Source organism: Crocodylus siamensis, chromosome 4 (genome assembly GCF_052110815.1).
Source record: "Crocodylus siamensis isolate JL-2025a chromosome 4, ASM5211081v1, whole genome shotgun sequence".
NCBI classification, from domain to species: Eukaryota; Metazoa; Chordata; order Crocodylia; family Crocodylidae; genus Crocodylus; species Crocodylus siamensis.
The window spans coordinates 241354872-241607532 of record NC_143398.1 but is presented as its reverse complement, the minus strand read 5'-3'; the positions used below and the strand labels follow the sequence as shown (position 1 = coordinate 241607532).

The following is a 252661-nucleotide window of genomic DNA, read 5'->3' as shown; positions in this document are numbered from 1 at the left end:
GGACCCTCTCCATGCTGTCCACATCCCTCTTGAAGTGCGGCGCCCAGAACTGGACGCAGTAGTCCAGCTGCGGCCTGACCAGTGCCGCATAGAGGGGGAGGATCACCTCCTTGGACCTGCTCGAGATGCATCTGTGGATGCAGGACAAGGTGCGGTTGGCCTTCCTGACCGCCTCCCCACACTGCCGGCCCATGTTCATCTTGGAGTCAATGATGACTCTAAGATCCTTTTCTGACTCTGTACTGACGAGAAGGGAGTTCCCCAGCCTGTAGGTATGGTGCCGGTTGTCCCTCCCCAGGTGCATCACCATGCACTTGTCTGTGTTGAAACCCATCCTATTCTCGTCCGCCCACCCTTGTAACCTGTCTAGGTCTGATTGTAGCCTGTTGCTTCCTTCTAGCATGCCACATGCCCCCACATCTTAGTGTCATCAGCAAATTTGAACAGGTGCTTTTTACCTTCTCGTCCAAGTCACTGATGAAGATGTTGAACAGCGCGGGCCCGAGGACCGAGCCCTGGGGGACCCCACTGCCCACGTCCTTCCAGGTTGAGAAGGACCCATCCACCACCACCCTCTGGGTGCGGCCCTCCAGCCAGTTGGCGACCCATCTGACTGTGAGTGTCGACACCACAGCCCCCAGTTTCTTAATGAGAACGGGGTGAGAGACAGTGTCGAAAGCCTTCTGGACGATGTCCACTGCTACCCCTGCGTCTAAGGATCTGGTGATCTGATCGTAAGAACTAACACTTCATCTTTACATTCTATAAGCATTATATATTGCTTGAACCCATGGCTTGGACACAGCAGGCTCTCTAAACTTGATAACTCTCTCGCTCCCCTGCTCTCCTGGAACTTCACTTCTTACTGTCTTTTCCAGTTCATTAATAAATATGTTAAATCAGTCTAGCTTTGTACGGGCCCTTGGGGTCAAACTTTTGTGATGTTGGCAATCCGCCACTTATTCCTGTTTTTCTGTGTCCAGTTTCAGCCAGTTTCTAATCTTGTATTTTAATTGCTCCATGACTCTTTGCGTTTCTAAATAAGTTTTTGTAAGAATAGCTTCAAATTCCCATTGAGTTGTGTTAGCTACTTCTCTCTTATCTGCTCAGGAAATTATAATAGACTACTGAGGCATGATCCTTTTTAGAGATGCTAGGTTGGTTTGTCCCTAAAATATTGCATTAATATATGTGCTTTTTAGGGCCAGGTCTTTAGCTGATGCAAACTAGCATAGCCACACTGTGATTATACTGATTTATACTAGCTGAAACTCTGGACTTGTGTTTGCAATGACCTTAAATGATAGGAGCCTTGGGAGGTATGACTGATAGGGCGCTGCAGACAGGACAGGCTGATGTGTTGCAGCACGGAGTCACAGACAATGAGGGTTGAAGGGACCTCAGGAGGTCACACCTAGTCCAAACAGGACCAGCCCCAACTACATCATCCCAGCCAGAGCTTTGTTCACCTGGGTCTTAAACACCTCCAAGGATGGAGATTGTACCACCTCTCTGGGTAACCTGTTCCAGTGCTGGTGTGTGCCTTCTAGGGAGAAGTGTGCATCCCTCGTGGACGTGGTTTTAGAAATATTTTCTCTTTGCACTAAGAATAAAGCAATGGCATAGAATTGTAGAAGAATGGGAAGGGACCTTAGGAGGTCATGCAGGCCATCCCTCTGCTCAAGGTAGTACCCTTCCTGGTAGAGCTGTTCCAACCAGGTGTTGTCTAACCTGCACTTAAAATTTCCTGATGATGGAGATGCCACAGCCTCTCTGGATAATCTGGAACAATGCTTAACCACCCTTGCAATGAGAAAGCTCTTTCCAGTAACGAACCTTAATTTCCCTTGTAATTTAAACCCAGTCCTTCTTGTCCTGTCCTCTGTGGATACAGAGAACAACTTATCACCATCGTCAACTATTTCTGCATTTGAGGACTATTATCAGATCATGCTACGTAGTTTTTTCTTCTCCAGATTACAAAAATCCCACTCTTCCAACATTTTCTCATACATCGCATTTTTTCCTGATATCTTTTTTGTCTGGTCGTTTCTAATTTGTTCATATGGCTTTTGAAGTGTAGTGTGTAAAACTGGACACGGTGCTCCAAGTGAGGCATCAGCAGTGCTGAATAAGGACATAAGAACATGAGAAGTGCCGTACTGGGTCAGACCAGTGGTCCATCTAGCCCAATTTCTGTCTCTGACAGTGGCATAAATGGATGCTATGGCAGGGGACATTGAATTGGGTATCTGTAGAGTGATTGATCTAGCCCCTTTTCACTATCCTCCCTGGCATCTACTGTTATTGGTTTGGAGCAGTGGTGTTCAACCTTTTCCCTTAGTGGGCCCGATGGGTAGTGTCCAGTCTGTCCACAGGCTGTCCACAGATGTGGCCAGTGGCCGTGATCTGGTGCCGGGGGCAGGCACGGCCCCATCTGGCTGTGCGGAGGGGGCTGGGAGACAGCTTGGCCTTATCTGGCCTGGTGGAGGGGAAGGGGTATGGCCCAGCCCTGATTTAGCTGGGCAGGGGAGTGGAGCATGGCCTGGCCTCAACTCAGTGGCACAGAGAGAAGGGGGCATGGCGTGGACTGGTCTTGATCTGGCTGTGCTGGAGGAAGGGGTGTGGGAATTTGGCAGTGGCAAGTGGTGGCCACTGCTCCCCTGCTGTCAAATTTCCCAACCCATGGGGAGCCCCATGGGTCAGATGCAATGGCTCCAGAGGCCACATTCGGCCCATGGGATGGAAGTTGAGCACCCCTGGTTTAGAGATACCAGAGGAAACCTCTGCATTATGTTCAATAGCCATGAATACGTCAATCGGATCCAGTCCCTTTCTGAACCTGGCTATGCTATCTGCCCCCACCACCTTCTGTGGCAACGAAGTCCATAAACTAGCTACGTATTGCATAAAAATATATCATTTTTCTGATCAAAGCTGTCCACCACACCCAGTGTTTTAAGGTAGATTAATATTTTATTTTTGCAGAACTTTGAAAGGCATTAAGCAAAAGTGACAGTTTTGGAGAGACTGTTGGTTACAAGACTTGAAACCACAACTCATGTCTATGCTTGCGTAAGTGAGGAATGATTTATTTGAAAGGCAATGATATCCATCCTTTTATTTGTGATTTACACATGTATTGCAGGCCTACAGTTCTCTATCAATCATCAGTAATACTTATTTTCCATCAGAGAGCAGAGAATACAAGAACATTCCCCCCACTTTTTTTTCCTGTTGGAAACAAATCACATCTCTAGAACCACAGCTGGTGTGAATTAACACAACTGTGCTGAATTTGGATGAGCTGCATTGATTCACACTAATTTAAGTTCAGATCCAAAATGTTCAACCCTGTTGTTAACAATTCTCTGAATGAAAAATTAGACCTTGAACTACACAGGTTGTGTTTTGGCGGTTAATTTGACCATCCTTGGAACTGAGCTAATGTAAGCAGAAAGAGCCACTAGCTGACACGGAACAACTAATTAATATTTCTTACCTGGTTTACAGTTTATTGGATTTGGTCTAATCATTATTTTAACTGAACTGCATGGTTCATTTTGAGTACACAAACCCTTCCAGTAAATGCCTTTATCACTGTTTAGGAGGGCAGAATAACAGTCGTCATACCACCAGCCTCCATGATAGTATTGAGCACAATTAGTGTCAGGCCTTCTGTCATTGTCCTGGTCTAGGGTGGAGAATTTCATATTGTCATGGATACCTGCCTCACCCACTGTGGTCAAAAGATCTCCTGCATCTCCTGAATAGTGGCCTAACCTCAAACTGTAACCGTTTTTCTCACTATCCACCTTAAAGGTATGGTAATCAGCATGCTTTGTATGGCCGTTGCTGTCAACAAAGACAAATCTGACTATGAAGGCATTTTGCCTCGTTAAGAGGTGCATTATTTCGTTGCCAAGCCAGTGGTCGCCCTGCAGATTACCAAAGCCCTTCTTATAGTCAGACCATGTGCGGGACCAGTGTTCCTTTCCACCAACACTATGGCGCTGCAGGACCGTCCAGCCTCCATCCTCCATTTCACAGTAGACTGCCAAGAAGGGAGAGTTTTTGGGACGGATGACGTAGAGCCCACTTTGCCTTCTGCCATGTCTGTAAGCTGCCCTGCAGTCCTTTGCCACAAAGTCTGAAAAATAAAAAATGAGTCTGATAAATGTACGGCACCTTGGGAGAATACAACCAGGAAAGAGTAGGGGTATGGACAGATGAACAAATTATAAGAAGGCACAAGGTATCTGGGGAGCAATAACTCTTTCATGTGTCTATTTCTACACCGTGGCAAGTGAAAGTTAAGCTGCAGCCACTTGGCCCTGAATGAAAAGGGCTATGTTACCACTGTTTAGCTTCCACATCCATGGGACAGAAGCAGATACACAAAGCAATTACCATGGGGTAGCTAACGAATGGTATATCTCCTCCCTTTAACTTGTTATTTCACATTAATCTGTCCATTACTCACACCGGCTGTTGGTCTCTGCCATGGAGGAGACTTAAGAAAGGGCAGGGGCTCTGCTTTGCTCCAGTCTGAGGAAAGCAGGGCCATATTATACCCAGCATGCATTGTCAACAGCTGACTTCTTCCCCCAGTTTCTGAACTACACATCTTAGGATCCATCTGTTTTTGGCAGAGACCATGTCCAAGGTGTGAGCTGAATCTTTAAAAAAAACGCACCACTTTCCCTTTGATAGATGCTGGATTAGGTGGCAACATTTTCAAAATCTCAAGTGACTTTTCAGCAAAAATCCTATATATAAAGTGGTTTGATCTTTGGTGAGTTTGTGAGCAGCTGCTGTGGACAATCCCTGAGTATCTTCACCAGCATATTTCTGGGTCTGGAGGGTGCATATGGAAGTAAGTGGGCAGAGTGTGTTTGGGGCTATAATGGCTGCATATCACCATTGTGGTGTAGACATTCCTAAAATGCATCGCTTCCACTTGAATAGGTTTCAAGTTGCTGAGAGAGCATCTTATCAAGACTAAATTCAATCCCTGTTATCACTGGTGGAATTATCCTGGGCAACGGGAAGAGAAACTTAAGAGCCGTATTACCTACTGCAGCCTTTTTACTTGATAGCTAAATCCCTTTTCCATGAACTTTTCAGTCTGCCTAGTTGTGCTTTCTGCTGAATTTGGGGTACTTTCTATTTAGTAAATAGAATAAAGAACAAAACTTTCTCTTCAGTCTGTGCCCCCCAGGCAATGCTTACTAGACCTGGAAAAATCCAAGACACCATAAACTGTCAAGAGTGGCAGCACAGCTAACTCAGTGCAGGGGTTTTTTGCTGGTGAACTCAACAAGGAAATTTTCTGGCTCTGTTCAAGGAAGGTGTGAATACAATTGAAAATTGTATAAGTCAGGTGCAAAGCTCCTCGCAAGTTTTTGCTACAGCCAGCATTGTCCTGAATTTGCCAGCCACAGCTATGGAGAAGAAAACTATCCTGGCAAGGAGAAAACAGCATTTGGTCTTCCAGTCTATCTTTTTCCCTCTCTAACTTTGGTGAAAGACTAGAACCTCAGAACTTGCACTTATACAGACATTTGAAATCCTGCTGTAATTGTTGCTGCTTGACTGCTGCCCTTGCCTATGACAAGTACAAGAGAGACTGCCTCTGAATCTGGAGGAAGATACAGGGCTGTCTCCAAAACCCACCAAAGGACTGCTGCTTAGTGTGGTAGGTTTGGAGCCAGGCCCAGAAGGTGAGTCTTTCCAAGTCATTTAGGTGCTTTGTGGGATTTTTAAGACATCCAAATACCTTTAAACATCTGGCCCATAAGCACGGTTACCGCCTGCTAATAGTGAGATGTTTTCATCTTAAGTGATAGAGCTCTTGATCTGGGGATTGTCCATCCCAGTTGAGGGTAGCATATTAATAACAAATGCTATTTAACACTGAAACTATGGCCTGCCCCTTGGGCACATTCTCTAGGTATTGTTTTAGGGCACTATGGCACAAAAGAAGATAAAATACCTGGTTTTCCCTTTAGTTATGGCGAGTGGGGAATTTACCTAGTGGTGGGACACAAAATTGCTCTGACACGTTTGCTCCTGTTGAAGTCCGTGGGAGTTTTGCTACTGATTTCACTGGCAGAAGAATCAACACCTTTGTGGATCCTAGCCATCCGGATTCAGTCCTGCAGGCAGCTACTACTGACATAAGCGCTCCTATTTCAGCCTTCACACAAGTGAGGGGGCCAGGATCAGGTGCCTAATAAATACTAATCCACTCCCTCCACAACTGACACTGGGAATCAGACTGAAGTTTAAAAGGGCACAAATCTCTCTTAAAAGTAACTACAAATAATAGGATTATTTTACTTATATCATGCATCAGTAGCTATTGCCCAGTGCATTAAATGTCTAAGTATTTATCAGAAGCTGGTTGGTTTTACATTCACCCAGCATAAGAAACGGAGGCATGGAAAATTTAAAAATCATTGGTAAAGTTGGAAATAGAACCAGAGTCTCCTGACTTTTATTCCTCTTTTGTAACCAGTAGACATAGTCCCTTTGCATAATTGTGCTTTCCTGGGCACTTGTTTTTCCAAAGAGAAAAGGAGATTACCTGGATAAGTAAACCCTTCTGGGATGTTTAAAACGTCATGCTCTCTGCTTATTATCATGTGATGATTGGTAACGTTTCTGAAGACCTCATCTCTATTTATCATTTCATGCGGTGCTGCTTTGATAAGCGTGAACGCAAAACAAAAGCAGAGGAATGGATAAAGTGTCATCTCTGAAACCTAGAAAGAGCAGAATGAGCACATAAACATTGACATACCATAGCATGATAAACTCCATCATCCTGAGAAAGCTGTCGTGTTAGTTTTCTACCAGACGTCTATTTTGGATTGGTATGTTATTCTTACAAGTACTGTTACCATGAAATGCAGGAACACCATCTCCCATCACCCAGCAGTATAATTCAAAAGAAGTTTTGAGACTTGTCTCTTTTTTTACTCATGCAGAAGGCCAGCAACAAGTCTGTGTCACGTTATGTCCCATAGAAACTCCATTTTGAGAATTTAAATAGGACTTGACTGGCATGAAGCCCCTGGACAGGAGGAACACTTTCATCAAGGTGAAACAGGAGCAAACACTGAATCATGAACTGAAAATATAAGGGAACGCTGCAATGTGCTTGGGGATAAGATTGCCACTCAGAAACAGTCCTTATGTCTTGGGTTTGGCTCTTAGGAAGCATTTACAAGTCAGTAGGATTTCAGGGAGGCTGACCGTTAAAGGTGCTATATGTTGTTACAAGCTGGAGATGGTACAGTAGTAAAAAGCAGGCAAGATTTAACAAACAGGCAAGGAATGAAAAAAGTGAAAATTGAATATAGTCGATAATTACAATTAAATAAAAGAAGAAGAAGACTACAGACAGGGATTAGAAACAAGTAACAAAAGCAATGGCTGTCACTAGAACAAAAAATACCCTCCAGTTAGATATATCAGTAAGCCAACGAATGAATTTATATCTCCAAGTTTTGGTCTCTCTTCCCCCTTCTTCCTCTGTTTTTATATTTTTTCATTTATTTATCTCGATGCTGACCTCAGTCATGTAAGTACTTCTTTGTAAGCGCAGAGATCCACCGGCTCATTAAAACCATTACATCAGGGTCTAAGATGATAAGGTCTTTGACCTGGGGAACAGGTCTGCCTATTAGTCTATGTGGTAGCTCCTCATTAACACTGAAGAAATTGGTTTGTAAGTGATTGTGTAAGAGGGAAAATGCCAACATTTTCATGAAACATTATTTGCAGAATATTATTCAGTCACCTATGGAGATACTGAATAAAAGAAACATTTATTCATCATAAGCATTTGATAAAAAAATTGCCCAGCTTTGCAATTAATTATTCATCCCACTTTAATAATCTGTGTGCATGACAGAGCACAGTGTTCATCTTTTTATAGCTATGATGGTGGAGTGTATGACTATTGGGTAATGGATATTTACATCCCGTATTATGCAGACTATACTATGTGACTTTCAGAGGAGCTGAGCAGTCACAAATCCAGATGAAGCCAACGAGGAGAGCAGGTGTTTAGCACTTCTGTAAATCAGGCCAGAGGAATTTTACAGTCCAAGAGAGCCCTATGCAGGACTTTCTTTCCTCAGTGTGACACAAGGCGTGTGATGTGCTGAAATCTGGGAAATTCTGATTGCAGTGTAATTAGTTGAAGCCTGAGTTTGGACATATATTTTTGCACACAGTACAAAAGTTATGTTTAGAATGAGTACAATTTTGCTTATAAAAGCTGATTATAAACTGACTTCATTGGCACTGTAGTAAATACTAAAAGAAAAACACTGATTACTGATAGAATATGCCAAAAGTTTGTTAAAGAGCAGGACACAAAATCATCTAAAAATACCATACCGGCAAAAACATCTCTATAATCTCACTGCTTCTGCTCCAGTACAATGAATATTTAGGGGAGCACAGGGAATCAAATATTATTGTGTGTCTATTATCCTAGTGCCTGGGTATGAACCAGGACCCACTGTTTAGGCATTGTACAAAGACAGAACACATTAAGTATCAGTAGTCTCAAAGAGCTTGTACTCTCAATGTAAGATCAGACACAAAGATAAAATATGAGACAGGAATAAAGCTTCTTTCTTTAAGTAATTATTGCCATCCTTTGCACCGGTGCAGAAATGGGGTCATTCTCAAACCAGCTGGAATTTTGTGCAAGTGTAATAAATTAATAGCAAAGACTTTGTGGCAGGTGTTTGGTACCAAAGCATCAAATTGAAACTCTCTTAGGTAGTTGGGGTTTAGTAATAAAAAGTTATTTGAAACAGATCCATACATATACCTTGCAATACATTCATACGCATAGCCACACAGACCTATTTTCTTTCATTTGCAACAGATGTCAGCGAGAGGTCTGGTGCTCTGTCTTTGCATCGTTCTTTCATTCTGTATAAAGCTCTTGCAAACCTCTGTCCTCCCAGTTCAAGCATAATCTATCACCATATGGCTCCAAGAAAAAGAAGCAAATCTGTGTAGAAAGAAAATATGGGACACAACTTACTTTACTCCCCATTGTAAGAGCAAGGTGATGTGATCTTGCAACTGGTCCTGAAGACAAGGCAAATGAGTTTTGTTTAGTTTATCTGCTATTATTTTATAGGCAGGCGAGCAGGTAATTAATGATGTTTGCAGAAAGCAGTACTGGAACACGCAGTTTTTACGAGGCAGTCACACCCAAACAACTTGCAGATAAACAGCCCCCATCCTTGAGGATATCGTCAGAAGAAGTTCCTGGTGCTGGAAAGTGCACTGTACCATAAAGTTCATTGCTGAAATGGGAGTATTTGCAGATTAGTCATGCCATCCTGTTAACTTGGTAAATCATGTCCCTCCTTAAAGCTGGACTTGGCATGAATGGGCAGCTATGGCTGGTTTGCAGGTGAGCGCCCACAAGACAAGATTCTGGTGCCCAGACCTGCAGCTCTGAAACCAGCATAGGTAGCTGGGGAAGGGTCACCTCAGTGCAAAGGGTCCCACTGATGGCACAGAGTTGCCTTAGCAGTTCCTACGCCCCCCTCTGTCTGGTGAAGGTTTGGATGATTTGGCTAGAGAAAGCAGGTATGAAGGGTTTCCCATGTGCTTGTATAGCCTTTTAGGGTGGTTACCAGCAGCACGATTTGAACTACCTGGGATCAGACCAGCACCCAGCGTCGGAGGAGAGGGATTTGAAATCATTTATCTGAGTTGCGCTTTGGCATCTCAGCCACAGGTAAAGGTCAGAGCCTGTGAAAACAGCCCAGCCCCTTCCTTAGGCTCCTTTTCTGCTCCTGTATCACAGCAAGAGGTATACTTTTGCACAGAGTAGATTTTTTTATTATACTTCCAGGTTTGACTTCAGTTTATTATTGCTGCTCTTTGAGGGCAAAGGGAGTACAAGGGGGAAATGATAGTCCCTAAAACCTTAATTACACACGTCTCCCCCAGGTAATGCCTTAGTAGGAATAAGATTATGTGATCTTGCAGCCGATTGTGAAGAGAAGGCAACGTTCAGGGAGAAAACTTGGGGCTACATTTCCAGACACTCCTGTGAGCAATGGAAGCAGATGCCATTGATACCACTTCTGGGTCTGGGCAGGGCAGTGGGGCTGTGGGGTGCAGACAAGCGCTGCTAATCGCTCCAGGCTGTGTGAACCCAACTAAATCACCTGTGGGTACAGAGGGAGCAGCTCCAAAGTGCGATGGAAGCAGGATAGCTACCTTCACGTGGCAACAGGCAGCATCATGCTTTATCCTCTCAGCAGATGCAACAGGAGGCTGCATGGTGTCCTGGGAACGTCCAGGGGCTGGAAGAGGTTGCCTGATTTGGGATTAGTTTTTCAGGTTCAGGACAGATGTCTTGTTTGGTGGCTTTTTAGGAACATTAAGGCACAATCCTCAAGTTCCAGATTGTCCTCAGAGTTTGGGACTTTGTCCCAGGTCAGCACACGTTCTAGGCAAGACGCATTCTCCAGGGTACTCGTCCTTACCCTTTCCCAATGCTCTTGATCTTGTCAAAATGTGCGTCAGTACCTCTAATGCCAAGGGGATCTTGAGGGCTACACCTATTCACTACGTCACTGTGCCTGGCTGTCCCTGTCATGTGGCTACAAAGCTAAATGAATCCTTCCAGCTCTTCCCTGCAGCCCACACCTTTATATGGCTTTCGTGCCTCGGAGGCACCCTTTTGCATCGCGGTGCACCCTCTGCTCCTCCTGGGCGCCAGGAGACAGTCCTCTGCTATTAGTCTCTGTCAGCTCCAAATTGCTGTTGTTCCCACCCTGGCTCAGGTCCTGTGAGCAGGGGAGGATGTAGAACCAGGTTTCTGCCCATTTCCCAACCATCTGCTTTGGGGTAGATGTGAAACAGGGAGATGACTCACAGCACTTATCCCTTCCCCTGTGCTCAAGTCTGGAGCAGCGTGCAAATGGTTTGAGCAGCTTTCCTGCTTCTCCCTTGTGCTCTTCTGCAGACACATAGCTCAAGTTGCAATAGTTGCACTGTTGGCATTTCAGCTTTCTATGCTTCAAATGCATTCATTTAAATCTGACATCACAGTTTTGCATAAGCATATTTCCTTTAGCATACAATAGAGTAATTATTCAGATAGTTTTCATTTTCATCTCTCATTTTCCCCTTACTGCTCTTGAAGCATTTTTTTCTGGGGCACAGAGCTGTGAGAAGTGCTGCATCATCTTACAGGAGAGTGCGGGGAAGACAAGGTTGTTGACCCCTAGGAGCTTGTCTCTGATACAGGAAAACCCATTCTTTGTTTTGCATTAAGGGATCGGCACTTTGTACAAGAATTACCCAGATCCTTTTGTACAGGCGGGTCTTATTTAATTATTTTTCAGTGAAGTTTTAAAAGCAGAGTAAAGCAGTGAGTGCTCCTATTGCTAAGAATTTATTTTCTCAAACAGTTTCTACATTTGCTGGTGTTGTCAGAAATAATGAATTACGCTATCATCATCAAACCAAGCTAATCCATTTAAAGGCATATGCAACATAACCCAATCCTGGAATCACGTTATTGTGGGAGATTCCTGGGCTTCTGAGACAGCTGCTCCTGGAGCTACTCCTAGGTCTGTGCAACTTATAGCCCAGAACGGTGCCATAAGGATTATGAAGTTAGAAATCAGTAGGGCTCCATATAGATACAGGGCTCCATCTGTAGGGAGCTCATTCTAAGATTAATTGATTTTAAGGCCAGAAAGGGCCACTATAGTTGTCTGGTGTAGAAATTAGAGAATTTCATCCAATGAAATTAAAAAGACTTTATTGTATGGTAAACTAATACGATCACTGGACAGTGATTACAGTTAATTGAACATTTCTGTCGTATAGAGGAAGAGCAGTTCATTTCTTCTCTTTCTTTTTTTTTGTGGGGGGTGAGGATATTTTGTGTCAGACCTCACTTTTGTAAGTTGAAAAAGGCACAGCAACAGAAAAAGGACAAATGCATTGACAGCAGTTTATGGTGAACCTCAAATTAGAAAATGGCAAATGGAATGAAAGATATGGGGAAATAGCAATTATAGGTCTCAGGCAAAGCTTGATTCTTCTATTGATTTTTCTCTTACTTTATTAGACCATGTATGTGAATTATTAATGATCATGCACAAGATGAGTTTGAAATCCATAGTGCTCTTTATTATAAGGCTGGCTGCTCTTTCTCAGTCTCTTGCTGTGTGAGAAACTAAAACTGGGGAAATGCAAACCATTTTGGTTCTGAAATTATATCGTAGCTTTTCTTAAGACTGTCATTTTAAATCATAGCCCTTCTTCTCCTTCCTGACCTGCAGCCAGCTTCACTCCAGTATACTGCATCTGTGTGTTTTGAAAGACAGTGGGACATCGCAGAGCCTGAGCTGTGCACATCGTTCCAGCTACGCCCGTAATTCCCAGAATTAGGAACCGTTTCTTGTTTCTCACGTTCAGGTGCCTGTCTCAAGCCGTCAACGCTTTTGGGTTCGTGTCAGTGCAAATACAAAATCCCAGGTTCGTATCTGAACGTCTGGTCTGTTGCCAACGTGGAAAGAACTGATTTCTCTCCCTATGCCCCGGCTGCCAAGTGGTGTCATCACCGATGACACGATAGCAGAAGGCAAACAAAGAGCAACAGCTGCAGCAGTAGCAGCAGTTCAGCCATGCTGAAATCTGCCTTCTCAGTAAGGGCCTTGTCTGCTGAAAGAAGGTGGGTTCCCCTCCACCCATTGTCCAAGGAAAGCCCTTCTCCACTTTCTGCTGCCCCGGGTGCTGATTTGAACTGCAGCTGCACTTGGCACATATCGTAAGGGGTATGCTTTACCAAGTGAAACACATGCAAACAATATCTGATCTTTGGTGTTGGTCTGACTAGCTTGCTGCCGGGGCCAAGAAACAGTCTGTTTCTGCCTGTCACTGCAAGGAGGGATGCTGAGGAAGCCTGCTCCTTCAGATCAAGCTCCATTGTTTCTCGGGCTCGTTCAAAGTGAATGTGTTTCACTGGATCCAGAAGAGGGCGTGTGTAACCTTGGGGAAAAATGTACTCTGAAAGAAATGCTGCCTTCTCTGGCAAAGCGCTTACGAGCCAGCTGAGTATTTCAGCACAGCAGGACTGTAATCATGCTTGACACCCAAGGGCTAGATTTGCAGTAGGGAAATCAGCCGTACTGGCTGCAGATTGCACATGCCGCAGCTCCCGGACCAGGGGAACTATGTAGGGAACAGAGCTTTCCCTTTGCAAAGGGGATAAACAGGGAATAAGAACAACTTTATCTACTGAGAACATAACCTGCTGCTCTGCCTGTGCTCCAAGATGCCTTGTATTGTGGGAAGAGCTAGAACTGGAGCATTAAAAATAATGTATTGCTTCTGGTTTGTACGGCTCATTTACTGATTCCAACAAGCAGAGAGGAGATTCCTTCGGTGACTGTGAAAGATTACGGTTTGTTTTTTTTCTTTTACGTTCTACTGATCAAAAGCAAAAATGATGCATGTGGGGAAGCGGATGCCTGTGGATTTCAGTCCTTTCCTCCGTGACTCTGCTCCCAGAATCTGTAACGGTTGCTAGCGCCAGTGCCCAGAAGCCTGCCTTTGTTATGCTTATCCAAAACCTGTCAGACTTCCTGAATCTGCTGCCTTTGGCTGAAAGTCATGCAAGCAGGCTTTCTGATGCGAGACTTCCCACAATTCTTGTTTCTAGTTAGGGATATCTGACAAATCCCCAAACCACAAATGATTTATACACTAACCTGGTAACATTGCTGGATTCATCTCCCTCCAGAGCTGATTCCGAAGGCAAGTTGGGTCCAGATACCTGGTAAGTTGACTACTGCTGGGTAGTGTAAGTCTTTGGCACCTAACTTGACCCCCTTTTTAATCTTCAGGTACCATCAGGGAGGCCCTTTCTTTCCTTTCCCAGCCTCTTTCATAGATAGTAGTCAAGGAGTCTTGAAGGATGGGCAGGAGGTAGTCAGAGCACACAAGTCAGGACTCAGGGAGGCCTGTGGAAGGGAATTGCAGCCAGTGGGAGTAGGGAACAAAGAGGATTTAGTATCTGGAGAATTGCTGAAGTTTTCTACGGAGCGTAGGTGAGTACATTCAGGAGGGAAGATTCTCCAGGATTGGAGAGGGCAGCTGGAAGAAGCCTTAGTAGGCAAGAGGTAAGGATCCAGGATCCTGAGAGGTTAGTTCGGATGAATCCAGAAGCAATAGGCCTCTCTGTGCAGGCTAAAGGGGCTGTCCCAAACATCGAAGGAACACAGAGGAAGACGGGAAGGTGGCGGTAGATGGATACAATGGAAACATAGAAGAGGAAAGCTTGGGTTAAGGAAAAAGAGATTAAGAGATTGGCAGCCGTGAAAAACATGCATTTTTCCCATAACGTGCTGTACAGAAAATAAACAAGAGGAAGAAATTACTCAGATGTTGTTTCACAGTATAGAGCTTTATTGGGTTTATGAGATGCCGTGTCCTGTATTTGCTCTCTGATATGGAGGCTGCTTGTCCAGATTTTTCTAGAATTCACTTGACTTTGAATGGGCAACCAGGCTTCTTGCAGGCACAACCTGAAGGCTGATAAAGAAGCCTGAAATGTCAAAGCAATGTGACACTGTGATGCTGCATTGCAACATGATAATGTATGGTTATACCATGTGATAACCACATGCAGGTCTGCCCGGCAAGAAAGTTAGCTAATGCTAAAGCCTCATAATACTCTAGAAAGAGCTAGAAAAAATACCTGGAAATGGAACTGCTTCCTTTTTAAAGTAACTCTCATAAATACATGGGTATTTTTTTGGCTAAGTATAGTCAGATAGCTTAAAGCTAAATCGATTCAACCTTTGCAGGTTAGTCTAAGCTGCATAGATTGATCCAATAAGCAAGTGACCAGACATTCACTTTTGAATCTGGAAATGCAGCCACGTGCCTGCAGTAGCTCAGGTCAGAAGCCAGGGGGCAGTAGAGCATGCCTTCCTGCTGGGCTGGAGCAGACAGCTTGGGTCACAGCTAACCCACTCACCCTGTGGGGGTAGTGGGAGGTGCAGGGGACGCGCAAAGCATCCTGGGATGCTAGGGGACTATGAACTTGAATCTGGAGTGGATCTGGGACAGAAGCTCAATAAACTGATTTAACCTCAATCAGTTAAGTCTGATACAACATGCCTCCAGGTTTATCTTAAATGGTTTTGGCCATTCTGAAAATGCTTTACATGCACTGAACTTCTGTTGTGTTACAGATTCGAACCAGTTTCTGATCACACCGGTTTGTGTGTCATTTCTGGCCCTAGCATTCAAGGCCATTACACGTGACAGTACATTGTCTTGTTGATGTGAACATGTAACCCTTCTATCAGATGGCTAACAGAAGCGAAAAATTCAATACATTCAGAGTCCTTCTTGACAAGTAATTAAACCAGATTGAACCTCTATCCAGACACGTGGAAAGGTAAATATCTGATCCCCCACTGCCTTTAACTGGAAAGACTTTCCCTACTGCAAAACTAAGGAGAAAGAAATCTTGACAAGGAGGAAGGGAACACAGAAGCTTGGGAAAGCACAGCAGCAAGATGTGCAAATAATATGAAGTCTCCTTCTCACTTCCTGGTAACTTTGTCCAGTTCTCCTCCCACGCCCCAGTGAGAACGTCCAACAAGGAATAGGGCCATGGCTACACCAGCTCCTACCAAACCCCAATCACACTTTGGATCAGCGACCAGTAGTATCTGTGCAAGTCTGCCTCTAGTTGCAAGGGAGCGACTTGCCCAGTTCCACCTGGAGGCACCACCAACTTCACGAAGGAGCCGGTAAAGTGAGACCTCACCAGCCAGCTCAGCTCTGCTGCTGACCTCTGCATTTTCCCTTGTTGTAAAGTCCCCAGTGTGCACCACCTCTTGTCAGGAAGTCCCCTGCACAGTGTCTCGTTGTCCTCAGAGACTCTGACCACAGGCAAAGGCCTGTAATGTGCTACACCAGTACCTCAGGGGGGCTAGAGAAGTGACTTGTCCACAAATCACAGATATGCTGGGCAGCTGCCAAAAGTTCTCTCATGTCATGTCCCCACCAGGCCTCGGTGTTTCTCTGGAGGAGTTTCAGTGCATCCGGTCTAGCGAGACTGTGGCAGCTCTGCAGGGACTGCCAAAAGCATTGCCAGTTAGCGCTAGTCCTGGTGGGGTTATGTGATGTGGATGCCGTGTCCGCTGGCCATAGGACTAAATCACTAAGCTCATTCATACAGGCCACTGAGCTGACCTCGGTGTAAGAGCTTCTAGTCAGCACTGGCCTGGACTGAAGCTGAACCAGTCAGCTAGAGATTAAAGGCTCTGCATGCTATTTACCATTCCCCTGAGGCATCCAATCCTCCTGCAAATGGCAGCTTCCTGATTTCCGCAGATCATTATGAAGCTAACTCCATTTTATTCAAGTCATGCCCTTTTGTTCGGATGGACAGGGAATAACAACCCACTTCAATGCCCTGCTTTGGCTTTACGCGTAGAGGTAGTGACCCAGGTAAATAATCAATAGACTAGGTTATTTTTAATGCTACCTCTTGAATGCACTCAGCCATGAAGGATGTAGGTTTCTTTCTAAATCAAACTGCCAGGAGTTCTGAACCTGCTGCCTTTTCTCCTGACCCTGCAGAAGTCTCCCGCACCTGCCACAGGGCTGTATTAAGCAAGTGGCGTGCTGCCAAAATGAACACTGTGGCCTGAACCAGAGCAGAGAAAGGCCAAAGCTCAGGGTAAAGCTATAACTTGTCACTGGCCTGAACTTTATGGTAGCTATTCAAAGGAAAGGGAGGATTTTTTTCATCTGCTCCCTGACTCCAAGTCTTTGTCACATTAAGCTGATGATGACCCCCTGTTGGGTACAGTCTGTAGGAAGCCAGGGTCCAATGGCAATTTGCTGAACATCTGGCCTAAGTCTGCAGCTGGTATAAATCACAGTTCTGCTGAAGTCAATGGAGCTATGCTAAATTTGCACCAGCTGAGGATCTGGTCCCTAACCAGTAAATGGGGTACTCTTTGCTCAGCTAATGCTCCATTTATCTTTAGCAGGACATTGTTTCCTAGTCCAGTCCTTGTCCCAGGTTGCATGCATATGGGCATGTTAAAAAAACCTGAGAATAAGACCAAGGCAATAGCAGTGTTAGAAAGGAACGGATGTCTTTTTTTTCTAGAGAGGAGGCTGACCCCACACTTCAACCAAGATGTATTTAAATATCACCAAATTACGGTACATTTGTCACTTGTCCGTGAGACACTGAAAGTGGTAACAGTTGTGCTTTAACATGCTCTGTGTCGATCGCCCTCCCACACCACATTACACGTGACAGACTGCGCAGAACAGCGCACCTCTATGACTCTGGCTGGGGTCAGCAACCTGCTGTCATAGGCCAGCCTGAAGAACTCAGGCAGAAAAAGCCCACTATACTTTGGTTTGCCTTGCCTAAGTTGGGGCCTCTCTGCAAGTCTTACTTATTTATCAGATCAGCTCGTCATACCAGAAAGCCTGTGCAGAGATGCTTGGTCTGGCCTGCGTTGGCTGAAAAGTAATCCTATCCTATTCACTTTGCTCCAGTGTATTGCACAATGTACAATGCTTACAGGCTGGAAGACTCTGGCAGACTTGCTGGGTAGCATTTCCCCAACTGCCATTGTCAACAGATTGCACAACATCAGAGAAAATAATGCCTGGCTGTAATATTATTTTAATGTTAACCATGAACTACAAGCTTCATTGAAGGGATTCTTGAACGTCCAGCTTTTCCAGTTAGATGTGCCTGGTGTGTTCAGTAAGATGAAGTGTATTGGAAAAATGAATGAGGAATGCATGATACTGAGAAATAGTCTGCTCTGTGGGTTTCAGATATTGTGAAATGGTCTCGATAAACCATTTCACACCTCTGAGACATTGTTCGGTATGACTCCATGTGAACAATAGCAACAGCTTGTCGTCTAAGGTCTGGTTTTTCTCTGCTAAAATCAGGAGTCACTCTGATTCAGACGGTGGTGCTGTCCTACCATAAACAAACCAGTATGATAACCTGTATTTACTTTATTCCGTGCTAACTTTTCAAACATGTTATTTGGCTCAATAAATGTTTGGTGGTCTCAGTGTAGCATCTAGTGGAGAGAGGGTAGATCACAGAGTGCCTTCACACTGAGGATGCCTTTCACGTTTACACACTGGAGGGGCAAAAATGTGACGAGCTGCAGTGGGCAGAACATTCGCTTCTCTAAGTCATTCAGCAACGGCTCAAAGGGTTACTGAGCAGTGACTGCCGTTAGCCGAGTACAATGAGGTGCTTGTAATCCTGAAAGAGTAGGATGATAAATTTGGCCAAAGTCCAGCTCAAGAATGGCTCCACGCCTGATGTACACAAATGCTCTGTGGGCAAATTGTCCCTTGAAAACTTTCCTCCACCTCGTTTTTATTCTGATCTTTCTCCTGCAGCTTTTATAAGTGTTTCCAGCTTGGCTGGCCCTCAGGTTTGCTTTTCATCCTCTTCTTTTCTTTCTTTCTTTTTTTCTTGTCTTTTTTTTTTTTTTGCTGAATGCTGTTTCCAGCCTAACAGCTGAACCAGGGCTATTGACCTGCAAAGGGGCAAATTCTGTCCTGACTTATACCCTGGACCATCCCATTGATGCCAGTGTTAATTCACTGATGGGTGCACTGGAAATGGCTGAACAGGGTTTGACTCAGGCTGTTTCTCTGAGGACTGATCTTGAGTTCCTTGCCTACCCAAGTCTCCCAGAGGAGTTAATGGGCGTGCAAGGAATTCATGTAGGTTTCTACCACGTCCTTTGTGGCTTTTACCTAGGATTAAGACACTTTTCTTGAGTCATAAAAAGCCCCAGAAGACCCTAAAAATGCAGTTGTCAGTGCAGTTACTCAAAAGGTACAAACTGCTCATAGATCCTTGGCATCAGAGGAATGCCAAGCTTAAAGATTTTAACATACTTCTTTTTTTCCCGCTGAAAATCATAAGTATTTATGGAGTATAAACAATTCAGGATAAAGTCTGTGGCAAAAAAAACGCAGGAGGAAATCAATTTTTAATAACCGAGAGACTGATGAAGTAATTTACAGTATGTAATCATTTGTTCGGAAAAATATTTCCCTCAGCCTTGACTGGGTGCTTTTTAATGTGCTGGTTTTCCAATTGTGCACTAGAAGCACAGTCCCGGCATATCCGTAAGACCAGATTGTGCCTCCAGGCACAGTGCCCGGGGGGACCTCCAGAAGATGCGGCACTCCAGAAGTCGTTCCCAAAGGTGGTGTTACTCAGCAACAATTCTCGGAGGCACAATTTGCTCCCTGCTTCCTCCTCATTCAAGGAAGTGTTGTTGCCACTGGTCTGGTATTACTAGTGACTGTTTTGACTAAGTGGCATTGACTGACACGTTGGCCTTCAGTCCGTATTCCTCTCTATCCCCCTCCTTGCCCAGCTGTGCTGCGAAGCAGTTAGCCCATTGCATGCAGCAACTGCTTATTCCTCAATATCATGCTGGGATTGAACAACCTGGAGACTGAGCGGCTGACTGTCCTGGAGGGGCAGCCCCTTTCTCCGTGCTTGCGCCAAGACAGGTGAGGGAATCCTTATTGCCGTTTCCGGTGTTGCACCTCTTCTGCGCAGAAAGCATGACTCCAGACTCGAGGGATGTATGTCCCCTGTCGCTGGCTTTCCAGTTTTTCAGTACCTTCCCATCTATGGAGGAAGCAATTGTTGTGAACTCGTTTTAGAGTTTGACCTCTTTCACTGAGATCAAGTAGACTGACCTCTTCCTTAGCATCTTTGTCTTTCTGATTTCCTCCTACCATCTGAGGTCAAAGCCATTGCTGTTTCCGTAGTGAGGTCCTACACAAATCCTTAATACTCCCGGAGAAGTCACCTGGTGCCTTCCCCCACCAGGAAAGTTTTAGAATCTATTTCTATTACTTTTTTGTTGTTGTAATCTTTGCTTATATCAATCTTTTTCACCCAGATATACCTGCAGAAAGCTGAATTTGCTGTATATCATGACAACTTAATTATCACTGAGCTGGTTAGTTTTTGTAACCATACAGTCATTTGGGATTTCTAGGAAATAGAACAGGTTTAAAGTAGAAATGAACTTGGGAACCGTTTCAGCGAGCCGAGGAACAAGCATTCTATGAACTGAAAATTTAGAACAATTTGTACAGTTCCTGGAAGAACTTAAGTGGTCAAAATCCCTCATGACCATTTTAATGACCTTGCGGGGAAGCCAAAATGTAGGCTGGTAGGCGGCTCAGGATGTAGTTTCCACATATGTTTTACTTAGCTAAGTTGCTGCTGTGCAGCCTTTTGTCTTTTTCTTAGTAAAGGTCATATTTCAGCTGATTCTGTATTATAGACTCAAAATAACTGTTCATACAAGGTAAATCAAACTACCGCAGTTACTATAAACAGTCCTGTCCCCCCTCCACTCTGATCTTGATGCTGTGATCCTATAAAAGCCCGTTTACTTTTGGAAGACATCAGATTATAAAGCAACAAGGCAAAATAATCTTATAAACTGAGTTCCACGACTGGCTGTGTTTGACTGGTGGGGAAAAACTTTCAGTTGGTGCTAGCTATTGGCAAACAATGCAGACCTAAACCTCAGCTGTGAAACTACAGAGCTGCTGAGAGGTGACATCTGGTCTTTATGTTTCAACTCAATGAGTGTTGGCTTCTGTGCAAACGGTCAAAAAAATGCCTCCACGGGCTAAAACAGACACGTACTACAATTACATTTAAATCCCAAACAACAAGATGGGAGGAGATGCTGGAGCCACCATTTTCCTTCCCCCTTTTTCATATTTTATACTCGAGGGGTTTTTTAACAGGATTTCCAAGTTTTTACTTGAAAGCAAGGTGTAATAGGAAAGCTGTGCGTGTGAAAGATGGCCACCTCTCCCAGTGCTCTCATTTCTGATTGACAAGCAATAAAAAACAATAAAAAATGAAGTTTCCAGGAGAAAGTACAGGGTGTGTGCCTCCTTGCTGAAATGCTGCTGCCTCTGTACATAGGAAGGGTTATTAGAAATGTAAAGGAACAGGAAAGAGAACAAAGGGAGCAAAGAGTAAAGCTGCCAGTGTACATACCATGTAACACCTTTTTAGTTATTGATATACAATGATTAGCTTAAAATGAGACGATTAAACAGCTTCCCCATAATTTTCTAAGTGTTTCTTGAAATGTAGCTATGCACATTGTTTTATATAATGTAAGAGGTTTTTGGCTATCTACCTTAAAAATGCCAAAGAATACAGAATCTAGCATTGGACTGTTGCTTTAATATGCCTCTTTTTTTTGGAGAACATAAGCAGTGCCAGCAGCATATCAAAATCAGAATTAAACTAATTTTGTGAAAATGGGGTCCCTAGGTGCTATATATTTTTATAAGAAGTGTTTATGTTTTCCTTTAACAAACATAGTGGCAAATAAATGGCAAAGCCAGAAGCTGTCAATGGTGATTTGTAGCTTGACTGCTTAATACTACAAGAAGACATGGCAAAAACTGAATGATGATATACAATATGGTGTAGCTCAGACTAAAGTTATGGATCCAGAGTATGGAAATTACTGGGTGAGGTTCTGTGGACTGTGGTTTGCAAGTCAGACTGGATGATTACAATGGTTCTTTTTTGGATTGAAATCTATGTAAAGCAGTTTGGCTAAATTAAGACTGTTGTGGATTTTTATCCCAAACTCTACTGAAGGTTTTTTAAGGTTCAAAAAACATTAGTTAACTGTTTATCTGTGTTCCTCTTTTTTTTTTGTCTTCCACAGGCTTCAGTTGTGATCAGAAGCAAAAAGGCTGATGCACGCAGGGGTTATTCTCATGGTATTTCAGTCCAGACAGTAGAGGAAAGTACCAAATATTTCACAAGGGACCATGTCCTTATGAGATTTCCAGCTATGCTTTGCACATGAAGAAGGCTCAGACGCTGAAGATGAGTATCTAAAAATGGAACCTGCTGATATAGAAAGTGCATTCCAAAGGCAAAGGCGCTTGCTGGGGTGACATGGGGTAAACTCGAGACAGAATTTGGGCCAGAGCATATAGCTTCTTCTGTTTTCATCAACTTATTTTCTCCATCAGCGAGGGTTGTCTCCTAAACAGAACACTTAGAGAAACTGCGAAGCTCCCTACTGGCATCCTTCACGGTACATAATAATGACAATGATGATTATATAATAATAATAATAGAGCTGTCAAACGATTAAAAAAATTGATGGCGATTAGTTGCATGACTAAAAAAAATAGTCGCAATTAATCGTGATTTTAAACACACAGTTAAAACTCAAAATGATGTGCAGAAAAACTCAAAACTATGCAAGATTATGCAGGTACTTTGTATGGTTGCGGGGTGAGTGTATGTGTGTGTGTGTGTGGAGGGGGAAATTGTGAAGGTGTGGGGGGCTGTGGATGTGTATGGGGGTGTTTGGAGCCAGGGGAGGGGAGACGCCTCACGTGTCCTGGCAGGTGGCCCCATGATGTCCAATCTGAGCGGGGTCTCCACGGAGCTGCCCTGGGCCCAGGGCATGCCCCCTGAGCACACTCCCAGCGGCCATGGACTCACCCTGCCCGTGCCCCAGCAGCTGCAGGCACCCCAAGCCCCAGCCCAAACTTCCCCACTTGCTCAGCAGGTCTCAGGCAGTCCTGACCTGCCCCGGGCCCAAGGATGCCAGGCAGCCCCACCAGAGCCCAGCACCGCCTTCCCCAAACCCCCGGTGCATGGGGCCCTGGATGGGCCCAGCCCCAATCCAGTGTTGATGGAGCCCAAGTCATGCCTGCCCCACCCCAAGCCCAAGCCTGAGGCCCATATGGCCGCGGGACCTGAGGATGTCAGGTAGCCTGTCTGCAGCTCATTGCTGTTTTTCCCAAATCCCCAGCACTGCCAGCCTGGCTATTCGGGCCCTGGGTGGATACATAGGTGCATCCTCCCTCCCCACTCTTCCTGCTACAGCCACCCAGAGCCCTCGCCCAGGATGCCCTACAGCTCCCCTGCACTGCCACCACTGCCCTGCTGCATGGCCCGGGTGCAGCGGGGTAGGGCAGCTCAGGTGCAGGCTCCAAAACTACGTGTGTGATTAGTGCATTAAAAAAATTAACGTGTTAATTGGTTCTTGTGTTAATCGCACACGTTAATGGCAATTAATTGACAGCCCTAATACTAATGACAATAAGTATTATTATTATTATTATGTTTTAGAGCCTAAGGAACAGAGCCCCATCAGATGATGCACAAGCATGCAATGAGAGGCAAAGAATTTATGATCCAAACTGGATCGGGTTTTGACTCCTTTGGTCACTGTGCTTAGCACATTACTGCCCACACAGTATCATTCAATTCAGATTTGCAGATTAAGGTGCTACTCAGTGCAAATAAAGATGGTAAACTAATTTCCCTTTAAACTGAATAAAGTTCTCCTGCTCCTTTTGATATTAAAACTAAATATGCCCACTAATAAGTTATAAGATCCTATCCAATTCCCATGTATTATCAATATACATTAAAGTTGGTTAGATAGTATGTTATTTTTTCAATAAATGTAACAGACTGACATCCTCTTATTCCAGCAAAATAATATTGTAGTAATACTTTATCCTTTTCAGCTGACAAACCTCCATTTACAAAAGTACTTGGGCACATACGTCTCTTTCAGTGTTGAGGTCAATCAGCTCACTCCTATGCTTTAAGTACATGCATTAGTGCTTTGTTAGACTGGGGTTAAAGTCCTCTGCTCATTCCAGGATCTCGGCCTTGCTAGAGTTAACTGAATAATATAATCATAATTCCTGGTTTTCATTCTACCAAATATTCTCCAGTCTGTTTCAAAGGAATTTCTGGTTGGGGTCTAGATGGACAACAGTAAATGAAGAACAGATAAAAACAAAGAAATAGCTCCTTATTCTCTTAGAGTAAAAGCAGACCTCACGAAACAAAGTGGATCAAGCTGTGGCAGGACACTTCTCTCTACAGCTGATCTACTTTATTGGGCAAAACACATCTCCCATTGTCCCACATTGGGCCTCTGCTTGATGGGGGACAGTGGGTGACCTGTTTCCCTTGGCTAGGGATTCCCTGCATCCCCCACTGTCCCATGCCTCCTTGTGTGCCTCACACAGAAACAAGCATTAGCATGGGTCCCGGTACAGGGTAATACAGAGGTGCAGGGCAGTATGGGCCCTGGGGCAACCTCAGTATCCCATGCCTCTGTGACAGGGCCCACATTGATGCCTGCCTCTGCATGAAGTAGGGGTTGGTGTGGGTCCCAGCAAGGAGGTGCACTTGTGGACTTCCCAGCACCATGTACCTCAATGCTGGGACCTGTGTCAGGTCCCAGCATTGACCCATGATTCACACAGAACCTGTGTAGGTCCCAGTATGGAAGCACAGGACACTGGGAATTCCCCAGGTCCCACACTACCCTGTGCTTCCTTGTCAGACCTGTGCCAACCCATGCCTCACTGTGAAGCACAGGTCAGTGTGGGACATGGCATGGGTCCCCATGTGGGCCATGTGGAGGCATGGGGCACCAGGGATTTCTGTACCTCCATGATGGGACCCATGTGGGCTTTCCCCCGTTACGGGGATGTGTCCTTATATCCTGGAGCTGGTTTTCATAAGTGGGAAACCCTGACTTTCTCCATTTACAGAGGCCCCCCTAGGGCACACATACTTATATAAGTGGGGAAAGCTGGGAAGGTGCTCTCTGAGCTACAGGGGCTCAACCCAATGTGGGAATTCCCAGAGTGCACAGAATCAAGCCCCCCAAGCACCCAGAGCCATCTGCGCAGGGTGGCTGGAGAGTGCGAGCAGCTCCAGACTGCCCATACTCTCCTGCCACAGAGCAGAAACCCACTGCAGTAAAACGGCACTATTTAATACTGCCTTTTGTTGCATTGCATCAGTGGCACGACAAAGGGTAGGGACATCTATTTGCTCACCATTTGTACTGCCATGAAAACGTTTATGGTGGCACAGATGTGATGTCAGGTGATGTCTACTTCTACCCTCAGAAATCCCACCTAATGGAAGTTCTTTTATGTTATCTAATTCTGGAGACTGATCTCATGTTTCTGAAAAACAACAGTGGACTGGCAGTCAGGAAAATTGATCCTAGTCCTGCACCCTTTCTGGTTAGATACTCCATTTAAGTCAATGTGAGACGTTGGGTGTGAAAGGGCTTGAGATCAATCAATATTTATACCTAAGTTTCCCCATAAATAAAATGGGGATAATAAAAAAAGGATTTACAGGGCCACTAGCAGTAATTGCCTGAACGTGAGCTCTCATTGCAGTGCTCTGCTTTAACATCTACTGCAATGCATTCTGAATGCATAAAAAGATGAATATCAAAGAGAATTAGGAAAGTGACTTTGTCTTTTACATATTACTAAGACCATTATTTAAATATTGTGTCTGGTTATGGTGTCCACACTTCAGGACGAATGTAGAAAATATTGGACAGAGTTCAAAGAAGAGCCAGAAAAGTGATGCCTTGCCTGCAAAACAAGCCATTATTATAGTAAATTTAAGGAGCAAAACCTCTTCAGTTTAATGAATGAAGATTGAGATATGGCTTCTCTGTACATCGGTGCTCACGTGTGGAAAACAGATAGATGTGGATAATGGGCAGTTTTTCAATCTTTCTGACAAAGATGTAGGAAAAACCAGTGGCTGGAAGTCTAAGTTATAAAATAAGTAAGTAAGTAAGGTGCAAATCTACCCTGCTTTCCATTTAAGGTAGTCAAATTCATCACTAAAGTAGATGTAACTGCCTAGCAGTGAGGCTAACAATCATATACTGGAAGATTGTCCCCAAGAGGCAGTAGACTTGCCCATTGTTCAGAGTGTTTAATGCAAGATTAGATATTTTTTCTACAAATCATGCTTTAATTAAGTTCCCTGGGGAAATGTTATAGTCAGGAGTGTAGGGTAGGGGCCACAGCAGTTTGGAGTCTGTGAATTAGTGCATCCCCCTGCTCATTCCCAGCCTTCATAAGCTATGGAGGGGACAGGAAGCTCTTTGTTGCCCTCACCATGGTCATAATGCTTGCAACTCTGCATTCAGACAATGCACATTATTGAATCTTGTGCTTCCCACCTCCAGCCTGTCATGTTCAGCGGTCAGGAAGATTTTTTTGCTTAATGCACAGTTGTCCAGATACATTCTGTTTTTCTTCCCACCACTCATTTTTTTCATGCATCAGGAACTGGCCGCAGCTGGTGGCAGGGACTGGACAGTGGGAAGCAACACTGATTAGGGTGTGGACACAGGAGTGCTTGGAGCCCTTTCCAAAAGGAAAATTTTAGGAAGGCAGTAGCTGGTATGTTCTAATCATTATGTGTGAACGAGCTGAGAACAAATCAAATGCAACAAACCCTACTCCAACTTTTACACTTCTTCAGCTAGGATTAACGTTGGAGTGGGTTTATTATATTTGAATCATTCTCAGTCTTCACACACAACAATTAGAAGGTACCAGCTGCTGCCTATGTGAAATGTTCCCTTTTTGAAAGGGTTCCACTCCATGCAGGTGTCTGCACCCACCGCTGAAGTGGAGAATCTTCTTTTGCAGATACTTGGATGCTTACATGCTCATGGTCAAACTGCTGGCCAGATCTGAGGGAGGTCAGGAAAGAATTTCTTTCAAAGTCAGGGAAGTTTTCACCTTCCTGTGCAGCACTGAGCATGAATTGCTTGCTAGGATCATCTGGACATATCTCACTGTAATCAAGTCACAAAAAAGTTAGTCTCCTGAGGACTGAAATGCTTTAGTTTAATTCAAATTATTGGACATATTGTGCAGAATGACTCGTGACATTTAATTGTTTTGATATATAGAAGGCTAGAGTAGATGGTCTAATGTTCCTTCTCGCTTTAACATCTATCAAACTCAGAATATGCATAACTTACCTTTTGTAAAGCAGACTGAGGTCTTTGTTGAACAGTTACATACATGAATGTATATAATTAGTGTCACACTACTGTCAGGCAAAAAATATAAAATAGAGATGGAATAGAGGAAGATGGGGATTTTTATTTTCTATTGCATATTTGATCAATAATAAGATTATAGTTGCATATGGATATGGAAAAGAAATGTTTAGATCATAAAATTTGTCTCCCTACCAGGACAGCATATAGGGTCTGGTACAGCAAAGCATTAAAATACTTGTTAATGTAAACCATACACATAAATCCATCCTTATCCAGCAAAGTACTTAAGCATGTGTTTGCAATAAGATTTAAACATGTACTGAAAGTAAAACATGTGTTTAGGTGCTCTGCTGAATCAGGACCACATGCCAATTTTATAGAAAAAGTGTATCTGATGTTAACTGATACAGTATTTGATGTTGGCATTCAAAATAAGTGCTTGTACCCTGCCCTTATGGCCTGTCTAAACTCCACCTACTGTGAGAGTCATTCATCTTGAATTGATTTAATGCAGTGTTAAAGTATCTTATCTTGGCAATGCGGGAGCTTGCAAACTATTTCAGTGAGAGGCTTAAAATCCCATTCACAATTTTTATATATATTTCTCTCACACAAATTATCACAGCTTGCTTGGCAAGCCCTGCATGAATAATACACTCACTGGTACAAACAAATGCAAATAAATCTATTATGTCAAAGAGGATCTTTTGCATATTCCTAGGTTTATATAAAACATATGAGGTTAATTTATGGGAACTGAATGTGCATCAGGCTATGTAGTTTCATGATTTCCCTAAGCCAGAGGAGTTGGCAATGTTTCCCAGCACTAGGCTGGAATAACCCATCTTGGGTCTGAGTTGGGCTGGTGCTAGGACCCAGTTATGCAGCTGTTTTGTCTCGCCCTCACTTCTCCCCAACTGTCTGGCTGCAGTGTGGCTTAGGAAAGCACCAGGCTGTGGTGTGATGTCTATGCTGCTCAGTGCTGCCAAGGCTCCAGCTCCATGGGCTGGATGCAGCCTGCAGGCCATAGGTTACCAACCCCTGCCATAAGTAATGATGGGAACTGCATAGCCAAATTCCCATTCATAGGTTTGAAGTTAAGCTCTTGACATATTTTAGATCTTTGTGGAAGAGAGCTTTACACTCTCTAATACAGACAAACAGGTAGGCAGCAGCACAGGAACCTCTTGGAGTATAAAAAGCCACGTTACTGAAGGAGAGTGAAGTTGACTAGAGGCAATTTTCACAACTGCTGTTGCAAAGTTCAATGTGTTTTCTTTCCAGTATCTATAATAAGTATCAAAGGTTGAACCTGACAATTTGCTTGCAGTACATAGGACTATTACACACAGACCTTAAGTAGAGTAACCACGCTTCTGTAGCATAACTGAAGAGAGACAAACAGGTCAACGGCCCCAGGTGCTGCCTTTGTGGGGGGGTTCAAAAGCAGTCATTACCACTGCAATCAGCATGATAGGATCTGGCTCCATGTGACTGCCCCAGGCGTGCAGCTGCACTGCTACGCTTCTGCCAGACCTCATGGGAAGAATCCCTCAAATAAATGGGTAACACACTTTGGCTTGTACGTTCTCACTTTTTGCTGCACAGATATTTACATGTATAAAACCAATCCTAAACTTTGGGACCTCAGTAGACCACTGATTTCCTACGCTGATGTTAGGTCCCCACCCCACAAAATTAGCAATTATTAAGCCAAATTCTGTCCCCACCTATTCTCTTCTTTGAAGTCAGGTGAACTGAATTTGCCTTACTGGCTTTGAAACAGGGCTGATCAGGGCTGTACCCTTTCTGCTTTTCCCTTTGTTCTCATTTTGATTCACAGAGCCTCTGGCTCTTGTAAAGCTGACAGATGAGACAAACTCCCATGCACTCCATTTATCTCCTTTTTAAGCCTCTTGTTATACATGGTTTTGCCTTGATCTGCTCTATCTTGGAATTTTCTGAATTAACACGTTAACACTCTGTATCTACAGCTTCTGCTATGTTTCTTGGGGCTTGGTAAAGAGATCATCAAGCTGGAAAACAAGCTTATTTTATTTTTATATCCCAATAAAAAGGATCTCTCACCATTTCCTTTGGTAGCGTTGTTTTTTTTTTTTTACAGGCTAGCATGATTAGCACCTCCACATGTTGTAACCAAACTAAGTTGAAATATCTTGTCTTTTCATGTAGATGCTACAACAGAGTAGTTTTGCTTTGGATTAATGAAAAAAAAATATTTTATAGAAGTTAAAGTTATTTTATTTATAACTTAAAAGTTGTATATAATTACAGCAACATCAGTGTTGCTATAATTAAACAACTCTCTGTTTAAAATAATAGCTATTATTATCATTTGTTAAATATTGAAAGCACGCTTGGCACAAATGAGACAAAAAAGTAAAGACTGATATGTAAATAAAAAAAACCCAGGCTTTGAAGCTTACATATAACTGGACAATACAATACAAAAATATCCATCATTATCTCTGACGATAAAGAAATGCAATGTGATCTGAGAAGGACAGTTTCTAGGAGCCAAGCAGAAGCTACAGCTGAGGATCTCTATTTGCTGAGAGAGGATAAATATTGCTTTGGGGGGAAAAGGGCAGAATTCAGACAGAGTGAGTCTGTTAAGAAAACTAAGGCAAAGCTCAAGAAGCTAGGAACTGGAACAACATGCACTCTGTTGTGTCCTGCTTTGGAGAAAGGTTATTATTGAGCTGCTGTTTTCCTGGGACTCTGTATTTTTTGTACTGCACATGCTAATCCGCAGCATTTATACTATCAGTACTATTTATATTGTACCAAGTTCATTCCAAGAGTAAATCTTTTGATCTGAAACTTTGTGACTTCACCTTAATTGCTTGCACTTTTTAATTAATGAAGTTAAAGGCACAGCATTTTTTATTTTGATTTTATTAACAGAAAGTCCTTTGATCCATTATGGAACATATGCTCTGAAATCTGTGCTATCCAGGGCTCTAGAGGTGCCCTTGGGGACTGCCCTTTATATAACCCCCTACTCAGCTGACCTTTCCCTTATCCAAACGTCAATCTTCAAACCCCACAAACAGCTTGCCCTCGCTCCTGGTAGAGTAGACTGCTGAAAAATCCTTTACATTCTAAAATCCATTCAAGAAAATGAGAACCTATCTATCATTCGTGAGGTGACTCGGGAAACAAAGGCTGAGAGGGGATGTGATTGCTTTCTATAAATGTATTGGTGCAAAGAGGGCGAATGCCAAGGATGGAGAGGAGCTATTTAAACTAGACAGTGCTGGCACAAACACAAATGGGTATTAGGAGGATGTTTCTAAACATATTCTGGACCACTTTTCCAGCAGTACCGGAACAAAAAAAAACAAACACAAACCGACCTCAGAAAAAACCCCCAACCTAACTAGTTCTAAGAAGCAGCTTCATACACTTGTGAATATAACTGTATGATTTAGGATGTCTCTCAGTCCTGTATCCTACATCCCTATTCCTTGGTAAAGATGATAGTTAGGGAAGGGTTACCTTGTAATGGGATGAGGTTGAAGCAATGAACGCTGAGAGATAATGGGAAGGAGCTATGCTTTGATGGAGACTTTTTAAAGTGAACCCCTCATGCACTTTTTAATGGTTTGAAACCGCTGAGATGTGTGCGTTGTCAGTAACTGCAGGAAACCTCTGATTATGTGCCGTGTCCTCTTGCTGGCTTGTGCTGCAGTTGTCTGTTCCATTTTGTCTTCATTTGGGGCTGGATGGATCTTGCACACTTGAGCACGCATGCTTAATTGAACACATACAAGTCATTCCATTGAACAGTGTAGGGCTCCTCACATACTTAAAATGAAATATGTATGTAGGTGTTTGCACGACTGAGTTCCTCAGTCTTTTCAGGCCAGAGACAGGTCTGTGTGTTTGCGCAGCCCACAGCCTAATGCGGTTTCAATCTTGTTTGGGACCTTTGGGCACTACTGGAATGTAAATAATGAATCACAATGACTAATAGAGTCAATTAGGACATCCCCAAACCCAATTACTCTCCTAGCCACACAGTCCTAATGCTGTGACATGGTTAATTAGCATATATTCTTGACACAGGCTTTATTAATCATGAGTTACAAAGCCCTGGGTCCTGAAGTCCTGCAATTATGTGGCAGCCTTTGCTTTACTTCTTAAAGTAAGCATCTGGTTACAAAGTGGACCAGTCCAGGACACCCTCTGGAGCCAGGAAAGAGAGAGAGGAAATGAGAGCACCATGATCTCTGCAAGTGTGAAATTCCTGGGTGAATCGCACAATAAATTCAGCTGGGCAGCGCCTGGCAAGTAATCATCACACAATGAAGAGGACTGTCTAGCTCTGAAAAGAGCAACCAGCTCTATAGTGCTTGGAAATGTGTCAGGTCTCCTGGTTGTAGTCATATTGGTCTGCAATCATGGCTGGTGGCGGAGGTGATATCCTTTATTAGACCAACCAGTTTTTTTTTGCAAAAATAAAAATAATAAAAAAACCCCCTTTCATTGCCCAAAAGCTTGCAATTATTATTATTTTTCCACATATCTGGTTGGTCCAATACAAGATCAACCCTCCAGCACCAACCCCGATTACTTTGAAAACGTGGGGCTGGTTTCCAGCTTCCCCTGGAGCTGCGGCACAGCCCCAGGCCAACCCAGCCGCCAGCAGATGTCGCCCTCCCCTCCCCTTCCCCTCGGCTCCATTGAACACAACTGAAGCGCAGGGAGGGCGGTGCTTGTATCCCGATGGACCAGTCCCTTAGACGCACTGGTGATTGGCGGCAAGGTGCGCTAATCATCTTGTAGTATCCTCTCCAACGGGGCAACCCCCCCCATCCCAGGGCCGGCTCTCGCGAGATCACCGCCGCCTCAGTGGGTGACTGCGCAGCCGCCATGTTGGTTGCTAAGGCGCCGCCGCTGCCCACCGGGAGGAGGGAGCGGGCGAGCCTCTGAGGGGCGGAGGCTCCGCCGTCCTCGCCGCGCTCCCGCACACGCGCACGCACACGCACAGCGCCGACCCGCGGACTGTCTCCGCCTCCTCCTCCCGCCTCTGCCGGGGTCTCCGCGCCCGCCCCCCGCCCGCAGGACGATGTGGTGCTGCGCGGCAGCGGGGCGGCTGCGGCTCCGGCTCCGGCTCGGCCGGGGGCTGTGGGGCAACTGAGCGCGGCGGGGGGGCCCGGCCCGGCCCGCCTGGCCTCGCTCCTCCGCACGGACGTGGCTCTTATATGAAGGTAGGGGGGGCCTGAGGTAATGAGGGAGGGGGGGTGAGGTAATTTGGGGCATGAGGTGATTGGGAGGGAATTAGGTAACTGGGGGGGGGCCATCGTCTTTTTGCTGCCCCCCCCCCCATTTTAATTTTTTTAGGCACCCCGTGGGAAAGTTTGCGAGATCCCCAGGACATGGGCTGGAGGCGGGGGTTACATCTCTGTTGCCCCCCCCCCCCCCGTGCTGCCTGGGGAAGGCCGTTTATGCTGATTTTTTTTTCCTTTAAAATGCCTCGTGCCTCGTCCCCCCCCTTCCATAACACGCCATGGGGGGATGGGGGCAAACTGGCCAGACCTGCCCCCCCCCTTGTACCTTGAAGGCTAGGGGCTGCTTCAAACCGGGAGTCTGATGAAGGGAATGGGGAGGTGCAGGGGGTTGGATGGATTTCGAAAATTCAGCAGGAGGTGTTTTTTGTTTGTTTGTTTTTTACAAGGTTTTGGCGGGTGGGAGTCAGGTGTGAATGGGGGGGAGGGGGTCAAGAGAGGCTTTGGTGAAGCAGGGAGTCGCTGGTGCGTGCGGATGCAGCCAGGCATTCTCCAGCTCCGCACATCTTTGCTGCCTGCCTGCCTGGCAGGACGAGGTGGATACGTTGGGGTTCGGTTTTATCAAACCGCTTTCTTGTCAGATTGGTTTTTTGCCCCCCTCCCTGCATAAGGCGCACATGTTGTACGTGCAACTTTAAAGCATAAAATGTGACAAGCTGCCCTAACACCCCTTCGTTGCCTTAAGATGAAACGGATCTTGTGGGGGCATATTTTCTATAAGGCATTGCTTGCTTCATTGACCTGGAAACTTACTTTATTTCCATTTCATGGTTGTTGTTTTTTTTGATGACAGACGCCAGTTTTTTATCCTTCTACTGATAGATCTGTCAGTCCTGGGGGTGTGCGCACATATGTGTATGTGGGGGGGTGCGCATGCTCTCTCAGTCTGTAAGTCGCAACTGTTTCTATGTAACACAACTGTGAGTGCATATAAAGATGAGGTTTTGAAGGTGGGTTTTCAGTGTTTGGCTTGAGAGCCTTAAGAAAGGTATAACCAAGTAGGATACCATTTTTAGAATGGATTTAGTTCTTAATGCTGAACTTTCTTTAGGCTCTTCAGATGTCTAGTGGGCAGGATTTTTTAGGAGCTTCTTCCTCATTGTTTGATGTGTAATTGGTCTACTTTATGCTGTGGCAAGTGCTGAAACATACCTTGGTATTGGTATTTTTCTTACCACTCAGTCTCTATGTCCCTAGATTCTGGCTTATAATTTAAGATCATTATTTTAGGTTCTGAAATAAACTGTTTCCTACATCAATAAAATAGTTTTACAAAGATATATTCTGTCATGCTTTTGTTGGTTTACAATTGTGTTACCCTTTTAATTTCTAATGTAGACAACATAAAAACAGTATTGATTGAACACTCTTGCTAAAAATACTTTCGGGATCGGGTGTACTTAGAATGTTACCATGGAAAGTTAATCTGACAGCCTTTCTGTAACTAGTATGTATAGCTTATTATTGTTAGCAGTGGTATTTATACAACAAATAAACCAAACAAGCATCCTAGCATGTTAAAAGTAATGCTAATTACTATTTTCAGTGAAGGAGCTCTCTAATGTGGGACAGGCACTTCATTTATTAATTGTTAACATGTCACTTGGGTTAACATGCCTTGTTGGATATATTGTAAACATACACCCTGAGAACTACATTTTGGCTTTGCTGCAATGACCCCTGTGTGGGCAAAGGGATCCACCTACACAGGAGTCACTGCAGGAGTTATGTTTTAATGTTCATTACAGAAGTACTAGGCCTTTATTCATCATGAGCACTTGCTGCTCATGAATATTTGTGGTATACCTTTGTACCTGTTAAAATTTCATCAACTTCCATTCCACTGTGCGGGTGTGTAGGATTGGAGTCAAAAATAAAAGCACAAGTTGTGTTAATAGTATAGTGCAGGGCTACCCAGCTGGCCACTGCTGCTTCCATTGCTTGGGGGTAGAGGGTGGAATAGTGAAGAAGATGGCTTGTGCTGGTGGTGGAGGGGGTGAGAGGATTGCTTCCATGGTGGTGGGGAGGAGGAGGGAGGGACCTTATGCTGATTGCATGACAATGTGGGGGGGAGGTCACACTATTTGTGCGGCAGGGGGATTTCATGTGATGGGGGTCTTGAGGATCCTGTGTGGCCCTTGTGGCATGCAGCTCATATGGTGTGTGGCCTGGGGCGCTCAACTGATGTGACAGGCAGCCCTTGGTCACTGATCTTGGATGGACCTGATGTAGTGCGTTGTTTGTTTACTTTGTGAAAAAATTGTGTTTTCACCACTGATTTTAAAAAAAAAAGTCTATTGTAGCACTGCCCAATGATGTATCAGTCAATGTGGGGAGATATCTTGCTAGGGTTGTGAAGAGTGTTTGTGGATTATCTTGAAAGTGTTTTATTGAGTCACTTCTAGCTGGCAATCTCTTGGGTTCATTTATATACTTCCATTTAAAAAATAAATTGTGTTTTTTATCAGCATATTATACAAGAGTGAGTAAACACCACAGGCTTTTGTGAATGTCCATATTTAAATAATGGACGTTCACAAAATGAAAATCAGCTGTACTTATTATGCTTTGAAGTTGTTCATGTTCCACCAATTGGGCAGGTGGTTAGAAGGCTTATTTGCTTGACTAAGTCCTTTGATGTGAACATAGCAGGTGGGAAGTAAAGGTAAGATGACTTGCTTATGGCAATTTATACCCATAGGTGTCACAGGTCAAGATAAGAGTTTAAATAGCTTGTTATAGCAAGAACGGTGAACATGTGAAATGAATGTTTAGACTTCCCTGTTTGAATTAAAACTTTATTAAAATAATGTTTTCTTTTGTCAGAGTATTGTTTAATATTGATGAGTAATTTGAGGTGTTGCTTTGCCCATATATTTAGTCAATTCTGCTGAATGCTGTTGGCTAGCTTTTCTGGTATATTGTATTCCCCCCATCCTTGGCCCTGGGTCTGACTCTTGTGAGATCACATGAGTCCCATGCCTTTCACACGCTGTGTCTGTGCCATCTCACTTCCATCCCTGCCAATTATAAAAGTGGTCAAACAAGAGAATCTTTTATCAGAAGCATGTGACTGTGCTTTGTTTATAAACGGCTTTGGTGCTATCACTACTCAGAAAAGGATGGGAGGCTGCACAGTTCTCATGAATTTTTCCTGTGCTCCAGTCTATGCTGCTGTGAAAATGGTATGTGCAGCAAGAAAAAGAAGCGGGGGTGGGGGGAATGGACGGATGGGATGGGACAGAAGAGGTGAGAAGGTGAATGGAGAAGAGAAAAGAGGAAAGGATGACCAACATGGAAGTACAGGGGTGTCGGACTCACTCTGGTGTGGACCAGGGCAGTGGGGATCTGGCAGCTGCAGGGCAAGCAAGCTGCATCTGCACAGTCCTTTCTTGCCTTCTGCTGCTGACAACCATGTCCATTGGGGCACCAAACTCTCTAGCAGGTCACACACTCCTTAGCCAGCACCCCCCAAGGTTCACTACCCAGCTGACTGGATGAAAGAGCTCCACAGGCCATATCTGGCTTGTGGGCTGTAAGTTTGACACCCCTGTTGTAGTGCATCTGGTTCTTTCATCCTTGGGTCAGCTGTGTGCAAAATCAGCGTTCCTTCAGTTGTGGGAGCTAGTGTCTGTTTCCCTCTTGCCTTCCACCTGATCAAAATGAAAAGAATAGCAGAGCAATACTTTTAACTTAGCTTTTTGAAAGTTTGTAGTCCCTAAAATTGTGATGTTCTTAGTATGCTGAAAGCCTGGTTAGTTGTTCTCAGCATTTTTGGACTTGAGGCACCCCTCCATAACTTGTGACCTGAGTGGCACCCATATTCAAAAACTAATTTATAAATTACGGTGCTTACCTTCTTGCAGTGGGGGTAGGGAATCAGCCAGGCAGGGACAAGCATGAGCCTGTGTCTGCTTGCTTGCTTAGCTTATTGCTTATCTCCTCACACCTTGAGGCACTCTTCAAAGGATTTGGCAGCACCCCAGGGTAATCCAGCACCCTGGTTGAGAGTGACTGTCCAAGATGTATCATTCTACAGTAACACAATATGATCTACTAAAGATACTTTACAGCGTGCCATGGAGAATTCTGAGCTTAGTCTTTTTCTCTCTTTTCTTTTAAAGAGTTTAAAGTTCAAACAAAATATTTCTGTGTTACCTGTTACTTGTGAAGTTTTCAGCCCTTCTCAACATTTACAATTTTTTTGTTTTGGATTATTTTTGCCAGCCATATTTAACCTAATGACAGAGTAGTTGCTAGTATATGATCATTAGAACTAGCTTTACAGATATAGCTGAATAAAAGGGCCACTTTTTCATAACTTATATTGCAGACCCTAAATACTGCTCTTATGACTTTTGTAGGACACCTTAAAGTATTTAAAAAAAAAAGAAAAAAAAGAAGGTATAATTAAACTCCTCAGGTATATAAAGGAAGCTATATTAAGCAAGTGTTTATATTTCACATGAAACTTATATTAGACCTTCACCTCTCTTGTCTTCCTCCTTCATGAAAGACCTCATGAGGGCATACTTGGTCTCTGGTTAAGGACATTTTTAAAATTGCGCTGTAGTAACTCCATTGACCAATTTTAAAACTAACATTTGTGAGAAATACTGTTGTTCTGACCTGTAGATGGTTTCTGTAATATATGACTTGAAAGATGGTAGGAAGGTTTGCAAGTCAAAAATGGATAGAATCCATTTTAAATAAACAAATAGCCGTTTAATATGAATAATTGTGATATGTAACAAAGGATGTTTTCAGGATGATTTTCCCTGACTGTGGAATGTACGCTGTAGTAAGCTGCCATTTGTGAGTTGAGGCATTCCCTAACATACTAGTTCTCAAACTTTCTAGATCAGGGGTCGGCAACCCCTGGCGCGCATGCTGAGCATGGCACGTGAGGCCATTTTGCTTGGCGCACCACGGCCAGCCCCAGCTCCGGGTAGCTGCTGCCAGCGATGGAGCCCAGGCTGCTCCCAGCAGGGTTTCCAATGTCCCAGCTGCCTGCTGGGAGCAGCCCAGGGTCCTGGCTGGCAGCAGCTCCCCAGAGCCGGGGCTAGCTGCAGCTGGGAGGCTCCAAACAGCTGTGCCGGGCTCTAGCACCAGCTCTGGATGGGTTCGTGCAGGTGCGCCATGGAGCAGACAGTGAGTGGGGTTGGGGCCTGAGGCAGTGCAGCCCATGTCTCTCCCCTGCTCCCAGCCTGCTGCTCATCACCTCCCTACTGGGAGCGGGGGAGAGATGGGGGCTGGGCTGCCTCAGGCCCCACCTCCACCGCCTGCTCCAAGGTGCGCCAGCACGGAGCTGGTGCTGGAGTCTGGCACAGCTGTTTGGAGCCTCCTCGCTGCAGCTGGCCCCGACTCTGGGGAGCTGCTGGGACACTGCAAGCCCTGCAGGAAGCAGCTTGGGCTCCAGCAGTTACCCAAAGCTGGGGTAGCTGCTGGCAGCCACAGAGCCTGGGCTGGGGGGCAGGGGCTTTGGGTGGAGGGAAGGGGCACAAGCAGGGCATCCTGCCGTGTACCCCTTTCCCTCATTTTGTTTTTCTGCTATGCCAGCACTTTGGCACCTTCTGAGGTAAGCATTATGATGTTTTTTGGTGCAGTGGCCAAAAAACATTGCCTACCCCTGTTCTAGACTGAAGGTACCTCTCTGTAATGTTGCCATCACCCTGATCAATAACTACTATTGTACTTTCTTAGCTTACCTCAGAGTTTCTCAGAGCACTCCCATGACCGGCAAATGAGTGCCCCTTGAGCCTTGTGTACTACAGAGCCTGACTGGGAAATAACTTCAGAGGCCTGTAGAAACACAGTGAACACAAATAAATCTCCAGACTGCTGCACTGCCACCATATAGAACTGTCTCATGCACCTGTTTTTAGGAGGTGCATGCAGGGCCAGACTGGGAAGGGCTGCAGCAGGGTAAACCTGATGCAGTCAGGAGGGCCTGCTCCAGTCACCATCACTTCCTGTTTAGGCTCCACACGAGTTGCGTTGGACAGTTTCACCTGGTTGTAGTGGCAGTGCTAATGCCAGTGCTATTGCACAGCACCCAGTTGAGAACTGCTGCCATGGGGCTTGAAAAGCAGTTGCTAGGGTACTTCCCATGGGGTGTTTGCAGTCCTTGTCTCTCTTTAGCCACTCCTTAGATTTTTTTAAGGGTAACAAGCTAATGAAGTATTGACTTAATTTTCAAGAGGAGGCTGAGGGCGGACCTGTTGGCTGCCTGCAAACTCATCAGGGGAGATCATCAGCAAATAGGAAGACCCCTATTCTCCCCAGCACCAACTGGGGTGACAAGGAACAATGGTAATAAGCTGATAGAGAATAGGTTAGGTTAGAGATCAGAAGGCAGAATTTTATAGTTAGAATGGCCAAAATCTGGAACCAACTTCCTAGGGAAGTGGTCCTTGCCCCTACCTTGGACAAATTCAAAAAGAGGTTAGATGATCACCTGTCCAGGGTCTTCTGAACCCATCATTCATTCTTGCCTGTGGCAGGGGGCCAGGCCAAATGATCTGATCAGGTCCCTCCTGACCCTAGCTACTATGATAAGTTGTAGGAGGTAAAAGATAAATGGTCAACTTCTGCATGAACACGTTGGCTGTGAAGGATGTGATGATGTACTTTGCCAGTGACTTGACCATAAGCTAAGACTCAAAATTCCAGTATTTTATTCATAGTTGTGGAGTACAGTGTGGTTGTACTGCCCGTACTTCCAACGTTCGCTCTGAAAGGCAGTGCGACTGTATAAATGAGACTTGATTGTTGTATCAGAAAGGCATACTCTATCTTCAGCTACATGCGGTGTATTATTTTGTCTGTAAAATGGAGGTAATGGTATTTGTGCCTGTGATAAATATGTTAGTAATAGTACATAGAAATATTTGTGCAGGTTAGTTGAAGATTTATGGCTACTAGACTCCCAGCCCAACTGGGATGAAAGGATATTTTACTGCTGATACCTTTGCCTTTTTTTAATGAATCTGTGAAGTTAGCTAAATACCTCTTCCCAAGGACACACAAAAGGAAGGATCCTAAGTCTTACCAAAGTTCCATGGCACTTGGAATCATGTTAATCGCGAATCAGATGTTCAGAAATGTTGGCAGTAGTGTCTAGTAAGGTGTGCTGAGCATGTGCCAGTAGCAATTTTCAGTGGCTTATAATATGTCCCAATTTCCATAAATACAGAAGAAAATTATTCCTTGATCCTAGGATTTTATTCCTTTGGTTTATATCAAATCTCAGTTCTGGTTTACTTTTATATGTTTTAATATGGTTAAAGCATTGTAGCCATTATAATTTGGCAAATGTGTGTGAAGTAAGGTTTGTTTGGTAATATCTTTAATTGGACTAACTATATAATTAAAGAAGCTTTGGGGTACAAAATGTTCTTCCTCAGGCCTGGAAAAGAAGATAATTTTTTTACCTGGTATTTAGCTTAGACTTTAAGGCATACATGTACCAAAAAAATGTTTTGATGGATTTATTAATTCATTTTGTGTGTGTGTGTGTGTGTGATCCTTGATATACAAAAGTGTCTGTTATTTAAACCTTTAGTTCAGATTTTATGTATGGTGATTCTATAAACAGTTGTTTTTAAAGTAAACTGGGGAGAATGTGAATCTTGAGTTGTTCCTCCTGTGTGAGCATCCTCTTCAGCTTAGAATTATTGGTTTATTTTCCCATTCCTGGATACCAAGAAAGACCCATTGGAGCACTAAGGGTGCCAAGGTTAAAGAAGTCACAGTCTTTCTTTCAAGAATGGCTATATGTTCCTGCTTTCATATCATAATTAGAAATATACTGTAAACATCAACCACCAAATGCTTAAGGTGAAAGGACCTCTCATGCTTTTGCTGGACCAACTGCGTGGTCCAGTAAAAGGGAAAGAACATGCAAAAATAAACAAATAGTTAAGTTCCTTTTGCAGGCATCACTGACATGCTTTGTAAAACCAGGTGTCCCACAAACCTCGAAGGTATAAGAATGAATTGACATCTCAGAAGACAAAACCTCTTGTTCCTGGAATAGATTCTCTGATGGAACTATAGATGCAGTTTTTCTGGTTCTTGCAAACATGGTGTCAAGGCAGATACTGAGACTAGATGCGCTGCAAGCTTATGGTCTTATCAGCTGCAAGAAGGCCATAACATCTTTCACTAAGAGTCAGCGTTTAGTGCACTTAGGCTTTCTGGTCCTGGCCTTAACAGCTAGGTTTGTAATGTCCTATTTGGTTTCCTGCTTGCAGCTTCCAATTCAGTTTCCCAATGCTGAATATTCAGTGAAGTTGTGAGGAATTTTAAGTTACCCTGGCAAAAGTGCTAACAACTTTTGGCCCCATGTCACTCTCTTCAACTGCATTCATTACAATTGTTTAGTTAGGCCTGAGTGAGAAAAATACCTGGATGAAAAGCCAGAAATTCAATTTGCAGCAGAGAAATGATAGGAAGAAGGAAGTCCTTTGAGGGCCGGTTAGAAGGTTGGATTTCAACTTTCCTTGAAAGTCTCCTGAAGATTCTTAGTTTAACATGCAGTCTCTGAGTTTGCGGAAGTAATTGTCTGTGAACAACAAAATAGCAGCATAGGGTACTATGCTAGACTGTTCTCTCTTCTTTTCAGTGCGTACTCAGGGTGACTTTTGCCTTCTGTTCATGCGGGACTACAGCAGTATGCTCTGTCTGGAACTCTGTGAGAGCTGTAGAGAAACTGGTTTATTAAAAATATGGTAGCCTACCTGTTGGGCAATACATGCTATTATCTGCAAATGGTATTGGTACATTGCATTATATATGGATCTTCTGTCTATTTCTGGATCTGTTTCAGAATAACTTGTGCCAGATTTTCCAGATCATCAGTGGCTTGAAACTTAAGTTGGAACTCAAAAAGTATCTCACTTTTTACACCCAGTCTAAACGGCTTAAATCAGCAGGGTTGCTGCAGCTGACTTAGCTTGAGGTGAAATGAGCTCATTGAAGGCTAGGTATGCTGTATTTTTTCTCATACAACATATGACTTTCCCCCAAAATTCAGCTTTTTCCCAAATTGGGATGCATGTATTAAGGAGGGAAGCTGATTTTTAGACGGGGAAAGAAGCACTGTATTTTGATTCCTGCTTCCAGTGCAGCAGCTGTGGTATTACTGGGCAGCTGAGGGAGTCAGTTGACTTAATAGCTTGTTGTTCTTCACGCTACAAGTGTATCATCTCTCCTATTCAATGGTCATGATGTTCCACCAATCAAGCTAACATTTTCCAGGCAAATTTGCTATCTGGTAGCTGCTCCTGGTTTCTGTTTCACAGACTTTAACTCAGCCTCTTTAGCACTTTTCACAGCCATAGCTCTACCCATGGAGGCTAGTTTTCAGGAGCTGTTGGGGTACTAGTTTGTTACACAGGAAAGGGAGGGTGAGGCTTTTGAGGATTAGGCTCAATCCCTTCTCTATGTAGCCATGCCTCAAAAAAAATATTTTTTTCTGCTTTCTGCCATTCAAAAAAAAAAGATTCATATTGTATTTGGGGGTGCGTTGTATGTGAAAAATGTGGTACTCATTGGCAGGCCAGAAGATACTATGATGATAGGCCTTTTACTTTTATGGCCACTACTTTTAGATCCTTAAATGGTGGCGAATTCTTGTATCTTTAAGGTGTTTTCCTGCAGTAAAAGAACTGATGGTGACTTCCCACAGAAGATGAGCAAAAAGAATACATCTTAGAAAGTGAAATTAATACATGGATTAAAGTCATCCAAGAGGGTTACATTAATCATGTTTTTATTAATTGTGCATACAGAACCTAAATAGGATTGGGACAGAAGTATTATGAACTTGGAAGAAAATATGAAAGTAAATCTAATACCTCTATTGGCCTTGGGTTTTATAGTATATTTGAACGATTAATATGGGAGTGGGCACAGATGGTTAGTGGCCAAAGGCTAGACTTTAATTGTTAAATCTTAGTATTGCATTAGCAACTTTTTGAATTTGATGCAGTGAATAACTTCAATACTATAAGCTTGCAGAAAGAATATAACACAATATGTATGATCCTGGAGTATGGAATGTAAACACAGAGTTTTCAAAATGCAATTGCTACATGTTTTGTAGTGTAAAAAAACAAAACAATATACAAAATCATAATAGGAGAAAAGTCAATGGTGTCTTCCTGGTAACAAATGCTGTTCTGGATTTTGAAGTCACTAAAGTTTTGGGTGAATTGCAGCATTGATCTCTATAGTTATTTATGCGCTATTCTGATTAGAGTTTTGTTGAATTCTTTGAATGGTGAATGGAAGTGGTTCTGTAAAGTAACACCAAAAAAGTTAAACTCTGGATAGAATAAATAGACAACTTCAAAATTACAAGTGAATTTTAGAAGTAAACAAAAAGATTTTTTTTTTTTTTTAAATCAAGAGCCAGAGTTTAACACTATTAGTTCTAGCAATGATAACTAAGCTTGACAAACATGTAAAGAAATAGAAGATGTATACCTTCCAAGTATACCAGTGAAAATGAAAGCTTAAACTTGTGTCTTAGCAGTTTACTTTAAAAAGGTTTTGGGTACATTTAATGTGTTTTATTTTAAGGCTACCTTTGTATTTCTGTTAACAGTTTAATATCTTGAACACACTTCTGTATTTTAAAGCTTTTTCTCATTTTAATATCCTTTATAGACATGACAGTATTTACTTTTTCCTTTAGTGTTTGTCTGCTTAAACACCTAAGTGGTGCCACCTGTCGGTTAGATCAGAGCTACTAAATAGTTTGCTGAGGCTTGCATCTTAAAACATAATGTTTTAATAATTTTGACCTTAAAGTGTCTTAATGTAGTCAATGTGTCCGTATATATTAAACAACACATACCTTTTATTGTATGCAAGTATTTGAAAGGCTGGGTAAATAAAACGTGATTTCTTTATTTAAATGATTGATTTAAATTGGATTTTTTTAAGTTATATACATGTATTTAAAATAGTACTATACAAACTAAATAAAAAATGATGTCAAAATATAATCTCTTAATACAGTTAACCAAAAACTAAATATGCTAAATCCATGGACCTCCATCAAACACTTTGCCACAGGCTTTTCTATACAGATAAAAATAATGGGGAGAATATCTGTTTGCATTTCAGAAATAATGTAAATCCTGACCTGTTGTGCCTTAAGGACTTGATCCTGTGGAGGATTGGACCCAGTCTCCGATCCTGAGAAGAATTGTTACATTTGGGAAATCTGTTAGCCATTTAAGCCATAGATTACTGTTTTTCTGTACCTGCATGGAGAGCTACCCAGCGGGGCTTCATTCCCATTTGGGGACTTTGTATGCTACTTTAACTAACTACCGATTGCTTTAAATAGTAACAATTTTTAGATACTTTTTTTCAAAACTTAGATGTAAATCATATTTCTAAATTTTAAAACATTGGCAAGGAGTCTTACTTTAATATAATGCATATTAGCTTTATAGTGGATGATGTTTTTTAAGTTTACTTTATGAAAGAAACTCTGCATATTCAGTCATTCATCCTTACAAGAAGATTTGTTATTTTTAACCTGGGAATTTTACCATTGACTCGAACAACTTTACCCCTGAAATCTGTTGATATCCCTTTAATGACTTAAATAATCAAAAGCTGTTTTATTATGTATCAGCTTGTTGACTTTTTAATTTTAAGATCACTGTATAGTAGAAGAGGAATCACATTATTTATTTTTTTTTCCATTTCATTCATGACTCAATCATTTTGCTTAACTAAGTCAGCCACTTATATTTGCATCATGATCCTCAAAATTTTCTTAACGTAGATTTTCTCCATGCAAGCAGCCATTGTTGCATGCTGCATTTAATTAGATGTAGAACTATGCTGAAATCAGGCATGGTAACAAATGATAGAAGTGCAATGTAACAATTTCTGTTGCTTTCCACGTCATTGTAACAGACTTGGTGCAGTTGTATTTTAGCGCACTTGGAATGAGATGACAAGGAAAGAGTGGCCTTTGTAGATACTGTATTAGCTGCAACCATTTTCCATAATAGCTAAATAAATAGGTTTATAAATTGTGAGGAAAAGACTGTAATGGAGATGAGGACCGTTTCTAGTTCAAACTGCTGTATCAGTCAAAACCACCTATTTTATAAAGGGACAATGTAAATTTGTCAGAACTGAACCTATCTGTTAAATTTGGCTAAATGTTAGCTGGAGTTGTTTTTCTTTAAATGTGTAGTATCTGGTAGGTAAACATTTTCAATATGACATTTCTTGAAGCTTTTCTAGCTGAGGAAAATTGATAGAAATGAATACTATGTGTGGGTTTTTGGCACCACTGAAGTGTACTAATTCCACCTGCCTTTGAATATTTAAAATCAATGGGTTTTGTGAAAAAAGGTCCAGAGATGTGCATGTTGTTATGAGCTACATATATCTTTTTTCCTCCAATTATAAGGAGCGAGAAAAAGCAGTACTTGTGGTGGTAACTAACACTGAATATTTTAATTGCTTACTTCAGTCCTATTAAATAGCTTAGAGCTATCTAGAGAGCTTCTAATCTTTCATTTAATTAATCTTTAAAATGAAAGTCTCCTTTAGGAATTTAGTGTTCTAGAGTATGAACCTTATTGTCAGATGTTAATTTTAGCATTCCTTGTTCTTTCTGTCTATCTTCTCCCCCTCTTTCCCTTTCCCCTTCCCCCCACACATTTTTTATAGAAGCCCTGTGCTGCAAAACAGGTAATGTTTCAAGAGTAGTTATGTATGCCAGGAGTAGTTAATTATCCATCTATGTCACTTCTCTTGTCTCCTTTCCTTTTCTGTTTCCCTGAATTTGGAGGTGTTTTTGAGTATTTTAGAATTACGCTGGGAGTTGTTCAGTTATATATATGTATTTTGAACATACTCAGTATTTTCTTTCAGATTTCCCCCCATAAAATTAGGACTTCAGAAAAAAACAAACTATTTGTATAGGTAGGACATCAGATTAGAGTTTTATGTTTAAGTGTATTTGATAATATATTTGTGTATTTCTTGGAAAATAATTAAAAATTAAGATATACCATTACCTTGGTATATCTTATCTATTGGGTTCAGATTTTTTTTTTCCCAAGCTTAAGGGTAAAACTTACACCTTGGAAATTTCTTTATGAAGAAAGCACGTTTAATTTTTAATGTATTTTAAAAATATGTTTGAGCTGAAAGGAACTGCATAAATTGATTTAGGTTGTAACAATAAAAATACGTTTTAGTTGGAATCAATGAGTCTGAAGGGACCTAGACAGATCATTGAGTCTCACCCCCTGCCATGGGTGGGAAGGAGCACTGGGAGTGGCAGGGGTTATAAGACCCCAGCCAGGTGCCTATCCAGTCTCCTCTTGAAGATTTCCAGGGAAGGTGAGAGCACCACCTCTCTGGGAAGCCTATTCCAGGCTCTGGCCACCCTTACAGTGAAACAGTTCTTCCTAATATCTAACCTAAACCTCTCCTCCCTCAGCTTGTGGCCATTGTTCCTGGTGACTCCAAGGGGGGCCCTGGTGAACAGACTTTCCCCAAGTCCATGCTGCTGGCCCCTGATAAGGTTGTAGGCAGCCACAAGATCCCCCCTCAGCCTCCTCTTACAGAGACTGAAGAGAGTCAGGTCCCTCAGCCTCTCCTCCTAGGGCTGGCCATGGAGGCCCTCAGCCATATGAGTGGCCTCTCTGGACCCTCTCCAGGTTCTCCATGTCCCTCTTGAAGTGCGGTGCCCAGAACTGGACGCAGTACTCCAGCTGCGGCCTGACCAGTGCCACATAGAGGGGGAGCTAGACCTCTATGGACCTGTTAGTGATGCCCCTGTGGATGCAGGACAGGGTGCGGTTGGCTCTGCTTATTGCTTCGTCACATCAGCGACTCATATTCATCCTGGAGTCAATCCTGACTCCAAGATCTCTCTCTGCCTCTACTGCCAAGAGGGGCAGCCCCTAACCTATAACCATAATGCTGGTTCCCTCTCCCCAGGTCCAGCACCCTGCACTTGTCCTTGTTGAACTGCATCCTGTTCAGATCTGCCCACTTCTCTAACCTATCCAGGTCTGCCTGGATGCAGTCCCTGCCTGCTGGTGTATTCACTTTACCCCACAGCTTGGTGTCATCAGCGAACTTGGACAGGGTGCTCTCCACACCCTCGTCCAGGTTGCTAATGAAGATGTTGATGCAAGTTACACAAAATATAAACGTTAGTAACTCTAGTCATCTTCTCTTTAAGAATGGGCATGCTGACACAGCACAGTGATAAAATGATCTGTCATTTCTAGATACTTATGCTGAAAACAGGCAGAGGTCAGAAGAAAAGCAAACTATTCTACTCTTCCTGTTTCACCCTGAGAATGCTACTAGTTAATCATATTACAATGCACCAAGTATGGATCAACAAGATACTGGGGTGGCTCACAGTGGCAGAGTCCAGCCTGTTTCTAGGTCTGCTTAATAGAGTTTGTTGTTAAATTCTCTGTGAATCATTCTTTTTAAAAATGTTTGGAAACCAATTTGAGAAGAAGTCTTAGTTTTGAACAGAAATGCCTCAGTAGTGGGTTTTAATTAAATACATTCCCATTATGAAGAATATTCTTTCAGCCCTTTTAAAAGGATAGAAATTACTTTATATTTGTATGAGTCAACTTGACAGTTCTTAAACATTTCTTCTTGATGTTTCTACTGGTAATAGTTCAAGCACTTGAAAGCAAAAAAGTCCATATCTTGCAATTGTGTAGATAAAACTTTAGTAATGTTTGCAGGCTTTTTTTTACAGCTGGCTTGGTATGTCACTTTTGTTTTTTTGCAGTCTTTCCAGAACAATGATTTATCTGGTCTGAAACCACTTGAATAGCAAACAATTCCATGTAAAAGTGGTTTATTTGAAGTTTGTTCAAGTGGGAAGTGATTTTGACTGGAAAGTGCTGTAGCCAATCTACTCTAATTTACCATGAAGACACTTTTATTCCATACTTGGTTATCTGTTTCTTTGTCTAAAACATGGATGTAAAGCACTTTTTGTGTGGAATATGTATGTCCCCAAAAAGAACCTATTCTACAATAACTATTCCAGGCTATCTTTTTTTTTTGTGTATGCAAGCCTGCATTGCTGGTCTTCATTGCAAGAGCTGTATTGGATTATGTTTGTTAAATCAGTTCCTGATCCAAAACACTTAGTGATGAATTTCCTTAAATTTTTAGGGAAGCTTGAATATGTACTTGGGATTAAACTATTTATAGTATTTGGAATGTTTGTCGTATTGAAATACAAAGAACCAGCATGCATAATTGGAGCTGGTAACAAGGAAAAATAATAGGTAAAAATTTTTAAGTGTGCCTAAACAATTTTCGATCCTTTGTGCCTACATGTATTTAGAAAAATTAACTTGGTAGTTTAGGAGCTTAGGGCTTTAAATTGAATACACTTCAGAGCATAAGTATCTTCCTGGAAACTCAGTTTAGGTTCTGAGGTCATTTGGGGTCTTCTGAAAACCTTACGTGTGATTGGAAGTCTCCTTGCAGTGAGTACTGATGTGCTCTATTTCTGCCATTAGGGTATTGCATTTACAGCATGAGGCAGGTTCTCTTTGTACTTCCTTGAGTTCCCTATGTGTTCCCTGTGGCCTTCTGACATCTTCCCTTACTGTCTTTGGCCTGTCTCTCTCTCTCGTGATGGATTGGATGTTTTGGTCCAGGCAGTCTCTTGGGTATGGTGCGTGTTTGGGACTGACTGCTAGAAAACTAGCTGTAGACATTGACCAGGAGAGTTTAGCTGATTAAAATGCCAGTTCCAGAAGTCTGCATATTTTTCCCACCTGGAGAATGAAGTAGCTTCTCTGGACTATAAAGGAGGCCCCTAAAATTAGGAATATTCATATTTTCATAGTAGGGTTGGAAGGGACTTGAGCAGATCATCGAGTCCGACCCCCTGCCATGGCAGGAAAGAGTACTAGGTCAAACGACCCCAGCAAGGTGATTGTCAAACTTTGTCTTAAAGACCCCCGCAGGGTAGGAGCCAGCACCACTTTGCTTGGAAGTTGATTCCAGATCCTAGCCGCCCTGACAGTGAAGTAGCACTTCCTGATGTCTAATCTGAATTTACCCTCTGCCAGCTTGTGACCGTTATTCCTGGTCACTCCTGGTAGTGCTTGGGGGGACAGGGACTCCCCCAATGCCTGCTGGTCCCCTCTAACTAGTTTGTAACAGGCCACTAGATCCCCCCCTCAGCCTTCTCTTGTGGAGGCTGAACAGGTTCAGGTCCCATAGTCTGTCCTCGTAGGGCCTGTCCTGCTGCCCCCGACCCTCCTCTGCTCTCCGTGTTGTCCACATCCCTCCTGAAGTGCAGCACCCAGAACTGGACGCAGTACTCCAGCTGCAGCCTGACCAGTGCCGCATAGAAGGGGAGGATCACCTTGGACCTGCTCGAGATGCATCTGTGGACAAGATGCAGTTGGCCTTCCTGACCGCCTCCTCACACTGCCGGCCCATGTTCATCTTGGTATCAGTGATGACTCCCAGATCCTTTTCCGCCTCTGCCCTGATGAGAAGGGAGTTCCCCAGCCTGTAGGTATGGTGCCGGTTGTTCCTCCCCAGGTGCATCACCTTGCACTTGTCGGTGTTGAATCCCATCCTGTTCTCGTCCACCTACCTCTGAAACCTGTCTAGGCAAAATTGCAGCCTATTCCTCCCTTCTAGCTTGCCCACATCCCGCCATATCTTAGTGTCATCAGCAAATTTGAACAGGGTGCTTTCTACCCCCTTGTCCAAGTCACTGATGAAGATGTTGAACATTGCGGGCCCAAGGACCGAGCCCTGGGGGACCCCACTGCCCACATCCCTCCAGGTCGAAATTGACCTGTGCACCACCACTCTCTGGGTGCGGTCCTCCAGCCAGTTGGCGACTCATTTGCTTGTGTAGGTGTCGACACCACACTCCCCCAGTTTCACCCCGTTCTCATTAAGAGAGGCAGTGTTGAAGGCCTTCCTAAAGTCCAGAAAGACCATGTCCGCTGCTGCCCCTGTGTCTAAGGATTTGGTGGCTTGGTCATAGAAGGCTGCCATGTTGGTCTGACGGGACCTGCCACTAATGAACCCGTGTTGGTTGCCCCTAAACATAATCTCCCCCGCTGGCCCCTCATGGACATGTGCCAGAATAATTCTCTCAAAAAGCTTGCCCAGGAATGAGGTAAGACTAACTGGCCTATAGTTCCCTGGGTCCTCCTTCCTCCCCTTTTTGAAGATGGGAACCACATTGGCCCTTCCAGTCCTCTGGCACCACACCAGAGCACCAGGAGTGCTCATACAGCCATGCCAGGGGTCCCACGATGACCTCAGCTAATTCCCTCAGTACTTGGGGGTGGAGATCGTCCGGACCAGCTGATTTAAACACGTCCAGTCCCTCCAGAAGTTCCCTGACTAGATCCTCCCTGACCCCTAGCCTAGGTGTGCCTCCCCTAGGGCCTGGAGGGGCTGATCTGGTCCCTGCTCAGGAAAATGGAGGCAAAGAAGTCCTTAAATAGGTTAGCTTTGTCATCTGGTATGACGACCAAATTTCCACCCTGTCTTGCAGGGGCCCCATGTTACCCGGTACCTTATTGTGTCTGAGTGCTTAAGTCTTGAGTATTGGAGGGAAGGGCCAGTTTGCAGGTTGAGATACATGATGAGAAGTGTTCAGGTGACCTGTATATTCTGTAGTCCCACCATTCCTGCTGTTCGTGGTGGTGCAATAGTGAGAAGTTTTAAAGAAAATTCTAGTATAGACATAGTCTATAGGTTCTTACAATCTGTTTAGAAGAATGGATGCATGATATAACAGCAAGACATTCTGAACTGTTATGTAAAAGTGGGAGAGAAAGGTTAGCCTTTTATGCATAGTCGACAGGTTGATTCCCCCCCCCCCGGAGAGGAACATGATTTTGTAGCAGAAGAGAACTGGACTGTCAAGGAGATTGATAAATTTAGAAATGCTAAAGAATCCTAATCTCAATTACACCCAGCAGAACAGCAGTCATTTTCTTTAGTTGCTCCCAAAGGTAGTTTAGACCATGAAGAACCACCAAGTGCAGGCCTTTTACTGAGAGCATCAGTTCACCCATAGGTTGCTCAGCCCTTGCTCTTGAATCTCCTGTGACCGTGCACAGAAGCAGGATTTACCTTCCACGGGAGCCGCCTGAATCCTGCCCTCTGAGGCAGAAGTACATCCAGAGGCATGCAGATTCCCAAAGGGAAATTAATTGGGAATTGTCCTGCATACCAGCATTTTTAGAATTATAGAAAAGTAGGGCTGGATGGGACCTCCAGACATGGCCTTGTCCAGGGGACAGCAATTTCATAGATGTTTGGGCAGGGAGGGACCTCAGAAGATCTTGGAGTCCAGCCCCTTCCCCAGGGGCAGGAAATCAGCAGGGGTCACAGGATCCCAGCAAGATAAACATCCAAATGTCTCTTGAAAGTGTTCAAAGTAGGTGCTTGAACCACCTTCGGCAGCAGTCTATTCCAGATCATGGGGGCATGGACCATAAAGAAGTTCTTCAGGTCGATTAAAGGCTGCTATCAAATTCCTTCTCAGTCTTTTCTTTTGCAAACTCAGTAAACCCGGTTCCCTCAGCCTCTCCTCACAAATCATGCCCTGCAGTCCCATAACCATTTACTCTGTCGGACTTGTCCACATCCTTTGTGTACGAGTCTCAGGTGGGTGCGTTTGGCAAGGCACTTGTCCCGTTACAGGGGGATTACAGGCCCTGCTTGTTGTGGCTACAATCCTCTGCTGCACCCTTAGCTTCTGTTTGGAGCTTCTGAGTCTGGGAGCTGCACTAGACACAGCTGAGCTGAGTAGCCCTGCCCTGGACCAGGATATGCGCCATTCAAGGTGCAAAGAAACAAACAAGCAAAAATGAATTACGAAAAAATTGTAACAAAATACATTTTTTTTTTTTCTCCAAAATAATCTTAATCTCCCCTTTGCTGCTTGCTGCCCTCCTGGGCTGCAGAAGAACACTGTTTTTGCTTTCCAGCCTGCCTGCTTTCCAGCAATGTTTTTGGGCAGAGTGCCAAAAACACTGGCGACCTCGACTTGTAAAATGGTGGCTGGTGTGCCGGGGTGGACAGTGGGGGAGCTGCAAGGGGCCCAATCCTTGTTGGGGCAGCATAGCCCTGGCCCCTTGCCTGCTGTCTGCCCTGAGGCATGTGTACCAAGCAGAGTGCCTTCGCATGCCAAGCTCTTCATGTGCCTGCAGTGGCCTACTCTTGATCTAGTCCAAACCCGTGCCTTTGAGGCAGGATCATCCTTCTCCATCCTATCTCATAAATCTTTGTCTAACCTATTACTAAAACTACACAGTCAACCCTGTTATACAACCATAAGACATAGCACCCTAACCTGATGCAGGTAAAATAGGGGGGCAGTGGCAGGCAGTGTTGTTAAAATCTGGTCAGAAGATCTAGGGAAGAGGGTCACACATCTTCTTTGTACTGTATACATGGATGGGTTATGGCACAGAATTTTAAGTCTGGTTAGTTCTTCAGATTCTCACCATTCATTTGAAAAGCAAGTTCCCACCCTCTGTAGCTGGAGAGAAAAGCTTGAAAACATGACCCAAGTGTAACTAATGGAGCATTGTCAGCCTGAATCTATAGACAGTCTGAAATGCAAGCTCTGAGGAAGATAAATGCTTCCTTTGCCTCAACTGAAATTTGTGCTCTTGGAACCTCAGCATCACCATCTCAGCACAGTTTTCTCTGTGTATAGTGATTCCCTGGGATGATGTTGATGTACTTGAGGCTATCTTCATGGGCACATGTAGGCTGAGTTTTTCTTTCTCTGGATTGAGCTTCTGTGCACTTCTAATCAGGAGTGGGACTAAATCTCTGTGGGAGATTCCCCAGCATCATTATGTGGATGTCATGTGACTCCAAGAAGGGTTCAGAGCAGAGGTGGGCAAAATGTGGCTTGTAGGCCAGATGCAGCCCACCAAGCCATTCTGTCCAGCTTGTGGGGCCCTAAAAAATTTAGAAAATAAATATTAGTTTATTCTGGGCTGCCCGTCATGCGGCCCTCTATGGCTTGCCAAAACTCAGTAAGCGGCCCTCTACCCAAAAGAATTGCCTATCCCTGGGTCAGAGCATGACAAGAGTGGTGAGGTATCCAGACTTATCTTCAGAATTCATCACCTTTCCATACCCCATGTTCACGATGCAGGGCAGTAGTTATCAACTGGTGTAGTATCAGCTGGAAGGGCTGCAAAGTAGTTGCAAAGGGGTGAATAGTGGGAGCTAGGGGAAAAGCTGTTCACTGGAGCACCCCAGGGGAGGACAAGGAGCGGTGGCTGTAAACTGTTAGAGGATGGTTTCAGGTTGGATGAAAGGAAGAACTTCTTTAAGCTGAGAGTGACCAGAATCTGGACTAGACTTCTCAAGGAGGTGGTGCAGTGTCCAGCCTTGGGAGTCTTCAAGAGGAGACTGGACAGACGCCTTGCTGGGATCATTTGATCTCATCAGTATTCCTACCCAGAGCAGGGGGGTTCGACTTCCTCTTTTGAGGTCCCTTCCAATCCTTAATTTCTATGATTCTAATAAGTGGGTTTTTGCTTGTGAAGGAATTACATAGGCTGTGTCTATTTTAACTCCTGTGGGCAGCTATTCCTTGTTCATTTGTCACTGCCACGCCTCCTTACTTTATGTATTGGTCATTGTATTTACGTAATGGGAAGAAAATTAAACACCAAAACAAATGTCATAGGCACATCACCTACACTGGGCTCATGGGCTGGATCTGACTGGTGGAGGTGGTGGATCTGGCCTGTGGAGCTAGAAGGCTTTTGTCTCTGCTTATGTCTGTGGTGGGTCTGGGCAGTGATGAGCTACGCTGGGCAGCCAGAAGCTCTTTCTGCATCATTGTTGCTTGTCCCCATCCCTGGCTCCCCACCTCCAGTGTGGCTGCAGATTCGATCTGGCAGGGAACCAAGCCATGGCTGGGCTGCTTTCAGCTGTCTACACTGCAGCTGGGGCAGGATATGAGGGAGGAAAGTGGAAAAGGGGCTGAGGTTGGGGAAAAGCAGCCGGGGTGTGGATGCATCTTTTAGCTTCCCAGCCCCAGTGCAGTTCTTTTGGGGCTGGAAGCTGTCCTTGTGTCGGAGCTGAGGAGTAGGGGGCCAAGAAAAGCGCTGGTGTAGCTCCCAGCTGCCACACCCCAGCTAGGGCATGGGGAAAGGCTCCAGGTTGTTGATATGCCATCAAAGCCACCTGGCTTGTGCCAGACTGGACAGTTGCTGGCCCCTGAACTATAGAGCCAAAAAGGTGACTTTTTACAGCAGAGTTGTTGTTTTTTTTTATTGTATCAGACATGTTGCCCCTCAAAAAACAAAATGACAGATGTTTCATTCTATACCATAGTGCAAGTTTCAACAACTGTTTACAAACAGTAAGATTTGCTTGAAACCTAGCCTCTATCTCAGGCTGTCAATCACCTCTGCAGGCCCCTCCCCCCCTTTGTGCCTCATGCTCCTGGGTGCAGAACAGGGGAGGGGGGTTCTCTCGAGGGGTTTGTGGGAGAAAGTACCTTGTTGCAGGCTGTTTCTGGCCCACAGACTAGGGTTCCAGTCCTTGCAGTAGCATACAACTGCAAATTGCATGTGTTATTACTGAAAATTGTGTGGTGGATTAGTTTGACTCATCTCATCTGTGTTGCAGAGCCTATGGCTTTTAGATGCACATTATGGAATGTGCTGAATTACCTCAATAGTAATTGACCCAACTCAGCACCATGCAAGGACGTGCTGTGTGGCAGGCGTTGTCACCCAGTAACATGCCTGCCACAAGTGTCATGGGCAGCCTGTGTTCGTTCTATATGGGGGAGAGGGCAGGGGCAGCAGATCAGGCAGGGGAATAAGATTCAAGTGCCACTCCGGGAGTGTGTGGACTTAATTACTAGCATGTGTCTTAAGAAGGTTGGTTCCTATTTCTCTGTAGCTTTAAAGCAGCAGGCATTGTGTTGTCCCTATGCAAGCTTGTCTTCTGAGAAAACCAGAACTATTGCTTCTTAGTAGATTTTTCTGATTGGCAAAACAGACCTAATTTAGATTAAAATGTAATAGCCAGGAGTTGAAGAATTTAACAGTGGATTTGTATTTAAAGACAGACCCACTCTGAATTTCAGTACTATAATAAGAAATAGTTATTCCTTTGTGTATAACTATTGTTTGCATTTTATGCTGAAAGATGTGGAGCAAGGTGATTCCGATCCCCTTCTCTCCTTTTAAAATGTTGCTTTTTATGTATAAAAGAAAGGCAGAGAAAGAAATGCATTTCTTTCAGAAAAGCATCTTGGTTGGAATGAAGGCTGATATGATAGAAAGCCACCTCTTACATGGGGACTGTTTGATATTCAATACAATAACAAATATAGGATCAGGCAGAAGTTTGAAATGTGAGGATCATTTTCTCAACATTAGTCTTCTTTAATAGATTCAAAACTTGTTATTTCTAATGCTAGTTATCTAATGGGAACAGTGAGAAATCTGTGACCAGTGTGGGATGGTGCCACTGACTCATAAAGTAATGACAAGCAAATTGCTCAAAATTCTCTGCATCTTCATCTCCTCCTGCTACCTGTCTTTGTAAAGCTTGTTGAAATTCTTCAATAAAAGATACTTTTTATTAATGTCAGTTTAGTGTAGGCATATGAAGGAGAAAGTGTCTCAAAGCACTTGCGCTATGTTAACGTTTTTAGAATGCGCATTAGCAGGTAGAGATTTTGTTGTTTTATTATGCACCATCTTGGAATAACTTGTGCCTGTGGGGTTAATCACAGAGGGCAAACAGGAAGAAACAGAGTTATGGCTCAAGCTCGAAAGTCTGGTCTATAGCCTGTACAGAACTTTTCAGGTGTATTAACTGCACTGTCAGATATAGCTTCAATAAGAGTTCTGTGCTTGCAAAAAGCAAAGAGAGAAAACTGGTACCAGGCATTGCAGCAGCAAATGAAACACTACAATTGGCTTTTTAAAACTGCTTTTCTGATATGCAAGCATCTGCTTTCATTTTTAGACCTCTGCCACCCCAGCATCTGTAGGTTGCAGTGGCAGTTTGAATAAGTTAATCTTTCTCCAGAATCATTTGCACTTGTTTGTTGGCTATACCATTCCCCCAGCATCTCTGAAGGCAAATATAACTCAAATTAATGATTAAGACACATGTGTGCACAGATGCCGCCCCTCCCCCCCGCTGTTGAGGTTTCTTCCCAATGACTCTGTGTTGCCATTGCTTGATGTGTGTGCTCCTTGGCAAGAGTTAAACCTAAATTATGCAGCACATATGATGAGTGGGTGAAGTGTAGACATTTTGTAGTAGCTTTAGGCGAGTACCAAGGTGTATGGTTTTATTGAGTTAAATTTGAAAGCAACGCTGCTGTTTCAGAATTGATCATTTCATATTCAATTAATTTTGCCATGTCATTATCAAAATGCCACAGATATCTGTATTAGTCTTGCATAAATAAACTGTTGTTATTAAGCTTTATATGGATAGATATGGGATGAGAGCTTTTGGCACCTGCAAATGCATGGGAAAACGATCGGGAGTTTGTTTTAGGTTTTATTCCAATCCTTCAATCTGCCCCAGTAGTCCTGTCATACCTTCATTCCTCCCTACCCTTTCTCTCTTCTTTAATTTCTTGTCTTTCTCCAGTTCCTTTCCCTTGCAATAGATGCATGCTTTGGTTTCTCTTTTGTGAAAAAAAATTATTACTCTACCAACATATCCAGTTACTATTCCCTTCTTCTTCTTCAGATTTGTAGAATAGACAATCTAAAGCTGCTGTTGCAGAGACCTCGGAAAGACCACAGCAGATCGGAAAATTTTCAACACTGTGAATTCTAATTTGAAAACTCTGGTTTTATCTTGTGGATCATGATTGCTTATATTTGTATGGTACCTCACAGCATGCTTGAAGGGATCTCAAGGCACCCAAGAGTGCCAGAGCACTAGAGGTGCACCGATACACTGTTCTGATTTTTACCAGATTTGGTACCAATATAAAGCAAGTTGGGTATATTGGAAATCGGCTCCTCAACAAGCTGTAGCTTCATCCTGCATCTCCCTTCTCCTCCCCCCGCCCTTTCCTGACTGGGCAGCACCTTTCTCAGCATGGGGGCATTGTTCTGTGCTTTCCCCCACCCACCCCCATGCCGCTTCTCTCACCCTACCCCTTCCACCACAACAGACTTACCAGCTTACTCCACACTGTATTGGAAATAGGATTGTATCGACTGATATGCCTCCTTTAAAAATTGGATGTTGGTATTGGCCCCAAAAATCTCTATTGGTGCACCTCAGTCCCAAAACCTTGTTCAGGCTGTATTGGAAATAGGTACTTCCATAGCAGGAACCAGCTGCTGCCCCTTTATCTCGGACCATAAACCTTTCATAGAACAGTTCAGCAATGTCACCCGCTACCTGAGATTCCACGTTTCCTTTCCTTACGTTTTGGATGCTGTTTCTCCTGTTTTCTCACACATGGGCCAATGGATCATAGATAGCCATCATGTCTTCCTATGTCATCCTGTTCTGATTGCCGCATAGTTCTAGTCCCCTTCCCCTGTACTGCTTTGGGAGGAGGTCTCCTCCCTTCCAGTTCTAGGAGCTATAGGAGAGGTTCTTGTAACATAAGGGTGTGTAACGCACAGCCCACAGGCTGAATCCAGCATGTGGAGCTTGCTCTATCCAGCCCAGTGGGCCATTGGAAATTAGGTGGAGTGGCCTGCCACAAAATCTGTAGCTTGGACCTTAAGGTACATGGCAGCTGGCGACAGGAGGACTGATACAGTCCCAGTTGATCTCCAGCCACTTTCCTGTTGCTACTGCTGTAGCCTGAGCTCCTCTGCTCCCAGCCCTGCTCCATGCTAGAGCCATTGCATGTCCAGGGCTGGATCTGGACCACATGGAGTCCCATGGTTTGCATTTGGTGTGGGGTGCAAGGTAAGTTTGACACCCTCAGTGAAGAGGTTCTGTAATGGTTACTTACTAGTTCCCAAGAGAAAAGGAGGATGGCATTTCATCTTAGATTTAAGGAAGATGGAATTCAGCGTGATGCTGGCTAGCATACTGCCCTCTCTGACACTGGCACTGATTTGCATCTTTCACTTTGAGAGTGCTTTTTGTATCCCCATTGTGCCATTCTGTGGAACATACTTATGATTTATGGAAGGGCTGTAGCTATTATCTAGTAGCATTTTGTTTCTTGATGGCCCTAAAAGTCTTCAGTCAGGTCTTTGTGAACAGGCAAAGGATGCAAGATCCTTCCCATAGGAAAGGAGGCCATTGGCCTCATTCCACATTGCTTCTTCCATTTTTCTTCTATGACAGACACTACATTCTGGGATCCTGCATTTGAGAGGAAACAGGAGTGGGAAGTGCAAAGCTTCTTCCCTACCTTCAACTCCCTTACATCTTCAGCACAAAGCATAAGGAGAGAAAGGGTAGCAATCACTGCTGAAGTGAAAAAGGCAAGAGCTGAAGTCTTTTTAGGTAGATGCTCACTCACAGAGGAAAGCATGTGTGTATAACATCTCTCAAAGAGCTCCAATGGTAAGTAATTTATCTTTTAGGTTATTAGTATAATATATTCAAAATTGGGGAGAAACTGGCAGAAATTGTGCATACAGATAATACTGTATATAATGTAAGGATAAAACAATGTAGTGAGGCAGGGATTCTCAAACTGGTTTGTGGACCACCACTGGTCCATGAGCTCCATTTTGGTGTCTACAGAAAGGTTGCAGAACAGTTGAGAATATCTGTACTTGTAAGGTAAGACTACTGATATTAAAATATTAGTTGTGTGCTTTGATTTGTAGAACAAAAAAAAGTTTAAGTGGTCTGCCGAGACCCTCAGCAATTTTCAAGTGTTCTGTGGAAAAAAAAGTTTGAGAATCAATGTAGTAAGGTATTAACTGTTAAGAATTTTTGTAGTCTTAATTTATAGTGAAGATATTTTCCATGGCAGATTAAACTTTTTTCATTTAATACTTGGATGGCAAAGAGCATGTCAGCTTGAAATATTTGCAACAATCTTGAAGCAGTAATGTTCAGGCACAGACCATTTTAAATGAGACAACTTAACGTAGAATGTTACATTTTAATGATGTTCTTGAGAGGGAAAAGGCAGTAAAAAAAACTTGTATTTTTTTAAAACTGAATAGTACTATCTGTTACTGTGTTAATTATTAATAAAATCTCTAATAGTGCAGATTTATAAGGCAGAAACACTGCATTTAAGGAGAAACAAGACATTTCTTAGTTTACTGTAGGGTTCCATATTCTGCACTGTGTCATGCAGAATATGGAACCTTACAATAAGGTTAATAGCAAGTACGGCAAATGAGGGAAACTGAAAAGATACAGCGGATAAGCAAAGATGATGATAGGAGTATTGTGGACAAGATTGTAGTTCAGAGAATCAGGCTAATAGTGGGTACAGATGAATGAGAAGGGTTGATCATATTAGTAGCCATCAAAAACAAACGGTGCAGGCACACTGGCTCTAGTCTATGCTTTGTATACAGCCAGTAAAGAGGCTGCATTTATTAACTGTCTCCTCATAATCACTTAAATATCTCTCCCGTGTTTTTAACATGTTTTCCCGAAACCCTGCACAAACAGTAGTTTTCCTTACTTTGACTTTTTAATTTCAGATAGGAAAAAACTACTTCAGGAAGCTTTGTCCACATTAGTCATTTACATATTAGATATATTCATATTCATATAATAAATGTTATGTAACATTTCTACATGTTGAGTTTGGACTTTTAGTATAGACTTAAGTGTCTAAGGTGCAGACATTCTGAGTACCAGGTTAATTCTGCAGCTAGTGTAGTGATGAATGACTGAGGCAGGGCTGATGCCAGAACCCCAGTTTTAAATCATACAACTAGGTAAGACAGACTTCCAGGAGTTATCAGGATATGGCAGTTTCTTGCCCTGTTTTTCTGATTACGTAAAACCCTTTTCTTATTTCCTCTGTTAAATCCCCTGAATCCCAGTGAGCAGGCTTTTGGGTTTTTTCATAATTTAGATTACATTTTTTTTTCTTTCCCAGTCATAATCCCATAGACTGCCACCTCTCCATTATTGCAGAATATCCCTGTGGCAGCGTAAAAGGGACTTACTTGATCCTTTTCTTTCTTTGTGAATTAGCAGCTGGAAACAAAGTTGAAAAATTAACCATATATATGGTGCATGTCTGTATATATTGATATAGATATGTAACCAGCCATTTCTTTATCGAAAGAGTTGTCTTCATTCAAGAGTGAAACAAATTCTACCTAAATCTGAAGCTTTATTGGGACTTAGCAGAACAGTGATCTCGGTGAACCTTTTAGTGTCTCATAATGCATCAGAAATGAGGCTTCTTTTGAATATCTCCATTGGAATACAGAAGGTTCCAAGAGAAAATGAGGAGCACTTGGAGGTATCTGGTGCTGACATGGGATCTAAGCACCTTCAGTTAGAAGATTTGTCTTCCTGGGTGTTGGTAAGTCTTGTAAGACATCTCAGACATTTTCTCTAAGAAGGGCAGGGTAAGGAAGTCTAGATTTTGTTGCCTAGGGGTGTTTTGGAATGGATGCTCTGCTCCAGAAGCTTCTAATACCAGGTGTCTCATGTGGTCGTGTTGCTGTTGCTGTTCTTTTGTTGACTGAAATGTCAGCCACCACAGAGCTCATTGGTCTGAGCCTGGTTACCGTCACTGAATCATCTTTCCGCCATCCAGGCCTTTGGTGCGGTGCATCTACAGAGCGCCCTGCAGTACAGTTCTATCTGCATTAACTCTGATTGATTGAGAAGCAAAGTATATAAATTTCAGCGGAGTGTCATAGTAACATGGCTATACTGTTTCTGATATGTTGGCTGGCTCATTCAGAGCCAGCATGGGTACTTCTGCATGGCACTGCATTGTGGTGTGGTAGGTGCATACCAAAAGTCAGTACTCCTGTGTGGTATTAAATTTCCTTATGATTTGAAACAGGCCCAATTTACATCTTATCCATCACATTTCCTTATTTTAGTTGTGGACTGAGAAGGACACCAATCTTTCTCAGTAAAGAACAGGGGGAGTATGAAAAGGGAGGAGGAGAAAGAGAAGTTTTTGGTAGAGGTGCACTGATACACCAATCCATATTGTACCAGCACTGATTAAAAGGAAAAATGCTGTTATTGGCAGTCAGCTTTTTTGGGCTTATGTGGCTGTTAATGTCACTGATAAATGCTGCCCATATGTGCATGGACAGCCTGGCAGCTTGGAGAACTGTTTCCAGCTAGTAAGTTTATTGGGGTGAGGGGGGGAAGGGCTGTGGGGGGGAGCAGATTGAGGCCCCTGTAGTGAGGGAGGGATTGCGGCTGGGGCAGGTGCTGCCCAGGCAGGGTGTGGGATCTAGCCATGAGTGGCTCATCCAGAAGGAGTGGGGGTTGGCTCCTGCTTCTGCATCCCCACCCCCAGAGCAGGTATGGGGGGGTGCACATCCCAGTCTGCACACAGGGCGTGGCTGGGCTGCTGCTGCGGGCTGGAGCTGGGGGTAGCACCCGGGCTCTTTTTGGCAGGGGATTTTGACCGGGGCTACACTTAGGGGTGTATCATTACTTCATGTGACTTTTTTCCTTTTTGTGGGTCAATATCTGATTTATTCTACATTATTAGTTGAAGAATAGTGTGTTTTATTTCAGAAAGGGGAAAAAAATCTTGAGGCTTACCTTAAGGTTGACTTTTACTTTTAGCATTTCATTTTGGGCTATGACTGCCTGTATTACTAAAGCAGCCTCATCTGGCTCGGGTATTTGAATTGTCTTGCAAATCCAATATGAAGTTTTAGATCTGCTCTTATTTGTTCTGTAGTGTAAGATAGAGAGCCTTAGGGGAAACTCAAACAAGAAGTCTCATTTTCAAAAGTGATCTAGGAAGCTAAAGCCCTTATAGCTTATTTAAAAGCATTATGATTTAAATTATTTAAAAAATGTTGTGTGAAGTCTTTAGAACTGATGTAATCTGATTAGGTGTAAATCTCACTGTTCTAACAGTCTGTGGTCCTTGAAGTTTGTGAGGCTGCCTCTTGTGCTGTCTGTCAGTTTTTTCTTTTGTCTGAAGACTCTGGCAGGAAGACTATTAGCAGTCCTTTAGCTTTTTAAGCCTCATGTTAAAGATAAAATATTAGCTGCTACAGCTTTCTGTGCCTTTTTGAAGCAATAATTTGGGGATTTTAAACTATTGTATCAATTTCAAATTACCCTATTTTTCTCCATTTTGGAGGTAGACTTTACCATTTTGTTCACTCGTAAAGTAATACCTAATTGCCAAAGGTAATAAGACATTGGTAGAAAAAGGGACTATTTCACAGTGCAGTGAGAAAATTATATCCTTTCTACAGTGAAGATGTATAGAAACAATATATTTAAAGAACTCTGTTCTACTAACACTTGTTTTTAAAACTGCTATTATTTTTCTGGCACATTTATACTCACCCCCAGGGATAGAAAGGTCATATTGCATACTTTTTATTTTCATGTATTATTAGCAATAGTAGATTTTTTGGGTGCTATTATGTCTTTATTGTATTTAATGCATTCAGTTAATATTTATTGCATGAAATACCAGTTCACTAGAACAGAATTTTTAATTCTATATGTATTGCACCAAAAATGTATGATTATTCTTTTATATAAATGTGTATGTGTGCTCGTATGCATATTTTGATGTGCTTGCTTGTAAATATACCTAACGTAATTTTTTGAACGAAGAAATTTGATTTGGACGATGCATGAAAAGTGAGAGAAAGGGATTAGAAAATTATGCTAAAGATTGAATAAAGCCTTTTCATTTAAAAAAAAAAATCACAAAATGTTAAGTCTTAACATATCTGTAAGGCCAAAAGTATAATTAAATCCATTTTACAGAAAAAGAAAAGTGCTATTAATTAAATTACATTCAGAAAGTCGGTTTGCCAGTTATAGAGGTAGGATTAGACTATAAGAACTTAAGCACAGTTCTGTTATAAAGACTGTAATAATTTAGTCTGTAGAAGAGAAGACTGAGTGGGGATTTCATTTAATAGCAGTCTTCATCCTCCTTTGAAAACCCCCTTCTGGTAGTTGGACCTTGTGCTGTTCTCAGTGCGTGCTGATGACGGAACAAGGAGCAATGGACTCCTTGCAGCAAGGGAGGTTTAGGATGGATATTAGGAAAAACTTTCTCACTGGGAAGGTAGTAAAGCACTGGAACAGGTTACCCGGAGCGGTGGTGGAGCTTGCATCTTTGGAGGGGTTTAAGACCTGGCTAGACAAAGTGTTGGCTGAGATGATCTGGTTGGGGCTGGTCCTACTTGGAGCAGGGGGGTGGACTAGATTTGACCTCCTAAGGTCCCTTCCAACACTCATTTTCTATGATTCTAGGCTTTTATTCCTTTTATTAGCAGCCAGACAATATTGTCTTGGATGCTCTTCCAAAGTTTTATAAGTTTTAGATCATATTATATGTTTCATACATTTAAAATGCTGAATAACTTCTTTACCTTCTTTTGCATATTAAGAGCCTTATTTTTTAGAATATCAACTTGACTAGGGGAATTTTTTGGCATCTTTTCATTATTCATTATGACAAATAATTTTCCTTTGTCCTGCAAGCAGGCTTATGTTTTTTCTTGATAGTGCACTGCCAGAAGATATAGATTACTAACTTTGGACTTTGAGTATGAAAAGGAAGGATCAAAACATGAGCTACAAAGGAAAAATCTGATAATGAACATTCCCCTACAAAATTATTACAGGAAAGTAGACTCTTTGTTTCAGTGATTGTTATCTAAGATTTCAGTAAAAAATACTGTTTTCTTTCATCAAAAAATAACTTGGTTTTCATTTATTTCATGTTATTTCATAGAATTTGACTCCTGGGCTGGGGCAGTGCTCTCTCATTTGGTAGTATAAAAAGTACACATAAGTAAGAAGTCCCCTACAGTGTTTTCTGTCCCATTTCTACTTTTGCAGTTCAGCAGCTGCTGCTCTTCATGTAATATCATGATGGAGGTAGTCTTGGTCGTCACTGTTGTGTGCTCTCCTTTTAGATTTTGGAAGCCTTATAGGAAAATTAAGCTGGGGTTTGGACTGGCTCTGCCTGAGCCTGGGGAAGCAACCATGCTGGCTTTCCATAGTACCTCTGAATTAAAGAAGAGAAGATGAGGACAAAGGAGCAATTTTTTGCTGTGTTCTCTCTGAAACCTGGTTTAGCTTAGAGCTGTCCAGAGGCTGCTCTGACTTGCTCCACTTGGCAGCAGTACAAAGGGAAGCTGGGAATAGATGATTCACGGAAGATTTTTGTCCTCCTTGTAGCACTGCATCACATTATTAGGAGGCAGAGCCCGTATCTATATTTTTCTTCAGGTTTTCCAGCATGAAACTTACAGGTAGTTCCTATGTCGTTGAAAGAAGAAAATGAGCCTGCCCCAGAGTACTGACTTTTTGTACTGGTTTATCCTGCCTCTGAGCTGGAAAATGTTTTGTGCCCTTGGCCCGAGATAAAGGGCTGTTTTTACAAATCAGGATATTTTTCTTGTTCCCCTCTATTAGAGCAGCAAAGCTTACTATTTCCATCACGTCTGAGTGGGCAGGGAATGAGCTTTCTCTTTTTGCTGATTGTCTATATACCCTTTGCTTTGTATCTCACGCTTTATCAGTGACTTTTTCCTTCACGGTATCTAAAGGACACCCCTTGCCCATGTCTTCCTAGTGGTGTGAACTTCCTGTTTCTCATTGCTTCTTGCCTGCCTTGGCTAGAGATAGAGCATTCTTGTCAGTTTGTTCTTGCAGTCTATAAACCTACCAGGAGACTTCTGTTCCAAGGGGTCCTTCATTTTACTACTATATATTCTCACAGCATACTTGGGGAATCTAATAAACGCCTTGTTTTTGAAAGGGGAAATGAAGAAAAAAGTGTTTTGTTTTGTTTTTTTCCAGAATTAGGGATGCATAGAGCAGAGCTAGAACCTAATCTTCAGCTGACTCGCTCTCTCTTTCCTGCTTAAGTAAAGTTGGAACCCTAGCTGGTCTCCATGAGTGGATCTATGATTTTGAAAAGAGCCATGGTTCTGAAACAGGAGAAGAATCGGGAGCAGCTAGCAGTAGAGGTACACTGATACATTGGTCCAATATTGGATTGGCACCAATATAAAGAATATTGTCTATAATCAGAAATTGGCCTGAAGTGGCCGATGATTTGGCCAGTTAAATGGCCCGTGCATGTGTGCAGCTGCAGCGCAGCATGTAGGCAGTGAGAAGCACAGCTGACAGCCTGGAGAGCTGTGTGCAGCTGGTAAGTCTGTTGTGGTGGTGGGGCAAATCAAGGCCCCTGCAATGAGGAGGGTATGGGGCAGGGGTAGGTGATGCCCAGTTGGGGGGGAGGGGGTATGCCCATGACAGAGCTGCATCTTGTCTGGGGGGCATGTGAGGGACCTTTACCGTATTTTTCGGACCATAAGACGCACTTTTTTCCCCCCAAAAGTGGGGGGAAAACGAGGGTGCGTCTTATGGTCCGAAGGTGTGTGTCCCGGGGAGACGGGGCGGAGCTTGCCCGCGGAGGCGGCGGAGCCCGAGCGGGACACCCGCCGCTTGTTTATGCTGTGTCCCGGGGAGACGGGGCGGAGCTTGCCCGCGGAGGCGGTGGAGCCCGAGCGGGACATCCACTGCTTGTTTACACCGGAAACTGCATTGTTTTTTACCAATAAAAATGGCTGGCCACCGGCACACATAGTCTCTCCTGCCATAAAAACTGGGTGTGTCTTATGGTCAGGTGCGTCTTATGGTCCGAAAAATACGGTAATTTTCATAATGGATTTTGGGCTTTTAATCGAAGAAGTTGCAGTTTTTAGTAGGAGAAAACCAGGATCCCTGTTGATCACACTTCCTGAGGCTTCCCTCCTGACTAAAGGCCAAGGGTGGTGGGAGAAAGGGAATGGCCAGCAAAGACTTAAAATGTTAAAATTTTATTTACATTGACCATGTAGATTTTGGCTCAAGTGATTTATAAAACAGTATTCTAGAATTCCGTTTGATACGGAGAAGCAAGGGAACTGAATGTAGCAGAGATTTAATATAGCCATGCAAAATTCCACTTTTTTTACCAGTCTAGAACCTGTGATCTCTTTTGGGGATGTACAAAAATAGTATTATATTCAGAATTTTCATACTGTTTGCCATAGACTTTGTGATTGGCTGGTAAATTTCCATGGAATTTTGTAAAGCAGCTGAATGTTGGGAGATGGACTTGGGAATCTTCGATCCTAAATTATCTAGTTCTTCTTTCAGTCAAGTAAGTTTAAAGAGAATGTTCTATCTTTATCATACTTAGTGGCATCCAGGGCAAGGTTTTTTCACCATATTCAGCATGGGGTGAAAAAGCCTCTCATGTTGGATTCGAGTGCAAGGTGGAATGGTTGCAGGCAGCTGCTGTGGCTCTGACTGGCCCCAGGCCCAGGTCAGGACCAGGGCTGGAGTCAGAGCCACAACAGCTACCTGTCTTCCTACCTGTCCCTTTGCAGTCCCTGCCCCCCTTTCCCCTGCACCTTATTGTCAGGCATGGCTCATATTTAGGCTTCCTTTCTTCCTGGGGCATGGAGCGCACGGAAGCTCCATCCCCTGCCTGGCCAGTCGACAGAAGCAGGAGCTCCAGGTTCCGGGATGCTGCTGTGTGGCAAGGCAGTGGCCGTGCTTCCGTGTGCTGCGTTGTCTGGGAGAGAATGGAGCAAGAGTTGCATCAGACGGTAAGTGGGGTGGGGGATGGAAGGGAGCAAAGACTATAGGGATGGAGGAAGGAGGCAGAAGCTGCACGGAGGTGCAGGCAGCATGGAGTGGGGGCTGTAAGTGGAAGAAGTTTGGGGGGCAGGGGGCAAAGGGTCTGCTTGCCACTTCTTTCCCTGATGTAGCAGTTGCAAGGGGTGAATTTAAGATGGCCCCCCTGATAACTAGATCCTATACATCCCACAATGTGATTTTTTTTTTTTCTTTTCTCTGTCTGCTTGATCAGTGTGTTGCTACTTAAGCTGACGATGCTAAATTTTCACTCTGAATGTTTGTTTATTGATTTTTTTCAAAAAAGCTGTCAGTAGGGTTAAGGTATACATTTCTCAATCATAAATTGTAAATCAGCAAGTTGCTTCATATTCAGGGTTGTTGTCTACATAACATATATGAAAAATTGCAGGTTGGGCACACATTTATTTTATCAGGTTTGACAAAAGTTTGATTTACTACGTGTAAATTTTCGGACCTTTAATCTGTGAGTGAGCATCGCCTTTATAGGGAATTACTTGCATTTCATTTCTGTATTCAATATTGAAGCTTGTGACCCGTATCTTATTATATATGTTGTTTGAGAATTCTAATATAATTAAATACTTCCTGTCTGTGTGTCGGTCTGTCTGTAATGCTCTGGACCAACTGCATAGGTGACACCCAGAGCCTTACTGATAGATAGAGAGACAGGTGGGGGCCAGGGTGTGCTCTGCTGCATGGGGGCGAGGGAGGGGTGGCAGGGCCACAGCTTGCTGTGCAAGGACTGGGCGTATGGTGTGTGGGCAGGGCACGCCCCCACACGGCACCCTGTGGCCACACCCCTACTCCCCACATGCACCCTGCAGCCGTGCCCTGCATGGGGATTGGCCTTGGCCACGTGGCATGCAGCTGTGGGGGGTGGCATGGGGAGCTGGCAAGGGGCTGTGCAGGCAATGCCTGCTGGCTGCAGCATGTAGCTGTGGGGTGGGGCATGTCCCCCACACCTGCTCCACGCGTGGCAGCCTGCTCCTGTGCCCTGCCACCCCCCCCCCCACCGCATGGGGAGCAGCTGCCAGTTATGGCCATGGGATGCACTGGGCGTGGGAGACCATGGTGTGCAGCTGCAAGGTGCTGTGTCAGAGCTGGTATGGGAGTGCCTGCCGGCTGCAGGGTGGGGCGTGCCCCCTGCCCTGGCTCCCTGCGTGGAACCCAGCGGCCGCATGCTATACCCCCCCCCATGTGCTGCGGGCAGGGCGGCCTGGCATAGGGTGCACAGCAGGCCTGCCCACTGGCTGCAGCAGGAGGCTGTGAACTGCAGTCACTCCCCATGCACCACCTCCCCCTGCCCCCCATTGTGACCGCAAGCCACACCCTCAGTACAGGGAGCGCCTGCTAGTTGTGGCTATGGGGGGCGCGTAGGTAGCCAGCATGGGGGTATGTGGGTACTGCCTGCGGCTGCAGCGTATGGCCACAGGGCGAAGCATACCCCCACACCCGCTCCTGCATGGCACCCTGTGGTCCCCCCCCTCCCCGGGGGAGAGACTGCTAGCTGTGGCCATAGTTTCATAGTTTCTAGGGTCGGAAGGGACCTGAGCAGATCATCTAGTCCGACCCCCTGCCATGGCAGGAAAGAGTACTGGGGTCAGATGACCCCAGCAAGGTGTTCATCTAACCTCCTCTTAAACACCCCCAGGGTAGGAGCCGGCACCACTTCTCTTGGAAGTTGGTTCCAGACCCTAGCTGCCCTGACTGTGAAGTAGCGCCTCCTGATATCTAACCTAAACCTACCCTCTGCCAGCTTGTGACCATTATTCCTGGTCACTCCCGGCGGTGCTCGGGGGAACATGGAGCAAGCTGGGCGTGGGGCGGTGGGGCGGGAGGCATTGCACAGCGCCTGGCTGCAGGGTCCCGCACAGGGAGTGCAGGATCACCCACTGGCTGCAGCACGCGCCTTGTGCCCGCTTCCCATGCGGCACCCAACAGCTGCGCACCCCCTCCCTCCTGCACCACACCCCAGGGTTGCTCCCTGCACCATGCACTTGGCGAGCGCTTCCTGTGCCATAGCTGCGCACCAACCCCACCTCCCCCAAGCAGCTGTGTGCCACACCTCTCCGCACGTGAAGCAGCGAGGGGTAGCGGGGGTGGAGCAGGGCTGAACCCAGAGTGGCAGGGGGAATGAGGCACAACCTAGAATGGCAGCGGGAGTGGGGGATGGAGCAGGGCAGGACCCGGAGCTGCAGCATGGGGGAGCGGGGCTAGACCCACAGTGGTGGGCGGTGGGTCCAGGGCCTAACACAGGTCTCTGTCTCCACTCCATGCCCCTGCCTCTTCCCTCCCGTCATTCACGATGGGCATTTCGCTAGTAGTTTCTATATTTTTAAAGATTTGGAAAACAATGGACCCTTGAAACAGTTAACTTGAAATCTATTCAGTTTAACAAATTTAAAAACTGCCAACAGTTAAATTTCTTCCATTTCATTAGTTACTTTTTTTGTTTCCGAATTTTTATTTTGGCTGTTACTACATACAAAAATGGGAAAATTTCTGACTCGGGTAAAACCGGGAAGGTACAAATAAATACACTTTCATAAATACAAAATAAACTTACAAAATAGAACATTATTTTTCTGTACCTTTTTGCTCACCATGATTGTAAATGTCAAAAGAAACCATGAGTGAAGGATCTGTTTTTGTCTGTATGAGGAGCTTGTGGCTTGATGCCCCCTCATGCCGCCCCCCCTCCCCCCCGGATGAGACCCAGTCTTTGAGGTGTAAAAACTTAATCCCTGCTTTTTAGGGAAATGTTTAGCACTAAGGATTGAGAATTAGGATATGGACACATGGTACAATTACTACGGAGTGGATTTACCCTGGATTTTACTCCATAATACATTTATTCCTTAATAACATTGTGGGGAGCTAATTTGCACTGAAGAAAACAGTGCTACAAATGATTTGGCCAAGTGGAGCAGACAAATGACAGTTACTCTAGAGTAATTCTCTCCAGGACAACTAGATTTTAAAACTCTTGGTACAGGTATCACGGGGGTAAAAACTGGTGACAAAGGAATTGTCAGTGAATAGGAATAGGTCTGGCAACTTGTGACCAAGAGGGGTGTATCATGACCTATAATCAGGTGTCTTTCAGTATTGCAGGAAGTATTGAATTAGATGGTCAGCGAGTCCACTACTGAGAAGTGTGTCTCAGGAGCTGAGCTGAATACTACTCTAGACATAACTGATGGCTGTTTTTGTGTTATGACAGAAGTAGCTACCAAGTGAGGCTCTAGGAAAGAATATTCATCAGTTACTTTGTATCGAGAATAGTTTTTATTGAATTATTAATTTTTTTAAGGGGAAAAGAACAGAATAGTGAATTTTCTATTTGGAGGAACAATATGAGAGTTCACAGAATTGGGTGGGATTAAGAAGGTATCTGACAAATCGTAACTGCTGATGATGTGCATTTTTCTTGGCAGCCGTTGATCCTCTGGATCATGGTGTATGAGCAAGAGGTCTGTGCAACCATTATACCAAGACACTCAGCATGTACACCTAGGCAAGAGTATGGAGGAGTAGAAGCTGCTCTAGACCTACCATCCCTCCTTAACACCATCGAGACAAGAGTTCAAAGGCCAGACTGAGTTTAGATGTTCAGTTCCTCAGTGGTTGTAGCTTCTGCCAGAAAGCAACAGATTAGAGCTGCGTTAGAGCTGCTGCTGACCCTCAGCAAGGGTGTGTTTCTGCAGGGTGATGTCCCTCTAGCCTGAGTACCCACAAGGTATTGGGGGCTAGGGTTTTGAGGTGTGCTATACTCACCTTACTTTGGAGGTTTAAACATTGTGGTATTTTACAGGAAATACCCCACCACGTTGCCACCCAAGCCCTCTGGTCAGATGCTGTTTATGGTCATACCTAGAGCCACTAACCAGGTTCATCTGCCTCATTGAGACAGCTGTTTTCCTGTGATGATCCTGAATTTGTGGGTAGAGTAGATGTGCATTAGAACAAATGATATAGCACCATGTAGAATCGTACAGATAATAGAAGATTTGAGGGACTTTGGAAGGGAGCTGAAGGAGAAAATATATGAGATTATTTAAGACATCCTTCTACTTGAAAAAAGGCAGAAGATACTATGTGACTGGCTGTGCAGCTGGTTTGAAGTCAAGGTGTTCCTCTGGACTAATATTATGCCACATTCTAGTGAGAGAAGTGGGGGTTATATAAATGAGACTAGCTGTATTTTGTGGGTAGTAGGAACTGATCTTGGTTCAACATTAACTGGGCCAGGCATGAGAGTGTGAAATTACTAATGTCAGTGGTTGATGCTGAGAAAATGTAGTATACATTCAACTTTGTATTGCATGTATAAATTTAAGCCTATACAATAAAGAATGTGAAGAAAACAAATTTTCCAAAGGCAGGCATTCCAAAGTTACAAATGTGAGCAACAAGTGTTGTTTGATATAATTGGTATTGTTAAAGTGTGAAAAATGCACAAGACTGTAAAGTTAAAATCTTGGGTTATAGTCTAAGAAGAGATAGAGAAGTAAAAGAAGTGTGAGGCACTGTGCTTTACAATCGCCATCTACTTTTTTCTGAATTGCTAGTAACTCAGTTCCACAAGATCTTGAATTCATGTGGATTAACACATTTATAGAGAAAAAGCAGGCGGGAGTACTGGTGGCGAAAGTGTCTCTTATAGACACTAAATCAATCTAGAGAATAGCTTGATTTACTCTTTATCTGAATCTTTTTAACGTGTGGAAAGAAAGGAAAAAAAAGTATGCTTGAAATTGGGAAGTATATGCTGAAGGTCCTGCATGTCAAGTACTGAAACATCATTATAGTTTGAAAATTCTCACTTACAAATTTTTACAAACACAAAAGATACTGCGGCCAAAACAACGTAATGGTTTTGGATTGTATTAGGACAGATAAAAATGAATTAATCATTGGACTGGGACCAGTGTTCGTGAACAGATTATACTCAATCTGTAGATATAATAAATATTTGTAAGATGTGACTTGTTGCTACATGTGAGTCTAATTAAAAAATAAGTACTATCTGATATTGATAAGACAAAATGTTCAAGAGGTTGAGATGTGTTCCTTTGTCAGCTTTTAAAGTGGAGAGTGATCAGAATGGAGTGTTTCTAGTGGGGTTCTACTAATATGGGTATGGGGCTTTATGCCATTCAATATACTCATCATTTTTCCAGAGGAAAATATAAAATCTATGCCGATAACATTTTGGATGACACAAATAGTGATGGATTTGGTAAACAATGAGGAGGGGGAGTCAGTTCAAATGATCGGGATTGCTAAGGTGGCTTTTTACACTACACATCTAGGAACAAAGAAGACTAGTTGTACTTACAAACTAAAGTGCTAAATGCTAGGAAGCAGTGACTCTGTAAAGGACCCAGGAGACATAGTGGGGAAGCACCTGAACACAAGCTCCCAGTGCAGTGCTGTTGGAAAAAGGGTTGATTCAGGGGTGTCAAACTTGTATGGGGCTCCAGGCTGGATCTGGATCATGGGGCTCCTTGTGGGTTGAATCCAGTCTGGGGCATCAGGGCTGCCATAGTGGCTGCAGCATGAGCAGCAGTGTGGGGTCCTGTGGCAGTGGGGTAGTGCAGGGTCTAGCGGTGGCGGGGGCAGTGCAGGGTTCAGCGAGGGTGGAGTGCAGGCCAGGGGCAGTGCAGGGTCTGGTGGTTGCAGGAGGATGGGGCCCAGTGGGGGCATTGCAAGGTCTGGCAGGGGCAGGGCAGCATGTGCCATCCAGCAGAAGCACAGGTGATATAGGGTCTGGCAGGAGTGCACCTTCTAGTGGCAGTGAACCAAGCTTGCCACTGATCGCCATACCCAGTGGGGCCAAAGGGCCCAATTTTGGTAGCCCAATGGGCTGTTTAAAGCAGGCCAGGGCTGTAGCTTCGACACCCTGGGCTAATGTATAAACAGGGAAAGTAGGGTCAGGGAGGTGAATTTGACCATAGTATATTGCAGTGGTTCTCAACCTTTTTAGACTAAAGGCATTCCTTAGAAAATGCCAGAGCTTTCCTTTCACTTGCTTTTGGACTACGGAAAAATAGTAGTGCGAATCAGACTCCAGTGGATCAGAAAGTTTTTGATACTGTAGATTTCATGATAAATCTCTAGTTTTAGCTTGTGAACCATGTGTACATGAACAGTCATAATATTGCAAAGCACCTGTGAAAGGATCTTGCATCACCCGAGTTGAGAATCACTGGTGTCTTGCATTGATCAGACTAGTTCGTCAGTGCTGCTTTTATATAGTTTTTGTATCCGGTATTTTAAGAAGACATTCACAAATCATAGAGAGTATAGTGAGAAACTATGGATTTCTTTAAGGACTGAAGGAACAGCCATGCTGTGGGAGTCGTAAAGAATTCTTTTAATTTACAAAAAAAGAAGATTGAGAGGTGACTTGTTTTACTGTTTACGTAGCATCAGGTGGAGGAAATACCATGCATTACAGGGCTCTTTTATGGAGCAAGAACCAGTGCATTGAAATCAAAGCCAGATAAATTTAGGCTTGAAATAAAACAATTTTGTGGGGGAGGAGGGGATGATTAACCACAGAAATAAACTGTTAAGGAAAGTGGAAGGCTTTCTATTCCTTGGTGTCAAGATTAGGTGGTTGCCTGGAAGTTCTGCTTTCAGAATTAGGTAACTGAAAGTTATTAAGGTTAATAAAAGAGAAGTGGGTCGATGGCCTGTGAAAAACAGGACATGAAATGAGTTCATCTAAAGGACCTTTCTAGCCTTAAACTCTATGGGTATATATGATTTTAATATTTTAAATTTACAGTGTGTCATTGTGTACAATTGCACAATTGCCTCTAGCTTGAAGTAGTCTGTAGCTTTTTTAATGTGATCTTTTAATAACCTGACGTGTTCTTGATTCTTCAGGACAATATCCACATAATTTATTGTTTGTACTTTTTTAGTCTTAAGAGTTAATCTGTTTGTATAATAAAATAAACATCCTTGTCATGTATGTTTCTTTTTTCATTGGAACCTAAACTTGATGTTAAACTGAGCTGAAGTGAGTAAGGGTCACATCCATAACAGCCTTTCTTTTTTTTTTTCTATTTTTCCCTGAGTATGAATACTGAGGCATTTTTTAGAGTTTCTGTTCTTTCACATTGAAGTCAGATTTAAAAAAATAAGTTTAAAAAACGAAAAGCTGTATGATTTGTATTACTGTTTAAAGCCTAATTAAATGGAGTTCTAGATTTGTCTTGGTAATCTGCAGCTGCAGTTATTGAAATTCAGAAACGTTTATTTCAGAACAGGAAAATGTGACTCATGACTTCAGGTTCAGTAAATGGGAAAATACTTAATATTTTGGCATTTAAAGAAACTGAAAAATCTGTGTGCTCTCCTTTGAATCGAGTCCATTGTTTCTTTAAGATAACATTATCATTTTGTGTTTGACAGGTCGTCTGACTACTGACTAGTTTGCTAAGTGAGGCATTTTGTACGTTTTGAAATTTCGTTCAGTTCAGCTAAGAATAGCATGTTTTTGTTTTTGGTAATGTGTGAGTTTTCCTCTGACTCTTACGTTATTTCCCCCTCTTTATGTGGTTCAGAAATGTAGGCCTGTCACTTCTAACTAAGGGACTTGCATGTTATTTTTTTAAAAGAAGTTTCAAGCCATTGCTGTGTCTTTGCTTGTGTACTTAGTAGTTTCATTTGGTTTGAGGAGCCAGACTGCCATGGTAGTAGGTAGCTAGTTCTAACAATGCATTGTGGCTTATTCATTTTGTTTATTGTTTTATTACTTTAGATTTTTTTAAATATGTGAAAATAATTGTTTAAGAAAAACATGAGGAGGAAGAAACTATATATTAGCATAGAATAAGCCTGAAGTTAACTTTGTTAAACCTTTGTAATCAAAGTAGTTATTTTATTCAAGCAAGTCTCTAACGTAGGAAAAACATGCAGCTAATTTTTAAGGATGTTCCACTTAACTGAAAATGATTACAGTTTTACAATAACCATATTTGCTTGATTCCAAGATGAGGGTTTTTCCTTCCATTCCCCACCCCCGGTCTATGCACAAGGCAGGGGTGGGCTGCCCATTATGGGCTCAGACTCCTTCCCTGCTGCCCTCCCCAGAGGCCTCTGCATCCCAGCGGGTGTGACCTGGTGCTGCAGCACACAGGAAAGCTGCTGCGAGCTCTATATTGCCCTGGGGGTGGCAGTGCCGGGTTGTGCCCCTCACAACTGCCAGATGCTCAGGGGACACATCACCAGGGTGGCACAGAGCTCACAGGCAATGAGCTGCCTCGCACAGTAGCAAGCAGCTTTCCTGTGCGGCCCCACTTTGCCCTGCAGCACTGGGTCACGCCTGCTGGGCTGCGGAGGGCGGCAGGGTGGGGAGCCCAAGCCCACAGTGGGCAGCCTGCCTCTACCTCTGCCCCACACAAAGATCTGGGGGGCACAGGTCCCCCCCGCCCACCCCTGTGAGAGTGTGCAGCCAGCCCCACTCCCAGCTGTCCCCTGGACGAGCCACCTGTAGCCCTGTCCCACTTCTCACTGGGGCCCTACGACTGCGCATTGCAACCTCAGACTCTTTCCCTCCCTTCCCAGGGGGGCCTCCAACCCCCCCATCTATGGGAGCTGCTCTCTAGGCTGCCTGGGGCTATGTGCATGTACATACACATGACACCCCCTGCCTGACTGCCCTCCTCCTGTTCCTTGCCAGCCTCTGCAGGCTGGAACTCTGCCAGCCCGTAAAGAGCTCTTTGCAAAGCAGCAGGGAAACCCACGGATTTTGCAAAAATGAAAAATTTGTGTTTTGCTCTGGTAAAGGGGGAAATCTGTATTCTTCTCCATTTTTTTCCCATGGGAAATGGAAAACCCAGATCCATGGTAATTAGTGAAGTACTAAAATAGATGTCCATAGAGCCAGTACTAGAGAGGTTAATCCATGACAGCATGTGTGGTTGAGATCACCCCTCAACTGCTGGAAATGCTGGTTGGCTATGTAAAAATTACATTCTGAGACGTGCTTTCCTTCCCAGCCATACATACCCTGTTGCCTGTTAGTTATTTTATAGAAGTGGTGGGGTTTGATTTTTAGTTTAAAAAAAAAAAAAAAAGTATTAACACCCCGCCCCCTGAAATTAGTGCTTTTAAAAGAGAATTTTATTTTTAAAAGACAAGTTTTCATTATTAATTTGTTTAAACTGGATATGACAGTACTGAAAGAGTGTATTTCCTTCAGTATAACTTTCGAAGGTAGGTGTAAGTGGTAAGTGAGGATTTTGCTATCTAAAAGCATGCCTACACTTTATTTTGGGGAAGTTGAAGTTGCCCTCAACTGTCCCCAGTCACGTGTTTTGTCCATCCCATCCAGCATTATTACTTTGTTGGAGCAGCATGGAGAAAGCAAAGAAGAAAAGGTAAGCATTGAGCAGGCTGAATCCTAGAACAGGCAAATTGGAAGAAAGATCTTTTTCAGGAGTCATACACACTACTAGCATTCCTCTGTGCTTTGCAAGTAGTGGGGTGCTACAAGGCCAAGTGTTGCATTATGCTGCACTCACATGAATTGTGAACATAGTGTGGAGTGAAGGCTTGGGAGAAGCTTGCTCTCAGGCCTGGATGCATGGAAGAGCTTTGTGAATTGAGGTGAACTGTTTCATGGTGCAAATGGTTGGTGGGTTTTGTTAAAAGGGGGTGAGTATAGGGATCAAAGAAACATGCCCTAAATCAGTGAGACTTTTTTTTTAACAGTAAACTCCTTTTCAAACCTTTGGGAATCTACCTCTGTAGTACCTTCAGTTAAACTTCCTCAGCTTCAGAGTTGGCTAGAAAATAGTTTCATAGTTAGTAGGGTTGGAAGGGACCTGAGCAGATCATCAAGTCAGACCCCCTGCCATGGCAGGAAAGAATACTGGGGTCAAATGACCCCAGCAAGGTGATTGTCAAGCCTTGTCTTAAAGACCTCCCAGGGTAGGAGCCAGCACCACTTTGCTTGGAAGTTGATTCCAGATCCTAGCTGCCCTGACAGTGAAGTCGCGCCTCCTGATGTCTAATCTGAATTTACCCTCTGCCAGCTTGTGACCATTATTTCGAGTCACTCCTGATAGTGCATGGGGGAACAGGGACTCCCCCAATGCCTGCTGGTTCCCCTCTGACTAGCTTGTAACAGGCTACTAGATCCTCCCCTTTCCCCCCCAGCCTTCTCTTGTGGAGGCTGAACAGGTTCAGGTCCTGTCGCCTCTCCTTGTAGGGCCTGCCCTGCTGCCCCCTGATCATGCGAGTGGCCTCCTCTGGACCCTCTCCATGTTGTCCACATCTCTCTTGAAGTGCAGCGCCCAGAACTGGATGCAGTACTCCAACTGTGGCCTGACCAGTGCCACATAGAGGGGGAGGATCACCTCCTTGGACCTGCTTGAGATGCATCTGTGGATGCAGGACAAGGTGCGGTTGGCCTTCCTGATTGCGTTCCCGCACTGCCGGCCCATGTTCATCTTGGAGTCAGTGATGACTCTCAGATCCTTTTCTGCCTCTGCACTGACGATAAGAAGGGAGTTCCCCAGCCTGTAGTTATGGCACTGGTTCTTCTTCCCCACGTGCAGCACCTTGCACTTGTCAGCGTTGAATCCTGTCCTATTCTCATCTGCCCACCCCTGTAAACTGTCTGGGTATGATTGCAGCCTATTTCTCCCTTCTAGCGTGCCCACATCCCACCACATCTTAGCGTCATCAGCAAATTTGAACAGGGTGCTTTTTACCGCCTCGTCCAAATCGCTGATGAAGATGTTGAACAGTGTGGGCCCGAGGACTGAGCTCTGAGGGGACCCCACTGCCCACATCCCTCCAGGTCGACAATGACCCATCCACCACCGCTTTCTGGGTGCGGCCCTCCAACCAGTTGGCGACCCATTTGACTGTGTGGGTGTCGACACCACAGACCCCCAGTTTCTTAATGAGAATGGGGTGAGAGACAGTGTCGAAGGCCTTCCTGAAGTCCAGACAGACTATGTCCACTGCTCTCCCTGCATCCAAGGATTTGGTGACCTGGTCGTAGAAGGCCACCAGGTTGGTCTGACAGGACCTGACTCTAATGAACCTGTGATGGTTGTCCCTAAACATAATCTCCCCTGCTGGCCCTTCGTGGACATGTGCCAGAATAATTCTCTCAAAAAGCTTGCCCAGGAATGAGGTAAGACTAACTGGCTTATAGTTTCCCGGGTCCTCCTTCCTCACTTTTTTTGAAGATGGGAACCACATTGACCCTTTTCCAGTCCTCTGGCACCACACCAGAGCACCACGAGTGCGTGTACAGCCGTGCCAGGGCTCCCACAATGACCTCAGCTAATTCCCTCAGCACTCGGGGCCGGGGCGGGGGGAGATCATCTGAACCAGCTGATTTAAATGCATCCACTCCCTCGAAGTTCCCTGACTAGATCCTTCCTGACCCTTGGCCTAGGTGCGCCTCCCCTGGGGCTTGAGGGGGGCCCGGTGGGGGGCTGACCTGGTCCCTGCTCAGGAAAATGGAGGCAAAGAAGTCGTTAAACAGGTTAGCTTTGTCATTTGGTATGACAAGCAAATTTCCTACTGTGTCTTGCAGGGGCCTCACATTACCCGGTACCTTCTTTCTGCCCCCTATGTATTTTAAAAAAGGACTTCTTGTTGTCCTTGATCCAGGAAGCTAGTCCCAGTCCCATTTCCACCTTGGCCTTCCTGACCGCCCCCCACTGCATCCCTGAGCAACCAGAGTATAATCCTCCCTGGTGATGGCCCCTCCCTTCCATTGTGTGTATGCCTCCCTTTTAGCTAGAAGGCATTCCCGGATGCTTTTGGTGAGCCATGGGGGCTTTTGTGCCTTCCTGATCCCTTTGGTCTGTGTTGGGATTATCTCCCTTTGGGCTTGGAGGATCATCTCTTTAAGGAGCAACCAACCACTCTTCTTGGACATCCGGCTCCCCTTCCCTGCAGGACCTCAGTGCTTCCCTGACTGTTCTCCTTAGCTCATTGAAGTCCGCCCTCCTGAAGTCTAGGGCTGCTGCCTTGCTGTAGGCCTTTGCCACCTTGCGCTGGATGGTGAATTCCAGCAGGCGATGATTGCTGTCGCCCAGGTGGTCAAGCACCCGCAGCCCCCTCACCAGGTCATCGCCGGTGGCCAGTACCAGGTCCAACAAGGTGTCTCCCCTGGTGGGGCTGTTCACCTCCTGGGTTAGATAGAGGTCCTGCATTCTGGCTAGGAACCTACGTGAGCGGTCAGACCTGGCTGACTGTTCTTCCCAGCAGATGTCTAGAAAATTCAGGTCACCCATGATGACCACGTCCTTTGATCTTACTACCTCTGTCAGCTCACTTAAGAATTCCTGGTCTAGCTCTTCCCCTTGGTTGGGTGGTCTGTAGTAGACCCCCACCGTTAAGTCTCTTTCCCTTTGACTACCTTGTATTCTAACCCAGAGCACTTCAGTGTGCCCCTCCTCTGACTCTGTGCTACCTGGTGAGGATGTACAACGCCCCTGCCTTTCCTCCCTATGCTGTCCCTCCTGTACAGCCTATAGCCCTTGATATTCACCGCCCAGTCATGTGTTGTCTCACCACATTTTAGTGAGCCTCACTGTCTAGGTTGGTGTCAGCTAGCAGGAAGGGTAAGTTCCTTCTGCTTGTTTCCCATACTATGAGCATTTGTGTAGAGGCATTTGAGGCCTCCTGTGGATGTGTGTGTGCATTGGCCCCCTAATCACAGCATTGCCCAGGCCCCTGTTGCTTACCTGTGTATATGTTCCGCTCGTCAGTCTAGGCTGGGCTGTACTTGTGAGTGCTGCTTGGTTTAGTGGTCCAAGGCTTCCTTCTCCTTCATCTTCCACTTGTGAAAGTCCCTTTTTATAAAAAGTTGACGTTTCAAGATTATTTTTTTCATTTTGGGTAAATTGAGAAGGCCTTGGAAGTTTGTTTGTTGGTTGGGGGGGGGGGGGCGGGTTTGCAGGAGAAGGTTGAAAAAATTGCAGTTTTGGAAGAACCAAAATGAAATGTTTTAACTTCCTAATTTTCTAGTCTGGAAACTTTTCTCAGTCTGGGTGAACATGAAACTGCAGTTTGTCCAGCTCCAGCAGACAGAACATCAGAGTGTGGCCTGCCCCTCTTCTGGCAGTCAGAGGTTGAGAGTACTTCACTCAGTGTTTTTTGCCTCTTTGAGCCCAAAACTTGGAGGAAGGCCCCAAACCTCTCAATGTTTCTGGGCTTGAAGCTGGTCGCAGAAGGTGTAGGGGAGGCAGAGATGGGGTGTAATCTTGGCAGACCTCCTGGAAGGCTTTTATCAGTTTCATTTTCCTCAAAAGTTTGCCAACTAGAAGCGGAGAGTCAGCAATGCATGACATCAGTGTTAGCTAGATGAAGAAAAACAGCATTTTTCAGTAAACCTGAAATTGTTCATGAGAAGACTTCGGTTCCCCAGAAAGGGTGTTTTCTAGTAGAGAATCAGGCTGACCAAAAATTCCCAACCAAGTTCATTCTGTTCTAGAAATGGCTTCTGCTCTGTGGAAATTTTGAGCTGAAGTAGTTTTGGTTTTAGTTGAAATGAACAGAACACGCACAACCAACTTCCCTCCTCCCGCCCAATACTTTGATTCTACTGCCAGACAAATTTAAACTTTAACTTGGCCCTTAGTAGAATAAAAACTTTTTCTTAATTTTGCCAGTTTCTGTCTTGAATTCAAACTTCTTTCAGCTACTGTCATATTAATTTCAAAGACTTTACAGATGACGTGGCCAAATCTGAAGCTGCCAACTTAAGTAGAAATTCTAGGCTTAAAGATCTTTCTGCCTCTAACAGTATTGATTTTTTTAGGATGCCGATGTGGTTAATACTGTTCCCATTAATTTTCCCCCCCTATCAGTGTGTTTTCTAAATTTTTTTTCTCTTTTAGGTTCTTTATGAATGAAGCTTTTGTGGTGTTAATGGTATATCTTACATTTTACTCGTTCTTCTGAAAGTATCACGTGGGATTTTCTTCTGTAGTAATAATCTAATAACTTTTTTCCTTATGTCTCTATTTGCCTGCTTAATTGTCTTTGAAGGTTTTGGAACAATTTTTTCTGTAACTACCATACAGGCAGTCCTCAGCTTGCAATGTTTTGAATTGCAACGTTTTGCACTTAGTGTTTATAAATTGACACCCTGTTTCAAGTTTACTGACGTCAGTTTCGACTTGGTATTAGCAGCCCTGAAGTTGACTAGTGTTTCATTGTCAAGGCTTCTGCTACTAGCCTTGGTACTGATTAGCTCATCACTTTCGAGGGTTTTGATAGTCAGGCTCAGAGCTGCTGTTAGAAGCCTTGAACATAAGGGGAAATGGCCACAAGGCTAACTAGTTCCATCAATTTCTAGGCTTTGACAGCTGCTTCCCCTTCGCTGTTTCTGATACCCATTGTTTTGCTGTTAAGTGAAATGCAGTTACTTTACAAAGTAGATGAGTGGTTCAGATGCTAGGTACTTAAGCAATTTATGCACTTCAACAATAACCTATAGCTATAGTAGGCAAAAAAATTCTGACTGGTGAATTATTCAGTTAAGCAAACTATGTAGGTAAGTGGAGTGCACTATCCTAGAAGAACAATATCTTTAGGAAATGTTTCTTCCGTCATAACCTCTCCAAGATCCAGTCTCTGTGGGTAGAAATGGACATCTCCTTTCCTTGCCTTTGTGCTGCCATAAAAATGTTTATGGTAGCACAAAGCAAAAACAAATGAATTTTCATACCTTTTGTTATGCCACAAATGTCCAAATTTGCAGCCATGATAGAAGGGAGTATATAATAATATGATGCTATATAGTGGTGGACATTTTTTTGTCAAGAGTGTGTAGGCAAGCCCAGAGCTCTCTGAGCTCTCTATCCATCCATGGGGCAGAGGCAAGGGGGCTTAAAGGGCCCAATCCTGAGAATTCTCACACAGGATTGGGCCCTTCAAGTCCCGGGAGAACCTGTTGCCTGCTGTCCCATAGCATCAGTGGGCAACATTGTGTTTTGCCCAGTGAAGCAGGTCAGCTGTGCTTGCACATAGCCTAGCATAGATGATCTCCTTCATTTGGCACTATTTCTAGCCAGTCATCCATCAGTATTACTAAAATGCTTGTTTTGGGACACACCTCTTCCCATTTTGACCACTTAAGCTTTCTGACTTGCAGAATGCCTGTGTTGTCTACTCTCTGCCCATTCAAAAACATCCAGTAAAGCAGACCTTGCCCATTTTTATGGCTTCCCTTTCTCCATTTACTTCCTTCAGTATTTTATACTGCTCCTTTTATGTGTTATTGCCCTCCTTGAGCTAGTCTGTAAAACCACTGCTGATGCATCTCTTTCCTCAGGATCCAGTTCCATTGTGAAGTTTACAGAAAACTATCAGTTTCCAGTTAGAAAGTCTTGAATATTTACTGATTCAACATTTTACATGCGTGTTATGTATAACAAGTTTTTGCCTGTGTACCTAATCACAGCACCCCTGTTACCTTCTTTGAAAGTTCTTTGTTTTGGGGAGTGTTTATTTGCACTTGGCTTTGAATGATAGGGTTGATTCTGATCAGAGCCTCACGCTGCTACCAGAGTACTAGTAAGTGTGGGTGTTGGGTACATGTGTGAGGGAGAGAATTTACTGTGGGTACCCTAGAGCTATAGTCATCAATCTTGAAACAAAATATGTTTTGAGTTGGTATGTGACAGGGAAAACTTTTAAAGCTTGAAAAAAGAGAATTTCAGCTTTTAGAGTCTGAAATCTTGCTGTTCTCAGAGCAGACGGTACTGGGCAGAGTTCAACAGAGATTAGACATGAAACTGAAACTTACAGACCCTGACCTGTAAGATTTGCTTTTAGATGTTTAAAGGAGTATTAAACTAAGGTGAGGTTATTGGGCTCAAATTCAATGAGGTGTGTGTCAAGCCTCCTCTTGAGCACCTCCAAGGATGGTGACTGTACCACCTCTGCTGGGAGTGTGTTCCAGATTCTAGATACTCTCATGGAAAAGAAGTGTTTCCTAATGTCCAGCCTAAATCTTTCCTCAGCTTGTGCCCATTGGTCCTCATCCTCCCTCGGGGTGCCTTTCTGAAGAGTTGCTACCCAGATCTTGGTGTTCACCTTTGAAATACTGTAGGTGTCAATCAAGTCAGCTCTCAGTCTTCTCTTGCTCAGACTGAACAAAGCTAGTTCCTGGAGTTGTCCACATAGGGTCTAGCCTTCAGGCCCCTGATCATCTTAACGCATTTTGGGGCATGTTTAGAAGGTGCTGGAGAGGTGCCAGGGTATTTATCATGTAGCCAGTTGTGGTGGTGAGATGTGGACAGTTTGAAGCGTATTTAAAATGAATCTGGTTCAAATATTTGAAGTCTTTTTCATATTCCTAGTGTATGCTTATTTTGTGAGACGGGGCATTCTTTTTTTACTGTATTCTGTGGATGTTCAGTTCAGAGTCCATTGGAAGATTGGACAGATATTTCTTTTATGTGAAAAATGATTAAATACAAAATGGAAAACAGGAGGAAATAGGATCCAAAGTGGTGGCAAAGAACGTTGGTGTTAATGCAGTGGCTGCCACAGATGCTTTTTATGTACTTCTGAACTGCACCAATAAGCAAGAAATACAGTATGAAGCATCACATCCTATCTTTGCCCCTGCTGTCTTGGTGATTTGCTCAAATATTCCAAAAATGGAAATCTTGGTCTTTTTAAATGGGTCCATTGCAAAACCATGTTGGGAAAATAGTACTGTTGAATTTCTGAGGGGCTCTCTTCAGAATTTTTTTCTAATTTTCTGCCATCGTACGTCAGTTCAAGGTTATTGAGTATTGACACTTAATTGGAAACAAATGTTTCTGATACAACTGGGCTTTCCTTTCAGAACTGTAATGCTGACATTTCTCTGTGAGGGGAAAATAGTGGTGAAGCAGCTATAAAATTGCTCTGTTGAAATCATAGCTATTCTGGATTAAGCAGAAACTATAAAGTAAATGGTGTGGATGGACTGCATGTGTTCTCTGAGGCAGGGTTCAAATTACACTTGGACTTGTGGGGGGGTCTGCTGCGGTAGCAGCTGGAAGGAGCTGCTGCTGCTGCCTGGGCTGCTTAGAAAGGCACGATGTTAGGGGGGAAAGGGGTTTCTCATCTGCTGTGGGGCGGCTTAGTTCCCCCACGCTTCTCCATTCCTATGCATTCTCTAGCTTACATTGCAGTTACGTGTTGTGGAGAACTAATACATTGGTAAAACTTTTAATTATACTTTTTTTAAATCTTCAAATAATCAGCATTCTAGCAAGTGTAAATGTTTTAAGGGAGTAAAATCAAACCAGCGCTCTTTATTGTTTTCTCCATTTTTACCTCTTTTCATGGTAGCATTTTTATTAATTTAACTTTTGAAATATCTGCTGTAGTGTCATTGCCTCTGTGTGTGAAAATAAAAGTAAATATTGCTGAAGTTCTCTAAATTGCTATCTAAGAAAGCAGACAAAAGCAGTATCTGAGAAATCTTAGTCATTTGTTCAGATAATGAAAGTAAAATAAAAAGCAGGAACTTTTTCAAGTAACATTTGTGATAAATCAGCATAGGCCTGTGAAATTGTGAACTCCATTTTATTCTGTGAATGCTGGCCTAAGGTTTCAGTGTTATCTTGTAGGCAAGGTTCTTTGGGTAGATGTGGTATCTTCAATTAGACCAATTAAATAATTGGAAAAAATGTTCTTTGCAAGCTTCTGGGTGCAAACACCCTTCTTCAGGCATAGGGAGACTCTGCTGGTGTTTTTAGTTCTCCAAGGTAGAAAAGAAGCCAATTTTATGACATACAGGTCTGCAAATGAGTAGTAAGTAGTTTGGAAGTGAATAGGTAGAGATAGGGGTAGGGAGGGAGGGAAATGTGTGAGGGTATATAAGTGGTCAGCTGCAGGTAGGTGCCTGGGGTTATCAAATGTCCAGCAGATTGTAATGTGTCATAAATCCCCTGTCTGTATTTAGTCCATGATTTTTTGTATCCAGTAGATTAATGAAGTGATGTTCCTAGGTTTGTCTACAACCAGCAGCCTTGCAACGTTATCTTCTGGATTAAAGTAGTTAATGCTTGACACCTACCTGAATGATGATGTCTGACAATCTGGCCCAGAGCAATCTAGGACCATCAGCTCTCCCAATGAGCAGTTCATCCATGATGATTCTCAACTTGGAAGTAGATTGTGGGGGGAGCAGCTGGAGCCATTGAAGGGGGAGTGCTGTCTGTGGTAGTGGTTCATCTCCCTGCCAAGATACAGAAGAGGATAGTGTAGGAATGCAAACCAGAGCCTTCAGGACTTCCTGAGTTTTTTCCAAATATTGGTAATTTATTAGTACTTGTAAAGAGTGAAGTTCCTTTGGTAAAGAAATTTATTTGCTAAACTGTTTTCCTTGTGTTGATGAACTGGAGAACATTGTAGTGTACAGTTGGGCCTCTGAGGAAACTTGGGTTAATTTGGGTTGAGGCTTTGATTTTTGGTGTAATATAGCTTAGTGCCACATCTTGAGGAAAGAGGAATAGATGCACCTGCACCTGGGACATGCCTTAGAGGCCCAGAGATAGAAACAGTAACCCAGCTCTGCTCAAAGTTGGTATAAGAGCCCATTCAATCTAGTGTTTATGTTAGTCCAGAAGAATCTGGTATCTTTAGAAAGGCGGACCAGCCCAGGTTCTGACCTGCATCTTGCCCCGATCTGTGGGTGTTCAGCACTCTGTTTAACCTCTTTGAGAAATGAGCAATAATAACATCGGGTTTTTTTTCTAAAGCAGCATTTCTCAACCCTTTGGTTGTGACCCAAAAATGGGTTGGAAGAACATTTCAAAGGGTCATGAGCAAATGCCAGAAAAATGCACGAAAGCGCAGGTTTCCCTTTGCAGGCTGGCAACGTTCCAGCCTAGAAAGGGCTACTTGGGGTGTGGGCAGCATGTGGCCAGGCAGGGTGGTGGCAGCAGCCCCAGCAGCTGGATGAAGGTAAGTATATGGGGAGCCAGGGTTGGAGGGCCAGGACTTGAGGGCTGTTGGGGGCTGGAGGGAGTGGAGAAGTTGGCCAGGCAGTGGCAGGGTGGGGCACTGTGGCTCAGGCACTGGCGGGGCTGGGGTTGTAGGTCAGGACAAACCATTGATCTTTTCAAATAGGTCCTGGTATGGAAAAGTTTGAGAACCACTCTTCTAAAGCATACTGTGGAAACTCAGAGGTTCTTTTGTAACTCCCATAAGCATTTATTGTTTGACAAAAAGGTTTGATGCTTTGCTTTTAATGATAATGAACATTTTAGCAAGATTGATTTCATTGGGTATTGGATCACACCCAACATTTGCTTCAGTTGACCTTCCAGTAAATCTGTTATTTACATCAAGGGCAACATGGGTGACTGTCCATGGTCAGGGGGTTGCCTCACAATCATCAGCAGTCTCCCTCCACTGTGCCCCAATCCCAGACAGAAGGAGCAGTACCCAGCCAGCCTCCAGCGGCCAGACAGTGCAGGTGGCTCTGCCTCCCCGCTACACTGTGCCCTGCACCCTGTCTGCCTGCAGCAGAGCCGCTAACTTGAGGAAGGGGGAAGGAGTTAATTCAGGGCACCATTTTCCCTAAGGCTGGCTCTGATCATATTCATGTATTTTAGACAAGATTAACTCAATGTCTGTACTCTCCCTGGAAATCTCATTTGTTCAAACTGAATAAAAAAGAAGAGAACTATACAAATACAAGCTATAAATATTCAAGAAACTGCAAAACCTTTCCATTGTTTAGTTAGCATAATTACTTCCAAAGATGAAGGGCATTAGCTAAGCACAACACAGGAAGGGGAGTCTCCTGTAGTTTAAGTTGATTCACATTTTTACCTTAAATCTGTTTATGACGAAGGTTGCCATGATTTGATACGTCAGAATTATGGAAGGAAAATCATGAGACAGTAAAAGTGAAGTAAGAATTTCAGATTATTTTCAAATACATAGAACTATCATAACAGCACATTAGTAACTAAGTGTGTTTTAGCACTTTCAAGTTGGTTTGGTAAAGACTGTGTAATAGGTTTGCTAAGGGCAGATACGTAAGAGTTCAAGATGTAATTTAATAGAGGGAGAGGGATTTACATTTTATTTACAGAATTTCAGGGTTCTAATTTTTGGGAAAGGTTTGTTGCTTTGTTTGATTAAATATGCTTATAATTTTCTGTAGTGCATCATTTCATAAAGCGTTTAAAGCATTTTTCACTTTTTTCCCCCCACAAGAAAGTTGTGAAACTTCCCACACAAGAAGCCCCCCCCCCGCCCCTTTTCTTTCAATTCAGGTTGAGTAATTATAACTCTACAGATAATAAAGGGCTTTGTATCCCTATAACTATATTAAAAATCATGTGGCAGGAACTTTAAATTCCTGTGGGACTGCACTGCCTGCTTCATTGTTACTACAAATCTGTTGAATCCACGTGCTGCAATAGAGCCCAGTTGCTAGACAGGAGCTTGAAACCTGGTCCTTCAGCTCCCGGAACACAGGCCTTTATCACTTGAACTATGTATTACACTTTACTAATCTTGGTGTGCGTCTCTTGGGAAAAGATAGATAACTTAGCCATGTTAGAGACCCTCTGTATTTGAGCAGTGAATTTAGTGGTATTGGATACCTTCTTTGTATTTTATTATGTCCATGTAGTGTCATCAGTTGCTTAATTATGAAGTTGCTATAAAACTGCTTATTTGTTATTAGAAGACTCAAACCATTCATTAGTTTGTAAGATGTTTATGAAGAACAGATGATGTAACAAAAGTAAAAGTTCACTGATGTAACTTCTGTAGCTCCCTAATGGCCTAACCAAGCCAGTACCACTGGATTGTTCTGTCCTTTGATAGGGAACACTCCCTGGAATTGCTTCATTTCATGAAACCTGAGCTGAGATGGGACATGCACAACTACCCTCTCCCTTGGCGTGAAGTAAGCAGAGATTCATTGCAGGAGTTCTCTCCTCCTCCAGTTGCTGTGACAGCACATACTTTGAGTTCCTAAATCAAATGTCTAAATGTTGCGTGCCTCATAGAAGAATCTGAAAGAGTAACTAGCAGTGTCTTTTCATTCTGCAAGATTTAATCTGAATTAAAGAAGGGTATTTGCATATGGAGAAGTATGCTGTTTGTTAAGCATGAACAATGCTTTTGGGCATTGTCCAGGACACAAATATAAAGGCGGTCCTTGCCCCAAGCAGTTTACAGGCTAAGCCTTGTGTTCACTAATGAGTACAACAGTGTTTTTCTGACCCTTTTGTGACATCCTCATTTGACAAGATTCCAGCAAGCTCATCTGAATTTAGTTCACGTGTACTGTTCTGCCTGTGTTTGTACATTCTGGGAAATCTGAGCAGCTGTCTTTCTTTTATTGCCTCATCACTGCTAACTTTGTGCTCCCATCAGTACTGACCTCATCATTTGTAAAGTGTGCTCAGGAGGGACTCTCAATGTCACCAGCAATTCAGGGGGTACAACATATACTTGACTTGTACTGCACAAGCTGCTGGGAGGAAGAGCAGGTAACTGCAGTGTAAAGATGCAGTTACTGCCCCAGCTATAATGTAAAATGAGTACTGTAGAAGGATAACCACATACCAACTTGGGTACTGTCATACGTCCTGTTTAACTGTGGTGGGTGGACTCGATTCTCATTTAAAGTCAAAGCAGCTGCTGATTATCAGTTGGTTAAATACATGAGTTTTGACAGGGCCTGAGAGATGGAATTTTTTGTATGAAAGAATGCTATATTGAATACATTTTAAATATCATCCCCATGTATCTATGTGGTTCTGGTGACTTGAAGGAGAAGCAGCAGGAAGGAAGCAAGTTTGAAGGAAGCAGTTGCAGAAAAGAAATGCAGATGCATCCGCCATAGCAGCTTTTAAGTTTAAATCCTGTAAAACTATTCCAGTCTTTATTTCACAAAACCCCAGAACCTAGCACCTGCTAGCTTCAAAGACAGTTGGCTGTTTCATGAAAGAAATCTGCCTTACCTGAATGCCCTCTCCAGACACTGTCCAAAGTCTCCATAAAAAAAGAGAACGCCTTGTGCTTCTCCCTTCTTGGGGAACAGGACATGAAGCAGTGACTGTAAACTGCAGTAAAGTAGATTTAGGTTAGATATTGGGGAAAACATTCTTACTGTTAGAATAGTAAGGCAGTAGACACCACAACCTCCCTGGTCAGTCTGATCTCCTTCATTGGAGGTTTTCAGGAGCAGGCTGGGTAAGCACTAGACAGAGATTATTTCTGAGTAGCATTCCTGCATTATTGCAGGGGTTGGCCTGGGAAATCCCTTCCAACCCTATGATTTGGTATATCAGTTTTTGAATAATTTATATGCAGAAAGCTTTAAAATCATTGCAGGAAAACTAAGCAACTTCTCCAACTGGTCCATCCATTGTTGGCTAATTAGAATCAAGCCCATCTTGGATTGAGACCATGACAGAACCTACCTGTGGAATTGGGTGATTGAAACTCTTGCTAAGTGCATATGTTGGGTTGGTTGGAGGCCTGTGAATTCTGGAGTGTGAATTAATACTGGGGTTGGAAAGATTTTTGAGGGTGGCTTTTCCCTCTTTCCCTCCTGCCACGATTGTTGTGGTACTTGGGCTTAGTGCTCTGTCCTATTCCCTGTTAATGGCTGTGGTGGGAACAGAGGAATGTCAGTGGGATTTAATTAAAGAACAGGAGAGGACAGGAATGGAAAAGAAGTGGCAGAGAGTGAGTGTGGGAATTGCCTGTTCATTCCTTTTAGGTGTGAGCAGCTGAGAGTCTTATCTGGCAGGGGAGACACCATGATCTAGAAGGTAGTTTTCCTGCTGGGAGGGGAAAACCACTTTTCTGGCAGGGGGTAGTACTCTGGTCAAGGTAATGTCTCCCACTTTCATCTCCTGTGGGAAGATCTTGGCTATAAGCCAACTTTATTGAAATGGGAAACTCCTCCCTTGCTTGCTTCTGTGGCCATATGGCTGAGGGCAAGTGAAACTCGGGGGCATCTGGATCCCAAGCTTGGGCCTGCAAGTAGGATGCCTGCCAAAGGACTTGGAAGCATCTGCAGCCCCAGGTGGGGGTGGAGGTTGTTTGCCAGTAGTTGGACCACTAGGGAAAACGCCATACTGGATCTGGTGTTAGCCTCTGGGGACAACCTGGTGGGGGAGGTGCTAGTACAAGGGAGGCTAGGGGTCAGTGATCATGAAATGATCCAGTTTGCTATTCATGGAAAGGTGGGGAGGGTAACTAGCACAGTGCAAATGCTTGACTTTAGGAAAGCCAACTTCGATGTGCTCAGGGCAGTAGTCAGGGAGGCACTCAGAGCTCAGGGGGTAGCTAGTATGGGGGTCCAGGAAAGGTGGTCCTTCCTCAAGGAGGCTATCCTTGGGGGCGCAGCAGGATGCAATTCCTCTGCGCAGGAAGGTGGGAAAAGGGTCCAAGAAACCTTCATGGCTGAGCGCAGATATCCAAGCTGGCCTGAGGGCAAAGAAAAAAGCGTACTGGTGGTGGAAGCAGGGGGCAGGGACAAAGGAGGAGTACACCTCCCTGACGCGAGCTTGTAGGGATTTGGTAAGGGAGGCTAAAGCAGCACTGGAGCTTAGGTTTAGCTTCTGGGATGAAGGAAAACAAGAAGTCCTTCTTCAAGTATATAGGTAGCAAGAAGAAGTCTTGGGGTGACATTGGACCCCTGCAGGGCAGGGCAGTTGGTGATGGATGCACGAGAGAAGGTAGAACTCCTTAACAACTTCTTTGCCTCTGTGTTCCTGTCTGCTGATGATGGGGTGTTCTCGGGTGATAGCGTAGAGAGGCCCAGGAAGGATGCGAGTCCCCTGACTTAGTTCAGACCTAGTTAAGGATTACCTGGAGAACTTAGATGTGTCCAAGTCGGCGGGCCTGGGTGACCTTCATCCGTGGGTGCTGAGGGAATTGGCTGGAGTCATTGCAGAGCCATTGGCATGGCTGTTCGAGGACTCCTGGTGCTTGGGCCAAGTCCCTGAGGACTGGAAAAGGGCCAGTGTGGTCCCTATTTTCAAGAAGGGGAGGAAGAAAGAGCCTGGCAACTGTAGGCCAGTCAGCTTCAGTTCTATCCTGGGGAAGGTCTTTGGAAAAATTATCAAGGGCCACATTTGTGAGAACCCTGCAGGGGAAGTGATGTTGAGGGGTAACCAGCATGGGTTCGTGCCAGGCCAATCCTGCCTGACTAACCTGGTCTCTTTCTGTGACCAGGTAACAAAGAGCTTAGATGTGAAGGAGGAAGTCCATGTCATCTTCTTGGACTTCCAGAAGGCCTTTGACACAGTGTCCCACCCAGTGCTGGTGGGCAAGCTGAGTGACTGCAGCATTGACGAATGCACGATCACATGGGTGGCAAACTGGCTCCAGGGGCGAACCCAGAGGTGGTGGTGGATAGGTCTGTTGACCTGGGAGGGTGTGGGCAGCGGAGTCCCCCAGGGCTCGGTCCTTGGGCTGATGCTGTTCAACATCTTCGTTAGTGACCTGGACAAGGGTGTGGAGAGCACCCTGTTCAAGTTCGCTGATGACGCCAAGCTGTGGGGTAAAGTGAATACACCGGCAGGCAGGGACCACATCCAGGCAGACCTGGATAGGTTGGAGAAGTGGGCGATCTGAACAGGATGCAGTTCAACAAGGACAAGTGCAGGGTGCTGCACCTGGGGAGAGGGAGCCAGCATTATGGTTATAGGTTAGGGGCTGCCCCTCTTGGCAGTAGAGGCAGAGAGAGATCTTGGAGTCAGGATTGACTCCAGGATGAATATGAGTCGCTGATGCGACGAAGCAATAAAGCAGAACCAACCGCACCCTGTCATGCATCCACAGGGGCATCACTAAAAGGTCCAGAGAGGTCTTGCTCTCCCTCTGTGCGGCGCTGGTCAGGCCGCAGCTGGAGTACTGCGTCCAGTTCTGGGCACTGCACTTCAAGAGGGACATGGAGAACCTGGAGAGGGTCCAGAGAGGCCACTCATATGGCTGAGGGCCTCCATGGCCAGCCCTAGGAGGAGAGGCTGAGGGACCTGACTCTCTTCAGTCTCTGTAAGAGGAGGCTGAGGGGGGATCTTGTGGCTGCCTACAACCTTATCAGGGGCCAGCAGCATGGACTTGGGGAAAGTCTGTTCAGCAGGGCCCCCCTTGGCGTGACTAGGAACAGTGGCCACAAGCTGAGGGAGGAGAGGTTTAGGTTGGATATTAGGAAGAACTGTTTCACTGTAAGGGTGGCCAGAGCCTGGAATAGGCTTCCCAGAGAGGTGGTGCTCTCACCTTCCCTGGAAATCTTCAAGAGAAGACTGGATAGGCACCTGGCTGGGGTCTTATAACCCCTGCCACCCCCCTAGTGCTCCTTCCTGCCCCTGGCTGGCAGAGGGTTGGACTTGATGATCTGTCTAGGTCCCTTCAGACTCATTGATTCTGTGATTCTTTAGTTCTTGAATGACTCATGGATTTGGAATTGATTTGGCTGATTTGACTTGAGACATGAAAAAATTTCCTTAAAAGCCTTGTGGTAGGTTCCCACTAGCACTTTTGACACCAGGGAAGGGTATCAGAGCTGGCTCTGAGCGCTGGTCCTACTATTGCAGTACCTCCAATAATGGATGGACCAGGCTTGGTGCGCATTCCCTCCTAGGGGAGCAACTGCCTGTTTTGTTTTTTTTAAAGGGCCACCAAAAAAAAAACAAAAAACGCTCCCGTCAGAGTGGTTGCCCAATACTAGCCATGTATTTTGTAGTCATGCAGTGTTGGCTACAGTTTATTAACTCCATAGTTGGTTTCCATTGCTGAGGACATGCTGCTTTTGGCAGCAGTTCAATGAGAGATAATGTATTTAGTGAAATTTTCTTGCATGCAGTTATAAGACAAGGGGCTTTGATCCCCATGCCAGTTGAGGAGGGGGAAAGGCCTCGTCTTGTATTTGAGTAAATATAGTAGTGACAGTTATGATTTCTTCCAAAAGTAGATGCATTACTGGTTCGTCATAGACTTGATCAGATTGAAATAGAATCATACTTACACACCTGAGTAGGTTTTTATTCCTAACAGGTCAAATAGACTCTAGCTCATGCTTGTTTCACTTCTAGTAAGTTCAGGTTTCTTATCACTTTTACACATCCCGTTGCGTTGATTTGAATTCTGGGCTGGAATGGGCACTGCTTGCAGCACAGTCCAGCTGGAGTGACAGCTGTGCTGCATGGAGTGGACACCTGAGCCATTGAGCTCATGTATACCACAGGTACTGGACTGGCTGGAGCAGGGACTGGCGTGTGTCCCAGAGCGGGTGCCTTGTATGGCATAGTCTAGTTGGGGCATCCACTGCATGCAGTGCAGCTGCTGCTTTGGCCAAACTGAACTGTATGTGATAGCATTCTGGCTGCTCTGGTATCCTAGACAAAGTAGAGCAGCCACCAGATCAGGTATGCTGGGGGAGAGGGAGGGGAAAGGGATCCGTGGACCAGACTGCCCCGCTCCTGACTAGTGTGCGCTGTGCCCCTGATCAGACCCAAGGACAGCACTGGGGGCTAGATAGCAGGGTTCTGTACCCTGCCTTAAAAGATTTCTAGCATAAACTTTTTTTTTTCTGTTTGTAGTCTGTTTGTAATTAGTTGACATGTTGAGTGGCTCTAAGATTTGTTGTATAGCTATTATGAAGCTTTGTAGAAAGCTGTCACAAGGTTTTTTTTTCCTAAGTGAAAGTATTCATAGATTTCATAGACATTAGGGCTGGAAGGGACCTCAGAAGTTTAAGTCCAGCCCACTGCCCCAGGGTCAGGAATTCAGCAGGGGTCATAGGATCCCAGCAAGATAAGCATCCAATTTGCTCTCGAAGGTGTTCAATGTAGGTGCTTGAACCACCTCCGATGGCAGGCTCTTGCAGACCTTGGGGGCTCGGACAGTAAAGAAATGCTTCCTTATGTCCAGCCTGAAATGGTCTTGTAGTAGTTTATGACCGTTCGACCTCGTCCTCCCTTGGGGCGCTCTGGTGAACAAACGTTCCCCCAGATCCTGGTGATCACCCCTGATAAACTTATAGGTGGCCGTCAGATCACCCCTGAGCCTGCGCTTTTCCAGGCTGAAGAGCCCCTGGCTCTCATCCTCTCATCATAAAGTCTGTTTTCCTGACCTGTGATCATGTGCGTGGCTCTTCTCTGGACTCTCTCAAGCTTCTCCACATGCTTTTTGAATTGCATACCCCAAAATTGGATTCACCAAGGCTGAGTACAAGGAGAGAATGACATCCTGTGATTTGCTTGAGAAGCATCTATGGATGCAAGCCAGCGTTTTGGTCGCTTTACTAGCTGCAACATCGCATTGCAGGCTCATGTTCATCTTGTGGTCAATGATGACCCCCAAGTCTCTTTCTTCCGTAGTGCTAGCCAGAGTAGCACTGCTGAGCCTGTAAGGATGCTGCAGGTTTTTCCTCCCAGGGTGGAGGACCTTGCATTTTTCGGTGTTAAACACCATCAGGTTCTCGTCCGCCCATTTGCTGAGCCTGTCTAGGTCAGCCTGGATCACCTGCCTGTCTTTTGGTGTGGATGCTTTGCCCCAAAGCTTGGTGTCATCGGTGAACTTTGCCACTCTGCTTTTGACTCCGATGTCCACATCATTAATGAAGATGTTGAACAATATGGGTCCCAGGACAGAGCCTTGGGGGACCCCACTGGTCACAGGACACCATGATGAGTGACTTCCCTCAATTACTACCCTCTGGGTCTGACCACGAAGCCAATTTCCCAGTCAGCGGATCGTGGTGGACTCAAGGCCATAATTGGCCAGTTTCACCAAGAGGTGATCATGGGATACCAGATTGAAGGCTTTTTTGAAATCAAGATGTATAACATCAATCTTTTCTCTCTTGTCCAGGTGATAGGTCACCTGGTCGTAGAAGGAAATGAGATTGGTCAAGCAAGACCTACCTGCAACAAACCTGTGCTGGCTGTCCCTTAGGATGTTGGCATTGGCCAGTCCATTAAGGGTGGTCTCATTAATAAACTTTTCTAAGATCTTCCCTGGGATAGAAGTCAGGCTGGTGGGCCTATAGTTAGCCAGATCCACTTTCCTTCCTTTCTTAAAGATAAACACCACATTGGCCTTCTTCCAGTCTTCGGGCACTACACCAGAGCGCCAGGAGCTCTCAAAGATCTGTGCCAGGGGCTGGGCTATGATGCTTGCCAGCTCCTTGAGTACCCTGGGGTGTAGATGATCAGGGCTAGCTGACTTGAAGGTATCCAGCTTCTCAAGGTGTTCCTTTATGAGGTCAGCATTGATGGAGGGCAGGGGATCTCCCTCACCCGGACCTCCCTGTCTTGTAGCAGGTATGGGTGTCCCATGGGACTGATGAAAGATCAATGCAAAGTACCCATCTAGGTCGGCTTTTTCCTGGGCGTCAGTTGTCCTTCGCTCCATCTGGTTCAGCAGGGAAACAATGTTGCCCTTGCTTTTCCTCCGGCTCCCCATGTATCTGAAAAAGGACTTTTTATTGTCCTTGATGCTTGAAGCTAGTTGGAGTTGAGTTGCAGCCTCGGCTTTCCTGGTTTGCTCCCTGCAGGACCTGGACTAGTGCAGAATAATCCTCCTTGGAGGTGAATCCTGTCCTCCATCCTTTGTAGACCTTTCTTTTTAGTCTCAGGAGGTCTGCTAGGTCCCTGGAGAGCCAGGGGAGCTGCTGTGCCCTCTTGCTGCCTTTCCTCCGAGATGGAATAGACTTAACCTGTGCATTGAGGATCGCTCCCTTGAGGAGCAACCACTCTTCTTGAACTCCCCTTTCCCTGGGGTCGTGGTCCCTTAGGGCCTCACTGCCAAGCCTCCTGGGCTTGTCAGTCAGCTTTCCTGAAGTCAAGGACTTCCATGTTGCTACCTGACTTGCCAGCTTTATGGTGGATGGTGAAGGTGATCAGCTCGTGGTCGCTGTCACGCAGCTTCCTATCGATCACTAGGTCACTGATTAGGTCATCCCCAGTAGCCAGTACCAGGTCGAGCAGCGCTTTGCCTCTTGGCCCATAGATTTCTTGAGTCAGGTAAAGGTCATCCATGCACAAGAGAAAGCTTTGCGACTGCTCGAATTTTACTGAGTGTTCCTCCCATGAGATGTCTGGGTAATTGAAGTCACCCATGACGACCGTGGTCCTGGAGCATGAGGCCTCAGCCAGTTCCCGGGTGAACTCCTGGTCAAGCTCAGAACTCTGGGTGGGAGGTCTGTAGTAGACTCCCACCATTGTGTCCCCTGTGCCGTGTTCCCCATGGATTTTAACCCAGAGGGTCTCCAGTTGTCCACCCTGGTCGCCAATATCAGCTTGCAGGGCTGTGTAACTTTCCTTAAAATAGAGAGCTACACCCCTGCCCCTTTTATCTACTTGATCCCTCCTGTGCAGGGTATAGCCATCTATACCCAAGGTCCAGTCATGGGTGGAGTCCCACCAGGTCTCCGTTATTCCTGTGACATCATAATGATTTGCATTGAGCAGGAGGATGAGCTCCTCCTGCTTATTCCCCAAGCTCCTGGCATTTGTGTACAGGCAGGCAAGTGTCCCCTTGGGGGCTCTTGCCTTGCCCACAGATTGTATCAGGGGTGGGCTCCCTAAAGTTGCTTGGCCTGCTGGCTTTGCAAAGGTTGCTCAGTGGGCCAGCAGTGGCGGTAGGCCCCCCGTCCCCCAGTGGGCTTAGTTTTAAAGTTTTAAATAAACATCCTAAATTTCAGTCCTGAAGAAATAGGTAGCAACTCAGAAAGCTAAGTAATTTGATGAAATGGGGCCATTATTATACTTCAGCATTAGATTTTTAGTAGTAACTTACCTATTTCTGAAAACAATGAAAATGTATCGGACACTATTTTAACAAAATAGCTTTGGTATAGAGTTGCCTCTTTTAAAAACAAATTTTTTTGCTATTTTTTTAAACCATATCACAGCGTTTACCTTCTTATTTTTGTTTCTTCTAAAGACCTTGTGGGGACAGTAATGACCGCACGTTTCCGATTGCCTGCTGGCAGAACCTACAATGTACGAGCGTCTGAGCTGGCACGAGACAGGCAGCATACGGAGGTGGTTTGCAATATACTTCTCCTGGATAACACTGTACAAGCTTTCAGAGTTAATGTAAGTACAAGATTGTTTCATTCAGTAAGAATTTCACCTTTTGTCTACCTCAGATTGTGTACATGTATTTGTTCGCTTCTTTCCACACAGCTTTAATGGTCATAAGTTTGACCTAGCAACCAAGATGTGGAAAATGTTGAATCAAAAAAGATAATTGATAAAGGTTGTATAGTCAAACATGCTGCACATGGAGATCTCTATTTGCAGGCTGTGTGCGCAGAGTTGCAGCAGGTATAGTCTCTCCTTGTTTAGGCCAACAGTTAGTTATTTGTGTTTTGATCATGTGTCCTCTAATTTGTTGTTTCCTGCTCTCTTGATGCCATATATAATGTTTAGTTTAGATATTTTAAATCATATTTGGTGTGTTGTTTAATTTCTTTTGAATACTACCAGAATGATTTCTTTGCTCCCTTTGCTTTCCTCATTTTATATATGTATTTTGTTCCTTTGTTTTCTAGCTATCTTAAGTATGCCAACCTAGTTGCAAACTTTTCAGAAAAGTAGGAATGAAGAACAGCGGTACTTCACCTACCAAATATATGGTCAATCTTATCGGTAAAATTGAGTGTTATAATGGAATCATTTGTTGAGTATTTGACAGGCATGAGTTTGGTAGACATTCATATGTTAAAAAGGATTATATCATGCAAATCTAATGACCTTTCAAGTTACAGTTACTGAAATAGTAGATAAAAATGAAGCTGTGTACATGTGCATGCATGTGGGTGTATATATATTTATTTATTTAAACCTCAAACCATTTTATATATATTTATTTAGACCTCAAATTGTCTTTCGCAAAGACCTTCACACAATTAAAGTGAAAGCTAAAGTACTGTCATAAGCTTAGGAACTTGCAAGAGAGAAAAGAAAAAATTTATTTGTAGCATAGCAGAAGGTTAACAGTGGGGTTTCTTCAAGGGCTTGGTGTTCAATATATATTAATTATCTAGGTCCCAGTGGGGTGGTAAAATTTACAGGTAGTGTGAAGACTAGAAACAAGCAGAATTTTTGAGAAGTCCAGGAAGGAATAACATGATGGCAGGAAAGAAAGGGACCTCAGCCTCAGCAGCTGAGAGAAGGATGAAGTGGAGCTGGAGAAGAGCTGCACTCCTGTGAACCTAACTCCTACTTGATTGCTTTTCTCTGTTGAAATGACATTTTAGGGAGTTCTAAGCAGAGCAATATTTGGCTTTGAAACAAAAAGAGCTGTTCATTTTAGCACCTGGGAAATTATTTGGGATAAAACAGGAAAATAATGAACTGACTGAATATTTTGTTTAAAGTATAGCTTAAAAACCTAATTTTAATCTCAGAAATCAAATGGCAATAAATCATCTCCATCTTAAATAACCATTTAGACTAATTTTTTTATAAAATAAACTCTATTTTAAAGGGTTTTTTCATTTTTTCTGTACTTTTAGAATAAAAATAAGCTATCAGCACTATATTTCTGCTGCTAATCAAGGGAGAATAATAACAGTTCAGTATAACGTGCAAAGAGCTGCCACAGTCGGAGGGCAGAGGAAACCTACTTCCCAGGACAAACAGATTTAGTTTTAATATTATATGCTGATTAGTTCTCTCTTAGAATTAATTTTAACAAGTAAGTATGAGGATTTATTGGTAATGGCCAGAGCCCAAGCACAGTAGCAGCAAATTTTGTGCAAGTTTCTTCTCTCAGCATTTCCAGTCCCCCAAAATCCTGACTTGTGGCAGCCTATAGGTCTATAAGCACAGACTGTTACTCGAGCAGTCACAGAGCTGAGCCATTTTGTATAAAGGTGAATGCTAGACTAGTGAAAAGGACGCCATGGAACATGGATCATAGATCAGGGCAGTCCAGCCAGTGACTTCAGAGCTACATGTGGCTTCTGGGAGGTTAGCCTGTGGCCCCTGAGTTCCCAGCCTGTGCTACTTGCCTTGTTCTCCAGCTGCAGCTGCCACTGTGGAAGTCCCTGGGCTCTCCTTACCTCCTCCAGCTTCCACTGCCTGTCTGTGTCACTGTGGGTGCAGTGGGATGGCCTGTTGGGCTAAGGGAGCCCACAGCCAGGGATGTCAGGAGGACCCAGGTACCTTGTATGATTTCATAAATTTTGTAGACATTAGGGGTGGAAGGGACCTTGCAAGATCATCAGGTCCAGTCCCCTGCCCAATGGGCAGGAAGTCAGCTGGGGTTAGATGACTCCAGCAAGATAAGCATCCAAATGCAGTGTGAACATGTCCAGACTAGGTGCTTGCACCACTTCGGGGGGAGTCTTCAGGAACCTCACCCAAGCGCCATGAGTTTTCAAATATCCACACCGATGGCCGAGCTAAGAAGTAAGCCAACTCTTAGCATTCTTGGGTACATTTCATCAGGGCTCATTAACTTATGGATGTCCAGCCTCTCCAGGTGCTCCCTCACAATGTCTTTGCCAAATCTAGGCATATGGTCACTGTACCCTCGTAGTCCAGTGTCCTGTCAGGCAGGGTGGTGATTCCCCTTGGGCTGGTGGAAAACTGACGCAAAGTAATCATTGAGGAGATTAACTTTTTCCTGTGAGTCAGTTGTCAGCTGCCCCAATTGATTCAGCAGGGGTCTTGTGTTGCCCTTATTTTTCTTTTGACTTCCTATGCATCTGAAAAAGGACTTGTTATTGTCCTTGATTCCAGTAGCCAGCCAGTTTCCTGCTTTACCTCCTTACTCAGTTGGTTGCATTTGAGAGTTCAGCCAGTTCTTTGGGAAGAGATCAATACCCTTTACTAGGAATGGTGGAGATTCTTTTTTTGCATCTTGGTGTGCAGAGGACAACATGACTGCTTGGAGACAGTTAACTAAACTTCCCAAAATGCCTCTTTACTTTAAACTCAGTGTGCTTCTGCGCTGAGCCCAGCACATGCCCAGTAGAGCCCTGATTGAATCAGCTGTTAGATGAAAGCTCCAAAAAGCCCTGCAGACATGCCTGATTTATATGGATGCTGCCTAGTCAGATCAAAGTAATGCGCTGCTGCTTTTAGTAAAGAGCATTATTTGGTGGTGTTGTTTTTGGGGGTTTTTTTAATGTCTGCAAGCAGCCCATGTGTCTGTTGGGATACTCGTAAGTAAAGATGATGACTCTGTTGTCCTTTGGAGGCACACTTGAAAATCCTCTTGGGTAATGGATCTGTGGATCTTACTGTGAAGAAAAGAAAAACTTTGTGCTTACCCAGAGTTTTCTTTTCTTTTAATAAGATCCACAGAACTGGGTCATCCAGAATAGAATTGATTCTTGACATTTAAAGGCTTGGGTTTATTGTCAAGTTTAAATTATGTTATCAAAAAACTGTTGCTTTTGATAACACAAGTTAAGATCTGCTACACTGCTATATTACAATGTTGTTTGGGGAAGCCGTCTCAACAGGGCACAACTGGACTGGCTTGCAGTGCTGCCCCCCGTGCTGCCCAGACCCTGCCCCTGACTGCCCGTCCCCCCAGTGTCTGCCTGCCTGGGCCCAGGGATCTGCCACCTGCTTGAAGCCTCCACAGTGGTGACCTTGCGCAGTGCCTGCCTCAGCCCCAGTCCTGTCCACCTGCAGCTCCCTCCAGGGGCCAGCCAGGCTGGAGGGCGCAGCCTTGGAGCAAGAGGTAGGGCAGTAGAACATACAGGCTCTGCCGCGGCGTCAGCAAAAATGTCTCCACATGTCACTAATGGCACGTGTGCTAGGTGTTGCCGACCCCTGTTTTAAAATAAGCTGTATTACATAAAATGGAGCAAAATACCATCTTTTTTTTCTCAAATTAAGTATTTAATCTTTATTTTATTTATGACTTCATGACATTGAAGTCCATGAATCATTTATCTGGCTGCAAGCATAACTCAGATTATTTTCCAATGGTCTCTTTGTTTATAGCTGTCTTTTGCCAGTAGCAAACTTTACCTTCCTAAACAGTAAACATGCAGTATAAACATGTTTTTTCTTTCTTACTCATTACTTTTAACGAAAACTCATTTGTTTCATATCCTTGAGCTTTTTAGCTGATTTTATTGACTTTCCCTTCGATCTGCAAAGTCATTGAGAATCTATGTATTTTTTTTTAAGCACTGCACTAGCCAAGGCATTAGAAGTTTGCTTCAATTATAATGTGTTATAGCTTCACTGATAAGATGTGCTGTATTGTAGACCTGGGTGTCTTTAGATAAGATAATCTGAATTAGGCAAGTGATTAAATAAAGTTCCAGATAAGACAAGTGAGAAGTCCTAGGAATGCAAGCAGAAAGCAGTATGTGTGACACACCCTGTGATTGTACTTCATTTGGGTGTAGTGTACTGTATCTATGCCAGCTACTAATGTCTACTTACAGAATACCTGTATGCATCATTAGTGTCTCCAGTGTACAAAAAAGCCTTTAGTGTGAAGGCCAGCATAATATAAATGTAACTGTTGCTAGTGTAATGGAAAAGAGATTTGTAGGATTATTTGGGAGATGCCTAGCAGAGACTTAACTCCTTTTAAGTCTTCACTGAGTGGTTAATCCAAATGTCCCTCAGGGTCTGAGTGTCCAAATTAGCATTGTCTGGGCTCTAGTTTCATACAGCAAAGATGTGTTGCTGTTTCATCACTATTTCTGCGGTCACCTGGGTGTGGATGAGGGCATGTCCTATTGCTCTTTATTGTGAGGTGCCTTGGCTTGGCTTTGAGTTGAGAAATCAGTGCTGGGGGAAATTGAGGCAGTAGTGCAGGTTAGCATGACACAGGAGTTCAAAAGGAGCCTTTGAATTGCTACTTCAGTGACTTAGCTCTCACTGTACCCTATCCCTTCAGATATTGCCAGCCCATTAAACCAGTAAGTCCATTGCAAATGGAAGGCCAGGTTCAATACTATGCCCTGTCCACTTTACACATCTATGGTATACTAATTAACCTGACCATAAAAGTTAAAATGAATGATTGGACTGTTAAGGTTGATATGACACTTCATGTCTTCAGTAAGAGGCGACAAATGGGTGGGCAAAATACGGCTCACTGGCTGATGAGATCTGGCCCTGCTGGCAGCTGCGTTCTGCATGGAGCCAAGTCCTGCCTGCGGCAACATGTGCTGCACTCCCAGCCTCCCCCACTAGAGGGTGCCAGTAGGCACAGCTTCCAGGCAAGGCTGCTGCTGCCACTGCCCAGGGAACTGCTGGCTTTCCCCAGTCTGCAGCAACTCCTCCTCCTGTCCCTACCTGCTGCCCAGAGCACTGCAGCAGGGAGGGGAAACTGCAGCATTGAGGGGGGTGGGGTGGGCCCTGCTTGCAGTTCAGTCTGGTCCTGCTTGTGCAGGACATGGAGTGGGGGTGGCATGAAGGAACTCGTGTTGAGGGTGGCATGAAGGAACTCGTCTGCTCACAAAGCCCTGCAGGGCAGGCATGGGACAGGTAGAAAATGGAGAGCAGCACCAGGAGCTAGTGTGCGCTTGGTGCAGCAGGAGGCAGCACTGGCTTCACTGCAGCCCCACTGGGCAGGTGTGGGACAGACCTCAAGACAACTGGTGGTGCCAGCCTCGGTTCCCTGTCCCATCCTTCCTATCTCGCAGGGGAGAGATTGCTGATGGCAAATGTCAGGGGTTAGGGGGTTGGACTTCTGGTCACAAGATGTTGATTAGGGACAGGGAACCTGTCAACAGATAGGGCTGCCCTTGCAGTCCTCAGTGCCTCACCAGAACTTGTTAAGTGGCCCTCCAGCCAAAATAATTGCCTGCCCCGATGTAACAGTATTTTTTCTGGGTTTTGTTCGCTGCTTGCTCATGAAATGTAATTTGTACCAAACTCAGGGAATTCACAGATAAAAAGAAGAGAGACATAACATTTCCAGTCTTTTTAAAAAACAAAGCTGCACATCACAGTTATTAGATAACTTATTTTTATGCATCTTAACTCTTCATCCTGAATAATATATGGTTAGCTCTTCTGTTGTATTGCTTCTTTGTCAGCTTTTCCTGGACATATAAAACAATGGTGTTATGCTTGTAGGTAAATGCAAGTAATTAATTGCATGTCTCCCCGCCCCCCCCCCCATATAAATATTACAGTGTTAGGGTAATGTTGTAATCATGATGGTCTAGGAATTATGCAAGAGGCAAAGATTTTTAGTGGCAGTATCTCATATTAGACCAACTGCATAGCTGTGTGAAGAATGTTTTGCATTTGAAAGTTTTGCCAAATTTTATTTCAACCATGCAGTTAGTTCGATAAGATACCTCTCCCCACCCCAAAATCTTCAGCTCATGAATAGTGCAGTAATCCCAAAATTACGTACTGTAAATCCAGGAAATTCAGTTACATCATTTACAAATGATAATTTAAACAGGTTAAGGTGAGAAATTCACAAATAGTGCATCTGAATAACCATAGCTTTGTTTGTTAACTTTAACCTTGTGGGCTGAATGAAAGCATAATAGGAATTGTTAAGACTTAAATATTATTAACCAAGTAAATTAACAGTTAAGATAACACTTGGAACACTCAAACATGCTACTGTAAGAAATAAAAAGTTACGACCCTATGACATAATATTTTTCTAATGTACATTGTAATCTAAAACAAGGGCGTCAGCCCTGATCTGATAGCCAGCTGATACATTGGCGCACCCCTACTAGAAAGGGTGCCTACATTGATAAATGAAACTTAACCTTTAGCCAGGCTTTTAGCCTGGAAAAGCGCAGGCTCAGGGTGATCTGATGGCCACCTATAAGTTTTTATTAGGGTGTTCACCAGGATCTGGGGGTACGATTGTTCACCAGAGCGCCTCAAGAGATGACACGGTCCAACGGTTATAAACTCCAGCAGGACCATTTCAGGCTGAGCATAAGGAAGAATTTCTTCACTGTCCGAGCCCCCAAGGTCTGGAATAGCCTGCCACAGGAGGTGGTTCAAGCACCTAAATTGAACACCTTCAAGAGAAATTTTGATGCTTATCTTGCTGGGATTCTGTGAACCCAGCTGACTTCCTGCCTTTTGGGTGTGGGGCTGGACTCGATCTTCCGAGGTCCCTTCCAGCCCAAATGTCTAAAAATCTATGAAATGTTTAGAGTAACTTAACAGTTTTGAGATGATTATACATTTAAAGGAGGAATGTGGGTTAAGCCTTTTGTCTTGCAGAGCTCCATATGCATTTTTAGTCTGACAGTGACTCACTTGAAACAAGAGTTTCTGACTTTGAAAGCATAGAACCATGGAGAGAGGAATGGAAGGTATGATAGATATATAAGATGTGAAAATAAGGGCAAAGTATTGCATTGGAACTTTATAGTGAATTACCGTTTCTGGTTATCGCAGGGGTGGGCAATTTATTTCAGGTGGTGGGCGGCTTGACAGCTTGTGGAGGGCTGCATGGGTAGCCTGCCCCTTGACAGTTGTCCTGCCCCCTGGTCACCATCTTGTGGCCAGAAGTCCTGCCCCCTAACCCCTACCCTTTGCCACTGGACATCCCTCCCTTTGCCCCTGGAAGTACTCCTTTTGGGAGGGGGTAGTAAGGCCTTGGAACTGGAAGTTGTACCATGTTAGGGGTAGCAACACGCTTTGGCTGGAGTGCCAAAATACCCACAATGTCTACCTGGTAAGGTGCTGAAGTGCTGGCATGCCAAAAAACAAAACTAGGGCAGAGTGTGTGTGGCAGGATACACTACATATTAATATAGTTAATAATAATAAATGTTTCTGTTTTATGGTAAGTACCAGGTTTTCTAAAAATTCTAAACCTGGTGACCATAAATAAAACTTCTTAGAGGGAAGAGAGAGGAAAGAAAGGAAGGGGAGATGTGGAGAGAAGCAGGTGCCTGGAGAGGCCCTTGGGAAGGTGGGAGCTGGAGGGGGAGGGCCAGGAGGGGAGTGGGAACTGCCTCAGAGCTCCACAGACTGGGCATCACCCAAAGTGGAGCCTGGCCTGGCCCACACAGCTCCATGGGATGGGGCACAACTGCCCTGCCCTGCCCATGAGAGGATGCTACCTGGCAGGGGCAGGATGCTGGGCTTGGGGGGCTCCTGGCTCAGCCTCTGGGCACAGCATGAGTGGAGCAGAGTCCCCCGGGGCTCTGGGAACAGCTGCGCAAAGCTGCGCACTTAGCTCTGCCGGCCTGGCCTGTCCAGTCCCAAGCAGCACATGGGCCAGCCACTGGTGCTGACTCGACCAGGCCTGTCGCATTCCCAGCAGCACACAGAGAAGCAGTGGCTGGGCTGGCTTTGCTGCATGCCGCTCGGGATGGGATGGGACGGGACGGGCCCGGCCAGGTCAGCACCATTGCTTCCTTGCATGCCACTTGGGATGCAACAGGCCTGGCCAAGTCGGCACTGGAGAGAAGCGGCAGCTGAGCTGTGTCGCTTGGGACTGGCCAGCAGAGGTAAATAGAAGCTGCGGCTTTGCTGCATGCCTCTCAGGCCTGGCCAGGCCAGCACGGGAGAGGGGAAGCCGCAGGTGAGCTTGGGCAGTCCCTGAGCGGCGCGTGGCTCAGCTGCTGCTACTTGCTGGTGCTGACCTGGCTGGGCCTGTCCTGATCCGTCCCAAGCAGCATGCAGCAAGACCACTCTAGCCACTGCTTTACTGCATGCTGCTCGGGATGAGATGGGCATGGCCAGGTCGGCACTGGTGAGAAGCAGTGGCTGAGTGGCGCGTGCCCCTGCCACTCCCTGCAGCCTCCACTGCTGCTTGTGGCTCTGCCACCCCGCCCCACCCCTGGACTGGGAAGCACCAGGGGTTCCCTGTCACTGGGCTGCTCCAGCATTTCTTCCCCCCCCCCTTCCCAATCTTGTTTTACTTTCTACTTGGATGTGGGTGGGGAGCCAGTGCAGGGTCTGCAGAGACTACTGGTTTGGGGCTGAGGGTGGAGGGGGGTGGAGTGGAGCTGGGCTTGCCTTATTGCTCCGCCACAGGCTTCTGCTGGGTCCTGCTGCTGCTGGCTGCCAGTCATCTTTGACAGGCAATGAGGGACAGATAAAAATTAATTTTCTAAAATTTTAGAGGCCCTGTGGGCTGGATAGAATGGGCTGTATTTTGCCCATCCCTGAGTTGTTGGTTTCAAGGGTCAACAAGTATTTCAAAACTCATTTGCTTTCTTCTTACATATGGTGAGATATATTCTGTAAGATCAATTTGGAAGTAATTTTTATTTCCCTTTAAAAAGTTGTCACTGGGTGTGAGTTACTTAGTTATACCTACAGAATATTATAGGCGTGGGAGTGCCAGATGAAGCCAGTTATTACACAGTCTATTTACATTGGTCATAATGTGTCTAAAGCACTTGCTGTGACTTTGTGGGTGATGGCTTTTGTTTCCATATATGCAACATATGTGAATAGTTAGGAGGGGACTTTTTAGATCTGAATATAGTGAGAGTTAGGCTGTAATGATCAAAATGAGTTGTCCAAAAGAGATGTTGCACTGTTAATTAGTGTGGTGAGTGTAAATATTGCGTTACCACAAGGGCGTTGGAGAAAAGAGCAGCTCTATCCCCCAAGGAGCTTAGTTTGTGTAAAAAAGCATACTAAAAAAAATAAAAAGTAAAACCAGTATACTGTGTGGTCACTATAGATGAAGTGTTACATGGTTTAAAAAAAAAGACAGCTAGCAAAAGAAGAAGGAAGGGAGCTTAGTATAAAATATATGAAAAGTAGTTCAAAGTGTATAAGATGATATTAAATGTTGGGACCAAGGAAAGAGGCAAAACAAGTAGCCAAGAAAGAGAAAATTGTTAGGAGAGTAAGAGGAAATTAAAGGAATAGCGGTGTCTGTGCATCATGGTAGAATGAGAAAAATAGGTTACAAGTAGATTTTTTTGAAGATAAAATAGAGGATTTTTATTTTGTATTACATGGTCAGACACATATCACTTACCCAAAGAATATAATGGAATTTTACTGTCGGTGTAACAGTGATTTTAAGATAAGTCTCTCTAGTCATGTTTCGTTCCTTTCCATTAAAGGAAGTCATAACTTAAGAACTGTGGTCAGTTCTGGTCCTGTGGAAGAAGGAATGTTGATACATTGGATGGGTTTAGAAAAGAGGCATAAGAGTTATTAAAGGATTGGAAAACACATTTTATAGTGAGAAATTCAAGGAGTTTAATCTGTTTATCACTGAGAAGGGTAAGCAGTAACTTGATCAGACTGTAAATACCTTTTGAGGGAAATACAGCTTTGAGCGCTTCAGTCTCGCAAAGAGACGTATATCAAGATGCAGTGGCTGAAAACTTAAATTGGATCAACTCAGACAAAATATAAGATGCTCTGTTTTTGACAGTGAAGGCAATTAACCATTGGGACATCTTACCAAAGCCTGTGGTGGATTCTTGATCGCAGACCCATGTGTAAATCATAACTGTTTGTTTTTTTTTTTTTTCTTGAAACATTTGTTTTAGTGAAAACAGCTATTAATTTTGAGAAGTCCTATGGTCTGTGTTGTATTGGAGGTCTGTGAAGAACCACAGTTGTCCCTTCTGTCTGTATAGTCTGTTAATCTGTGAATCTTCTGTTTATAAAAAAAAAAAAAAAAAAAAAAATCTTTAGGTTTCCAAAACAAAAGGAATATATCACAATAACGGCAAATACATGTTGAGTATATTATGGTCACACCTAGGATCTGTTACCAGATTTGCCCACTACTTTGGGGTGTGCTCATTTATTAGGGCTAGGGTCTTGGCAATTCTATTAACATGCTGCTTGTGTTACTGGTGTTTCTATACGGAGCTGTATCTCTCCCCCTGCAAGCCCTCACCCCCAATGGAGCTATCTTGCAGGACTCAGTTCGGTGGGGCTGGGTTCCTCCAGTCCCCAAATCAGTCATACACACACACAAACACACACAGATTAACGTGACACGCCTGACCTGGCTGGGTTGATCAGCATGGACAGGCTGACACCCTCATATGCCAAGAATCAGTTCATCAGAGCAACAATAACCACAGTCAGACACAAGCACACAGTTAAACAGAATACCTCTGAATCTGGCTGGGTGTCCAGATGACACCCTCATGGGCCAGCCTTCAGTTCATTAGGGCACATCTGAGCCAAACTGGGTCAATCAGCCTGTACAAGCTGATCCCCTTATGTGTTTCAAACTGAGCACGTCCCAATCTTTTAGCCTCTTTATGAGCAGACCCCACAGTATTTTTGGGCTACACAGGGATCTAAAGCGTTGCTGCAGAGCAAGTGGGGAAAAGAGAAGTGAAGGCAGCAAAATATACCCAATTACCACCAGTTTGACTATAAAAGTTATTTATTGCTAAGTAGATGAAATATATAATGACAATAGTAGTAATAGACATGCAAAGGAAAAACAAACAGTTACAGTATACCCTGGTTTCACTAAGTATTTGGGGAAACTTAGCTCAAGCTTAACTAATACAGTTCAAGTTCAGAAATCTGTGCTTAGAGAGAGAGCTGGGCTCTCACCAGTCCAAGGCACTTGGGTTGCAAAGCTGACAGGTCAAAGTTCTCAGCACCATCCTTGAAGGGAGATGATTTTCTTCCTGCAGCCTCTCAAAAAGAAGGCGGGTGGTGCCAGCACACACACTACTGCTTCTTTTACAGATTTTTATACCTCAGTTCAGCTTCTTTCAAGCATTCTCAGTAGTGTAAATCAAATTGTCCTCTCTAATGACAAGGGGTTATCTGATTGGAACATCTCAGGAACTTGATTGATTCTTAGGAAACACATACTTAGGAGCCAGCTTGACATTCCTATGGATAGCGCATATACTTGATGGGATATCTCTTGGTGTCTTCAGAAACAATAGATTGCAGCATCAGCATTTTGGATTTTTACTTGTTGTGAACAAGCCTCAGCTTAGCATGACTTTTCCAGATCTTACTATAGTCTTTTAACAGACTTAAGGCACTTATTGGAGTGTTCATAACCTGTTGTGGAGAGGACTTCCACCCGTTGTCCTGGGAAAAGTATGATTACACTTGTGGTCAGGGCTCCAATGGGCTGGATGCTGTGATGAACCGTGTACCATTGTTCAAATGTTATCCATACTCCCTTGGACTCGGTCTGTTGCCTCAGCATTCCCTAACCCGGCATCCGAGTTTTAGCCAATTAAGTTTACATAGGCCTCCCATAGTGGGACTGAGGAATGTACGGCCCTAGATGCCTATTAAGCAAGAGTAAGTTTAGAGGTCTGTGTGTGTGGCGGGGAGTCCTTTGTAAATCCAGATTAGAACTGGTCTGATAAATGCTGAGCTGGGTGTGTGGGTTGATTAGCATTTAGAGTACAGATTCCCCATCATGCAGCGCTCCCCTGCTTCGCTGATCCCAGAATTCACTGCAGTCTCTGTTTCGGGCTTTCTGTTCTCCATCTCTCATGTAAATGAATGGTCATCTGTTCCCATCTCAGATGCAGATGAGACCTAGGGCAGTTGTTTCACTTTTGTCACCCTTATCTGGAGGGTTTTAGGTGTGTCTCTCACTGCATCTTAATCAGTTTCTGTTTAGGTGGGGGGGGGGAGGTGCAATTCTTTGTGTCAGACAGTCTGTGTCCTGTGTCGGGGTTCCCCAAGAACATGGAGCTGACGGGTAACAAATCCCCCAAGTCAAGGATTGTTTTATGTACTGTGTGGACAATTATGAAGACATTATTATTCCTACCCAAGAAACCTGGCAAATCAAGCAGAGCATGAGTATGTGAAATACAAACAGCAGCTTTCAAGTGTTGTTATTCCTAAACATAATAGTAACCCATTCTTGGTCAGTAGTTTCAGAAAAGCTGAAATGAGAGGAGCAAATGTAAGGGAAGCAGGGGCAGAGTGAGTTAAAGAAATACTGTTGACAGAATAAGTGAAATGTTAAACTGAGAAGAGATGCAGAGAGGATTTGGAGGACAAGTAATACTTGATCATTCATATCAAGTGCTCTGAAATGGGGACCGATTTTACACTTGCTGAGTAGTGCCTGGCATACTGAGGTTTGTTCTAAGGGACTGCTCCTAGATGATAGCCATGTAGTATTCCAGGCCAGACCAGTGGGAATAGCTCTGGCCAGGTTGCAGTTGGAGTTAGAACTTACGAATATCATGTCTTGTTCTTTGGGTGTGGACCCACAAACCTTGGAGCCCTTTCAAAAGGAGAACATTTTAAAAGGACACCAACTAGCAGGTTCTAATTGTTATGTGAGAGCAATTAAAATGCAGTACAGTTGCTCCAACTTTAACATTTCTTCATCCAGTGTTAAATTTGAGAGTAGGTTTTTTTAAAACCAATTAGGAGTTGGGCTACATTTGTCCTGAAATAATAACTTTTGTGCAGAGATTAGCACTTACTTAATTGGTTTAAAATTGTTTTATGTTACCTTGGTTCAGTTTTTTCATGTAGTTCTCTAGATGGGCATTTTAAATGTAAACAGAAGTAGAGTGTCAACCCTCAGAGTGGAAAAATGGGAAGTGTTTCACTCTTAGTGAAGATGCTCATGTAGCTTTCAGGTGCATTTCATATGGGGAACACCTCTGTTTAGGAGCCAGATCTCACAGTGGGTGTGGGCATTGGGTATGAATAATGAGGGTAGTTAGCTTGTGTGTGTGAGAGGGAGGGAGGGAGGACAATTAACCTCTGGCCGGAGGTTCTAATCCAGAGACTAAATGCGTGTTGTTTTCAGAAAGCTTGGCTTCTGTCTTCCTTGCATAATTATTAAAATGATTAAATCCTGGGGTGTCCAACCTTTTTGAATGTGGGGCCGGATCATGAACTTTTTTTATCCCCCAGTGGGGTGGCGAGCCATGTGCAAACACCCTCTGTCCTGGGCCAGAGAGACCCTGCCTGTGTAGCCCTACTGTACCTGCCTGTTACTGCAAGGTTCATGCTAGCTGCTGGTGGGTAGGGGCAGGAGGGACCCATTCTGCATCCAGTCAGCTACTGCCCCAGGGATTGAAGGGGAGAAATAAATAGCTCCACATCTCCATCCCCTGAGTAGCGCAGCCCCTCAAGCTGGCGCTGCCTGATGGGGGCTGGAGTGAGGCGGCCGCTGCACCACAGCCCCTCACCTGCCTGCTCACACGGCCCTGCTCATCATGGTGCCCAGCCACCCACACACGCAGCCCTGGTGGCCTCAGCACTGTGAGCCCAGAGTGTGGGGTCTGGCAGACACCAGCTCCCACCACCTCGCCCCGCAGAAGTCACTCCAGGACCCCGCCTGCCGAGGCCCCCCATGCTGGCTTCCCATGTGCTGCTGGGGATGGGAGGAGCCCAAGCAAGTTGGCACCAGCCAGCAGAAGCAGCAGCAGAGCTGTGTGCCACTCAGGACTGACCGGCGCAGGCAGGGGGAAAATGTAGCTGAGCCCCTGCCGCTCTGGGTGGGCTCGTCCCATCCCGAGCGGCACATGGCTCCGCCGCCGCTTCTGCTGGCCAGTGCAGACCTGGCCGGCCTCCTCCCGTCCCCAGCAGCCTGTGGGAAGCCAGTTTCAGCTACATGCCGCTTTTCCTAGCTGGTGCTGACCTGGCTGGGTCTGTCCCATCCAGAATAGCATGCAGCTGAAGCTGGCTTCCCACAAGCTGCTAGGGATGGGAGGAGTCCAGCCGGGTCTGTACCAGCCAGGAGAAGCTACAGCAGAGCCGTGTGCTGCTCAGGACGGGACAAGCCTGGCCGGAGTGGCAGGGGCTCAGCTGCATTTTCCCCCTGCTGGTGCCAGTCGGTCCCGAGTGGCACATGGCTCCACCGCTGCTTCTGCTGGCTGGTGCCGACCAGGCCAGGCTCCTCCCATCCCCAGCAGCACGTGGAAAGCTGGCTTCAGCCACGTGCTGCTCTAGATGGGACAGGTCTGCCCAGGTCGGTGGCGGCAAGGCTATGTACCGCTCAGGACTGACTGGTGCAGGTAGGGGGAAAATGCAGCTGAGCCCCTGCTGCTCCAGCTGGGCTCATCCTGTCCTGAGCGCCACAGCTACTCCGCATCCCACATGCACCGCATCAACAGCATCAAGCTGACGCGGTGCATGTGGGACCCTTGTCCCTTCCCAAGCCCTTCAGCAGCTATTAGGAAGCTACTGAGAGGCTGGGGGAGGGACAAGGGGTGGGAACGAAAGTAAACAGTGTTTACTTTAATTTCCCGTCACAGCACTGCGGGCCTTAGAACATGCCTTGGCAGGCTGCATGGCGGCCCGTGGGCCGCATTTTGGACAAGCTTGTGTTAGAAGCTGTCCATAGGAGAAATGCCAATAACAATACAGAAATCTATGCAACACTGTTAAATCATTGCATTGAATTAAGAGTTGGTATCCATTTCTCTTGTATCTAAAATCATTTTGAAAAAGCCACCTCTAAGCAGCAGTAACTACCTCAATATTTATTTTGTCATTGTAGTGAAATCTTAAGGCAATTTACAGCTATTTTAAGAGGCATTCAACCTTACTGCAGTCTTCCTTAGGATGAAACATCTCTAGAAACATCCATCTTGCATCACTTTATGTAACTCATCACTCATTAGCATCCATTTAAAATGAGTGAATGAACAAGTTGAGTGTTTGAGGTGTAATACATTTTGAATTTGCATGGCAAGTTTTTGATATTTTCCCAGGATTGTTTTCTTGCTACAAAAGTGTCTTTTCTTTGACCCGCATGTCATGGAGTCCACTTCAGATAGGATGCTTGCTTAGGATCACTGTGGTCCTGCCTGGTCTTGGAGTGCTCCCAAAGCCAAGCCAGGTGTGGCTCCTAGAGTGGGGCGGGGGCAGGCCTTTTCCTACTCTGAGACCCTGGCTTTCAGTCTTTCTTCCCCCCCTCCCCAGCCCACACAGCACAGAGCAGTCCCAGACATTGGTGCACTATCTTTTCCCAATCTTTTTTAGCTCCTGAGCCCCCAAAGCACCTCTGCTGGCTTCCCTCCATTCAAACTGTTTCCCCTTTTCTTCCCACAACCCTCCCTTCCCAATACCCAGCAGAAACTTTCCTTGTCCAGCCTGCTCTTCCCATTATACTTATTTCCTTTTCTTCCCTTTGAGAAGGAGCAGAATGAAGGTCCATGGGCCTAGTTACTGACTTTCAGGTGCTTAACATAAAGTACAGGTAGTATCTCAAAGCCATGGCCAGTCCAAATAAGATCTGTGATCAACTGTAGGATAGACAAATCTACAGTATTCCTCCAGGCAAGGAAGTAAACTGGAAGCTAATTACTAACCATTGCAGATCCTAAAACTCCATTATCTGTAAGGTGCTCCATTTTTTCAATACAGAGCATTTCCAGTTTCTCAGTATATGGTATCAACTCTAGCTTTTGGAGTAGTTTTAATGTGTGGCTTCACATAGAGAATATGTTGCTTAGAGGTAGGTCTGGGAATGATGATCATACACTGGATTGCCTTGCTGTGTAGATACCACTAGACTGGGCTCTAATTTTGTTTTTCAGGATCAAATGTTATGAATAGCTTAAAAAGTTATGCTGTGCTATCCAGCTGTGAAAAGTTTATTTCTTGAAACACAGGCCTTAGATATCAAACTTATTTATGGCTTATGAAAACTTAAGACCAGATGAATAGAAAAATGGTTTAGATTCAGTCTCAGAGTAAGTTTCAGGACACGACCCATTTTAGAAACTAAAGTTTTGTCTATATTGTAATGTTTAGCACAACCAAGAACAGCTTTTTGTTCCTGAAAGTTAAGTTTTCGAGGTTTAAAGCCAAACTCTAGTTATTGATATATTGTGCATTTTGGGTGATGTTGTACAGAGTCTTCAGGTTTGGCGGGGGGGGGGGGGGAGTTGTTTTGTTCTTAAAATTTGCAGTAAGTTCTGGTTTCATGGATTTGACTTCACAAGAGCCTTATGTGAGAGGGAGTTTTGTGAGCAGCAGGAAGGTAAGCTCTGTGTTGGGTTTTAATTCGTGTTGGCTCTTGAGGCAGAGTTGTACTCTAGGACCAGGCTTTTGTGTTGGCCTGAGATTCCTGGAAGAAGGGATTACCATTCATGCATACATAATTATCTCATTCCAGGGTTGTTGTGTATGTGGAAGTAAGAACATAAGAAGTGCCATGCTGGGTCAGACTCATGGTCCATCTAGCCCAATATCCTGTCTCTAACAGTGGCAGGAATGGAAGCTTTGGAGGGAAAGCATTGAACAGGGCAAATAAAAATAAAGAATTTTTTACCTGAGAATGTATCCAGATTTTACATTACTGACTACTTTTCCATTGGGAAGTTGACCTGTAAAGTCCCAAACACCTCCTTCCACTTCAAAAGGCAGCAGTGGTATTGGAAGAAAGGGGAGCCAATGATATTTTCATACTTTAAATGGAGCATAAGTATTCTGAAGTGTCAGGTTTTTATTGTGTCGAGAAGAAAGCTTTTTCGTACTTAGCATATAAATACCTACTCTCTCCCCTACTCTTCCACACAAGTATTCATTATAGGAAGAGGCACAGCTTGCCTTATTTTAGTAGTCATGTTATACCCATTTATGATCTAATTTGTTTAATGTCATATGCAAGAGCTTAACATCATAACCAATTCACTGTCAGATATACAGCTCAAGCATACATAGCTGGGGGCAGAAGGCCTAAGTGTTGAAATTCAGTGGGAAAGTGAAATGAAACTGGGCAGCTGTCAGTGTTAGTAGTGGAGTAATAGGTACATCCCTGTCTCCTTAGTGGCAACTTCTGTGCAGCACAACTTTGCAGTCCTAAAAAAGCCTGTGACACACCATGTCACTCATCTGTTATGAGAAGTCCAAACTGGCTTGGCATTGTATCATGACGGCAATAAATCCTGTATTCCTAGTGTTTGCTGTATCTACAGTCCATGCTCCAGACCAGCAACCAGAAGGAATGTGTGTGATATAAATGGGAAAATTAGCAATTTTTAGTCCAGCTTGATTGTGGAAATGTTCTTATCAGTAGTAAAATCTTGTGACCTTCCTTTTGTAACTAATATGTCCTTATTGAAAAAATGAATACTTACCTAACATGTGAAATCCAACAGACACATGCTTGAGTGAGTGAAGAAATCTAGGTAAAATGATGCACATTTTTTTGAGACTTCTGAAAAGGTAGTTTCAATTTGGTACAGTCCCACAACTTGGGAACCTGTAATGAATGTGTACACAATGCTAAGGCCATAGCTCAACAAGATAACAGTAATAATCACTTTAATGGGTAAAGCAGCTGTCTTGCTGTACATATTAATCTTTAATGTATACTACCAGGGTTAAATTGAAATGGACAATTTTTGTCTATTTTTAAAATATGGTCCTATTAAACATTAAAGTCGCATGTTTAGCATATTTCTGACACTAAATGGAGTTGACATTGATAAAAGGGATTTAATTTAAAAAAAGAAATTATCTATAACCTGTACCATGGGAAACTTTTACAGCTGCTAACGGCTAGCATAACATCAGATACCTAAAAATGAATTTTGATCTGTGTCATGAAGCCGTTGATATGATAGTTCAGAGAATTTCAGCTCGGACCTTTCACACAGTAAACGGGATCTGCAACTTCTGGGCTGGCAAGCGGCAAGGTCATTATGCAAAGTGTAAATAAAGGTCTGGTTCTACCAGATATTTAGCTTGTTATATTGTATTAGGTGCCAAGGCATTGCTCAGAACAAATCCCTGCTGCTGCATATTACAACTTTTTTGCTCTCATCCTAACTTTATCAGTCAATAGAGGAAAATTGTATCTTAGTCTCTATGATCTACTCCAGAGACTTCCTGTACGCATAATTGCCATGTTTCTCTTCTGCCAGTGAACAATATAAACTTTTATGCCTTGGAGACTCATTACATTTTTTGTGTTACGCTTTGTAACACCAGGTGTAACATATGTTGAGTTGCATGTAGTGCAACAAGGGAGTCTCACATACCCAAAGCATCCCACAGTGCTCTGCTTTTCCCCCCACCCCGTTCAAGGAAGAGTGAGGGAGAGCAGTTGGCTTTCTAACAGCCTGCGAGAAGTAAAACTACAGCTCTGCTCTCAGCCATAACTGTTAAAAGGCACTATTGCCCAGGGGGAAATGTGTGTCCAAGGCCTATGGTTTATATCTTCCTTTTTACCAAAGCAGTTTATAGACTAGATTTTCAAACTGCAGAAATCAGCGTGTCACCTTTAGATAGTATTATTGTAAACACGGCTTTTTCTGAGAGTTGCTATCACTGATTCCAAAACTCTGAACTCGAATTTACCTTTATCAGGAGGAAAATCTGAAAAAGAACTCCTTGTGATGCAATTTGAAGATTGGCTTATGTTAAAATGTCAAAATTAACTATATACTCAAATCTCAGAAGTGTTGAAATCAATAAACATCCGTGCAGCTAACAATGGGTTGCTACAAAACACTTTCAAGATTATTTTGGGTGGCTCTTTTTTTGGAAGCTTCTACAAAACATCATACCCTCTGGCTTCCTCCATTGCTCATACCATGCTATATATAGCAGGTGTGTGTGTGTGTGTGTGTGTGTGTAAAAACATGCATCTCTCATTCTCTCATTTGCAGATACATGTATGTGCACATATATTTAAAATGCACTTCATGGGTGTGTCCATACATGCAGGCACGTGGTCTTGCAGCAGCTCAAATAGAAGCTGTGCGAATCTCAGTGGGGCTTTTTGCCTCAGCACATGTGCTCAGACACGCACTTTGTTGTGGAGCAAATTGTGCAACTTGGGGCAAAATAATCCTGCTTGGCTCCTCCCAGATCTGCAGCCAGGGGGGCTAGAGCCTGGGGCTAGCACCTGTGCTGTCCCCAGCAGTATAAAAAGCTGCCCTGTCCTGGCCCCAACAATATAAAAACTTGCCCTGGCCAGTAGCTATGGGTTACTTGCCCTCAGGAGCTTCTGGGGCCCAGCCACTTGATATCTGGGGACACTAGCCCCTTGTGTCAGCTAAACTGCTGAAGCATCATCCGAGATTCACTTTTTTAAAATATCCCCAAACCCACATTCTTACACAGTTAGAACAAAATGGAGAGGCGGGGGGAGGGATTGATCAGATGGGCAATGTCTTATTGCTGTATTTACAATGTTGAAGAAATTTGGAAGCCTACCATGTCTCTAGCATCATAATAAAATAAATCCTGAATATCTGTATGGTTTAATGTTTACTTTGGGTTTCCTTATGATGTGGTGGTTGTGTGATGGGGGATGTGGGGTTTACAGGAGGGGGTGGAGGGATGAGTCACTTTGTGGGTAGGCATGGGGGGGGCTGGGTGTGGGGGCTGCTTAGGGGGGTTGGATCCCCTGCCATGTGCCCACAGCGCCTGGCGGAGTAGAGCGGCAGTAGTAAACCAGGAGCTCCCGCAGACCATCAGCAGCAATTGCTGACTGCCCACAGACGCCGCTGGCAGCAGGGGTGGTGGCAAGTGGTAACTGTCTACAGGCACTGCCTATAGTGTCGGTGGTGCCTCTGCCACACTCAGGGGTGCATGTGCACCCTGTGCATCAGCAGTTTCCCCCCTCCTCCCCACCACATGGACTACCCTGCCTGCAGGGTTCTGCCCCAGGGGGTACAGCTCCCCCCTTGCCACCCCCCCACCCCCCTGCTGGTCTCTAGCCACCTGCTCATTTCCCTGTTCTTCTCCAGCCTCCAGAGGCTGGAGATGAGTAGGAGAGCAAGCAGGAGGCTGGAGAGAATAGGCAGACAAGCAGAAGGCTCATTCCCCTTGCCCCCTGTTCATTCCCCCCGCCCTCCATTCATTTCCCCAGCTCCTGGCTTGCTCTCCCAACCCACCCCCCACTCAACTGGCAGCAGCAGAGAATGAGCAGGAGACTGGAGAGAGTGGGGGAAGTCACCAGCTCATTTCCAGGGGCTTGCTTCCAGCCCCCTGCTCCTTCCCCTGCTGTCTCCATCCTTGTGAGGAGCAGGAGACTGAAGATGGCCCCTGGGGACATTCCCCTGCTGTCTCCAGCCCCCTGCTCCGTTCCCTGCTGTCTCCAGTCTCAGGAGGCTGGAGACAACATGGGTAGGAGCAGGGGGCTGGAGACAAGCCTCTGGAAATGAGCTGGAGACCTATTCCCCTGCTTTCTTCTATCTCCTGCTGGTTCTCTGCTACTGTCGGTGAGTGTGTGGGGGCTGGGAGAGCCAGTGAGGGGCAGGGGGAACTATTGAAGAGTGGAGGGAAACGAATGGGGAGTGGGTAGAGTGAGCTGGGGAGAATGAACAGGAGTGGGGGGAATGAATGGGGACTTGGGAAAGGTCCCTTCCTCCAGCCCTCCATCTCCCTACTTACCTGACAGAAGCTGGGTCCAGGTCCCTTCAGCTTGCACCACTGCCTGCCCAGCACAGGCAGGCAGCATGCTTCAGGACTGGGGAAAGGACCAATCACAGAGATGCTCTGGCACCCTGCCAGAGCATCTCTGTGGAGGACTGAGCCTCCGGTTGCCTCAAGGTACAGTCTAGGACTGTGCCTTAACCATTTTTTTCCCCCCTGGGGTTTTGTTTGACCCCTGGGGGTCTAATTTTGCTCCCCCGCTGCAAGTTTGGTTTTTGTTCTTGCACGTGCCTCTTGCAGCGTCTCAGAGAGGTTGAAGACACTGCAAGAGGCACATGTGGGCTTGTCTGGTCGCGCCCTATGGCTTTTTTCTTTCTTCCTGTCCTATCAAACAGCAATGGCGTGTGAAACCAGGAGTGGGGCAGAACTGTCATTTCTGTTATGCTAATATCAGGTTTCTGTTTGTACACTTGTAATTTTATAATCCTTTGCTTTGAGAATTGTTTGGTTCTTTTTTAATTAATTTGACCCTTCCCACTTGTTTCCATTCGCTTCTTAATGTTTAACTGAACGAACAGTTTTCCTCATAATTTGAAAAGCAAAAAAAGTTTTCCAAGTAAATTTGGCTATTATGAGGGCTGGCTTTTATTTTACTAACCAGGGAGCTAATAATAGGTCTCATGTGATTCCAACCTTAATTTACAGTCACAGTTGCGCCTCACCAGTCAGCACAACTTTTAGACATAGGTTATGTTGGGTGGATTTGACTTGCTTGTTAATTTTTTCAGCTGATAATCTTATATTATTAGGATTCTTATAAGTGTTTTATTCAAAGTTAATGCATTTTTAAAAAGAGAGAGAGAAATCTTTGAGTGGTGATTTAAAAAAATACTTTTTAGAAAAACTACGGTACACGAGACATTTTACCAGTCATTCAGACTTTTAACATAAATGAAATGGTGGTTTTAATAACTTGTATTATTTTTATGGCACTTACATTTGTTGGCTCTTGTCATCACAGCTTTATTTTCTTTACTGTTTTCTGAATGCTTTGTGGTTTGGGGTTTGACTCTGCAGGGCAAACACTTTTTTTTTTTTTTATAAAGACATTTAGCTTCTTTTTAAATAAAAACCTAAGTACCTAATTTTAAAGCATATTCAGGTCTTGAAAACTTTTTATTCTTAATATCATAAATAACTGCTAAAGGGAGAGTGATTCTGCAATTAATTTAACTTCATATCTTAATGGTAAATCTCTATAGATTTGTTGCTATTAGTGGTAAAAGTTAAATATTGATAAAATATTGATAAAATAATCTTGTTTGGATTGAGCAGAGTCATGGATATGTTCCTCTTTTCATATTTCTTTCCATCTGTCTATAGGAAAGTGAAAAATTTTGAAATATTGTCTAACCATTTTCTTTGCATGTTTTTCTTTGTTTAAAAGAAAACAAATTTATTTCTCAAGTGTTATAATAAATTATTATAATACACTAGTAACACAGGCCATTTGGGAACAGAATAGCAGCCATCTTTTATTATAGTTTCATAGTTGGTAGGGTCGGAAGGAACCCAAGCAGATCATGTCATCTGACTTCCTCCCCAACTGCCTACCCCCTGCCTGACTCCCACGGGTTTCCCTGCTACAATGGTGGTAAGGATGAATTTAAGATGATCCTCCAGTAATTAGCTTCTATACATGGAATCTTGTAACAAACTATAAATTTTCCATATATAGGATCTGATTATTAGGGAGTTGTCTTGGATTCAGGTAAATAAGGTATTTTTCATAGAATTTTATGTAGTCTTTTATCCTTCTTAATGTTGGATAACTGTAAGGCTTTAATGGTTCAAGATTTACCTTGGAAGGTTGCTTACTTAAATTCAATTAAATCTGTTTGTCAGGGCTTGCTGTCATGAATCATTTTGTTTGACTATACTGGTTTTTTGTATTTTTTGAGTTTGGCAAAGGAGACTGAGATGCTTTTAATACTGAATAGATGCTTTTTATGTTCTTATTGAAAAAGTACGGTCCTGGAAAAATGTAAACATTTGCCTCTAATTAAAAATTTCACTAAACTTTTTTTTCCCCCTACTCTTAATTTAAAATTTTATAGTGTTGGGAGAAATATTATGGGCTGTGGGATGTAAATGGTGTTAGCACACCTGAAACAACTTGCAGGTGTTGTACATGTGTGAAGCATCCTGTCTCTGTAATTTTTTTATCGTAAGCAACGTGACTTTTTTTCCCCCCAGAAACATGATCAGGGACAAGTTCTGTTGGATATAGTCTTCAAGCATCTCGATTTGACGGAGAGAGATTATTTTGGTTTACAGTTGGCTGACGAATCCACCGACAACCCAGTAAGTTGACCTTATTTTATAAATTAGTTATTTGACTTATTTTTAGGTATTTGTTTCACTGTTTGGGAAATTTCATTAATTTTCTCAGAGTTCATTTTTTTCATTTAATTTCTTCATTTGATTGTTTTCTTCTTTCCACCAAATCTGGAGTTATGACATAAATTGCGTTAGTGTGCTTTAGACATGCTTTGCTAGGTCCTCTTTCCTCGATTCTGGTAGTACAGTCTCGATTCACTTTCCGTTGGAACACTTTTATTTTACCAAACCATTTGATATGGTTGTGCTCCTTTTTTGTTACTTTTTGTGTGCTTTTAAAAAGAGAATTTGGGGTTTATTTAGAGAGAAGTGAGCTCAATTGATGTCCTGAGAGGGCACTAGAGAGTTCTTCTGGGTACACCTGTTCCAGGTCCTTGGTGTTACCTGGCAGGGCTGCTCACCTGGTCCCACTTTCATGTGCCAGTCCTAGAAATACTGCATTGAAGCTGCTCGGTCTTAGTTGCAGCTTTTATTTTCTAGATGTATCCTAGAACAATACAACAGGCAAAGCTTGGATGTCTTTTGAGACCAAAGATATCAGCCTACCTCAGAGGGATATAAAAGGTGATGAGAGAGAGAGAGAGGTGTCTCAGTTTTTTTGCCTTTGGTAGCCAGCTGTTCCCAGTTTGATCTGATCTGCTCTTCCCTATCACTTGCTGCTGTTGTTCACTGTCCCGGCCTGGAAGAACTTGCTGGCCAACTCACCCTTTTCCTGCTGTATTAGAAGCAGGTGATATCTCAGTTTACAAGAGAGATCCGCAGTCTGAGTAGGTTCAATTTGCTTGATCCAGGATGGGCTAGTATATCCACTCACTTCTGAGTTATTTTACTTTTTCAACTTTCAGGCTATACTTTGTGATGTGCGTAATACCATAAGCCAGCACAGCATTTCTTGGATTAGAATAGTCTTTCTCCCTGAAGTTACAGTCTGCTCACTTTGTGGAAAAGTAAGGTTATGGGAATGAGGGATCAGTAATTAAAGCCCTGCAGTTGCTTTGGTTGGTCTGTATGCAACTTGTTTTTTCACTATTTTTATTCTAGTTGTTTGATGTTGATAAGTAAGAGCAGCATTTCAGTCAATTCCTGACAAGTGATTTGAGAGTCTAGATGAGCACAGATGCAGAACATTATATTGTATTATGAATAGAGTCAATGAATTAATAGGTCTAAGGAGCCACAGTGACAAAATCAAAGAAAAGCAGTGCTGGAAAGGACCTCAGGAAGTCACCAAATCTAGCTCTTCTTCAGGTAGGATCAACCCTGACCATACTGTCCTGGTTATGTTCTTGTCCAACCTGCTCTTAAAAGCTTCCAAGAATGGAGATTCCACAACCTCTCTGGGTAGTCTGTTCTAATGTTTAACCCCTTCCACAGTGAAAAAGGTTCACTGTGCCCATCTAAATTTTCCTTGCCACAGTTTAAGGCCTGCTCTTGTCCCCTCCTGTGTGGCCAAAAAAGAAGAGTTTATCCTCATCCTCTTTATAACCATCCTCCAGATATTTGAGTTACCAGATCCTTCTCAGTTTTGGTGGTGAGGAAGCAGGACATGAATAGGCAGGTGATGAAGATGTGGGAATGGAATAGGCACTGTGTGTGGTAGGAAGAGTTAAATCAGATGGCAGCAATGGCTAAATCAAATGGTTGAGTGAATTAATCAAAATGGCAGTTTTGTAATGAAAAGGGTCCAATTTAATTAAATGACAATGATTGACAGGGATTTAATGCTTTAAAAAGGCATAGCTGGGGCAGGATGGTGGAAGCAGCAGCATAGACTGGGTAGTGATTGTAGAAGATTCTGTGCCTTTGCCAGATTGCCAGCTGTAGCTTAAATAAAGAAGGTTTTGCACTCCTGTTGGGTCTACTCTCACTTTGGAGCTGGAAGCGGTGGCAGCCTTCTACCTTGATCAAGGAAGTCTTAATTTTTTAGGCAGTGCTGCAGAGAAAGCATTTGTAGCCTTTTTTAACGCTGAGTGGGGAAGGTTTGTTGTTTATTCACCTAGGTCAGGCCAGTCCACCTTTTATAGCCCTCCCAGACGATAAGAGGATTGCATCCACTACAGAGTGAGGTTTCTTAACAGGTATCCTTAAACACCATTTAAGGGCGCAGGATCAAGCTATCCTGATTTCATAGACATGGACATCAGGGCTGGAAGGGACCTCGGGAGATCGAGTCCAGCCCCTGATGATGTGAAGGAATGTGAAGTGCAACAGGAGACCAGCCTGGCTAGATAGCAGTCCCTTCAAGGAGCTGAAACTCAAAAAGGAAATCCTATAAAAAGTAGAAACTTGGTCACAGTACTAAGGAAGAGTATGCAAGGGGCAGGCATGGAGACAATTAGGAAGGCCAAGGCACAATCTGAGATGCAGCTGGCAAGGGACATGAAAGGCAGTAAAAAGGGGATTTTATAGATATGTCAAAAGTAAGATGAAGATCACGGATTCCATAGGTCCCTTGCACAATATGGAAGGCACTTTAGTCACAGACGGCGCAGAGAAGGTTTGAGGTATTTAATGCCTTTTTACTTCATTTTTCATAAATGGAGGCAGCTATCAGCCGATGAGTACAGTTGACAGCAGAGATGAGGAAGGAGACAAATGGCATAAAGTAATGGTAGACCTGGTTAGGGAGTACTTAGAAGCTATATGCTTTCAAGTCAGCAGTCAAGGACACACCTGAGGATACTGAAGGAATTGGCTGAGGCGATTTTTGAGCCATTGGCTATCCTTTTTGAGAACTTGAGGTTGGGTGAGATCCAGGATGACTGAAAAAGGACAAATATAGTGCCCATCTTTAAGAAGGGAAAGAAGGAAGATCCAGGGAACTACAGACAATTCAGCCTGACCTCTATACCTGAAAAGATCGCGGAACAGGTCCTAAAGGAAGGAATCACTCCTTTAGGACCTAGAGGAGAACAAGGTGATCACTCGGGCACAGCCAGCACAGATTCATCAAGGGCCAGTTGTGCCTGACCAATCTGATTTCCCTCTATGATAAGGTGAGAGGCTCTGTAAACGGGGGGAGGGGAGCAATGGACGCGTTATACCTTGACTTCAGCAAGTATTTGACACTTTCCTCATTAATTAGCAAAGGAAATACAGATGCAAGTACTTTAAGCTGTGGATACATAACTGGTTGCATCGTTGTACTTAGTGAATAGTCCTCAGTGTCTAGTTGGAAGGAAGTATCAAGTGGGTTCTCCAGGGGTCTGTCCTGGGTCTGGTATTGTTCAACAGCTTCATTAATGATACAGATGATGGGATTGAGTGTATAATTAGCACACTTGAAAATGACACCAAGTTGGGTAGAACTGCAGACACTGCAGAGGACAGGAGTAGGATTTGAAATGACCTGGGTAGCCTGGTAAAGTGGTCCACAATCAGCCAGATGGGATTCAACAAGGAGAAGTGCCAAGTTCTTCGTGTAGGATGGAATAACCACATGTACAAATGCAGACTGGGGAATGAATAGCTGGGTTGCAGTACTGCAGAGAAGAATCAGGGTTATGGCAAACCATAAACTGAATATGAGACGAGTGTGATTTTTGTGTTGCAAAAAAAACGAACAACATCCTGAGTTGTATTGACAGGAGTATCACTTACAAATCAAGGGAAGGGATTCTTCTGCTCTATTCAGCATTGGTGAGGCCTCACCTAGAGTACTGTGTCCAATTTTGAGCACCACCCTTCAAGAAAGAGGTGGACAGTTTGTGAAGAGTCCAGTGCAGGGCAACAAAAATGATGAAAGGTCTGGGAGTATAGGTTGAAAGAAATAACATTATTTAGCTTGGAGAGAAGACTGGGGGGGATTTGATAACAGGCTTCAAATACCTGAAAGGTGATTTTAGAGAGGGTAGAGATGGACTTTTCTCTATGGCTGTAGGGGATAGGACTAGAAGCAACAGCCTCAAGCTCTACCAGAGGAAATTGAGGCTGGAGATTAGGAGGAAGCTCCTGACTGTGAGAGTAGTCGGGCATTGGAACAGGCTGCCTAGAGAAGTTGTGGATTCTCCATGCTTGGAAACTTTCAAAAGCAGGTTGGATAGACACTTGGCTGGGATGATTTAGTCAGGAATGATCCTGCTACATGACCTTGTGGGCAGAGATGTGGGATTTATGGAAAACTTTGAATTGGAAAAAATTTCCAATGCCCTAAATAGAGCATGATCTGATTTTGCATGTTTATTTGACTTATATTTAGTAAACAAAACTAAAAGAGTAGCCCCATGTTAATTTTATGTCCCAATAGCCACAAGTATTTGAACTGAAATGTTTGGTTAGGAAAAAATAAATAAATACAGCACACTTAATCTGGTTTAAATGTTGTTATAGTCAAACAAATTCAAAGCTTTATGTGGAAAGAAATTATTTTTATTGGAATACTTGTAAAAATATAAAGACAGTACACAATAGCATGTACTTCCCTTACATTGTTTAAATTTAAGAAAAAAAAATGAAAGCACTGTACACAGACGCACTAATTTTAGCATGTTCTGAGAACTGCGTGATATGCTGTGGTTGTCCACTCATCTACTTCCACAGAGTTTAACTCTCCTCCACTGAGGTCACTGCAGCATCTCCAGTTTCATTGTCACTATCTGTAGAATCACGTGCACTACTTATTTGTTCCGTTTCAGAATCAGATTGATGCAAATCTGGTTCAGAACTACTTGAACCACGTTCTCTTTTGCTAAAGGATAGTTTTAGCAGTGCGTCTATGGACAAGGGCAGCTTATCATCACACTGCAACTTCTTCGCTAATTATGCTTCTGACTGACTCTCCAGAAGCAAGAGATGTTGAGAAATAGAAACAGACTTAGTGGTGTGTTCATTTGTTAGTCTCTTCTTCTTTTTGTCTTGATTGAGCTGAAAGCCTTCCAGCTCTGTTCACAAGAAGCTGCTGTTGGTGCAGTGCTTAGGATCCTTAGAGCAATCCTGGACAGCAGTCAGGTGTTACAGCATCCCTTTTGCCATGTGAGAGGAAACATTCTCTGCTGCCTGCCAAACGATATCTTTGCTCCAAAGTTTGTTTCTGTGCAGTACTCAGCAGTGTCTGTCATCATGGTGGTTTTGTCGATGTTGGAGACATTCTTAGCTACTTCCATCATTGTATCAAGAGCAGTAGATAGAGGGCAACATTTATCAGAAAATCATTTATGTTGAGGATCTAAGAGACTTGCTGTCAGATGAACTGGATGGGGGCAAAACTCAGGTCTCTTAGTAAACATTTGTTTTACTACTACTTTTTTTGGATAGAGGTAAAGAAGGGAAAAGCTCAATTAGATTTTCAGTCAGTTTCACTGATATTCATTGTCTGAATCTCTGGAATATTTGAAAGGCTTGGTGTGTCTCCTTCAAGTTTCTTGATAGCCACTGAAACTGGTAGTAGCAAATTGAATGCTCCTTTAACTCAAACCCAGAACACAAGAATCTGTGTCTGAATGTTCATGGGAATAATCTGGGACACTGTCATCTATTGAAACACATTGCAAACAGTTCTTTGTGCATAGCAAACTATGAAAACACTTTGTAGCTGAGCCCCATTTAGCTTCTCTTGGCAATAAAAGTGTACTTTCCTTCCCTTGCTTCCTTTCCCAAATCAATTAATCGAATCACTGTCCCTAATTTGGGCCAAATCCCAATCGAATACAGCCTGTTTCGCATGCCCCTACTCTCTGTCACTGCTCGACCTGGTCCTGGCGATGACCTAATCAGTGACCTAACGATCGAAGGGAAGCTGGGTGTCAGTGACCACAAGCTGGTCACCTTCACCATCTGCTGTAAAGCTGGGAAGTCAGTCAGCAACACACAAGTCCTCAACTTCAGGAAAGCTGACTTGAACAAGCTCAGGAGGCTTGTCAGGGAGGCCCTAAAGGGCCACAACCCAAAGGAGAGGGGAGTTTAGGATGAGTGGTTGCTCCTCAAGGGAGCTACCCTGGATGTGCAAGCAAAGTCTATCCCGTCTTGGAGGAAAGGCAGCAAAAGGGCACAGCAGTCCCCTTGGCTCTCCAGGGAACTAGCGAACCTCTTGTGTCTAAAAAGAAAGTCCTAGAAAGGATGGAGGACTGGAGCCACCTCCAAGGAGGAGTACTCTGCACTGGTCTGGACCTGCAGGGAGCGAACCAGGAAAGCCAAGGCTGCACCGGAACTCCAACTAGCCACAAATATCAAGGACAATAAAAAGTCCTTTTTTTTAGATATGTGGGGAGCTGGAGGAAAAGCAAGGGCAACATTGTTTCCCTGCTGAACCAGATGGGGCGACTGACAACTGACGCCCAGGAAAAAGTCAACTTGCTAAATGGGTACTTTTTTGCACTGGTTTTTCACCAGTCCCATAGGATGCCCCTGCTCATTACCGGACAGGGAGGCCCAGGCGTGGGAGACTCCTTGCCCTCCATCAGTGCTGACCTCGTGAAGGAACACTTTGAGAGGCTGGACACCTTCAAGTCAGCCAGCCCTGACAGTTTACACCCCAGGGTACTCAAGGAGCTGGCTAGCATCATAGCTCAACCCCTGGCACAGATCTTTGAGAGCTCCTGGTGCTCTGGTGAAGTGCCCTAAGATTGGAAGGAGGCCAATGTGGTGCCTATCTTCAAGAAAGGGAGGAAAGTGGATCCAGCAAAATATAGGCCCTCTGTCCTGGAGAAGGTCTTAGAAAAGATTATCAAAAGAGGCCATTCTTAACAGGCTGGCTGACGGCAATATCCTGAGGAATAGCCAGCACAGGTTTGTTGCAGCTGGGTCTTGCTTGACCAATCTCACTTCCTTCTAGGACCAGGTGACCTATCACCTGGGCAAGGGAGAAGGGATTGATGTCATATATATTGACTTCAAAAAAGCCTTCGATTTGGTATCCCATGATCACCTCTTGGCAAAACTGGCTATTTGTGGCGTTGAGTCCACCATGATCTGCTGGCTGGGAAATTGGCTCTGTGGTCAGACCCAGAGGGTGGTGGTTGATGGAATTCAGTCATCGTGGTGCCCTGTGACCAGTGGGGTCCTTCAAGGCTCTGTCCTAGGGCTCATACTATTTAACATCTTCATTAATGAAGTGGACATTGGTGTCAGAAGCGGACTGGCCAAGTTTGCCGATGACACCAAACTCTGAGGTAAAGCATCCACACTTGAGGACTGGAGGACGATCCAGGCTGATCTTGACAGGCTCAAGAAATGGGCGGACGAGAACTTGATGGTGTTTAAGACTGAAAAATGCAAGGTTCTCCACCTTGGGAGGAAAAACCTGCAGCATCTTTATAGGTTTGGCAGTGCTACGCTGGCTAGCACTACGAACGAAAGGGACTTGGGGGTCATGATTGACCACAAGATGAATGTGAGCCTTCAATGTGATGCTGTGGCTAGTAAAGTGAGCGAAACACTGGCTTGCATCCATAGATGCTTCTCAAGCAAATCCCGGGACGTCATTCTCCAATTGTACTCAATCTTGGTGAGGCCACAGCTGGAGGACTGTGTCTAGTTTTGGGCTCCGCAATTCAAAAAAGGAAGTGGAGAAGCTTGAGAGTGCAGAGGAAAGCCACGCACATGATCAGAGGTCAGGAAAAAAGACCCTATAACCACAGGCTGAGCCATGGGACTCTTTAGCCTGGAAAAGTGCCAGCTCAGGGGTGATCTGATGGCCACGTATAAGTTTATCAGGGTTGTTCACCTTGATCTGAGGGAATGATTGGTCACCAGAGCGACCCAAGGGATGACAAGATCGAATGGTCACAAACTCCTCTGCAACTGTTTCAGGCTGCATGTAAGGAAGAACTTCTTTACAGTCTGAGCCCTGAAGGTTTGGAATAGACTGTCGCCGGAGGTGGTTCAAGTACCCACTTTGAATGCCTTCAAGAGACACTTGGATGCTTATCTTGCTGGGATCCTATGATCCTTGCTGAATTCCTGCCTCTGGGGCAGAGGGCTGGACTCAACGATCTTCCGAGGTCACTTGCAGCCCTAGTGCCTATGAATCTGTCTAAGAGAGAATGTGATAAGCGATAACGTGACAGCAACTTACATGATGGGCAAATTAGTTTTTAATGTTCCTTCCAGTATTGTACCACTTGCGAATATAACTCAAGCTAAAGTCTCATCTGCTTCTTTGAGCTACCAAATTTCTGCAACGAAAGGGGGGAAATATTTTTATTTCAGCCTATTCTAGTCTGGCCTCATCCATCAGAAGGAGAAGCAGCTGGGAGTTTGCTTCCCCACTCCTTGCCAGAGAGAACATTCTGCTGCTCAACTTGCTGTTCAGTTGGTCTGGTACTGTAGAGCCAAAGGGAAGTCTAGTCTGACCTCTGCCATCAGCCAGAGGACTAAGCTCACTCTGCTGTGTTGAAATAATTAACTATTTATCTATTACATAATTTAAAAAAAATTGTTCTTAAGCCCAAGCCACTTTGGGTGCTTAGTGCAAGTGGAAAAGCAGGATACAAATATTTTAAATAAATAAATAGTAGTCCGGAGCTGCATTAACAACTTTTAAAAGATTATAATTTTAAAACAATATAGATGGTCGTCTGTACTGTGTGTTGTTTAACATATTAATTTGTTTACTTGCATAGGATTCCTGAAGTAGACTCTTCTTGGATGATGTTGTTCTACCACTTGGTTGGATTAGCTTTCTATATATGACCTGTACTCTTTCAGGACAGCTTCTGCATGCTATTAAATGTTTCTTCATTCTTGTTGCATTGTTAGCATACTCCTGCCTGCAATATTGACATCTGCCAAACTTCTTCCTTCCTTCAGTGGCTTGAACTTCACTATAATGATGCCACACACTAGATTTCTGATTGGGCATTATTACGACTACTTCAAACCAAAAGCACTTAAAAGCTGACAGATCTTATGCAAACACTTCCAACTTCCCCAACTCAAGAAAAGAATTAAGACGCTGTTCTGTGTGTTTGCTGAACTGAAAGTGAAACAAATTAATCACAGTTTTAGTTTTAGTTTTGGTTTTGCTTTCACTTGCAGTCTGAGATGAAATAAGAATTTTAGCTTTGGTTTTTAGCTTTTGGTTTTGATTTGACCTGCACAGCTAATGAGGTGAATTTATAACTTGATTTTTGGTTTGGATTATTATGCGAGTGTACTTATTTACTGTCTTGTTTACAAATCAATAAAACATTGGATGCTTATCTTGCTGGGATCCTATGACCCCAGCTGACTTCCTGCCCTTTGGGCAGGGGGCTGGACTCGATGATCTCCCGAGGTCCCTTCCAGCCCTAATGTCTATGAAATCTATGAAATATATATGTACTCTCTCACACACTTCCTAGGGATAATCACTTGGGAAAACATTAATTACAACTTTGAAACTACCCAGCTTGCTTAATATTGTATTGGCATCTATTCATTGTTACTAGCACATATTTAGAAATGGAAAATTTTCCACAGAAAAATAAAGCACTGGAAAATTTTCTGCCCCACATCTCTGCTTGTGAGGTCCCTTTCATCCTACTTTCTTATGATACGAAGTGCAACTGTAGTCAGTTTTTGTAATATAATGTTATATAGAAACAGTAAACCTCAGACAATTTTAGTACTATTTCCTGGTCTTTAGACAAATTACTGTAAGGTAAGGAACAATCTTTTAATTTCTGTATGATAGCCTGAACCCTAATCTGAACAGTATTTTCCAGTTTGCAGCTAGTTTTATTTTGTTCTGGTCCATTATCTTCCACTGAAGGCTCCTTTCTCTAATGTATGATTTAAGCCAATCTGCAGCTCTCACTTTCATGGTAAAGATTTTTTGCAGCTTATGGCTTAGTTGTCCAAGCTTAATATTAATAAAGAATTAAACAGTATCTCAAGGCTTTGTATCGCTTCTTTTGAAAGCAATTAAATACTTAAATAAGGCTTTGTATTCCTGGTGACTGACATCAGTTCAGTTGGGTTGATTTTGAGTTAGGATTCATCATCCACTTCCAAGAGAAGTGGTGCAGGCTCCTACCCTGGGGATTTTTAAGAGGAGGTTAGATGAACACCTTTCTGGGGTTGTTTGACCCCGGTACTCTTTCCTGTTATGGCAGGGGATCGGACTAGGTGATCTGCTCAGGTCCCTTCCGACCCTAGAAACTATGAAACTATCCAGGCAGCATCCAAATGAAGCACAACCTCTGTACAGTGTGAACAACCTCTGTGCTAGTGACTGTATCTGAAAAACAACAAAGCCTACAGATGGGTACATGGGATCTAGAATTGTGAAAAGGGGGTTCAGGCAGTATGGTGTATCATAACATGTAACACAATGCACACTTTTTGGTCCAGGTAAAAAGAATCTTGAATCTTCACTAGTATGCTAGGGACCTAGGGCTACGTTATTCAGTTTAAGATCAAAGCAAACACAACTGTGTCTTTATTGGAATGTGCATTTGTTTGCTGTATGACATAGCATTCATAAATTCAATGAACTAGGCAAAAATAATTAAAAGATCTTTTTTTCTTTTGCCCTGTAGTCATTAGAACTAAATGGTACACGTCTTTCAGATTCATAAAACATAATCGAGCCTTGAGTATTTTACAGTGCATCCAGTACTTAATTTCCACACCTGAGTTGGTTTCCATGCCTGAGTTAATTTTTTTTTGCTACAGTTAAAAACAGTTTGTAGAGGTGTGAAATAGGAGCTACTAAGAGGAACAACGAACAGATAGGAGAATTGCAGAAGAAAGGATAGCTTGATTAGTGGAAAATAAGACCATTAAAAAAGGAGAGAGTTGTTAACATCTGTGAAGAGTTTAGAAGGAATTAGTAGATTAAAATGAACCATGATTATAATGACTCCTTCACTGCTGCCTGAATAGAAATGCTGCCGCTGCTGCTGCTGCCGCCACTGCCAGGCAGTTGGCTTTAAATTTGTGTAGATCATTATTGCACCCCCACCCCTGGATCTGCCCTTGATGAGTACAGTTATTCATTACAGTAGAATTGGGCTTCTCACCGATTCTTCATGTGGTCTAATGTATGACATATGAAATGGAATGACCAGATGGATTCCTTTGAGCCTGCACAAATGTGAGGGGCTTTAACAAAAGGAGTGTTGCTCATCATCACAGTCCATGTCCTTGTGTAGAAGAATAATAGAAGCCATTGCAGTATGGCACCATCTCTTTGAGTTATGTCCTGTAAATGGGTTAATAGCATCTTGCTGTTGACTGTCAAAAGTTGAAGCGAGACTGAGCAGCTTTGGGTTTGGAGTCTGTGCTGATTTATGAATTGGATTTCTATGCTGCCCTTCCCAACAAACGCTCAGGGTGACTCAAAATAAGAGAGAGAACAATATATATAAGCAAGTGAAATAAAATATGAAACAAAAGCTTTCCTAAACAGTGTCTCAGTCTTGCTTGTTAAATACCTGCTTAGATAGGAAGGCCTTGTGGTCATTATAAATTATAAGTGACATGGTTTATGTAATGGTTTTGTTGCATCCCTGTTGGATTGGAAGTTGGTCTTCAGCTAGCATAAGAAGTGGCTATGAAATTTTTGTCTACCTGTTGAACAACACTTTGTTTTAGATTATTCTGTACATACTGTGAAGGTTTTTGGTTCCATTCCAAATACATTACACATCTCTTACTTTGATATGCTGAAGATGGTCCAGTATCTGGCAAAGTGTCAAATTTTCAGTTCATAGCCCTGAACACGAACATAAGAACATAAATGGTTATAATTCTGGTTTAGATACTTTCATTGAAAATGAGTTCCATAAAGTTGGCACTTTAGGTACTTATAAATCCAAGCTAGAAGTGTTAATGATATTTGATGACTCTAATGAAAACGTTCAGTCACCTATTTTATTAGTGTGGTGTTATATTATGTTGCGATGCATGTGAAAATGCCTCATTGCAAACAGCTTTTAATCATCTGGAGGGCATTTCATTACATGGAGCGAGAGGCACCATCTGCATAAAATAATGTAGCATGTAGTTAAATTTTTTTTTAAATTGAGGGGGCGGGGGACAACTAGCTAGCTTTAAGGTGGAGTTTGGTAAGTTTGTAGTGGCCTAGGATTGCAGAGGGGCCTCATTGCCTCATTGCTCTAAGACAGGGGTGGTCAAAATATGGCCCACAGGTCGGGTGTGGCCCACGGAGGGGCTTTCTCTGGCCTGTGGTGGGTTCCTTGGTCCCTCTTGACTGAGGCGCTGCCTGGCTGTGGCATGTCCTGCCACCCTCCGGGCATGCAGGGGGGTTGGGGCAGCTCCACAGCTGGACTGTTGTCGCCACTGCCCCCAGCCCCATGGTAGTGGCAGAGACGGGCACATGCAGCCCTGACCCTGCATGCCCCTGCTGGCTCCTGGCTCGCCTGTCTAGGCTGAGCAGTGGCAGTGTGGACAGAAACTGATGATCAGCATGGGGTAAAAGAGGCCCCTGCCCCTCACAGCCACTGGCGATTCCAGGTGTAGCCTCCTGGAACCCGTGCAGGGCTGCCCTGCATCTATGCTGTGTTACCACTGCCTCTGAGCTGCCCCACGGGGCAGCGGTGGCAGTGCAGAGCAGACGCAGGGCACCTCTGCATGAGCTCTGGGCAGCTGCACCAGGAAGCACTGGCAGTGGTGAGTGGGAGGGGCCAGATAGACTGGCCTATCCCCTCTTACCCTGCACTGAGCAGTAGTTTCTGTCCTGCACTGCTGATGCTGAGCCTGGGCCCCAATGCCTGCTTTGGGCTGCGCAGCAGCAGCACCAGGCAGAAATTGTTGCTCAGTGAAGAGGGAAAAGTAGCTCCTCCCCCTCGCCACCACTGGCAGTTTTGGTGCAGCTGCCCAGAGCCATCGACATGCCAGGCTGCTTTGCTGCTCCATCACCACTGCCTCTGGGCTGCTCTGTGCGGCAGCAGTGACAGTGCGCAGCAGCCGCAGGGCCGCTCAGAGGAGGCAGTGATGTATCTGCACGGTAGCCTGGCATGGTGTGCGCTCTGGGCAACTGCACCAAAGACTGCCCAGCAGGAGCAAAGGGGAGGGGCTGCTTCCCCCCCCTCCCCCCACTGAGGAACAGTTTGTCTGGCTGCTGTTGTTCAGTCTGGACAGGCAAGCCCCAGAGTCAGGACAGGGCACACGGGGGTGGTGCTGCATGCATTGGTCCCGCCAGTACTGTGGGGCTGGGGGCAGCAGCCAGAAGGAGCTGCCCTAGCTGCACAGCATGCCCAGGGGGGGCAGGACGCACCACAGCTAGGTGGTGCGGAGCAAGCGTGGGCCACTCTGGGGTTGCTTGCTGTTGGTAGTGGCGGGGGAGACGCTGCACGGTGTGCTGGCTCTGGGCTGTTGTGGGGTAGGGGTGGGGGAAAGGGTGGGTGCTGACTGGCTCTGGGGGGGTGCACATGGGGCGCTCCCATGCACACCCCACACCCTTCCCCATGCACTACTTGGCAATGATCTTCATGAAGTTGTGGGAGATGAGCCAGGTACCAGAGAGCGGGAAGAGAGCCCATGTAGTGTTTCTCTTTAGAAAAGGGAAGGAGGGCCCAGGGAACAACAGACTGGTTAGCCTTACCACAATACTTGGGAAGGTACTGAAGCATATCCTAAAGAAACCCATATAGGATGCATATATAGAACATTCAGTTATTAAGCTTTTGATGTAGGTTTACATTTTCTACTTGTTTATCAACACCAGAAACCCAGTTGTATCACCAGTAATGTGATGGGGTATTAGAGTTGTACTCGGTGTAGGATAATGCGTGTGTTGTGGGAGTGGGAGGAAACCTGTTAGCTTTCATGCTTTTTAATATTCAGTTATTGTTTAAAAATCTGTATCTAAATTACATGAGCCTTGTTTTTAATATTACTATATATTAGTCTCGTAATAGCAAAACTCTATTATGCTGATTTAAGTACTCAGATAGTTGGATAGGTTTTACTGGCTGTGGAACCGGTTCCTGGTCTTTTAAAGTTTCGCCTTAATTTGTTCTCCCCTTCTCTTCTTTTAGATGCATCATGTGTTTAATTATGGAACCGCTTCCTTACTTCTGTTGGTAAAGGTTAAAATATTGTGAATATTAAGACCTGTTTTGTCCCATTGCTATTTGTGTACAACCCAAAACTTGGGTGGCAAATCAGCCAAGTGGGTTTGCTTCACAAACTGAGTTCCCGTTTAAGCTGTTGTTGCTATGTATCCCACTTCCAGCAATGGTGCATATGTGCTGATTGGTTTCTTCTGTCAGGACTGATGAAGTCATAACTTATCTCAGGTTCCTCAGGTAGAGGAAAATTGACAGCCCAAACCAGCACCCTCAGAAAACCTCCAAGCCACTGATGCCACCTTGAATGGTGTTTAGTACTTCATTGGCACTGGTCTTGTGTTGTATAAGAAGTGCCATACTAAACCAGTGGTTCACCTAGCTCAGTCTCCAGCTGTGGCAGAAGGGGGAACATAAACGGTGTATATCTAGACTGGCCTATCCCCTCTCTATTATGCATCATGAGCTTGATGCTCATAACCCCAATTACCTACTGTTGTGGTAGTTGCTGTCAGCACTGATCTTAATATCACTGTCTTTGAAAGTACTGAGTGAGCCTGAATCATTTCCGAATTTGTCTATGATAGTGCTGTCTCTGGTATCCATGCTCTAAGACAGTACTCACAACTGGGGAGCCACAAGACCCTTTCAAGGGTGCTGCAGCTCTGGCATCTCTTCTGCTACTAGGTGAAACCGCTCCCTGCACCATATGCAGAGTCTTGACTAGAAAGCAGCTGCAACAAGAGCCAGGTGCTCCTGCCTGCATTAGGCTTATCTGATAAACTTTCCTTCTCTGGTCCCTAAATGCTCCTCCTAGAGAAGAGACACAAAGGACATTTCCACCTGGCAACAGTAGTGGCATGACAGCCTGGAGCAACATAGGAAACCCACAGGTAAATGTCCAGGCAGCCGCACTGCCCGCAGATGGCATTTTCCTGGAAACAAGCATGAAGGATAAGTGCAGGGCTGGCCTGAGAGGGGCTGTGGAAGGAGCAGGAATGCCTGCCTGCATAGGTTTATCTAATCAATATTTACACTAACATTGATCTGATAAACCTAATGTAGGCAGGAGCTCCCACTCCTACCACAGTCGCTTCCTGGTCAGACTCTGCTTGAGGCACAGAGGGCACTTTCACTCAGCTGCAGTGGCAGCAGCACCCTGACTGAGACCCATCGAGGTAAGCTGAGGCAGTACAGCAGCGGTTCTCAACTAGAGTGCCACTAAATTCAGAAAAGTTAAGGAGCATTGCCTCCAACCTAGAAGGTTGGGAGCTACTGCTCTAATATAGCACCATCACCATGTCAGAATTCCCCTGCTGTTGTGGAGGAAAAGTCTTTTTTCTTTAAACTGCCTCCCCTTTACAGTATGGAGCATGGCAGAGACACGTGCCCTTACCCATTCACCTTGGCCTTAACCTCTGTTGATCAGACAAGAAACTTAAGACCAGCCACGTGGGCAGTTAGTCTAAAGCACTGTTTCCTAAACTATGGGGCATGTCCCCTTGAGGGAACAGTTGTACTGAAAAACTTTCCTGCAGAGGTATAACTAAGGGCAAAGTGTTATCCAGCAAATGTTACCTTGTAAACACTGTGCATGCAGAGGAACGTCTAATGAAATTTGAAGGCTGAGGCAGGAGGGCAAGGTGAGCATGGCAAACTTTACTGCAGTGGGCATGAAACCCTTTTCCACCCCCTTCCCCAAAGGTTGGGAAATACTAAGGGGAGTCATACTCACCCATGTCTGCCCACCCAATTCCCTGTTTCTTGTGATGTTCTGGTTCTAGCCCTAGAGGACAACTTAGAGGCATGCAACTAGAAATGAAACTTCTAGCCGGGAGCCCCCTCAAAGGCTAGATCTGTCTCACCTACAAAATCTTGCAGCATTACTCAGGAGGCTTGTGTAGTACTTGTTCATTTTGCTCAACAGCTTGAGCATGGAAAGAACACACTCAGATGGAGAAACCAATTCCATCTGCTATTTTTATGTCCTTTCTGTTGAGGTAATACCCATCAGCCCATTAGCCTGACTTCTATCCTGGGGAAGATCTTAGAAAAGTTTATTAAGGAGGCCATCCTTGAGGGACTGGCCCAGGCTAACATCCTAAGGGACAGCCAGCATGGATTTGTTGCGGGTAGGTCTTGTTTGACCAATCTCATTTCCTTCTATGACCAGGTGACCTATCACCTGGACAAGGGAGAAGAGGTTGATGTCATATATCTTGACTTCAAAAAAGCTTTTGATCTGGTATCCCATGATCACCTCTTGGCCAAACTGCCCAGTTGTGGCCTTGGCTCCACCACGATCCGCTGGCTGGGAAAGTGGCTTCGTGGTCGGACCCAGAGGGTTGTGATTGATGGCAGTCACTCATCATGGTGCCCTGTGACCAGTGGGGTCCCTCAAGGCTCTGTCCTGGGACCCATACTGTTCAACATCTTCATTAACGATGTGGACACTGGAGTCAGGAGTGGACTGGCCAAGTTCGCCGATGACACCAAACTTTGGGGCAAAGCATCCACGCCAGAAGATAGGCGGGTGATCCAGGCTGACCTGGACAAGCTCAGCAAATGGGCAGACGAGAACCTGCTGGTGTTTAACACCGAAAAATGCAAGGTTCTCCACCTTGGGAGGAAAAACCTGCAGCACCCTTATAGGCTCGGCAGTGCTACGTTGGACAGCACTGCAGAAGAAAGAGACTTGGGGGTCATCGTTGACCACAAGATGAACATGAGCCTGCAATGCGATGCTGCAGCTAGTAAAGCGACCAAAATGCTGGCATGCATCCATAGGTGCTTCTCGAGCAAATCCCGGGACGTCATTCTCCCCTTGTGCTCGGCCTTGGTGAGGCCGCAGCTGGAGTACTGCGTCCAGTTTTGGGCTCCACAATTCAAAAAGGATGTGGAGAAGCTTGAGAGAGTCCAGAGGAGAGCCACGCGCATGATCAGAGGTCAGAAAAACAGATCTTACGATGACAGGCTGAGAGCCATGGGACTCTTTAGCCTGGAAAAGCGCAGGCTCAGGGGTGATCTGATGGCCACCTATAAGTTTATCAGGGGTGACCACCAGGATCTGGGGGAACGTCTGTTCACCAGAGCGCCCCAAGTGATGATGAGGTCGAACGGTCACGAACTCCTGCAAGACCGTTTCAGGCTGGACATAAGGAAGAATTTCTTTCCTGTCTGAGCCCCCAAGGTCTGGAACAGTCTGCCAGCGGAGGTGGTTCAAGCACCTACATTGAACACCTTCAGGAGTAAATTGGATGCTAATCTTGCTGGGATCCTATGACCCCAGCTGACTTCCTGCCCTTTGGGCAGGGGGCTGGACTCGATCTCCCGAGGTCCCTTCCAGCCCTAATGTCTATGAAATCCTATTAAATCATTTCTGCTGCTTAGACTTCTGTTTACTCAAGGAGTCCATCTTGAGAGAAACTTTTACACCATAGCAAGGAGACATTTGGGAAATTTTGAAGGTTCTCTTTACTCCTCCTCCATCCTCTCCCCTCTCCTCTGCCCACTTTTTTCTTTTCACCACCACAGAACTCTTGGTCTTAGACATCATTTTGCTGAGTGGGCAAATGGTCCAAGTTATGATGCAGAACAAGCATAAATGTTTTATGTCATTAAGCAAGGAGGAACATAATTTCCTCTTGCTCTGCAAAACTGGGTCTGGAACAGGTGTTAATCAGTAAATTGTATCCGTAGCTGTGTCTACAGAATACTGTAGTAGACCAGCTCAGCACTCAATTCACAGCTGACCTTCAGTATATTATCAAGGACTACAGAGCATCTTCCACAGGTAATTTGGTCTCATGAGAGTGAATTTGCTTATCCTGGGCAAATACAATGTCTGTCAGATGGCTTGCTCTGAATCAGGTAGGGCAGTGTTTCCCAATCAGTGTGCTATGGCACAAAAATGTGCTGTCAGAAATGAACAGGTGTGCCACAGAATTTTGCCATTGTAATGAGCTACAATAGGTATGAGGATGGGGAATGCCTTAACAGGTGTGTTGTGGAAATTTTGTATTGATGCAAGTATGCCCTGGGCTGGAAAAAGGCGGGGAACACTGAGTTAAGGGTCTGAGCCCAAGTTCACTTTTTAGATGTTTTTTTCATCTTGTAGCCTCCATGATAATGGATGCCTACCTCTGTTAATACAGAGGGTCGTGAAGTAGCTTAGACAAGACTTGGCAGTAATTATGCTAACACCATCTTGATCCATTCAATTTGGGTACAGCCTAAAGGGCCAGTCAACTGGGGACATCACTTGGCCTATCTGACACAATTTCCCAGAGAGGAAAAGCAAATTTTACCCCTAGGCCCATCATTATTACATCTGAAAGCAGAAACATTGCCCAAAAGAAGTAGCACTACAGGGTGTGTACATAACTGTCCATTGAACTTCTGTAGCACCACAAATGTAATGTGGCCAGTCTAAAAAAAAATGGTCAAAAGTTGTTTTTTTTTTTAGCTGCTATATTATCTGTATAACCATAAAGGGGTTTTTAATATCTTAGTGAGTCTCACCATTTGCAGATTAGCATTTTATAAATGCTAATTGTCACATTAATTCTACAAATAAGTTGGGCTTATCCTGATCTCCACCTTGGATGTTGTGAAACGCAGACATAAAGGTAAGAAATTCAGAGTCCATTCTCTGATAGTGTCCTAAACTGGGTACAATGGATACTGAACAAGTTAACTTAGGTGCTGAAGGTAGTTTATCTGTGGCAGCATAGAGCTCTGGCTGGTCTATATTACCTTTCTAAGCGGATTAAACTAGTCTGTGCAGTTTGGTTTTGTCAGGACTATAATGCTTCTAGTACCTGAGTTGAGGTCATTTAAAGCTACCTCAGACATGCATTGTTATTCCTCTGTAGTCACAGTGGGTTCTCAGCTGCCAACAACCAGCAGAGCAGGAAGCTTGAATAGCCCTCACGTGTTTAGGAACATGTGGGCAGATACCAAGGTTAACACAGGAGACAAGAGGAACAGTGTTTGAGAAGGGTAGTACCTGAAAATCTCAGATCTTTTCTGAAGAATCTGTCAGCGGGCTTTGCTTTGCATGCCAAGAGTCTATTTCTGCGTTTGGCGGTCTGCATATAACAGGCTAGCAAATTATATTCAGCATTGCCATGTCAGTTTTTGTACTTCATGAAACAATATTGTTGATCTTCAAAATAATTAGTTTGTTTTTGTTTTTTTTTTTGTTCTCCAGAGGTGGATGGATCCAAACAAGCCAATTAGGAAGCAATTAAAAAGTGAGTCGATATATTTAGTTCGTCAATTACAAATATGATTTTTATTAAAGTTTTTTTAAAATAATTGATTAATTAGAAATTCTTTTCTTGTTCTAGGAGGATCTCCTTACAGTTTGAACTTTAGAGTCAAATTTTTTGTAAGTGACCCTAACAAGCTTCAAGAAGAATACACGAGGTAGGTAATTTATGATTGAAAAACCCTCCTAGACTGTTTAGAAGTAGAAATAAGCATTTATGTAAAACTTATAACTTTGAAAGCACAATGTATCTTCCTTTTCTTCCTTTTATAAGTTTTTCTTGTCATGTGTTTAATATTTTTCCATAGCTTATAGTGAAAATTTCCACATCCACAAAAAGCACATAAATGCATATAAAAAGCCTTTGAATGCATGGTTTATAAATTAAATGAATATATGCAATATAGACAATAACTACATGAAGAAAACATTCCTAAATAGAAATAGAAAACGGGAAAATGAGGAATAGAAGGGGGGAGAGGGAGGAAAACAGCTCCATTGCTCTATTCATCCACGGGTAAATATTAATTTATACTTTCACTTTTTGTCTCATCCATTTGGGGGAGAAAAAAACCCCTCTAAGTCTTTGAAATTCAGTAAAGTTTTTTTCATTTTTTTTTCTGTTCCTTCCATGCAAGGAGCAAAGTTTTCTACTTTCCTTTCGCTGGCCTAACAATGACCGCATACATTGATTCAGTTTCTCCTGGGATATCAATGCTGTATGTTGCTAAACAATAACTTTCTAAGATGAGACCTTTTTGGCAGTGTATCATTAAGCATGTAAGGAAGACAGAAGTGTTTATAAATACAATCATAATTTTCATGGGACCAATGAACGTGGACAGCAAAGGGTCTATTTTTGCTGTTTGCTTCTCTCTTTATGCTAAAATAGGCGGTGACTAGCAAATATCATTTTATATGTAAACCAATTTCTAGCCAAAATGTTTTTTTTAACTTAATGAGCCCCATCTTCATTGCTTCTATTATTTAAGGAGTGTGTGCATTGTGTGAGCTTTTTTTTAGATATGTTGCTAAACCTTCCATAATTTCCTATTCTATCCAACAGTATTGAAAAGGTTTGTGCCCTAAACCAGATCCTTTTTAGCTAATAACTAAATACCTTCACTGTACACAGAACACACTGAACAGAGAACGAGCTCAGCTTTATCATGACGACTTATAAGTACAACAGAGCATCCTTATTAGACATTTCACAAGAAGACTTTTAATCTCTGTACAGATGAAATTTTTGCCTTTAATCGGTTTTGCAGTCATAAGAACTCAGTGGAAATAATCAGTCCAGTAGAACCTGAACCTGTTCAGCCTCCACAAGAGAAGGCTGGGGGGGTGGGGGGAAGAGGGGGATCTAGTGGCCTGTTACAAACTAGTCAGAGGGGACCAGCAAGCATTGGGGGAGTCCCTGTTCCCCCAGTGACTACCAGGAGTGATTAGAAATAAGTCACAAGCTGGCAGAGGGTAAATTCAGATTAGACATCAGGAGGCGAGCAAGATTTGGGGCGAGGTGGGCACTCTAGAAGGAAGGAACAGGATACAACTGGACCTGGATAGGTTGCAGGGGTGGGTGGATGAGAATAGGATGGGATTCAATACAGACAAATGCAGGGTACCGCACTTGGGCAGTAAGAACCAGCAGTATACCTATAGGCTGGGGAACTCCCTTCTCATCAGAGCAGTGATGGAAAGAGATCTTGGAGTATTATCAATTCCAAAATGAATATGGACTGCCAATGTGAGGACATGGTCAGTAAGGCTGCCTACACCCTGTCATGTATCCACAGATGCATTACAAACAGGGCCAAGGAGATGATCCTCCCCTTCTATGCGACACTGGTCAGGCCGCAGCTAAAGTACTGCGTCCAGTTCTGGGCGCTGCACTTCAGGAGGCATGTGGACAGCATTGAGAGGGTCCAGAGGAGGCCACTCACATGATCAGGGGGCAGCAGGGCAGGCCCTATGAGGAGAGGCTACGGGACCTGAACCTGTTCAGCCTCCACAAGAGAAGGCTGAGAGGGGATCTGGTGGCTGCCTATAAACTTGCCAAGGGGGACCAGCAGGCAATTGGAGAGTTCCTGCTCCCCCAAGCACTGCTGGGAGTTGCAAGGAATAAAAGCCATAAGTTAACTGCGAGTAGATTCAGGCTGGACATCAGGAGGCACTACTTCATGATCAGGGCGGCTAGGAGCTGGAACCAACTTCCAAGGGAGGTGGTGCGTGCCCCTACCCTGGGGGTCTTCAAAAGGAGGCTAGACAATCACGTAGCCGGGGTTGTTTGACTCCAGCACCCTTTCTTGTCCATGGCAGGGGGTCGGACTTGGTGATCTGCTTAGGTCCCTTCTGACCCTACCTACTATGAAACTATGAAAATATTTTATTAATGATTTTATGCCTCCACTGTCAGAGCAGAATTGCAAGAAGGAAAAATATATGATGGTATTATTATCAGGGCTTAGGATGTCCCAAAGTAGTGTGGCATACAAGAAAGCAACAGTGTTCTGTTCTGTGGAGCATTTGTTAATGGAGGCATCAGAACATAGGAAGTACAATGCTATTACTGTGCTGCATTGTAAGGGATTGTTTCCAATGGAAATAATGGGTTCTGATAACAGTAAACAGCCTCAATGCACATTGTATGACATTTTGCAACAAGTGTGATTTGTATCTTGCCATTATATTACTTTCTTATTGTTATGATGGTTGTTTGTAACAAGTGTGATTGTCCATTTTTTGTAATTTATATACATGTTTACTTCCATACAGTCCTGTAAACCTATTGTTTGTGTGGAGGGGGAACCTTGCAAATAACTTGGTTTTTGTATATACAAATTGAGATGCTTTAGAGGGTCCTGATTTTCAGAGGTCGGATTCCTATCACTTTAAAAATAAAGGGCCCTTTAAAATTACTAAAATTTGGGTGTAGGATCAAGAACATACAGTTAAATATCACAGACTGCCTTAGCTTTTTTTTAAAAAAACACTTCAATTAGTGAGTAAAGGATTAAGTGAATACCAGAAAACTAATTGGCTACCTGTGCCACATGCAGGGGGGTTATATTTGGAGAAATCTGCTTATACTACATGTCATATAGTTTGTATTTGTCATCATCTGTTTTCTGTCACTAAATGGGCTCGATTGAAAACAGTCTCCCTTGTTTCAAATGTTCATCTGTTTATTTTTCTGCATTTCGTTCCATCAAAAGGGTAAGCAGGAGGAGAACCAGATGAACTATTTAAAATTGGCTGTCTCCTGTAAAAGTCACTTAAAATTAAAGGAGAGAATACTATTATGTAGTTTATAAACAAGTATAGAAGAAATGTTAATGGAAAACTTGAAAAATTCTCAACCGCTTACAAAGTTTGGCAGCCATGTTTGTAGCTCTGACATTAAGTTGCATCAGATATTATCAGAGTTTAAATAACCAGTGACTTTGTTTTGAAGTTGGTGAGAATTATTAATCCTTTAATAACCCTGAAAATTGGCATGTTTTTCTTTTAGTACATGGATACAAAGTTGCATTCTTGTAGTCTTGGCAGAAAGTTAAATAGTTAATAATCATAGTATTTTGATTTCAGCAAACAGACATTCCTACTTTTTTCTGTATTTTCTACTTGATCTAGGAACTTGAGTATTGCTTGTTATGTCTTCCTGAAATAGAATTTAAAAGTGGAGGTTCATTGTGAGCGGATATGCTTCTTTAACCTGTATCTCAAATTTAACTTCTAAATGTCAACATTCAGGAAATGGCAAAATGCGAGGTTTCAAGCAGGAGCCTCAGAAGCAATTTCAGCTTTGTGTTAAAATCTAATTTCAAGTATTTGTTGTCAATTTGTGATGGTATTTGTTTTGTTTTTTAAGGTACCAGTATTTTTTGCAAATTAAACAAGATATTCTTACTGGAAGGTAAGTTCTTTGTTATGACCATTTTCAGAAATAGAAAACCTAAACTGCATCAATAAAATCTTAAGAGTATAAACTATAATATTTGCTTAAATAGAATTATTTTCTTTTGGATTTGGAATTTTATTATAAATATTTATCAAAACATTTTTTAATGTTGGTGTTTGTGTTGTAAATGACTGTTAGATTTTTCAAAGAGAACATATAAATATATATTTCTATTTGTTTTTATGTTTAAAAATTGTAGATTACCCTGTCCTTATAATACGGCTGCTCTTTTGGCTTCCTATGCTGTTCAGTGTAAGTATAGCACACTATCTATGAGTCCATAACTACAAATTGTACCTTGCATATTTCTGGTTATTCGGTGATCATTTGAGCTATCGTATGTTATCGAATTGTAATAATGGATTTTATGATGTTGTGAAATCAACACAAATATGTGGGGGGGGTTTCCCCTATCAGCAAGGGAAAGCACTTTCTTAGCCACTTAGCAGTAAAACTTCTTTGTACCAAGTACTTCAGCAGATACACCACTAAGTTTCCATATTCTTCTCCATTTAACATATATTAAGAAAAAATTTCCATATACTCTAAAGTGTAATAAGTTTCTTTCTCAGGCATGACACTTGGAAGGGCTTTACATGTCAAAATTTCTTCCTGTGAGCCTTCGAAGATGAATGGAACAGGGTGTTCCAGTGCTGTCCAGCCAGATTGTTCCATTTGCCAATTTTAGGCAAATCAGCAGGGCTATAAAGGGTTGGATAGTAAATATCTTTATGGCCTTTCCTCCTTTCAGTTTTTGGTGTTATAACACCTTTAGTAATTCTGTGGATGAGCTGAAAAAAAATATTGTAAAGTTAACTTGTTGAAAATCAGGAAATGACAAAAATTGGTATTACATTGATTTAATTAACACTATTGTGAATCTTCTTCTGAATAGTTTTTTTTTCATACATTTTTCCTGATGTGTATATATAGCAGTTAATCTGTGCAACTCTTTTTATGCCAGGTAAATAATCCATAAGTCTTTATCCAAAAATAGGTGGTATATCCTACCTGTACAACTTTGGTTAGTAATGAAAACTTGCAAGATTACTGTGCCACTTATCTTCCTAGATAACTTAGGGTTGTTTTTTTTGTTTTTGTTTTTTAAATTAAATGCTATGAATTGCATAGTCTTTGAAAAAGGGCCAGGGTATCCATGTGGATAATATTAATACAATGATGTACAAATCAGCTTCCATTTGGCATACTTATTTTAACCAAAGAAGCTGTTACCTTCACCAAAAAAGTAGCATGTCTGGAAACGCTATTATGCATACCATGGCTGCCACTTGTGTTACGAGCTGCTGTGGCAGCAGGCCTTTGTCTAAAGTTTCCCAGGCATTGGGTGCTTTAGTCCTCCAGTAATTTTTGGTGGGCAGCACAAGCTAACAGTCTGGCAAGGGCTATGGCTTGATTAAAAGTAGAAGCTGCATTCCTAGGAATAAGAGTCAGGGGCAAGAATAAATCGCAGATCATATAGTTTCTTGCGTTTTCCATAGCTTTTTCGTATCTGTCTGATTTTTAACATATGGTTGCTGATTCCTATAATTCTCGTGATTATGTATTAAATCTTCTTAGTTTTATAACTTATTGACTGTGGGGAATATGATTTCGGAACACTTGACTTTGTGCAGGCCTCTTTTTCTAAGGAGGATTCTTGTAATTTCTGAGCATGTGCTAAACAAAAAGTGTGATTCTTTAAGCTGGCAAAATCTCTGCTAAGAGCTGGTAAAGCTGAGGCACCCTGGGCCAAAGAATTGACCCCTTGGCACATCTCTGTTTGTTTTCAGTGACTAAACAGCAAATGGCAGAGGAGGTTTGGGGCTGAAGGACACTGCTGAGGGTGTAAGAGCACCCTGGAGTGGGTCTCAAAGGTACAGCTGGCAGAATTTGTCAGTGTATCACAGTACTAATTATTGGTGTTATCTTAAAAGCATATTTTTTGGCAAATTTTTCTTTGTTATAGCAGATAGTAAATTTTAGATTTAAATTTGCAGTAGAGGTTATTTTAGGTGTCTTTAAGCTGTAAAATATGGCTTGAAATTGTAATACATTTCTATAAAAATTTTCTGTTATGTATTTCATACGTTCAGCTACATGTATCTGAGCCAATAACAAATTAACAATAATTTCTTTGTCCTTCTGGGGATGTTTTGTCCTAGATTGGATGTGTCATTTTGGCAAATGAAATATTCTAGAGAGCAAAATAAACACCTTTTTTAGGAAAGTGAGTCCTCATAATGCTATGAAAGCTACACATGAAAACTGATTACTGAACTATATTGCAGTAAAACTGTGGTTTAGAATTAGTAATTTTGTAGACAGTGAACAAATTTTTATATTTGAATGTAAATATTTTCATAAACCAGCTTGCCAGGCACCCACTTGTCATACAGGTTCCTTTTTTAAACTTCTACAACGAATTAATAAGTCAATTTTTATAAGAAGAAATGAGAAATTCGGACTTGCTGCTATAGAACTTAAGGTGGTTAACATAGTCCTGGCTGTAGTTGTTACATATGCTTGTGCTAAGCAAATAATCTTTTTCCCCTTTTAATCTTTTAGCTGAACTGGGAGACTACAGTCATTCAGAAAACTTGCCAGGCTACCTCTCAGACTATTCTTTCATCCCTAGCCAGCCTCAAGACTTTGAAAAAGAAATAGCAAAATTACATCAACAGCACATGTAAGGATTTACAGAAAAAAGTCTTACTTGGTCAAATCACTTATTGCCAGTTGCTGTGGTTTTATAGGAACATACCTTAATTTCTTGTTTGAAAATTCATTATAAATGTTTATTTATAATGCAGTATTCTTACAGAAGGTTTGTATAAAACATCACTAACGCTTAGAGAGGAAGACTCAGAATAAATGCATTTACTTTTCAGCTAATTTGAAGTAATGCTACATTTCTTTGCTAAGAATGTTTTTGGTCATTCAGAACTGTCTGCATAATATTTCTGGGTATGTTGCCTAGCAGAATTTTATTATAGGTGTAAATAAAGCTTTTTCTTCAATTCATCTGATTCTTTCTCTTGTGCACTTCTATGAATCCCTACTGCATGGCTACAAAGAAATGAATACATTATATTCAGTATAAATTTTTTAAGTCTTATGGTTCTGAATAATTGATAAAATTTCAGTTTGAGTCCTTTTTTGAACACATTTGTTTGAAATTGGGGGGTACTGACTGTGTTGTTTTATGAGCTTTCAAAATTATTAATTGCTGATTGAATCCATATTGTTTAGATTCAGTCAAGCATGCTGCAAATTAAATTACTGTTAAGGAAAAAAAAAACAATTTGGGTTTGGTAATAATGCAAACACTAAAACCTAGGATAGGCCATGGGAAAAGCAGGTACTCTTTTTGTCCTAAATACAGACGGCCACAAGTGTTTCTAGATTTTTTTTCACTAATACTCTGTTTGCAGACACTTGCACGATGCAGTAATATGTGTGCCTTAGAGTCTGTATCTGTGTGTACTACATATCCCTACATGTCACACCTTTTTAAAAATTATTTTTTCTGTATAGAGGCAGAAGTAACAGGGCTGTAAGCCTGCACATCGTATGTGGTGACTAATCAAAGCAGTAGTTTTTTTACTTGGTCTGTAACTACTTCTGTTAACCTCTTTCTTCCACAGGTGTACTGCCCATTTCCCTTTCTAAGACCCCTGCCAGATGTGCAGGTAAAACCATGATAGGATATAATGCACAATCCATATGAATGGAAGGAGGCGTGATTGTAGGATCAATTGTTGGATCCCATTGCGCCTTATTGTCATCGTAGGAGGTGCTTGGGTTCTCCTTGCACCGGCAACTAGCAGGCTCCTGCATCTGGGACCCCCTCAGCTGATGGGGATTGACCATGCTCTCTTGTGGCTAGGAGCCTTGACAGCCATTTTGCCTGGCATGCCACAGCTGGCCCAGGCTCTGGGTAGCTGCCACTGGCCACAGAGTCTGGAGCTTGCAGGAGGCAGCCAATAGTCTGCAAGCTGCCTGGGCTGTGTGGCCAGCAGCCAGGAGGCTGCAAACAGCTGCACCGGGGTCTGGAGCCCTGGCACCGGCTCTGTGGCAGAGGTGGTGGCTGCATGTATGCCTATGGAAATGGGGCAGCATAGCCGTGCCCCCTCCCCCACCCAGGGGCACACATGCACTCAGTGCCAGCAACAAGGATCTCTGTATGCATGCGACATCAGCCAGACCTTCGATGCGTATGCCTAGGCAGGAAGATGGAGGAATGGAGACTTTCCATCCCCGCTTTAGGGCAATACAAAGGCCAGACGTTTGGTGCTGCCATAGCTGGAGTTGTATAAGTGTCCAGAAATCAAACCCAGTTCTCCTGTGTGGCAAGCAAGGCTTCTACCACTGAACCACAGGAGATTCCACGTGATAGGGTGGAACAGAAGTAACTGTTCTACCAGGCATTTAGCATAGGCTGGGACTTTGGAAAGGAATTTTGTGCCAAAAGGCTTGTTTAACATTTTTCCAACTGTGAGGTTAGTCCAGTAAAAGATATAAGAAGCATTATTTATTTGATAATATGGGCCATCATAGCTATTACAACACTGCTGCAGTATAGAGTCTAATCAGGTGTTTCTCTGTTTAACAGATTACTGTGGTGCAATGGTGTATGTAAATGAGTAGAGAATTGAGAAAGCAGATAAGAACAGTTGAACTAAGTTATTAATATCTGGATTAATTAAAGGTTCTGGGCATTTTATGCATATTTAACTCATTTCTGTCATTACAGAGGCTTGTCTCCTGCAGAAGCAGAGTTCAATTATCTCAATACGGCACGTACCTTAGAACTCTATGGAGTTGAGTTGCACTATGCAAGGGTAAGTTTGAATGAACTGGTTCTGTAATATAAAGGTAGAGAATTGTTTGCGGTTCTGGAAGAACAATTTTTAAGGAGGTGTCCTTAACTTTCACCATTGCCATTTTAAAAGAATGACAGAGGTCAAACTTGAGACGGGTACTTTAATTGTTTGCTTAACTTTGGCTAAACAGGTCTGAGTAGCTTGAATTTACTTCCTTAGGATTTTCCATGTGTTTAAAGTGAGGTAAATGTTTAAATACCTTTTTCAAATCTGGGCACAAATAAAGTGAACATTAGGTTAATTATTTGTTCCGTGTTGCACGATAGTGCTTTATCTGAGGTACCTTTGGACTTGAGAGAATTACTGGCTGCTGAGATGGTCTGATTTGCTTTCTTGTTCAAGTGATGGGAAGTTTTGTCATCTATTGTACACACTGTAAATGAAAACGGGCATCATTTTGGTTCTTGTTAGAATGCTCCTAAGTGGGCAACTTGTAAGGACAATTTTTTATTCCATTTCCTGAAATCCTCCCAAGCACAGATTTACTTTTTGCTGAAAACACTAATCTTTAACAGCCTGGACACTTGTATTCAAAATACATCATATGCTGTGATCTGGAATCTAATTCTAAATACAGAACATTTCTAAATAACATTTTTTAGGTAGTCATGTTTAATAATTTATAAAGTAGTCCACCCCACTTTTGCTTATTCTGATAAATGTATTTGATAGGATCAAGTGATGGTTTTGCAACATTTAGGGGTGCAGAGTTATTGTTAGAGAAAACTAAAATAGCAGAAATCTTGTTTGTGGCAGAATTTCCTGCCTCCAAATACTGGCATAGCCACTTGGTTTTAGATAAGAGCAGAAGTCACTAGTTGATATCAGACTGACTCAGTAACAACCATACTACTTAACCTGTGGTTCATACTTATGTGTGAATGTCTAATAAGTTTTCTTTATGTAATTTCCACTGCTCTAAATGGTTCGAAAATGATGCTTTTACAAATCTGTTTAAACAAATCTATAAAGCTGAATATATAGTTAACTTGGCAGTTCTAATATAGTTCAAATTATTCTGCATGAAATTAAAAAAAATAAAACCAGGTGTTTCTGGGTATAATTGAAAAAAAGCCTGATTCTTCTGTAGCAAAAATTACCTCAGTTTTATCTCAACTCTATTTTCTCTGGAAAAATAATTGAATGTGTACATACTCAAAACCCCACAGAACCCTCTACTCTGCCACAAAAGTTATTCCACTTGTGCTGAGTGGATTCAGGTTTTTGCTGGCACTTGTCAACCAGCTGAAGGTGTTTGAAGACACTCTTATGCTTTCAGCCAGCTGCCTTTATCCTTTACTTAGCTCATGCCCTTCTGGAGTGCATAGTTTCATAGATGTAGGGTCAGAAGGAACCTAAGTAGATCATCAAGTCTGACCACCTGCCCTGGGCAGGAATGAATACTGGGCTTATGTGACCCCTGGTAGATTTGAGCTCATATGACCCCAGCTAGATAATTATCAAGCCTCCTCTTAAAGACCCCCAAGGTAGGAGCCAGCGCCACTTCCCTTGGAAGTTGGTTCCAGATCCTAGCCGCCCTGACTGTGAAATAGCGCCTCCTGATGTCCAGCCTGAACCTACTCTCAGTCAACTTATGGCTGTTGTTCCTCATTACTCCCAGTAGTGCTCGGGGGAGCAGGGACTCGCCCATTCCCCGCTGGTCACCCCTGGTAAGTTTATCGATGGCCACCAGGTCCCCTCTCAGTCTTTTCTTGTGAAGACTGAACAAGTTCAGTTCTCGTAGCCTCTGTCCTTGGATCATGTGAGTGACCTTCCTCTGTCAATGCTGGCCACATCCCTCCTAAAGTGTGACAACCAAAACTGGATGCGGTACTCCAACTGTGGCCTAAACAGTGTCGCATAGAAGGGGAGGATCACCTCGTTGGCCCTGTTTGTGATGCATTTGTGGATACATGACAAGGTGCAGGTAGCCTTACTTACCACGTCCTCACATTGCCGGCCCATGTTCATTTTGGAATTGTTAATACTCCAAGACCTCTTTCTGTCACTGCTCTGACGAGAAGGGAGTTCCCCAGCCTATAGGTATACTGCTGGTTCTTACTGCTCAAGTGCAGTACCCTGTGCTTGTCTGTATTGAATCCCATCCTATTCTCATTTTCCCACCCCTGCAACCTGTTGTATCCTGTTCCTCCCTTCTAGCATGCCCACCTTACCCCAAATCTTGCTTTTCACCCCCTTGTCCAAGTCACTGATAAAAAGAGATTGAACAGTGGGGGCCTGAGGACAGAGCCCTGGGGGACTCCACTGCCCACATCCCTCCAGGTCTAATATGACCTGTCCACCACCACTCTGGGTGTGGCCCCTCAGTCAATTTGTGATCCATCTGACTGTGTAGGCATCAATGCCACAGTGGCCTAGCTTTTTAATGAGAATGAGGTGGGAGACAGTGTCAAAGGCCTTCCTGAAGTCCAGAAAGACTACTTCCACCGCGATATCTGCGTCCAGTGATTTTTGTGACCTGATGATAAAAGGCAATCAGGTTGGTCTGACAGGACCTGCCCCTAATGAAACCGTGCTGGTTGCCCCTGGGCATCATCCCCCCTGCTTGTTCCTTCCCTAATGTGATCCTGGTTAATTTTCTCAAAGAGCTCCATGAGCCAGAGCACCACGAGTGCTTGTAAAGCCATGCCAAGGGGCCCACAATGACCCCTGCTGATTCCCTCAGCACCCTAGGGTGGAGAACATCTGGACCTGCTGATCTGAACGCGTCCAGCCCCTCCAGCAGTCCGCTAACTCAGTCCTCCCTCATCCTAGGACTGACGGAGTCTCTCCTGAGTCCGTCCTGAATTCTGGTGGGGGAGATGTCCTGGCCCCTACACAAAAAATGGAGGCAAAGAATTTGTTAAAAAGGTCTGCCTTCTCCTCTGGTGCAACCACCAGATTGCCAAGCATATCCTGCAGGGGTCCCACGTGACTCCTGCCGCCTTCATACTCCCTGTGTATTTAAAAAAAGGCTTCTTATTCATCTCTGATGCAAGCCCTAGTTCCATATCTGCCTTAGCTTTCCTAACAGCCCCCTGCAGACCTGAGTGATGGAGGTGCAGTTTGTGCTCTGGCATGATAGCTGCTATAGTGGACCCATGTGAGTCTCCGAGAGATGCACAGAAGTTCAGACAGCAGGGGCAGCTTAGTATAGATATTGCCTAAGGATTATAGTAGGCTTATGAAATGGACTATAGGAATGTGCAGTTTCCCATTTGAGCCTGCCTTGTTTGATCTTCCTCTTGAATTTTTACTTTTCAGAAATAGAATTCTACTCATTTTTATGCATGCACATAGGTAATCTTTAGTTTGACAGAAATACAGAAAAGTTAGAATTATGAATATAGTGAGACCAAAAGCTGAGATGCTAGTAAAAAGTATCTGTAAAGACTTGAAAATGATAAATTGGAAATTAATGTTAAATGGACTAGAAAGACAAAAGCGGGATTTGGCAAAATTGGAGTGGCATCATTTTTGTTGCCAGATGCTGAATGTTTTAGAGTAGGTTATAGACTAGAGGCAGGGAAAGGGTTACTGTAGGTCCGTGGTTTTCAACCTTTTTTCAATTAGCGGACCTCTGAAATATTTCAAGTGGAGGTGCAGACCCTTTGGAAATTTTGAATGGGGGTGCAGCTCCTCCCCCCGCCCCTTTGAATTGTAAGTGTGGGTATTCGCATACTTTTGATCGTAGTCATCTTTTGCAGACCCCTTAGGCATAGTCTGCCAACTCCCAGGGGTCTGCGGACCACAGGTGGGACACCACTACTCTAGACTAAGCACCTGAGACACAGAACAGGTGGAAAGATAAGGATGTAAATTATAACTTGAGGTCAGTATCTCCTAAAAATTGAATGTAAAATGGGGGGGGGTAAACTTGCAGCTGAGGTTAAATGGACCTGTTCCATTAAATCCTTGCTCATTGCTGGCAAAGTCAATCCCTTTAGATTCCTTAAGATATAACGTTTATGTTTGATGCATCTCTGAGAGGGGGAGATACCAATGACAGAGTATTAATGCATGTATGTATGTAGAGAGAGAGAGTTTATTACAGTATGAATTTTCCTGTGTTAAATCACGATTCCTTTGTTTTCTTTTAAAGGATCAAAGTAACAATGAAATTATGATTGGAGTGATGTCAGGAGGAATACTAATTTATAAGAACAGGGTACGAATCAACACTTTTCCATGGTAAGGAAGACCATTTGCAGCAAATACTTTTGCAGTTATTACTTTAACGTTTTAAAAAAGTAAAAATAGCTTCATACTAAAAAGTGTCTGGAAATTATTCAGTCTTAGTATTTCAGATGGGAGAGATTCACTTTGCATACTTTTCAATGGATGTGTTGAATGCTGGTTTTCATTCTGGAAATGTTCAGGCTGTACTGCTTGAATGATTTCAGTGCACAACATGGTTTAACTGCAGTGTTGCTGCAAGAATTTGGAACCTTATTTTGCTTTAATGAGATTACACAGCCAGGGTGAACATCATGGGAATTATAATACAGTTGTAGTTCAGAATCCTTAAAAGGGATGGTTTGGCATGTTGGCAGAACTTGGAAATCTAGTTTTGATCAATAGGATGAATGTTTGATTTATCTGGGGTTTGTCTTCTGTAGTTTAATTGCACTGACAGTATTAAATGTATATTACTGGCTGGGTGCAGGATGTGAAAACAGCCAAGGTGGTATATTCAGTAGCACCATTTTCTCTCCCTTTATACATACAGTGATTTTTTACTTCATGTTCAAGTTAAAGTAAAAGGATTTGAGGAAAATGTGATATTTTTCCCTTTAAGTATATTGTAGTTTAAAGTTAAACTATTGGGTTTTACATAGAAATTGCCATATTTCAGTGGTGTTCAGCGTAATTCATACTAAGACCATCCTCCCAAGAACTGCCCTAACCCACGTAAAAGTGAAAGTGATCGTGCAGCTCAAGTTTGTCAATAGCCTTAAAGAAAGAGATCATTTTGCTCAGAAATTACTTAGTTGGCTTTCTCTGCCTGTTTAGAGTCCATTCTGGCAGTCTCCTTTATCGCATGTCAGTGCATGTACTTTATAAAACTTGAGTGGGCTATGTGAGCCAGACTGCAATTGTCATGAAAATGAATGACGAACTCTGCTCACCCCGAGATAATAAGTAGGTTAATGCTTTGCCTTTTGATTGATTGATTTATTTGCTCTGGGTGAGTTGATAGATTTTGGAAAAGTTGGTCTAAATCCTTGTTCATTTGAGCTCAACTTACCCTCATAGAAAAGTCTTCTCTAGGCAAAAACCAAGGATCTACCAAATAAAGATATGTGTTTAAAGGAATAACAGAACAGATTGCTGATTTTTACTTTCTCAGATTAACAAAAAAAATTTAGGTATCATGATTCAAGTAGATAGAAGCTGGGACGAGAGAAAATTTAGAATTACATTATAACAAGATCACGTGAAGCATACACGCAAAGGGGCATATAGTACTTGGTATAAGCCACAGTGTGATTGTAACCATGTCCGGGCCCTGAGGGCAGCTGTGACACCTCTGGTGGCATCACTGATCCTGCCTCCTGCTCGGGCTTCTCTGGGTGCCACCCTGCTGCATTACCTGACGTGTCTTTGGAATAGAAATGATGGGAGGCTGTCCTAACCCACCAGAGAGCAGAGGGGCTTCCTCAGGCAGATCTCTCTCTTTGCCTAGGTTCAGTTCACTGGACTGGTCTGCTCTTCTTATTTATAGCCTCTCAGATAGGCTCACTCATTAGCCCTTGGGCTTCTGGTGGCCTGCTGTCAGGTTCTGGGAGGGCTTTGGGTCTGCCCAGTCACAGGGAGGGGAGCCTGTTACAGTGATGTACTTCTGCATTCATGAAAATAGGTTTTCTTTGTGGAGCTCTTAAAATTTAGCTCTAATTGTGAGTCCTGAGCACTCATGAAAATTTGTTTTGTTTTAGGTCTTCTAACTGGGCACAATACATGTGCCCAATGCCCGTTTCAATGCATTGGACGCTCCAGCAGCCTCAGCTTCATGCGTATTCAGTGACCCTTGTTTCTAAATGGTGGCAGGGGCACTTTAAAGCTCATTAAATGAGCTTTAGTTGAAGGACCCCATCACCATTTTGAAGTACGGGATTCTGAAGACACGAGATATTGTAGGTGTTTTTAATTAGAGTGGCTCCCAAGAGCTGCTCTAATTAGCCCCCTCTCACTCCCACCCTGGAGCATGTGTAAAGATGCCCATTCAGTTTCTTAAATGACAGTAAAAACTTAAAGGACAACTGTAAGAGATTTTTTACTTATTAAAGTTAATAGTCATAGAAATGCTTTGTGTTGAATCTGTCCCAGGTGTACTCTCCTGGGAGCTGTTGTATTGTTCAGACAAAGCAGATAGAAAGGGTAATTATAAGATGCTAGTCTACGAGTCAAATGACTTGTGTTCACTCCCTTTCTTCTCCATAGATTTCTTATGTGAATTTGGTTGAGGCATTTAATCTCTCTGTAGCGTACTTCTTTATCTCTGAAATGAGAAGAGTAATGCCTCCCTGCTTACCAGATTGGTGTGAGGATAGGTGCATTCACACATTATTTTAGTGGGGATCATATAGTATAGAATTGGGTCCAAAGGCGCATGCTTTTGAATAATTTATTTCCACCTATGGTGGTATTATGCTTGGTCATTTCTTTGCCTGTTTTTCGTGATGGTTATAACTCTGAAAAGTGAAATAACTTGTATAGCAATTATGTGAAGATAATGTCATATCCATAGTAAGTTAATTTTTTACATGATATTAAAGGGAAGGTTTTTAGAATTTCTTGACAACTTTCTGATTTAGGGACAATTGTACCCTTTTATTCACAACTTACTGGTAGGGCAGCTCTACACTGAAACTGTTTAATAAAGGTAGCAGCAATACAGTCTCATCACAATAGAACGACATAGCAAAGCATTTGTCATTTTTTTAGTCCCTTGGTGAGACCGGCTAGTGCCAGATTTGAGTGCTGTATTTTCATAAATGCTTTTTTGCTCTTTTTCGTAGATCAGATTACTTCGCATTCTACCTCACAGTTGTCTTTTCCATGGAGTTGTGAACTTCTTATTCATTAGAATAGAGTTTAAAGCAACTTTTGAGGATCTATTTATGAAACCCAAAGCCATTTTATTATAAATGGCTCATATGGTAGTGGATTGCATTGCACTTTGGCAGATTGATTCAGTATTTCAGAAGGAGATAAATTATACATCTATTGGTAAAAGTCCAACACCTGAATTGGAGCCAGGCTGTTAATATTCATTGGAAGACTGAGTTATAAGTTGCTTACTTGTAGATGACTTCAGCCTTCTGTAGTGTTTATTTTCAGTTTTAGTTTTAATTTTTAAAAGATGAATAACCTTTGTTTGACCTTGAGACTTTACAATCTAAGGAGAGAAATGCAATGAATACCTGTACAGGAGAAATAGAGAAGTAGGGGATAACTTAGCATTTAGCATAGCAAGTGGTGGTTTTGATTCAGTACAGATGAATTCTGGAGGCAGTAGTAAATAGATGCTCTTTCCATGCTAGGACTTTTATTTTAATTTTTTTTAGTTTTTATTGCACTAAAATAAATGGAATGGGGAATGAGATTAATAGAAAGTTTAATTAAAATTGAATGGACAGTCATGCAGGGAAGTGAACAGTTGTAAAAGGGAAGTAGAGATTGTCATGAGGGGAAAGGTAACTTTCTCTTTGCCATTCCCTTCGTAATACCATTATTTGTCCTAGATCCATCCTTCAGATTTTCATTTTTTCCTCTGATCTCTTCCTCATCCAACTAACTCGCAGCCATGCTGATGGACCCTTTCTGTGATTGCATGGTACTGGTTTCCTGACTTGGCTCTTTATACAAGATGTATTGTGAACAGCCAGCCTTTACTACTGCTAAAAACTGGTTTGATGCTCAGCTCCTGAAGAGTGCAGGATGTAAATAATTACATATTAAAAACTGTTAAAGCACAATATCAAGATGGTGAAGTCAAGCATTCAGAAGTTAGAGAATGCCAGAATTAAGGTTGGCCTCCCAGGTGTACGCCTTAAGATATCACAGGATAGCATCATAATCTACCTTACAAACCTGCCAACTTCAGCTGTTAGAGTAACTAGTTATAGTAGTAGGTTGCCATCCTTTTAGTGCCAGCAATACTGGGGAATGGATTACTTTGCTAGTTGGTTCTACAAATATTTGCTAACGACAAAAGCTTTGGAAATGTTGATTCCATTTCACCCCGTGGAAGGGAGCATCCATGAGTTGGTATAGGCTAGGAATAGGCAGTGTTGTCCAGGGGGGTGTCTCAAATGACCCAGTTTGGCTTGGGACCAGTTGCTGCCACCATTTCTCTGCAGCTCAGCTTCAGCATGGTATGACAACTCCCCCACCTTTTGCTGCAGCCTGTGCCACCTGACTGCATCAGTGCACAGGCAGAGCTCCCCCTGCCGGTGCCCGAGGTGGCCGAGTGTGGCACAGTGCACAGCAGGAAGAGCCTGTTGCATGCCAGATTTGTCCCTGCCGTTGTACTTGTACAGACTTAAGAACTGCACCTGTTGGCCCTAGAGGTCCCTCGCAGTCGTGTGTTCATCCTTGGTTCAGTCTTACACTCGCTGGTTTACCCCATCAGACTCTCCAACCCTCAGTTTCTTGTTCCAGTCCTAATCTCCAGCTAGTCATAGCCCCTCTTCCCTGCACGCCCCAATTCTTTATTCCCAATCTTCTTGCTTACTCCAGTTCTCTCCTCCTTTAATTACTGTTTGATCTGTCCTTCACTCCTGCTAGCTCCTAGGCTTTCAGACTCGGCTGTCTTACTTATAGAATATAGAATGTAATCTCTATGAGCATGCATGGCTTTGTAGTTCTTTGCGGTGCCCTAGCTCTTTTGGGTGGTGCAAAAATCATTAATTAGCAACATTGTTAACTGACCTCTAATTATACTTGTATAAACCTGTCGGCAGCAGTGGGAATGTAAAGGTAGCACTGAAGGCATAATTTGAGGGTGGTGACATTCACAAAAGAATTTGGATGTAGAATTTAGCCCTCAGATTATTTGTCACTGGAGATGATACACAAGAAGGAATATCAATACCAATTTGACTTTGGACCCAGATTGACTTCGCAGAAGTTTGTCATATGTAATCTTTTCATATATAAACATAATGTACAGAGTTATTGAAGAAAAGCATATCTAGAATTTCATAGTGTCAATTTTATTCACTTCTCAGAAATGAACTGCTCTTTAAATCTAACGGCTAGCCTGGTTTTTCTTAAATAGTGCTTTTCTGTCACGTTCTCAATGGAACAGCTGATGTTTAAAACCTGCTACAGCAGGAGTGTCCAACCTTTTTGAATATGGGGCCGGATCATGAACTTTTTATCACCCAGTGAGCTGGCGAGCCATATTCAAAGACCTCACAGGAAGTGGTATCGCATCAGGAAGTGATATCACATGACCTGTGACATCAATGAAGTTACAGGAAGTGACAATGAAGTGGATCTGGAAATGTGGTTTAAAATCCAAAGTAAAAACAATATAAAAAGTTAGTCTTACTTCGATCCTAGGCAAGTTGTTTGAGAAAATTATGCTGGTGCACATCCATGAGGGGCCAGCAGGGGATTTCATGCTTAGGGGCAACTAACACGGGTTCATCAGTGGCAAGTCTTGTCAGACCAATCTGGTGCCTTCTATGATCAGATCACCAAATCATTAGATGCAGGGGTAGCAGTGGACATATAGTCTTCCTGGACTTTCGGAAGGCTTTAGACACTGTCTCTCATGCTGTTTCCATTAAAAAACTGGGGGACTGTGGTGTCGACCCCCACACAGTCAACTGGATCGCCAACTGGCTGGAAGGCCGCGCTCAGAGAGCGGCGGTGGACGGGTCCTATTCGACCTGGAGGGATGTGGGCAGTGGGGTCCCCCAGGGCTCGGTCCTTGGGCCCGCACTGTTCAACATCTTCATCAGCGACTTGGATGAGGGGGTAAAAAGCACCTGTTCAAATAGCTGATGACACTAAGATGTGGGGGGATGTGGGCATGCTAGAAGGGAGGAATAGGCTGCAATTGGACCTAGACAGGTTACAAGGGTGGGCAGGTGAGAATAGGATGGGATTCAGCACCGACAAGTGCAAGGTGCTGTACCTGGGGAGGAAGAGCCAGCACCATACCTACAGGCTGGGGAGCTCCCTTCTCGTCAGTGCAGAGGCAGAAAAAGATCTGGGAGTCGTCATTGACTCCAAGATGAACATGGGCCGACAGCATGGGGAGGCGGTCAGGAAGGCCAGCCGCACCTTGTCCTGCATCCACAGATGCATCTCGAGCAGGTCCAAGGAGATGATCCTCCCCCTCTACGAGGCACTGGTCAGGCCGCAGCTGGAGTACTGCGTCCAGTTCTGGGCGCCGCACTTCAGGAGGGATGTGGACAGCACGGAGAGGGTCCAGAGGAGGCCACTCGCATGGTCGGGGGCAGCAGGGCAGGCTGTACGAGGAGAGGCGACGGGACCTGAACCTGTTCAGCCTCCACAAGAGAAGGCTGAGGGGGATCTAGTGGCCTGTTACAAACTAGTCAGAGGGGATCAGCAGGGATTGGGGAAGTCCCTGTTCCCCCAAGCACTGCCAGGAGTGACCAGGAATAACGGTCATAAGCTGGCAGAGGGTAGGTTTAGGCTGGACATCAGGAGGCGCTACTTCACTGTCAGGGCGGCTAGGATCTGGAACCAACTTCCAAGAGAAGTGGTGTTGACTCCTACCCTGGGGGTGTTTAAGAGGAGGCTAGATGAACACCTTGCTGAGGTTGTTTGACCCTAGTACTCTTTCCTGCCGTGGCAGGGGGTCGGACTAGATGATCTACTCAGGTCCCTTCCAACCCTAGAAACTACAAAGCTGTAAAAGCAACAATGAAATAATACCAAACACTTGACTAAAATAAACACTTGCGTAATGCATAATGAAGGAAGCATAATGGAGGTTGACAGATCAAATGTGGATATCAGCCAGAGTGAAAACTAAGCAAAGGTGGAGGGATGTCTCGGTGGGAGACACCTGCACGGCGCTTTGCACCCCCTGCTGCTCGCTGCCTTGCAGGGGGTGGGGAGGTAGCAGGGGCTCCTCAGTGCATCCGAGAGGCTGTGAGAGAGGCTCACGGCTCAGCTGCATCTGGGCATGGAGCAGGGTGGGGAGAGTCACTGCTACGCGCGGGAGTCCCAGTCTGGGCTCCTCATTGTCTTCAAGGCCACACCCTCCCTGGGATGTGTGGGAAAGGCACCCTTCACTCTGCTGCCGCTCGCCTCTCTGCTCTGGCGGCCGTGTGCCCACGCCGCCCTCCACTCCCACCTTGGCCCCGTGTGGCTTTGCTACTGAGGCCCGGCCCTGTGATGCCACCTCCGCCTGCTTTCGGGGATGCCCGGCAAGTCTTCCGGGCACCAGGAAGCACGTGCGCCCAAGCCCCGGCTTAGGGCACTGCTTGCTGCAGGTGGGAACCTTGTCCCTTCCCCAGCCCTTCAGCAGCCATTAGAAAGCTGCTGAAGGGCTGGGTGAGGGACAAGGAGTGGGAATGAAAGTAAAAGGTGTTTACTTTTGTTTCCTGTCGCAGCACCTCGAGCCTCAGAAAACGGCTTGGCAGGCTGCATGGCAGCCCACAGGCCATATGTTGGACAAGCCAGTGCTACAGCATTTAAATTTGCATGAGTTAACTATGCATGCATACTTACATGATGTATTCCACAAAACCAATATGTTATCTCAGTTTGGTGTTTTGTTTTTATTTGGACCAAAGAAAATGTAAAGACCTAGTATTAGCTGAATTGGATTGCATACAGAAATCCATCCTTGATCTATCAGACCACTTCTGCTTTTCTGGCAGTCATGAGCTGCTTCCTGATCCCAGTGTTAAATGCATTAAGATTTTTGTTTGTGGAGGTGACCAGAATGATTTTATAATTCAGGTTCTTTGAGTTGACTGAGGCACACTGTAAGTCTTTTTAATGTTGGGGATATTTTGAACATGCTTCCATCAACATTTGTGTTTAGTTAACCTGTTTTCTACTATTTGAATTAATTTTCCTCTTCTAGTCGTCTTCTAAGAATCTTTCTGCCATGTAGTTGCCTATTTAAAAATAGAAGGCAGTATTTCCTAGTCATCTGAAAACATCCTAGAATAGTCGTTCAATAAATTGGCATGATTTACAGCAGCTGTGCACTTAACACCATGCTTAAATATCTTTTCTAGTTTTCACTTGAATCTCAGTGTACGATTGACAGTACTTCCTCTTCAGTTTTGTTCTGCTTTATAGTGCTTGCTTTTAAAGTCCAGTAACCCAGGTGCAAGATATGCTGTCCTTTAAACTACACTTGTTTCTCATTACATTCTAAATTCTTTGTGCAGTAAATCATACTAAACATGTTTCAATGTCATGCACAAGGAATATGAATAAAATGATTCTCTCTTGCTTTGAGGTGAGAGGTCCATAAACCCACGTGGGTTAGGTTTGTGTGGTTTTACATAGTTTTTTCTGGCGTTGTGATCATTTAACTGAGGGACTAAGCATCGGATGGGTATGTAGTGATCTAATCTTCTCTGAGTGTTGAGCTCTGCAGAGGGAATAGGAGAGAGCAGGGTTTAGGGGTGTTTTTTTTTTATTAGGGGTGCACTGTTAGATTTTTTTGAGCCAATACCGATGGACGATTTTATTTAAGGAGCTATATCGGCCAGTACCAGTCTGATTCAGATATGCAGCCAGGCAGCTTGGAGAGAGGCATCGGGCTGGTAAGTCTGCTGTGGGGGGGAGGCAGATTGAGGACCCCCCCATGGTAAGGAAGTGGAGCAGGGTAAAATGGACAAGGCCCTGTCCCGGCAGTGGCAGTGGGCTGGGGCCAGCCACGGCAGTAGTGCCAGCTGGAGCTGGGCCCAGGCAGGGATGGGACCTGTCGGCAGCATGGGTTTGGGGTTGGGACACTCAGACCCTGGCCCGAGGGCGGCACTGGGCCAGGGCTGGCGCTGGTGGTGGTGGAGCCAGGCTAGGTCTGGGACCTGAGCTGGGTTGGGGCTGGGGGCTCTTACCCAGCTGGGGTCAGTGGCAGCACAAGGCTGTTCCCAGGCTGCCATGTGCTGCTCCATCTGGGCACAGCTCTTCCTACCCCTCGGGGTGGGAATCAGTCTGCGTGCCAATCAAAAGCATGCCCCATACCACCTTCAGCCTGCATGCCATAGGTTGCCGACCCCGGGGTATACTTTCAATGATTGGGCTCACTGGGGATGAGGGGAGCCCAAGAGCAGCTTTATATCGCCCTCTGGCAGGAGACTCACTTCTGCGGTGTCTGTGTAGCTGTCCAGCTGGGGGAACAGGGGGCTAGAATATTAGTATGCTGCTCTTTTGACATGCTTTCCTACTGCTAAACATTTCCCAGAAATACTTAGCTCTGCAACTGAATGCTAGTCTATACCTTGGATAACAGTTGGTGGTGCCATAATAACATCTTGCCTTTTATGCCTTGACATGAGAACTTGAGGACATTCAGGAGGGTGCATGTACTGTCCCAATGGATGCTGTTGACCAAAAGACTTCGTTGTAAGAAATGGGTTAATGGACAAGGGAGAGAAATGTGTGTATGGACAAGGCATCTTCAGTAATTTCAGTTACCCTACAAGCAACTTTTCTTTCTGGTCATCTGGGTCAGGAGGAGACTAGACAGGTACAGAGTAAGGGAAATTACTGATTGATGTTGCTGGCCATTTCCAAAGTTGGGAGTTTCTGCTGCTTTTTACTATTGTTAGAAACTGCTTATCAATCTTGGTAAAATAATTTGTTAATAAATTAATTAGTAAACATTATTTACTTAAGAAAGAAGCTCCAGACTTTGCAGAGCCCTACCTACATAAAACGTGTTTTTGGTCAGCCCAGATGGATCCTCTGTTAGTAAGTACCATGACGTGGACAGAAGTAACTCAGCTGGCTGCATTCTGTTCAGAAAGCCCCCTGAAGTTGTCTGACATAGCACGGTCAGATTGAGTGGTCTAGAATCGGTTGAAATTGTGTGTCAGGTCATCTTGGTACACCAAAAGTACCTTCTTGAGCTAATGAAGACTTGCTTGATTTTGTGTGGTATTTGTTGTAGTATTAGGAGGGCAGGTCTGGATTTCTGTAGTGCTGTTGTAGTATTATGGGGTATGTCTGGGTTCTTTTCCTACAGAGTCATATCAAGATTATCTCATTAGATTTACTGGGTAATTTCATTTTGCACTTGAACGATGAATCCTGAGGGTCATTTTAGTTTTGTGACCACCTTTACAGCTTTGGGGCTGTCCCTGTTGCTAGTTTTTCAACTTTCTGTCTAGGTTTTAAGGTAGGATTAGGAGTAAGAGGGTAGAGAAAGAGAGAGTAAATTACATCTTTGTCCTGGGATAGCTTCTTGTCTTCGAAGGTCAAGGCACAGGGCACTTATTTGTGGTTTTATGTTGGAGACTAGAGAGAAATCCTTGTCTTGTTAATAGACTACTTTGTCAGTGGTCTCATGGGATGTAGTTTTCCTTGGCCATTGATAGAGTGGTGTTTAAGCACATTTCCTTTGGCCTTTGGCAGACAAATATCCAGTGTAATTTGTTGACTTGCAACTGATGAAGCAGAAATAAAAATGGCTAGGTGTTAATTGGCAGCTTCTTTTTCAACTGGGGTTAAATTCTGGAGTATTATTTGGGGAGCTATTTTTATTACTTAATTTTTTTATCTGTTCTTATTCATTTTGTCTTACTGTAAACTGCTTTGAGGTTTTTTTTTATTTTTTTTGAGGAGTGTGGCATATGAAGCAGCAAGGAAATAAATATCCATGTATGGTGCTATTGAGGCAGCATCGTCTGCATTGGTTTTCAATATCCTGGTAACACTCAACTGTATTTTTACTTGTAACACTGTTTTCAAGGCAGAATCACAAAACAAGAGCTGAGCTGAGATTGATGTATGTATGAAACTGTCTAGCTAAGACTCAATCCAGAAGAAAGTATTGAGCAGGGTTCCCCAGGGGTCTGTCCTGGCATGGGTATTATTTCAGCACTTGTATCCCACAACATTGTCATTAACAATGTAAGGACATACAGACCAGAAAAAAGTATTGTAAGGCGGATACAAAACTGGTTGGATCGTCATGGTCAACGGGTTGTCATCAGTGGCTCAAAGTCTACTTGGGAAGAGGTGTCAGGTGGGGTTCCCCAGGGGTTTGTTCTTTTTTTGTTATCGTTTAATACGGTGATTCCCTAGGAGTTTGCTGCAGCATGCTAGTGTGCTGGGAGACCAACAGAAATATGCTGCAGAAAATGGGCTGGAAGGCATCCTGGCCTGACCGGGCCAGCCCTTTTGTGGAGGGATTTAGTCTATGGACCAGATAGAATCAGAATATTTGAGTTTGGATGTTACACTCAATTAAAGGGGGTGGCATGAATAGATTAATCAATTATCAAAGCTATTATGGCTTTAAATCCAAAATGTATTTAGCACATAAGAAATATAGAACAAACTAGACAGTTTACATTTACAGGGATATGCTTATGTAGGCCTTTCGTGTGATGCAGTAACTCAGCTGGCCAGACATTGTCACAGCACTGGCAGGTCACAGCCACAACAGCAACATGTCTTCTCAGGTTTCCATCTTCCCAAGAGTTAAGTTGATTCAGTAGCTATTTATATGTTCTACAGTTGTTTTTTTTTCTTTCCACATGTTGACAAGACTTCACATAGAATGATGTCACCGACTCTCACCAATCACCCTCTTACAGCAGCTCTCACCCCGTTACTGTCTTACCCACTTTTTGCACTGCTAACTAGTTCAGTTATGTAAGCAGTTATGTAGTTGACCTAAGTAGGTCACCTGGGTAAGTTGCTCCTCATCTTAAGGCCTCAAAATAGCATGGGTCATGTCAAGGCTTTTAAAATGACCGTCAAAGTCTATGGGATGGGACCTCAGGAGGTCGAGTCCAGCCCCCTGCTCAAAGCAGCACCAGCCCCAACTCGATTGTCCCAGCCAAGGCTTTGTCTAGCTGGTTCTTAGTCTTTTAAGGATGGAGGTTCCACAGCCTCTCTTAACTAGCCTGTTCCTGTGCTTTGCTATCTTCCTTGGGAGAGAGCTTTTCCTAAAATCTAACCTAAACCTCTCTCACTGCAACTTGAGCCCATTGCTCCTTGTTCTGTCATCTGCTCCTACTGGGAATAGTCCAGCTCCGTCCTCTTTGTAAGCCCCCTGCAGGGAGTTGAAGACTGCTAGTCAGTCCCCTCTCAGTCTTCCCTTCTGCAGACTAAATCGGCCCAGTTCCCTCAGCCTTTCCTCAGAAGTCATGTTCTCCAGCCCTTGAACCATTTCTGTTGCTCTCCGCTGGACTCTCTCCAATTGTCTACATCCTTTCTGTAGCGGGGGGCCCAGTTCTACTTGGAGAGGTTGTGGAATCTTCTCTCCGTGGATGTTTTAAAGAGCAGGTTAGACCAACACTCAACAGAAATGGGTTAGTAATGGAGGATCTTCCTTGAGCTGGAAGTTAGACTGGAGGAAACTTCCTGAGGTCTCTTCCAACCCTACTTTTTTTCTCAGATTCCAAAAAGTCAGGATATATAGGAAACAGCCCATAAATGTGTGAAAACCTCTAGACTTTTTCCTCTGCATAATTTTTAAAAGACAGAGGTACAATAGAAATTTCTGCAAATGAACTTAATGCAAGTTTGCCCAGTGATTAGTTCTTCCTTCTTTGGTTGTGTGGTGTGCTTGAATAAAAAGAAGAAAGAAATGGATTTCTTCCACACTTGTGATATGAGCTTTCATGTATGAGGGCTTTTGTGAAAGAGTATTGTAGAAACAATGACATTACTGTGGGAGAACACTGAAGACATTTAATTTAAGGCACTATAGGATCGTTTTTATTTTCCTAACAAGCATTTATTTGTATCCTGAGTAGAAAAACTGGGATAAAGTTTTCAGTTCTTTGTATTTCAGCAAACTTGCATCTTTTTCTTCAGATGCAAGGGTGCAGTGCGACAGTAGGTGCATGGATCAGCAGTAAGAGGCTACGGACTTAAACAGGAATAAGCAAATAGAGGCATTCACAGAAAGAACTTGCTAGGTCTTAGGGCCTATGTTTCAGGTTTAATACAAAGGGCCTACTTGTATTATCTCAGACATTTCAAGATTTTCCCAACCCTCAATTCCTTATAATTCATATTAAAATAGACAATGGAAATATAAAAAGTTGTTAACATTGGTCAGAGTGTACCGTTCAGCTGGAACCTTGACCTGCCGTAGGGATTCCACTTGATCAAATGAAAGATTTCTCTTAGTAACAAGGAGGCAGCCTCCAGTACGTAATTCATATGAGTTTCTTGTTGGCTTAGGAGAATAGAAAAATGCTTTAAAATGGCCTTAACTAGTAAAACACAGCAGGACATGCTGCAAAATGAATTCCAGTCTTCAAATCCATTTTCAGATGTTCTGCTATTCTTTTAAGCTGCTCTGACATGTGTGGCGTATTGGAATTGGGAGACAGTTTAATTGTTCTGGGAAAGGATTTTTTTAAGGTACATTTGAAATAGTCTGTTCTTCCTTAAAATATACATTTAATTTTACGAAATGAATCTCAGCTTGCTCCTGACAATACTATTTTAGGCTGTAATTCATTTTTCTTCTCTGTTGCTTTTGCCGGAAGCTAATTTCGTCACAGCTGTCTTTCCCCCATCCCACAATTTCAGGACCAGCTTCTCTCTCGTTTTTTTTTTTTTTTAATCACCATTTGTGTTATGAGTTGGATTTACATGCATTACTTGGATATTGTAATTATAGATTATAAGCCCCATTTGGGTAGAAATTACTGAGAATGTGGTAGCAGCTTTTAAAATAATAGAGAACTCATTAAGGGTTAACAATATAGAGAAAGAAACACACCTGGAATAATTTTCTGAAAATTACCAATATATCAATAGAATTGTCTCTCTAACAGTAAAACTGCAAAAGACAAAAGGAGTGGAAGGAAAGCCTTAATACAGAAAGAGTGCTTAATCCTTTATAATTTAATGTGTCAAATTGTAATGCCATAAACATTTGAAGCAGTCATACTGACAACATGTCTTATTGATATATATTCTTAATTAGGAAAATAACTTACCATGTGTCTTAAAAATGCTGTCTTTTCACTTTACTAACAGAAAACAGGTTTCCATTTGCTAGCCTTACAGAGCCAGTATTAAGTATTGTAATCTAGTGCTCCCAGAAGTTTTGGTCATAGTCAAAACCTTTTGTACAAACCTTTTGTTTCCACTATGCATTGTGCAGGTATATAGTAAAAGGTAACTTATTTCCCTGATGCGTTTGCAATTCAGTGGTACAGTGAGGGCTATCTGTATTCTATTCTGCTTTGGAGTTCATGAATATTGTCAGAATCCCTTCTACTAGTCATGCCTGACAGAGAAGTAGTTTGATGTTCACGTCCTGTGCCCAGCTTGCAGCATCATGAGTATAGTTCCATTTTAATTTGGTTGAGAGAGGTTAATATGGAAATCTAGAGTTGTTGGTACTACCATATCAGGTTTTGTTGCAAAAGAGCTTTAATTCTTGACCAAAATAATGTTCTGTTACCAAAAAACTCCATTATCAGAAGTATCTAGGACTTGTATGCTCTGAATATTGCGTATCCTGGCAGAAGAATACTATCCAATGGTGACAGGCTCATAGCTTTTACCTATGGGAAATGGAGTCCATCATGGGCCAGACTTTGCCCACCTTGCCACAGGCTGTTAATTTAGGCCAAATTAGTGTAACTGAGGCTAAGGAAAGTAGTATAAAAGGATCTTGGTCAGAAGCAAGAAAACACTCCAGGCAAGGTGGTAGTGTAGATCAGCGTGTTCTAGTCTGACCATGATGACACAAGAACCTTACTTTTCTGACCATATTCATCTTCTTCTGAGCAAGTGATGTGGTATGTCTTTGTTTGAGGGTGGGGATGAAAGGGGGTTCACTGGGTGCATCTACACGTGCACTTTAATGCACAGTAGCTTATTCTACTGTGCATTACGGCATCACGTCAAAAACCGTGGTAATATGCTAATGCTCAGTAAAAATAGGCTACTGCACATTAAGCGTCACTAAAAAAGCATGTGCTTTCACTTCTGTGCATTAGGGCAACCTAATATGCGTATTTATCTGGTACCACACATTAGAGGTACTATATATAAAAAGCACATGAACGAACATGTAGACACACCTAGTGTTCTGCTAGACGTTCCTCTGGCATCTTTTGGTGAGGGCGAGGTTCCTGTTTGCAGGCACAGAGAAGATCCAGTGCTTCTTACAACTTTAGTCTCTGAATTTGGGCAAGATCTCCCTAACAGCATGGCCACTTGGTAGGAATTCTTAAGATTTTAAAATGTAGAATGTTAATTTCTTTTGGCTTGTAAAAGTATATCTAGATATGTATTGTATTATTCTCTGAATATTTTAATTTTTGCTTTTGCAGTCACTTCTTTGGAGGACTCATTTTACTAAGAACAGACTCTCTGAAGTAACTCTCTGACTCCTAAATTTCTTTCAGGGTCAACACTGGTGAAAAACTAGTGACTGCCTTTTAGTTTAGAATGGAAATACCAGAGAAACTTATGTTTGCTAGCCTGCACAGTAAAGCAAGGTGCAAGACATTTAATTTTTCGGGAATTTTAATATATGGTTAACAAATCTCAAACTGTGCAAGCTGTTATATGTAACTGTTAAATTTATTTCAGTTAATTTTTGTCAAATGAAATCTTATAGTAATGAAGATTAAATTAGTTCTCTCAAAAAAAGAACCAGTTTGTGTACTATAAGTATTTAATATGAATCTGTATACTAAGTGTTTAAAATATTCTGTTTTTATTTTTCATTTAGGTTGAAGATTGTAAAAATTTCTTTTAAGTGCAAACAGTTTTTTATTCAACTTAGGAAAGAATTGGTGAGTATTAATCATAAAATTTGGTCTCATGAAAATTACAAAAAACAAATTTCCACATTTAGTCATCTCTGTCTTTACTCTGTGTTTGAACTTACGTGTTTACCTATGATACAGCATTCATTTGCATCTGATTTCTGGCTATACATTGTTTTGATTGAGTTCTCTTAAATATTATACAATTTTTCAATTCTGTATGTGGAAATTGACTGTATCCTATGAGCTGATCTTAAATCAGTAAGAAATAAAGCAATCTGAACATAAAACATGGCTTTTATTTAAACTTTGTTTTCAGCAAAAGCCAAGTTAAATCAGAGGTTATTTTTGTATTGGTTTGGAAGTACTTATGTTTGTAAGTAAAACATTGTGAAATGTTAATTTTTTTTGTAGCTGACACTGTCAACATAAATGGCATTTTCCCGTTTACATTCTAATGGAAAACTGGTAATCCTTAACACAGTTCTAAATAGTGTGGTGTTGTAATAATGCTGCCTTTTGAAATTGCAAATTTAAGTCTTTGAAAACTTAAACCAAGAATGTATGCATTTTGGTGGCAGTGATGCAACATTTTTGCTACCTGTGTCGTCATCAGGTTGCCTGATATTTAACTTGTGGTCTTGACTCGGTCCGTGCCTGAAAGCATTAACAGTCTGAGTGCATCATAAAATAGTATGCCAGAGAAGAAAGCAGGCAAAGGCAGTGAAAAAATTGGAGAAGTGTACGCTAAGAGTTGGAGATATCAGGACAACAGCAGACACCCTATGCCTGAAGAAGAGTACTTGTGCCTGAAAGCTTGCAACTACCCATTGGGTCTAATAAAACATATCACATCTACCCAAAGAGCCTTCCCTGCCTATGTTCTTAGACCAACATGGCTACAACCAAAAACCCTGCAAGAGTAGGTTGATGTAGTTAACATGTCAGATACGGTCTACGAGAATAGGTCTTTCTGAATGTTTTATTTATCAGAGGATCACGGACTGCAGAATAATTGAGTAGCAAGAAATGTTTGATTTTTGAGGAGGATTAAGAGATGCATGCTGTCAAAAGATTTTGCAAGGAGAAAGTCAGTATGGGAAGTGATTGTTTGGGGAGAGAAAGGAAGACTACACAGTGCACATGGGTAAACTGCAGGTTTTGACAGGAGAGTGGCTGGTGACCAGTGATACAGCTCTAGGCAGGAGTAGAGCTGAGCCCTAAAAACAGCTTTCGAACAAGCTGAGGAGTTGAAAATTGATTCAGGCGCTGTCAGGCTAAGTGAAGGAGGTGCTGTGGTCAGGCCGAAAGAGTGAGAATTGATGAATCCAATTTAAGTGTGGGGAGTGCTGCTAAGGCTAACACGGTGGAAGTTACAGTGGTCCAAAAAGGAGAACCCTGGATTTTCCAATAGGTATTGACAAGAAGCGATTTATTTTTCATAGTATATGAAAAATGCAATGGATATTTAACAGCCTGAGTTGAGATTGAGAGGGAGGAATTGAGGTTCAGGCTCAGACTTGGTACCATCTTAGCAGGGTAACGTGTATGCTAAGTACTGTTTAGGATATAGAAGTCAGTTTTGAATAGCAAATTAACCTCTAAAGCTGTGTCCTTGTGAGCAGAGACACGTGTTTGCAGCAGCACTAAGAGTACTGCAGTGCACACCCCTGCTCATGCAGTTTGCAGCGGGACACATTGTCCTGCTGCCCCATGTGCTGCCGAGCTAAGAAGTAAGCCAACTCTTAGCATTCTTGGGTACATTTCATCAGGGCTCATTAACTTATGGATGTCCAGCTTCTCCAGGTGCTCCCTCACAATGTCTTTGCCAAATCTAGGCATATGGTCACTGTACCCTCGTAGTCCAGTGTCCTGTCAGGCAGGGTGGTGATTCCCCTTGGGCTGGTGGAAGACTGACGCAAAGTAATCATTGAGGAGATTAACTTTTTCCTGTGAGTCAGTTGTCAGTTGCCTCAATTGATTCAGCAGGGGTCTAGTGTTGCCCTTATTTTTCTTTTGACTTCCTATGCATCTGAAAAAGGACTTGTTATTGTCCCTGATTCCAGTAGCCAGCCTGAGTTTGGTTTTGGCCTTGGCTTTTTTGGTCCGTTCCATACAGGCGTGGGCCAGTGATGCATAGTCCTCTTGAGAGGTGTTACCCATTTTCCAAGCCTTATAGGCTTCTCTCTGAAGATTAAAGAGATCCATGAGATCCCTATTTAGCCTTTACGCCTTTTCCTGTGGGCTGGAATGCATTTCCCTTGAGCTATTAGGATTGCATCCTTAAGGAGTGACCACTTGTCTTGGACTCTCTTCCCTGTCAGATCATGATCTTTTAGGGCCTTGACAACCAACCTTCTGAGCTTCTGAAACTCAGCTTTCCTGAAGTTGAGGATTTCTGCATTGCTGACTGATTTTGCAAGCTTTGCAATGTATAAAGGTGATCAACGACCTAATCGGCGACCTAGTGATTGATGGGAAGCTGAGTGACAGCGACCACGAGCTGATCACCTTCACCATCCGCTGTAAAGCTGGCAAGTCAGTCAGCAACACAGAAGTCCTTGACTTCAGAAAAGCCGACTTTGACAAGCTCAAGAGGCTTGCCAGTCAGGCCCTTAGGGACCATGACCCCAGGGAGATGGGAGTTCAAGAAGAGTGGTTACTTCTCAAGGAAGCGATCCTCAATGCACAAGCTAAATCTATTCCAACACAGCAAGAAGGCACAAGGCAGCAAGAAGGCACAGCAGCCCTCCTGGCTCTCCAGGGACCTAGCGGACCTCCTACGGCTAAAAAGGAAAGCCTACAAAGGATGGAGGACGGGATTCACCTCCAAGGAGGATTATTCTGCGCTGGTCCGGTCCTGCAGGGAGCAAACCAGGAAAGCCAAGGCTGCAACTGAACTCCAACTAGCTTGAAGCATCAAGGCCAACAAAAAGTCCTTTTTCAGATATGTGGGGAGCCGGAGGAAAAGCAAGGGCAACGTTGGACCCCTGCTAAACCAGATGGGACAACTGACAACTGACGCCCAGGAAAAAGCCAACCTATTAAATAGGTACTTTGCGTCAGTCTTTCATCAGTCCCATGGAACGCCCACGCCTGCTATGGGACAGGGAGATCCGGGTAAGGGAGATCCCCTACCCTCCATAAATGCTGACCTCGTGAAGGAACACCTTGAGAAGCTGGATACCTTCAAGTCAGCCGGCCCTGACAACCTGCACCCCAGGGTACTCAAGGAGCTGGCGAGCGTCATAGCCCAGCCCCTGGCACGGGTCTTTGAAAACTCCTGGCGCTCTGGTGTAGTGCCCGAAGACTGGAAGAAGGCCAATGTGGTGCCGATTCTTAAGAAAGGGAGGAGAGTGGATCCGGCTACCTACAGGCCCATCAGCCTGACTTCTATCCTGGGAAAGATCTTAGAAAAGTTTATTAAGGAGGCCATCCTTGAGGGAGTGGCCCAGGCTAACATCCTGAGGGACAGCCAGCACGGGTTTGTTGCGGGTAGGTCTTGTTTGACCAATCTCATTTCCTTCTATGACCAGGTGACCTATCACCTGGATGAGGGAGAAGAGATTGATGTCATATATCTTGACTTCAAAAAAGCTTTTGATCTGGTATCCCATGATCACCTCTTGGCCAAACTGCCCAGTTGTGGCCTTGGCTCCACCACGATCCGCTGGCTGGGAAATTGGCTCCGTGGTCGGACCCAGAGGGTTGTAATTGATGGCAGTCACTCATCATGGTGCCCTGTGACCAGTGGGGTCCCTCCAAGGCTCTGTCCTGGGACCCATACTGTTCAACATCTTCATTAATGATGTGGACATTGGAGTCAGGAGTGGACTGGCCAAGTTCGCCGATGACACCAAACTTTGGGGCAAAGCATCCACGCCAGAAGACAGGCAGGTGATCCAGGCTGACCTGGACAAGCTCAGGAAATGGGCAGATGAGAATCTGATGATGTTTAACACCGAAAAATGCAAGGTTCTCCACCTTGGGAAGAAAAACCTGCAGCTTCCTTATAGGCTCGGCAGTGCTACGTTGGATAGCACTACAGAAGAAGGAGACTTGGGGGTCATCATTGACCACAAGATGAACATGAGCCTGCAATGCGATGCTGCAGCTAGTAAAGCGACCAAAATGCTGGCTTGCATCCATAGATGCTTCTCGAGCAAATCCCAGGACATCATTCTCCCCTTGTACTCGGCCTTGGTGAGGCCGCAGCTGGAGTACTGCGTCCAGTTTTGGGCTCCGCAATTGAAAAAGGATGTGGAGAATCTTGAGAGAGTCCAGAGGAGAGCCACGCGCATGATCAGAGGTCAGGAAAACAGACCTTACGATGACAGGCTGAGAGCCACGGGACTCTTTAGCCTGGAAAAGTGCAGGCTCAGGGGTGATCTGATGGCCACCTGTAAGTTTATCAGGGGTGACCACCAGGATCTGGGGGAACGTCTGTTCACCAGAGCGCCCCAAGTGATGACGAGGTCGAACGGTCACAAACTCCTGCAAGACCGTTTCAGGCTGGACATAAGGAAGAATTTCTTTCCTGTCTGAGCCCCCAAGGTCTGGAACAGTCTGCCAGCGGAGGTGGTTCAAGCACCTACATTGAACACCTTCAGGAGTAAATTGGATGCTTATCTTGCTGGGATCCTATGACCCCAGCTGACTTCCTGCCCTTTGGGCAGGGGGCTGGACTCGATGATCTCCTGAGGTCCCTTCCAGCCCTGATGTCTATGAAATCTATGAATAGGAAACTTGAATTTGACATTTTAAGTCTCATGAACATAGAAACAGTTTGTCAGTCTAGAATTTGTGCTCCCTACCCAAACTGTTACTCCTATAAAAATCCAAGATGTACTGTCCACCAGGTAATGCTTAGCTCTGTTACTTAAAAAAAAACCAACCAACCAACCTCATCCAGCACCCCAGGAACAAGCAGCAAAAACAAAAATGCAAGCAAAGAAGTTTCATAAGTTTCTCGTTGGTGTTACGTGTACAGGTATAAATAATAGAGGGAAGGAAGCAGGAATTAGAGCAGCAGCTTGGTCAGGGAGGATGGGGCAGGGAGCAGAAGGATGAGCAGATTATTAAGTAAAAGAAAGGGATTAGTGTGGTGCAGGGCTAATTTATGATGACACACCTGCCAAAAAGGTTTGCCCCACTACTTTATGATGTTAAATTAGTTTCGACAGAGATACATATTTCAACAATTTATCTAGATGTCTTGCAGATTTTTTTTAAAATAGCTCTGTCTGATTTTTTAATAGCTCAAATACTAATCAGATATTTTAATTACAGCAGTCTGCTTCAAAAATCCAGGGACCTCACTTTTTAATTGCTTATTAATTTATTCTCTAACTCAGCGTTATATGGCATTAATACAAGTAAAGAATCTGTGTGTAAGTAAGCCTTTGGAAGAATAACTAAGAAAGCTAATACGTTTTCACCATTAAAACTCCCTTAGTTACAGTTATTAGTGGCAGAGCCAGTTATTTAGTATGTACCTGCATGGAGATTGGACACACACCACATCCATGTCCACTTGCATACCGAGAATTCGAACTGTGGGATTATTTCCTTTCATCTTTTTTTTTTTTTAAGTAGTGACTCTTGCAGCTTTGAGTCTTATCTGGTGGGTCCTCTGCATATGGGATGTCAGGGAGATATATAGATTAATGATCTATTTGAGTTGTTAGTTCACTGTGTTCCTTTTTACTTAAAAGACAAACATCTGCTTAATAAATGACATTGCTTGCTAAGTCCATTACAAAAGGATTTTATGGGCTGTTTATGTTTCTCATTAGAATCTACTTCAGTAAGAAACAAATAGCAGGTCAGGGATGACAGACCTTTACATTGCGCTTCTATTCCTTTCTCAGGCACTATCTTACAAAAGCACTCTGCGCTAGATTCACCAGTGTAGGTGTAGTATTCACCAGTGTAGGTACTACAAGCACTCAAAATCCCTGCTTACTTGTGGTCTAGTCCTGCAGGTACCTAATTTGTTTTTTCTGGTGGACTTGGGCACGGCCACTGAATTCCTGCCAGTGACTAGGTTACAGTGTTCTTTTTTCACCTTCCCATTTTGGAACAAGGTGATAACCAGCAGTTAGGGCAGTCTCTCTGGAGACTGACATACATTTAAATTCTAGTTTTAAGAAGCAGAACAGGGGGATTTAAAAGTACTCTGGGGATTGTTGTAATCATTAGGCAAATTAATATTAAGGCAGCACCAGTAACTGCTGTGCTGCTTTGTGCAAGGAAGATGGTGAAAACCTGCATTAGCCACCTAACTCCCAGAGGGGGTTCACAGCTATGATCCTGGGAGGTGGCGCTCTTATGCCCAGAGTTGGTGCATAATTCTCTGAGAGGTGGGTTGTTGGTCCTACCTGCCTCCTTGGACTTTCCTATCGGCTACCTTGGGAAACTATCCACTAAGGACATAGTTCCTGTAAATCCCTTCCTTAAGTGCCTCACTCTGCTTATTCCTTGTATTGGGAAACTGGGCCTAATTTGAATTGGGTGATAGGGTGTCTTAAAGCATCACATAAGTTCCCCTTCCGAATTTATGTCATTTAGCCCATGTCTGGAAAGTAGGCTGAACAGCCCTGCACAGGCTATCTTTTGAACTAGAAGCTGTGTGACCACCTCTGTGAAGCACTTTGAGCTGGCTGATTGTGAGTAAGCTAATTGCCCCTGAAACAGCAGAGCTAAACGAGCAAACCTGAGCTAACCTGCAGTAGGTTGCAGAAGCAGCTGCATCGGCTGAGGAGCCAGTCCACTTGGAGCAGTGCTGCCTGGTTGAGGGTGCCAGTTTGCTTTCAGGACACGGCCTTGAAAATTCTCTTCCCAAGAACGGGAGGACTGTCAGGCCAGTACTTCTGCCCCATCAGGGGAACTTTTGCTTGAACAGTCTCGAATTCCAGGCTTTTAGGTGAGGCACCCTTGAATTTAAATTCTCTCAACTCTTTGGAATCGGAAGCAAAGGAGCATCTGTATAAATGTAGCCAGTCTGAGATTTGACTTGCTTTGTCAGAGGACGGATTACTAAAACGTGCAGCATTCATCATTGCCCAGCTGATGGCGTTTTTGAGGGAAAACGGTTAGTAGGTCAAACCGAATCTGACAGAATAATTATTTTGGTGAAATATAACTATCGCATCTCATCTGTCTTTAAAGAGTTCAGTGTAAAAGTCAATAAAAATTTTTAGTTTTTTGCTTAGTATTTTGTAATGACAGCTTCCTATTTGCTATTTTTAGGCTTGGCAGAATTTGATTTGTATTTCTAAGCATTTATTTTTATTTTTTATCAATTTAAACTTTCAGGATTGTGTGACATTAGGAGCATGGGGGCAGACAATTTATTAACAATAGTATATTACTATTATAATGCAGTTTAGGTGCCTGCTGTGACATAACTACTATAGGACTGCTGCCAGCTGGGTGGCAGAGCAGCCACCACTCCAAGCTTTGCTCACCGCCAGGTTCCCTCATCTGCTTTGTCTCTTCCTCTTCCTTTGTTCCCAGGCCCCTGGGGTTTCTGGGAGTTGCAGTGCAAACTACAGTCAGCACGGTTCAGTAAGACTGCTCCCCCTGTCATCATCAGTCATCATTTGTCTTGCATCCTCTTTCTGTAAATTTAAACTATTAACAATGGAGATATTTTTTTGCCAGTCTGTGAGTGTTCGGTGAAATAGGTATTTTTCAGTGTTTACTGATAAAAATTGAATCCTGCCAAGCCTAGGTATTTTGGAAGGCTGCTGTAAAGGGGAAGAAAACTCTCATTTTGTAATCCAACACTGTACCAAGGGTAAAGTAATGGTTGCATGAGGGAGGAATGGATCTTAGTTGGTTGGGGAGGTTAGGAGTTCTTTAAAGTTTCCTGAAGTAGGATGCTGCACCAGGTAGAAGTGGGCAGGGGCGGTGCACTAAACCCAGCCTTCTGTATGCAAGAGAGCCAGGTTTTCTTGTTGATCTCCTTTGAAGGACCGTGGGTAAAAACAATCATATGCAGCTTGCTTGACCCCTCCAGGACCTGCTACCTGGGTTCTTTCTCCCTATTTGTAAGTGCAGTAAAAGTTTTATTCATGCAAGCTTGAATCTCCTTCAGCTTAGCAAAAATAGTTGCACCGTCTTAAGAGAAGTACAGACATTTGGGGTATTGGGGGGAAGTTAAATCAGTTCAAAATGGCTGCCCAACATCAGGTAAGTCAGGCTTGGTGGGGGGAGGTGGCTAGCAGGGGGTTGGGGGTCCAGCAGGCTGGAGGGACTTGGGGGTCTGCCTGGGTGGTAGGGGGCTAGGTATGAACTGCATTGGGGCAGGCAGGAACTGCAAACTCACAGGATTTTGCTGGGGTCTGGAAGTGCCTGGCAGTGTCCTTGTGGGGGGGAGGGAATCAGAGGCCACATTTAGCCCTCCCACCTCACCTCTCCCTGCACCAGGACTGACTTGTTGGCTCTGGCAGCAGTGAACGCTCATAAAAGTGGCTGTACCGTGAGCAGTTTGTGGGATGGGGGTTGAGAGGGTTGGCTGGCCTGGTGGGAGGTGGGAAGCAAAAAGTAGCCCAATAGGTCCGGGAGGTGAAAAGAGCAGTTTTGGGGCTGGGGTCAGTGGCTGGTTTCTGCCTGCCTTAGGGATGCATAGGGAAAGTGTGCAGAAGTTCCATGCACAAATTTGACCTAAATCAAATAAGTTTGATCCAGGTTTTATCTTGCACCGGGTTCTGTAACTTTTAGACCGGGTTGTGTGCATGGAACTTCTGTACAGTTACAGGTTTAGACTGATTGCTGGTCACCGAGACCAAGTTTGTAAATGCATGGTCAGCGTCCCAGGATGAGCTAAGTTTAAATCAGACAGCCATTTTGAACCTGATTTAATCTCCCAAATGTCTGTACTTAGCCTTACTGTTCTTAAACGTTCACATCTGGCATGCATACCAGTTTACTGTCTCTCCTCTTCTCCAGTGCCAGGATTAAGTCTCATTTCGTACCTCACTGTTGTTGGGATCTTGGCCAAGGGCGCCAGGTGCATGGCAGCTCTAGTCTCTTTTACAGAATCACGGTTTAATGGTTAAGAGCTTGCCATCTTTCCAGAAGAAGTTTTCAGCATTGTAGTATACTGAGAACTCAGTAGGGAACTCCCCTCTTGTCAGCACGGAGGCGGAAAGGGATCTGGGGGTCATCATTGACTCCAAGATGAACATGGGCCGGCAGCGTGTAGAGGCAGTTAGAAAGGCCAACCGCACCTTGTCCTGCATCCACAGATGCATCTCGAGCAGGTCCAGGGAGGTGATCCTCCCCCTCTGTGCGGCACTGGTCAGGCTACAGCTGGAGTACTGCGTCCAGTTCTGGGCGCCGCACTTCAAGGGGGATGTGGGAAACATGGAGAGGGTCCAGAGGAGGCCACTTGCATGATCAGGGGACAAGAGGGCAGGCCCTATGAGGAAAGGCTATGGGACCTGAACCTGTTCAGCCTCCAGAAGAGAAGGCTGAGGGGGGATCTCGTGGCCTGTTACAAACTAGTCAGGGGGGATCAGCAGGCATTGGGGGAGTCCCTGTTCCCCCGAGCACCGCCAGAAGTGACCAGGAATAACGGTCACAAGCTGGCAGAGGGTAGGTTTAGGTTAGATATCAGGAGGCGCGACTTCACGGTCAGGGCGGCTAGGGTCTGGAACCAACTTCCAAGAGAAGTGGTGCAGGCTCCTGCCCTGGGGGTGTTTAAGAGGAGGTTAGATGAACATCTTGCTGGGGTCATTTGACCCCAGTACTCTTTCCTGCCATGGCAGGGGGTCGGACTAGATGATCTGCTCAGGTCCCTTCCGACCCTAGAAACTATGAAACTATGAACAGGCCCATTTAAGGGAAAATGAGTGTAATAATTATGAGCAAAATGGGTTTAAACACAAGCTTGTAATTCCCTGTGGTTCCTCTGCTTTACCTGGGGCAGGTTAGAATATTAATGTCTCATGTTCTGTCAGGGTTGACAGTAGTTTTACAAAGAGTTTAAATTTTGGATTTTTCTAGGTTAGTTTGAATAGGAATGATCCTGCCACAGGCAGGGGATTAAACTAGATCAGGGATTCTCAATGCCTGGGCTGTGGCCTGGTGCCAGTCTGCAGCACAGTTGGCTGCCGGACTGGAAGTGGCCGCAGACCGGCAAACTGTGGCCCCCCATAGCCAGATGGAGAGGCCGTGGCTCCTTTTGCAGGACCTGTGGCAGTGCAGGTTTTGGCTTACCACCCCTGCCTGGGATACAGGTAGCCTTACCTGTCTGCCAGCTGGAAATTTGGGCCACAGTTGGCTGTGACTGTTGGGCTACGGTTTGCCAGGCCATGGCTGCTTCCAGGCCCTGGTTTGCCAGGCTGCGGCATAAAAACTTTGGGAACCCCTGAACTGGATGATCTCTGGAGGTCTCTTCCAGCCCTGCTGCTCTGTGATTCTCTGATTCTGCAAAAAGCTTTAAGATACGTAAAATTGGGATAACCCCACTTGAAACATATATTTTGGAACAGAACTCCAAATTGTACCACTTCTGGAAAAAGTGTTTACAAAATGAAAAATAATTATTGTCTTTAATTTTTTTAAGATTATTGGAAAGCATTTTAATTTCTCTGAAGTCAAACCTTTTCTCTTTTTTAGCATGAATCTAGAGAAACATTACTGGGTTTCAATATGGTGAATTATCGAGCCTGTAAGAATTTGTGGAAGGCTTGTGTTGAGCATCACACTTTCTTCCGACTGGACAGACCTCTACCCCCTCAGAAGAACTTTTTTGCACATTATTTTACTTTGGGTTCAAAGTTCCGATACTGGTAAGTGCTGGTTCCGATACCTGGACAGGCGGCGGGGAGCGGTGTCAACAAAATCTGTGAGATGCATCAGTAAATGTAGACTGCTAGTAGTGGGCTTCATTGAAAAATGCCACAATTAAAGTAGTCGTGGGATCTCTGTGCTATTTTTCTCTGGCTTCATTCTCAGGTATATGTCATTTTAATACTTTCACCATCAGAAAATAAATGAAATGGGGAAATAATGATTAATGAGGCTTGAATGTCCTTGCATATCATATTGTAGCATTATAATAGAGATAACTTGGCGTTAGTAATCTGTGCTGCTTATTAGATGCCACGAACTTGCATCATCCATGCTTATGTCATGAAAGCATTTCTTATCTAGAACATCTTAGAATTTTATTATTTCCAGATCAGGAACTGATACCAGGCTGACATATTTTGATTCAGTCCTTTAAGGTGTAGATTTTGGTTGCATCCAGAAAGGTGATACTCATCTAGGAAGGTATGAATGAACTCAACATATCTTGTCTCAGAACTTCATAATCTATCAGCCAAAGGTTTTAAAAACTACTTCAGCCCACCAAGTAGGGTGTGTACTGACATGCAATCTAAGCTAAGAAATATGTTAATAACTAGCAACTGCTGTAAGCAATAGGTCATTGTGAACCTGTGTTGAAAATGGTTTAGATGTTAATATTGTCAGAGCGTGAGTGTAGTTATTTCAGTTGTGTATAGGTCTGACACCTAACTAATTACATGTTATAATGCTGAAATGACAATGATTCATGCTTTTAAAATTCCCTTTTAACTGAGGGAGTTTTTAAAAATAAAACTGAAGCATTTAGAATTTTGTTACAGGTGATTGGCAGGCTTTATTTCTGTTAGTCGCACACAAATGAATCGTTTAGGTAAGCTAACAATTGACAGTTAAAGCAAATGAATTAATGACGGAGTATCAAAGATGCATCCCATGGTGACCTATCATCCAGCCCGCAGTGCTGCTTGTGGGTCTCCGACTGGCATGCTGCATGCAGCATGTGCTGTTCCCAGCCTTACTTGCATGCACACAGCACGCAGAGGCAGGCCTGGCACGTGGCACTTTGAGTCAGACCAGCCTTGCGCACTGCATCTGGGGTTGGTGCAGACTGAGCCCACGATCCAGCACTAAAGGCCAGTCTGATGTAGCCATCACATGCAGCATGTACTGCAGACCAGCCCTGTATGCTGTGTGCTGCACAGGGTTGGGGCCTGGGCACATGCTGCACATGTTGCATCGGGCTGGTCCAGGATGTGTGCTGCACATGGTGCCTATGCTATACTGGCCTTGCACACTAGATCCAGGGTCAATCCAGTTAAGACTCACAGACTGGTCTTGTATGCTGGATCCAGTTCACAGAACCAGTCAGGTACAGGTGCCACATGTAGCACATGCCCCAGACCGGCCCAAAGCACCATATGCCATGTGTAGAGCTGAGACTGCAGCATGTTGCATGCAGTTTATGAGCCTGGAGCCAGAGGACATGCTTAAGGCTACACAGGGCTGGTCCAGGGTGCACACAGCACCAGCAGCGGCTGAGCCATGTGTGCTGAATCTGCCATGTGAGGCCAATCTGTAGGCCCAGTCTGGTTTGCAGACCGGCCACATGCCTCTCATCCTGCAGGGTCAGATGAGTTTAACAACCTTGAACTAAAGCATGGCAAGTAGTTTACAGTATCAGTCAGAAAGGGATTCTCGTAACGGGTACAGATATCTCCTATAGCCATGTCTTGGAAGAATGGCTTAGTAATTAGGGAATTATGGCACAGGCCTAGAACTTGGGAGGCCTGGGTTCAGCTTCTTGACCACGACTTCTTGGGTGACTGCTGGTAAAGTCACTTAACCTCTCTGTATCTAATGTAGAAAATGAGGACACTGGTGCTTTCATTCACAACAGTAATACTATCATTCCTGTGGCTGGTGTGAGGATGCCATATTTTTGAGAGAGATGAATGGCATTACAGCAGTTAAAATGAAAGCCATTGTATGCAAGACAGATGGTTCCATTTAGTTGAGTACCTAAGTCCTGATGTATGTAAGATTTCATCTTTGGAAGGGAAAGTGATGATATTACTATTATAATGCTATTATAATACTATTATAGGGTGTTACTCAAACAGACATATATATTGCTGATTCTTTATTTGTGCCATTTTAGAAACAAATTGGTAATAAGTAAGCTAATGTTAAGATTTCTTTACAAGAATATATAGAGCTCCTACTTGGGGGCGGGAAAAGCTATTATGGCTGAGATTCACTTAACTGTTTCCCACAGTTTCCTTTAATTGAGCATGTTGAAAGAGAGGCAGGTAGGCACTGTTGAATAGACTTGGGGAATTAAGGGTTGTAGGCCTTAATATTCCATTCCCCTTTCTGCCACTGAATTGATGCACAGAATAAGGTGAATTATGTAAAAATTGATAACTGTTTTATATCAGCATAATAATTAGAAACAGATCGACTTTGTAACGTGGTCTGACGGTTGTATATTGTACCAGAAGCCAATGAATCCTGAGTACTGAACCCAGATCTGATGTGATTTTGATGTCTCTTTTATTTCCTTTGACTCCATTCTTCCCTTTTCAAATGGGAGCTGTAATAACTTATTATACAGTTCCAAAAAATGTACTGTATGTTTTATAGAACATAGATGCAGTCTGGCTATGTTTGCTTTTTAGTTTTCTAATCATATCATGCCTAGTAGTTTTTACCACACTATAGGGGAAAGGTAATTTGCCTTTGAGGATATCTCAATATAGATCCCATTATGGGTATATGTGTGCATAAAATGGAATTTAAAATAGCAACATCCACCCAGGCCAGACATATGTGCCTGTAGGAGGGAATAAAAGATGAAGGACATTAAAACAAAAGGCATAAAGCCCTCTGTGTTGCTTCACTTAAAGTCAGTTTTACTTTTCCTTCTGAACTGATTAGTCTAGTGTAGTGAACAGGACCATATTACCTGCTTTGTTAATTGTAAAATTACATTGTCTGTTGTGTTTCTCTGTACACCTGATGTTCAGGGGCAAACAGGAAACCAGGGCATTAACGAGAGAATTCTGGGAGCAATACAGAAGTTGTGCTCTGAGTTTTAGAAATGGTTGTGGCAGGAGGATTTATACAGTATTAAGATGGAGGCGTGGAACCCTACTTTCGTTGCATTAAAAAAAAAAAGGAAGAGAAGGAGGAAATATTTGATCCCATAGATGGAAGAAATATTATTTTAATCTCTGTTACAAATCATGTTCTGAGGCAAAATAAGAGATTTTTGCTTTGAATACTTAGATTGAAATTCTCATCAGGTATATTCCACTGGAGTCAGTGAAATTGTTTGGGCATAACTGAGAGTGGAATTTAGCTTTTTGTCTAAGGAAGTATAACTTGTCTGTATTTCTTGAGTAGAGGTATGTTTTTCAGTTCCTTGTACACTTTTATTTTTTCAGTGGGAGGACAGAAGTCCAGTCTGTACAGTATGGTAAAGAAAAAGCAAACAAAGACAGGGTATTTGCAAGGTAAGCTATTTTCATTTGTTTGTACAGAATTTAATCATGGTAATTGTGTAATTGCTAAAATACTTCTGATGGTTTTCAGACACATGAAAGAGCATTTTGGTAAGCCTCCTTTCTGTAGGAGTGTGTGTTAGATGACAATTTGGATGCAATGATTTCTTCTTTTTTGGTTTAAAAAAACTATTTTAGGAGTGCTTTTACCCGTATCAGGGTGTCTAGATTAATTATTGAAATGTTTCTTTTTAAACATGCAGAAGTTGAAGGTAACCTGACAACAGAAAGATAAAGAACTCTTTAGTTTTTCTTTTTTGTGTAATTGTAAAGAAGAATTGGACTAATTTCTTCAGGATAGGAGCTGTCTTTCTATCTATACAGTGCCCAGCTCTGTGATATATTAATACTCGATATACTTTTCTCTCCTACAAACAGAGTTTCTTCCGTCAGCCTTTCTCCTGAATGCTTATGAGGATTTTATTAATGATAATGAAATTGTGCAGGTTTTCTTTTGAATATTTTGCCTTGGGTATCAGATTTAGTATGTGTATATCACTAACTTGTTCATCTGTGTACAGTAATTACCTTGTGGAAATATTGTGTTTGTCTGCAGCTTGTGCTTCCTGCTGGGTACCTCTACAAAACCACAATTCCATAACTGCATTTTTTGAGTGATCTGAATGCTTGATACTCAGCAACGTAATTTTGTAGGAGCTATTTGATCTGTGTTTGTAGTTTTTATTTTGTATTTAACATTGGGGTGTTAATTTATTTTTTAGTTATTTTCAGAAAGTTCTGAACCAGTGGAAATCTATACACTCCTGTTATACTATGGATTTTCTAGATCTCTGTAACTTAGCATTTTTGGCAGGCTAATTTTGGCTCCAGGGAGCACACAGATGTTTAAGGAAATGATGTTTGTTACTCAGTAGGTGGCACTCTTCCCTTTGAGTCGGTTCTGAGCTAACATCTCGTGTTGCCGGGGTCACTATAGCTTGGGAATCCATCTTCTAGGACAGGCTTAAAGCCAAGATTGTCAAGTCTGGGATCCTTTCAAGTATCCCTAGCATGTGGAATAAGGAGAGAGGTATTTGGCTCTGTCCTAGATGCATTCCATCTTTAATAATAACATTCTGTATGACATTAAGGAGGAATTTTTAAGTAGTTCAATACGGTATTGTTCTCCATATAATCTAATTTATTTTATAATGTTGCTTTTAACTGATAAACATTTGTTGAGGGTATTCCAGAGTTGACTTAATATAAATGGTGGATAAAACAGTTACTATTTATAGTTTGCATACTGATTTCTAAAGTGAATTGGGATGATTCAAGGTTAAAAGCAGTATGAAACCCAAGATGTTCATGAAATGCTACATAGAGGATCATAGAAAGTTAGGGTTGGAAGGGATGTCAGGAGGTCACATCTAGCCCAAACCCCTGCTCATAGCAGAACCAGCCCCAACTACATCATCCCTGCCATGGCTTTGTCTAGCTGGGTCTTTAAAACCTCCAAGGATGGCGCTTTTACCACCTCATATCTTCAAGACCTGAAATATAGTGCCTTTAGGACAGGGGCAGGGAAAATATGGCCCACAGGTTGGATCCAGGCCTCCAGGCAATTTCGTCCAGCCCATGGGCATCCACCAATTAATTGTAACCTGCCCTACCTGAGCCTTGCTACCACCCTCACGCGCAGAAGGACCTGGTCCAGTCAGCACAGTTTCTGGGTGGGACTGTACTGCCACTGCAGCAGTCACATGGGGACCTGCTCCACTTCCCCGGTGTCCAGCAGCTCCTCATCTCCCTGCTGCAGTGCTTGCTCAGGGCACCGGGTGGGAATGGCAGGGGAGCTGCAGCTGGCTGGGAGCAGGAAGCATGGGGCTGAGGCTAGCAAAAGTGGAGAGCCTGTGCCCAGGGGTGCAGAGGAAATGTGTAGTTCAGGTGGGCAGGGTGTGGGTGCGAGGGGGGGTGGGTGGGCGGGCAGGCAGCAGGAAAGGCAGCTGGCTCCATTGTGTGGAGCTTCCCCCAGTGGTGTGCGAGTGCCAGGAGATGCGCATGTGCTGTAGGGAGCCCCGTGTGATAGAGGTGGGCTGGCCTGGCTGCGCTCCTGGCTCTGGCTAAAGCCATGCACTGCATCCCTTGGGCCTATTGCCTGCTGCTGGCGGCGGAGTCTGTGCACCATGGGGGGAGTTCCACACTCTACCCCCACAAGCGCTTCTGGAGGGGCTGGACGTATTCAAGTCAGCCGGCCCGGATGATCTCCACCCTAGAGTTCTAAAGGAACTGGCTGAGGTCATTGCAAGTCCCCTGGCACAACTTTATGAGCACTCGTGGTGCTCTGGTGAGGTACCGGAGGACTGGAAGAGGGCCAGCGTGGTCCCTATCTTCAAAAAAGGCAGGAAGGAGGACCCGGGAAACTATAGGCTGGTTAGTCTCACCTTGATTCTAGGCAAGCTGTTCGAGAAAATTATGCTGGCACACATCCAGGAGGGGCCAGCGGGGGACTGCATGCTTAGGGGCAACCAACATGGGTTCATCAGTGGCAGGTCCTGTCGGACCAACCTGGTGGCCTTTTACGATCAGATCACCAGATCATTAGACGCAGGGGTAGAAGTAGATATAATCTTCCTGGACTTCCAGAAGGCTTTTGACACTGTCTTTCACCCTGTTCTCATTAAGAAACTGGGGGGCTGTGGTGTCAACACCCACACAGTCAAATGGGTCGCCAACTGGCTGGAGGGCCTCACCCAGAGGGTGGTAGTGGATGGGTCCTTCTCAACCTGGAAGGATGTGGGCAGTGGGGTCCCGCAGGGCTCGGTCCTCGGGCCCGCACTGTTCAACATCTTCCTCAGCGATTTGGATGAGGGGGTAAAAAGCACCCTGTTCAAATTTGCTGATGACACTAAGATGTGGGGGGACGTGGGCACATTGGAAGGATGCAACAGACTACAATCAGACCTAGGCAGGTTACAAGGGTGGGCGGACAAGAATAGGATGGGATTCAACACAGACAAGTGCAAGGTGATGCTCCTCGGGAAGAATAACTGGCACCATACCTACAGGTTGGGGAACTCCCCTCTTGTCAGCACGGAGGCAGAAAGGGATCTGGGGATCATCATTGACTCCAAGATGAACATGGGCCGGCAGTGTGGGGAGGCGGTCAGGAAGGCCAGCCGCACCTTGTCCTGCATCCACAGATGCACCTCAAGCAGGTCCAGGGAGGTGATCCTCCCCCTCTATGCGGCACTGGTCAGGCCGCAGCTGGAGTACTGCGTCCAGTTCTGGGCGCTGCACTTCAGGAGGGATGTGGACAGCATGGAGAGGGTCCAGAGGAGGCCACTTGTATGATCAGGGGACAGCAGGGCAGGCTCTATGAGGACAGGCTGCGGGACCTGAACCTGTTCAGCCTCCAAAAGAGAAGGCTGAGGGGGGATCTTGTGGCCTGTTACAGACTAGTCAGGGGGGATCAGCAGGCATTGGGGGAGTCACTGTTTTCCCTGAGCACTGCCAGGAGTGACCAGGAATAACGGTCACAAGCTGGCAGAGGATAGATTTAGGTTAGATATCAGGAGGCGCGACTTCACGGTCAGGGCGGCTAGGGTCTGGAACCAGCTTCCAAGAGAAGTGGTGCTGGCCCCTACCCTGGAGGTCTTTAAGAGGAGGTTAGATGAACATCTTGCTGGGGTCATTTGACCCCAGTACTCTTTCCTGCCATGGCAGGGGGTCGGACTCGATGATCTGCTCAGGTCCCTTCCGACCCTAGAAACTATGAAATTATGAAACCCTGCTGCATATACACCCCCACACACACAGCCACAGCTTCTTGTTTATGTCCCTGGAAAAGTGTATTCCTGCAATACTAGATATAGTTATAGTTCTGCTTAGCGTAGATCTCACTTTAAAAAATTCCTGTTGGAACCATTTCTAGATACTGTTGCTTGGTGGATATTTTTGTAGCTTTTTTGTTTTGAAAACAAGAACACTGGATGGGATTGCTCTAGAATAAGCTCTTTAAAGTGATGGCTTGACAGTTTATAGTTACTGGTCAAGTACACTAAATTGAATGTAGTGCTCATAATGCTCTCCTTTGTGTACAATGAAGAACGTTTACAAAGGTGGTAGTTTCTGTGCCTTGGGAACCTATTTAAAGCCACGTCTGGGGCTTGATCCAAGGTTTATCAGTGCAAAGATCCCCATTCACTCTGTGGGCTTTTGATGCATCTGGTTTGCTCTTGGTTAATCTGTTTTGGCAAGTAAGCTGATAAATAGTTTCAGAATTTTAGGAATATGTAACTTGGTTGTCCAAGAGTGACGTTGGGCTGGTGTACAGAGCGGATCTGACCCTTGGACCCTCCTTCCAGCATACATGATCTGCTTCAGCCAGACTGGGACCGAACCTGGAGTGGCCTGAGCAGGCACCGTGTATGGTGTAGTCCAGCCAGAGCAGCAGCTGCATGCCGTGGCCACCCTGGCTAGATTGAACAGTACACAGCACCTGCTTCCTCCCGCCCTCCGTATTTCCAGAACTGTGCTGCACACACTATCTGCTCCAGCCAGTCCAGGACCCGCACTGTACATGGTGTCTGCAAGTGCCACGTGCAACATATGTCCCAGACTAGCTTGAGTGGGGACGGTGTGTGATGCAGAACAGCTTGAGTGACCACCACGTGCAGCTTGGCTGCTGCTCCAGCCAAACTGCACCGCACCCAGCAACAAAACTGTTCCGCCCACCCTGGGATCTGTGCTGCACACAGAGTGGGTCCCAGATTGCCTTGAGCATCATTGCATCAAGTACACTGGGGACGGGGCCAGATCGGCCTGTGGACTGATTTTGTGCCACAGGTCTGGTAAGATTTAGGGCAGCATGGGGGAATGGATGGCAGGGCTCCACAGGCCAGATCTGGCTTGTGGCCCATATTTTTGATACCTCTGATATAAACTTTTCCAATGAGGTATCCTATTTGAGGGTTATACTTAATTCTCCAAGTCCAACAAGCATTTATAATGATTTGGCGCTTCAGCCTCCACCACCCATGTCAGAAAATTATTTTGAGGTGATGTCTAGAATTAATGTGATACAGAAGAAGACTTAGCTGAAGTATTTCATGCTATAAGTGTAACCAGAGAGATAGATAATGTTTAGTCAGATAGAGAGGTATTGAAAATTAGTGCCAAGGTCAAAAATAGAAAAAACCACAGCATTGAAAAGCTCTGTTGCTGTGTACTGTGGTAACTTTTCTTCGAAATTTCCACAAAGAACAGGAAATAGAGGCAGCAAGCCCAACCATGTGGGTGGGACACAGACCTGCTAATAAAGTAGCTGAACCAAAAGTTTACTCGCAAACATTGCAGTTTATGATGGTAGAAGCGTGTAGTACTTTTTGGCCTTTCGGCTCAGATCAAGTGTAGGTCCAAGAGATCAGAACTTGTGCACAGTAAATAAGGTAGGTTTTCTTGAAAGAGATTGCAACTAGAATTAAAAACACCAGCTTTCTTCATTTTATAGGACGTTGTATTCATGTGTTGTGGCCTAGGGTAGGTTGAGGGTTTTAAAATGTAGTAGCTACAAATTGTAGCATAGAGCAATAAATTGTACCTTCTCCCCCTTTCAGTATTAATTATTTGAGCACACTAACATGAGACTGCCTCCAAATCCGGAGTTGAAGGTGTTTAACAAATTGTATACTAATATGAAGCATTACATTCCTCTAATGCAAAACTGTGAATAAATAACCTGAATTTATAATAAAAACTGTAAGGTCTTTATTTTTGCTGATTTCCATCTATTTATTTTGTATTGTATCATGATTTAGTTGCATTTGTGTTGGGGGGGCAAAAATGTTGTCTTTTTGTTTTGTTAATTTTTACAGTACTTTTGAGATCAGGATGACTTGGTATTTACTTCATGTATTTGATAGTCGTTGCTTGGCTTAAATATACTGAAAGCTGCTTTTGGAAATTAACTCATTGACTCATGATTCCTGTAGCTTCTACTCGTTCTGTTCCTTAAAATTATTTTTGCATGTCACTAACGGAATTGATACTTTTCTATCCCAAATTAAACAACCACAGTTTACCTCTTTGCACATCTGCCTTTTAGTGCCGTTCTGCAGGCAAAGGCCATAGTTTGATGCAACTGTAAGCTTAATGTCGGCAGGATCTGGCTAATGATAACCATTGCTAGAGAAAAGGAATAATGTGCTTACACATCAGTGTAGATGTGAGATGTTTCCTTTCCTTCTGCTCACTCACACTCTCTCTCTGCCTCTCTCTTTAATAGTTAATGCAGCAGTATGTTCAGACTGGGTTATCACTGAGAAAAAAGTTGTCCAGCTTGAATTGGATAATTCACAATTTAGCTACTATGCATATCTGTAAAATTCTGTAACTCATCAAAAAAGTTGTTTTAATCCATGTGCTGTAAAAAAAACAAAACTAATTAATAACTTTGGCAGAAGAAAATAATAAGCGACAGCCAAAATGTAGGGTCAATGTATATCACCATACAGGGAATAAACTGTTGGTGGATTACATTTTGTACATTTTAGAGGATGGTTTTTTTCAAGTTTCTCCTGCATGGCTTGACAAGGCACAAAACTGAAATAAATTGTAGGAGTAAATAAAAAAGCATATAAAATATCCCATTCTTGAATTTGGCTAATTATGATATTATTCTGGCTAACATTGTATTTTCTGTAACCTAGTTGCGTTTCCCACCTCACCCCCATCCCTCTTATGTTAGTCCCTCATTCAGGCGATCTGTGTTTCCCTACTGGCTTTGTCATCTTTTTGGATTCACAATCCTAACCATCTACTAATGAAATCCCTAAATAGTAGGTTTCCTGGTAACTCTTATGGTGTTATACCAGCTTGCAGCACTGGATTTGGATGTGGGCAGAGATCTGTTTCAGGTGGTTAGAGAAATATTTTGGAGAGTTGTCAATATGGGAGCTTTACCTAGATATATTGGTGAGCAAATGTTATTTCTTCATTAAACAAGTAACCAATGGGAACAGCAGTGTTCACCTTTGTTTTGGTTGTTGTTGAGGAAGTTAAAGACAAGTGATTGTACAAAGTGAACTTAAATGAAGAAGTAAAATAAACAGGTCTGTAACTTTTGAATATTAAAGGGTTTAGTTAGTGAAATCACCTGGATAAAAGCTCAAGGATTTGAATGCGTGTGGCGGGGGGGGGTTAGAATTTCTTTAAGCGGAAGGTGTGAAAACTAGTTTTCATCCCAAGTAAAAGGGAAAAATGTGCGGAGAGGGACTCCAGACCTTATGGAGACACCTTAAAAAGCTTAGACAGAAAACCTACAAGGAATAAGGAAAAGATTGAACAGCAAAGCTAGGTATGGTTGGGACATGAAGTGCAGGGATGAAGTAAGAACTGGCCCAAGACAGGGCAAGCTAGACTTTGCAAAGGAAACTAAAATAGCAAAATGTTATTTAACCACATACATAAAGAGAACAAGGAAGTAGGAAGTGGGGCTGCTCTGGAGAGGGCGGAGTCCATGTTAAAGATAACCACTGTAAATATTTTGCCTTGGTGTTTATAAGGATTCTGGTATAGTAGCAAAGTGATTAGCCTGTCATGAAAGACCGGGGGGGGGGGGCAGGGAGGGAGACGAGCCTCTGACCCAGTGCCCTCCCCATGCTGCTTCGGTTCCGGCCCTGCTTCCCCTTGCCCCTGCTGCCACTCCACTCTGTGTCCAGCCCCACTCTGCCCCATCTTGCCCACCACCACTGTGCGTGAAGGGGCATGGTGCATGGCTGTGCGGGACACACCCCACTCCACAGCTGCATGCTACAACTGGCAGGTGCTGCCCACCCCTGCGTGCCCACTTCCCTCACGGCATGGTGTGGCTGCACACCATGTCCCCACCCTGTGTCCCCGCAGCTGCAGCCAGCGCATGCTCCCTGCCCAGGGGAGGGGGCATAGCGCATGGCTGCAGGGAGTAGGTGTGGGGTGCATGCTCTGCCCCGTGGCAGCGTGCTGCAGCCGGCACGCACTGCCCACTCCCTACGCAGCATCCTGCAGCCGCGTGCCGTGCCCCCAGCATGCTGCGTGCCATGCCCCCACACATGGCCACACACCTCGCACCACACCCTGGGGCCGGTCCTCCGCAGCGGGGAGCACACCCTGGACCCAGCGGCCTCCACCTGTGTGTCAGTCTGTCCGTAAGGCTCTGGGTGGCACATGTGCAGTTGACAGACACACAGATGGATGCACTACAGCCTATATTATATTAGAATTATAGGGCAATGGCATGGTGGCCACTGGGATTGAGAATGTAGCATTGGCAATTGCCACATTTGAGACTGGGGCAAACTTCAGAGGAGCCGCTAGGCACAAACCGAGGGGCAAAATAATCTCGGTTCTAAAATGCTGAAAAAATTGGCGCACACGATTGCGAGTCTGATGACAAGAAATTTTAATAAATCTATCCAGCGGGAGTAACACTTCTACTGCAGAAGAAGACATGTCTCTATTTTTAAAAAGGGGGAAGTGTGATCTGGGCAACTGAAAGCCTGTTAAGTTTTATCTCAGTAGTTTTCAAGGCTGTAAAACAAATTTGGAGCAAAGAATACTTAAATGCAGGGAGATAATGGGGAAGAGATATGAAATAACCATGGCATAAAATGAAACCAGGTGATGACAAAATTGTGAGGCATCAGCAAAACAAGGGAGAATCAGAATAAGGTACAGGAGGAACTGAATGACCTTTGGGAGGAGTGGTGTAAGAGGGAAAAAGAGATGATATGTTCTGTCACAAGTGCCAGATCGTGTGCTTAGGGACTACTCATAAGAATTCCTACTATCCAGTCAAGGTTCATCAGTTGGAAAAGACAGATGAAAAAAGATCTGGGTATGAGAGTGACTACAAGCTACATATATGTTATGGTCACAAAAAGAGCAAAAACAATCATAAATGCATTAGACAGGATATTTCCAGTACACAGAGGGAATACTGCATACCATTCTGGTCACCCCTGTTCAAGAAAGATGAATTTGAACTGGAACAGATGCCAAGTAGAGTAATTAGGATGGTCAGGAAAATGGCGAATCCATTTTACTAAAAGAAGTTGGCTGGTTTAACCTGGCTAAATGAAGATGGATAAAATATGATGATTTTTATATAAATACATCCAGGAGGGAGGAGAACAACTTAAGCTAAAGGACCGTGTTGGCACAGGAACAAAAAAGTATAAATCAGCTCTGAATAAATTTAGACTGGAAATCAGGTTTCTAACTACATACAGGAGAGGGATGTTCCGACTCGGCCTTCCAACAGGAGCAGTAAGGCAAAGAGCTAATAATCTGTTTTAGGTTGGTACTTGATAAGTTTTGAGAAGTTTATAAGAAGTCTTAAGACAGTCAGTAAGGTAGAAAAGAAAACAGGCAGGATAAATTAGAGTATTTATTCAATTTCATATTGGAATCTAATCTTTTACCCTTACTGGAAAGCAAGAAAGTGAAGGGAGGGAGTCCGTGCACTTTTAGCTCATCAGCTTTTTGCTTCTAATGGCTCTATACCTGCCTTTTTGTGTTGGCTTATGTCTGTGGCGAAATGCCGGGCTAGCGGCTCCGGCACCGCTTAGGGGAGCCGCGGGCTTTGCGGAGTTGTGCGAGCGCGCGGCTTGTGGGGCGGGATTGAGGTAGCTCTTAGCCGCCCTCGAGGTTCGCCGAGTTGGCACAAGTAGACGACTTAGAGTAAGTAGTTAGTGTCTCTTAATCTATAGGGTGTCCGTTGGTTCACGAGGTTCCAGAGCCAGCCCTTGCGTTCCAACAGTGGAACAAGTCCAAAGCTAGGTGCGGCTGCCGGCTCCTTAAGTCCCAGAACTGGTCAACGGCTCATAATTGGGAAACACAAAGCAATACTGTAACACAGTGAATCGTTGTCAGTTGTCGGATTTCTGAGGCCTTTATCTTCGCTGGGATACGCCCAGGCGGGGAGGCTGAGAACCGGTCTGCGGGGTGATCAGGCCCACAGAGTTTTCCAGTTGTCGTCTCTGCTGCTTCCTGCTTTTTGCCTCTTTTATAAATGTTTGTTGGACTGCCTCTATGACACTAACTATAGTATACAGATAGGATAATTTTCTTTTACATAATTATTGCTAGGCAGATTTTCTACATAAGTTTCATTTCTGCAAAAATGACACTTTTAGATAAGAAATGAAATTTACAGAATGCGCATGTGTAGCTTAATGCCAGTGGAGAGAAGTACAAAGCGTTCATTTTGATTAACAGTCTACTTCAAGGTTACATAAATGTGAGAGTGCCACGCGGCAGTTACACAAAAAAGAGAAAATAATATAAAGTCTTTGCTAAAAACTATAAGACAGTTACAATGTCAGGAGCAGAAATGCATCACATCTTTCTTTAAGAGGTGACCCTAGAAGAATCCAGACTCGTATACCAATTTCCAAATCCATCTCTCTATATTAAAGGCTATAACTGTTCTTATAGGAGATTTTTAGTACTGATATTCCTATCTAGGTTTTTACACAGCAGATTTTATTTTCTTAACTTGGCTTTCTTCATTATGATAGATAGTCACTAGTGGTCTTCCTCAGTTGTCTTTCCTCTTTTGTGGAGCAGGGCTCCTAATTTAGTCTAATGGCTTTATCTAAATGATAGTATTTTAGGGTAAATTATTTTCATATATTCTTTTAGGTCCCCAAGTAAACCGTTGGCACGGAAATTGATGAGTGGAATGGACTGGGAGGTAGTAAGTAGAAATTCACTGTCAGATGACAGGTTAGAAACTCAGAGCCTACCATCACGATCTCCACCTGGAACCCCAAATCAGTAAGTAGAATGATGTGCTCTCACAAGCATGTCTGTCCATCCTTATCTATAAATAAACTCACTTGTTCAATTAATTCTTTACCAAAATAAATCTATTTCAGTTTCACAGTAATTTCAGCAAACAGGTTTTTTTATCTTCCTTTATTTAGAACTGTAAACTTAATTTTACTGATAATCACTCCAAGTACATCTCAGAGAGATGCACCATTACAGGAAGTGTAATATTAGGTGCTTAAATTGCAGTAGCTTTTTTTAACATTTTGACTACATAATGTACCACTTCTGTTAAAAGCTCTTCCAGGAAAATGACAAGGTGATGGACATCAGAAAATGTTTGTGGGGGTTCTTTGGCTTAGTCCTCTTGTTCTTTGCAAACCTTACTCCTTAAAGGACCATAAAGTACTTTTGTTACAGTTACGATTAATGAAAAGTGTTCTTGCTTTTCTGCTATAAAATAACAAAATGATTCTTTCGTTGTATTGAAACAAATTCTGAGTTAGAACCTTCTAGTTCATTATTGCATAAGGGGTGATGATTTCTGATTCTTTTGTCCTCAGAACAGTTATTCCAGTGAATGTTATGTTAATATATGACGTAATCTAGATTTGAGATTTTTATGGGTTAAATAATAATGCCTCACACCTTTAATAGCACTTTTTAAAAGCTATGAACTCTGTGGATGAAAATGGAAGTAACTGCCATATATCCAGAAGTAGACTGAGATGGAAATGAAATGTGTCCCACAACAAGGTTCACAACTTGGCTAGAAATAGAATTCTAGACCTGAAATCCCAACTCTTCTGAACTCAGTGGACAGTTGTATTGACTTCAGCAGGGGCAGAATTTTACCCCCGGTCTTTCCAGCTGCCCAGTGACCCATCCATTGGACTGTCGCACTTAAAGTGCAATTTATTTATTCTTTCCTAGAACTATTATATGAATGACCTTTAGTATTTATGGCGAAAGGATTTTTGAAATATTGTATGCAGTAATTATGAATAATAGCTAATTTATCTGATTCTATTATTGTTTTAATACATTTTTAAACTTTTAATTTAAAGGTTTGAGAAGAGGTTCTCTTAATAGAATGAGACTTCACTATTGAGTTTGTTAAAATTATTTATAGGATCATATGCTTACATTTAGAAGGCAACTCTTTTATTTTTTTTTAAAAAGGGGAAATTAAATGTTTTTGCATTTTGAGATTTTTTCCAACTACTTGACTATTTTTCCTCCATTTAGTCGCAACTCTGCTTTCACTCAAGAGGGAACCCGTTTACGACCATCTTCAGTTGGATACTTAGTGGACCATGTAGTTCACACCTCACCAAGTGAAGTTTTTGCAAATCACAGATCTCCATCTTCCACTCAGGCTAACAGCATCATCCTAGAGTCATCGCCGTAAGTTTGACTGATCGTTATAGTTCGGTAACTTCCAGGGGCTCCAATATTTGTAGTCTCTCCCTTGAACAGTATACTAATTTTTTGTAATTTTTATCGGTAAAACCAGACCCAGAAAAATTACCTGCAGGGAATAGATTTTAGAGGACATTACAAAACAGACACCATGAGGGGGGGGAAAAAAATGTTACCAAAATAAGAGCCTGATGGGGGTTACGTGACTATCATTCTTGGTGCCTGTAGACGTGCAGCGAGGCTGCTCCAATGCGCTATAATTACAGTATGTCACAGCAGGCTCGGATTAATCGTGTGTCAGAGCAGATTAATCAAGTCTGCTGGAGCACGATTATTACTGCATTCCAGCAGATTCCAGTGTTAACGTGTATCGGTGTCCCCACACTGAAAAATGGCAGTGGGGTACTTTAACTAAAGCTTGTTCACCAAGCTTTAGTTAAAGCGCCCTCACCACTATTTTTCAGCACAGGGACCTTGATGCACTTGATGCTCTGGGGTCTTTAATTAGATCGGCTCTTGGAACTGCTCTCATTAAAGCTGCTGCCCCCATCCCCTCTGTCCCACCTCCCAGACACATGTATAAATGTCCTCTGAGTGTGTAAGCAAGAATTATTTTCTGGGGGTAAAAACAGATGTCTGGTTTATCCTGGGTCTGTTTGTCCTGAGCTTTCATTTGCATCAAAACAAGCGAGGAGGGGAAGAGAGAAAGGTGTTATCTCAAGTACTTCACAGGTACTTAAAGTGAAACAATGGGCATGTAGGTCTGTAGGATCCCAAAATAAAAGGCTTTGTCCCAGAAGAAATCTGGCATCTATTCTTAGCATGGGAGAGAGAATGTGAGTTTGAGAAATGGTTATTAAGACCGTATTGGCATTACTATCGAGGAACAAAAGTTTAAAATGTGTTTTATGAATTATTCAGAATCAGTTGCAGCAAAAGCTTTCTATCACTGTAATTTATATTCTGTATATGCCACATAGTGGAGCAGGGACTTAAAAAAAATCCTCATGTTTTAAACTTTAAAACAATTTTCATTATCACTCTCCCTGTAAAGCTGAGCATTTCTAGTACAGTGGGTCCAATGATTCAAGATTTTTACAAAGAAGGGAAACTAAAAATAGTATCTAAATCTAGATGCAAGAATCTTCCTTTTTCACAGGTATAATGTCTATGTTTCTACCTTTGTAGGTTCACCAGTTAACAAAGTTAATTCTGGAGTAGTGATGGGTATAAAATTATTTATGTTGAATCCAAGTCAATATCTTTTTGGTTGGGATACCATGTTTGTAGGAACATGTTGAAATGTGTGACAGATTTATTTGAAAGTGAGATTATTTTAAGTTGCTCGTAAATTTGAAACGTTAGATACTCTGTTGGAAACGGATGAGTAGGCAGAACTCGGGTGAAGTGATAAGTCCATAATATACATTTTTATCGCTCAGTCACCACCTAATCTTTTCTATGTAGATGCATTGAAAACTTGGTGATGTAGTGTGAAAATGTAATTAGAATAAGTTTGAGATGATCTCAATGGGCAAATTATGCAGATCATCCCCACATCATTGTCTTTCATATATGTTTTCTATCTCAGAAAAAATGCTTCAGAAAGTTGTTATGGTTTTACTTGGACTCGCTTTTTTTTTTTTTTTATCCCGTCTGCTTATGTAGCCCAACTGTGCCAGATTGTTTTGCAGTAAGGAATTTATACATTTGAAAAATCCTTTAATGTGATATAAGCTGTTTCTAAGACACAGTTTTCTTCACTTTTTTTATGAGATGTCTTGCACTTTCAGGGTTAGAATAGCTAATGGGAATCTCCTGTCCTATAACATAAAACTCTCATTTTCAGACTCGTTGGAATAGTAAGGTCAGTTCAAAACCTTGACGTTTTTAGATCCGTTACTGCAGTTTGATACATACTTAATGGAAATGACTTATTAGGACTCCCTGACAGTAGGTGCTAAGCAGCGGTAGATGTGCCTCCTGCCTGGGAGCATTTTGCAGTCTGACGGGCAGCAAACTAAGGGTAGTGGAGAGTGAGGCAATGAAATGTCTACATTTTTTTGTACATTTTTTTCAGTACGTTTGCTCTGAAGTTTTAGGTTGGTAATATTGTGACTTTTCCCAACTTTCCATTTTGTCTTTCCATTAAGTAATAGAGGTATTAAATAGCTGAGTTTTTTTTCTTAAGGTCATCACAATAGCAAGATTTGAGAAGACTTGAGAAAAGAGAGGGTTTGTGGCTTTGTAGCTTGGTACAGGTAAAGGTGTTCATTGCATAAAGCATGGCATGAAGTAAAGGAGGGATTGGATACAAGAGAACATGGTGCCTCCAGATGTAGCAGTTGAAATGTTTCTGAGTGAAACATGCTTGTAAATGTTTTAGTCGGAGCCTATGCATAGGCCCGCTGTCCCATTCCCTAGCTGGTATGTTTTAAAACTCTGCCGCCTTTTAGCACCTGCCAGTGGGCATGAGAGCAAGCGGAAGTGACCTTCACTTTCAGCAATGCCCTCTGCCACCCTCAGAGGGGTAGAAGATGGAGGGGATGGGAAAGCAAAGATCCCAGAACAGAGTTGAACAGGCAGGTGGTGGATGCTCAATCCCTGGGATCTAGAGCAGGCAGGACCTAGCAGCTGGACAGCAGGTAGGCTACCCACCCACTCCCCTTCCCTCCCTCTCCACCAACCCCAGGCAAACAAGAAAAAAAAAAGTGAAGTGTTCCAAAGTAGTACTTCATTGAAAGAGGTGCTGTTTTGGAGTTTCAGCCACCTTGTTTTGGAGGTGTTTAAAACTTTTTAATTGGTATTTTTGTCAACAGGCAGGGAAGCCACAAAAAAAATAAATAAATATTATAAATTGCTGTGAAGGTAAAATTAGGATTTGGGTTCTAGAAATAGACAGACTGAACATTTTTGAAAATGGCACAGTGATTACTAAGTATTTAGGTACTTAAAAAAATTAGCTCTATTCCTTTAGGCTCCTTTGACAATCTCAGCTGAACTGTGATTGAGTCGATATCTGATAACTTCCAAAGGAACCAGAATATAGAATGTTATAGGCAATCTGGCGTCAGAAAATATGCTTTAAACTACTGTGTACCAACAAGTCTGGGTACTGTGTTGCCGAGCACTTACACTATCCAATAAATAAATATGTACAAGATGCACATGCTTTTAAGTATCTCTATTTAATGTCCTTTGCACTGTAAACAATGGACACTTTTTAGGCAGGAGGGAATGAACAATAATACAGTGGTTAAATATCTATTGCACATTTTATTTTAACTATTGTAGAATGATACATTTCATTTTAATTTATTATACTTTTCAGGGCCATAAAATTTGCTCCTTTTTCTTTCTGCTGTTTTAAGATTTAAAAAGTAGTAGGAATAGTAATGCTGTTTCTTTTTTTTTTAATTATGGAATATTTGCAACAAAAGTAATTCAATACAACAGGTTTGATTCTTGTCAGAACTGCATATAAAGTGCATCTCAGTGTGCCTTTGTGGTGAAAAGTCTTTAAATAAAATTTAAATTTGACTCCAAGGATTAAGATGGTAAACTATCAATGCCTAAAACCTCACATATTTGGGGTAAAGTTTGAATTCAGTTCATAGCAAATTAATGTGGAATATAATTTCCCTTTTTCAAGAGCAGAGCTGTTGTAGAAATGTATCGAAATTTTCCTGAATAAATACATTTATGTTGAACCTTCTAAATAATAGTGAATTATACTGAGACCAGAGCAAGTATTAAATATCATTGTTTGTGCTTAGATTTCTCTGGCTGTTTCACAGTTAATTGGGATGTTCCTGCTTGTAATTTAGTAAGATAATTAAAAACAGTCTAAATTAATTCTTAAAATAGGTGATAGGAGTTTATTTTAATACATTTATGCCACACATATGAAACTATTTCTGTTAACGTATTAGAAGACTGACCTGATATGTCTAACAAAACCACACAAAGCTTGTCAGTGTGGAGTTTTTTTGTTTTATTTTATTATTATGTAAATTGCTGAATGTACCAACACAGAGCTGCTTTGACTGTAAAATAGGCTGCTTTCACTGCCATTGTCTAAGCATTCATAAGGAAATTTAAAGCTGACTGGGCAAATATAAAGCAGTGAAGTTTTTGCCCAAGGCTGGATTGTTAGTTCTCACAATTCTTTATGCTAATATATTGCAGCACGTTGCATTGCTACTGCCATTTAAGTAACTTTTTCAAATGTTTACTATTAGCTTTATGTTCCATAGAGATTTCTCAAGTTAAGATGCACATGCAGAAATGAAGCCAAACCTTAAACTACCATTTTACTTTGTTTTTTGGAAATGCTTATTTGTTGCGTCTTTTTTTTTTTTTTTAAATACTTTTTTCAATCTTTAAAAAGTTATAATTCACAGGAAAAACCTACTATTATCCTACCCTTCACTTTTAAAAAGGTGCGTTAACTTTGACCAGATTCTTAAATCAATAAATGTTCAGGCAGTTAAAAAGCCCTAGGTGACATTAATAGGCCAGTGCCTAAATAACTTGTGCTAGGAATTAATTGGTTAGTGTTAGTAATATAAGTCTTTGTCTACAAAACTATTGAAAAGTTGTTTCTGTTGTGCTTGTTTGAAGCTAACATGGCTTTTTATTGTCTGTTCTGTGTAGAAAATATTATTAAAAATGTTTATTAAACGTTATTTTAGTTCCTATTCTATATGAATTTCACCTTGTTATAACCCATCCGTTATTCCATGTTTAAATATTAGCTTGACTGTTTGGCCTTGGCTTTGCTCAGCATGCCCAACAAAACCAGGAGCGCCTGGTTCATGAAGTTTTGGAGCAACCAGTACATAAGCAACCGAAGTCAAGGAAGTCATTTAGATAGGAGATGCGGGTACTGTTGGAATAGTGTGGAGGTGGGAGTAGAAAAAAACCCACAAAAAGGAGGATGAGACTGCTTCTCATCTCAAGTGCTTCAGAAGCAACCCAACACCCTGTCCACCCAGGTGCAAGCTCCCCCGCAACTTATGAGTTAAACTAGACGGGATTCACGTCAAAGCTGGTCACTTTAATGCCACATATGATTGGCTTAAAGAACAGTCCAATATGCGAGTGTGGTGATGCACCCCAGGCTGCTGACAGCCTCCTCCTGTGTGCAGCACACCCAGGATGACAACCTGGCAAGGGTCAACAATAAAGCAGTTGTGTGGCTCTGCCGCATTAATGATGTATAGAGGTGGGAATGAAGTAAGTGAGAGAAGAAGCATGAATATTTTTCCCATCATCTGTTGATGTAAAAAAATTTAATTAGCTAAAATTTGGAAATTGAGACAGTCTGTCAAAATTTATAAATAGGTATAAGCTGCTTTTTAAATCAAGAAATAACACAAATCTGCTGTTATGTCTGTTTACATGATTTACATAGGTTGCTTCTAATAAATAAGGGAGACTTATTAGATTGTATGAAAACCTGAAGGAGAAAATCACATAATTTTCTCAGTGAAACATTGCTGCCGTCATCTTCCTTCGTGTGGAAAGGCATTGTCTTTGTGGTTTAAATAACACTGTTTATCTGAAAATATTCTATATTCAATATATTTCCTCATTTAATGTTACCCACAATATTTAATGCTTCTACAGTCACATTCTTTTCTTTCTATAAAATGACCATAGCTTTGTGATGCTCTGTTTTAATAACTAGAAAATAACAAATTGCACCATATTGAATTAGTCATGTGGCTGCCCCAGGGAGGCTAGGTCTTGCAGTGAGCTGAACTTCTATAATGTCTCATAAGAGCTGTATTCTGCTAACAGTTAATTGTGTGAATAGAACAAGAGAAGTCAGAGGGACTAATTTACATGAGGAAAGTTACTGATGCTCGTGTGAGTTTTCTTACGATTATTGGTTAGCTTTAGTATGCTGCTCCATCTGAATCATCTAGGAAGTAGGTGGGTGTTTAATAAAAACAGGTTCATGTGGTTGGTAGCAAGGTGGGCTACCTTTGTTAGTGTTTAGGAGATTACTTTCAGTCATGGGGTTTAAACACTGAACTACCCCTTTTATACCTGTGAAAATTATTCTTTTAATTTGTAAATGTAAAGTCTTACTGTAAAACTGAGTTGTGTATTAATGTAAGTAGATAAGTATGTTGCTGAGTTGTTAATCGAGGAGAAGAGATAACTGTGTATATTGATTCATTTTGAGCACCATGTTTTCAGGTCTAACAAGCATACATGTCATTTCATAAATACAGATTTTGTTAGAACTATTCTTTTTTTGAGGTACTGCTGGTAAAAATTAGCTGCAAAATTAGGGTGACCAAACATCCTGGTTTGGCTGGGACACTTCCAGATGCTGGAGGCCAGTCCGGGTGTGCCAGGGCAGAAACTGCTGCTGCTATGCGGGAGTAAGGGGTGTATCACGTGCAGGCAGGTGGCTAATCTTCATCTAAGGTGGGAGCTAATTGCTTTTCTTTTTGGTAAAAATAAATAAATAAATTGTAGGTATTTGTTTTGGAAGTAAATTTGCTTTGGAATCTTATTCAGAATCTTCAAAATATAACATGTTTTCTACTTTCACCCTTCTGTCTAGATCCCAGGAGACCCCTGTAGATGGGCAGCCACCTGCATTACCACCCAAACAATCTAAAAAGAACAGTTGGAACCAAATTCATCACTCTCACTCCCAGCAAGACCTGGATAACCATATTAATGAAACGTTTGATGTTCCCACGTCACCTGAAAAATCCACAGTAAGCAGTTGGATCAACTTTAATCAACTTGGTTTTCCTCTGATTGATTTCCTCCTGCTTTTCTAGTGAAGTAATTAATTTCAGTGACAATGCTTGTATTCTTGCGTTACGTTGCAGCCATCTTGATCAGACATACCTACCAGAACTGCCAAAACATCCCACTTTCCTCATGTGGCAGTTTTACCAAGTTGAATATTTGAGTAAGCATACAAAGACTTTTTGGGGATACTCTTAAACCCTATGGGACCCTTTCTTGAAAGTGTATCTTATGCACCTCCCACTTTTAGCTTGAATCTTTTATCTTAATGTTTAATCTTATCTTGTGCACTGGTAATAAATTTGCCCTAGAGATTTAAAAGATGATATATACCATATTTTCTTGCATATATACATCCCAAAGTATAATGCAACCTTGTTTTTGAAAGGCAGGTAATATGGGGGGGAAAATTTTTTTTTTCAGAGTTATGGCTGCACATAACAGGGACAGAGCCTGATCTTCAATTGACTCACACACCTTTTCCTGCTTAACTAAAGCTGAAACCTGAGCTGCTCCTGAATACTGGTTTCCATGGGTTGATCTTTGATATTGAAAAGAGCCAGGTAGTCTCCATGTGCATATACAGTAACTGTTGGAGCTAGTCAGGAATTCTTAAAGCAGCAATTGGTCAGTAAATGCTACTGCTTCAAAACCATGATCTTCTGTGCAGTGCACTAGTGTTGATGAACATTTCATCAAGCAATACTTCTCAGGTCCAGGATGGAACTCCTAGTCAAATCCAGGGAGAGACCCATGCAAGAATGTCTAGTAGTTTGGTGGTTAGATTATCCAGGTTTAAGTCTGCACTCGCAATTGGGCAGAAGCGTCCGTACCATTTGGATGTTCCGAGTGGGTAGATGTCAAATTAAGACATTCTTCGTTTTATCCTTATGTGGAAAATGAAAACTTTTGGAGGATGGAAGAATTGTTTTATTCCTACTTCTATGAAATACTACATAAACAAGACTGCTAATCTCAGACATTCATAAAGGTACAAATCACGCTCCCCAAAATGGAGATTTTAAAAATAAATTTGGGTTGTTGTTATTTACTTACTGGATTTTGAACTTCTGGGGTGTGTTCAGGTCACATTTTAAATATTTTACCCACAACCATGAGGGCTGGAAGTTTTCTGTGAGTGAAAGATGATGAGCCTTTAAGTGAAGCATGAAGTGTTGCAACATATGTGAGAGAATGCATTTTATTTAATTAAAACATGAAATAAAAGTTCTCTTTGTCTGCAGTAAACTAAGTTGCATAAAAGTGTAGTACAGCTCTGAAAAATGATGCTTTACTCAACAGAGCTTTTCCTGATGTGTGTTCAGTCATGTTTACTTGAGTGTCAAAAATAATGTTCAGGTGGTTTGGTTTTTTTTAACTCCTGTTAACAGCCCCTAAGCGCCAACTCAGCTGTGTTGGAATGAGCTGTATTCTCTTCCTTCATGTGCATTGTCGGCCTAATTGTTTGTTGAATTCCAGTGAGTTACATGTGTGCAAACTCTCAAAAAGCAATACGGAATTGTAACTGAAGGTCAACTTCGTTCAAACAAGTGCTTCTTTTTGGGTATTTTGCAAGAGGAAGAAACACAATATAGTTCTCAAACTTTGAGTTGAATTTGCAGGGTTGGAGTTGTATTATTTTTCCACTTGTAAACCTGAGTGCATGACATCAAAATCTTCAAGCCACAATAAACCCAGAACTTCAGGATGCTTTTTTGAAGAGGAGCTTTTCCAAGTAGACTGCCACTTTAAATTTTCAAGCAACTACATTTTTTTTCTCTTCTGTTGCACATAAGAATATTATTTTAAAGAGAAATCCCCAACATTTCTACCTCTTCAATTGATCTAAACTCATTTGAAGTTTTTTATGCATAATAGATGTACTTACGAAGTCTTTGGGACATGTATTCAAATAGTGACTTTTACTCCATCCACAGCATCTTAAAAACCCACTCTGAGAATTACTTCAAATGAAAAGCCTATGGATATAGGTATGCTTACCAACATGGAGGGCAAATGTGGTTGGAGAAGGCATACAGGATTCCCTTGGAGCTTTCATTGTAAATTAGCTCTTTCTTCTTTACAATACTTTGCAATACAGAATATTTACATCAATCCTAAAACCATCTGCAGTTGATGTAGCATTGGGCTGACCTTATTTCTGTTAGTGAGTCTTACCCCATTCTTCCAGTGTTCAGCCAGCACAGGTTAAAATGCTTAACTGGGAAACGCACAGAGCTCCCCCTTTGTTGTCAGCTTGTCTTGCATAGTTTCTTCTTCCTCTTTGCCATAAATATTTTCTGGAAGCAAGAGATTTATACAGAGTAAGTGGCTGGCTTTGTGGGTTACGGTGAGGTTTAAGTGAATAAAACCAGAACCTCCAGATTGAGTTAATGTTCCATGCAGCCCCTGGAAGGAACTACCGTCTGCAGACGTTTGCCTTCTGAGCCCCGCGGGGCTAAAGACCGTTCTGTGCAGGGAGTTGAGATGAGGCTTTTAGCAAGTTGCATCCCAGTTCCTTCCTGAGAATGAGCCTATAATGGTCTTGACACAGTTGCTCTCTTAAAAGGTTTACCTCTTGGTATCAGTGCTGTACAAGCATGAATCCTCACGTATGAAGTACAGTGAATCTCATCAAGGGCTGCTTTGGCTAGATTCAAAGCTGTTTAAATGGCACTCTGTTGAAGGCAAGAAAAATCACTGAAAAATTTGCCTGTCTGCAGCTTCCTCAGATTACTGTGTATGCTTGGCATAAGTCAGTGCTTACCCCCAATGAGCTGGAAGGCGGTAAAGGGAGTGTGTGCTTAATTGCATAAGTATGTTGAGGGAGTTGTGGCAGTAGTGGATGGAGGGTGTCTGATAATTTGTGGGGCGAGCAAATATGCATATTCCAAGCCACACAGAACTTGAGATGTGTAGTAAAGCATTTCAAACTGTTCCTAGAAGCCTGGAGAACGAATAAGGCCTGGAGCGCTTTACTGAAACAGCTGCCATTGTTAAATCCATATTATAGTTAGTCTGCTACAGTTTCTATCATCACAATGCCTAGTCTCAAATGCAACTCTTTTTTTACTGCAGTAATGGCAAATTTTAACTTCTCTGCATGAAACATGTAATACAGGGGTAGGCAACCCGTTACGCATGGCATGCAGGCAGAGGCGTTTTGCTTGGCACTCGCTCTTTGCGGAAGGGGCCAGGGCTGCGCTGACGCAAGGATCAGGCCCCTTACAGTTTCCCCGCTGTCTGTTGCTGGCACGCCAACCTGTTATAAATCAAGGTTATGGGTATTTTTGGCATTCTGCCCAAAAAAGTTGCCAATCCCTGCTATAATATCAGTTACACTTAAGTGACTGCAAACTGTAAGCTAATAGAATTAAAAAATCCCTTATTCTGCGAGCTTGCCTACACAGTCCCTCTGAGGATAGTTCATGAGCTCTTAAATCCAGCTAGGATGAGAGAAACAAACAGTTTGCTGGTTACTGTTGCTTTCTCACATCCCTTGTAGCAATTATCAGATATTTGATGAGGAAATTTGAAGTAGCTGTGATATTAGTGTGATTTTTTTGTTTTGTTTTGTTTTGTTTTTTAAGCCTGTATTAGCTGAGAATAAATTACACATAATATTATCTACTTCCTTTTCTGTTAGCCCAATGGCGGTGTTCCCCATGACAATCTTGTTCTGATCCGAATGAAACCAGATGAAAATGGGAGATTTGGCTTCAATGTAAAGGTAATACAAATCTGTGCACTTTCACAGAATAACCTTGAAAAACGTGACCTTTATGATTTGTAACTTGCCAATTTTTCTTTTGAAGGGTGGGTATGACCAGAAGATGCCTGTAATAGTGTCAAGAGTAGCCCCAGGAACACCTGTAAGTAGTCCAAAAAAAAATGTTGACGTGATATTTGTTTAATTAGATACGTATTCGGAATCCTCATAGCCATTTCCTTTGGCTTTTTTCCTTGGATGGAAAATATTGAATTCATACCCAGCTAGGAATAAAACTGTTCATATAGTATTTGCTCTGCCAAGCTAACAGTTGTTCTTTTAACAAATATCAAGGACAATAAAAAGTCCTTTTTTAGGTATGTGGGGAACCGGAGGAAAAGCAAGGGCAACATTGGACCCCTGCTGAACCAGATGGGGCAACTGACAACTGACGTCCAGGAAAAAGTCAACTTGCTAAATGGGTACTTTGCATCAGTTTTCCATCAGCCCCATGGGACAGCCCTGCCCACTATGGGTGAGGGAGATTCCTTGCCCTCCATCGAAGCTGACCTCGTGAAGGAACACCTTGACAGGCTGGGTACCTTCAAGTCAGCCGGCCCTGATGGGTTTACACCCAAGGGTACTCAGGGAACTGGCAAGCATCATAGCTCAGTCCCTGGCACAGATCTTTGAGAGTTTGTGGAGCTCTGGTGAAGTGCCCAATGATTGGAAGAGGGCCAATGTCGTACCTATCTTCAAGAAAGGGAGGAAAGTAGGTCCGGCAAACTACAGATGCATCAGCCTGACCTCTATCCTGGGGAAAGTCTTGGAAAAGATTATCAAGGAGGCCATCCTTAACAGGCTAGCTGAAAGCAGTATCCTGAGGGATACGCAGCATGGGTTTGTTGCGGGCAGGTCTTGCTTGACCAACCTCATTTCCTTTTATGACTAGGTGACCTATCACCTGGACAGGGGAGAAGAGAGCGATGTTATATACCTCGACTTTAAAAAAAAGCCTTTGTTCTGGTATCCCACGATCACCTCTTGGTTAAACTGGCTAACTGCGGCCTTGACGTCACCATGATCTGTTGGCTGGGGAACTGGCTCTGCAGTAGGACCCAGAGGGTGGTGGTCGAAGGGAGCCAATCGTCTTGGTGCGCTGTGACCAGTGGGGTCCCACAAGGCTCTGTCCTAGGGCCTACAATGTTTAACATCTACATCAATGATGTGGACATTGGTGTCAGAAGCAGACTGGCCAAGTTCGCCGACGACACCAAACTCTGGGGTAAAGCATCCACACCTGAGGACAGGCGGGTGATCCAGGTGGATCTGGACAGACTCATGAAATGGGCGGACGAGAACCTGATGGTGTTCAACACCAAAAAATGCAAGGTTCTCCACCATGGGAGGAAAAAAACTGCACCATGCTTATAGGCTCGGTAGTGCTACGCTGGTTAGCTCTACAGATGAAAGGGACTTGGGGGTCATGGTTGACCACAAGATGAATGTGAGCCTTCAGTGTGATGCTGCACCTAGTAAAGTGAGCAAAACGCTGTCTTGCATCCATAGATGCTTCTCAGACAGATCCCGGGACGTCATTCTCCCATTGTACTCGGCCTTGGTGAGGCCGCAGCTGGAGTACTGCGTCCAGTTTTGGGCTCCACAATTCAAAAAGGATGTGGAGAAGCTTGAGAGAGTCCAGAGGAGAGCCACGCACATGATCAGAGGTCAGGAAAACAGACCTTACCATGACAGGCTGAGAGCAATGGGGCTATTCAGCCTGGAAAAGTGCAGGCTCAGGGGTGATCTGGTGGCCACCTATAAGCTTATTGGGGTGCTCATCAGGATCTGGGGGAACAGCTGTTCACCAGAGCCCCCCAAAGGATGACAAGATCGAACGGTCACAAAATCTACTGTGATGTGTTCAGGCTGGACGTAAGAAAAAACTTCCTTACTGTCCGAGCCCCCAAGGTTTGGAACAGACTGCCACCTGAGGCGGTTCAAGCGCCCACTTTGAACGCCTTCAAAACCCATTTGGATGCTTATCTTGCTGGGATCCTATAATCCCTGCTGACTTCCTGCCCCTGGGGGAGGGAGCTGGACTCTGTGATCCTCCGGGGTCCCTTCCAGCTCAAATGTCTATGAAATCTATGAAATAACAGCTTCATATCATGAAGTAATAGTATTGTAGGTGTAATGGGCTTTCATATAATGAAAGCAGTGGGTAAGTAAATGTTAGTTTTAAATGGTTTGCTGACGACACCAAACTTTGGGGAAGAGTGTTCACACTTGAGGATAGGCTGATGATCCAGGCCGACCTCGATAGGCTTGCAAGGTGGGTGGATGAAAACCTAATGGCATTCAGTACAGAGAAATGGAAGGAGCTCCATCTTGGGAATAAAGGCCCGCATCACACTCACAGGCTTGGCAATGCTACGCTCGCTAGCACCATGACCGAAAGAGACCTGGGGGTCATGACTGACCACAAGATGAATACGAGCCACCAATGCAATACTGCAGCTGGCAAAGCAAACAAAACTCTGGCTTGCATCAACTGAGGCATCTTGAGCAAAACCCAGGATGTCATCCTCCCGTTGTACCCTTCATTGGTGAGGCTGCAGCTGGAGTACTGCATCCAGTTCTGGGCTCCACAATTTCAGAAGAACGTGGAGAAGCTTGAGAGAGTCCAGAGGAGAGCCAGGTGCATGATCAGAGGGCAGGAGAACAGGCCTTATGACGAGAGGCTGAGACCCTTGGGACTTTTCAGCCTGGAGAAGCACAGGCTCAGGGGGGACCTGGTGGCCTCCTATAAGTACATCAGGGGTGTGCATCAGGATCTGGGAGAGTGTCTGTTCACCAGAGCACCCCAGCGGATGACAAGGTACAACAGTCACAAACTCCTCCAAGACCGTTTTAGGCTGGACACAAGGAAAAACTTCTTTCCTGTCCAAGCCCCCAAAGTCTGGAACAGACTCCCCACAGAGGTGGTGCAAGCACCTACTCTGGACACTTTCAAGAAACATTTGGACACCTATCTTACTGGGATCCTTTGACCCTAACTGACTTCCTGCCCCTTGGGCAGGGGGCTGGACCTGATGATCTTGCAAGGTCCCATCCAGCCCTAACGTCTGTGAAATTTATGCAATATATTTACAAGACAACTTGAATAGTATTTCGTTTTTATTAACTAACTGAAAGACACAAATGTAATGATATTTTACACACAGGATAATAAAATACAAGACAAAGTCTCCCAAGATTGCTTTAATGTGATTGCTTTTATTACGTACTTTTCTAAAAAGTTAACTGCTTGCATTGCAGCTGGTGGTTGGGTGTTCTTAATTTTTTTTAGGTTTATCTGAGGGAAAACAGAGTAATTACAAGGGCTTATAATATGCAGTCAGAGCTACGCCTTGAGCCCTGATTCAGAATGCCACGTTCATTTTAAAAACATGTTATTTATATAACCTTAATTTATTTATGTTTATTTTAGTGCACATTTTTCATTTAGGTATTCATGCAGTTTAGTCCCATAAATCCTATGTGAAGATTTACAGCATAAAAGCAAGTTTTAAAGTAAAACTAAAAATTGCAAAACATTTTTGTTTTTACTGATGGATATAGTTGTAAGTAATGCCAGGATTTAGATTAAATCAGACATCATGAATCATTCATCATGACTGATTCTCTGTTGTTGTTTCTGGTGTTCGGTAGCTACCAATAATGTCTTCAACTAGGCACAATATTTTGACAGCTGATTACCATAAATAATGACCTGGTATTCGGTCACATTAATGCCAGCTTGGTGCTGTTTGTACACCTGTTAGAATAGAAGAAGATGTAAGTTTGCCAACATTAAAAAATTAAGCTGAATTACTTTTTTGCTTTTTAAATGAAAACATTAAATGTACGCGTTAACAGACTTAAATTGTTTTCATTGTCATTAATCTTTTTTCATTTGTATAGTAGCTAATTTTAGATTAATGAATTAAACATCTAGCAAAGCTTGATGCCAAAGACCCTGATTAAACTGTGATACGATCAGTATTTTCACTTCGGTTCTTGCCAGAATTACTGGTTACTGGTGCATTTCTTTTGGTCTTCATCATGCTTTTGTTACCGTGAATATGGTAGAAGCTTGTGAAACTGAATTGGACAAGATTTTGCTGTGCTGCTTCCTTCTTTCTGAGAGTGAAGCATGTCCTGCTTTCCTGCTGCTAATGCAGAATATAATTGAAACACAAGAGCTTATCCAAGCTTTCAGCTTCAGCAGACAGTATTAGGGGGGAATGTAACACCTGCCAAAAGATACTAAAATGAGTCTCCTCTCAACTCAGAATTGAAGCATTCCTGTGAAAGGCACCGTCTGTTTTGTGTAACACTTAACGCATCATTTTAATACAGTGTGGCCACTGTAGCAGTTTGTCTGGTAGAGTTCAGATTCCTCAGCATGGATACTCTGTTTGAGTTGTTGCTTTAAACTAACAAAATATGAAAGCCTTGTCCTTACAGTGCTGTTTGTTTAAAAAAAACCCCAAACCTTCATTTGTTTTCTGTTGCAGGCTGACCTCTGTGTCCCTCGTTTGAATGAAGGAGATCAGGTTGTCCTGATTAATGGCAGGGATATAGCAGAACATACCCATGATCAAGTTGTCATGTTTATTAAAGCTAGCTGTGAGAGGCACTCAGGGGAACTTGTGCTCCTTGTTCGACCCAATGGTGAGTGATTCATGGGTAACAAAAAATCTCTCCCCCTCCCTTCTTTAGGCTTAATGTTGTGTATTGGGATATGGATGCTAATAAACTTGGTGAAGGACCTCCCATTTTAAAAAACTCGTTCAGGTTGAAACTATACAAAATCATATATACATACAAATAGTATGTAGTATATCCCTCTGTTCCTAAAATAGTCAGTGTTCAGAATGAATTTAAATGACAGAAATTGAGATGAAAACTTGTATTTTTTCCTGAGTCGCATTTGATACTAACGGCTGTCTGATGGTACAAATTGAGTCCAGTTTTTACTCACCTGTATCCCAGAATAGCAATTTGTATGTCTTTGATTACCAGATAAATATGAGCTTGTTCAAGGATCTGAGATTTCTTCTAAGCAACCCAGACCTGTTGGTATTGTTGCTTTTGGAGGGAGCATAGTAGAAAAAGTATTTAAATGTAGTTTTAATGACAAGCTTGTACAATATGTTCATAGTGTATACTGTTAAAATGCAGTCAGCAGGCGGCTGCTGGTTTTTTTTCTGCTGCGCTGCTCAGTCACAGTAAAGAGCCTTGTAGCAGAAAAGTATAATGAGAAACAATAAGATTTAATCTGAATCATTCTGCTAGAGCACTTCATCCAACTGACAAATGATTTCTGCTTCATTCACTTGGTCATTCATTCATTTGTTCGTTCATTCATTCATTCATTCATGCATGTTACTTCCCTTTCTGGGTATTTAAACTATTTCATTGTTTTATACGTTTTCTCTATTTCATAAATTCTGCAGAATTTGTTTTCAGATTTGCCAAGGTGTAATATCCCTTGGAATGTTGGTTAGAATTGTAGCTTGAATAAAAACACTTATATTGTAGAATTTAAAAGTAGACATTATATACTCCTGCGCACTTTCACTTTATTTCATTTTTATGGCCAGGTTTTTCAAAACAATGCATGTTTGTTTGTGCTACTATGCATTCTGTACCGATAGTGAATGGTCTGCTAGTCGAGTCCTCATTAATAAACCCAGTGCTAAGTGAAATACAAAGTAAAAACATAAGCGCAGCTACTACAGTGTCTTCACATTTTGATGCTAGAAATAGGGAAGCAATTGAGAAAATTACAGTAGGCAAGATATGAACTACAATTTGGATTTTTGCAGTATGGCTAGGAAAGGGAATGATGCAAACTTAATTTTTTGGTGGACCATAATGACTACAGATTTCCTTGCTGTTGCAGGTTCAAGTGAGAATCATTATGGTACACTAGCCTAGATTTTGATACAGGAGGAATGTAAAAAGACAAGCATTCCATGTACCACCCAAGGGAGCGCCTTGCTCAGCCACCCTGTGTGTTTGTTTGTTGTAGCTGTCTATGATGTGGTAGAGGAAAAGTTGGAGAATGAGCCTGACTTTCAGTACATCCCTGAGAAATCCCCACTGGATGGTATCCATCAAGATGATAATGCTCTGAGAGAATCTATGATTCAGCTAGCAGAGGGGCTCATCACTGGAACTGTTCTAGCCCAGTTTGATGTAAGTATTGTCTGTAATTGTTTGCAGGTTCCAAGTTTGTAATTTTCAAACTTTACTGATATTTAAATGAGTTTAGAGTATATGTACAAGACAGTAATTTGTGTCATAAAGAAAGAACTAACAATTACTGAATAATTTTTGTATTGAATATTAACAGTGCAGAATAAAGTAAGCGATATCTATTCCTAAATGTTATTATAAAGAACTTTAAAATAAAATAAAAATTTTTCAATTTTAAAAATGATTTATTATGAAGATCTACTTATTTAACACTTTTTCATTTCTGAAAATACCAAAAAGTTGCAGACTCTTGTTCTGTACCCACAATGATTTTACTCACCGCTGAGCTGAAACTCAGCTTTATACAGGTATTCAGGAAATATAGAATACCGTTCCCAAGTGACTCTGCAGGCACAGTTTTAGAACAACTGGAATTATTCCTAATGTTAGGAAAACACAATTGCATTTTTATAACCAATGATTGTAAGACTGACTTGAAAATGGAGTCACCTCGTACCATGATGGTACATTTAGTCACAGAGAAGAGTGCCATCTACTTCCTCAAGAGCCAGCTGTTCTTTGGTGGTATCTCATCAAAGTATTGACAGAGCTTCACACCTCTGAAATCAGGTGAATTTAAAGCACACAGTACTGTGGTTGGAAGGGAGGAGAATATATCACACCAGTGTTCTCAACCTTTCAGCCCCACATGCCAATTGAGTGGCCAAGCAGCAGTCTGTAGGCCTGATCCCACACGTGGTGTTGGTCTAGAGGTCTGATGTAGTGTGGGGTTGGTCCATGAGCGGAAACTAGCATGCCTGCCTCATCCTGTACACTGGATCTGGTTGTGGACTGACTCTGCACTCCAGCTGTACCCTGACACAGTCTAGTGCATGGAGAGCCACATCCGGGGGCTGTCCTTTGGTGGAGGGTGAATTGGGGCAGCTGTCCCGGACCCCACGCTTTGGTGGGCCCCGTGGAGCCAGGCAGGAGCTGGCCGGAGTAGCTGCAGTCCCACTCCTTACAGTGTTACAGAGGCTTTGCACAGGCTGATTTGCCCTGAGCCCTGCACACCCCCCTACGGTTGGCTGTGGCCACATCATCTAGCCCACAGGACTCCCCATAGATCCAGAAATTTGGCAGCAGGGGAATGGCTATTAGTGCTGCCACTGCTCCTCCACTGACAATTTTCTGGACCTATGGAAAGATGTGTGGGGCAGATGATCTGGCTTTGTGGGCTGGATGTTGGGCACTGCTGTATTACACCAGTGAAATAACTTGTCAAATGGACATGTCCCTTTTTCACATAATGTATTGTGGCATACTCTTATAGAGACCTGATTATGCTCTTGCTGCAGAAGTCCTTGGCAAAGTTTTCACTGCTCTAAAGGAGACCAGGACAAGACCCTACAGTAGAAGTGTTTTGACTATGCTCTATTGACGAAGTTTTTGATCAGAAGCATTTTGGGGCAAGTTTGTGCTCAGTAAGAACTCGCAACAGCTTTCATAGTCCTTTTTGGCTCTGTAATATCTACGGCTATCCCATGGAAACTGGAAGTAGAAACTGGTTTTCTTCCCCAAATTGTTTCTTCCATGTCACATGTGTGCGCCTATATTCTTGTTGTTTATTACTGTGTGGTTGCTTGTGTGGCCTCTGTATGATCTCTTTTTTTTAAAGCTAAGAGTTCAAGCACCCATTTTGTTCAAAACAATATAACAGTAGCACAAATTTCACAAATATAAAGGGAAAAGTAGAGTTTTTTTCCAATCTTCTGTCTGTTTAAACTGTAAATTGTGATTGGCAATGCCTTATTAAGCCTATTGAATTGAACCTTGGTTGACTTTAGTCAATCTTATTTTATGTAACCTATTAAAACTATGCTTTAAGGAAACCCATTTTCCATTTCAAATTATATTTATGTTTTTGCATGCACATAGAGTAATGATTTTATCTTTCATTTTAATTTCAAGCCAGAATTTAAATAAGATAGCCTCTGGTGCCATCAGGATCATTTCTAATCTCACCTTTCATCTCCTGCTTTCTTTGTTCAATTGCAAGTAGAGACAGAATTTGAACTATTGTGCTTATTTTACTGTGGCCAAGTTTAACCTGAAAGTAAATAGCTGTTGTGGTAACCCCGTTTGCTTTAGATGCATGTTTGCCCATCTACCTCAACAGGAAAAGAAAGGTCACAGAATGATGACAGTAAATAAATTATATCAGAAAGTTATAAGAGGTGGGATAAATGTGGTTCATTTTTATTATAATTCAGTTTAGGAGAGTACATGTAAATAAGCTGTGGTTCAAAAATCACTCAAACCCTTATGGAATATTGGAAATTGTCACCTTGTACCTTGAGAGAATTTGCTAGAGGCATTTAAAAAGTGATGTGAAGGGAGAAGCTAGTTACATCATGAATGTGATGTTGGAAACTGAGTAATGCATCTCCAAGGAAGAAATAAATAGTAGGCCTAGATTAAGTACTAAAAAGGCTAAACCCCCTTCCCCACCCCCCCCAAAAAAAACCCCAAATGATTTTTCTGAACTTAGATTCAGATTTAAATATGCTAGTGGAAAAGGAATACAGAATCTATTTTTTCTGAACTTTGTTCTGGAATGATCTTACACTTGCTCTCAATCTAATAACAGATAATATATGAGAAGACCAACTAGCATCATTCAGATGTCATGAACACACACAAGATCTGTAACTGTATTTGTGCAGTCTCCTTTCCTTTTGCGCAATGGCATATTTCCTAGATTTGTCACTTTACCTGATTGCAGGAGGACCATGTTTATTTTCCCTATAATGCAACATCCAGCCCTATATCAGTGGTTAAGGAGATGGCAGAATTTCTAGAAAACTGAGTTTTAGTCTTGCCACGATCTTCATTTATTTTTATCTGTGCTACTTCATGCTTCAGGGAGATCTTTTGTCTGTTCCTTTTGAACTGAGCTGTCAGCTATAGGCAGTTGGTCTCTGCATTCCTGCATAAATATCCCTGGAACTCCCTGGCACGTGTTCATGTAATGGCAGGATGGCATCTGATCCACAGTCACGCCTTCTGCCATGCCCCATTTGCATGGCAGGAGACATGATTTGAGACTGGGAATCAGTTCCTCAGTTCCCAAAAGCAGTGGTGCTAGTGGGCGCCCCCTGCACTAGCAAGTTGAAAGCAGGGTGCTCACATGAAGGGCTGACAACCAGCTGATTGTCAAAGCCCCTGTGATGGGCAGCCTGGCCTGGTGGAGTAGAGAGGGGATAGCAGCCCAGCCAGGCTAGGGGTAGGGAGCAGAGGCTTCCCCTGCCAGGGATGTCACATCCTCTGTCACACCCTCTGCCAGGCAGCCTGGCCACAGGGTTTTAAGTCACTCACAGAGCCTTTGCTCCCCACACCTCGGGCTGGGCCAACAATCCTCTACTTGTCAGTCTCAGCCCCAGGACCACGCTGGAGCCAAGTTTGAATTTTGGTGTGGTCTAGGGGCTGGGGGAGCTGTCAACTAAGCCCCACCATACAGGCAGCATCAAGCTACAGTGGGGCTACCCCTAGGGCATTCAGTTTAAGATGTGATTAAAACCAGCCACAAAATTATTTCGCTGTTTGTGGAATAATTTTGTAGCTGGTTTTGCATTTTGTCTCACAATTCATTACCTGAGCATACAGCTGGGTTATTGTGAGTTAAGATGCAATTAACAGGTTAATTGCATCTTAAATGTAACATCCCCAGGTAAGCCTAAGAGAGAGATTAATTACAATACTGCGTATAAATATCAGACAAGGTTTGTGGCAGGACCTGGGGGGAACAGCCAGTGGATCTCTACATAGTATGGAACTTCTGGCCCAGAACACTGTATGAAGATGCAGTTGGGCATTTCCTCTACTCGCACCGTGCCATTGGATATTGACCTTTAATTGCTTTTAATACCTCCTTGGAGCTTAGGCTTCCATTTCTTAGTCTTCATGAGCAAATTTACTGAATGTGTCATCAGGTGTTTGACTGACCTGTGAAAAGTCAGGAAGTATTATGATTGTGAGTAGAAATAGTGTGTGAAGTATGGTAATCTGCTTGTCACTTCGTGTTTGACAAGTGCCTACATGTTAATAAATCTTTTCTGCCTGTTTTTATTTAATCAATTTTATTCTTTTTTTTTAGCAATTGTATAGAAAAAAACCTGGAATGACAATGTCTTGTGCCAAATTACCTCAAAACATTTCCAAAAATAGATACAGAGACATTTCGCCTTGTGAGTATTTGTGTGTATATGTTTGTGTGTGTGCACGTGCAGGCATGCATGTGCACATGTGTACATACATACTTGGTTTTTTAATTTAACTATTTTATTGTACTTACTAGATAAATAACATTAAATTTAAAATTATTTTCAGATGATGCTACACGGGTCATTTTAAAAAGTCATGAAGATTACATCAATGCAAATTATATAAATGTGAGTAGATTTCTGGACAAGAGCATTTGACTTGTATTGATTTTAGAGTTTCTTTATGGAAAACTTAAAAAAATAAGGTAATTAACCCTTTCTTAAATCTTCCTTAAATGTAACCTGGGCTGGAATAGCTAGGAAATACTTTCATCAAATGGCTAAAATGTTAATAGGTTTGTTTATAAAAACTAGTGGTTAATTGGTTCCTAATTCCTCTTGGTGAAATTGAGAGACTTTATATACAGCAATAAAGGCTTGAATTTTAGTTCAGAGGGAGTTGTTGTTGGGGAAAAAGTAGGCCTCTAGGGAAGGAATTATTTCCAGTTTGCATATGAACATTGTGGTTGGCGGTAGTTTACAAAATCGGTGAAGTTCAGTTTGGGAAAAGTTGCAGTAAGTTTTTTGTCGGCTTGTAGCCAGTAACAAAGAAACTATGGCTAGTGACTTCATTTCAGGGACCCAAAGCAAAGATTTTTATTTTAAGATTTATATTTAATTTATAAAAATACAAGCATCTGATATTGGGCATACTGCTGGCTAAACTACCATCTTTAATGGTGTGTAGGTCAATGCGGTGCGTAAGTCGACCCCATTTTCTGATCCAAAAAGTTAGGAATTTCATAGATCCGGTGCATAAATCAACCTAACTTTTTGGATCAGAAATCTGAGGTTGACTTACACCCACCCCCACACACCCTCACTACAGGCCAGGTCCCTGGGGGGTGGTGAACATATGCCTCAGGACTGCTCACAGGGGACAGGTCTAAGCTCGGCTGTTGCAGCCCCATCCCCTGCGACTGGTGCTGCCTGGGCCATGCCAGCCGAGCACTGACCCTGGTGTTGCTCACAGGGGATGGGGCTGCGCCAGCTGAGCCTGATCCTGTCTTGCGAGTGGCTCCGGGCTCGGTGATAGGCTGGTGTAGCCCATGTAGTACTGCTCACAGAGGATGGGGGCACGCCAGCTGAATGCCAAGCCCGGCACTGATAGCTGGGGATGGGACCAGGCTTGGTGCTCAGCTGGCATGCCCCCATCTCCTATGTCAGGCCTGGCCCTGTACACTGCAAGCGGTGTTGCCAAGTGCCGAGCCCAGCCCCATTCCCTGCGAGCGGTGCCAGGCTCGGCACTTGGCAGCGCTGCCTGCAACAGACAGGGCCAAGCTGAGCGTGAATTAACCGAGAAGGGTACTGCTTGGGCCACGCCAGCTGAGGCCAAGCCCGGTACCACTTGTAGGGGATGTTGATGTGGTGACAAGGCTGAATTTTAAGAATTAAAAGTTGGGCTTATACACTATGAAATATGGTATTTGGGCACTTCACTATAAAGCTTTTACACATCTTCATCATTTTGACTAATCGTATTGAGTGTGTAGATATTGTGCTACTAAATAATTCTGTCAGGAAATAAGAAGACCTTTCCTCTGAGTGGCAGGGGTTTTTTTGTGTGCCTTTTTCAGACTGTGGTTTGTTGATGGATAGATTGATCAATTTTGATAGATTGATTAATATTATTGAATCATGCTTTCTGTCTTTGTTTAGGTTTCAATTATCCATCCAATACTAAATTTGGGTTATATAAAATTGCTATGAGAGTAATGCTGTTGAAGAATTAAAATATGGTTTTGTTTTCTCTTAGATGGAGATCCCTTCTTCCAGCATAATAAATCAGTACATTGCTTGTCAAGGTCCATTACCAAACACTTGTCCTGATTTTTGGCAAATGACTTGGGAGCAAGGTTCAGCTATGGTTGTAATGTTGACTACTCAAGTTGAGCGAGGCAGAGTAAGTCCAAGTTGTGACTTGAACTTTACCTTAATAGTCTTTGAAAAATTCTTTGGGGCATTTACCTTAAAAGACATGGCCAGTAGGATAATTACATAACTTTTATGGCTGTTTTTGCTAGTTAAGGTTCCCTACTCGTACATTTGTTTGTGTATGGTGTCATCATGATATCACAGCAATTACCTGTAATACAATGGAGACCTTGGAGAAGGGGCATCAGATCTGTGCATCTGTCTTAAATGTGCCACTGCTTCTAAGCCGTGCCTCTGTGCTGTTCAGTATTGCCTGTTGATATTTGTGGGCTTGCAGATTAACTACTTTGTGGGTAATCTCTTTTTACAGAAGATTTTTAGGTTCTTTGATTAGTCCTAACAGTTCTCAACCTTGTTTTCGAAACATACTTCAACTGTAGTGACCAAATGCCTCAAACCGAGGGATTGTGGCACTTGCCTCGTAAACCGAGGGATTGTGGGTCCAGGTCCCCACTTGGGTGAGGAGGTCATCTCTGCTGCTTTATTTTCAGCTAAAATCTATATTATAATATATTAATCTGCATCTTAATATATTAAACTGCTTATGTAAAAAAATTAATAAATAAATAAGTAGATCCGATTATTAGAAGTGATAATGTAGATGTTGCCTTATCTGCTTCAGCTAATTTCACAAAGATAAAATGTGCTTCAGATGCAACTGTTTTGAGTTTGTCTCCTGAATAATTTTGTTTGTTGCATTGCCTCTGTCCAGGGAATCAGTTATTATCACATGCCTGATGTATTTCATATTGTATTCTTGGTAAACTGCTTAAAATATTAAGTAATAGTTGTGAAATGAAGATTTTGGGGGGGGGGGTAATCTTTTTTGTTGGATTGACTGTATAATTTAATGAGGTCTTATACAAGCTTTTTGTTCACATTGTGCCCATAGTAAGGTCTTGGAAAGAAGCAGAGATGGTCTTAAACTAAATACCAGATGGAACAATTCCATTTGTTTTAACCCCATTATGGAAATTTAAATGCCTACTTAAAATAAAGAGGGCAGTAGATCTGTGGAGACAGGTTATCAGAAATAACTAAAGAAGGCACTGTCGGCACTAGAAGTGCACTTTCTAAACTAACACGATTGCATAAGCTTTCATGAGTCACAGCTCGCTTTATCAGATGCTTTGAAAGGACATGTAGGGAGCAGGTTCTCGAGTTCAGTAACTACAGACCAAGTCAAGTGCAGCTGAAATAGAACAATGCAATTACGTAAAACAATAAAACCATTTGAAAAAGGAAGAGGGTTGTTATTATCTGGAACTTTTGAATATATAAGGATAATCGCCAGGTAGCTGCATTTGTTAAATAATTTAACAAAATTTCACTAAAATTTCAACATTATTCAAAGTTTTCTTTGGTGGGTTTTACAAACAATATCCATAATCCTGCCCAGAAGAATGGGTCTGTGCTTTGGATAGACTAATTAATTCAGACTTAATACAGCTGTGTGTATGTGTATTCTAACTTTTAATATAACCATGTATTTGCTGTGGTTGTCTGACCCACCAGCTATAATTAATAATGATAGGGAATGTTGAAATGTTTTAAAACTATTTGGCAATTCCTCTGTTTTAGTTGGTGATTCTCTGTTCCCAAATAAGCACAATGAGAGGGAATTTCAGTGCAAGTGCACTTTTAACTTACTTCAGTGCTCTTTGAAGATCTGCTAACAACAGACTCCATATAGCAGTTCTCTAAAGTGTTTTTTTACACTGATATTTATAGAATTCTTTGAGAGCTGCTAAACATGGAAATAAAAAGACTTATTTATCTTATACCCGTAGGCAGACTCCCTGCTCTAAAGCTGATCGTGGGGCTACTGACGTCACTATCCCACTGCATGCCGGGGTGTCTCAGTGGAGCAGGAAGTCTGCAAATCTGGCTGCTCTTAGAGAATCTGCCAGGTGGGTTGGAAAGATAAAAAGTACACTTGAGCTGAAATGACCGCTGTTGATATTGAGTCTTTTGAGCAGTTGGTCATAAAGATGCATATTTTTTAAGTTCTCATTTAACTTTTAAGATTTTTGGTAAACCCACCAAAGTCCACCACCTACACTCCTTAGTTTTCTCCCTGTTGGTGCTTTGTCATTGCTTACAGCCGCCGCCTTCTTTTCACTTTTTTTGTGTAAATAAGCTTTAAAAGAGGATTATTTTAGGATTATTGGTCAAATGTATGCAAGACAACCCCTTTCACTGGTATCAAGATGGACTATTAGCTTGATACTTACCAAAAGAGTAGTATCAGAAGTTGCTCACAATTTTATAGGAAACTGAACTTGAGTTTTACTGCCTTTATGAAGGAAACATCATTGAAAAGAGAAGCAGGAGTTTATATATAGTACTTTACTTTTTGTACAGTAATCAGGTAAAAAGATACTGCAGGCAATGTTATAGTTGGTGTATTTAGTTACCAGTGACTTAATAACATTTTCAAAGTGATTTTTTTTTTTACTAAATACAGGGATGCACAGAATATTATTTTTAACCATCTAACAATTGCATCTTTGAAAATCTGTTGACCTTAGGTTAAGTGCCATCAGTACTGGCCAGAGCCTACAGGAAGCTCATCATATGGGAATTTCCAGATTGCCTGCCATTCAGAAGAAGGAAATCCTGCTTATGTCTTCAGAGAGATGACACTGACTAACCTGGAGGTAAAACCACACTGTGGGTTTTAGGGTAATTCTGTAGAATCCTCAAAGTAAAACTCCCTAATTGCAGATTTTCTCTTCAGCGTTATGGCACATTCTCTTTGGAGTATACCCATTTGATTATTTTAGAATCTGGTAGAAAGTTAGCTTTACTGTAAAGTTCTTTCTTGTGTGAATTATTTTCTCTAAACGAATACATGACTTTTGCCACTGCATTTTTGTGATTAAAATATTTGTGGAATAACACACTTATTTAATCCTGTGTGTTTCTATTGGCTTTCCTCAGAAACAGGACCTAGATGTACCATGGCAAATGTAAGAGACTCCAAATACAGTCAGGGATCAAGTCTGGGGAGGAAGGCTGCTTTTCTGTAGGAGCTTTCCTTCCTGACCATAACCACAGCTGAATACACAGAGACCCTAAAATAAGCCCAATGCCTGTTTTTATCCGTCTACAAACAAACAACCAAACAAATAAAATATACACCCTGATGTCTTGAATCTTCTGGAACCATGGATAGCTACTCTGTAAAAACTTGAAGCTGAAGAGTATAGACAGGCAAAGGGTGAGAGCTTGTCGGTAGGGTGGATTGTGGTCCGAACTCTCCCATGGGTAGTTTTCAGACTGTGGAATGAACCCACCCCCTCCCAAAGAGCTAAGGACCACCACAAACTTTTAATGAAATATCTACAGTTTAGCTGCACATCAATAAATTAAACTCCCTGATGGTAATGCAGGATTACACGCATTTCCATATCTAAAATCACTGGAGAAAAAGCAAAATTCCTTTTTGACTTCTTTATACTCTTACACATGGGACATGCTAGCAGGTACAGTTCTGATGATGAACCTTCATTATAGCAGTGCCTGCTAGAGAGCTTATGTGTTCCTCCAGTCCTGCATCATATAGCTCCTGGACGTTTTGAGTGTGCTGCCCAGCAAGCAGATTAGGGGCCCACCCGCACCCCTGGGAGGGCTGTGGTGGCTCTGCCAGACTCCTCCCAGGGGTATGGGCTTGGAACCAGTGGCAGCACCAATCTTCCTGGCACTGGGTGTGGGCTGCGCCCAGTGCTGGTCCCAGGCGGCAGTAACAGCCTCCTGTGGTCCATGCAGCCATATCAGGGGCCCGCACCCCTGGGCAGGAGTCTGGCAGAACCCCACAGCCTTTCTGGGGGTGCAGGCAGGCCCCTGATAATGCTGGATGACAGGAGGCTGCTCCTGCTGCTTGGGATTGGTGTTGGGCACTGCCTGTTTTAGCTTTCAGGCTATGCTAAAATTATTATCAGTTACTCTTTGAAGGGGTTAAATTTTTTTCATAAGCATCCTATCTTTAGTAGACCTTAAGATTAAGTGGAAGGGAAGTATATTCCTTGTTTTCAGACTTAATATCAGAATTGTGAACAATTGAGCAGTGATGTCATATTTTCAATATATGACATTCATATTTCCTGTTTTTTATTCCAAAAATGCTGTATCTGACCAACTTCCAGAAGAGCATAGGAAGTTAGCCAGTGCCTCTGGGTAGTAGCAAAACATTCTCTAAAAGTGTCATTTTCTATTTTATGCATGCTTTTAAACCAATACACTCATCACAGTATCAGAATTGCTTCCAGTAGGACATTAAGCAGTGTGATTGCACATACTATTTTTTCATATACTTCCCCCAGAGGGAGATAAGCATATAATGGACTGCTTCATTTTGGTAGGGTTAGAGTGACTTTTTTTTTTTAAATTTTTGTTGTTGTCTGTTTGAGAAGACAAGGTCAAAGCACTGTGCCTTGGCATGGGAGTGGAAGGTGTTCAAGTTTGTGGTGGTCCTTAGCTCCTTGGGAGGAGATTGGGTTTATTCCACAGTCTGAAAACTACCCATGGGAGAGTTTGGACCAGTCTACCCTACCCGCAAGCTCTCACCCTTTGCCTGTCTATACTCTTCAGCTTCAAGTTTTTACAGAGTAGCTATCCATGGTTCCAGAAGATTCAAAACATCAGGGTGTATATTTTATTTGTTTGGTTGTTTGTTTGTAGATGGGTTAAAAACAGGCATTGGGTTTATTTTAGGGTCTCTGTGTGTTCAGTTGTGGTTATGGTCAGGAAGGAAAGCTCCCACAGAAAAGCAGCCTTCCTCCCCAGACTTGATCCCTGACTGTATTTGGATAGATATGCTTGCATTATAGACAGAGGTACGTATCTGACAACCTTTTTTATCAGCTATGTAGTACTGGGAATTAGAAAAACAATAATTTTACTTAAAACAGAGAGTATGATTTACACACAGATGCAACAAATATGGAACCTGCCATAGTCCAGGCTTCAGGAAAAACAACACTCACGACACGGTATCTATTTTAAAATAGCAATCTTCTCTTTGTTTTGCCTTTTGCCTTAGCTCTATTTTCTTGTTGCCTAGTTAGCTGGTTTGGTTGATATGTTGTCTTTCTGCCCAGGTTTCATGTGATTCCTTATCTTACAATGCATCTTGGCTGCTAATTTTAGAAATATATTCATTCTTTTCTAATACATAATGATTTGTAGTGCCAAGTGAAGGATCAAGATATGCTTGTAGAAGCTCCTGTGTATAAACAGTTTCTATTGCAAAGAATTCACAATATCAAGTCAGACAGATGGAATGGGGGATGGGTTGACAGCATAAGGTAACAATTCAAATAGATTTAAACAGAAAAGGCAGAGAAATAGGTTTTCATATATTTGACCGGTGTCTAATGAGACTAATGTTAGGTGTTATGACAAGTAATGTTTGCAGAGAAATCAAGAGGATAAAGATGGCACTTTAAAAATGTAGCATGGAAGAAACTGCAGGATGGCTTGAAGAAAGGAGAAAATAAGATAATTAAACCTGGAACCATTGGAAGATTGATGGTTGGAGTAAATGGCTCCGTGAACTTGTAGATCTGATATGTAAGGTGGAGCTAAGTACTGGTGACATGAAAGAAAAAGACAAGGAACCTGTTTTGATGAAAGAGGGGTGATACAAAGGAGGAAATGAAGTGATGAGGGTAGTGAGCCAGGAAGATGGGCAGTTTTGAATGAACTTTGAAGGGGACAATATGGCTTGCATCAAGGTGGGAGTTGCATTACAAATGTATTTGACATGAGACTAGGAATTGAAAAAGTCTGCCCAGAGAGACAAATTGACATCTGTAGGTAGAAGTAGCAAGATGTGGATATAGCTCTGAAGAGGAGGCTGAGCTCAAGATGACACAAATGAGAACTCGGGGTAAGAGTGACTGGGAGTATAATGATATTTCCATTGTGATGGAGCCACTGAGGAAAATGGAAACCCCGTGGGGAAAGATTTGAAGTGTTGTTTTGGTCAAGATGTCGGACAAGGTGGGGAACAGGTTTTTAGCAGGCATACAGATGGATAAGTCGTTGTCATAACAATGATATATTTGAAGGCTTTTGGGTAAAGGAGAAAGGGTAGAGATGGAGAATAGCCAGGACTGATGAACAAAGCCTTGTGGACATCAAGTGAAGGAGGGAAAGAGGAAGTGGAAAGCCCACTTACCAAGGTGTTAAAGGACTAATTAGCAAAGTGGGAGGAGAACATGAGAAGACAGTGCCTCAGAAGCCAGTGGCTGGGTTTGAAGTAGTTGTTAATGGTCTCATAGGCTGCTCTGAGTTTGACCAGGACAAGATTAAGGCCCTTCAAGTGGAACAAAAGAAGTTAATCCAAAATGTTGGCATCAGTTTCAGTGAAGTTGGGTCGTGGAGGTAGAGAGAACCAGAATGGAGATGCTCAAAAATGGAGTTGGAAGAAAAGAAGTCCAGAGGTGAAGAAAGATGGACAATAGATGAAGGGGAGCAGCTTTGAATAATTGTCTTTGATAATTTTGTTATTTGTTTGAGACAAAGCTTCTTCTGAAGTATCCCAAGGCTGCTTAGAGACATAACCCCCTCCCTCAAAAACAGCACTTTAAACTTGCCACAGCCTGCAGAGCCTAGCACACGCCCAGAAGAGGGTGATTGAATCACCTGTTAGATAAAAGTGCCAAAGAGCCCTGCTAAAGTGTGCGAGCTATACAGACACTGCGGAGCTGGGTCAAACTAATGTGCTGCTTTTCCCAGTAAAGCGTGGGTGGGGGGTGGTTTGGTGTTTTTTTTTTTTTAGATCTCAGCAGCCCAAGTGCCTAAGTTAGGCTTTCAACCTGAGTACTTAGAAACACATAGCCAGCAAAAATCTTATTGGTGAATGTTTTTTTCTTTAAAGACAGTATTTTCATGGTGAAAGATGATGGATGATCCTTCTATTTTAACCTGTAGGAAATGAAAGTCGTAATTGAAAAGATCCATGTTGATTTTTGTTTTTTATGTAGCCAGTAGGATGATAAGAGGGGAAGGAGACTGCAGCAATTCACAGTTCGTGCATTTCAAATGAAGGGGGAGAGAGCCAGGCCCTGCACAGGCTTTTACTGTATGTAGGAAGTAGGCAGGTTTGCCACATGAGCTTTCTTCTCTCCCATTCCCCTTGGTGATTTTCTGTTTTGCCCTTAAATAGTAAAGCCATCCCCCGAATCAGTTGGCACACTGTGCAGCCAGTATATGTTGCCTTTTAGTGTATGGGCAACATTAGAAATCAAGATTGGTGCATACTTCAGTGGGTTAAAGGCCTAAAAAAGTAGTTAAATATCAGTAGTCTTACTGTTAGATTGCTCCAGGATTCAAGTAAAGGATTCACCAGGCCTTAGGCTAAAATGTAGTTGTTTGAGTGTATTTCCCCCCACAATAGTATAGTTCGTCTGTTTCACGTATGTGACTTTTCCCTTTTCTGCTTGTAAAATGGAAATCCTATTTGATGAAGGAACTAAATCTTTAATTCAAGTCAGCAGGCCACTTCCATGCTCTCTTACTTTTCCAATATGAGAGAGTGAATGCCTCTCTTGAGGACTGTTACATCTTTCCCGACTAGAAAGTATTTAATTATTAAGCTTCTCTGTGGTTTTCTGTCACCTGGAAAGCTTGTCATTTTATCTGTAGTAGACAGGTCATACAGGGTCTGCTTGTTTTAATGTAATAATATACCTAATTCTGGAACTGTAAAATAAGTTATGTGTCTCCACAATTGATTTAGTTTGTAGGTAGTATTTGATGAGTTAAGGCTGAGAAGGCTAAAGAAGCAAGGTACACTAGATGTGAAATGAACTGCAAGTCTGGGCAGGGAGGGGAGCATTTAGATACTGGGTCGTAAAGAGCTTCCTATATCAAATAGTAATTGGTTAAGTTGATTTAGGAGTAAAGCTAACAAATACACAAAGGGTCCATACCAATTCCACTCAGAGCTCGGATACCCCATTCACATCCAGTCAGATTCTTTTTGAATAGCACTGTTATGGGCCCAGCCTGCTGCACCACAGCCAAGATTAGGAAGGGGGCAGACATAAGTGCCCCTTGGTTCCTACTTACCTGCTGCCATGGTGCAAGACAGAACTTCAGCACTGTCTGTGGTTTAGCTCTATAGCTCCAACTACCTGTTGAATTTTTGTCCTCATTTTGTTTTGGTTAAATCTAGTTTATTTTGTGATTGTTTGTTTGTTTGTTTGTTTGCTTGTTTGGTTTTTTTTTTTTTTTTGCTTTTGTCTGTTGACTAATTTGAAAAAAATGTTTAGGATGCCCGCCTCCTGACCATCTCCCCTTTCACTCAGATAGATGATGCACCATCATAGCAGACTCCCAGGTCTACTGCATTCAAAAACTTTCCACCTCACAAGTCTACCATCTTTTTGTTTAGAGACTCTCTGAGTGGGTCTCTATCTGTATCCTATTAGTAGGTGACTAAAGGCCCACCACACATCAGAGTGCATGCCACAAGGTCGCATGGAGTTTTTGCAGACTCCCCTACTTAGTTTTGTGATCATATACCTGAAGCTTGGTTTACATATTCATCTCCCATTACTCCTTGATATAGATATCCAGTTCAGTAGATAGAGCTTGTATCTACACTACTGTATTGTACCCTATCTATTAAGGGAAATCACACAATTAAATGCGTGTTAGTTCCTGAACATGTTTCAGTGAGTATGGAGTTTACTTTACAATCGCTTGGAGAAATTACCCTATGGTAATTTTAGTTGTCCACAAAGACTTCACAATTTCCACTCTGTCCTTAGTAATCAGAGTCCCTGTATCTGGGATACTTGTTAACATGAACAACTGGTACCTCCCAAGACTGGGGGTGCACCGTGGTGGCGAGGAGTGGCAGCAGCAAGCAGTGAGCGAGGACCGCCCGCAAACCTTGGCAGCAGGGGTGTAGGGGGCTGGCGAGCATGGACCTGCCCGCAGGCGCCAGCACACAAATGTAAATGTTCCATTAACGTTTTACACACCTCGTTAAAAATGTCCTAAAAAATATTCTGCCTTCTGTGTTCACGTAGACAAGTCATATGTTCTGTGACAGTGGTTCTTAAACCTTTTCGGACTTGAGGCCCTCTTCCTTAACTCTTGTGAACTGAGTGACACCCAATTTCAAAACTAATGTATATATTACAGTGCTGCCCTCCTTGCAGAGGACCTGGGCAGTGGGGGTGGGAGATTAGACAGGCAGGGACAAGCCTATGCCTGCACTTATCTGCTCATATGTCTCCCATCTGGTGGCACCCTGGTTAAGAATCACTGCTTTGGAACCTGTTTCTCTATATTGCTGCATTACAGTGAACAGCTGGAAGGTGTTTTGCTGCATTACAATGAAGAGCAGAAAGGTGTTTGGTTTTTTTAAAATTCTAGATCAGAGGTGCTCAATCCGTGGCACACAGGCCATGACCTTCATGTGTGGGCACAGTGCAGGGCACAGTGCCAGGGCTGAGCAGGAGCAGTACACACAGACTAGCTCCGTGTCAGTCTTCTGACCTGCAGGTCCAAAATTTGAGCAACACCTTTCTAGATGCATCTATAATCACTTTAAAATGTGAAGAGCCTTTAGGAAAAGTCAGGATTATAAAATATGGTATGGGCAATAACTCATGTTTATGAAGCATCTTGAGATGCTTAAATGAGAATTCATACTAGATACACGGCTGATGATCATTGGCTTTTATTGTCAACTATATTTTTTATAAATTTTGTCTCCTGATTAGAAAAACGAAAGTCGTCAACTCACCCAGATTCAGTATATAGCATGGCCAGATCATGGGGTTCCTGATGATTCCAGCGACTTTCTGGATTTTGTGTGTCTAGTACGGAAAAAAAGGGCTGGCAGAGAAGAGCCTGTTGTTGTTCATTGCAGGTATTCATTTTTTTTTGACTTTCTTAAATATCCTAACTGAAATCCTCTTCTCACTGGGTGTTCTCTGTGTTGTATTTTGTTTGTTTCCAAAGTCATAGTTCCAAATTATATATATGTTCCCACTAAAGGAAAGAAAGATGAGGATACAAAATTTGAATTTGACTGTTGCTGATAATTTTCCAGAGGCAAATTAGTGTTAGCATCAAACATGAGGACAAATTTCTGAAGAAAAAAATCATTTAAACAATTGCATTATAATATGTCTGGGTAATATTGTACGTTGTTACCAAGGAGGTGGTGGGGGGCAAACTACTTCCCCTGTTTAGGAAATTGCTGTATTCACTGGGTAAGTGTGCTGCAGGGATCAAAAAGAGCTGGAGAAATCTTACATTCATATGTCTAGTATATGTGATCATGTGAAAGGCACACTTTCACTGAAATCTCTAGAATACTGAATATTTAGTGTGCACTTAAGGTTCACGCACTTTTTGTAACAGTTGATTCTTTTGTTATAAATGAAAATAACTGTTTTCTTTAATTTAGTGTCATATGTAAAGCTGAAATAGTTTCATTGCTGCTCTTATTAAATGCTTGTAATGGCTGTTAGCATTTTCTCAATTACATTTAAGATCTCCATAAGTAGACTCTTGAGGGTGCTTAACATAAATTGAAGAGACTAATACTTGAAATCCAATTTTGGCTTCAAATGAGCATTCACATCCCCTTGACTTCACTGAGAATTGGTCTGTGAACAGGATTTGGGCTTTCATCATCATGGTGTACAGGTAGCATTCTTATTTGTGAGCTAAGATGTGCCCATTTTGTAGGAAGAGAAACTAAGGAAGGGTACAAGGACACAGTCACGTTAGTTTTTATCATTTAATGTTACAGTAAGACTTAAGACTATTGAAAGAAATTGGTAGGGCTGGCAGAAGCAAATAAGAGTTGCACTGGGACACACACTCAAGACCTCCCAGAGCGCTCTCTCTTGTCTAATAGCCGCTGTCAGGCTTCGGTGTGAAGCAGGAGTAAGCAAGTGGAACTTTTCTCCTCCGGTGTGGTCACAGGCTCGGCAAGGTGGTAGTATAGATAAAGCCTACGTGAACCTGCAGACCTTAGACCATGGAAGAATAGCTCTGAGATTTGTGAGCTGTCTTAGTCACTTCAGAGTGACACCATTCAGCTGCCCAGTGATAATTTACATGTCAGTACTGATAACTATTTCATGCCTCACGGAAAGGATGAGAGCCGAGACTGCAGAGCTGAACAATTTGCTATTTGTAATGCCTCCTTTTGATGACCCAGGTAAGTGGCAGCTGCAAGATAGCCGCTACTTCCACACTCAAGAAGGAAACCTGTCTGAGCAGCCTAGCAGAACCTGTGGGCATATTCAAGCCTCACTAGGGGGAGCCAAACACAGATGCAAGGATAAAAACCGTATGCTGTGTGCACACACGTTTTTAATACATGTATAATGTACTCGAATTCTGCCTCCATTTGGGCAGAGCATATGGGTAGAACTTGGAAATATACTCTCACCTCAGATTTTCCAATTTGAGCACAGAGAATTTCAGAGCTGTATTAGAATTGATTTCCTTTTCTTTGCAAAAGGAAGCCCCCAAAAATGGCAAGTGGATTTTGCAAATGTATTGGAATATGAAATAGTTTTAGTTGTGTATATTTTTAAACTGACTGGATTTTAAGTTAGTCTCTCCCTCAGTAGCTTGTCTCTGGCAATAGATTGTGTTGCTAGCAGAACCAGAAGGGGTTAATAGTCATTTTAAAATCTGTACAGCTGAACACTTACTGCTCTTGAGAGAGAACTATATAGGGAGAGACTATCAATATTTATGCTCTTTAAAATTAATGATTTCCCAGTAGATAAAGCTCCTTTTACTTTATTACCCAAAAGCATTCAGATGTGGGAAAAGTGTTAACTTTAATTACAAGGACTTTAATCATTCTGTCTTTTAGGATGGAATAGATTTTTTTCTAGTTTTCTAAAAATTAGTTATAGTGAAAAGTAAATCCAATGTAATTCTCTCATGGTATCTTTTTATTCTGATAGTTGGAACATAATGTAGATAAATTTTTCACATTAAGGGTAGTGTTAGCCTCTCTTCATTGAGCAGCTTGTCATGCAGTTATTTATTACATTTGTTCCTAATAATAAAATTCTGTGCAAATCACTATATGATATGGTAACCTTTGATGCCATCTTCTGGACAGAATTAAAGGAACATGTTAAAATGATAATGGTAAATTAAAGTAAAAATCAAAGTAAAAACTGTTTATGGTAACATAGATTCTTTAAAATTTATACCCATCAAGTGTGTAATTTATTTAGGTCACCTTACCTTGGATAGAAATATTCTGAAATGTTAATCAGTTGAGGTAATTATACTGACATTTAGAAATATAGATTCTAGAACATAGTGGTAAATGAAAAACATGTTTCCCATCTTTAAAAAAGGGACAGTGTGCATATTTTCTTATGACAGTTTTCAAACTTCCTAAACTCATGCAACTCTTTCATATCACTTCTGCCATGGAGCCCCTTACCCAATCCTGGGAGCTGACAGGGAGCCCGGTGACCCCCCCAGCAGTGGCTGTGCACCGCCTCCCTGCCCGCTCCACGTTAACCCTCAGGCTCTCCATGGAGCCCTGATCACAAAGCCGCAGGGATCCAGGAAACAGTTTGAAAAACACTCTTACATGAAATACCTGAATTTTAAAGCAAGTTTACCATGCTGAAAAGCAAAATGCCTTTTGTCAGTCTTGGATTCTTTCTGAGATTTCCTAACTGTAATAAATTGTATATATACTCACAAAGTGAACCAGTTCACTTTCTTTTTTTAAGATAAAGGCCATTTTGAATGAGACCTCCAACCATGTTGTCACTTTTAAACCTGTATTTCATAAAATCATTTAACAGTTTTATTACTATGGGTTGCTACTAGTTGTTTTACGTAGGCACATTCCTAGAGCTTTCGAAGTTTACATTAGCTGGATACTCCAAATTACTTTTGAACCAGAGTAAGTGCTTTTTATTTATTGTTCTTCTAACTAATTATTATCCTACACACCTGTCTGATGCTTCTGAGTTGGAAAAATGTGCTAGGGATGAAGAAACGGGGCCCGTTAAACTGAAAATCCCTCCTCCAAAAAAAAAAACAAACCCAACAACTTGAAGACAGCTTTCTTTCAGAAACTGAAATTTCTGGTCACGACAGCTTGGTAATCCTGCCCAGCACAGAACTTCCTATCATTTATGGTGAATGGACTGCACTTACCTGACCAGCAAGTGGAGCTCTGGGAAGTCCACTCCTTTGAAACCTGCAGTTTTTGAGTGGGCTGTTTTTTAACCACACTTATGAAGGTGGCCCAAAACTGGATCCTTTCTGTTTTCCTGAGCCTGCTTCTAAATAACTCTCATGTGCTGTAAGGCCTCTTCACAGGGACACTCAGAAGGTCAGGGCCATCTTTTGTACTTCCAGGAACTCGATACCACTCAAACATAGTCATTACTGATGCGTTGGGAAGAAACCAGGCACAATGCCCCAAGCCAGCCTCTTGGGGCAACCTTTATCCATCATACAGAACTTAACAGAAACTGTTGGCCAGACAACACTATATTTTGTCAAGTAAATTGCCTAACGCAACTTATTTCCTGTGTGTTACTGTGTAAACGAGGTAACAGGATCTTATTACCCAAGGGCTCCCTCTGCTGTTGGAGAAGATCCCTAACTTAGATCCCATTTTATCCTTTCCCTGCAGCAAAGATCAACTGATTGTCGATGGAAGCAAGACTGTACTGGGGCTCCAACTAGCCGTAGTGTTGTCCCTGCTGGCTGACCATCAGCTGACCATCCCCTGGCTTGGGACCACAGCAGGACCAGTTCCAGCGCGGGTGTGGTCCCAGTCCAGTTGATTGTTGAGTACTCAGCTTTCAGGCTTGCCAGTGCAGGGGGAGCCTGGGATCATGATCTCAGGCTTCCCCTGGACTGGCAAGCAGGACATGATTGGGATCTTAACCCCTGTCCCACAGTTGCATGTCCTGCTATTCACATGTGGCATGGTAGGATTAGGATAATTATTGGGATCAGGGATCAGATCCCATTGCACCTTTTTAAATGAACATCTGTCATCAGCCTCAAATGCAGCTTTCATCCAGAGTTGTTACAGGATATTCAGAACTCTGCAGTAATTGTCATGGGTTTGGGGCTCAGCACACTGATGTCCACCATCTTCCAAGCCTGCTGAATGTTTGGCTGAACAGTGAGTTTCCACAAGCTTACTGTGACCATAATACGCTTCAATGCTAGGTCTCTAGATAATTAGGTAAAATGCCTTTCTCTTGCTAGTAGGACAGCTCCATCAGGCTGACTTGTTTTTACTGTAAACATGATCTGAAGAGAGGTCATAATGAAGCTTCTCAGTTGATTGGTTTTTAGAGAAGTCAATCTGCGTAACTAGCTGCATTTCAATATATTTTCTAGTACTCAGGCACCCATTGAATACATGTATTTTACAACGTGGTGCAATGAACAGCTTTCATGTAGTCAGTTAAAATTTCAAATGTAAATAGATTTTTAAATAAGTTACAGCAAAGCATCCTATCCTGAAAGCCATCTTATTTCATAGTTTAAGAGCAAAGACATATGCAGAATTTGTAACAATGGAAACCTAAAGTAGTAGTGTAAAAATATGTATGCTTTAGGTAAGATGTTATTGCTTTATTGTTACCCAAGTATTAGAACAGCAAATGCTAAGGTAACAATAATATGAGGTGAAATTGTCCATTAATGTCACTGATAGGTTTATGGCAAAGATCTTGTTCAGTGCTTTGAAAAGTCTCCCCTGTGTTACTTTTATATTCAGACAGGGCTGAATTGTTAGAGTAATATGCATAAAATCACTTGCCTCTCATCTTCTAGTATAGTTGGCTGTCATCAGAAGCCTGCAATTAAAATAATCATAGATGTCTGCCGTGGGTTTACTTAGGAATTTAAGATGTTGATATTAAAATTCAACTTTTTGCACTTTCAGGAGGATAATGTTTTTCTAAAAAGTCTAAGGTGAAAAACTTACTGACACCTTTTCCTTTTACAGTGCTGGGATTGGACGGACAGGGGTTCTTATCACGATGGAAACAGCTATGTGTCTAATTGAGTGCAATCAGCCTGTTTATCCATTAGATATTGTGAGAACAATGAGAGATCAAAGGGCCATGATGATCCAAACCCCTGTAAGTATATTATGTTTGCTACAGTTAAAATAGTAGTTTCATACTGCATGCAGTTTTGGGCACCACACTTCAAGAGGGATGTGGATAACCTGGAGAGGGTCCAGAGAAGGGCCACTCATATGGTTAAGGGCTTGCAGGCCAGGCCCTACAAGGAGAGACTAGGGTAGCTGGACCTCTTCAGGCTCCACAAGAGAAGGTTGAGAGGTGACGTTGTGGCTGCCTATAAATTCATCATGGGGGCGCAGAAGGGAATAGGTGAGGCTCTACTCGCTAAGGCGCCCCGGGAGTTGCAAGAAATAATGGCCATAAACTATCAGAGAGCAGATTTAGACTGGACATTGGGAAGAACTTCTTCACCGTTAGAGTGGCCAAAATCTGGAATGGGCTCCCAAGGGAGGTGGTGCTCTCCCCTACCCTGCAGGTCTTCAAGAGGAGGTTAGATAGGCATCTGGCTGGGGTCATCTGAACTCAGCACTCTTTCCTGCCTATGCAGGGGGTCAGACTCGATGATCTATTGAGGTCCCTTCCGACCCTGACATCTATGAATCCATATCCCATTACACAGTTGTTTCACCCTCACAGGAAATGAGAAGGGATACCTACAATTTTGAAAGGGGCACTTTAACTTAGGGCATAGACCACCCTAACAATTACACTGGTATCAGGTGGTAAGTTGTCACTGTAACTGTTGTGCTTGTTCAGTTTTTATACATTCATGTTGCTATAAGATGCAACAGTTATGTCAAAGTAGTTGGTGCACGCTCCCGAAGTGGCGACGACTCCTCCCCTTTTAAAGTGGTTAAAAGTTATGTCTATCCATGGCCATAGAGTGGATACAGCCTTGGTGCCCTCTCAACTAGTGCTGCTCAACTTATTCAGCCCTGCTGACCAGATGAACAGCACAAGGCCAGTCTGCAGACTGCATCCAGCATGGGGTCAATTTGAGGTGTAAGCTGCACACCAGCCTGGTCCTGCTTAGCACATCCTTCCATAAAGTGATGCTGCCCACCAGCTTGGGCCCATGGGCCACAGGTTGAGCACCATTAATCTAGAGCAGTAAGATGTAAGCCATGTTGACAGAGTGCAATTCTCTGAAGGGGAATGCCAGATGTGGGAGAGAAGAGGTGGGCAGGAGAAATTGGAGTGCATCTGCAGCGAATGTAGAGAGGTGCAAGGGAAAATGGGGATGTGGGTGGTACGATCCAGTTACATTGTGCTGCTCTGACATTGCAAAGGACGATGTTAACTCTGCCTTATACTGATTCGGTAAAGGAGAAATTGTAGGAAAAAGGTAATCACATATTTGTTCAAATCCAAGATAAGGTTCAACTTAAGGAAAAGACACCTCACCTTAGATTGGATGTGCTCTGGGGCAGGTATCTGGTGCAGGTTTGACTCCAGCCCTGACCCTGGGGAGACCATGCAGGGCAGGCTCAGTGGGGAAATCAGGAGAGACCCTGCAGCAGCAAGGGAGCTGCTTTGGCTCTGGGGCCAAGACTGGAGCTGCCACTGCCTCCTGGCTTAACTGGAGCTGGAGCCAGACCCACCACCTGGGGTGGGGGCCAGGTGGGGTAAGTGGCTGGAGAGAGGTAGGCATGGGCAGGGCAAGTGGTGCTGGGGGGCAGGTGCTAGAGGGTGCAGTCATGTTGCCTGCCCCCCCATCACTGCTTGCCCCCACCTCCCCTGCTGCTCCTTTCCCCACTGCAGTGGTGGCTGGGGATGGATTTGAGGCAGTGTTCTAATAATTGTATTCTGTACATGGAAAATTATAATGTATAATTTTCCATGTATAGAATCTGTTTATTGGGAGGGGGTCATCTTTAATGTGAAGTTGTGGTACTTCAAAAATAACTTTATTCTATTCTGGGACCATCAATATTAAAACGCTTTAATCATAACCCTATGGTAGTGCTAAGCGTCACATCACAGCATCTGTTAGAAGGAGTTTGGGTGCTCTCACTGTGTATTTCCATATTTTACCATATTTGGATTTAAGTCTAACTGTAAGTCTGTATTTTTCCTGGGTTTTTGTAATGCTTAGTTTTAAGAAAATGACAACATTTCTATATTTTTTCCCTAAATTACTTGTGCTCTGAATTTTAACTCCATTATGCCATGGGGAGCGGGTTGAGAACAGGTTTAAAATCAGCGTAGTGACTACATCAGTATCAAAGTCAGATGCTGCTTCCATCTGAGATCTTATCCTGTTGACTCTTAAAGAACATAAGGCAAAATTTATGAAATCCCTAGTGCCGTACGAGCCTGAAGGTATGGACAGATGAAACAGTTGCACTGAGGTTAAGAGCAGTGGGTGGAACTTCCTGCATCTCAGCTACTGTACAGTATCTATTTCTTCTGTCCTTGGTAAGTGGTAGCTAAACCAGAGCAATTTAACCCTGAATGAAGCAGCTGTTAAATTACACAGTTCAGCTTCTGTTTTGTAGGGTAGAAAAGATGTGTGGAAACAGTGGCGCGGAGCACTTTGACATGCAATTTAGGTCCAGCTTATTACAGTAACTGTAGGAAGGTTCACATCCTTGCTGCTGTTCTTTCAGGGAAATCTAAGGAGAGTTTAGTGCTTCTGAACACACACTTGTCAAATAAACTTCTCTTACATGGCCAGCAATATCCATATCATAAGTCCTTTAATGCTTTCCAGTGCTTTTCTTTTACTAAACAATTACATCTTTCAGAAGAAGCTAGGGGAATGTGATAGATGAACAGTGATAGAAGATGTTACAGAGTATAGATACCCTACATATTCTGTAAGGTGAACTATTTTCTATACTATCTCTTCCCAGATGTTAAAGAAATTATTGGATTGTTTTCAGTGTCAAATCTGTGTTCCTTTTATAGTCCCCCTTAATTTTCTGTTTTGGTAGATGCCCCTTTGAGCTTCAAACAAAAATGTCAGTTTGGAAAGGAGGCTGACTTGTATGAAGGTCTTTTCCTTTCTGAAACAGCTGCTCCGAAACAAATTCCCGCCTTAATTTTTCACCTTAAAGCAATCTGGGAACCACATGCACTTGCTGCTTATAGCATTTTGCCTGTTAATTTAGGTAGCAGAAGTCTCTCCTGTGCATCTAAATCTGTATTTAAGTGAACCAGAAATTCCTTTGTAATTAGTGTTCCTGTTTATTTCATGATGGAGCATGCAAGGTTGATAATGACCGATCCATCTAAAAGAACCTTGTTGTTTTTAATTTACTCCCTACGTGGGATGAAATATGTCCTATTGTGTGAAATGTTTTTTAGCCGGATTTGTGTATATCCACTGCATATGTAGAAAAAAAGAAGGCTAAGTCTCCATAGATTAGTTCTTTCTTTACTGATTATTTTCCCATTGTGTTCTGGTTTTTTTTTTATTTTTTTTTTATTTTTATTTTTTTTGGACCATTTCAGTATTATTATTTTTTAAATCCGTATTAAATTCTCAGAGAAGCAAGGAATCTGTGGTTGCAGTAATGTGAATCCATTTAACTATTTCATCAAAAGTCCCATGGATGGAATTAAACGCTATGTTTTAATAGAAGATCCCTATAAATAGCATGCCCTCATGAGTCTGTAGTCTTTCTCCTGCCTTTGCACATCCTGAAAGCTACATGTGCTGTACACAAGATGGCACTGTGCCATTCTTCCACCGTGTGTGTGTGTAAATCAAGGGGACTCTGAGAAGAGTATGTCTTTTAGGGGAGTCTTCAAACAACACTAAGCAGGCTAATTTATACGAACACTTATAAATCTAACGATATCAATGCACATCCAGTGAGATGACAAAAAACAGTTATCAAGTGGCTGGGTAAAATAAATATATTTTAAGCCATTTGAAAGCTATAAATACTGGCTTTCCTGTGGTTTACAGTATTAAACAGCACTTAGTATTAGCCTTGGCGCTTTGCAAGATTGTGGCAGCTTGGGTGTGGTGACTGGAGCCACTGCCTCGGGTGCTGACTTGGTGGAGAGGGGTGCAGAAAAAGAGTACAACACCACAGCTGCACGATCACACCATCGATGAGGTGGCAACTGGAAGTCACCACTGTCCTTTGTGTGGCAGCTGCCCCAGGCACCCAGCCACCTTGTTACATCTCCAGATAATGACCTGCCTTAATGGTTCAATCTGATTATTATTTTACTTTTTTCATTCAGTTAAGACATGGTTTTAGTGACTTGCATCTCAGGAGCTGCTAAAGCTGAATCTGAATGCTTTATTGCAAAGCATTTGGAACCAGGCTTTTTCTGGCATAAAGCTCTGCTTTCTTATTCTAGAGCTGTGACAAATAGGAGAAGGTAATACTTCAGAATTGCTGGGGTGGGGGGTTGGTACAACACTAAGATACTTTAGTAGAGTAACTGTTAAGCTGTTAAAAGTGGGAAAATTTAAGACTAGATAAACTGCTGCAGGGGATGAAGGATTACTTAATTATACAAGTTTTGGGAATGGTGCAATCGTGTGTGCACGTTGAGTAAATATATATATTACTTATTTTCTTTAAAATGTTCCAGTTTTTGCTTTGTAATAAGACTGCAGTATAAACTCTTGTTCGGTGTTCTCTAAGCATGCTCTTCAATAGGGATACAAGTGCCAAGCCCCTGCTTTTTGGTGAGGTGCAGAGGTCACCAGTCTGCCCTGTGAGGACGATTGGTGCCTTAGCGACCTCTCCTATGTCCAGTTTATAGTGTTCAGTTCTGTTCATTTTCCATTAACTTAGTCCACCTTCTTTTCAGAGTCAATACAGATTTGTTTGTGAAGCTATTTTGAAGGTGTATGAAGAAGGAATTGTTAAACCCCTAAAGACATTGCTGCATAAATAAAGAGCAAAAGGGCTGGGATACAGATTGAAGAATCCTGTCCTCTAATAAACTTGGCAGCCTTCATCGTGCCATAACACTGCTTGCAGGAAATGGTATTGGAGAACAGCAAAGAATTGACAAAGGACTTGGAAGACTTCAGCACTGTTGCACTTTATGTTGAAACAAAAATCAGTCTCTAAAACTCTATAACTTTCATGTGTTTGAAGACTTTATTTTCATGCTTGGCTCCGAACAAACTGTAAACTGAAAGAACTAAGTGTGTTCAGGGTAACTTCCGATATTTCATTGTAGTGCCATATACTCCCCCTTCTGATTCAATTGCTACAAACAAGGCTTGGAATTATTTCACTCTGTTATACACCTACATCTTTAAAGAACAAAAAAACAACAACAAAAATACACTAAGCTATGGTCTCTTCTAGTGCTAGGTGATTTGCCATGTACAGATTCTCCATTTTTGTTTTTTTTTTAAAAAACATTAGCAATATTGCCAATATTAGAAATACACTGCCTACTGATGCAGCACTTTGCCCTCCATCCTGTTTTGAGACTAGCTAGTTATTAAAGGAAGGTTGGCATCTGTGGTAACCCAGCAGTAGCTGCATAATGCCCACTTACCAGCATCTTGTGAAATATAAACGGTATTGCTTTGAGTTAATGACACAACTTAGTGCCCAACACTGGTGTATTCAGATTCACTTGAGTTAACATTACATCGTGGGAACTAGTGCATGCATTATGTCTTAACCCCTTAAGTGCCTTGAGACTTACAATGTACGTCTAATGAAGAAGGCACTCGTATGACCCTTTGGGGGTAGTATCATCCTTTCATATTTTTTCTTCATGGGTTCACATTTTTTAAATGGCCCTTGGTGCTTGGAGTATGTTACTGCAAGGGGTCACAGAAATACCATTCCCTCTTTCCTTTTACAAGTACCTGCATGCTACTACAGGTAGCAAAAGCACCTCTGCCTACTTAATGAACGAGCATTGTTTGCTGCTGTGTAATTTTGTGGAAAATCTGACACATTCCTTTCAACTGGTAACTTTTATTAACAGCTTAACATGAAATGCCAGTAGGTTGTTAGAATTTGATCCTCTCTCTTACCCTCCCATTAAGAGAAGCAGTCTCATTTGATTAGAATATACCTTTTTTACAGCACTGATACTTAAGCTTAAACTTACAGTCAAATGTGATTAATTCTTTTCCATCCCTGTTAACTAACTGTTTTTCTAAGTCATCATCAGTTGATTTCAAGCCATGTTCGTACTGGACTGTTTTTTGTTTTTTTTTTTTGAGCAAGACAAGACTGTCAAGTTTCCCAAAATTTTAATTCCTTAGTAACCCCAGTCATTTTCTGTTATCCTTGTGGAAAATTAAATTGTTCCAGTTTGTATGTCTTGTTTCTTATTTAAGTCATTAGCATGTTTGTAACAAAAGACTTATGTCTCTGTCTGATACAGTATCTGAGCTCATTCTAAAGATGTGTATATTTTGTCCCTTTCAATACTTCTTTCAAGTATGGAAGAAGCCAAGTGGTAAGCAAAGTGTCCATCTTGATATACAGGAAGAAGAGATTCAGTCACTTTCTACACTGCCCTGTAAAAACCTAATACTACGTGCCGTGTATTTAAAAGTTTTAAGTTATTTTATTGGTTTCCAGAAAATTATTATCTGATCAGTTTTGTTAATAACCTATATATTGCCTAGAATTAAAAGATGAAAAGTTCTAAGCTAAAGAAGATTAAATATTGTAAAATTCTTCTATATAATACACTGTGTTCCTTGGACAGCTAGAAAAGACCACAGTTGTGAAGGATATGAACATACAACCAATTTACTGCAGGTCAGAAGGGACTGGGCTTTACTGAATATCAGGTGCTCTATGGTAAACGCATGCATGTATGTATGTATGTATGTATGTATGTATGTACACTTTTACCACATACTCTGTAGTAGTCAAGTCATGGCACGTACACGCTCGGGTCATGGCATACACGAACAAACTCATGCACACACACTCAACTGGAGTCATGGCACATGCATGCTCATGTCAGCTTGTGCACGTGCATACACATTTTCTCTATCTTTTTCTCTCAAGTCATGGCACATACACACGCACACACGCAAGTCATGGCACACGTCTACACACACTCAAGTTGAGTCATTGCACATGCGTATACACATACTATCTACTGTTATTTAACTTGCAGTTCCTGCAGGGTAAGAGCATGCCATGGGCACAACACAGGGCAGCTAACACATGGAAAATCCCTTGTCCCTTTTTATACTGCTATAAATTACTTGTATGTCCATACCCAGGATTTTCAAAAACCAGTGAAAATGAATTCAGGTGAATTGAAGCTTTCGTTTCTGAATTTGTGACCATCAAGAGCCACAATGCCAAATAAAGAGATATAGAGTTTTAAATATTTTTAGAAATAAAAGAGAACATAATATTAGATGGGCTATAGCCCCTGTTTACAAAGAAATTCTACTACTTATATTTCTAGATTTGAGATTTGTGTCTATATTGTCCCTCAGCGAACAGATGAATCTTATTTGATGAAATTTGAGTGTAAACTGACTGCTGCTGCCAGAAAACTGACAATGTGGCCATGGTTCCTGAAGAAAGGGGTGGGAAATCATACCCACGTTGAAACTGAGATGTAATTAGTCAGAATGGGCTACCAAAAACCACTCCAGTTCAGTTTGTAACCTCCAGCCTATAAGAGGTGCCACCTCATGTCTGCAGGGGTGTTGGTTGTAGCTGTGTTGGTCCTAAGGATGTAGGTAGATGAGGCTCTTTGAGTAAATCTGATATCTTTAATTAGACCAGCACAGATACTTGGGAAAATTCTTCTTTGCAAGCTTTCAGGTACAAACACCTTATGTCTGCCATACTTGGAAAACACCTGTGAGGGCCTGGATGCCCAGCATCTAGGAAAGCACAGAGAACCATACAGTTCAAAAACTGTATCTCGTGTCAGTTCAGAGATCAAAAATAGTTTTGTCATGGGTTTTTATTTTGACGACAAGAAAGGTAGAGATGCTGATTTAAAGGTGCTTTCTGTGAAAATATTTTTAAAAGATGTTCTCTCACTGACTATATTTGACAAAACACAAAAGAGCACAAGATGTTTTACCGCACCTCGAGTCCCAAGAATACATGGGAAAGCACCTTTGGATACCAAGCCCAACAGCAGCTGTTTCCATTTTGATGGCCAGGCAAAATAAACGTTTTACCACTTGATTTTAGAAAGAAAAATAGTAGCGATATCTGGTTTGAATTTCAGTTTTAATTTGCAGCAGACGTTACCCTGTAATGAAAGTTTAAGATTTGATCTTCCTTGTGACAACATTTTGAGATGTAACGTTGGTTAGGTGGAGGACTAAATTAAGTTAAGCACTTAATATCTAAACATTTAAATTAAAAAATATATATCCATTATATTAAAATGAACTATCTTCATAGTAAATACATAAATGACAGTAATGGAATTGTCCTTTTTATATACCTTTATTGAGGGAAAGCAGGACAGAGTTTAGAGCAACATTGGATAGTGTTGGTGTATGGCATATTTAAACATTCTCTATAAGGTTGCCAAAGCAGTTTGAGTTCACAAGACCCATTTATACCACAATTATACATGGAATATATTTATTGGCTATTCTTTATTATTGTGTTGATTCTGGATGGAGGCAAAAGAAACAGATTTGTCTGAATTAACTTCGGTTGACTTAATGTACTAACTAGTTGTAGTGGGGGAAATGAATCCTAGCTGTATGTTAAGTGAGCTGGTATGGCCACCAGCTGAAAAACAAACATCGGTGAGTTTTTAGTTTCCTTGGAGCATGTAGGGTGGTAATTTAGAGTTTGTTGGAAAATAGTGAAAAAACATCAAAGCCTTTTTAACACCATGAAGCATTAGTACAACAGAATGAATGATGTTCCTATCAGTTGTGGTATAAATGGCCTTGAAGTATTTTTCTATGGCCATAAAAGAAAGTCAGAACTGCTAAATATTTTACCTTGGGTTATGAAGATCTGTATCATTATCCTCAAAAGGAAAAGAAAGAGCTATTTTTTAGGTTTTTTGTGCATTTCATGCTGTACAAAACATGAATGTATCTTTCAGACATAACGACTTATACGTGGTTAATGTCATGACTGTTGGATTTTATGAATAATTATTTTCATACCATTTGTTTAGAAGAAAAAATTAGGTGGGTGGGAAGAAAATGAAACAAAAAAAGTTAAGTTTGTAAAACTTCCATGATACAAATGCAGTTTTTTTAAAGGTCAAGTGATTTTCATTGTAAATAAGAGCAATATTATGACGGTTTTGTGCCAATGTATAATGAACAGGCATTTTTGTTTTCCTTTTGGCTTCATGATTGAAAACTGCAACTGCCATTTATTATTTCAAGTATCTTTGAAGGTTTTTAATGGATAAATTTGGGGCTCTAGAGGGGTTTATGTCTTGTTTTGGGGTTTTTTTGAGTGTTTGGGTTGGAGGCATGATTTTTTTCCCAGTACTTTGGTTTTGATAAATATGAAGTAACGATCAGGTGGCACCCACATCAGATGTCAGCCATTTTCTCTGAGAAGTATGATTTCAGATAAGCTAACTTAATGAATTTTTCCAACATTGGTGATACTGAAATTGAAGTTGTTTGGAACAAACAGATGAGAAGCACTATGCTTTATTGCTTAACAATAAATGCCAAACTATACCATCTCAGTCACTAGGAACAAAAGCTGTGATTATTCATCTCATTACATTTAATATCAGTTGATGTTTCCTCCAGGTTTCATCTAATGAATTAGATTTTGAAATGATTTTAGTTGATGTTCTTCCCGCTGCAGAAGCACGTCTTTAGGATAGTGTCTTAACCGCACAGCCATTCTGCATCATTACAAGGGTTAAAAAGCAGTTAGAGGCAAGGGGAGATGTCTATTGTGGAACCACATAGCTGACACCTTCCCATGGGGAATCAGCAGAAACTTTGCGGTTTCCAGGGAAGGACCAAAAAGCAGCTGAACTCCGCAGTTCCACTGCACAGGGCAACAGGAAGTGAAAATGGGTGCGTGGAGATGCTGCAGCTCCTGGCACGTAGAGGAGCTGAATTGTGTGGTATTTCCACGCCACTATAGTGTGTTGGGGTGAGGGCAGGTGGAGGATGTTCGATGGTTCAGGGAAACAGCAAGACTATGGTCAGTTAGCGAACTATACGGCTCCACCATCCACAAATCTCCAAGTAAGGAACATGATATCCAGTCGGTGTGCTGTAGAAGTGCCTGCAGACCACCCATGGCCCAGGTTTTAGGTAGAGAGCAAGTGGAGGATTCTTGTCCCAATTTCCTATTTGATTTCCCCAAACTTTGTACAAGTGACAGGAAATTTAACCCCTGGAGTCAACTGGAGTCTGTTTTCAATCTCTCACGTTTCAGAGTCCATGTCCCTGCTCTGCTATACATTATGCTGTCTCAGAACAGCTGTTTGACTAGTCTTAGTAGAAGGCAGGTAGAGGTGCACCGTTATAGACTAAAAAAGAGATGTATAGTACAAGGTTTTACAAGCAGAAAAAAGGCTTATATCATTGATTTAAATAGCTGGCTTTCCTTTAAAGTAAATATGGCATGTGTTTTATGATGGGAATAGCTCTTGTATGTGGTGTGGATTGGTTTGTTCTTTTACCATTGCCACAAGCGATGGAGCAATATGGGGATCAAATGCTAAAGCTAAGTAACCATATCCATTATGTAATGGTGAATCCCACTTTATCCATTGAAACTGTAAAGATAAGTCTACTAATGGTGTTGGGGAAAGTGCTGGGAGGGAAAGGGAACTTGTTTGCTTTAACAAACCTACTTTTTCCAGTCTTAGGTTGTCATACCATAGTGTGCTGAAGCTGAAATGGTTGGATTAGCAGCCTTCAGAGTTGGTAATAACAGCTGAAAATCACCTCTCTGCAGGTTACTGGCACCACAAGTCAGCGGGCTTCTTTAAAGGAGGGGTGAAACGGTGCATGGCTACAGCCTGCCCCTTTGCATGTGGATATCTTCCATCCGTTATAATCCAAGATGAGAGGAATTGTTCTTTTAGGGGGAAAAAAATGCACATGGATATGTTGAACCTTGATCAGCTGGAAATCAAATGTACTGGTTACTTTATGAACTGGATAATTGGAAGAAAACAGCTTCAAAATCCCTCATTCTATGAATAAACCTCAGCACTCATTTTTGCTTTACAAACTTTGGCTGACAACTTCTGTTGGTTGCACTACTTCATATTTAGCAAGTTTTTACTTTTCTAAGACTTTTTTTTCCTAAGTTTCTTGAATTTTGAATAGTAGCACTTTATCTGAAGCTTACTACTGACTGAATTATTGAACAAAATAAACTGTAATGGATTTGGAGAGAGATGCTAAATTGATTTCAGCGGAGTTGATTTGGATCATACCCTGATATGAATGCATTATGTTCTGTTTCTGATAACAGGTTATGACAGTTCTAGCCTTTGAATTTTTTTTATCAAAATAATTTTAGGTTTGATACTGAAAAGGTGCAAACACTAATTACAGGGTACCTTTAAATTAATCTCTGTGTTCTCTCTCAGCTAGCTGCAAATGATGTACGTTTACTGTAAATGTTCTGCTTAGCATAATTTTAACATTAGGTAATTACCTGAAAATCAGTATTCTTTTTTGTACTTAACTTATTTTGAGTTCTGATAACTACAGATAAGTAGATTATGCACAACAGTAATTTTTTTAAAGTTATAACCCTTTTACTCAAAGGCCAGAGGCCTGAAACATGAATGAAGGGGTTAAAACAGTTTACATTAAGCTGCTGTTCTCATTATTAATTAGAATAATATGTTCACAAAGACTAGACTACAAACTGCCCGGTGCAATTATCCCAGTACATTAGGGCTCCACAGTAACAAAACATAACAACATTTTAATAAATAAGAAAAAATAGGTTTTATTTTCTACAGAATAGTTTTAACTTCAGTTCAGGTAGTTCACTGACCTGTGATCTAGTTTTAACTAGGAAATTTGGCAAGGCTGTTTTTGTGTGTCTTTCTGTAACAGGTGCTATACTCTGTGTAAATACAAAGGGAAAAAAAAAACCTTGTCTGGATCATATTCACAGTCACATAGGTGGCAATATTTGTTTGTTAGTCACAGTAATGAGTTTGCATTTTTGGCTGCAGCTTTACATTTGTCTGATTTCAACTGGGTTTCATACTGGCATGATTGACAGTGCAAAGTGGATCCTCTCAGTTGATTAGCTACTTTATTATTTATTCAGCCTAGTTCTATTCTACATATTCCTATTAATGTTAAATGCTTTTTCCCATAAGTAGACACTTGCCTCCTTGAATTTGTATGACTGCTCATCAAAGAAACCCATTCAGAAAACAACGTCTAGGCTGAGCAGCCAGGGTGGTCAACTGAAATGACAAACTTGAATTTGGCCAACACTGGACAATGTGAAAAGAACTTCAGCATTTGTCACTGCAGCTACTGTATGCTTTGAAGGGCCTTATGTATTTGTCCTCATTTTAGTAAAAAGAAAGTTCTTGCCATGGATACAGTACACTAATGTCCTACGGAATACCAGCAGCTCCCTGGATAAATATGCTAATTAACAGTTAACAAGTTGTTTTAGTCTTAAGAACAATTTCATTCTCCTATGTGAAATAAATGCTGTTATGCAGATTTTGTGGATATATTTTAATTTCATTTGACAAATAGTTGTCTAGGTACAAACTTGGAAAAATACATATAGTTTCCTTGTGGATCTTAACTGTTTAATTGCAAAATAAAGATGTGCTTTAGTAATTTAAAGTTTTAATATTTTTGGAGATTTTCTTGCTCTTGTAAACACGGTTTTGTTGGGCTGTCTTTGCAAAACAGATGCAAGTGAATGCTAACCCTTGTATTCTCTACTATAGCATATGGTATCTCCACAAATAAGGTCCTCTTTCCTGTAGGTCATGGATTGTGTGTGTAAACAGTACTGGTTTACTGCGGCATTAACAGGAGTGAAGTTATCTGCATGTAGAATAAGTAGGACTCAACTAATGGAAGCCAAAGTTGTTTCCCTGGTAGTGTGTCTCTGCTGTGCCCTAGAGGAAAGTTGCTAACAGTATAGAAAGGATTAAGTTTTTGCAGTTCTTTTCAGAGGCAAACATCTTTGCTCCGTTGAGGTTACAGGTAAACAGATTAAAGTGGGGAGGGTATGGGAATACGGATATGAAGAATGACTATTCTGGAATGAAGGTTACGATGGAGTGAAAGAGCTGCTTGGAAGCATGTTGAAAGGATGTTCCAGCCAAATTGATCAAACCAAAAACAAGTGCAAAAGACTGAAGGAAATATTAGGAGAGGAGGGTGGGAGAGGTCTGAGTGTCAGGGGAGGGAGCTAGGAAGAAAAAGAGTGCCACTGAAATGTAATAAAATTAGACTGTACATCTCAAGTGAGGGTGAGGCAGTTGGATCTGGTATAGTGTGACAAACCACTGCAGAAGTGTTCAAGGCAGGGGTGGAGAGGGAAGGCTGGAGAGAAGACAGTAGTCGCACTTACCTGAACAGCACATGCACAAGTCTTTGAGTGGTGAATTGTAATGGGGACATGTAGTGTGCACCTTAATGATATGCAAGAGTTACAATGGTCATAACTTGCCAAGAGACTGGATAGTGGGGAGGAGAAAAGTTGGATGCTGCTGAGGTTAGCAGGTTAGGGAAAGAGAAAGAAAGGTGACCTTTTCAGTGGCAACAGAGAATGGACCTTGTGGGAAAGATTACATAAAGTTTGGTTCTAGAACAGGCTGAATTGGGTGGCATGAATGGACCAAGGACATCCCGGAAGTGCCAAGTCATTTGTTCTCCATAACACCTCCCCCCCCGGAGAAATGACATGCTTGTAGGTATCCCTCTGAGCGCCAAACACAATGGCTGTTGTCATGCAGAGACTGATCGACAAGGAACCAAGCTGAGAGCACCCTCTTTTCACACAGACAGCGGATCAGGTGCTCTGCGGTACGAATATGCAGGTAATTTGAGTGTGTCCAGGAGAAGTGAAGATGACACATTTTCCATCCTGTTAATAAAGGCATTTAGTTACCCATTTCCTCCCACGGCTTTTCCAAACGTGCATGTTTCCTGATAGCAGTGTGTGGGCAGGAAGATTCCCAGCCCTCGCTGTCAATACAGCATGCAAACATACACTTAACCTCCAAGACACGACCTGCGTCTAGACGGTAAACCTCAGTCTGAGCTTCCTGCCATGCTTACCTTGTTCTGAGGATGTAGTCTGCAGGGCCGTTGAGTCCGGGTCTCTAGTTCCTCCTCAGGGAAGCCTTGCTCAAATAAACAAGTCTGGTGTTAACAAGATCCACCTGCCACTGTATAAGCAGAAATATTTTGCAACATTTATATAAACACCTGGTTTTAGCAGGTGACATTTGATGACAGAATGGAAGAGGTCGGCATATCCAGGCAGTGTTTAAGGTATTTCCAGGTTTCTGCATCCGTGGGTTTTTTGGCTGCTTTTATCAGAATATGGGTCTGCTTAGCTAATAATTTGTCTATGCACCACACCAGGCTTTACTTACAGTATTAAAGGAAACCAGCAGAAATGGTTCTAGTGGAACCGAACTCCCCACAAGTTTGCATGGCGTGTTTGATCATCAAATACCATGTACGTCCCTGAATTTGAGGATTTGGTTCTGATACCAGATCTGAAATCATGCCTTAAGCCAATCTGCTAGCAATCAGTTTGTTGGCAAGGAGAGGCTGAAGACCTGAAATCAGTGCCTTGTGGAATTTCTCATCTTCAGCATCCCCTGCAGGTGTGGGAACTCAAAGGCATCTGGCATGCTTTAAATTATGGGGGCCAACCTTCTTTGGCAGGCATGCCAAATTAACCCCATGCCCTTTCCAAGTGCCAGTCCAATCCCTTCTGCTCAGTCTGCTTTCTGCTCACAGCCCTGGGCTCCCTGCCTGTTTTGCTCTGCGTTCTGCTTCCTTCCCTTTGCTGCCTGCCTAACTTGCTGCTTTGCTGGTTGCTTCCTCCCCATCTGCCTCTCTTCTGCCTGCCCCAGTCTGCCATGTGCCACACAGAGGCTGCCTACAGTGTTGCTAGGTGTACAGTAATTATCATATTTGTACAATCATTTCAACCCTTGTACGATAGACAATCCTAAAAGTGTTCAAAATGTATGATTTTTTTTTTGTCATTACATTGTGGGGGCAAACAAAAATGTAAGTCACTCCACCCACAATCAGCTGATCATGTGATCTCACCAGTTCTCACTTGCGTTGAATTGAAATTTGACAGGGGCTAAGGTGAGGGTGAGTAATATTTGCCATTTATCTTTAACTGGAGAGTTGCAGTGAGCAATATAAAGTAACTGCATAACAATCTCATAACTAAATCTCATTGTGTAATAATACTAAGAGCTTTATTTTAAATGCTATGTATGGTCTTAAATCAATAGAAAGTCAAAGAGGTTTCGTGCTTGCCTCACTTGTAAATTCCAAGCGTGTCCCTAATACGGTAAGTGGTAAAATAGCATCGAAGGTTTACAATACACAGACGTGAACCGCAAAACAGAGAAAAGAATAACCATAGTAATACATCTAGTTTACCAGTCGGAGAAAGAGTTAAACAAAATGTCATAGTGGGCAGTGTCAAGTAGTGGCGAAGGATGTGATGATAACAATATAAGGCAACATGATGTTACTTAATAAGGATGCAAATAAGTCTTTTTTACCTACTTTTTTCAGTGTACGATAGTTTTTCATAAACAACGATAATTTGAGCTTTCAATATGATCATTTCATATTGAAGACCTGGCAGCGCTGGCTGTCTACGCTGCTTATGGTTCACATGTCACAGGTTGGTCACCCCTGCTGTAAACAACAGTGAATCGGAGCCTTTGCCTGATTGTAGCATCATCGCTATTGCTGCAGGTGGCAGGGAGAGCATTTCTCCTATTTGTAGGAACCAATATAAAGAAACCAACATAAGGAAAGCAATAACCCTGTGGGTCATTAGGACAAACATTCTTGTTTTTTTCAAAGTAGAGAACTTCTGAATACAAATAGCTTTGTTCTGATCATTGGGACCTCTGAGTTTTGCCATATAATTGCTTCACTTCAGTACAATCAGCTTCACCACGTTGGCCATTCAGAAGTGAGCTGCAGCTGGTGGATTTGTCTTGGATATCTCCCAGTGGGCATGAATAATACAAATCGTGGTGCAGACATGGAACAACTCTTGTTGGAATAACGGGAGCCCAGCTCCACACGCAGCAGACCCCTGCAAGGAACCAGAGTGGCTCGAGAATCCAAAGAGGGTTTGCAGCAAGCTTTGCCAATCACTCAGCTGCTCCAGTCGATCATAAGTGAAATGATGCAGTCAAAACAGGTAACAAGGGAAAATATTCCATCTGTTATGTATTCTGAAGTTGCTTGTATGGTACAATATACCTTTTTGGTTATCTTTCGGGTCACAAAATCAAGTGCCATTTTATTAGACTGTTAAATGACTACCATGTATCCATATGTGTCCCCAAAATCTACAGGACTATAGTTGGTTGCTTTTGCAACAAATGCAGCAAATTACCTGCTCCAATTGGATCCAATGCTGAAAGGAGGCAGTAACAGAAACCTTGTGTAAAGTTATATATACTTCTGAGCAACAGTGACGGTGTGATGTGATAGAGGAAAATGTTTTCTCTTGTAAGGGCTTGAGAATATAAACCAGATGAGTAAGTACAGTGATAAACTGAATGGTTGTGAAACACAAGTCACTGAGATGTTTGATCACTGAAGTGACCTGTGACTCAGTGAATGATGTAGCCCAGTTGCTCCTTTAAGAACAAAGCGGAGGTGGGAACTTGTCTTGGTGATTAAAAACCACATATACTTCCAGGTGTGTGGGGTGACTTGGAGCCATAGCACACACAAGGTTTAAGACTGGATCAAGGTGTTAATTGCACTGTAAATAGAAACTGAACCACACGTTAAAGTATGTATGTGGTATGATGATATAGTAAACAAGCCACAAAGATATTCCACAAATAATGTGTAAAACCTTTGTGGCTTGTTTGTGTGATACCTTTAATTAAACATGGCAGATTGGAGCTGACCCATGACAGATCCCAGTGATCAGCTGAGCATAGAGAGCTAGGGTGGGGTAGCCACCTCCCTGAACAGTAGGGTTGGGCTCCGGGCAGTGTGGGACTGTGTACCCAGACCTTGAAAGTGTGCATGGAGCTGGGAGCCTCATCTGCACTCCCACTTGGGATTTCCTGGGGTGCAAGGAGAGCAGGGAGCTCCCAACTACCTGTGCCCTGCACCCTCTGTCCCAGTATCCAGGGAGCTCTTCAGAGTGCTGAGGAACAGTGTCACCACCACAGACCTTAAACAGCTATTTCTCAGCTGCCAGATGTTGGGGATGAGGCTCCCAGCAAAGTTTAATGTCCCCAGTGGGGGGAACCCTTTGACTCCCCCGCCCCAACTGGGAGCCTCCGATCCCCCACTCCCAGAGCACAGCCAGAGGTGCCAAGCACAGGGGTTTTGACAATCAGCTGATTGTTGGCCCTGGCTAAGACGGTACCACAGGGCTATCCCAGCAAGACTTGACACACATTTCATTGTCAGCTCCAGATGGACCCCAGTCCTATCCAGGGCTGGGGCCAACAATCGATTGCGTTTGTTCAGGCCTTGACAATCAGCTGATTGTCAGCCCAGACCACACCGCAGCTGATTGGAGTCCCTGGAAGGGTCCCATGGTCCAGATGAGACTCGGCTGATTATCAGCCTCGCTAGACCTGTGAGTACTGCTCTGACAACTTTGTTGGTGCAGGGGGGACCTGGAGTCGCCCTGCACTGGCAAGTAGTAATGAGCTGATTGAGAACCAGTAAATTGGGAATCTCTTTGGTAACCAGCTTGTTTGTAGGATAGGATTTACTTGGTCCTTTTCATATAAGTATACCCCTGAATTCTCTGCAATAGAGGTATGGTACAGCAGTAATTTTACACAGTGCACCTGCTCTGACAAGAGGGCAGTTGTTGGCCAGAAGCCCAGAGCAATCAGCAGCTGGAAGCTCTAGTCCCTTTCCCATAAAAGTTTGCTTGGTGTTTGTGTTCGCAGCAGCAGGAGTCCCTGGCCTGGGCAGTAAGAGTCAGGATGCACTTTTTACCTTCTGTTGATCCAGTGGGTCCAGCATTTCAGCCGCTTCTCCTTCACCTGCTTGGATTACACGGTGTCTCATTGCTGTCCTGTCCTCCCAGCTTTCAGGTATGACTTTCTGACAGGGACTGTTAAGACAATCACCTGGTACTAATGTCCCACCATAAAAGCTGAAAAATTGCTTGCTCCCTCTCAATCAGCACTGCCACAGGTCCACTCTGCCCCCAACAAAAGGCAGGAGCACACCAGCTCTGCATGCAACTGGTAACCCACCTATGGGAATAAGATTTAAAACCCTAATGAGCTTGTATTTCTCCAGGTTTTTCTTCAGGGCCTTCCCTATCCCTCCCTGAGGGCTTGCTAGGGTATCAGTCTCTCTATGAAGAGCCCAAATAGAGAGAATTAATTTGCATTCATCTTGCAAACCAAAGCCCTGTAGCACCCTCTGCTTCAGACTCTGCTTTTTTCTTTGACAATACAGATAATGAGTCAAAGGCAGGATCACTTAGCCTGAAAGCCTCTTTCTAAACAGCTATCAGCTTCACTACATAATTCCTATCCTTATTTCTCTGTAAATAAGAATATTATTTTAGGGGATGTTAATTTAATTCCTCAGGTGTAGTCATGTGTTTGCTTTCAAGGTGAGTGGGAGCTATGCCTCACAAATAATTAAAAAAAAAAAAAAAAGGTGCTGAGCCATCATGAAATGCCTGTGGGGGAAGTGGTGGCAATCATCTAGCCCATCCCAGGATTGAACCTGCAACCTTTGTATTATTAATACCATACTCTGAGTTAAATTTCTAAGTGAACATGCCCCTTTTTTCCTGCTTTCCCCCATTTAGCTTCCTGCTTCACTTTGTTCTAAAGTCATGAGCTATTAAGCAATATCAGCACCTGGCTGAGAGAACAGATACTGCAGAAAATGGGGTTGGGGCTCAGACATCATGCTGAGGATCACGGGGAGGGTTGCAGGGAAGCATGAGAGGCAGGGACAGAAAGGAGAAACAGGAGGGAGATGGAAATGGGCCAAGGAATAGGAATCTGAAGGAAAGGGTGAGAGATTTAGGGGCCTGAGGGGCTGGGTGGGACAAGAGCATGGAGGGAAGGAAAGTGCCTGCGTTTCTACCACTGCCCTCCTATCTTCCAAAAAATGCAAGCTAGGGGATGAGAACAAAGATAAGGAGAGAGGCAGGGTTAGGGCTAAGTGACAGGGTTGGAGGGAGATGCAATAACTCCTCCCTGCCCCAGGGAGATAGCGGCCATGCTCCAAAGCTGGCAGACAAACCTGTCTTTACATTTATTTTGAACTTGAAATGGTTGCATGATAATGTGGGGGCTGGCAGCTCCCTCCTCGATGCTGCAAAAGCAGAAGTCAGGTTTGATGGAGAGGAGAGGAGTTGGGGGTTGTCCACATGCTGATTCTGGAGGATTGAGGGGGCTTAGCCTTGTGGATGCTGGGGTTGGTAATACCAAAGATGGAGAAAGCAATACCTTTAGGTAGCAGCCCAGTGTATGGAAAAGTATGGTTCCTGCATCTGGGAGGTGCCTGTATTTGCACAGCACAGGGAAGAGAGCTGTGCATCTGCCAAAATATCTTGCCCATCGCAGCAAAGATTGTTTTGGAGATCACAGGACTATCCGAAAATGCCAAATGCAAGCCTAGCTGGACAAATCTGAGCTAGGTTTGTGAACCTGGCAGGGAAAAAGAGCCAGTTTATGCTTGGCAACTGGAAACAAAATCTTATGGGCAGTCTAAATTGTTTCTCTTCAGTGGTTGTAAGCAAAACAGCATTTGAGAAACCAGAGCAAGAAGCAGTTTTAATAGAAACTGTGCCCAAACAAGGACCTCTGTGCCCTGAGCCCAGTCTGTGTCGTGCTATCCACCAAGGTCTGGCCTAATGGAGAGGATAAAAGACCTTTTATGCTTTATAGCTCATCCAGTCTTGCAGCAGCAGAAATCATAGGGTCGGAAGGCTATCATGCAGAGGTGGCCAGCCTGTGGCATGATTGCCACAAGTGGCACGTGCAGTCTGTGTGTGGCGTGCAGCAGAGCAGCAGATGGGGCAAGAAGCAGAAAGCAGAGGAGGAGACAGGTCAGGGATCACAGAGAAACAGGCAGAGGAAGAGGATCAGCATGGCGCCTGGAGAGAGTGCATGGCTAATTTGTGGCACC

General features: G+C 43.0%; 2 protein-coding genes across 3 annotated transcripts; one reads left to right on the top strand and one right to left on the bottom strand.

The window, feature by feature from the left end:
* Positions 1-3161: 3161 nt before the first annotated feature.
* Positions 3162-6758, bottom strand: LOC149867736 (fibrinogen-like protein 1-like protein). The gene is made up of 2 exons (XM_090041269.1): positions 6590-6758; positions 3162-4150 (listed from the first exon to the last, which is right to left on the bottom strand). The coding sequence occupies exons 1-2, from the start codon at positions 6756-6758 to the stop codon at positions 3489-3491; spliced, it is 831 nt and encodes a 276-aa protein (XP_089897395.1). The 3' UTR covers positions 3162-3488.
* Positions 6759-31895: 25137 nt separating this feature from the next.
* Positions 31896-245131, top strand: PTPN4 (protein tyrosine phosphatase non-receptor type 4). 2 transcript variants are annotated; one of them, XM_090046053.1, is made up of 27 exons: positions 31896-32230; positions 96092-96246; positions 119620-119727; positions 138928-138970; positions 139067-139145; positions 142862-142906; positions 143151-143203; positions 145517-145637; positions 147705-147792; positions 151937-152025; positions 167726-167789; positions 178392-178564; positions 182030-182098; positions 192770-192904; positions 194147-194305; positions 200904-201063; positions 204747-204830; positions 204916-204972; positions 209372-209528; positions 210892-211058; positions 215215-215305; positions 215448-215509; positions 217137-217283; positions 219847-219975; positions 227062-227210; positions 232323-232458; positions 237184-245131. In XM_090046053.1, exons 2-27 carry the CDS (start codon positions 96109-96111, stop codon positions 237268-237270), a joined length of 2790 nt encoding a protein of 929 aa, XP_089902179.1. In that variant the 5' UTR covers positions 31896-32230; positions 96092-96108; the 3' UTR covers positions 237271-245131. The 2 variants fall into 2 exon arrangements, 1 of the variants encoding a protein (XP_089902179.1); XR_016442124.1 differs by lacking the exons at positions 227062-227210; positions 232323-232458; positions 237184-245131 and adding an exon at positions 219106-219225 and having other exon boundaries at positions 219847-219965.
* Positions 245132-252661: the final 7530 nt, after the last annotated feature.

Excerpts from the sequence above, each read along its gene's own strand:
- PTPN4 (XM_090046053.1), top strand. The coding sequence starts at position 96,109 with ATGACCGCACGTTTCCGATTGCCTGCTGGCAGAACCTACAATGTACGA. Across the intron at positions 209,529-210,891 it reads GCTCCTTGTTCGACCCAATG|CTGTCTATGATGTGGTAGAG; the intron begins GTGAGTGATTCA and ends TGTTTGTTGTAG. Across the intron at positions 215,306-215,447 it reads ATACAGAGACATTTCGCCTT|ATGATGCTACACGGGTCATT; the intron begins GTGAGTATTTGT and ends AATTATTTTCAG.
- LOC149867736 (XM_090041269.1), bottom strand. The coding sequence starts at position 6,758 with ATGACACTTTATCCATTCCTCTGCTTTTGTTTTGCGTTCACGCTTATC. Across the intron at positions 4,151-6,589 it reads AGAAGGGTTTACTTATCCAG|ACTTTGTGGCAAAGGACTGC; the intron begins GTAATCTCCTTT and ends TTTATTTTTCAG.